Source organism: Zalophus californianus, chromosome 11 (assembly GCF_009762305.2).
Source record: "Zalophus californianus isolate mZalCal1 chromosome 11, mZalCal1.pri.v2, whole genome shotgun sequence".
Classification (NCBI taxonomy): domain Eukaryota; kingdom Metazoa; phylum Chordata; class Mammalia; order Carnivora; family Otariidae; genus Zalophus; species Zalophus californianus.
Window position 1 is genome coordinate 87,833,346 of NC_045605.1, and position 226,205 is coordinate 88,059,550.

The following is a 226,205-nucleotide window of genomic DNA, read 5'->3' on the forward strand; positions in this document are numbered from 1 at the left end:
AGTGTTATTCCTTGCCTGGGATATGTCCTCAAAACTGTGAGTGGTACATGTCATTATAAAGTGGCCTTTTAAAAGTCCGTTAAAAAAAATAGCACATGGCTACATTGTGGAGAATACACATGTATACACCTGTAGGAGACTTTTTAACAATGTTCTATAATTATATAAAAAGGCACAGGTACATGTGGCTTGTGATAAAAATTCCAGTGGCAGCATCATTCACAGTTTCAAAAAGTTGTGTGTTACAAACAACGTTCAAATGCCGTGAAGACAATCTGCTCTGAAAAGCTGCATTCTGTGACTCAAAACGTGGCTCTAGTGATCACGAGAAAAGCGCTGTTCTCAGCGCTGCCCGTGGAGTTAGTATGATTATTTCATGAAATTGGAGAGACAAAAGGAATAGACCTCTAAATTAATATTTCATGTGCTATTCAACTGAAAACACTTTTAAGTTAATATGTTAAATATTACTAGTGGATGTTTAAAATATATCCCCAAACATTTATACATTCAACTTGGCCCTTAGAGCTTTTTGGGGTGGTCCTCATGAGAAGATGGGAGAATTGCCCTACACTGGGGTCACCTGAGGTTTCGCATAGGCAATGGTTTGTTCTATTGGGGACCAGCCTGTAGAGTTGGGGGAGTAGCAAGAGATGAAGTTGGAGAGGTGAGCAGGTGGTCATATCTGGGATGACCTTGTGTGGCATGTCAAGTCTGCAGGAGGCAATGGAACTTATTAAAATTTTGTAAGATCAGTGTATCTTAATTAAATTTGTGTTTTGGAAGGATTACATTGGTGGTAACTCAGAGAGTTGACCCGGAAATGTAAGAATGTCAATTTCCAGTGGAAATACAAGTGCACTGGCAGTGACAGTCCCATTGGTCTTGTTTTGTGGTGGCATCCTCAGGGCCTGGAAGAGTGCCTGGCTCATGGAAAGCAATCAAACCGGGTAAATGAAAAAATGAGCGAATGAACAAATGGCCCACTCTGAAACTCGCTGTTCTTACTGCTCATTTCACCCTCATCAAAAGAGGTTAGCTCAAGCATTTTCAGGATGGTTTTCCTACTTTTGACTCTGTGTCCCCTCTGGTTTAATGTCTTTCCCAAGGGGAGCCCCTTCTTCTAACCACTTCCACTCTTCTGATATCTCATCATTATAGTCTGAATGACTACTATGGCAATATATTACCTTAAAACTTTTGTGCCGAGGAGCCTGGGTGGCTCAGTTGGCTCAACATCCGACTCTTGGTTTCAGCTCAGGTGATGATCTTAGGGTCATGAGATTGAGCCCCATGTCAGGCTTTGTGCTAAGCATGGAGCCTGCTTAAGATTCTCTCTCTCCTTCTCCCTCTGCCCCTCCTTGTTCACACTCTTTCTTTCTCTCTGAAAAAAAATAAGTAAAAATTTTAAAAAATTCAAAAAATCTTTTGTGGAAAGATACCAGTTTTAAGGAGCATATTTAGCAGGAATAAGTCACCTGCTACCTGCCCATCACCCTCTACTCTTAGTCACTTCATTGTGGCACCTCACCTAATAGAAATTTCTTCATTCCTGGTTAGGCCTAGAAATTGAATCAGGATATTGAGAAAACTGTCTCACTTTAGGGACTAAAATAAAGTTGGATCGCTACCCCAAACTGTATACAAAGGTGCCCTCCGGGTGGGTCTCACTGTGAAAAGTGAAAACATGGAAAGATGAAAGAAGAACTTACATGTTCTTGGGGCAGAGCAGGACTTCTTAAACAAGATGGATCTGACTCCATCAAAACATTAGATCTCTATTTGAAAAGGACACTGCTACAGATAGTGTTAATAGATGGGGGACAGATCAGAAGATATTTGCAGTGTTTAAAACCGACTGAGGTTAATATCTGGACGGTACAAGAAAGTCCTGCAAAACAATAAGAAAATGGCAGATAACTTAATCAAAAATAGGCAAAAGCTAAAAATTGGTCATTTATTGTTGAAATAAGTTTTTAGGGGGCGACTGAGTGGCTCAGTTGTTAAGCGTCTGCCTTCTGCTCAGGTCATGATCCCAGGGTCCTGGGATCGAGCCCCGCATTGGGCTCCCTGCTAAACCTGCTTCTCCCTCTCCCACTCCCCCTGCTTGTGTTCCTTCTCTCGCTGTCTCTCTCTCTGTCAAATAAATAAATAAAATCTTAAAAAAAAAATAGAAATAAGTTTTTAGGCCCAAGATGGAGCCACTCTGCCCAGGAGTCCATGTTTGCAAACTTTTATGTTCCTGTGACTGCTCCACATGACCAGAAACAGAATATATCCAGTCAGCCAATCCGCAAACACCAATCCAACTCTGAGTTCTCTACTTATTTCCTGTTCCTTGATTTTTCTAAATAAGACCAGATATGTAATGCAAGCCAATCATGCCCTGTTTCTGCATTATTGCTTCTAATGCTCTGTATAACTTCCTGTTGCCCAAAATGTGCTTATGAGGCACTGTACTCACCCAATCCATGGATTGTTTTCCCTTGAATAAAGAACATCAAACTCACTACTAAATTGTTTTTGCTTTGTCATTTGACATCACATAACAAGAGTATAAAGAGCTATTCATCTTTATTAGCAACCCCACAAATGCACATACAATACCACAATGAGTTATCACTTTATACCCACTAGATAGAAACACATTAGAAATTCAGGTATACCAAATGTCAAAGAGTGGATATCCAAGGTTTTAACAATCACAGCATTGAGGAAAGAAAGAGAGAAAGAGAAAGAGAGAAAGGAAGGAAGGAAGGAAGGAAGGAAGGAAGGAAGGAAGGAAGGAAGGAAGGAAGGAAGAAGAGAAAGTAGGAAAGAAAGAGAGAGAAAGGAAAGAATTCTTGAGTGTCCTATTTATGTAAAGTTTAACATGTAAACAGAACAGATTACTTTTTATAGATATCTACATTTTCAAAGACATTTATCAAACACATTAGAGAGAGTTTCCGTTAGAAGTTGGGGGAATGGACGATAAAGGGAAAATAAAATGAAGTTAAAACAAAGTGAAATGAAATAAGAAAGCTCCCTTGCATGGACTAAAGGTGGGTTATGCATCTGTGTAGCATGATTAACTAGTCCATCTGCACCTGAGTTCCAAAATAAATAAATAAATGGAGAGAACAAGCCTCAGGGAGATTTCCCCTCATAATCCCTGATTTACAAGTGTAGTGCACTAACTGCCGAAACACAAAGTCTTTAATTAGTTCCTGTCCATAGGTGACTGCTTTTCCAACTGGAATAAATGGAAGGCAAATTTTGAGATTTTTCTCACTCCCAAAGAGTACTGCTCTTACAGTGATTAAGTGTTTGCTCTCGTTCCCTGAAGCCCACTCAGATAAAATCCAAGACCACCCCTACGAAAACATTTCCAAGGAGAGAAGTTTGAAAACATAATTTTGCCAAAAAAAAGAATTAGCTTCATCTGGGGGGGTTAGGGAGCTGACTTGAAGACCAGGGAGGAAGTTAGAGATTAACTCACAATTGACTGGATGTTTTTTTTTTTTTTTTTTTGGTTTTCACATGTATTGCTTTAAGCAGCATACTTCTTATGTACCATTTAAAAAAAATGCTTTATTTTGTTTCTTGTGACTGGATTTTTTTCAAATAACTCTCTTGGCATTTAGTTCCCACATGTTAAAATGGGGGCATCCACTATCAGAGACTTTGCAGGAAGTATCTTAAGAAAACTAAAACAAGTATCAAAGGAATCTTGAATTCTGGGGCTGAATGAAATGGTGATTATGAAAATGAGGTATTTTTATTATTTATTGTGGCTATAGGAGTTATTTAATGCTATGAAGCAAGTAAAATACTAAGTGAAGTAATTAAAATAGCTCCATCAGAGCTAATCTGGGGTTGTCCTTACACATACCTTATTTTTTTAAGGGGTCGGGGTGTTTAGGGCATTACACTATTAATAAGCAGTGAACCATTCACTTGTCAGAACTGGTTGAAATGAAAACGTTCAGAAGAGTGTCAGGCCAAGGCATCATTTTGGCATTCAACTTCAACAGGCTTTTGAGGAACAGAAAGAGGCCCAGCCTTGGAGGCTTTCTTCTTTATATTTCCACAGGGTTGGGATTGGCCAGGCGATACCATATTTCACTGCACCGACTTTAATAAGCTGTTGGCTAATATGATAACAGCATGAGATGAGATTTAGGTGATCTCAGGGGCTTGGGGCAGGGGGACTGCAATCAGTCACTAAAGTGATAGTCTAATTACATAAGAATGGGACCAGCTGAGGGGGTGCAAATACCTTCCCTGAAGCAGTGAACTTAGAAATTCCATACCTTTCTCTTTCAACTTCTAGACGTTTTTTTTCTGAAATTAAATGTACTATGTTATGAATCTTCTAAGCCCAGCTCATCCCTTTGGGATAGAGGAGATAGAACCTGATTTCACAGCTGGAAGGGAAAGCCAGGTAAGGTTACTGGGCAACAGTTGCCACCTATTTACACCACAGGCGAATATGGTAAGATGGAGCAAGACAGATCTGAGTTCGAATCCCAACTAGGCCACCTTTGGGTTGGGTAGCGTTTAACAAGTTTCTTTGCCTCTCTGCAAATAAGTTTCCACCTGTGTATAGAGTTTAAATGTCTAATAATTGAAGAGCTATCACCCACATAAATTAACAGACCCCCTCATTTTTTTTTTTTTTTTGAATACAACACTTATTTCTACAAGTCCCACACACTCTCCCTGGCCAGTATCAAATGCAAGCTGCCCTGTTCTCTGCAGGAGCATCTTGGAGATGCCTTCCAGCTATTGAGAACCACAATGGCAGGATAGCACCAATGCCAGTAAGACAGCCCCCAAAATGATTCAAAGTTCTGGGGTAATTTATTATACACGAGTTTACAATGAATACATATTTTATTATGAAGAGTGAGGTGCTTCTGTAACAGAAACCTAAAACGTTGGAGTGGCTTTGGAACTGGGCAGTGGGAGAAGCTGGAAGGACTTGGGGGAGAGTGTTAGTGAAAGCATGAAAAGTCTTGAAGAAACCGTGAGGACAATCCTGATGGCTTTCGAGAAAGCTGTAGATGAAGGGGTAAGGAGAAATAAGGAAAATGTTATTGAAAACAGGAGCAAAGGGGTCCCTGTAATGTAGGAGCAGGAAGTTTAGCAACACTGTCACCTGTAGGAATGTGGAAGGTAGAAAATGTGTCTAATTAATTGAATGTTCTAGCTAAGTACATTTCCAGGTAGAGTGTTGAAGGTGCTGACCGATGTCTTCTTCCTTATTACAGCAAAATGTGAGAAGAAAGAGAAAATCTAGAGAAGGACTAAAAAAAAAATCCAGAACTTGCTAGACTTGAAAATTCTCATCTTCTCTAGATGAGGAATAATGTTAAAATGAGGAAATGGTTTCCAGTCAAAAATAAACTCTAGGATCCTGCAAGGAGCACATCGTCAAATGATGAAGCTGAGAGTGTAGCTATAAAACCCTTTGTTCAGACCTTAAAAAGACCTACAGCAGAGATTCAGGGGATCATTCAGACAAACAACAGGGATTCAAAGAAGCTGATGTGTAGTGCCTTAGCAGCTTCTGCAGAGGGACTCTTCAGAGTAGAAAAGGGCTTATCCCAGAGAGATCTGTGAGTATGGCTTCTGAGCAATCGAGTGGTGGCTCAATTACAGTCATAGGAGACTCACAAAACTTTAAAAGAGGGCACCTGGGTGGCTCAGTTGGTTAAGTGACTGCCTTTGGCTCAGGTCATGATCCTGGAGTCTCGGGATTGAGTCCCACATCGGGCTCCCTGCTCAGCAGGGAGTCTGCTTCTCCCTCTGACCCTCTTCCCTCTCGTGCTCTCTATCTCTCATTCTCTCTCTCTCTCAAATAAATAAATAAAAAATCTTTAAAAAACAAAACAAAACAAAATTTTAAAAGATTTGTATTGGGAGAAACACTGCCAGTGTGGACTAAAGGGGACAGAGACAGTACAAAATGAAAAGGAGCCTTTCAACCCCCTAAATTCTAGTAGCAGGAAGTGGACTGATAAATTACATAGCTGCAAATATGGGCTACTTTTCATAGAAAAGGAAGGATGACTCAGAGAGTGGAATCAAGAGCCCAAAGGGTAAAATCAAAAGCCATGGAGAACCATTTCCTGGCATGAGTAGGACTGAGCCCTAATCAAGGAATTTCTAACCTGTGCAACTGGATTTCAGGTTTCCTATGGACCAGCGACTCCTTTGTGTCTCCTATCTTTTCTCCTTTTTGAACAGGAGTGTCTGTACCAGTTATCCTAAGCCTGCCCCACCATCGTAAGTTGGATGCAGGAACATAATTATTCAGATGAAGAGGAATTATATACTTTAGGAGCTTCCTTTAAGACCCCAGAAGCTTCATCTACAGCTTCACCTGATTTAAATAATAAAATTCTGGACTTTGAGCTGATGATGTAATGGGTTGAGATTTTAGGGGATCTTGGGAGGAAGTAAACATATACTGCATTTGAGAGAGATGTGAATCATTAGAGACCAAAGGGCAGACTATGGTAGCCAGCATCAAAGATGGTTCTAAAGATCCCTGCCTCTTGATATTCATGCCCTTGTGTAGTATCCTCCCACAATGAATAGGGCTGATCTCTGTAACTAATAGACTATGTTGGAACTGATGATGTGTGACTTCTGAGCTTAGGCCATAAAAGACATTGTATCTTCTACCTTGCCCTCTCTTGGATCATCACTAGCTTTGGGAGAATTCAACTGCCCTGTCACAAGGACGCTCAAGCAGCCCAAGAGAAAGTGGTAAGGCTTCCTGCCAATAGCCATGTAAGTGAGCCATCTTGAAAGCAAATCTTACTTTTCTCGTTAAGCCTTTAGGTGACTATAGCCCCACGTAACATCTTCACTGGAATCTCTTAAGAGATCAGGAGTTAGACCACCTACCTAAGCCACTCCCATATTCCTGGCTTACAGAAATTGTGTGAGATAATAAATGTTTATTGCTTTAAGCTGCTACTTTTTGAGGTAATTTTTTATGCAATAAAAGATTAGTATAACAAAGTTTCTATCTCTGGATGCTCCCAAAGATTCCTGGGGAATCATACCATTCTGATTTCTGTGCAGAGGGGTACAGAAGTTCTGTCTGAGTCTGCCATACCTCACTGACAGAATTTTATGAAGTCCCTTTTTAACAGTTCCATCAACTTCTGCCCCTAAGATCATCTTACCATAGAGGATTCAAAGAAAGATTGTGAAGTGTTAGATACTGAACAGCACAGTACGATCTTTTCACTTTCTGTCAGATAAAACTAAGAACAAACAACAACAACAACATGACAACAAAAAGACATCTGTCCCTCCCCACCAAACACCCTGGACATAAAAATCTTCTTTTAAGACATTAAAAAATTGTTTTCATTGAAAAAATATTTTCTAAATGTGATAACATTATGTTCGTATCACCTGTTATTTCCTTTTAAGCCTGGGGTGGTGGAAATAACCAAGGAAGAAACACTCACTATTCACTAGGTATATTAATGTTGATATTTGAGTTGACATTTGTTGAATTTTTTTTTTTCCAGAATGGTGCATCAATCCCTGTTTCAAATGCAGATATAGAAATAATTTCCAAAGAAATGAACTGGAGAAAATACAAACGTATATGGAATTGGAACAAAACAAACCTTCTGATTCCACCCCACCCCCCGCCCAACAGCCCAACATTCTACAGAATTGTTCTGAGGTTAAAAAAACAAGATTTCAAAAACATAAATCTTTGACAAAAGCCTCACACGGATTAAGCATACATTATATGTGTGGAGACAATGAGAATTATTTCAAATGATTTTGTCCTACCCCATGCCCTAGCATTTTTGGGAAAATCATAGGGAAATGCTAGCTCAAAATTACCTAAGGGGAATCAATGGAAAACAGATACTACTCCATTCCCCTCCATCTGCTCAACCACACCTCAGCCTCTCTCTGGACTAGATCAAAATGTCCTTTTCCTCTCCTAAATACAAAACAAAAGCTCCTAAATACAAACACAAAAGATATGGGGTGGATTTAGGGGTTGCTTATACTACCAGCAGCCAGCCAAAAATGCCTAACGTGTTAAAAATTAAGTTTAGGGGTGCCTGGCTGGCTCAGTGATGGAGCCTGCAACTCTTGATCTCGGGGTGGTGAGTTTGAGCCTGACGCTGGGTGTAGAAATTACTTAAATACATCTTTTAAAAAATGTTTAAAACTTCCTTCAAAGGGTCATTATATGCACTAAATATAATTTGTGCCAATAATAATAATTACAATCTAGTGAATACTTCCAGAAGACAGGCACCTTTACATTTCATCCACAAAGGAGCCCCATCAGATAGATATTACCATTATTTCCATTTTACGTATCTTTTTAAAAAGTGGAAAACAGAATGATCAATTAACGTCTCCATGGTCACAAAGCCAATTAAGTTGTGGTACCAGGATTTGGGAACCCTTAACAGTGGATCTTCCAAAACCAGCTTTTAAAATGCCACAAAAAGATCTGGCCTGATTCTGGGCACTTCGGTATTGGTTAATAAATAACAGTCCCTTTCATTTCTTTCGGAACCCAATCTGGATCTAGGTGGTCTCCTTACATAAAGGAAAATGACTGGACAAATCCTCTCTCCCCACCTACTTCACCTGACATCTCCTCAGAGGAACCCAAGGCAAGCACTCAGAAAAAGGCAGAAGTTGCCACCCTAGAGATTCCAAGCCCCTAAGCAGCAGGAATGCAAATAGACTTTGCAAACAGACAAAGTGTAGTATTGCTTTGGATCGAAAATGTCTGTTTGCAGAGCCTGACTCTGAAATTCCCTGAGCCTGGGAGAACAAACACAACCCTTCCCGGGGCCCTCTGAAAATCCCAAGCGATCAGGTTCAGTCTGGTAAAAAAAAACAAAAACAAAAACAAAAACAAAAACCACTCAGTCCTGGCACCTTGCAGAACACCTGGCGGTGGGGACTGGGACGGGCGGCGACGAACTGGAAGGACCGAGACTGAAATGCACACGTACACCTGCCTAGCGGCCTTGAAAAGTCAGGTTGACGCCTTCCAGGGCCGTGGGAGAATTTGACCCCGCCTCCGGAGCGAGGGGGAGACCTCCTCCATCCTCCCCCTCCTTCCGGGGCGGCCGAGCGCCCCCTCCCCCACACCCCCTCCCAACCCCCGGGGAACGCGGAAAAGGGCTCTTGCCACTTTAAATGACTCAGGAAGTGAAAGGAGGCCGTTGACAGGGAAAGGGAAAGCGGAACCGGGGCGGCGGGGCCAGCGGCGCGGCGATCTCGTCGGGGGCAGCGCGAAACAGGGCGGCGCGCGGCGCGGGGGCCGACGGGGGCGCGGGGCCGCCGCGCCGGAAGTGCCCGTGCCGCCGGAGGAAGCGCAGCGGGAGCCGAGCGGCCGAGCCGGCGGGAAGGCCCCTCGCTCCTCGGCCGGGCAGGGGCTGGCGGGAGCAGGCGGCAGCGGCGCCGCGGCCCCAAGCCTGCCCTGAGACCCGGCGCGGCCAGTGCCCGGGACGGGACCCGGGCGGGGAGGAAGTAGGGAGGAGGCCGCGCGGAAGCCCGGCGGCGAGCTCCTCCAGGGCCAGCGGCCTGGGCCGCGTCACCGCAGCCACATGGCCTCCGGAGTGGGCGCGGCCTTCGAGGAGCTGCCGCACGACGGCACGTGTGACGAGTGCGAGCCCGACGAGGCTCCGGGGGCCGAGGAAGTGTGCCGAGAGTGCGCCTTCTGCTACTGCCACCGCCACGCCGAGGCGCACAGGCAGAAGTTCCCCAGCCACCACCTGGCCCAGTACGTCCACGGCGCCGCCCAGGCCTGGACCGCCGGAGCCCCGGGGCAGGGCGACGCCAAGGAAGAAGCCGAGGCCAAGGTGGAGAATGAGCGGGACCTAGAGAGCGAGGTGGGGGAGGAGAGCGAGTCCGAGGAAGACAGTGAATCCGAAGAAGAGAGCGAGACGGAGGAAGAGAGCGAGGATGAGAGCGATGAAGAGAGTGAAGAGGACAGTGAGGAAGAAATGGAGGATGAGCAAGAGAGCGAAGCGGAGGAAGACAACCAAGAAGGAGAATCTGAGGCTGAGGGAGAAACGGAGGCGGAAAGTGAATTTGACCCAGAAATAGAAATGGAAGCAGAGAGAGTGGCCAAGAGGAAGTGTCCGGACCATGGGCTCGATTTGAGCACCTATTGCCAGGAAGATAAGCAACTCATCTGTGTCCTGTGCCCTGTCATTGGGACTCACCAGGGCCACCAGCTCTCCACCCTAGACGAAGCCTTCGAAGAACTAAGAGTAAGTATTGGGCATTCGGAGCATAGGCCTGGAGGTCTGGACACCTGGGTTTCAACTCAGGTGGCCTAGTTGTGGCCACATTCGCCTTCACCATGACCTTAAAAGGCTAGTCTGTTCAACTTAGTGAGGGCAGTGCTTATACCCACTTTTTGGTTGAACTTCGAGAATCAGTTGAAAGTTCTGGACTCTGACCCGATGGGAAATATATGTACACATGAAACCTAGTGTACAGTTTCTGGAAAATTGCGAGCCTCTGGTCTCTGGATCCGAGTTAAGGCATTCCTTGGGAGTTTTGACCCCATGTAAGCCAAGTCCCACAGCATCGCCATTGTTGAGACTAGTGCCTTGACTTGGTAAAGCAGTCTCTTTGCGTACTTGAGAATATGGGAAACCGTGCTTCAGCCAGATGAACCCAAGCAGATGGTTCCTCTGTAGTGAAGAGACCCCCTGACAGGTGGTGGTTTCTGTGTTAAGGTCATATGTGCCCCCAATTTTGTTCAGGTTCTTCATGTGTGATAATTATTTGGGAAAGGAGGATGAGAGGTTGGAGACAAACTTGGAATGGGAGTTCCTGTGTCCTCCATCTTTGGCAGGAGGGCAGGACCTTTATCTATCTTGGACCTTGCTGATCCCCTAGAACAGTGTTTGGAAAGTTGTAGACATTAATAAATCTTTTTTGGGCCAACAAATTTTTAAACGATTTGCCTTTTATTTACATTGTGGATCTTTATAGTCAGAGAAATTGCTGGAGTTAACCAGGGAGGAAAGTTTGAGCAGAGTGACCAGTTCATTAGTCAATGTTGTCATGTTATGATGATTTTGTTTCCCTAAGCAACCTTGCAATTACTTGCACTGGGATAACAAATACTTTGTTAATGAAAATCTCCTGTGTTGAAATTTTCCTTTTTTTTATTGTAAAATACACAAAGTAGATAAAAACATACACACAGTCTAACAAAAAATTATAAAGCAAATTCTGATGTAACCTCTACCTAGATTAAGACGAAGAATATTAGTCTTATTAGTCAATATTGAAGACCTCTGCCCTTTCCAGTTATAACCATTTCCCTTCCCCATAGGTAACCATTCTCTGGACTCCTGTGGTGATATTTCCTTGCTTATCTTTATAGTTTATCACATACGTATGCATTCCTAAACTTATTTGAGCTTGACACAGTTAGTGTCATATTGTGCATTCTTTTGGGTTTTGCTTCATTTTTTCAGCATTGTGTTTGTGAGATTCATCCAGTGGGAGCTGTGGTTTGTTCATTTTCATTGTTGTGTAGAATTCCATTTTTTGACTATGCCACAAGTTACCTCTTCTATCAGTGATGAACATCCGATTTCCAGATTCTGAGGTTTCTGCTTATTATAAACAATGTTGGTATAGACATTCTTGTTCATGAAATGGAATGTAAACCTAGGATTGAGATTGTTGGGTCACAGACTGTGCATATCTTAAATAGCACCAGATTTTGCCAACTATTTTCCAAAGTGGTTGTACCAGTTTGCATTGCCATGAAGAGCGTGTGAGAGTTCCTGTTATTCTGTATCATCACCAGCACTTGCTATTAGAGAATTTAAAATTTTTGTCAATTTTGTGGACATGTATGGTATCTTCTTGTGGTTTAAATTTGCATTCCTCTAGTTACTGAGGACTTTGTGTGTCTTTTGTTATCTCTCCTTTTGTGAAGTGCCCCATTGAGGTTTTTTTGTTCATTTTTCTGTTAGGTTGTCTTTTTCTCATTAATTTATAGAAACGTATTCTGACTTCTTTGTTGTTTCAGTGGGTTGCAGATATCTTCTAGTCTGTTTTTTAAAATTGTGCCTTGAGTAGAAGCTCTTCATTTTAATTTAGTAGAATTTATCAATAATTGCCTTTATTGCTAGTGCTTTTCGTGTCTTGTTCCACTTAGTATTGCTTTTCCCATGGTGGAAATAGGAGCTCAGTTTCATTTTTTCCTCTTGCAGGTAGCCAGTTGCTCTAGCAGCATTTATTGAAAAGCCTGTCTTTTCTACATGGATCTACTGTGCCACCTGTCCATATGCCTGTGAATATGTTTCTTGGGTCTTCTATTCTCTACCATTAACCTGTTAGTGTATGTCTGTGTGAAAAACATGTTTCTTAGTTACCATAGCTTTGTAACATGTCTTAATATCTGGTAGAGCAAGTCCTTCCACTTTGTTCTTCTAGAAGAGTGTCTCAGCCAGTCTTGGCCTTTTATATTTCCTAGAAGCATACTATAAAGTTGTGTTAAGAAAGCCTGCAGAACGTTTTTTGTATTGTATTGAGTTTATAAACCAATATGTAGAGAATTAACAGCATTCCAAGATAAAGTCTTCTCATATATTTAGGTCTAAATTGCCTCATGATAAAGTTTTATAATTTTTTTTCTGAAAAATCTTGTATATCATTTTGACATTTATTCCTGGATACTTAAAATTCTACAGTATTGTAAAAAATTTTAAAGTTTTTGTTTTCTAATTGTTCGTATATAGGAATATGATTAACTTTTATGTATTGATTTTTATGTTAAGATGTCTGCTAAATTCTCATAAATATTCTAATAATGTGTAGATTAATTCTACATACATGACCATATTATCTGCAGAGAGGGGCAGTTTTTGTTTCTTTCTAATCCTTATATGTGTTGTTTTTTTTCTTGCCCTAATACTTTAGATAGGACCTCCAATATAATGTTGAACAGAAGTGATAGTGGGTATTCTGGTCTTGTCCTAATTGATGAATAATTTACATTTCACACATAAGTGTGATAGTAGTTTGTTTTTTTTTTCACAGATATATTTCATCAGATTAGGAAAATTCCCTTTTAATCCTAGCTTAAGAGTTTTTCTTTCTTTCTTTTTTTTTTAGATATTTATTTATTTATTTGACAGAGATAGCACAAGTAGGCAGAGTGGCAGGCAGAGGGAAAGGGAGAAGCAGGCTCTCTGCTGAGCAGGGAGCCCGATGCGGGGCTCGATCCCAGGATCCTGGGATCATGACCTGAGCCGAAGGCAGCCGCTTAACCGACTGAGCCGCCCAGGCGCCCCAAGAGTTTTTCTTAATATTGAGTGGCTACCGAATTTTGTCAAGTGGTTTTCCTGCATCTATTGGGGTGTTCATTTGATTTTACTAGGTTAATGTGGTAAGTTATGTTAATTGATTTTTTTAAAAGATTTTTATCTGTTTATTAGACACAGAGAGAGAGAGAGAGAGAGGCAGAGAGCAAGTACAAGCAGGGGGAGCAGCAGACAGAGGGAGAGGGAGAAGCAGATTCCCCGCGGAGCAGGGAGCCCGATGCGGGGCTCGATCCCGGGACCCCGGGATCATGACCTGAGCCAAAGGCAGACGCTTAATGACTGAGCCACCCAGGCACCCCTAATTGATTTTTTAAATTTAAAAATCAGTAATATGTTCACATGTCTCAAAAGTCTCTAGTTCACCTTTGTCCTTTTCTCCTGGTTTCTTCCCCAGCAACTATTGGTGACCACTTTTATTAGTTTTTTGCACATCTTTCAAATGTTTCTTGTTGTATTTGTACACAGAAAGATGGGCGTGCATAAATATGGTCTTATTTCCATCCCTTCATGTCATTGTATTTTACAATTAAAGCAGCTTTGCATTTCTGGGATAAATGCAACTTGGTCATGGTGAAGTATCTTCATGTTTTTAAATTTGGTTTATTAATAATTTAGGATTTTTTTCATTTGTATTTATGGGAGAAATAAGCTTGTAAATTTTCTTCTTTGTACTGCCTGTATGAGATTTTGCTATCCAGGTTATGTTGGCTTTGTAGTAGGAGTCACAGTGTATTGCTTCTCACATAGTTTCTCTCTCCTAATGCTCTGGAAGTGTTTGCTTGAGATTGGTATGTTTCTTCCTAGAATGATTGGTAGAACTGACCATGGAAACTGTCTGGCCCTGAGAAGAGAAAGAGAGAGAATTTTGTTACTTTGTTTTCTATTTTTGATTATGAATTCAGTGTCTTTAATGGTCATAGGTCTGTCCAAGTTGTCTATTTTTCCTTAGGTCAGTTTTGATAAGTTACATTTTCCCAGAAGTTTGTCCATTTTGTTTAACTTCTCAAGTGTACTAGTATAGATTTGTGAATCATATCCTCTGTCTTCCTTCATACTGTAGCTGTTCTCTTTATTCCTGTGAGAACAGTAAGTATGTTGGTCATAATCTGTTTTTGGTAATTCTCGTATGTGGAGACTTTATAGATCTCTTCTGTTGTTTTTGATGGTGTTTTTCATGTTTCTTTATTTCCTTTTGTGTTATGTTTGCACAACTCTTCATTGCCTTTGAAAATTATTTGTGGGGGTTTCCCAAGCCTTGGCATGAAGCTGTATTCTTCGAAAGAGGATTGACTTTGCTTGTGCTAAGGCCTGAGAGTACAATTTGTTTAGAACCCCCTTAAACTAAATTAATTGCTTGAGATTTCTTGGATCAGATTTTCAGGAGGTACCTGCCTAAGTTTACAACTTCTTAAAGATTTCATTTTCATCCAGCCCTGCAGCTCCTCCCCTCCTTCTGTTCAGCTCCAAGGCAACACTCCCACAGTCCCCTTCGGAGGGTGAGATAGTGGCAAGTTTAGTTTGTCTTTATTCTAGGATTTTACTCTTTGGCAGGGGTGAAAGCAACCAAAGTCCGTGTGGAAAGGGTTCTTTTAAATGTCTCACTCTGGGAACACCTGGCCGGCTCAGTTGGTAGAGCATCTGACTCATCTTTTTTTTTTTTTTTTTAAAGATTTTATTTATTTATTTGACAGAGAGAGAGAGCGAGAGCAGGAACACAAGCAGGGGGAGTGGGAGAGGGAGAAGCAGACTTCCCGCGGAGCAGGGAGCCTGATGCGGGGCTCAATCCCAGGACCCTGGGATCATGACCTGAGCTGAAGGCAGACACTTAACGACTGAGCCACCCAGGTACCCCACATCTGACTCTTATCTTAAGGTTGTGAGTTTGAGCCCTACATTGGGTGTAGACATTACTTAAAAGACAAACAAATTAAAAAACAATAAGTGTTCTCACTCTGAGCATGCCACAGCTTTGCTTTCTCTTACCTTCTCCTCTTCCACCTCACTTTGTAACCCCTATCAAATGCACAGCCCAATTTTTTGCAGATCAGTAAATGTCCTCAGATTGAGAGCCGCTTCCCGTACTCTTTTTTTTTTTAATTTTTATTTCTTTATTTTGAGAGAGAGCACAAGAAGGGGGAGCAGCAGAGGGAGAGGGAGAAGCACACTCCCCACTGAGCCGGAGCCTGATATGGGGCTTGATCTCAGGACCCTGAGGTAATGACCTGAGCTGAAGGTAGCTGCTCAACCAACTGAGCCACGCAGGCGCCCCTCCTGTACTCTTATGTTAACATTGGAACAGTATTGCTAACTAAACTATAGACATTATTAGAATTTCACCAGTGTTTCCTCTAATTACCAGGATCCTGTGGTCACATTACATTTTTTTTTTTTTTTTTTTTTTTTGCTTTTGATGAACTTGATAGTTTGGAGGAGTGCTAGTCAGGTGTTGTGTAGAATGTCTCTTAGTTTGGATTTGTCTGATGATTTTCTCATGGTGAAATTGGAATTAATGGGGTTTTGGGCGATATAAATTCTCTTTTTTGCTTTGCTTTTTTAACTTAGCAGTATGTCTTGGAAATCACTCCATAGATATGTCTATGTATTTATTTATCTATTTTTTTGACAGCTACAAATATTCCATTGTATGTCATTTGTTAAATTCTTAATTAATGATATTGTGTTTTTCAACTCTAGGATGCTTATTTGGTTATTTTTTAAAACTATTTCTTTGAATCTTTTGGGGTTTGATTTTATATTTTCATAATTCTTTTCATATCACATCATTTTTCATCTAATACTAGACATTGTGTTTAAAAGAACTATAGACACTAGAGTAGTATTTTCTTTTCTCCCCCTCAGAAGTGGTGTGCCATTTACTCTACTAGGCAGCTAGGATGAGGAGCTGATTATTTTGATCCAGTAAAGACTTGAGCTTGATCAGAATTTGGTTGCAGCTTTAATTAGTTTCAGTTCCCTCTGGTTTCAAATGTTTTGAGGCCAGTGTACATTTGCTTATTGGAAGAGAGTAAGGCTCTTGGAATATTAAAAGTAGCACAGCATGGTGATGGTGAGGGAACAGGGTCTTTGTTACACTGCATTCATTCAGCCAGTATTTATGGAGTATTGCCCAAGGGCAGGAGCTTCTAAGCATTGGGGATATAGCAGTGAGCAGAATGGAGAAAGTCCCTAATTCTATTGGAGCTTACATTATATTAGAAGGAAATAGAGAAAAACCAATTAGCAAATACACATGTAGTGCATGTTATACAGAAAAAAATGAAACAGTGTAGGATTAGAGAGGAACAGAAAGTATCCTAGCTCTGCCACTTGCTTTTTGACATTGGGCAAGCTATGTAACAATTTGGTCTTATTTCCATATCTCTAAAATGGGTATGCAGTTACGAAATAAAACAGGATTTTCATGTGAATAAAATGGTTTAGTTTGTGATAAGACACTTTAACAATGCTTAACACATTGTAAGTTTTCAGTAAATGTTAGCTGCTGTTTTTATTATTAATATGAAGAGTCTGGTTAAACATACATGTTCTGATAGCTTTGTGCCTAACCAGGCTGTGAGTGGCTGGTATTGGTGGAGGAAAGCCAAATTGTTGCCAAGGGTTGCTGACTCTTAGAGTAAAGCAAACTTCAGAATGGGCAGAGAACCAAGATGACTGTATGGCAAGAGGGGCCTGAAGTTTCTGTCTCCAAAGGATTTTTGTGGGTCCAAATTTGAATTGTGTGTGTGTTCCAGCTTTATCATAGAAGTATAGTTACACAGCCCAAATTATGATCTCTCATCTGGTTTATAACCTCTCATCCAGATATGCACATTTCTCTTAGCATAATTTCTGGCTCTGAAAATGGGTCATTGGGTCTGACAAAGGAACTTGATCTGGCTTATGGGTTTATTCATATGAAAATTCTTATATTGTCAAGGGGATTTGCATTCATAGCTGCATTAATGAGTCATTTTTGTTGAACAATAGAAGTGCAATTAGATGTTCTCAGAACTCTAGGCCAGTAGTTTAAAAAATTGAACATAACCTACAATAGGGGAAGTATATTTTACATTGTAACCTTGTTTACACACACACACACACACACACACACACACACACACACTTTTAAATAACTTAAATGGAACACTGTATGCCTTACCAGATATGATGTTTTCTGTTATTGTTCTATTCTGTTCAAAACAATTCTGGATTCTCACACTAAATTAATTATATTGCATATTAATGGATGTGTCCTGTGATTTCAAAAGTATGTGTCTAGTGCACTGTAGGATCACTGAAGGAAAGATAGAGTTATAAAATGGCTAAAGGACAAGTGGTAAGCAGAGTTCAGCAGATGCTTATGAGCATCTGTGGAGTTCTTAACATGGCTTTCTTATGGACAGATCCAAAGGGATTGAAGCCACACCCTTTGCGAGTGTGCCTTTCAGATGAGTATTTGGGGAGCAGAATGTGTGGTTAAGCGGCATTGGGTACAAGTGCAGAGAAGAGCCGGTGAGGGAGCCCTAGGAGCAGGGTGGTTCGGAGGATATAGGCATATGCTCAGAACAGCTGCGGCTCCAGGAGGGCTAGGAACGGAGGTATGTCACTGCTGTATCCCATCATGGTCCATGACTCTGGCTCTTTAGTCAGCTCATAAGCAGCAGCTCTGGTAGGGAGGCAGAAGGTTGAAGGTCTGCCAAAAACGTATCTAATTATATTATTTTTAATTGTCTGAAAGGTTTGGGTTATCTTCTAATAAAACCATGCAGCCCTGGCTACAGAATGTTTCAGTATCTTATTTATTTGTTTAGAATAAGACAAACTAAGACTAAGGTCAAGGGAATGGCTTCCTGTCAGTTAGAGCAGCCCCATACGGTTCTATGGAAAGTTTATGAGAGAGGCCTACAGTTCTGGGATTGCCCATTTGAGTCAACCCTTCAAAATGTACTTACTTAACCTGTAGTAAGTCTTGGATTTAATACAGTGACGAGGACAGACAGGGCCCTAGCTTTCATGGAGTTTTCCCTCTAGCTGGGGAGAAAGAGAGGTAATTTGGGATGGTAGTATGTGCTATGAAATCAGCATGTCATAGTAGTGAAGGAGTGAGTGGCATGGCAGCAGAGGGTTACATTTTGATGAGGTAGTCATGGAAAGCGTCTCTGAGCATATGACATATGGGCAGAGACCTGAATTTATGAGATCTAGGAAAGATCTAGGAAAACCCTTCTTTTGTGTTACCAATTAAGTACCGCTTGCACAAAGTTCAGTGATTTGTAGCAGAGACTATTGCTTTGGTTCCTACAACTTTTCATAAAGGGATAGTTGGCTCTTGAAGTGAGAAGAATGTCATAATTCTCGCAGTTTTAATGTTCTGTTAGCACAGGTAAAAATACTACCCTATGGAGGGAGTATGAGCTTGTGGGGAGGTCCTGGAGGGCTTCTGCAGGGTTGAACACGGGAAAAGCTGTCTCATTGTGTCCTGTTAAAGCATGGACTCTTTGTATAATCTTTATTATTTTAATAATCTTCATTATTAAAATTATACCTGATAATGTAAAAAGAAAAATTCTGGGAGAAGTAGTGGTTAAGGTAGAAAGAATAGTGAATGCAAAGGTTCTAAGGTAGAGGTGTGCTCGGGGTCTTGGGGGGACAATAAAAAGGTCATTATGAAGCAGAGGGGAGTGAAGGAGGAGTAAGAGGTGAGGTCAGCAAAGTAAACAGAGTGTTTCTCACCTTGGTACCACATTTCTGAATCATCTGTGGAGGGCGATTCTTTAGAAAATACCTGTGATTGGCCCCATCCACGCCAGGTAAATCAAAATCTCCGGGATTTGTCAGGTATTTTGTAGAATGTCCTTTTATTGGGATTCGTCTTGTGTTCATCTCATGATTAGACTAGAGTTAGTGGTTTTGGGGAGGAAGACCACAGAGTTAAGGGTGCATACTATCAAGATGACTTATCATGGTTGGTGTCTGGGAGCCAGAACAGATTAATAGCTGGCACTTATTATATTACTACTTACGTGCTAGGCACTGTTCTAAGCTCTTTATACATATTAATTTGATCCTCATAACAATCCTAGAGGTCCATTTTATTTATTATTTTAAAGGATTTATTTATTTGAGAGAGAGAGCATGTATGCAAGCACAAGCAGGAGGGGCAGAGGGAGAGAGCATCTCAAGCAGACTCTGCACTGAGCACAGAGCCAATGCAGGGCTCAGTTTTACCATCATGACTTGAGCTGAAACCAAGAGTCGGATGCTTAACCAACTGTGCCACCAAGGTGCCCCAAAGTACATTTTATTATTATCTCTATTTTACAGAGGAAGGAAACTGAAGCATAGGGAGATCACGTAACTTGCCCAGGGTCATACAGTTGGAAAGTGGCAGAGCTTAGCCAGGAGTCTTAATAGCTGACTCTTGAGAAAAGGTCCAAGTTTTTCCTTCTCTCTCTCCCAAGAATCCATTGCCTTCTTTTTCTCTTCCCTGACCTCTCGATCAAAATAGAATGGGTTAATGGGCATTATGTAGTCTTAGATTATTGCTTTTCAGGGTAAGGCTGCTGATGCAATAGTCTTATTATTCTTAAACCCCTCTGAGAATAAAGGACTCTGTGCCTGTGACATCAGCTTTTCTTGACTACAGCCCACAATATAGAAGTTGCCCTGTCTATTCATTGGTGTACCCACCTCTTCTCCTCCCTTGCATCTGACACAAGACTGAGAAGCCAAAGGTGGATCTATGTCAGTGCTCAGCGTGTCTTCTGCTTGAACTTACAGTTCAGTCTGAGATGACCCCCTCAGTTTCATATTCCTGTCCCAGTTGGTTCTTTTAATATCCAGAGCCACAGTCTAAACTTGTGTGGCAGGAAGGAGCATAGGTGCTCATGGACTGTCAGAAGAGAGGGGGCAGAATATATGCAAGGAATAGGTGGAACAAAAGCTTTGGTCCTGATATGTGGGGTAGAGATGAGAATGGGGTAGGAAACACAGAATTCTGGCCCTGGCAGACTTAAATCCTTTGTATGTGTGTTTTGTTTTTGTTTTTGGGGTGTGTGTGTGTATCACTGTCATAGATCAAGCCAACATGGCATCAAAGAAAAAAAATACTAATATTGATGTCCTTTTCATATAATTTCACAAAATGAATGAAGAATTAAAAAAACAAAATCCTTCAAATATGCTAAAGGCTCAATCCATAATGTAGGCCAGATAACCATATTCTTGTTGAACATTTAACTATATCTTAAACTCACTTCAGATGTGTTTAACTAGTTTTTGGTCAGGTAGCAAAGAAATCTGCTTTTAACTTCAATAGAGTATTAGAGGAAACATTCATTTTAATGTGTACAAGCTGTAGCATATAGTTAGCATTAAAGACTGGTATTTTAGGTTAATCTTATTTATCTGAATAATATTTGAGCATTTATGGTGAGCTGTGTGACGAATATTGAGAGTAAAGAAAAGTTTTTGACATTAGGAAGCTTATAGTTTAATAGGAAAGACAGTCTTTTCAGGTGCTTGTTTGTGTATGAATAGAGGAGAGGTACAAACAGTATACTATGGGAGCTCAAAGAAAAAAATTAATTTCAGCTGAAAACATGGAATCAGGAAAGATTTCTCGGCAGGAATGGTATTCAATGTGGACAGGATGGTTAGGATTGTACTAGGTAAGTACAGACTAGACTGCTAGGTAGCCCTCCTGTGTTCCCATAGCAACAGACTATATACATTAACTGTAGCATTAATTACAGTATACTCTATTGATGTTATTTTTTTCCATGTCCCGTGTGGGTTATAGTTATAAACTCTTCTAGGGTTACTACTATAAGTTGTTTATCTTTGTTCCCAGTACCTGGCACAGTGCCTGTTGAGTAGTAGATGTGTGTGGAATATTTGGTGAATATATGATATGAAATATCTCATCTGGTTTCTAGGGTGTTGATGAAGAACTGAAAGAGACAGTATTGCATAATGATTTAGTGTATCAATGTTTACATTAGTTCAGCTGCATCTAATATAATGGAATAATTTGGAAAAATCCAAAATAATAGCAACTCAAACAGATACTTATTTCTCTCTGTGTAAACGAAGTCTGGATGTAAGCAGTCTAAGGCTGGTGTGGAGGAACTGTGATGTTATTAGGAATCTATGCTCTTTCTAGCTCCACTCTGCCACCCTTAGGGTATAGTCCTTGTCATGGACCAAGTTGACTGCTGGAGTTGAGCCAGCACGTCCAAGTTCCAGGATAGTAGGCATAGGAAAGTGAAGAAGGACACACCCCTCCATTTTAAGGAAACCCTCCAGAAGTTGCACACATTGCTGCTTCTGTTTCATTGGCTAGAATTCAGTCCTGTGGCCTTTTCTAGTTGCAAGGGAGTCTAGGAAAAGTCTTTTCTTCAGGCTACAGTGTGTCCAGCTAAAAGCTGGGGTCTGTTACTAAGGAAAAATGGGAGAATGAAATGAAGGACCAAGCAGTCTTGCATTAGTTGGCTTTGCAATCTATGAATTTGAGTATTTATTAGCTGTGTCATGTCGGATAATTCACTCAGCCTCTCTGAGTCTTGGTTTCCTCATCTGTAACATCGGCATAATAATTGCTTCTTCTTGTTGGGTTATAGTGAGGAACAAAGATCATACTTCTCAAGAGCTTAGCGTAGTGCCTGGAGGATAATAAGCCCTCAGCCATTGGTGGCTCATTCTTATTACCATTATAAAGCCATCTAAGGTTCTATTCCGAGTTCAGTTCCAAACCAGTTAGTCTGGCAGCAGTAGAAGTTCTGGACACCAAGTTTCTTTGGGTGAAAAGTGTTCAGCCCCCTCTCCTTCTGCTCCTTCTGCCTGCTTTATTCTGGTGGGTAGATATGCTGAAGAAAAACTTGTCTTGTAGAAGAGGCTCCTGTATGTTTCAGTGTCCTGCTGGTGCCTTATGCACTAGCTAACCAAAACACAGCTGGTAGGTCTAATTTTAGGTTCACAAGTCTTGCTGGTTGTCCTCTTTAAATTCTGTTTTACATTCTGAACTGTGGGAAATTTTTATAGAAGCAGAGGGGAGGCAGGGGCAATACATTCTTTATTTTCTGGTTAGGAAATAGCCTCCATTTTCTTTCCAGTAGGCAGTCATGAGAGAGATATTATAGGCACCCTTCTGTTCTCTCTGCCCTTTGGGTTGGTGTGAACCCTGGTGGGGTGTAAGCTGTGAGTGGTAGGCTCTGACTTCACACGCATGAAGAATGAAAATACTGGTCTTCAGCTGAGGTTATAAAACTGAGACAGTGTAGAAATTCTGCTGTTGAATTTTGAGGCTCTTTCCAGAGATGAGAATATAGTAATAATAATTATTGAGTGGTTTTAGGTCAGGTGCTTTTCATTCATTGTGTCAACTGATCTTAGTACAACAACCACAATAAGCTATGTTACTATGATTCTCATTTTACGGATGAGGAAACTGATACTCAAAGAGGTTGAACTTTGCGGAACGTCACCTAACCAGTAAGTAGTAGAAGGACTAGGGTTTGAACCCAAGTCTGATGCCAAAGTACATGTTGTTTCCACCACCCCATGTTGCCTCTACTCCCCCATTTTAATTATTTCCACTTACATCTAAACTTTAAAGTTGTACCAACACAGTTTTCTGATGTTTACCTTCCGTATGAAAGTATTTAATACTTTCTGAATATTCTAAAACTGTTTTCTCTTCTACCTGAAGTTTTCTTCCTAGATATTTTACAAAGTATTTTGATTAATAACAGATTATTTGTCATTTTTTTCTGTTCATCCCTTCTCTATCTCAGTACTTGGTACTTAGTAGTGCCTCAGTATGTTGTCATTCAATTAATAACAACAACAACGATAACTAAAACTTACTGAGAACTTAGTATGTGCCAGGTTCTGTACTATAAGCTTCCTACGTGTTTTTGTTTTTGTTTTTGTTTTTTATTTATTTATTTGACAGAGAGAGTGAGAGAGAGGGAACACAAGCAGGGGGAGTGGGAGAGGGAGAAGCAGGCTTCCTGCTGAGCAGGGAGCCCGACGTGGGGCTCGATCCCAGGACCCTGGGATCATGACCTGAGCCGAAGGCAGACGCTTAACGACTGAGCCACCCAGGCGCCCCTAAGCTTCCTACATGTTATCTCATCTAATTTTTACCACAGTTCTTTGAGGTAAAATATTTATTAAGATATTTTTATGTAGTGGTTGAAGTTCGTAGCATGATGATTTTTTCCTTTGATCTATTCATTCAATCAGGTATAGTGTTTGGAACAGTAGGGAATTTAACAGTGAGTAGTCCTAAGTTCCTGTTCTCATGGAGCTTATATGGTATGAGCAAAACAGACATAAGGAAGTTCAGCAGTAAATTATATTTCAAATGATGATAAGGTAAATACTAGGGATGAAAAACTAGGGGAAGGAGGAGGGGAGTGTTGGGGGAATGAGAGGGAGGCTATTTAAGGACGTGAGGAGTTGTTTGAGGTAGTGACTTGGGTAGACTTTGAGCCAGTGATGGGAAGATCTGGGGGCATGGTGGCCCAAGTGGAGGGAACAGCATGTGAAGAGGCTCTGAGGTGAAGGAAGCTTGCTGGGAGATAAAAGGGATGGCTGGAGAATAACTGAGTAAGGGTACCGGATGAGGGAGTAGTAGTTGAGATCAGATTACCAAGTAGGTCGTGAGGAGGACTTTGGATTTTCTTCTGAGTAGCCATAGACTGTTCAAACAAAGGAGTGAGTGACATGACTTAGGTTCTTAGACTTTCGCTCTGGTGTCTGTGTGGAGATGGACGGTAGAGTAGCAAGAAGGAGAACAGTGCTGTTGCTTGGCCTGAGGAGTAGCACAGATGGTGAAGAGTAGTTGGAGGTGGCACGTGTTTTAGAGTTAGCTCTAAAAGACTTGGTGATGGGTTTCTCAGAACCAAAAATGATTTTGGATCTGAGCAACTGTATAAAAGTAGTTGCCTGACATAGGAGTAGACTTGGAGCTGGAAAATCAAGTGATGTTGGTAAAGAATTTTTGTACATGGCATGGTGATAAAAAATTCAGTTTCATTTCCTTTTGACAAGGCCTTTGCTTTCTGATTTGATTCCTTAGGAGGACTTGTTGTATATTCTGTCTTTTGGTCTGTTTCCACTGCTTTCCCCCCAAAAAAACTTTTTGTAAAAATAGAAAGTTGGGTTGATCTTTTTTTTTTTCTTTTTAAAAGCATGTTACCAACACAAGGCCAGTGGGATACGAAAAAACCTAAAACAGCCAGCCAGTATCCTTTCTGAACTCAGCATCTTCTGAGTTTTTATAATACAGAATTCAGTATTTAGGAGCCAGCTTAGGATGTTTAAGTGATTAACATTTATAGTTCTACAGAGAAATTACTGTTCTTTTGGTGCCCAGCTGGTTATTGGCATTAGACTAGACTAACTCCCATTAAACAGAGATACTTCTTGTCAAGAGACAAAAGTCAAGAGATATTTCTTGTTCTGATGCCGCTTTCACCTACCATATTCCACTTTTGTTTCTGCTCCTCACACATTTTCAAAGGACGTTTACATTAAAATGAGCTATATTACTTTTTTTGTTCTGGGGGTAAATGGATGAACATGTGTTTATGAGGTGTTCTCACCCCCTTTAAAGAGAGACATCCCAGGTTTTTGGTGTTCAAATATAAGGACCCTTAGAGGTAGAAAACCTTCAGAGTGTTACTTCCAGGGATAGCAACTTCAGATGTCTGTAGGGACCAGGAAGGTAACGTAAATCGGGAGGCAAACCAGGGTAACCATGGCAAACTGGAGAGAGCTTGCCTGGTGTAAAGCGGATAGCTGCTGCTTAGCTTTAGCCAGTTGCTGCCATGTGGGAATGAGAGCCCAGTACAATGAGATCTTTCAGATTTTCAAAAGAAGCTGGAAATCTTTATTGTTAGGTCATATCTCCTGATTTTTAAATGCTGGCAACTAATTTAAAATTCCAAGTATGCTGTGTGGGATAACACTCTAGAAATCCAAAAAAAAAAAAAAAAAGTTTTGTAGGCTGCAGGCTACAAATTTGTAGATTCTGATTTGGTCCATTTTCTTCCTTCACAGATTGAGAAATAGAAATCCAAAGATATAAAATGACTTTTCCAGGCTCACGTAGGTAGTGGCAGAAGTAGGAATAGAACCTGGGTCTTTTTTCTCTGTGTGCAATTGTCTTAACATGGAAAGTTAAACTTTTTTGGTACTCTGAGGAAAGCTAATGTCCCTTTCCCTAGAAAAGTACATGTACATTCCAAATTTTGTACACAGTTTTAGGGGTTTTAAACACCCTGAAATCTGTACATAAACAGGTAAAGAATCCTCTCTTGTACCTGCTGGTTCATATGTTTGTGGTGTAAAAGGAACAGTATTTAAGCAAACGCACGTAGAGAAGCAATGAAGAAGCCATAGGTCTGTCCTCCCTTGCTCACTCCTACCTTCATGTATTCTAAATCTTAGACAGTAGGACTACCTTTAGCTAAGTCTAAGACTCTTCCTACTACTGTCTGCAATAGCAGTCACTCCAATCATTTCTTTCAGGTGTTTTACGTACATATATAGCACCCATGGAGAGTAACAGTTTTTTGTTTATTTGTTTTATAAATGTTATTTATAGTATGTATCCTTTTGCAAGTTTAAAAAAAATTCATTACGTCTTGTTTGTATCCAGGCACATAACAGATCTACTTTATTCTTTTTATTTGCTATATTATATTCCACACTTTGTTAATTCCAGAGTTTATTTAGCCACCCACCATTGATGGATGTTTAGAATGTTTCCAGTTTGTTCAGTACTACAAACAGTGCTTCCATAAATATTTCTGTGCGTGCGTTCTTGACACATGAGCTAGGTTTTCTTAAGGGGATAAAGAGAGAAATGGACTGGCGAGGTATGTGATTTCAAAGTAGCTTCATCATTTTGTATCAGCAACATATGGAAGTCCCTAGTTTCTCCAAAGCCCCTCCCTCATCACTTGATATCAGATCAGAACTTTTTTTTTCAATATGATGGATAAGAAATATCTTAATTGCTAGTAAGTTCGTGCATCTTTTACATCTTTTAGTATGCATGTTAGCCATTCTGCATTTCTATTATGTCATATCCTTTGTTTGGATTTCTTTTGGGCTTATTTGACTTTTTCTTATTTATAAGGATCCTTTTTGTATTTTCTTATGTATTGTTGACACCAACCTCTTCTGTTGTATATATTGTAAATCTTTTTTCATTTGGGTTGTTCTGATCCTTGTTTTGCTGCTGACGGACTAGCTTTGTGATTTGAGGGGCATTGTTTGACTTCCACAGAACCTTTTTTGACCATTGTAAAGTGAGAATACACCACCTCTTAGTTACTGTGTAATTGTGAAATGCCAATGACAGAGTGTATGAGCCCTGTGATTTTTAGGTTCCTCATTTGATTTCTGCAAGCCATTTTCTCAGCTGTAAAGTGTGAATACACTAGTTTTTAGGTTTATTGGGAAATGCCAGTGAAAGAGCATATAAAAATGCTTTGGAGAATAAAGAATAACTTCAAGTGTAAGGCATTTGTCCTTTCTTAGGCTTTGTTATGACTCATCCCCAGGAGTTGGCTTTTTTGAAGCATGCTACATCCTCACAGATTAATCAAACTCTGAGAGGTGGGTGTCACAACATACCACTTGTTTCTTTTTATTCTACACTCTTTCAGGGCAGGAAAGAGGTGTGTAAACAAGGTATGTTCATGTTGAACTCCTGTGTTCTTGGAAGGTATTAGGTGGGATGGAGGTGGAGAATAACGGTATCAGGAGACTCTGACTTCACCACTCATAGTGCTGGCCGCAAGGGCTAATACAGTAGAATCAGGACATTTATGGAACCAAATGTCTATGAGGTTAGAATTAGCCTGCCCTTTGTTACTGTCGTGGTCCACCTCTCAATTAGAACACAGTTTTCAGAGGCAATTGTTCTATTCCACCACAATAGGGAAGTATGAGGGTATAATTTCCGATCCTGGTTACCTTTTGACTGATGACTACCCTTTGCAAACAGATAATTCACTAAAACTTGATAACCACCCTTTGCTCTTGGGGACACTCAAACTCAGAGACCACCTTAGACCTAGATAACCCTGCACCCCTACCCTATGCTGCATGCTTTAGAGGGCCCTTCCTTTAGAGGGCCTCTGCCCATACCCTTCTTGACTACTCTTCCAGTACCCAGGATCCAAGAATTACCTGCCGAAATGTCATGAACCTGCTTTTGAGGCCTGCAGAGCCTCTTTCTGAGTCTGTCCTCCCAAAGATGGATCAAGCCATTAGACTCTACCCCTGACGTGTGCATTACTAGGTCCCAGGTGTGACCAAGGGTGACTGCTGAGTGTGTACTAGCGCGAACATCTGTATACAAGGCTTTTTGAGGTACGGAAAGTGTGTGGGGAAAGAAAGCTGGTGAATCTGGGGCCAGCGTCATCCACTTATACTTTTGCTCCAGCCCTGCAGCTGTTGGAGGCAGGTCTGCCCAGTGGAGCCTCTCCTATCTGACCATCTGCTTATTTTGGTAGAAAAAAAGCCATTGAGGAATATTTTCTTCACCACCCATTTAGAAACTGGGTATTGCTGACTCAATGTAGAACCCCAGTTAATCTCTGAGAATAATTCTCAAAAACGGGGGTGGGGCCTGGAAGGAGAATATCAGTGCATCTTCCTCTGTCTCTCCCCTGGGTAGGCAGTGCTGCTGATGCTTGGTGAAAGGAGGGAGGATTCTGCTGACACACTATATTTTTATGAAAGAAGGCTGAGGGTTCCCTTATCTCTCCACACAAGGCACATCTGCCTGCAAAAGTGCCGTCTGCTTCTGAGGGATGCCTTCGTCGTTCTGTGTCTTTTCTGAATGTTTTAAGGCACAGTTTTGGTGCATTCCTTTCTGTTCTCTAGAGCCAGGGGGGAAGTCATAATATATCAGGGCTTTTGCTGAAGAACTTAAAATGGGCGCTGGCAGCTGGGATGTGGGGGAAGAGAGCTTTCCAGGGACAAGTGACCTGCTTGTTCAGCCAATGAGAAGCAGGTTACAGAAATGATATCACCAGACAGGCTTTATTGTCTGATCGTCTCATAAAAGCAGGATTGTGTCTGGCAACTTAACCCTTTTTTAGGTACTTCAGGTCTCACCCACTCTCTGGTATGTGACCTCCAGATTCTTTTTCCCACCTGTCTGCTGAGAGATCACAGAGATTAAAGATTTAAATTGGTGATGAAATTTGGAGAGTTGTAAACCATCATTTTAAAACTACAAATTATTAACATTTAGAACACCAACTAGAATGGGAATGTCAACTACACTGTGTTTGGAGAGCATATCTAAAGCTCCCCATCTAATCATGTTACACCAGGCCTTTTTGCTGGATAGACTTGGAGAGAAGGAGTTAGGAGGTAGAACAAGACTGAGGCTCTAGTCTATTTGAATCTACATAAAGGGGTCCTTAGTAAGAATTTCCGTAGAGGGATTGGAATTGGTTCTGCAAATTTGGAAAATATACTGATTCTGAGACCAATTTTGAGTAACATGATTATTTGTTGTATTTGTTTATATTTTCCCTTTTGATTATCCCTTCCCCCATAAAAAATGTCAGTCATTTTACTTCTTCATGCTTCCTTTCATCACTGGTGAGGATGCAGGTGATGATCCTACCCTGATGCTACACAGGTGTTGAGAATAAAATAAACTAATTTATGGTGATTTTGGAGGCATGCTACACACAATGTATTGGAGTTAGGTCATTCATGGACTTAAGATTGGCATGTGCGTTCATTCATTGGTTCAGCAGACTTTTTCAAATCATTCTTACTACACTTGATCTTATCCAAAAGGCCGAGAAGCAATTTTCAAATCATTGCTTGATGCTGGCACAGATACAGAGATAGAAGCCGTAGTTCGTACCCCTTAAGGAATTTAATAACACGGGGCGCCTGGGTGGCTCAGGCCGTTAAGTGTCTGCCTTCGGCTCAGGTCATGATCCCAGGGTCCTGGGATCGAGCCCTGCATCGGGCTCCCTGCCCCGCGGGAAGTCTGCTTCTCCCTCTCCCACTCCCCCTGCTTGTGTTCCCTCTCTCGCTGTGTCTCTCTCTGTCAAATAGGTAGACAAAAAAAAAAAAAAAAGTTTAAAATATTGTGAGGGCAGCAGACAATAATAAAAATGTCGCATGAATCTATTGCATTTACCATGTTCCAGGCCCCTTTTCTGAGGCACCTTGACATATATTAGTTTCATTTAATCTTACTATAACGCTGTGAAATAAGTACTGTTATTAGCTTTATGTTACAGATAAAGGGAGAATAGAAAGCATAGGAAGGCTAAGTGACTTGCCTAAGTTCACACAGCTAGTGGTAGAGTTGGCCTTGAATCCAGGCTGTGTGGCTCTAGAGTCTATTCTTTAAATCTCTGTGGACCAGTACAGTAGTTACTAGCTATACATAGCTTGGAGGACTTGAAGATGTTGGTTTGTCTAAATGGAATTGGGCTGATTTCAAAGACAGTATGAAAAAATGTATCTAATATCTCATGTTGAAATCACATGTTATAGTGATAATATTTTGGATATACTGAGTTAAGTAAAATCTATTAGAAATTAATTTCACTTTATTTTTGTGGCTACTGGAAAACTTAAAATTACATATGTGGCTTGCATTTGTGGCTTACATTTCTCTTGGACTGTGCTACTCTAACTCGTTATAATGCAGGGGCACTTGGTGGCTCAGTCGATTAAGCGTCTGCCTCTCTTTCTGTCAAATAATATCTTTTAAAAAATCGTTATAATGTGGTAGTAATAATAGGAGACATTTGTTGAGCGCTTACTGTGTGCCACATACTGGGCAATACCTTGACACTGTTCTAGTTAAGCCTCAAAATAACCCTGTTTATTATCCACATTTTATAGAAGGGGCAGGAGGTTTTGAGAAAGTCAGTAATTTACCTGAGGTTAGTCCACTAGTTAATGACAGACCCCAAATTTGAAACCTTGTATGTCTGACTCAAAAACCTGTACTCAGCCAGTACACTGTAATACCATTTCCGATGAAATCTTAGGGCATTTTCTTTGTTTTTATTTCTATAAGAATATTTAATACTGCATACTTCTGTATCTGGTATGTAGAAGTTCAAGATAAAAATCACTAGGTCATAAAGTGGACATCCTAGATCAAAATCTCTTTTCAGAGCCTCAGCCCTCAGTGAACACTGGCGCAGTTGAACCCTAAGATGAAGCAGTGCGTCAGCCTGTACAAATTGCATTTAATTTTCATTCCAATAGTTCTCTCAGGTCACTGGGCAATTTATGTCTTGACCCTCTTTGTCCAATAGAGAGAGGAAGAGGGGCAGTGCAGCTTTCCTTAGTCATTTAGTTCTCTTGGCTAATAAGAAGAAAAAATTGCTTTCCATTTCATTGTTCCATGCAATGCTGTTTGTGTTTGAGAGAGCAACGAGATGCTGTCTAATGATCCCTCACTTTTCTTTCTTTTAGAGCAAAGACTCAGGCGGACTGAAGGCGGCTATGATAGAGTTGGTGGAAAGGTTGAAGTTCAAGAGCTCAGATCCTAAAGTAAGTATTGTTTTGGAATTGATTGGGTATTGTATTTCGTTCTCCTTGAGCTGAGTTCGAGGGATGTTAATGATCATCTATCTGAACATCGCATTGAGATCTAATTAGGCCTGCCTATCAGAAGCAGTGTTTTAATATGCCTAGAGATAAGTCATCTGTTTTTTCCCTTCTCTCTTTTATGACTTGCAACATATAATCATTAATTGTTTTCCCTGAACTGCAGACAAGGGCATTTTTAATCTTCCTTTGTCAGGCCTTTGAGACTGCCGGTCCTCTGTGTCCATTAAACTCAGTCAAAAGGCATCCAAGGTACTGATCATCTTAATGCTGGGGACTGGAACAGGCTCCAGACCACCCAGTTGGTGTTCAGCGCTAGTGTCTTGTCTCTGTCCCACTTAGAGCAACCAGCGGCCACTGTGAATGCTTTTGTCCTCATGACCTGGAGTGTGGTCTGGGAAATGGTTTCAGCTTCCCAGCTTTCTTTGCAATATGTTGAGAGCTATAAGATTGATATTCTGGGAGACTCCATAGCGGGGTGGGGGTGGACTGGGATCTGAGCATGCCGGAGGGAATCTGACTAACACAGCCTCCCTTCTCCTACCCAGAGACTTCCTGGGGCACTGCTGGATATTGGTCCCAGCTGGCTCTGCCTGAGAGTCAAAGCCTTTTACAATCAAATAGGGAAAGGAGCACAATTTTGTTTGACTTTTTGTATCCCCACCCTCTTTCTTTTAATTTAAAGTTCTTTATATGGGGAAAAGACTAGCATTTCTTGAGTACCCACTGAGAGAGCCAGAACACTGTGCTAGGAGCCTTACATATCTTTTTAAAAAATTGTGGTAAAATATACGTAATGAAATTTACCACTTTAACCATTTTTAAGTGTATAGTTCAGTGGCGTTCAGTGTTCCCATTGTTGTCCAACCATCATCACCATCACCATCCATCTCCAGAACTTCTTCAGTCATTCCAAACTGAAACTCTCTGCCCATTAGACACTAACTTCTTTTTCTCCCTCTGCTCTTGCATACGTGTGATTTTTGTAACAACCTGGTAGAGTAGCTTATATTATTCCCATTTCATTGATAAGGACACTGAGGCTTAAAGAGGTGGGGCCATTTGCCCTGAATCTAGTATAATTTAGAGCTGGGCTTCAAATTGACTCCAGTACCTGTGCTCTTTCTTTTATGTCACATTGCAGACCAAGCACTGGGGTTCATCTCTTTTCTACCGTCTAATCCCGTTGTGCCCCGATTTTCTAATCTGAAACACTATCGAGGCAGAGCCACAGACAGTGACAGCCTTTTCAGAAGGTGGCTGCAGTCTCCAATCTACAAAATAACTTTCTCTTCATACAGCATTGAAAGTATTGGACATTGGTAATATTTCTTGCCCTCTGGTGTAGTTAGGACTCCAGAGATAGAGAGTATCTTGATAGAAAAAAATTGGTGTAACCTTTATCAATTTTCTTAGCTCAAAGTAGAAAGACCCCTGGTATAAGTAGTTTTCCTTTAGTAAAGATGAACTAATTAATTATTAAGGATTACTGAAAGCTTTTTTTTTTTTACCGAGTTTTTCTGGTTTCTGGGGCAACAGCTATCCTGAAGGAGACAACTGTTATTTTCTGTTTCTGCCACACCCACATGCTTGTAGGCAGTGAAGAGCAAGAGGATGTATACAGATTACACTGAGTGGCTTCTGTGCATGATGATAATACAGGTAAAGTGCTTTGGGGTCCTTTATGAATGCATAGAGTGCCTCTAATAGGAAACTTGCCAGAGGTGAAAAAAATTGAGTGGTCCCATGAGAGCAGCTTGTAGAAGTCTCAGGATTTTCCCATGGTGCATCATGAGCTAAAGGATATTTCTTAGGACCAGACTTGATCTTGGATATGTGCTTACACACTCACCTCTTTTATCTTCTCTTTATCTTGTCCTGAATTATTTCCACCGATCTCCTTTATTTTCAGACCCTGTTCTGGTCTGCCATATGCATATACTGTATATACCTGGAGCCAGCTTGAAGAAGGTCCAATGTCATTGCAGAATGACTGCCAGATCACAAACGGGGGCGGGGGGGTGTGGGTGGAAAATGGGACACTATATACATAGTTTTTGCAACAAATAGTTGTCTTCCAAGAGAAGTTTTTAGTCTGTTCTGCATTCCCTCAGAACTCTTAACATCCCTTTTTTAAGCTGGCCTATTTAAGAAGGGCAGAATCTCTCAGGCTTTATGACCTGTCATTTCCTGGCACAGGAGCTTTTCACAGAAGCACTGATTTGAGTCATGGAGCACTGAGCACTATCACTGCCTCACTTCCTCTAGAATTCCATAAAGCATCACAAAGCTTCATTAGTCCAGACACTGAAATCTACGGGGGACTGAGTTAATTTTTACCTCTGAGTTTTGTCAGAGAGGAGTAGAAGATGACTAGATTAACCATTTTTTAAAAATTATAAAATAATATATGCTTATAGATTAAAAAATACAGATATTCATAAAGGAAAAGTCAAATGAATTTCCCCCCAAGCTAACCACTATTAACAATTTGGTGTGTAACCTTCTAGACATTTTTCCCTGTGGAAATATACCTCTAAGATTTTTTACAAGAATTATACTGTACCTATGGTTTTAATACACAGAATATTTTGGACGTTCTTCTGTGTCAATAATGTAGACTTAATTTTTCTTCTTAATGAGAAGCCTCATTTTGTCCAAAATATTTGTCAGATGCCGTTTTTTCTTCTAGACCAGTTGTTCTTAACCTTTAATATTCATAAAAATCACCTGGAGAACTTACAAACTACAGCGTTCTGGGCCCACCCCCACAGTTGCTGATTCAGTGGGTCTGGGGTGACTAGAGGCTATGCTAACCCTGGTGATTTTCCTTCTCTCTTGTTTTGATTTTTTTTTTTTTCATTCCTTTCAGCAAATGGCCAGAAGAACCATTGTAAATAAGTCTAAGTGATTTCAACTTCAAAAAAAGAGAGATCCATAAAAATCCAGGCTTAGAAAACCAACAAATTGAGCAGAGGTAGCAGAGGAGAGGAAAGGGAGGTGGCCTGTGGCTGCTTGAGAGGGCAGGATTCCTGTAAAGTGCCATATCCAGCAGAGAAGCAGCAAGGCCCAAAGAGTGGGAGGAGTTCTGGTCAGGATTTACAAGGATCAAGACTCATGCCATGGGACAAGAGTGGGTTGAGTTCTAAAACCAGAGGAACAACAGGAGACACCAAATCCCAGCCACTAGGGGTGAGCCTGAGGACAGGAATCAGAGCCAGTGGTGGTTGGGAAATAAGGCACAGAACCAGATTAAGTTGTGTGCATGCACTACTGGGTTTTACCCCAAAGATACAAATGTAGTGATCCAAAGGGGTACGTGCACCCCAACGTTTATAGCAGCCATGTCCACAATAGCCAAACTATGGAAAGAGCCAAGATGTCCATCAACAGATGAATGGATAAAGAAGATGTGGTATATATACATACAATGGAATATTATGTAGCCATCAAAAAGCCCCGAAATCTTGCCATTTGCAATGATGTGGATGGAACTAGAGGGTATTATGCTAAGTGAAATAAGTCAATCAGAGAAAGACATGTATCATATGATCTCACTGATAGGAGGAATTCTTAATTTTAGGAAACAAACCGAGGGTTGCTGGAGTGGTGGGGGGTGGGAGGGATGGGGTGGCTGGGTGATAGACATTGGGGAGGGTAAGTGCTATGGTGAGTGCTGTGAATTGTGGAAGACTGTACCCCTGAAACAAATAATACGTTATAAGTTAGAAAAAAAGAGAAGATAGTAGGAAGGGAAAAACGAAGGGGGTCAGGTCAGAGGGGGAGACGAACCATGAGAGACTATGGACTCTGAGAAAAAACTGAGGGTTCTAGAGGGGAGGGGGTGGGGGGAATGGGTTAGCCTGGTGATGGGTACTAAAGAGGGCACGTATTGAATGGAGCACTGGGTGTTACGTGCAAACAATGAATCATGGAACACTACATCACAAACTAATGATGTAATGTATGGTGATTAACATAACATAATTAAAAATAAAAAGTTGTGTGCCTGCAGGTTGCTATGGTGAGCCCTGTTTTAAAGGATGCATATCTCCAGGGATCTAGAACTTTGTGTATAATGGAGAGACTGTTTTTAATAACAAACAATCTTTAGTTTGTTTAACTGAAAGTAGTCTCTTAAATAGTGAGGCATCCCAGTGTGTTTGATATGATCCAGTTTGCAAACATATTTTTTTCAGTCATACTTTTCAAAAACATTTATTGCACAAAGTAGGATTTTTGTCTGTAGATTTCTTATATTTATGCTAGACTTTAGGGAAATTAAAAGATGTAGTTAATCAGGTATGTATGTGTGCATGTCCATGTCCATACCTGGATTTTTATTGAAGGTAGTCTGAGTTCTTTAAGACTCTCCTGTGAAGTGACTATGCAGTTATCTTTCATAGTATACCCAGCGGAAACTGAAGCTCAGAAAACACGTTGATTCCCTTCCCAGCCTTCCCACTGCCCAGCCTCTCAGAAGGCACTGAACCAAAAACATAACATGCTAAACTCAATCCAACTAACATCTTAGTATGCAGTTAATAACAGCCACTCTCTCTGTTAGTATTGATTGCCTTTCTTTCCATCTAACATGTGCTGTTCCTTGTTTCCTATGGCTGGTGTGCTTGAAACAAACAGAAACACAGCTGTGTATCATGAAATCACATTAATCTTACAAGAAGTAATTCTCAAGAAAAGCGCCTTAAACTCAAGCCAAGTGGCTCACATTATTCTCTCAGATTGAAGTGGGATTAAACATGGGACCTAGCCATACTAACACTGCCTAAAACATATCAGGTCTTTTTTTCCTCTATATTCAATCTCTGAAGGTGATCTTACTAAAGTTTAAAACTGGAGAATTGTCTAGCAACATGAAATTAAATAGATCTGAGAATTGTTTTATTTTTATTTAGCATTTAACATGGCATTTTATAATTGCAAGAGAACTTTACAGTCCATTTTAGTACCTATATCCTTGACGTGGAACATAGCCCAGTTCTTCACTCTCCTGTGCTAGTCAGACTCTTGTTAAAATGATAGGTTCTGGGGCGCCTGGGTGGCTCAGTTGGTTAAGCGTCAACCTTTGGCTCCGGTCATGATCCGGGGTCCTGGGATCAAGCCCCATGTCAGAATCTCCACTCAGTGGGGAGTTGGCTTCTCCCTCTGCCCCTCCGCCTGCTTGTGTTCTCTCTTTCTCTCAAATAAAATAAATAAAATCTTAAGAAAATCTTAAAAAAAAATAAAATTAAAAAAAAGTCGTTAAAGAAACAATCGGTTTTGCATGTACAAAGAGTAATGGTTATAAGCAAAATCTACTTGAATTCTTGTTGTTAGTGTCCTGTTATTTACCAGGGTCAAGCCAGGCTTCATGCTGGTCCTTGCCTTGTCCCAACACAGAAGCATTCACTGGGGCAGTGTTTTTTTGTTTTTTGTTTTTTAAATTTTTTATTGTTATGTTAATCACCATATATTACATCATTAGTTTTTGATGTAGTGTTCCATGATTCATTGTTGGTGCATAACACCCAGTGCTCCATGCAGAATGTGCCCTCTTTAATACCCATCACCAGGCTAATGCATCCCCCTACTCTCCTCCCCTCTAGAACCCTCAGTTTGTTTTTCAGAGTCCATCGTCTCTCATGGTTCGTCTCCCCCTCTGACTTACTCCCCTTCATTCTTCCCCCCCTGCTATCTTCTTCTTTTTCTTTTTTCTTAACATATGTTGCATTATTTGTTTCAGAAGTACAGATCTGTGATTCAACAGTCTTGCACAATTCACAGCGCTCACCATAGCACATACCCTACCCAATGTCTATCACCCAGCCACCCCATCCCTCCCACCCCCCACCACTCCAGCAACCCTCAGTTTGTTTCCTGAGATTAAGAATTCCTCATATCAATGAGGTCATATGATACATGTCTTTCTCTGATTGACTTATTTCAACTCAGCATAACACCCTCCAGTTCCATCCATGTCGTTGCAAAGGGAAAGATCTCATTCCTTTTGATGGCTGCATAATATTCCATTGTGTATATATACCACCTCTTCTTTATCCATTCATCTGTCGATGGACATCTTGGCTCTTTCCACAGTTTGGCGGTATTGTGGACATGGCTGCTATAAACATTGGGATGCACGTACCCCTTCGGATCCCTACATTTCTATCTTTGTGGTAAATACCCAGTAGTGCAGTTGCTGGATCGTATGGTAGCTCTATTTTCAACTGTTTGAGGAACCTCCATACTGTTTTCCAGAGGGGTTGCACCATCTTGCATTCCCACCAACAGTGTAGGAGGGTTCCCCTTTCTCCACATCCCCGCCAACATCTGTCGTTTCCTGACTTGTTAATTTTAGCCATTCTGACGGGTGTGAGGTGTTATCTCATTGAAGTTTTGATTTGGATTTCCCTGATGCCGAACGATGTTGAGCACTTTTTCTTGTGTCTGTTGGCCATTTGGATGTCTTCTTTGGAAAAATGTCTGTTCATGTCTTCTGCCCATTTCTTGATTGGATTATTTGTTCTTTGGGTGTTGAGTTGGATAAGTTCTTTATAGATTTTGGATACTAGCCCTTTATCTGATATGTCATTTGCAAACATTTTCTCCCATTCTGTCGGTTGTCTTTTGGTTTTGTGGACTGTTTCTTTTGCTGTGCAAAAGCTTTTATAGTTCCTTTTTGCCCTTGCTTCCCTTGCCTTTGGCGATGTTTCTAGGAAGAAGTTGCTGCGGCTGAGGTCGAAGAGGTTGCTCCCTGTGTTCTCCTTTAGGATTTTGATGGACTCCTGTCTCACGTTTAGGTCTTTCAACCATTTGGAGTCTATTTTTGTGTGTGGTGTAAGGAAATGGTCCAGTTTCATTCTTCTGCATGTGGCTGTCCAATTTTCCCTACACCATTTGTTGAAGAGACTGTCTTTTTGCCATTGGACATTCTTTCCTGCTTTGTCAAGGATAAGTTGACCATAGAGTTGAGGGTCCATTTCTGGGCTCTCGATTCTGTTCCATTGATCTATGTGTCCGTTTTTGTGCCAGTACCATACTGTCTTGATGATGACAGCTTTGTAATAGAGCTGGAAGTCCGGAATTGTGATGCCGCCAGCTTTGCTTTGCTTTTTCAACATTCTTCTGGCTATTCGGGGTCTCTTCTGGTTCCATACAAATTTTAGGATTATTTGTTCCATTTCTTTGAAAAAAGTGGATGGTACTTTGATGGGGATTGCATTGAATGTGTAGATTGCTCTAGGTAGCATTGACATCTTCACAATGTTCGTTCTCCCGGTCCATGAGCATGGAACGTTTTTCCATTTCTTTGTGTCTTCTTCAATTTCTTTCATGAGTATTTTATAGTTTTCTGAGTACAGATCCTTTGCCTCTTTGGTTAAATTTATTCCTAGGTATCTTATGGTTTTGGGTGCAATTGTAAATGGGATCGACTCCTTGATTTGTCTCTCTTCTGTCTTGTTGTTGGTGTATAGGCATGCCACTGATTTCTGTGCATTGATTTTATAGCCTGCTACTTGACTGAATTCCTGTATGAGTTCTAGCAGTTTTGGGGTGGAGTCTTTTGGGTTTTCCACATACAGTATCATATCATCTGCAAAGAGTGAGAGTTTGACTTCCTCTTTGCCGATTTGGATGCCTTTGATTTCTTTTTGTTGTCTGATTGCTGTGGCTAGGACTTCTAATACTATGTTGAATAGCAGTGGTGAGAGTGGACATCCCTGCCGCGTTCCTGACCTTAGGGGAAAAGCTCTCAGCTTTTCCCCATTGAGAATGATATTCGCTGTAGGTTTTTCATAGATGGCTTTTATGATATTGAGGTATGTACCCTCTATCCCTATACTCTGAAGAGTTTTGATCAAGAAAGGATGCTGTACTTTGTCAAATGCTTTTTCTGTATCTATTGAGAGGATCATATGATTCTTGTTCTTTCTTTTGTTAATGTATTGTATCACGTTGATTGATTTGCAGATGTTGAACCATCCTTGCAGCCCAGGGATAAATCCCACTTGGTCGTGGTGAATAGTCCTTCTAATGTACTGTTGGATCCTATCGGCTAGTATTTTGGTGAGAATTTTTGCATCCATGTTCATCAAGGATATTGGTCTGTAATTCTCCTTTTTGATGGGGTCTTTGTCTGGTTTTGGGATCAAGGTAATGGTGGCCTCATAAAATGAGTTTGGAAGTTTTCCTTCCATTTCTATTTTTTGGAACAGTTTCAGGAGAATAGGTATTAATTCTTCTTTAAATGTCTGATAGAATTCCCCTGGGAAGCCATCTGGCCCTGGGCTTTTGTTTCTTGGGAGATTTTTGATGACTGCTTCAATTTCCTTAGTGGCTACAGGTCTGTTCAGGTTTTCTATTTCTTCCTGGTTCAGTTTTGGTAGTTGATACATCTCTAGGAATGCACCCATTTCTTCCAGGTTATCTAATTTGCTGGCATAGGGTTGCTCATAATATGTTCTTACAATTGTTTGTATTTCTTGGGTGTTGGTTGTGATCTCTCCTCTTTCATTCATGATTTTGTTGATTTGGGTCATTTCTCTTTTCTTTTTGATAAGTCTGGCCAGGGGTTTATCCATCTTGTTAATTCTTTCAGAGAACCAGCTCCTAGTTTCGTTGCTCTGTTCTACTGTTCTTTTGGTTTCTGTTTCATTGATTTCTGCTCTGATCTTTATTATTTCTCTTCTCCTGCTGGGTTTAGGCTTTATTTGCTGTTCTTTCTCCAGCTCCTTTAGGTGTAGGGTTAGGTTGTGTATTTGAGACCTTTCTTGTTTCTTGAGAAAGGCTTGTATTGCTATATACTTTCCTCTCAGGACTGCCTTTGCTGTATCCCAAAGATTTTGAACAGTTGTGTTTTCATTTTCATTGGTTTCCATGAATTTTTTTTTAATTCTTCTTTAATTTCCTGGTTGACCCATTCATTCTTTAGTAGGATGCTCTTTAGCCTCCATGTATTTGAGTTCTATCCTACTTTCCTCTTGTGATTGAGTTCTAGTTTCAAAGCATTGTGGTCTGAAAATATGCAGGGAATAATCCCAATCTTTTGGTACCAGTTGAGACCTGATTTGTGACATAGGATGTGATCAATTCTGGAGAATGTTCCATGGGCACTAGAGAAGAATGTGTATTCCGTTGCTTTGGGATGGAATGTTCTGAATATGTCTGTGAAGTCCATTTGGTCCAGTGTGTCATTTAAAGTCTTTATTTCCTTGTTGATCTTTTGCTTAGATGATCTGTCCATTTCAGTCAGGGGGGTGTTAAAGTCCCCCACAATTATTGTATTGTCGTCAATGTGTTTCTTCGCTTTTGTTATTAATTGCCTTATATAATTGGCTGCTCCCATGTTAGGGGCATAGATATTTACGATTGTTAGATCTTCTTGTTGGATAGACCCTTTAAGTAGGATATAGTGTCCTTCCTCATCTCTTATTACAGTCTTTGTTTTAAAATCTAATTTGTCTGATATAAGGATTGCCACCCCAGCTTTCTTTTGGTGTCCATTAGCATGGTAAATGGTTTTCCACCCCCTCACTTTCAATCTGGGGGTGTCTTTGGGTCTAAAATGAGTCTCTTGCAGACAGCATATTGATGGGTCTTGTTTTTTAATCCAATCTGATAGCCTGTGTCTTTTGATTGGGGCACTTAGCCCATTTACATTCAGGGCAACTATTGAAAGGTATGAATTTAGTGCCATTGTATTGCCTGTAAGGTGACTGTGACTGTATATTGTCTGTGTTCCTTTCTGATCTATGCTGCTTTTAGGCTCTCTCTTTGCTTAGAGGACCCCTTTCAAGATTTCTTGGAGGGCTGGTTTCGTGTTTGCAGATTCCTTTAGTTTTTGTTTGTTCTGGAAGCTTTCGATCTCTCCTTCTATTTTCAATGACAGCCTAGCTGGATATAGTATTCTTGGCTGCATATTTTTCTCGTTTAGTGCTCTGAAGATATCATGCCAGTCCTTTCTGGCCTGCCAGGTCTCTGTGGATAGGTCTGTTGCCAATCTAATATTTCTACCATTGTAGGTTACATATCTCTTCTCCCGAGCTGCTTTCAGGATTTTCTCTTTGTCTCTGAGACTCGTAAGTTTTACTATTAGATGTCGGGGTGTTGACCTATTATTATTGATTTTGAGAGGGGTTCTCTGTGCCTCCTGGATTTTGATGCCTGTTTCCTTCCCCACATTAGGGAAGTTCTCTGCTATTATTTGCTCCAATATACCTTCTGCCCCTCTCTCTCTTTCTTCTTCTTCTTCTGGGATCCCAATTATTCTAATGTTGTTTCATCTTATCGTATCACTTATCTCTCGACTTCTGCCCTCGTGATCCTGTAGTTGTTTCTCTCTCTTTTTCTCAGCCTCTTTATTTTCCATCATTTGGTCTTCTATATCACTGATTCTCTCTTCTGCCTCATTTATCCTAGCAGTTAGTGCCCCCATTTTTGATTGCACCTCATCAATAGCCTTTTTGATTTCGACTTGGTTAGATTTTAGTTCTTTTATTTCTCCAGAAAGGGTTTCTCTAATAACTTCCACGGTTTTTTCAAGCCCAGCTAGTATCTTTAAAGTCATGATTCTGAACTCTAGGTCCGACATCGTACTAATGTCCGTATTGAGTAGGTCCCTGGCTGACGGTACTACCTCTTGTTCTTTTTGCTGAGGTGATTTTTTTCATCTTGTCATTTTGTCCGGAGGAGAATAGATGAGTGAGAGAACAGAATGCCAACAGGTTAACAACGTCCCCAGCAAATATACTGTATACAAATCAGAAAAGACCTGAAACCAGGGGAAAAGAAAGGGAAAGAAGGAAAAAAGAAAGAGAAAAAAAAAAAAGAAAAAAACAAAAACAGAACAATACAAAAAAAGCAGAATATGATCAAATATGATCAGGCTAGTGCATAGATCATTGCCACACACTAGATTTTGGGCGTATTTTGGTCTGTTAGAAAAAAGTGCCTCCTAAAATTTTAAAAGAAGAAAGACATATATGTACAAATAAGGGTTGATACAATGAAGGGATGGAAGATGACTGTAAAGATGAAAATTATAAAAGATTTTATAAAAGGAATTGATAAGTTGTTTGAAAAAAGAAAGAAGATTTAAAAAAAAAGAAAAAGAGAGAATGTGATCAGGGAGGAGACTAGAACAAAGCCATACACTAGTGATTTAGGGTATATTTTGATCTGTTAGAGGAAACTGTATCTCAAAATTTTAAAGAGAGAACAACTTATAGATATATGCCAAAAATAAGGGTAACTACTATGAAGGGATAAAATATGACTTTAAAAATGAAAAATAAAAAATGTTTTTTTTAAAAAGGGATTGATAAGATGTTGGTTGAAAAAGGGAAAAAGAAAAATAAAAAAAACAGTTAAAAAAATTAACTTTGATGAACTAATGAATCATGGTAAAAAAAAAAAGCCATGAATTCTATGTGCAGTATTCCCCTAGCGCTGGAGTTCTCCCGTTCTCCTTGATCGGTAAACTTCGTCTTGGCTTGCTGGCTGTTTGTGCTGATCTTCTGGGGGAGGGGCCTGTTGTCGTGGTTCCCAAATGTCTTTGCCAGAGGCAGAATTGCCCCACCCTTGTCGGTCTGGGCTAAGCAAGCTGCTCGGGTTTGCTCTCGGGAGCTTTTGTTCCCTGCAAGCTCTCGGTACAGCTTTGGAGGACCAGGGCGAAAATGGTGGCCTCCCAATCTCCACCCGGAGGAGCTGAGAACTCGGGTCCCCACTCCTCAGTGCGCCCCCAGAGAAAAGCAGTCACTCCCGTCTCCCTGGTCTCTGGCCGCACTCCGTGCTCATCCGGCCTGTGACCGAGCGTTTGTATCTCTGGCACCCGACCCCGTGTGGAGTCTCCAAACCCAACAGATCCCTATGGTGCGCTCCCGCGCCGCTCCTCTTGGGGGAGAAAGGGGAGTCTCCCCGGCTCTGCCGATTGTTGGGTCTCTGCTGGAGGAGCAGTGGCCCGAATGGGCCACGGATCACAGTTTATGGCATCCCCGAGCTGAGAGCCTGCGCCTCGGCTCCGTCTCTGCAGCCGGCTTCCCGGCTCCGATACCTGGGAGCTCTGCCGCACTCAGGCACCCCCGGTTTTTCTGTGACCCCGAGGGTCCTGAGACCATACTGTCTTGTGAGGGTTCCACCCCTAGCTTAGCCATTGGAGCGACATCCTTCAGCGGAGCCGACTTCTAAAAGTTCCGATTTTGTGCTCCGCGACTCTATCACTCGCCAGAAGCGGCCGGCGGAGGCCCCTCCCCCGCCGTCTATCCTCCCCAATATCGCCTCGGATTCACTTCTCTGCACGTCCTACCTTCCAGTAAGTGGTCGCTTCTCTGTTCAGATAGTTGTTGCTACTCTCCTCTTTGATCTCCTGTTGAGTTCGTAGGTGTTCAGAATGGTTTGATCCCTATTCAGCTGAATTCCTGGGACCAGACGCAATCTAGGTCTCCTGCTCCTCCGCCATCTTGCTCCGCCCCCTCTGGGGCAGTGTTTATGCAGCCAACTGAAGCAGAGAATTGAGCTGCTTCAGTTATCAAGTTGATTCATTCCAAAGTGTTCCTTCAGTTGGAAAGTTATTAGAATTATTGACCTATTTCTACACTTTTCATTAAAAAAAGAAGATGTAAGTAGTAATCTTGAAGGGCATTCTTAGTGTTTTATCTCTATACCCTCAAGTCCTAACCTGGTAGTTACTAGGTGATGTAATAGTAATAGATATGCATAGTAATAGATATGCATTATGTATTACAATAATGCTATAAAAGAAATATAATTTGTCCTTTTTTATGGAGGAACAATCCAAGGTTTAGAGGGGGTAAAGAGCTTGCTAGTAAGTGACAGGACTAGGACTTCACATGTGTCATACGTCACGTTCTTCCCCTGCACACAACTGTTGAACCCATAGATGAATAAATATAGAAGTATATGCTGTCCTCATTTGCAGCATGACTCTTCACTGACTATTTTTCCCTTACATTCTCCTTCCTACCTGCCTTTAGTAGATAGGGCAGCCCACAATCCCAGGGTCCAGGACTAGAGAATGGCCTTTTCCAACAGAAAATATGGGGAGACGGAGAGGAGTTGTGACAGCCTAGAGCATTTAGCACTGGAAAAATGAAGAATTGAGGCTGGTGCTTCAGTAGTTTCCCGTTAGTGATGGAGGACACCAGATGGGAAAATACCTGTGCTGTCTCAGGCCTGAGCTAGGCTCTGAGGCTTGGAATCCAGCGAGGGCCAAATGCGGCCCCTTTTCATCCTCTGTAGACACTTGGGTGGTAGAAAGAGGAAAAACAAGCTCTTTGCCCTCCTTCACCATCCCCCTGCTTTTATCAAAACAAAATGAAACAACTTCCCCTTTTGCCCATCCCCCAATAATAAAAGTGTTACATGCTGTCTAGAAAATTGTGGAAAAAGACCAGTATATAGAAGAAAAAAAATCTGCTCCCTGCAGTCCTTTGTAATCTTTGAGAACCTCTTTTTTCAATTTAATTTAACCCAGTTACCCCATCCCCCCACCCACCTCCCCTCCAGCTACCCTCAGTTGGTTTCCTATAGTTAAGAGTCTCTTGTGGTTTTTTTTCCCTCTCTGATTTCGTCTTATTTTATTTTTCCCTCCCTTCCCCTATGATCCTCTGTTTTGTTTCTTAAATTCCACATATGAGTGAGATCATATGATAATTGTCTTTCCCTGACTAATTTCGCTTAGCATAATACCTTCTAGTCCATCCACATGAGTAGTTCTTTTTTTAAATGCAGATTCTTGAGCCTCACCCAGAATATCTAATTTGGTAGTTCTGAGACTGCTTTTTTAAATATACAGCCTGGATGATTCTAATGCACATGGTCAATACATCACACTTTAAGACACACCTATGAGAAAACTGGTTAATATCATGGTGCTTTGCCTTTCAAATAGAGAATTAGTATTCTCTCTCTCGATAACTATTATTCTGTGTGTGTGTAAGTATATATACAGTTAGATAACTGTATATATTTTTGTGTGAATAGACATGCCTACATAGTTTGTATCCTGCTTTTTCCACTTGACATCATCCTTTATAAACATTTTTATCATTTGAATCCACTTCAGTCTTTGAACTGCAGCTTGGAAAACTAAAATCCTGAAGGCCAATCTGCCTGGGCTGTACTAAATAACTGGGCAATAACCCAGTTATTGCCAAATGGAAGTTTTACCCAATATGGCATTTCTGTCTTCTTCCTAATAGCATAAGCACACTCTGAAGTTTGTTTTCCCCAGACCTGCCAGTAACATTCTAAGATTATTCAGAAATTTAGTTAATGCAAAGTCAGACACACAGTCATGCAGTCAGCCCCAAGCGGTCCTTTTGACGGCATCCTCCCCTGCTAGTCAGGGTGTCTCACAGGATGGGACTAAGTGAATACATGTAGGGCTCAGTGGGAAGTCTGAGGCCATCTGCAGTCCCCCACTTTACAGCAGAGGAAACTGAGGTGCCAGGAGGAGAAGCGTTCCTGTCTGAGGTCACCCAGGCAGTAATAGCAGAGCCGGAGCAGGTTGATGGTTTTTAGGACTACAGTTCTGTAGTTCTTTCAATAAAGAGAAGTTTTCCGTTTGGCAAGGATGTGGGAAAATTGGAAGTGGTACAGTCACTTTGGAAAACAGTCTGTCAGTTCCTCGGAAGGTTAAACACAGAGTTGCCATATGACCCAGCAATTCCATTTTTGGGTACATACCCAAGAGAAATGAAAACATATCCACACAAAAACTGCACCCCAGTGTTCATAGCAGCATTATTCATACCACCCAGACTGTGGAAGCAACCCAGCAGGTGACCGGGTAAGTAAAATCTGGTCTCTCCGTACAGCAGGACACTATTTGGCAGGAAGGAAGTGCGGTGTGGATACATGTTGCAATAAGGCTAACTCTCGAAAGTGGTGCTCAGTGGGAGAGGCCATTCCGAGAAGACCTCATACTGAGTGATTCCATTTGTGTGATATGTCCAGAATAGGGCAGATTTCTACAGCTAGGAAATAGACTTGTTTTGGGGCTGGGGGAGATGGAGAAATGGGGTGGGGGTGATTGCTAAGGGCCGTGGAGTTTCTTTTTGGTGTGATGAAAATAAAATGTTCAAATTGATTGTGGGGTGATGGCACAGCTCTGAATATACTAAAGACCCCTGAATTGTACACTTTAAATGGTTGAATTGTATGTTATGGGAATTCTATCTCAATAAAGCTGCTGAGAGAGGGTGAGAGATTTCCTTCTGAAATCACTTTTGTAAGCCCTTCACTTAAAAGTTCCTCAGAAGGCTAAACGTAGAGTGGCCATATGACCCTATAGAGTAATTCTATTCATCAGTGAATAGTCTTTCTTTCTCCTTTCTTCTAGGCAGGGATGAGGGGCAGAAACCCAATGTTAGCCTGTCAGGGAGAGGCAGTATTCTACAGTTATTACCCGCGCGGGCTGTGGATCAGACCGCACCTGGTCACATTACCTCCAGTGTCGACCACCAGTTCGACCTCAGGCAGATCCTGTGCTTCATATCTTAATGTCTCAGGTTTTTCATTTTTTTCAGCTGTGAAAGAGGGGATAATCATATATACTTCATAGGGTCGTTAGGAAGATGAAATGAGACAATCCATTTAAAGTGCTTAGTACAGCATCCTGTCCAGGGTGGCGGCTGCTAGCTTTCTCCTCGTCCCGAGATCCACCCCCTCTTCCAGCAGAAGGCCAGGGGTCCATGGGGGCAGCAATCCCACCCCCATAGTTCAGGAGGCCTTCGGATCCTTGTGGAGAAAAAGAAGCCACGTGTTTACAACTAACTAGATTCTGTACTTAGATCAATTAACACTTCCCGGGATTAGCGACACCTTAAAGGACCACTGCTACCTGTGATAATAGCATTCAGATAAATTGAGTTAAATCCCCACAGTTGGAGCCCCTTGGTTTTGCTGCCTGGCTGGCTGGCTGACTCTGGGCCTTGCGTGGCTGCCTCGCCTGGGTTTAGTTCAGTGTAGCTTCATTGCCCATTCAAGTTGAGGCAAACATATCTGCCTTGGGAGTTTGCAGCTGTGTGTCCGTATATTCCCGATAGAAACAAGAAATCAATGCATAGAAGCAATTATGTTTATTGTTACGGAGCAAATTCTCTAGTTAGCAAAACTGCCTGGTGCCAAATTAAAAGAAAAATAAATTAAGAGTCACAAAAGAAATTAAGTGTCACATTTAAGAGACACATTAGGAGATATGTCCTTACTTTAAACACCACTGAGATTCTTGTTCTCTTCCTACTTCCCCTTCCTGCTTCTCCTGCAGGAAGGTCATCCTCTTTCTATTGGGCACCAGAGCTCTTAATTGAAGTACTGTACAAATCAGCTCTAGGCATTTTGAAACCAGGGTAGGCTTGGTTTCCAAGCTGCCTGGTGGGCTGGAGCATTGTTAGAAAGCAAAGGGATTGAGCTTTAAATGGCTTAATAAAATTAACACACTGTGATGTCCTTCTCCCCCTGCCCCAGCTCCTGTCTGCACTGACAGGAGACTTGATAATATACTCTCTGCCAAAGCTTGAAGGGCTTATTACGTGACCAACATGGAGAGGGGAGGGGAGCTGTCAGGACTCTCCCCCAAAGCAGCCACACTTCATGTTGCCAGTGCAAGATTGTATTTGACATTTAATTTAGGAGCCTGGGTGCTTAGATATAAAACTTCACTGTGATAATAGTGATAAAAACCACCCGGACTTTTATTTAAGGGCCTCCTCTCCTGTCTCCCTTCTTCCCGTTTTCCTGTTAGTTCAACCTCTCATTCAGCTAGGAAATAAAACTCAGGTCTGCTGAAGGAAAACGATGTCTTCTTTGATAACTTAAGGCTAGAGTTACAGAGTACAACTCTCAGTCTACCTCAGGTCTGTATGTAGATGCTTATGTGTATATATAAAAGGTAAAATTTGAGAATCCCATCTTTCCTGACTGCATTTAGCCCAAGGACAAAATCCATCTGTAGCTGTAGAGAATGTCCATTCAACCCAGTGATTTAGTTGATGACTACGGTTTGTTGAAGGGCTTCTGTTTATTTCTGTGGCCAGTGAAATAGAATCTTTGATAGCTCCTTAATTCCTAACTCAACCTGATTAGCTAGACATTATAATCTCCATTTTACAGATCAAGAAGCAAAGATTTAAGAGGTTTAATGACTTGTCTAAAGCTAATGATGCCAATAAATTGCCTTTCTATGATTGCTGTATAGAATTGTTGGTAGTTGTAGGAGGTTACTCACTTTTACCGATGGAAGAGGGGTTGGGAATAGTATACCAGTAGAGAGTTTGTTCAGGCTTTCGGGGGAAAAAAAAACTATTGAGTATGACATGCTTGCTTTTACCTCTATGGTGGAAGAGCACAGGTATTGGAGTCAGATGACCTGAGTCCTCTGGCACTTACTACCTGTTGATTTGCCTGAGCCTTTAGTGTCATCTGTAAGCTAGGGCTAATCATATTATACTTTTATTACTGAGTACCCTGAAAACAGAAACTTTTGAAGAGGAGATAAGAAATAATGGAGGATCGGGCACCTGGATGGCTCAATTGGTTAAGTGTCTGCCTTCAGCTCAGGCCATGATCCTGGGATGGAGCCCCGCATCGGGCTCCCTGCTCAGCGAAGAGCCTGCTCTTCTCTCTGCCCTTAACCCCACTCATGCTCTCTCTCTCTCAAACAAATAAATAAAATCTTTAAAAAAAGAAAGAAAGAATGGAGGATGGTTAGCATGGCCTTTAGGGGCCCAAAAAGTATTTTAGCAACGGTAGTTAGTTAACAAGCCCTGTGGTTCTTAGGTAAGCAGATTGTTAGCTGCTCCAGGGATCTAATACGGTTTTAGTCTGCAGAAGAGAGACAATATGATAGAAGCAGGTTGTGAGGTTGACTAGACCTACAGACTGTGTGTGGGAGCGGAGGGGCAGAATGTGACCTCTCCTTCCTGCACTCTGTGCTTTGCTGCAATATCACTGAAGTAGACTGTATTTGATTATATCAAACTAGAAAAGGCAAACATTGCTCCTTGACAGCTTGTGGCCATTTACTAAAACTGAGGCAAGGAGCCTCTGATTGACATCCTTAGTTTTCATGCCTAGGTTGTATGAGAAAGTTGTTCCTGTGTTCCTTTGGGAAATTAGAATCTGCGCTCCCAAGGTTGTAGGCTCTTTCTCTAAGAAAACTAATTGGGGACTCTTTTATCTGTGAAAGCTCAGTGGGGGGTACCATATGAAAAGCCCACAAATGTTCGTGGTTACTGTTATCTGGACCAGCAGAATAGTTCTGCTGATGTTCCCCTGTGCCCAAAGAATACTAAATTCTTTTTATGTATTATTTTGTGTAAACTTCACAAAAATATCTGTGAGAATGCTATTATTACCTTTGTTTTACAGATGAAACTTTCACCTTTCTGAGCTTCAGAAGCATTGAGTTAGCAGAGTCAGTACTCACGTCTCTTTATCACAACAGACTCCATGAGGTTTACCATTTGGACAGCTGTAACAAAGAAGACAGACATACATCTCAGTGCCCTTTCCTGAGTGTTCCTGGTGGTGCACAGTTGTTTGGTTTCGATAGTACACAAATAATTGTGGCTTTGCAGGGAAAGTGTTTGGATAGAGAAGTGGAATGACGGTGGAGGGGTGAGGCTTGTTTTAAAATTGCTTTAATCTTCAGCAGATAATATAGACGTGCTTTGTATATTCAAGCCTAAAAGGCTTAAAAATAATTTCTGTTTAGTTGCCCCTGAAACTTTCAGTGTCAGTTCCCACCTCCCACTTCCTATGGGATAATTTCTGAAGCAGACACTGTCTTTCTAGCTTATGCACAGGTTAAGATGGAAGAGAGGCAAGAAAGCAAGGTGAAATAGTTCTCACTCATTCTTATTGCAGGTCCTGGGTGTCTCTGGGGACTCCTTCTTCTACTTTCACATTTCTACAGGGGGGTCACCCAGAATTATTTTTCTTTTCACTCAGGAAGAGTGGTGCTCAGAAGTTTGTGATTGCTTTCTTTATTGCCACCTTGGAGTCAGGCAAGATGAGAAGCATCTAAGAAGCAAGCAGTTGTATCGATTCAAAGGGAGCCTAGCATTCCTGTTGAACTTACCTCTGGTGCATCCAGTTCAGTGCCATGACCCTGGGTTCCACATCACGTGGTCATGGCAGTAGAGTCATAGCAGCTGACAGCATGAACAGGCAGCCCTGGGAGGAGGGGATGCTTGGCAGGGATGCCACAGCCATAGTGGCTAGATCTCCATCTCTCACAGTAAGGGCTGGACCACAGTCTGCTGTGACCATGTCTCTCTCAGGTGGCTTCATAGCTGATTAGCAGATTCAGTTCAAAGGTTTGTTAGGATTTTTCCGGTACAAAGCCTTTAGATAACATAGTCCTGAGCCTCCAGTGCTGTGTGTGTGTGTGCGTGTGTGCATGTACATGTATATTCGTATTTATATTTGGGGGAGGGAAAACCCTGAAAGGGAGGAGATTCAGAAGAAGCATACTACAGGTTCATATGCATGAAGCCGTTGAAGAACAAGAGTACTTCAGCTCAAGGACCAAAATTTATAGTCTCAGGAAGAAGCACTTTGGCAGAAATAGAGGAAGGCTGGAGTATTCTGATTGAAATATGGGGCTCCTACCTGAGCTGAAGGTACAAGCCAAACCAGAGACTGTATAAGACAAAGCTAAGGTTTAAACACCAAGGAGGAGATAGAGGGGATCACCCGGAATCTCTTTGGGACTTAGGGTTTTATTCAGCAAGTTAGAGGTGCAAATGAGAGTGGGAGTGGGCTAAAAGGCCCTGGGGCCAGGGGGCAGGTGGAGCTAAGATGGAGCATTTGGGTCTGGAGACTGGGTAGAGAGATTGAGTGGAGAGCAGTGGAAGGGGGTGCGGAGAAGGGGCTTTTCATAGATACAAGGGCAGACTTCTTCAGCCAGTGTGGTGGAGAGCAGATGTGGGATGGCTTCTGGCATTTAATGTACCGACCACCATTTTGTGCAAGAGCCCAAGCAAAGGTGTCATCGTTTCTCCTCCGGCTACTAAGTCAAGAGACCTGTTCTTGGTGGAGAAAATGAAACTTAGCTCCAGAATTTAGAGCCTAGGTCGTTTCCTAAACTGTGGCGCTGTTAAGGAGGAGGCTGGGGTAGGACAAGGTCTGACTGGACTATATGGAAGAAGAATATTGTGGTTAAAAGGAAGCTTGTGTAGTCAAACTGTGGGTGCAGATCCCAGCTCTGCCACTTACTCTGTGTATGCATTTGGGCAGGTTTCTCGCCCCCTCTGAACCTCAGTCTCTTCGTTTGTAAAATTGATAGAATAATAATTGTTACCACTTGGTATCTTTGTGACGATTAATTGAAGTAACACGTGAAATGCTTAACAGTAGCACCTACTATCTGGGCACTCAGAAAAGGCAGCAGTGATAACAGTGAGGAGGCGGGAGAGGACTCAGTTTGAGGCTTAATGGTTCAAGTAATAGAAAAGTATCCAGGCAGAGACAGACATCAAAAGAAATTGTGAGACTGGAGGCCTGGAGAGAAAATCCAGGTATAGGAGCCATCTCGGTGGAGGGAGGAGTTGAATTGCAAAAGTGGGATGAAATCACTAAGACGGAAGGTGTAGAGAGACAGTGCTTTGGGCCCCAGAGGACATTTGACAATGTCTGGAGGTGAGGGGTGTTGCTACTCTCACCTCCTGTGTAGAGGCCAGGGGTGCTGCTGCATATTTCACAAGGCACAGAACATTTTCCCTACACAAAAAGCTATCAGCTCCAAGTATCAATAGTGCTGAGGTTGAAAAAACCCTGGTTTAGAGGAGTTTTTCTAGTCATCTAGAGAGACTACGTAAAATTGTAGGGATGGAGCTGATAGTCAGAAAGCCAGAGAAGTCCAGGGTCACAGAAACCCTGGAAGGAAATTAAAGACTGAGGGGCATCAGTAGTGCTAAATGCTACAGACAGGTCAGTAGTGAGATTAAATAGAGTTGGTGACTAGTAGATTCTTTATTGGTGTTCATGCAGGTTTTATGTGACCTTCTAAATAAGCTTGGTGGTTAAAGGTGGGAGAGAGGGTAATTGCTTGATAGGGCAGCATTGTCAAAGGAAAAAGGTTATTTTATTCTCTCTACACTTAACTTTGTTTCATCTTTAGAATTTCTAAGGCAGATTTCTAGTCCCCCAAAGCCCCTCTTGTTTTGGTAACAATTGTGATTAGAGACAAATCCAGATTGGTGAATTACTGCTCCAAGAATGCAAAATTTATGCAGTTGTATCATTTTAGAGATAAAAGAAAAACTGGCTCTTCATTTTTAGTAGCTCAGGAGCCTGAGGCTCTGAGAGACTCAGTGATTTGCCCCAAGTCACATAGCTAGTTGGTTCCAGAAGACAGGATTAACACTCAGGGCCTCTGACTTCTCATCCTGAGCGCTTTCGTCTGTGCCGAGTTGCTCTCCGGTGGCCTCATACTGGTTCTCAGGGGCTCAGTTTCCTTTTCAGTAGCAGGATGCTCTATGGAGTGGTTGTCAGAGCACTGACCTGGAACAGAGCTGACCTGAGGTGAATCTTTGCTCCATAGTTTACCTGCTGCATAACACTGGCCAGGTGACTTAATCACTATGGGCTTCAGTTTCCCTAACATAAAATGAAAATATCATTGCCTACTTGAAAGATGAGAAACACATATGTAATAGCCCCTGGCACACTGCCTACACACGGTAGCTCTTTATATTTTCATCATCATTATTCATAAGGCCCTGTCTTTGTCATGGATTAAAGGACAAGAGAATGTCCAGTGATGGAATCAGGCCAAAGTTAGGCATGCCTTCTCTTTTCACCCAGCATCGCTCCTAACTCCATCTCCCACTTTATTATATGAGCTGTATCATGAGGGTTAATGCCATTGTGCTTATATAACGTCCTGAAGCAGATGTCCCTCTAACATACTGTAAGGATGTCCATTTCTCATTGATGAGCCTGGTTGTTCTCTAAAGTAAGTGGCTTCACACTTTGGTCACTCATTGGATCACCTAGTTAGATCTTTTTTAGAGTTTTTCAAGACACTAAAATCTGCTCTTCTGAGGAGCCTCAGGATGACTGAAGCTCCCGTAGGAGAACCTTTGTTTTTTTTTTTTTTTAAGATTTTATTTATTTATTTGACAGAGAGAGACACAGCGAGAGAGGGAACACAAGCAGAGGGAGTGGGAGAGGGAGAAGCAGGCTTCCCGCTGAGCAGGGAGCCCGATGCGGGGCTCGATCCCAGGACCCTGGTATTATGACCTGAGCTGAAGGCAGAGGCTTAACAACTGAGCTACCCAGGCGCCCCCATAGAAGAACCTTCAAATGACAGGAGCAGCATGTGCTAAGTGCTTGGCTGTTATGGAAGCCATTATTTTAATGGGCTTAAGTTGAAAAGGGCTTTAAAAAAAACTTTGATTTCTTATAGAAAAGGGAAGTCAGATTAGGAAGGAAGGATCTAGTATTAACTGGGAAGGCAAAGAATGAAAATGTTGACATGCTTGAGATGAAGGTTCAGGTGGAAGAACTATCCTGCGTGGCCCTTTGGGTGGTCACTCCACCCCCATGCGCCCCTCCCCCACCTTCTCTAGGCTCCATTTCAGTGGCTATTTAGTTTTCGCTTTTAATTGTATCAATTTTTTAAAATAGACTTTTTTAGAGCAGTTTTAGATTCGAAGTTGAGCAAAAAATACTGAGTTCCCATGTACCTCCTGCCTCCACACACTTAGCCTTATCCACTATCAACATCTCATACCATAGTGGTAGATAAATTTGTTAGGATCAGTGAACCTGTATTGACTCATCATTATCACCCAAAGTCCGTAGTTTACATTAGGGTTCACTTTTGGTGTTGTATATTCCGTGGATTTGGACAAATGTATAGGATGTTATCTACCATGATAGTAGCCTACAGAATATTTTCACTGCCCTAAAAAATCCTCATATTCATCTTTCCTTCCTTCTAGACTTATGATATCTACTGATCTTTTTGCTATCTCCATAGCCTTTCCAGAATGTCATATAGCTGGAATCATACAATGTGTAGCCTTTTCATATTAAATTCTTCAATTTAGTAAGATGCATTTAAGGTTCCTTCATGTCTTTTCATGGCTTTCTAGCTCATTTCTTTTTAGTGTTGAGTAATATTTCATTGTGTAAATGTATCGCACTTTATTCATCTGTTCACCTAACTTCAAGACATCTTGGTTGCTTCCAGGTTTTGGCAGTTATGAATAAAGCTGCGGTAATACCCATGTGCAGGTTTTTGTTTGGACACACGTTTTCAACTCCTCTGGGTAAATACCAAGGAGCATAATTGCTGGATCATATGGTAAAAGTATGTTTAGTTTTGTAAGAAACTTCCTAACTATCTTCTAAAAGTGGCTGTACCATTTGGCATTCCCATCTCTCACCATTGTGCTCTACATCCTCGTCAGCATTTGGTGTTGTTAGTGTTTGGAATTTGGCCATTCTAGTAAGTATGTAGTGGTACTTCACTGTTGTTTTAATTTGCATTTCCCTAATGACATATGATGTTGAGCATCCTTCCTGTGCTTATTTGCCATCTGTATATTTTTGGTGAGATGTCTGTTCAGGTTGTTGGCCCATGTTTTAATTGGATTCTTTGTTTTATTATTGTATTTTAAGAGTTCTTTGTATATTTTGATAACAGTGCTTTATCAGATGTATCTTTTGCAAATATATCTGTGGCTAAGTCTGTGGCTTACCTTATTCTTTTAACAGTGTCTTTCACAGAGAAATTTTTAATTTTAATGTAATCCAGTTTATCAAGTATTTCTTTCATGGATAGTGCCTTTGGAATTGTATTTAAAAAGTCATCACCATACCCAAAGTCATCTAGATTTTCTCTTGTGTTATCTTTTAGGAGTTCTATAGTTTTGCGTTTTACATTTAGGTCTGTGATCCATTTTGAGTTAATTTTGGTGAATGATGAAAGTTCTATGGCTAGATTAATTTTTTTTTGCGCATGTGTGTCCAGTTGTAACACTATTTGTTAAAAAGACTTTTTCTATTGTATTGCCTGTACTCCTTTGTTCAAGATCAATTGACTACATTTATGTGGGTCTATTTCTAGGCTCTGTATTCTGTTCTGTTGATATATTTGTTTGTTCTTTCCTTATTTCCACACTGTCTTGATTACTGTAGCTTTATTGTAATAAGTCTTAAAGTTAAGTAGTGTCCTCCAACTTTGTTCTTTTCCTTTGATATTATATTGACTATTCTGCATCTTTTGCCTCTCCATGTAAACTTTAGAAGCATTTTATCAATATCCACAAAATAACTTGCTGGGATTTTTTATTGGAGTTGTAGTGTACCTGTGGATCAAGTTGGGAGAACTGACATCTAACTATATTTAGCATTCCTATCCATGAACATGGAATATCTTTATATTTGTTTAGTTCTCCTTTGGTTTCTTTCTTCAGAATTTTGTTGTTTCCCTCATACATATTTTCTTAGGTTTATACCTAAGTATTTGATTTTGGGGGTACTAATGTAAATGGTATTGTTTTTATATTCAAATTCCAGTTGTTCATTGCTGGTATATAAGAAAGTGATTGATGTTTGTATATGAACTCTGTATCTGGCAACCTTGGTATAATTGCTTCTTAGTTCCAGGAGTTTTTTTTTGTCAATTCTTTCACATTTTCTACATAGACAGCCATGTTATTTGTGAACAAAGACAGCTTTATTTCTACCTTCCCAGTCTGTAAACCTTTTATTTCCTTTTTTGTCTTATTCCACTACCTAGCACTTTCCAGTATGATGATGAAAAGGAGTTGTAAGAGGAGACATCCTTGCCTTGTTCCTGATCTTAGCAGGAAAACTATAGATTTTCACTGTTGTTTTTTTTTTTAAGATTTTTTTTATTTTTTTTAATTTTTTTTAAAGATTTATTTATTTGAGAGAGCGAGAATGAGAGAAAGAGAGTACATGAGAGGGGGGAGGGTCAGAGGGAGAAGCAGGCTCCTTGCTGAGCAGGGAGCCTGATGTGGGACTCGATCCTGGGACTCCGGGATCATGACCTGAGCTGAAGGCAGTCGCTTAACCAACTGAGCCACCCAGGCGCCCTAAAAGATTTTATTTTTAAGCAATCTCTGCACCCAGCATGAAGTTTGAACCCACACCTCCAAGATCAGGAGTCACATGTTCCATCAACTGGGCCCGCCAGGCACCCCTATAGTTTTTCATTATTAAGTGTGATGTTAGCTGTAGATTGTAGATATTTTTCGTGAAGTTAAGACAGTTTCCCTATAATCTGGTTTGTTGAGAGTTTTTTTTTTTTTATCATAAATGGATCTTAGATTTTATCAAATGATTCTTCTGCATCTATTGATATGATAATGTGATTTTTCTTCTTTGTCCTGTTGACATGATAGGTTATATGAACTGATTTTCAAATGTTGAACCAGCCTTGCATACCTGGGATAAATCCTGCCTTGTCATGCTGTAAAATTTTTTTATACATTGTTGGGTTCAATTAGCTAATATCTTATTGAGGATTTAACTTTTTCTTCGAGCTTCATTTCTTTTTAAAACTTACTGTTCAAGAAAAAATAAGTGTTACACATTATTATAGAAAATTTGGACTAAAAGTGGAAAAAAATACTTTTAATCCCATCACTCCGAGGTAATCACTCTCCATCATTTTGGTGTATTTCTTACAATCTTTTGTAATAGAAATATTAATAACAGCAACAGTAAATGTTGTTATTACTTCTTTGGGTGGATACAGAGGTAGAGACCCCATGGTGCTGTGTTTACACAGGGGAGTAATGAAAGGAGGTAAAGAGGATATACATGACTGCTTTTGTCTGCATTTTCTGATGAAGATGAGAAAATTGGTTTAAGGAAGAGATTAAATGGTCACTTTAATAACCCTTTCTTTTCTCAATACCCCCATTGTAAAATCCAAGCAACTGAGGCTTCTACCCAGGTTGTCAGGAAAATATTTGAGGGCACTCAGAATGTTAGTTATGGAATGTAGTTCATAGTTCATGTCTGCTGTATTTCTAGGCTGCTGTGGATAATTTTCCAAGCCTTAGGAATGAGCATTGGTTTTATTCACGAATAGTGGCTATTCTTCTCATACACGAAAGATCCTGAAAAAGGACTTTGTCCTCATCTCTTCCCTCACCTGCCCTCACTGGAGCCTGATAGAGATTTGGAAAGCGCTGTCTTGGAGCAAAATGCCAGAATAAATACTAGAGGCTACGCAGAAGCCTTAACTTTGAGATTCCCAACGTGAAAGTTTCCATGGACACTGGCATGTTGGGAAGGCACTGTGCTGGTGGGAGTGAAGACAGCTTGTGGCATCTGAAAAAATTGCATTTCCTGCTTTTTTATTTTTCTATTTCAGAATAGTGGCCATTCAGAAGAGGAAAGGGGGAGTAAGAGTGGACTTCTTGACCTTTGGGGAGGTATTTAGAGTCTTCACAAACTATTTCATACAGTTCACACTTTTTAAGATCATTTTTGGAGTAGGCTCCTTTAAACTTACTTGCAGGGAATTTGGCTAGTAGAACAAGTATTTCTGAACTCTTCAATCAACGTAGACTCAGATGTTTTTCTTTTGTGTAGCTTCCTGCTCCTGACCCTATTCCATCTTTCTCAGTTCATGTCAGCAACACCTTTCTGGAAGAAATCTTTCTTAAGCCATGATGCTTTCTAGCTAGTATGCCTTTTTTTTTTTTTTTAATAATTTGCCTGTAACAGAAAACTAAATAAAACCTTAGTTTCCTGCAAGCCAGCTAGCTAGCTAGGAGTTAACGGCTTGCAACCCATGTCAAGCACGTTGAATGGTGTTGTTTTTAAGTATAAGCTCTTAATTCAAGGTTTTATGTGTTTAATTATGTATGTGTAAAGTGCCAGTCTGTATGCCTCTTGGGTCCAGCCTAGCATGGAAATATTAACTACACGATCATGTAGAAAGTAGCGTGGGATGGAACTTAACTCTTCAGATGCGTATCCTTTATCCCAAGCTTCACTTGGAGGGGAATAACATCTCAGTGGGGACAATAACAGAGCTGCCTGTTGACCAAGGAAACATCTCAGTTAAGAAGAAATAAGTTTGAAGAACCTGAAGCAGTCAGAAAGGGATCATAACAGGCAATATATTGTAGTACAAAGTATACTGGACTGGACCAAAGGAGAGCTGGTTGCTAAGCTTGACTTTATTACTGCACATGTATGTGTGTGGCCTATAAATTGAGGAGGTTGGCCTCAGCTCTAATGAGAACACTCAGATCTTCACTAGTTAGTTATGACTGTTCACACATAAGCCACCCAATTTTGCAAATTATAATGCTGTGTTTAAGTAATTTTAGGAAAATGCTATGTTTAAGTAGTATAGATTTTCACCCTAATACAACGATAACAAAGATATATCAAATGGCTTGTAACCTAGAACTTTAAAGTTTCAACAACTTAGGGGCCAGTTGACCAAAGGGAGGAAGCTCCTATTAGGGTTTCATTTGTGTAGAAGACCCAGGTATCACAGGGGAGATTTTGCTGGAGGCCACTACCAGTGCCCTAGGAATTACTTTGAGGAGAGGGAGATTTTTCTTTTAACCAGAGTAGTTCTACTTTTGGTTCTGTTATGATTTAGGGTTCTACATTAAGATTTTGTTTAGGGTAAGTGAAGTTCTGTGCCTCTAAAAAAGCTTGTTCTATGAGACGCCCAGGCTTCTCTTCTCTGCATATGTAGAATTTCCTTTTACTGACACTGTATGTAATACAGTCAGGAGTATGAGACTGTCACTCTCACCTTTCAGGAGCTGTAGGATAGAGGCTGAAGAAATTCTAAGAAACCTATGCAGAAATGATGTCAGTGGCTCTCAGGTTAGCAGGGGCTGAAGGAAAGGGTCTGCTGCTCTTGGAGAACCGTGAAGTTTGTAGCAGAATGGAGTTTTGATGGCAGGGAGGTGAAATAAAGCTTGAAAGGGGAGTTTTGGAAGCTGTTTCACTCCTGCCATGGGTAAGAGTCCTTTCTCCAGAGTACTCAACCTACTATATCCCAGGGAGTCTCTCCTTTGGCCTCTGAATGTGAATGGAAGCTATGACCCAGAAATTTGTTCTTACCATTTTGAACTAGGTTGGAGAATATCTTTTTGTTGATTAGTAGAGAATGGGGGTGAAAAGGATAAAGGTTTTAGAGAGTAGATTATTCTGCCTTCAGTTCTTATTTGTGGCCTGATCCGTATAAGATAAACTGTACAAAATAAAGGTTGAGAAACCTGTGTAAAACAATGGGAAACAGAATTTGATTTTTTTTTTTTTTTTTTTTAAGCCCTATGATTTAGTCACCTACTGCAGTCTGGCCGCACCTTTCCTGACTGATGTCAGCTTCTGACCTGAACCACATGTGTACGTGAGGGCTAGTAAAATAGGTTGCGAGTCAGTTTTTATTGTGTTCTCCATTTTTAGTCACTTGTAACTGTTAGAAAGAGATTTTCTCAGGCATTCAGAAAAGTTCATCTCTTAGCTAAAATTTGCTAGGTTTAGTCTCTAAGAGAAGGTCTTAGGTCTTTATAAGACCTAATTTATTTCAGAGTTTGAGATCCATTCATAAAAGGTCATCATAAAGCATAACAGCCTTGAAATAAACACACTAAAAATAAAAGGAATTACATAAATAAGCACAAATCACAGTTCTCAATCTGATACAGAATTTGCGGGGACATTAATAACATTTAACACTCCCCCTCCCCTTTTCCTTCGCACCAGGGAGAGTACCTGCAGAGAGTATAATGAATTCCTGAGGGCTTATGTCACTTAGTCATTTGATGTGTGAATAGAGACGTGTCCTACAGGCCTTATTTTGTACGGACGTTCTTATGGAAGTGTTACAAAAGCTGCTTACAGTATCAAGCCTCTTTCAGTTTTTAAGAGGCTAATTAAAATTGGCCCCATCTTCCTCTTCTGTAGACAGTCTCTTCCTCAGTCTCCTTTTTAGGTTTTCCCAGTTTGGCTTTCCTTCCCGGTGTTCTGGTGAACAGAGCACCAGACTGGGAGCAGGAAGATTGGTGTCCCCTGTATCTTCTCCAGGTGCCCTGCAGCTGCAGCTGTTCCCTTATCTGGCAAAGAAAGGGATTCGCTTAGGTGACAACTACTTTCTCCTTCAGCTCTAAAACTCTCACTTGGCCTTTCTCCTTCTGTCCACTGCTCTACCTTTTCCCTTTTCCCTGCCATAGTTACTCACCGTGCAGAGTTGTTTGAAAATATTCCTAAAATACACGTAGTTGTGAGGAAGCATCAGTAAGTATAGTTATTGGAAAGATACCGAGTTTAGTAGGTCTTATTTTGGTAGTTTCTCACTTTGTTTACCTTATGCCCCAGTCAAATATATCCTGCAGCCATATTTTATTTGATCTGCTCAGTGTTTGCTATAAAATAAATCAATAATATGTTTTTACTCATCAGAGAATAAACATTTTAAGGATTGGCATGATCTAATATTGGTGAAGGTATAAAGAAATGCCTACTTTCACACATTGTTGTGGGAATGTAATTGGTACATCTTTTTTGGAGGGCAGTTGGGCTGTATCGGTCAGTAGTTTTAGAGTATATAATAAATTGACTCAGTGACTCTAAAAGTCTCTAAAAAAATTCATATGCGAATATTAGGAGATACATCCAAGGATGTTCATTACTGTGTTGTTCGTAATAGCAAAAATTTGGAAATATCCTGTATTTCCATTAAGAAGGGAAATATTTAATGGGTATGTTTATCTTTTTATTTATATATATAAATATTCATTGTATATATCCACATCATAGACATTAAAAATAATATAATGAAGTTGATCTGTATGTACAAACATATTTTAAATAGAAAAGCAAGACCCAGAACCTAATGTTCACTATGACCTATTTATATAAAAACAACATAACTGTCTGTATATGTATATGTGTATAACTAGATAGAAAGATGGCTGGAAGGATACATACCAAACTGTTACTAGTAATTACCCTCCAAAGAGAAAAATGGTATTCAGATGGAGAGAGAAGAGGAATTTCATTTTTTACAATTTACACTCACCTATTAAATTGTTAAAAAGTAATCAGGTATTGCTGCTGTAAAAATGAACAAAAGGAAGAGCAAAAAGGGAAAGGAGGATAAGGAATTACTTCCTAAAGACTAAAAAAGGCAAACGAACTACTAAGAAATTCATCAACAGTATTATGGGAACATTGTTTAGAGGATAGTCCCAAAATTTCAGGACCACTTAGGAACCATGGTTGGTTTATATTTTGGCCAGGGCTGCCTAGCATTTACAGTACAGTTCTATCCTTCCATTCTTTGTATGTCCAGCTTATTATTTTTACTTGTTTGTGTTCTGCAGGTAACCCGGGACCAGATGAAGGTGTTTATACAGCAGGAGTTTAAGAAAGTTCAGAAAGTGATTGCTGATGAGGAGCAGAAGGCCCTTCATCTAGTGGACATCCAGGAAGCAATGGCCACCGCTCATGTGACTGAGATACTGGCAGACATCCAGTCTCACATGGACAGGTTGATGACTCAGATGGCCCAAGCCAAGGAACAACTTGATACCTCTAATGAATCAGCTGAGCCAAAGGCAGAGGTAAAGGAGAATGCCTGCAATTATTAGTAGCAGGAGGAGGAATAGGAGGAGACTGACTGCTATGTTTGTTAGCTGTGGAAATTCTCTTTTATGGTCCCTAAACATGAATGAATTGAAAGCTTAGGGTATAGGTATTTAGACTGGTGTGTGAACCAGTGTGGAAGTATTGGCTCCTAGGGCCTGCACCCAGGAATTGGGCCTGGCAAAATATTTGTCTACCATGACTTAAAGGAGTATAGTCAGTAGGGCAAATACTAATCACAGTTAAGGAGGGAAGCCAGAAATCAGAGCCAGAGAAGAAGGCAATTGACAGATTCCAAGTTGTGAAATGAGCCTGTGAATAAAGTCATCATAGGGATGAGAACAGGGTGAATGAGAATGTCAGGAAGTGGAACATAAAGCAGGCCAGAATGAAAGGTTTTGGACTGATTGTGTGAATAGTAAAAAAGTGCCTTAGCCTGGTTTTTATATGGAGCCAACTGCATAAATTGGGGGCATAACTGTTAGATTAAAGGAGGCATGTGGCAATGGAAGGATCAAAAAAGGTGTGAATGAAAGACAAAGTAAATGTTGAATCACTACAAATGTGAGTCTCTGTATTCATTATTATTTTGTAACAGGCAAAAAAAGTCTTAAACATTTTACCAAACAACGTATTCAGGCGTTTGGGATATAATTCTAAAATAAAATTTAAGGCAGCCATTTTAAAAAATACTATAGAATTTATATTTCACCCACTGGGGAGAAGCTTTTGTTCATAAGGTTTCATAGTGTTATGTTGAAAATTCTGGTCAAGCTTATGTCAGAAGGGTAGGTCCTTCTAGAAGAAAACCTAGGGGAGTCCCATGGACTCTCCAGGACTGCTACTGACTCACTGAGCTTATTGCTTAGCTAGCAGTCTTGCCTTGGCCCAGGAGAGCCTAGATACAGAATAAATGAGCCGACGGAAGAGCCAGGTTATCATTCAAGAGGTAGGTATTGTCCGAGCCGTCCTGACAGAAAATGTCAGAGACCGTTGGACAGTTATCTGCTTCACTCATCCAAGGTTCTTGATTAATTTTCATCAGTGTGTGAAAAGAATAGAATGTCTTGTTCTTTTCATTTTATCCTCTGCAGAATTAAGAAAATGTGTGCCTAAGTAAGTTTCCAGATAGGTAAGAGAGCATTCTATATTCATCATTTAATTTAACCCTTATATCAGCATTCATTATCTCTGTTTTACAGGTGGGATATTGAGATGCAGAGAACTGCAGAGATGCTGAGCCAGTGTCATTTAGTTAGTAGAAAACAGAGCCAGTATTCAGATTGAAGTCTGTTCTATCCCAATGCCTATGTGTTTTCCCTACTATGTGCAGTATGTCAAGTGTTCCATTTATATATGTGGGAAAAATGAAGAGAATCAGTGCTCTAGACAGCTTTGTGTTCCTGAGACCTTTTATTTTTTTTAAAGATTTTTGATTTATTTATCCTTGTCAGAAAGAGAGCATAAGAGAGCACAAGTGGGGGGAGGGGCAGAAGGAGAAGCCAACTCCTTGCTGAGCAGGGAGCCCGATGTGGGCCTCAATCCCAGGACCCCAGGATCATGACCTGAGCCAAAGGCAGATGCTTAACTGACTGAGCCACCCAGGTGCTCTCCTGAGACCTTTTATAGTGTGGAGGTGGTCACTTTGTGTCTTAAACAAAAAATTCAACCAGAATTAACTCAAGGGATAAATGGCATCACTCTGTCCCAAATTCCCCCCAAATCGGAACCCCACATTTATTCTCTGTGTTGATTAGGTTGTTTTTTCAAAAATAAAGATTTATTTTTGAGAGATAGCCCCCTCTCTTTTATTTTCATTTCAAGTAAGGAATTTAGTCCCTCCCCAGTATTAACCATCCTCTAAGCACTTCAGCTGCTTAACTGTGCTATGCTTGTTAACTCTGATGGGATTACTCCTAGGGATGCAAAACTGACAAGGCCAGAGGACCAGGCTGTGGACAAAATAAGCTATTAAAAACAAAAAGTAGCATTCAGCTGGCTAGAGCTTTTACAAAGAGCTGTTCTCATCTAATAGCCTCTCGCTCCAGCTAATCTGGTAACGTACTGATCAGAGCAAATCTCCAGTACCTCTTTTTCACTCAGCAGAGGAATTCTTTTCTTCCTTTTGCATGTTATCGATTTTTTTTAATCACCTGCATTTCATACTTGGCCAAAAGAGTCTTCCTCCCAACATTTTATTATGAAAATTTTTGAACATGTAGCAAAGTTGAAAAGATTTTACAGATTACACCCATATACTTCCACCTAGATTCTACCATTAACATTGTAATATACTTGAATCATGATTTACACATAGCCATCTTTCCAGCCTTCCACTCTTCAATGCATCTTATTTTTTTGATGCTTTTAAAATTGGATTGCAGATACTGATTCTGAACAAGATGGAGTAAACATATTTCACTTTATTACTTCCACCAATCACAGCAAAAATTCCTGGACAATATATATATATTTCTTTATTTATTTATAAAATATTTTATTTATTAGAGAGAAAGAGCATGAGCGGGAGGAGGGGCAGACTCCCCACTGACCTGGAAGCCAACGCAGGGCTCGATCCTAGGACCCTGAGATCGTTACCTGAGCCCAAGTGAGATGCTTAATCAACTGAGCCACCCAGGCGCCCCTGGACAAGATATTTAAGTCACCTACCAGAAGACTCTCAAAAGTGAGAAAAGATGGTCCTGACCAGGGATCTTGGGATTTGAGGAACTACATGGCATTGAGTTCCCTGGGATTTTTCTTGCTTCCTGTATATCCTGGCCTAGGTGCCTTGCAAACTGGAAACTATAATGAGCACAGACAGAAAGAAAATCTCCAAGAAAAGCCTACTCTCTGTAGCCGAAGAACTAGGAAAAGGGCAGTTCAGCTATAGAGAAGCCTTTTGATCAATCCTGCCTATTCTGGAAACACACCATGACTAAAACTATACCCCTTCCCAGCCCCAGTTGGCACTGCAGGAGTGGAGCCAGTGGGGTGGAAACCTATCTGTTGTCTTCTCCTGCAGTAATGAGTTATCATTCCTTTCCCCTGGAGCCTTTAGGTAAAAGTCTGACTTCTGTCATCACCCCTGCCCCACTCAGGAGTCAGTGGTGCCTGTCTCCCTTGGAGCCTAAAGGTAAACTCTTACTTCTACCCCTGCCCTGCAGTATCAGGAAGGAAATAGTATCCCTCCCCTTTGGAGACTGTAGATGGAGCTCTAACTCCTCCCTCCCACCCCTACAATAACTGGGCAATATACCTCCCAACTGGGTCAGTGAGTAGAACCTTATCTTCCACTCTTGTCCTATAGTAATGAGTTGGTACCCCTCCTTCTCCCTAGCCAGCACTCTGGAGATGATAGCATGGAGTTTTGTCATCTGAGGGGGGCAGATCAGAATAGCATTGCAGAATCATTTAAACTATATTGATATTTGAACCGCAATCCACGAACCTGATCCAGGACATGTGTTCTGCTTCTTTCTTCTTTTTCTTCTTCTTCTTTTTTTTAATCATAATTTTTATTTTCATTTTATTTTGTTTTATTTATTTTTTTAAATTGAAGTATAGCTGACACACACTGTTCCATTAATGTAATAGGACAGGTGTTCTGAATTTAAATATGTTGACTTCTTGCTAGAATAGAAGATTTAAATCGGAACCAGATTCTTAAATACTCAAAATGTTCAGGATACAGTCCCAAATCAGTCATTATACCAAGAACTGATAAATCTCAACTCTAATGAGAAAAGACTATCTAATGAGAAAAGATGCCACCACCAAGATGACACAGAGTATAGAATTATCAGAGAAGGATTTTAAAGCTACTATTTTGAAAATGACTTAGCAATAACAAACTCTGGAAACAAATGAAAAATAAAAAATCTCAGCAAAGAAGTAGAAGATATAAAGAAGGACCAAATGAAAATTTTAGAACAGGAAAATACAATAACTGACATAAAAGATTTCACTGGATTGGCTCAGTGGCAAATTGGAGATAAGAGAGGAAAGAATTGGTGAATTTGAAGATAGAGATCCAATCCGAACAACCAAGAAAAAAGACTGAAAACTGATTGAAATTGAGTCTTAAGGACCTGTGGGACTATAAAGGAAGATCTAACATACATGTCACCCATGTCAGTACAGGAGGAAAAGGATTGTGGTGCTGAAAAAATTGAAGAAATAATGGCTCAAAACTTCTAAAATTTGGGTGAAAGACATAAACTTAGAGATTTAAGAAGTTGAGCGAACACAAGCAAGATAAATTCTAAGAAATCCATACCTAGACACATCAAAATCAAAGTAATGAAAAGGAAGGACAAAGAAAAAAATCTTGAAAGCAAAGTAGCCAGAGAGAAATGACACAATTAGCTATGGGGAACAATAATTTGAATGAATGTAGTATATATAAGATATTTGCTCTATATCTATTGAAATGATTATATGGGTTTTTTTTCCATTATTTTATTGTAATGGCTGATTATACTGGTTAATTTTACAATATTAAATCAACCTTGCATTCTTGAGATAAACTCCCACTTCATTATTATGTATAATCTGGGTTCAATTCGTTAGTTTTTTATTTATTTTTTTTAAAGATGTTATTTATTTGAGAGAAAACAAAGACACAGAACACAAGCGGGCGGGGGGCGGGGGGGGGGGGAGAGGGAGAAGCAGACTCCCTGCTGAGCAGGGAGCACACTCCATCCCAGGACCCTGGGATCATGACCTGAGCCAAAGGTAGGCATTTAACTGACTGAGCCACCCAGGTGCCCCTCAATTCATTAATTTTTTAAAAAGATTTTTAGGTCTGTGTTCAATGAGGGATATTCATCTGTAGTTTTATATTTTTATAACATCATTGTCAGGCATTGGTATTAGGGTTAGCTGGCTTCAGAAAACAAGCTGAGAAGTTATCCCCTCGTCATCTGTTTTCTGAAAGTTTATGTACAATTCATGTTATTTCTTCCTTAAATAGTTGGTAGTATTTACCAGCAGAATCCTCTGTCCTGGAGTTCCTTTATGTGAAGATTTTTGATAACCAATTTAATTTCCTTAATATAGAGCTATTCAAATTTTGTTTGATCTCATGTTTATTTAAATTTTAATGTGTGTTATATTTAAATTGTGTTATTTAAATTTGTGTTGTAACGTTCAAAGAATTTGTTGGTTTCATTTAAGTTGTACTTTTTAATGTGAAGTTGTTCATACTGTTTTCTTGTGGTTTTTTTTAACTGTCTGTAGCATCTAGAATGATAACCCATCTTTCATTTCTGATATTGGTAATTTGTGATTTTCTCCTTTTTTTCCTTGACAGTCTAATTACCATTTTATTAATTTTGTTAGTCTCAAAGAACTTTTTGATTTGCTAATTTTTTTCTTTGTTTTCCATTTTGTTTATATGTGCTCTTATTTCCTTTTTTCTGCTTATTTTGAGTTTACTTGTTCTTTTTGCTAGCTTTGTAGATGGTTGATAAAGCTATACTTTTCTCTCTAGGCACTGTTCTAGTTGAATCCTAAACTTTGGCAATGTTTTATTTTCACTTATCATTCAGTTTGAAATATTATTCATTTACTTTGTGATTTTTTTTCTCTTTACTCATTGATTATTTATGTCTTGTTTAGTTTCCAAATACTAGGGATTTTCTTACATGTCATACTGTTAATCATTTCTAATTTTTTCCATTGTGATCAGAGAACTTTTTTTTTTTTAAGATTTTATTTATTTATTTGACAGAGAGAGACACAGCGAGAGAGGAAACACAAGCAGGGGGAGTGGGAGAGGGAGAAGCAGGCTTCCTGCGGAGCAGGGAGCCCGATGCAGGGCTCCATCCCAGGACCTGAGCTGAAGGCAGATGCTTAAGGACTGAGCCACCCAGGCCCCCCAGAACATGTTTTGAATGGTTTCAAGCTTTTAACATTTATTGAGATTTGTTTTATGGCCCAGCATATGGTCTATCTTGGTGAATGCATATGCGCACCTATTTTATAGTTTGGGGTGTAGTGTTCTATTAAATATCAGTTAGGTTTTCAAATAACTATGTTTTTACTGATTTTTGTGTCTAGTTCTGTCAACTGCTGAGAGGTGTTAAATTTCTAAGGATGATTAGGGAATTATCTCTCCCTTTAATTTTATCAACTTCAGATATCTTGAAAGTCTCTTTTAGCAAATACGTACTTAAAATTGTTCTGTCTTTCTGATGAACTGACCCTTTAATCATTATGAAAGTCCCTCTTTTTCTCTGATAATACTGTTTGTCTTCATGTCTGTTTTATCTAATGTTAGTAGAGCCGATCCAGTCTTATGCTTACTGTTCTCATGGTATGTCCCCATCAATTTGTTTTTGGTCTGTTGTTAAAGTGTATGTCTCCTAGGCAGCATATGGCTGGGTTCTTATAATCTTTTATCCATTCTGATAATCTCCACCTTTTAATTGAAGTGTGCAGTCCATTAACATTTACTGTTATTATTAATATGGTTAAATTTAAGTCAGCCATTTCATGATTTGTTTACTGCTTGTCCCTAGATTTCTCTTCCTCTTGTCTTTTCCTGCCTTCTTTTAGACTTTTGAGGCAATTATTTGAATTCCACTTTAGTACATTTTTTGGCCTTTTAGCTCTATTACTTTGTTCTTATTTTATAATGATTTCTGTGTGGATTATAACATATATATTATATGTAACATATATAATGTACATAGAAATCCTTTAATTTTCTGTCTACAAAAAATACAGTACCACTTCACATAAAATGTAGATACCTTGAGGGGCGCCTGGTTGACTCAGTTGGTTAAGCGTCTGCATTTGGCTCAGGTCAAGATCTGGGAGTCCTGGGGTCAATTGCCATGTTGGGCTCCCTGCTCAGCGGGGAGTCTGCTTCTCCCTCTGCCCTCCACCCTATTTGTGCTCTCTCTCGCTTGCTCTCTCTCTCTCAAATAAATAAAATCTTCAAAAAAGAATGTAGATACCTTGAAACTACATAGGCCAATTAACACTCTCTATGCCCTTTTGTTATAGTTGTCAAGTAGAAAATCTACGTGTGTTGGGCGCCTAGGTGGCTCAGTTGGTTAAGCGATTGCCTTCGGCTCAGGTCATGATCCTGGAGTCCCGGGACCGAGTCCCGCATCGGGCTCCCTGCTCAGCGGGGAGTCTGCTTCTCCCTCTGACCCTCTTCCCTCTTGTGCTCTCTCTCTCTCATTCTCTCTCTCTCAAATAAATAAATAAAATCTTTAAAAAAAATCTGCATATGTTATAAATATTAAACAATCATATGCTTCTAAAGAAGTTAAGGAAAGTATAATCATAATTTTATATCTGTATATATGTAGTTTTTAAGCAAGTTTGTGATAATAGTTGCATAACTGTAAGTTTAAAGTCATTGAATATACACTTAAAACAGGTAATTTTATGGTATTATAAATTATACCTCAGTAAAGCTGCTAAAAACAAAAATTGTAAATAGTCCACCGGCTCAAGTACTATTTCCCTTTGATTTCTGAAAATCATTTTAAAACCAGTCCATTAACACAATATGTTTTAAGAAATCTTTAGTACAGATGAATTTGACTAGGCTAAGCAGAATCACAGGGCTTCTGGTTGAAGAAGTCCAGAGATTACAAGGTTTACTGATGACATTTCTTTTTAATAAATCTTTTTGGGTCCTTTTATAGAATATAGCGTACAGGACTAGTTTCAGTACCATTCCCCAGATCTAATGAGATGTGGTGTTTCTCCTCTTCAAATAACTAAATAAAGTTATTTCCTTCTTATTCATTTTGGAATACTAAAAACTTATAGACAGAGCAGAAAGTAAACACACTAAATTGATGGTTATTATTGGGGTATTTTTTCCTTTTTTTTTTCTTTTTTGTGTATGTATTTTGTTTTTTTCCCCAACTTTATCGAGATAAAATAGACATATATGTAAGTTTAAGGTATACAGTGTGATGATTTTGATACACATGTATACTGCAAAATGATATCCATAGTAAGGTTAGTTAATATCTTCATCCCCTCATGCTGTTTTTTTCTTAACATTATATTTTGAATTTTCCTCATATTACCAGAAATTCTTCATAAACATAATGTTTGAATCCTGAATCAGTGATACAAACTTAACTTTTATGTAATTTTAAGTTTTTTCCAACTTCCTTACTGCCATTTATTACATTATAGTGCATGCCTTTGTTTATAAATCATAATTACTGAGTCAAAAGTACGGACGTTTCTTAGGCTCTTGTACATATTTGTTAACTATCCCCAGAAAAGTTACATCAGTGTACATTTTCATCACCAGTTTTGACAGTCTCTCATTTTTTTGCCTGAATTTTATAAACATCTTTGCCAAAGTCAAGTACTAAAAAATGGTGTTTATTTTTATTTGCATGTCATGAGTACTTCCATCTTTTGTCTAGTTTTGAGAGAAGAGTACTGAACTATGTGAGATAATTTTAGGAAAAGTTCAAATGAGCAAATCATTAAAAATGATACGTGCATATCCTAAACATTTATTTTAAACTTGAAATACATATCTGTATATTTCTTTGATTTTTGACTCAGACCTTTGAGTATATGGGTTTGCCACTTGGAGTGGAATGTTATGTTTCTGGCATAAACCACATCCATACTGCACTGTTTATAAGGTCCAATTTCAGGATAACATTCGAAGCAAGCTGAATGTGGAATCCTAGACTTTTATACTTTATTTTTTCTAATATTTTGCATGTCTCACTACATCAAAATTGACAGCAATTTTTTTTTAAAATATTTTATTTATTTGACACAGAGAGACACAGCGAGAGTGGGAACACAAGCAGGGGGAATGGAAGAGGGAGAAGCAGGCTTCCCTCTGAGCAGGGAGCCCGATGTGGGGCTCGATCCCAGGACCCTAGTATCATGACCTGAGCCGAAGGCAGACGCTTAACGACTGAGCCACCCAGGCACCCCAAAGTTGACAGCAGTTTTTAAGTAACTCATCTTTATTGAATGCCTTGGAAGCATTCAGCTTAGTTTTCATGGAGGCAGTGTTTCCCTCTTGCATTCACTTTTTGTTATTTAATAAAATGTGTTGTCATAATTATAAGCTCAACTGATTTAAACAGCCTTAGGAACAAAATTATTTGCTTCTTGGTGAACAGACATTTCCACTGGTGGAAGTAGAAACAAGGTGGTAAGATACTAGAATGTAGCCTACCAGCCAAGAGCATTGAGGATATTTGATGGAGGGATTTGGGAACATTGCTTAACCTGACAAGTCATTTAAAATAGAAACTGGTATTTAGCAAACTTTCAGTTCTAATATTCTCTGAAACCAAGATTTACTTGTAATGGGGGGGGTAGAAATTAATCTTAAATCCTACTTACATCTTGCCTTCCCTCCTTTCCATTTTTGAATAATTATTATTTTTTTAAAGATTTTTTTTTTTTATTAGAACGCACGAGCAAGGGGGCGGGGCAGAGGGGAGAGGGAGAAGACGACTCCCTGCTTTACAGGGAGCCTGATACAGGACTCGATCCCAGGACCCTGGGATCATGACCTGAGCCAAAGGCAGATGCTCAACAGACTGAGCCACCCAGGTGCCCCATTTTTGAATAATTATTAATTATGTGCCTTGTGCTGTGTAAGGTACAGTGAATAAAGAGATAAACAGTACAGTTTCTCTTCTCAAGGAATTGAAATCCAAAAAGGGAGACACTGTATGGTGCTGTCACTTGGTTTTCTGCTTTAAGTACCAGCCTAGGAGTATGAGTCATACAATTGTGAAGGACAGAGTAGGATTACTCCACTCGGTCTGTCAGTGAGAAAAACATTTCCAAGTGAGGCTTGATCTTCAAGAAGGGACAGGAATTAGCTTAGGCTTTCAGAATAGGAGGGAATAGCATGCACATCTTTTACAAGGAAGATTAGCAATCTTCTGAGTGCGTGCTGACCTATTCAGAATTGCCATATGTATGTGTGTTTGTTCTTTCATTCGTTTATTCATTCCTTCAGCAGTGAAACTCTCACCCTGGTCTTCCCCCATGCTTTGTGATAGTGATTATTGCTTCTGAACAGCCACATATCTATAAGCTGCAGAAATAGATGAATGTGAAGCACAGTCTTGTGTCCCATCTTCTCTGTCCTTCTTTACTCTTCCCTAGAGACGTTATTAATTAATTCAGGGAAAGTACAATAATGAGCACCATTTGTCAAACACTTACAATGTATCAGACATTTTTTAGTGTTTTACATATTTTCTCATTTATTTTAATCTGTATTGCCACCCTGTAAGGTAGGAATTAGAATCTCCATGTGTAGATCAGGAAACTGAACCTGGAAAAGTTAAGGCAAATTGCCAAAAGCTTTACTGTTGGAATTGATGAATGTAAATTTGAAGCCATGTTTCTCTAAGTCAGAAAGTCCATCTCTTAACCATTGTGCCAAGATTTACAGTTTTGAGGACTCACTCTAAATCACAGGAGAATGTTTGGATACTGTTTTTCATAAGATTCTCCTAGACAATTATGTTTGAATATCCAAAAATAATTGAAAACCTGTGTTGAGGTTTAATTAAGTCACTGATAGTTACGTAACTCAAAGTTAAATTATATGAATTTTTTCTTACTAGATTATAGTTCCCATAAGACATGCCAGCCAGTCAAAATGGAAAGAAAGCTCCCACCATCCCTATACCCTCCGACCCCACACCACTGCCACTTCCGCCACAACCCCTGTCCGAGACACACATAAACACATCCCCATTCTCTAGTATCCTCAAACTCAAAATTCCTTTAACATACTTTTTTTTTTTTTAAACATTGCTGTGCGTTTGCTCTTGCTTGTCCAGTGCCCTTCCCACTCATCTTCTGTTGCCAACCTGGGAAAATCCTGCTTATCCCTTAAGTTCCAATATAAATGTCCCCTCTGTGAAGCCCTCCCTTCCCCTTTCTCCAGAAGAGGCTGTGTTTATCGCTTTCCTTCTGACTTTGAAACATTCTGTTTATGTTTTTGGTAGAGCCCTTAACATAACTCATTTTCTTTCTCTCTCTGTGTTTCCCCTGCTCCTGAATGGGAGTTCCTAGGTTAAGTTATTATCTTTTACCTTTAGTGTTCACCTGTAGTAGCTTATCATACTGAATTGTTACTGATAGTGATAATAACCTTTATTAAGTGCATCCTATGTCTTAGGCACTGTGCTTGATGTTTATACATATTAATTCATTTAATCCTCCTTTCATCCTATGATACAGGGACAGTTATTACCCCCATTTTACAAAGTAGGAAATTAAAATTAAATGAGGCAAAATAACATGACCAGCGTAATACAGCAAGTGAGTGATGGAGTCAAGATTTGAACCTAGAGTGTCTGACTCCAGAGTTCATTCTTTATGCCTGTAGGAACAATCAAATTGATTAAGTGCTCTGGGAAGTTATCAACAACTAGGAGATACATTCTCTATTGAGACCAACCCTGAAAGGCTAAAAAGAAGGATGTAAAATACCCCATCACCAAAGGAAGGAGTGAGGTCCCTTGGAGAAGGCTTAAGAATCATTTGAAAAATTTTGTGTGATCACAAGAAGAGAGTCAAAGGACTCTTGCTCTGATCACCGGTAAAGTTAGGTTCAGAGCACGCAGTACCTGGACAGCTACCCCTCACACATTGTTTTTATAGACAGTGAATGAGAAAAAGTGAAAAGCCAGTGTTGGGCTGAGGGATATTGTAGATCATCAAATGCCAGAGCTCCCCTTTTATAAAGGAGAAGACCAAGGTTCAGATTAATTAATTAACTTGCCCAAGGGCACATAGCTAATAAATAATAGAGCGTGGACTAGAGTCCCAATTTTCTGAGTCCCAGTTCAGTGCCCTTTTTACCACAGTGTGCCCTATATTAGAGTTGCTATGTTCATATTTGGAGAGAAAAATGCTAGACCAGGGCAGAAATGACTCTTTGAAGGAAACAGCTTGATGCTTTTGGAGCTGGTCAGCTTTTGCCTAAGACCTGCTGCTATTTTGGGCTCTCAGTTTGCTCAGAACTAAATACTGCCAGCCACACAAATAAAAAGGCAAGGCTATTATTTAGGCCTCCTAGGTCTGGGCATTCACTTACCTGCTTGCAAAGGCAAATTATCAGTTGATCTCTGCTGGACAGTTCGAGCATAGGATTATATTAGCCCTTGTCTTAGCCCTTGGACATCTGCTGGTTTGTCTGTGTTAAAGTAAATGCACAAGCCTTGCTTTCAGGTTGCAAGAGGGGAGGGAAAAGAAAGAAATCTAAATCTGTCTCTACCAGTGTTGATTTCTAATGCTGTTTCTTTCTGTTTCTTTCAGGGTGACGAGGAAGGACCCAGGTAAGATCACATTATTGCTGCTTGTCTGTTCTCAGAATTGAAGTAGAGTGACATTTGTGGCCTTTTAATGCCCCATGAAATAGGGACAGCCAAAGAACAGCACAGAAAAGGGATCAACATCTTAAGTCAGGGCTTTGAAAATCTTATTTTGTAAGACTCCCATCTCCTTCCCCATCTGTGCCATTTCCTGCCTGTAACCTTCAGATAAAGGTAGACTTTAAAGTATGTAGTGATAGTAACTTCAGAATACCTTGCTAGGAAGAGTAGGCCCTATATTTAAATGGTGATTAGGCTATCAGGTGGACTGCCTAGATAAACTTTTGCATTGTTCTTTCTTGATTGGAATTGGATTGCTTTTTTAAATGGGCTTTGGGTCCAATATTCTTTGTTTCTGACGTATAACATTTTTGCATCTGACTCAAGACACTGATACTGTGAATCCTAGGTCATAGGTATTACGTTTCTTTTTTTTTTTTTTAAGATTTTATTTATTTATTTGACAGACAGCAAGAGAGGGAACACAAGTAGGGGGAGTGGGAGAGGGAGAAGCAGGCTTCCTGCAGAGCAGGGAGCCCGATGCAGGGCTCGATCCCAGGACCGTGGGATCATGACCTGAGCTGAAGGCAGACGCTTAATGACTGAGCCACCCAGGCGCCCTGGTATTATGTGTCTTAACTTGGTTAAGGAAAAAGAAGAGGCTCTTTTCTGCTTCTGTATCACCACATGAAATGTGAAAGTGTATTTCATTATTGCCTCAGCCTTGCAGTAAACCTGGAGTTTGGTTTCCTTACTTTTGCTGTCATGCTGCTCAGTGAAAACAGGCTCCAGGAAATGCTGCAGCTTTGCCATCCACACAGTCAAGGGGCATTTGTACAAAGTAAAATGAAATGTCCAGGTGGGTCCTGTGTCACATAGGATCAAGAACTGTTCAGGCTGGGAAGTGTCAGAGAGTTCAGTTAGGGCGCTGCTATTCAAGCTTTAGTTTTAGCAGAAGTGGCCCCCCCCTTTTTTTAAATGAGCTTTGAGTAGAACCCCAATATACAAAGAGTTTTTCTCTGGCTAAAGTTGGGGGCCAGATCCATTGGTGAACCTTCTCTCTTCAATACAATAGACCCTGAGGGGCTTCTGCAGAAACCTAGGGTTCCAAAGAACTCAGTTTGTGAAAATCACTTACCTGGTTCAAATTTCTCATTGAAAGAAGGTACATGAATTGTCCAGGGTTACCTTACTGGAACCAAAATTCAGTCCTTCTTTGGTTTATAAACCAACAAAGAAAGTTTCTTCTTTTTTCCTTCTCCGTCCCCACACCCTCTGCCAGTTTCTTGGTGCCAAACATTATCGCACATCTGCATCTCTTGGTGCTTCTCTCCCGTGAGAACTATGGTTCTCAGCCTAGATCTAGCTCCTTGTCTACCATGGCTAAAGCCACAGGCACCCTGCTTTAGAACTGCAAAGCCTCAGGGAATTTCTTCAAATTCACCTTCCAGCCATTCTCAGGAACAGGCTCCCTCTGAATTGCAGTTTTTCTTTCCTCCCTCTCTCCTTCCTTCCACTTCCTCCCTTTCTTTTCTCATGACCTACCATGTGTCGGGCACTGTGTTACTTACTGGGTATATAGTAATAACTAAGACAGACATGGTTCCTGTCCTTGTGGGAGAAATAAGCATATCACCGGGCCCTTATACTGTGGGACAAGTGCTATGACAGAGGGAAGTTTAGGCTGCTTTGTCAGTCTTGGAGGGTAAGGGAAAGCTTACCAGAAAAGGTCATAAATAAACAGGGCTCTGAAAGATGAGAAGGCAGGCAAAGGAGGAGCAGGGGGTAGGGGGTAGGGTTGTTCTAGGTAGACAGAACAACTTGTGCAGAAGCTCTAGATAAGAGAAGAGTGGAAGAAAGAAAGCAGAATCCAGATCCTTTAGGGCCTTATAGGCCTTCTAAGGTGTTTGAGCTCTGTCTTGAAGGCTTGGGAAAGCTTGAAAGAATTGTAAACAGGAATTAACCCAAGTAGATTTGCATTTTGGAAGTCTCCCCTGCCTTAACTGGAAGTAGATTAACACCAGAGCGTGGGAGGCTAGTTAGACTACAGTAGTGATAATGGGAGCCTAATCCACATCTTTTCTAGTTATTTTTTTTTAAAGATTTTATTTATTTATTTGAGAGAGAGAGAATGAGAAATAGAGAGCACGAGAGGGAAGAGGGTCAGAGGGAGAAGCAGACTCCCTCCTGAGCAGGGAGCCCGATGTGGGACTCGATCCCGGGACTCCAGGATCATGACCTGAGCCGAAGGCAGTCGCTTAACCAACTGAGCCACCCAGGCGCCCATCTTTTCTAGTTATTGACCAGGTGTTTACCATTTTGCACAGACCTTTGGTTTCGACAGACTCTAAATTCTCTCCTTGGCACTTCCATCTCTCCTATTGTCTAGACTAGCTCTAGCTCCTTAAAATCCAGGCCAAACAGAGCCCTAGACTTTCTTCTTCCCCAGAAAGAGCGTTCAGACAAGACCAGTATAATGAAAACACCTTAACAGATGTCATGTAGTTTGGAGGAACCTGATTAGGATGAATGCGGTCATTTGTCTTCATGGTTACATGTCAGAGTCACGTTGAGTAGAAGAATACAGGGACCTTATGAAGAGATAAGCTTGCTTCAAAGGTACTATTTAGTGTAGATACTGGTTTTAGTGTTTAATTGCGGATACCTTCATGTCATTTTGACAAGATAGTCGTGAAGCATAGAGTTTCTTTACTAGCAACCAAGATAATCAAGCTGTCTCCTTCGAGCTAGGCTATCATGGATGTCAGCAGGGACTCTGTTATACCAGGACTTGATAGAACCCTCTTTTGGTACAATGACAGAACCCTTCTTTGGTATAATGAACCCTTTGGTACAATGAAGAGCATGTTCTAATTTGACAGAAAGAAGAAAACGAAGTCAAATTTTCTTTTTAAACTTTCAATTTATATTTGTTGGTTCCATTCAGTTTGTGTTGAACTACCATTTGGCTCAGTTAATTCCAGTTAACACTTCAGGGCAGATTGCCTTTGATCTGAAATTCTCTCATTTATGATACACGTTTTACCATCTCAATAAGCCAAACAGAGTTTTGTTCCAGAGGCTTCTGTATTGCTGAAAGTATTGAATGAAAATATTGAATGAAGGGAAGTGTGGGTGTGCCTGCACAGGGGATGGAAGAGAATGAATTGGGAGACTCTGTGTCCAGGCCTCTAGGATTAGGACACTTGTGTGTGTCTCCCTTGCTGGCGTTCTTTCCATTCAGCCGCTTGTCCACCATCCGCACCCAAGTCCAGTTAGATCGGGCTCCAGCCATTCCACAGGAGCAAAGGGAAATCCCTGTGCTATGGATACATATTTGTCTGTAATAGAGCTTGTGTCCTCCCTCCTGCCAGCCTCCCTGCCTTCTTTCCTCCTTTTGGTTCTGATTCCCCAAGCCATTTGACGTGACGCGTCCCAATATTGTGCTGTTGGTCATGCCTATTCCTGGTCCTGAATTTTATTGTGTAGTTGTCCTGCTGATTAATAACAGTAACCATAGCTATCATTTATTGAAGGTTTACTGTGTACCGTATTTTATATCACTTCTCATTTAATCCTCATGTAAAGCTTATGATGTAATTATTAGCCCACTTGTAAAATGAGGAAATTAATGCTCAGAAAGATTAACTTGCCCTAGATCACAGAGCCAGTAAGTAGCAGAGCTAGGATTTGAATCTACTCTGGCTTCAGGGTTCACAACTCTCCACCACTGTTTGGACTATCTGCCCTTACCTGCCCTCGTGTGCCAGCGCATTTCTTTCTGTGACCCTGAAGGAAAGCCAGGAGGATTCACGCATACTCCTCAGAGGATCGCTTTGCTCTTACTCCTCTAACCTGGGAGGTCTTACTTGCTTTGACATTGAATTGCTAGGGCCTCTGTTTTCTGCAAGCTACTTCTCCTCTCCTTAGCCTCTGTCATTATAAAGGGGTATTTCTTCATTTTACCCTCACACAGTGCCCTTTCAGGGTCAGCAGCAAAAGGGGTACTTTCAGACTCCCTGGGGAGCAGACAGCCAAGCCTTCCTTTGACCCTACAGAATTCCCTGCCTGTTGCCCCTGTGCCTGGTGGTTTACTCTTCAAATCCATGCTACAATTACGTAGATGGCAAGAATTCTTGGAGGGCATGGACGAACAGAAATTCTAATCTGTAGAACATGGATATTAACCACCATGGAGTCATCTTTTAAGAGGGTGTCTTTGAAGCCCAGGGTGATTTTTTTTTTTCAAGCAAAAAAAAGCAATTTACACTTTCGGCAGCAATTTTCTGTCTTCTCTGTGCTATTATGGGAGATCTTGTGTTCACTCCCTCACAGATTGGCTCCTCAACTCCTGCCGGAGCCTGCTGAGAAATAATATATATTCGAGGAGAGGGGGTGGCAGTAGGATCTGCTGCCTCGAAGCTGTTTTGTAGTGGGAGGAAGTCAGAGAGGGAAGGACCCTGAAACTCCTGTGCTCAGAGGAAAAAGGAGCAAGATCAATATTAAATCTTGATTTGCTATTGAGATTTTCTGTGCTTTTTTTTTTTCCTTAAACTTGGAAATGGCTTTTTAATAGTAACAACCATATTTGGGACTTCTGTAGAATATTTTATCTTCAGAGCTGGCTCTTATTCAGGCAGAAAGCTCCTGCTGAGATCAGTGTGAATCTGACCCATGCTGAGTCTGTGATCAAACAGGCAGCGAGTTCGGAAGGAGTAGGAGCTCAAGGAGGGTCTTGAGTCTCCTATTCTATTCTTGGTCTTGGTCTGCCTGAGACTGACTGTGTGACCTTGGGCTAGTCATTCAACCTCGTTGCCTCTTTGTAGGCTGTTTTTATTTCCCTGTAAACACTAGCCTTTCTTTCCCCTGCTCCCCACCCAGTTTTTTTGGGCTAACGTTGTGTGAAGCAGTAGTCTTATATCACATATGGAGTGGAAGGAATCTGCCTATATATTCTGTAATTTAGTAGATTTTTAAAAAATATTCTCAATTTTGTTTCTTTAAAAATTTTCTTGGGGCTGTATACTAGGTACTCTCCCCCCTCCCCCAAATAATAACCATGTGTTCTTAGATATGACATTTCTCTTCTTGACAGCTTAGTTTGGAAACATAAAAAGGAACTAAGTCAGTGATACACTTAGGTTTCTTTTGTCCCCTGATTGCAAATTCCTGGTTTGGTTTTTGCATTGTCTTCATTTCGGAAGAGCTAGCTAGAAGCCAAAGAACATGGCTCTGATAATTGTGGCATGGAATGGAGATGTTAGGGCTGTTTATTATACAGAAGTGGGATTCCAACATCTAAGTTGGCCTTCAGCATACAGAATGTCTTGATCACATTTCCCTGTTTCGGAACCTGGACTGACTTTGTTTTCCCCTGCTGATGTCAGTTATTTATCCTCTACTCATCCAGACGAAGGATAAAGCTATGTTATGCATTATGCTGCCTATCTATAATAAAAGCAAGCCTCCTTTGCTAAAGTAATTGCTTTTCAGAAATTTACCTGTGATAGTCACTTTATTTTATTTTGGTGCATATTGGAATATAACCAGAGAATCCATTCACAGCTGGAAAATTCAGCCAAGGTGCCTCTAGTTTACTTCCATCTGTCTCACACTAGAAATGCTGGCTAGGAGCATCCTGTATTCTAACATGCATCTGCCTGCCTTTTCTGGCTTCGTAATGCTAAAAAAGAAAAGAAAAGAAAAATGAAAGGCTCAGTAGAAGGGGCCTGAATATCACTCTGCATGCTGTGGTTTTCCTCGAAACGTTTGTGTATATTATCTCATTTATTTCTCTTATCAGTCCTAATAGGTGGTTAATACATTACCTAGAGTTGCAGAGAGGCTATATATACATGAGATGGCACAGCTAAAAGTGGTAGAACTGGTGTTCAAACTCACGTCGTCTGACTCAAGCACTTATGTGGACTCTTAATCGTAACAGTGCTCTATAATGAGTATGTCGGATGTAGAGTAGGGTACAACTAATGCAGAGTAGAGAATCAGAAAAGAGCATTTGTGCTGGACCCTGAAGAATAGGGAGAGGGGGGACTTTTCCAGTTGGAAACGGTAGGAAGAGCACCCAAGCAGAGACCAGCATGCCTGAAAGCTCAGAGGAAGAACGCGTGTGCTGTGTGGGGAATGGTGAGGCACTGCATGCCTGGGCTATGGCAGGAGAGGAGACTGAAAGATGAGTGAGTCCACCTTGTGGTGGGTCTCATGTGCTATACTGGGGTGCCAAAAGGTTTGTATTACCCCTTTGTCCTTTCTTTAGAAGAAGTGGGCAGAATCGTGAATCTTACGGGTCTCTTCCTGTAGTCACATCTTGTGATTTGTTGCGGGTGAATTGTTTGCTTTCTTCGTGCCTCAGTTTCCCCATCAAAATAGCACACTCTGTTTACTTGAAGGACAAGTATGCTATGAAGCATTGAAAAGTGTTCTCCTTTTGGGTTTCTTTTTTTAGATGGAAAAACAAGCAACTGAGCTAAAGTAGCTGAAGAGGGAAATTGTTTGATTTATATCTTCTACCCCTATTGTGACAGCACCTGCCTCTCTCAAACTTAAAATCAGGTTTGGCAAGTAGTTATCTAGTTCCTTCCAAATTAATAGAGAAAAGGAATACTAAAGCCTCAACATTTTCCAAATAGATTTAAGACCAAAGGCATTTTTTAAAAGCTAGTTTAAGAATTAAATTGATGTTACGTTTGTCCCTGAATTAGATCTGGTGCTGAAGAGTCTGGCTGGAGCCTAGTTCTCTTCTTCCTTGTTTGTTTTCATAGCCATTCTGGACTGACTCTAAACAGAATCAGTTTTAGGAAGTCACAAAACTCCAGTCTGTGTTTTAAGAATAACTAAATTTGATGTTATTACTTATGCCCCCTCAACTGTGGCAGCCACAGTGAAATTGTGGTTAATGTTATCTTGTCATTTTAGGAGAAACCTGCTAGCCTCTAGCATCTTCTCACTTCTTTCCAGTGAGAGGCAGGCAAGAGGTCAGTAATTCCATTTTCCCAACAGCTTCCAAGGATCCTCCCCTTTTTTGTAGCTCCATGTTCTCCTCTATACCCAGAAACCCACAGCAGGCATCTGTAGCAGATGCTGGGAGCAGAAGCTGGTGTGTTTCTGTGTTTTGGTTCGTTGTTGTTGTTTTATCTTTTCTCTTTTAAAGATGACGTGAAGTTTAGAGTCAATGAATGTAGGTTTCTTTAAAACTACAACTCCAGGAAGGTAGCTTCAGAACATTAAGAGAGATGGCCAAAGGCTGAGATAAAACTTGGGTAGCCTACATGGTGAGGTCTTTGCCAAGGAGCAGTGTTCATGTATGCGCCTCTGCTCGTTTGGACCTAGGACCTAACTATGAGTGGTTGTACGTTCATAAAAGAAATACTTCCTTATCCACAGGCAGGGGTTTCAGGGAAGAAAAACACTTCCTTAGAGAAATGCCTCATTCCCCGCCCCTCCCCCCCCCTTTTAATTGTTCCCCGTAGGTTGCAGTGTGGTTGTAAAAACGGAAAAGCATTTTGTTTCCTTGGTGAGTACATGTCTCCTTCCACTCTGGTTCCATCAATTCTATTTAAAGGAAAGTGAGATTGAGCACGAGGAACACAGCCCAGAGAAGGAGGAGCTGCGAGAGTTGCAGCGAAGGTTGGGAGAGAAGCATTTCACAGCTGTCCCTGGCTGCTTTGCGCTTCTTGGTCTAGAGGTGAGGGGCAGTGAGCTGTCACGCCCCAGCTGCACAGGGACTGCCCCTCAGGCAGGGACCGCTGAAAGCTGACCGCGCTGCCAGCTTTGCCCTGATTTTACAGCTGTCCGGGGCTAACAGCTGCTCAGATGCAGTAGTGATACCTGCTTCTGTGCTGAACATTATAAATAGGAGCCAGACCCACATATATTCTTCAGAGCTTCAGAACCCGTCTGTGAGCTATAGTTACTCCGTTCTTCTTTTTACAGATGAGGAAATTAATATTACAGGAGGTTATATGATTAAGCCGTGGTCACACAGTCAGAAAGTGAGCCCACCAGGATTAGAACCCAGATCTCTCAGGCTTAAAATTCTGTGCTTTCAACCACTACACTATACTGCCTTTCTCAGGAGATACAAGATTCATATCCTCCAACATCTTGGCTGGGAATAAGTGACAACCCAACAGGGATTTGGCATTTTTATCAGGAAATTTTTTCATTTTCTTTGTTGAATGGCGAAAAGCAGTTTGCCTGAGACAGAAGTTGAGATGGAGCTTGCCAGGAAAATGCCTAAGGTGGAACGAACCAGAACTTCTCTCCGCAGACAGGTAAACAGGAGTTTATTCCCTGGCTTTTGTCGAGCCAGCAACTACCATCGCCTCTTCTAAAAGAGCCACTGTTCACCCAGTGGCAGGTGCAGGCCAACTGTTGTCATGGCAACGGCAGGAGAGGCGAGCGTGTTTAATTCCAGAACTGATAATTAACTGGGGGGTGGGGTGGGGGCAGGGAGAAAAATGGGGGGATAATTGTTTCAGGAGGGAAAACTTAGCAATTACCGGCAAGCTGCGTAGATGAAAAGGCCAGGCACAGATGCTCCAGCCCAGCATGCCCCTAGAATTCAGCACTCGTCCCCTCTGGTTAGGAATTTTTGATGAACTGAAATGAAGGGTCAAGTCCCCAGCCAACCAAGACTCTTTAAGGAACCAGATGAGGAAAGAAGAATGTTACATAAAAGTGCAGGGGGTCAGAGGAATGACTACCCTTAATGATATCACCCAGCCAGGAGCAATCTAGAAATGCTGTCTGAACTGCGGGAAGAATTCATGCTTGGGGAGAAAGCATACCTGTTTTGAGTTTTGACTTCTGTGGATGGAATGAGGGAGACTGGCTTATTAGAGAGTAAAAAGGAAGATTTGTAGAGACGATGCAGTTGTTGAGGTACTTGATCATTGTGGCTGTTAGTCTGTAAGCCCTCAGAGACCGTAATATTGAAAGTAAGCTAAGCATTCCATATGGATTATCCATCTCATTTAATCCTTACAGCAGCCTAGCACAAAGGTGTTTATTGTTTTCATATCGGACTTTGATATATTCAGTACCTTGCCCAACGTCACAGAGCTAGTAAGTCACTGTACTGAATCCTATTGTCCTATTGATCTGTATTTATAAAATAAAACCTATATTACTCTGTAGGAAAGTCATGGTCCCAGTCTAGAATAAAATCAGACTTAAGTAGATACAAACAATTTACAGTAAAAAGGAAAATAATATTTTTTTTCTAGTGGAGGTAAGGTCAGCTGCAACATAAAAGTTATTGAATGAGATATTGGAGAATATCCTGTCCTGCTTCTGAGATCTAACACACTTCTAGCTCATCGATTAACCCTATGTCTCCAGTGCTGATCAGGTGAATAAATATGAACTATGGTTCCTTCCTAACTCGTTCTGTGGCTCAGGATGGGTTAAGGCTTGGAAGAGGAGGTGACTTGAGAACATTGTGTGCAAATACGCAGGCTTAGAACTCCTCTAATGAAAAATATTTTTTTAAGTAATCTCTCCACCCAACATGGGGCTCGAACTCACAACCCCAAGATCAAGAGTTGCATGCTCTTCTGACTGAGCCAGCCAGGCACTCCTAATGATGTATTTTAATCAAACTTCCATGTTTGTGTAGTTTTCATTGGGAAAAAATGTCATAGTGTGTAGCAAGACTTTCCTGTATTCGTGTGTGCGTGTGTGTGTGTGAGAGAGAGAGAGATAGGGGTAGGTGGAGAGGGAAAGAGGGTCAGGGAGAGAGAGATTTTTACTTTAAAATGATAAGTCTTGGGGGTGGCTGAATCTCAGGCTCCTGGCTGGCTCAGTCGGTAGAGCATGTGACGCTTGATCTCAGGGTTGTGAGTTTGAGCCCCACATTGGGCGCAGAGATTAAATAACAGCTACAACAACAAAAGTGAGGGGTCTCTGTGGGAAGAGAAACGTAGCATTTATCCAGCAGTATCTACAGAGCACCTCCTTTGCTCCAGGTGTTGTCTTTGGTGCTAGGAATACAGTTTTCTTTCTTCCTTTTTTTTTTTTTATTTAAGATTTTATTTATTCATTTGACAGAGAGCACAAATGGGGAACGACAGACAGAGGGAGAGGGAGAACCAGGCTCCCCACTGAGCAGGGAGCCCAGTGCGCAGCTGGATCCCAGGACTCTGGCAGACGCTTAACCGACTGAGCCACCCAGGTGTCCCAGGAATAGTTTTCAACAAAACACTCAAGGTCCATGTCCTCAAAGAGCTTATATCCTAGAGTCTCAAGTAAGGACTGAGAAATGTAAGTGGTATGTAATTTAAAAACACATTTTAAAGAAACTCATTGGTTTCTCTCTTACAACCAATTATATAGGAAATAAAACTTGCCCAGTCCTTCTGGCTGGGAAGAGAATACACAGAAGATAGAATAAAAAAGAAGTATAGGTTGATAATCACTACTTAAAACTATGAGTTTCCCCTCAATTTTCCAGAGGCTTAACAAACTAATAAGTTGATGTTGCCTTTGCAAGTGAAACAATTAAATCAAAATTTGGGAGTTCGATTGACACAATAATTATGCTGGAAAATGTAATTTTGCCTGCATAATAGAGGTGAGATTATCTCAAGGAGCTCTCATTAATGTGCTGTTCATCAACAAAGAGCAGAGTAACCTTTCTCTTATTAGATTAGTACAGGGTCATGATGCAAAAGGCTGTTGGAATAATTCTCAGTCTTTTGTTCTAAGAAAATAAATTAAGCACCGTCCAGAAGTCTGGATATGGAAATTGAAATCATTGAAGACGGAAAAACAGTGTGGCCACTCATACTGAAATCAACATAACCTTCTTTCCTTTCTGCAAGTTTCATCCCTTTATCCATTTATTTAACAGATTTTACCAAGTGTCTGCCATGTACCAGGCAGTGCTAGCTGTTGGAGCTATAGTAGAAGTCAAAACCAAAAAAAGTCCTTGTTTACGCATAGTGATTGGTCTCTCCTCCACATTTCAGGGGCATACATCTGTTCTGTCTCCTCAACTCTCCGCAAGCTTAAAGAATCAGCAACCTACTTTAAAAAAAAATGCATGTCACATGCTGTTATAAATGGAAATCCCCTAATGTGAGGTTTCCCAGGTGTATTAGAACACTAACTATTTGAATTGTTGAGTGTACCCTTCTCAACTAGGGTTCCATTGTCGAGTAAGTGTGGCACATGCTGCTGGCTGACCCACCTCTTGGACTTCCACAAGTACCGTGGTGTAATGAAGAGTTTGAGAAGCCTTGTGATAATGAGTCCTGTCTCTTTGTTTAGCCCAGCATTCCCAAACTTATTGATTATAAGGCTCCTTTAACTCCTGTCACATAAATATACTCTAGCTGCCGTGTTCCTCAACTGGAGGAATGTAGCTCATTCTCCACTATATGTTAAGAGCTGATGCTAAAAGTTTGCCACCGAGAAAGAGATGTAAGGCAATATATTAGGAGTCCACATCTTTCAGGCTGAAATCTCCCCCTCATTGTACTTCAAGTAACTGGGATTTTTGAACTGTTATTATTGATGTAATTTTTTTCCAGTATAATTGGAAGTGTAGTTAACAGCGGTTCAAATAATTGAAGCTGATAAATATTCCTGAGAAAAAGAAGCCTAGAAAGGGCCACTGGGATATATTTTTAAATTGACATGGGGAAAAAAAAAACCAATTTGGATGTCTGTAATTTCATTAAAAATAAGATATCCATCATAAATAAGCTTTTTGTTCTTTTCATCTTAATGTAACTCCTTTCACTTTTTAACAAAATGTTGCGGTACCAGTGTATATACCAAGCACCCAGCACATTGCCTAGTATGGAGTAGACCCTTAAATATTGATTGAATGAAGGAATAAATGAATGAATCAGACAATGACAAGGAGCATTACTAAATACAAAATAATGGAGAGCAAGGTCATTTTTGGTTTGTTTGTACACTGATATAGACAGTGTATAAAGTAGGCTTATCCTTTTGTCACATGATAGTGCCTCTTAACATCCAGTAGCAATCATGTGCTTATCACAGATTTGGAGGAACTAAGAAAATAACTTTTAATATCAGAGTATCTTGCCAGGTGTTAAGTGCGGCATCCAAGGGTAGTTGTGGTTTTTTTTCCACTAAGATTATGGAAGTGCACAGCATTCTATTTCAGAAATTTCCTTGATATGACCAAGCACTAATGCCAAATGGATTATACACCAGGATCACAGTATTTTTATTTGAAGGCCAAGAGAGGGGTGCCTGGGTGGCTCAGTTGGTTAGGCGTCATGAGATTGAGCCCCGTGCCGGGCTCTGTGCTCAGCACAGTGTCTGCTTGGGATTCTCTCTCCCTCTCCCTCTGTCCCTCCCACTCATGCTCTCTCTCACTCTCTCTCAAAATAAATAAATCTTTAAAGAAAAATAAAAGCCAACAGAGGCAATGAAACCAAGATGTCAGGCCTTCAGTGGAACTCTCTGTCCCTCAATTTCCTCATCAGTCATCTTGGGGCAGTGGCGCCCACTCTGTCTGTATTAAGGAGCAAGTGAGATAATATGTGTGAATGGTAGTACGTAAGAAATGCAAGTAAGAAATGGAAATAATGCTCTGTGCCCTTCAGAAATATAAAGCACTAAACAAGTGAAACAGAATTGGATGATATAAAGTCTTTTTATAATGGTACTTGTTAAGAACATTATTGCATTCCAACTTGAGGTTCATATATTCATTTAAATACCCAAAAAAAATTTTTTTAAGATGAATGAATAAACGTTTACCAGAAGTAATGAAGGAAACAAGAAGATTGACCTTGATTCAGCACCTTTACAACTTAAAAGGTGCAGACAGACATCTCATTTCCTTATTCTGATAAGACTGAGAGATGGTTTTGCTATCCTCCTATTACATAATCAGCAGATTGGATGAGAGTAAGTGACTTGTCCAGGGTCTCCCAGCTAGAGCTGGAAGTGGTGAGAGTTAGCCCCATTTGAAGTAAGGCCTTCTTGTTTACATTCTGCACCTTTGTTCTCACAGCTACTTTGGTTCAAAACGTAATTCTTATGCTCTCCTCCCTCTCCAATGTGCTTCTGCCCTTGACTTCACCTTCTCAATAAATGGTATCATCGTGTCTCAGTATCAGTATTCAGTATCTCTCTTTTCTTCACACTCCATGTCCAATTAATCAGCAAATCCTGTCAGATTTGCCCCCAAATATACATCAAATCCAAGGACTTCTCAACACCACCACCCCACCATCCTGGTCCAATCATATACTTTCTCCTGAAGAATCTTCCTGCTTCTTTAAACAGGCGTGGTGTTCCTTCTGACTTCAGGGCCTCTGTGCTTGTGTTCCCTTCTGCCCACATGTTCATCCCCAGATCTTCACACACAGCTCGCTCTCTCACTTTATGTAGGCTTCTGCCAAAATATTACCTCTGTAGATCTCTAGTCCATACCCTGCTTTGATTTTCTGCATACACTTGTTATTACATGAAAATATATTATGTATTTAACATAGTATTTTCTTCCTTTCCCACTAGAAAATAAGTGTCATGAGGGTAAAAGCTCTGCCTTTTTCACCACTGTATATTAGTGCCTGGAACATCATAGGCACACAGTTCACTTTTTGAATGAATAAATAGCTCTGCAAAATCCATTTTGAGTTGTGGAGGGAACCCCGGTTTGGAATAGGAAGCCCTTAGATTCACTTGAGAGCATTCTGAGTTTGTCACCTTGTCAGGTCATCTACCTTCAGCTGTTATTTGTGGGTCTGCTTTTGTTGTCCACAAGACTCCACAGAATGAGGGTAACAAGGTCATAGGATTCAGAGTGGGAGGAGTGGGTGGAGATGAAATGAGCAAACGTATATGCACCCTTTGAAAAGACATGGAAGAGAAAACCTGTGTGTGACTTTCAGAGCCTGAGCTGCTTAAGGGCAGCACTGGTAGGGAACTTTTCTTCCATGCTGCTCTGGAGTTCTATACCCATAAGGCTTGCCAGAGACTATACTGGCAGTGTTAACATCCGTAAGCCTAGGCTCTTTCATTCATCCTCAAACCCTAGCCTAAAGAACACCTTGCCCAAGCCATAGGGTTCCCAAGTGACTATCAAAATAATGCTTATGCATCATATTTTTTGCTTAGAACCAACTACTAAAGTATCTAGGGGCGACTCACTGACACAGGCTACCTTAATGATAAGAAAGTCTTCTCGATTATTTTCCGTCTTGTTTTGTTTCTCTGACCATATGCCTGTGTTTAAATAAATGAGTAGCACTGTCATTTCTCCAACCAGATCTAACCTTACTGCTGTTTGGGATGGGCAAGCCTCATCCTCTGCAGTTAGCAAATTAATTTAAAGGAAGTGACCCTCCTGTCATAAACGCTGTGTGTTGACACCTCCGGCAATTAGGGCTCCTTTCAGAGACTCCTATTCTGCTATCTTTCTGCCCTGGCTACTCAGCCTTTATGTGGTCTTGGTAGTTCCAGCACCCTTCTCCCCGTACCTCATCGAAGGGGCCATCTTGCTTACTCTCGGACCCACATAAGCACTCGTCATTCTGAACCATTTCTTTCTCAGTAGAAGCTGACCGGTAAGGCAGTGAAATTTCTAGTTGCCGTAAGTTGTGTTGACGGTTGTAGCATGAATCCTGCAGCAGTGAAGGTCCTTACCAGATGAGTAAAATCTCATCGCTCACAGAAGAGAAGGACAGGAGGATGGTTTGTTGGTGAAGAGGAAGGACCGGACGATTCTAGGAGCCTGACCTGCTGCTGCCAGCCCCTTCAGATGGAGGGGAAGCAGCATAGGTAGGGGAAGGAGCGGTTACCTCCCTCTGGAGCCCGCGTGACGGCTGAGACCGGTTGTAGTACCAAGAGGAGTGTCAGTGGAGGAAGCTGGCTCTCTATCTGGAGCTGACCGAATCATGCCTTCCTGCTTCCACTGTAGGTCCTTTCGTTCTTTCCGAACTGAATCAAATTGCAAATGTTGGATCTATGTCCAAGTAACAGTAACACTATAAGAGAAACCACTTACTGAATACTTACTAAGCACCTAGTAAGTACTAAGCACCTTGCATGTATGTGAACATTGCCCTGAGCCTTCAGGCTTTGTGTCAGTGGGAATCTTTCAGGAACATAAAAGAGAAGTAAGGAGAAATTTCGTAAAGGAGAAGTTCTTGTGAGAATGCTCAGGTAAGTAAGGAGCACAGGGAAGAGTCAGTCCCCTTACAGGCCTCGTGGACACACCACCATTCTGGATCTAGTGCCACGCTCCGGACCAGTGTCCCAGCTGCCTCTTCAGCAGCGGCTTCTCTGGCTTCCCTCCAGCACTCTGCTGCTGTGGAGACTCAGCTTTCTGTCTGCTTTTTAACCTGTACCACTCCTACCTTTCCTTCAAGGTCCAACTCCACTCCCTCTTCTTCCATGAATCCTTCTTTGATCCTCTCTCTGGTTTTTATGGTTCATTTCTGGCCTTAGCACTTTCTTCTCTGTTTTGTAATCAGGTGCGTGCTCTGTCACACCAACAGCCTATGAGCTCCGGCAACATCTGTGCTTGATTTTTCTTTCTCTCGGTAATTCGTAGCAGGACTGTTACACTGTTTGCTGATGACATACATGAGCAATATTTTGCCATGTTCCAGACTTGGAGAATGACTACTGACCAGGAGTCACGAGCCCTTGGCCATTCCTTAGATAATAATGATCGTGGCCATAATAGCTGACACTGAACGAAGGGTTACTGTGTGCTAAGCACTGTCTTAAGGGTGTTATGTGTCACAATTTCGTTTAATTCTTACAGTAGCCCCTTAAGGGTTGAGGCTGTTACTGTCCCCGTTTTCCAGATGAGGAAAATGAAATATGGAAAGATTTGAATAATGTGCCCCAGGTCACACAGCCAGTAAATGGGAGAGAGCTAAGGTTTGAACCAGAGCCATCTGGATAGCCACCTGTCTCTACTGCCTTCTCAAATCACCATTGTAGGCTTGCACTGAAATAAATACGTTAATAAATAAAAATTTTAAATATTTGGTAAATTACTGTTAAATGAAATTTGTCTCTTGGACATGTGCTCTAATGAGGGGTTTTAACCTAATTATTTGAGGCTAGTTTCTTGGCTGTTTTCACTTCAAGCCGCACACTTGCCCTGTCTGCTGTGTTTGGGCCTTCTGAGAGGGCAGGGTTGTGGCAGGGAGAGCTTTGGAGGGAGTAAACTACACTCTCAGGACTGTGGCAGCAGAGCCCCTGGAGAGATTTGAGCAGTGCTCTTTGCCAGTCCTTGGCCGGTAACAGGCTGCAGAGGTGCCATTGTGCCCGCAGCCACCCATCAGGCTTCAAACTTGTGTGCGCATGCGCAAGGAGCTTGGAGAACAGCAGCCCATCTGAGCCAACCTCTGTGCAAGCTGCTGTCTGGAAAAGCAGGGGCGAGGTCAGATGGATCATCACAAGATATTTCCCAAGATAAACAGACTTTTTGTTCTGACTCCTGCTTTCCCAGCTTGAGGCCTGGCTATTTCCTTTTTCTTCTTTTAAAACAATCTTTCCTGAAGGCGTTTCTCTTCCTTCCTGCCTTTGAGTGATTAGGGCTGACATCTGGGAAAAAGGAAGTGATCTCCTCCTTCAAAGGGCATGTCTCCATGAGACCTGAAAGTTGTTTAAAATGAAGATGTTGCCGCTGGAGCTCTGAGTCAAGGTGTGGGGTGCGCAAGCCAGACTTCTGGCTCAGGGAACTGGAAATAAGAAAGGTGAGCTCTTGCCATGAATCAGCTATCATCAGTCAGTAAACCAGTCTTTCCCGAGCCTTACCCAGGTGATTAGGCTTGTGGTAGGATGCCAGTTTCTTACAACCAACAGGAAATGGTGGGGGATAGTCAAGATTGTAATATATGAAGAAATAAGACAACAATGAGATAATACATTATTAAAAACCGAATGTGTGTTTCAAACTCTCGTAAATTTAAGAGTTCTCGGAATCAGTATGATGCACTGGTTAAAGAATGTGGGCTTTGGGACCAGAGATTCTGGGTCTGAATTCCAGCTCACCTAGTGGTTTTAGAACCTTAGTCCTGCTGTTTAAACTAGGCCTTGGTTTTCTCATCTGCAAGATGGAGATGCTGGTAGTGTCTAAAGTAAGGTTACTATGAGGATTAATGAGATGATGTATTTACTCAGTTAACAAAAAAGGTCTGTGGAGTATCTTCTTTGTGCAAGGCAGTGTTGTAAGTGCATGGGGTATGCCCATGCCCCTGAAATCTCAGTGGCTACAACAACGACAGACATTTCTTTCTCTCACTCACTACATGTCCGCTGTGGATCAGCTTTAGCTCTGCTCCCTTCTCCTCCATTCTAAGACCAAGGCTAAGGAGCAGCTCCTATGTGGAACATGCCAGCAAAGGGAGAAGAGCAATGACAAAACCTTGCACCCCACCCCAGCAGAGCAGGGGATGGCTGTTGGGGCAGTGTGTGACGTGATTTCAGATGGAGAGGAGTCTTGGCCCAAACATCATTGCAGTGATTCAGGTGAAAGATCTTGAAGTTCTAGGCCTGGATAAGAACAGGGAGCAATGGGGAGAAGAGAATAGCTGGGGGCCGCATGGGCTAGGCCAGGGAGATGGAGAGTATGGAGTGAATGGGTATATTTGAGGAATAAAGGAGAAAGCTGGAGCTGAATCGGGAGTCCTGGCTTCCATGCCCAGCACGGCCGCTACTTCCTTATGTACACTCGGACAAGTCATTGAGCCTCGCTGGGCTTCAGTTTGAACATTTATAAAACGAGAGGCCTGAGTCTGATGTGGCCCCTTAGGTTCCTTCCAGCCCTATCCCTCTATGGCTCTAAGACTCCAAGGTCTTTGTCTTAGGAGACCACAGACTGTGGGGAGTCATGCTGTTGGGAGGAAAGGTTGGTTTGGGGAGGAAGGTGTGATAGCTGTTTTGCGTTTGTCTCAGTGCACCGGATTACGTGTCTTTCCACTGTGCCTCTGCTCATAACCTTCACTTTCTCTTTGGCTTTGTTGTGAATCCGAAACAGGAGATAGAATTTATTTTTCATCTCCAAAGTGGGATCCATGGACACACGGGCCTTGAGGTCATGGAACTTACATAGCCTTGTGCACAGTGTGTTTCCAGCATCTTTGGTATACTAGTATCTTTATATGCTTCTTCCAGCATATTTCATGTTATGATAACATGTTCACAGTGTCAGCCTAGGAATCTGCTCGGGGAGAAAACTTATTTCCCCCCACCCCCATATATCCTTAGAATGAGAAATTTCTGACAACTCTTCCTCCCTTCCGTGCATCTGCCTCTCTTAGCCTTTATTTGCCCCTTCCCTTGTGAAGAGGGGTAACTTGTCTGATTGGTGAGAGTCTGGCGGTCATTTGGCTTTTCTTCTCTGTTGTGCAGGGATCATATGTTAACAGTCACCTCAATGAAGCGACAACATGGCCATATCTTTCTCTCTTCTCTTTTGCATCTCTTGGATCACTTGGTTCAGGCAGGATGGGCCATCCTTGCTCTTCTGCTCTTCTTTGCAGTAAGCAGATTAGGAAGGAACTGCCTCTGATGGACCCAGATAGGTCTTTGTTCCAACACTTGATCAGTGACTAGATGAGTAATTGAGTCACTCCTTCCCTGGGATTCAGAAAACGTTGATATAGTGGCCCGAGACACCTCGTGTAGCCTCAGACACCGTCCTCGGTCAGCACGACATTTTATTAATTGAGTCTCCATTAACAAAAGTAGCACCTTGATGGCAGTTTAGCTCCTTAAGTCTTTGCTCTCCTTGTTTGAAATGAGAATACAGTGAATAAGTGACACTGTGACCTTCAACAGAACACTTCTGACGTCACATCATAGTTCATGGCTTTCTAGCCCCCATCCTTGGCTTTTCCAGGGGGAAAGTGCAGCCGTGAAAGAGGAGACCGTGCATCAGAGGAAGTAGTTTTATTTACAAAGCTAAGTTTCCGTCAGCCAGGGTCTGCTTGACCTGGAAGCTGTGTTTCTAGGAAATGTGGTGCAGCTCTGGGTCTGGCATTTTAACCACTTCAGCTGGAATGTTGAATGTGGTGCTTTTCTCGTGTGGTCGTTTCAGTTAAATGGCTACTTTGACTTTTCAGTATTGACGTTATTGTGCAGTCTAAGCTCACCAAAGATGAGAGTTGTACCTAATGAGTTCGAGGTTTCTAACCTCTTTCCTATCTCCGTCACCAGGCAGTGTTCTGAAATATACCTTTTAACTGGCAGATACTTAAATCCTGACGTGATATTGGCACGTTGTCTTTGTTTTTAACTATAGGCTTTTTTAAAGTTACAGGCTCACTCAGTTGAAATGGTTAAACCAATTTGTGTGTATGGTCGTGACCTCAGTTGATTTGTTACAGAAAAAGTTTCAATCTTGATCACTGTCTCCAGGAATCCTCCCAGGAGACATAGCTAGTGGGCCTTGGTTTACTCCACCCGCATGTGTGCCAGACAGGGTGCGAGGCACAGTAGAAATAAAGGACGAACCACGGACCTGCTCTCAAGGCACTTATAATCCAGTTGAGAACTGGAACTCAGGAGCAGAGAATTACACTGTACCAGTATGAGAACCATGTGGAGAAATGTGTTAAGTGCTGTGGGAGGCAGAGTAAAAAATAACTAGTTCTTACTAGCAAATTGGGAAGATGTCAGATATGGTGACCCATTCAAACCAGCAACCTGCTCAGAGCTTTACAGCTGGAAGTGGATTGGGGGAGGGTGGAGAATGGACTCAGAATAGTAAACTCTGTTCATTACAAGGGGTTTTGGAGCCATGGTTCGTTCACCAGGGGAAACTGTGTGCTATATCACTAGTTATGTCCTTGGTCAGCATTGTGCTTTATTCTGTAAGAAGAGAGCTTTGCCACCATTCATTCTTCTGGTTCTAAAAAGAGCGTGAACATAATAGAAATAAATTTGGCATATATTGAGGCCATATTTGGGGGCCTGTTCAACTTGGAAGTTTCATTTGTTCATTCGTTCGTTCGTTCATTCATTCATTCTCTCCCTCTCTGTAAATCTAAAAGAAAGAGATTTAGTTTCTTTTTAACAGCCTCCTAGTCTTCAGCTGTTCAGTGTTGTAACTGTGGCTTCCTATTAGAGACTGCTGGTAAGGAGCAGAAACCCACCCAAACTAGTTCAGATCCACAGTGGGGCATGGAAAGGGTATTTCACAGAACCCCATTCAAGGAGGTGTTTCTGTGCCTGGTGGAGACAGGATGGGAACGGTTAAGACTCTCAGGCTCCATTTTTGTCTCTCTGTCCTTCCTGCTTCTCTTTCCCCATGACAGAGCAGCCTCTTGTGTTTACTGCTGTCCCTCGTTTTCCCTTGTAATTCTGGTTCGCCCTGGCACTCCTTGGGATCCAGCTGTACAGCAGTTTTCTGAGGCAGGATTCAAAATTGCCTCATCACAGTCTCAAGAGAAGACCCAGCTAATTCATGTCTAGTAATTAGCTGCCCTTGAGTTAGGTAGTCATACCTCCCGCAGACAGCTCCAGTAACAAAGGGTATGTGGGGGTGGAGGAAGAGACCTGTGGTTTGCAGGGCTTCTCCTCCCCAAGGAGGGGGCAGGGCAGCAGAGTAAATTGGGAAAGGTAAGCAAAATTGAATGAAATTCAATTCAGTTATGCTACTCTAGAGGCAAACTAGTACATAATCTAAGATGATAATTTAGTCTGTCTTAATACAGTTTTTGATAATTAGACAAGAGAGTACCCCTAAGTGCCTACATCTAGTGTCCATCGCAGACAAATTCCCTTTCTTTTTTTTTTTTTTTAAAGATTTTATTTATTTGTCAGAGAGAGAGAGACCGAGCACAAGCTGGGGGAGCGGCAGGCAGAGGGAGAAGCGGGCTCCCTGATGTGGGACTCGATCCCAGGACCTTGAGATCATGACCTGAGCCGAAGGCAGACGCTTAACCAACTGAACCACCCAGGCGTCCCGACAAATTCCATTTCTTATGCAGCTAACATTTCACAGAAAAACAGAATAGTGATCACTCAGCCAACATATGGCTCCTAATAGCACACACTGTTTTCATTTGCTGTGACCTCTTACAGGCCAGGGTGTATGAGAAAAACTGAATTTGAAATCTCAGGAGCTACTTCCATGTCCTGCTAATTTAGTGACTATGAACAGTTCCAACTTCTTAGAACCTGTTCCCTGATTCACAGAATGGGCTTGAGTTGCTCCTCACCGGCCTCCCTGGGTGCTTTGCGAGGACCAAATGATCAGTTTGTGAATAGTAGAGCCCTATACAGATGAGTTCAGTTATTAATAAATTATGTTAGAGACAGTAACATAGATACAGTTTTTTTGTTTGCCATTTAACATGAGGTGCTAAGGAATAGACCCTCTGGCATCTGCTTACCTAAGGCAGGTCATGGCTTTAGGCAAGATCTGTTAACACCAAGTTTCTGGCTCTCCACCTTTACATCTCAGGGCTGTCATCAAGCACTTGGAGTTCCTTGGATGAAAGGTGTAATGAAAGGTACTAGCTGTATGCGCCTCCATCAGTGTGCATATATCGCCATGGCTCCGGGTCATGATAGAGGGCCTTTTGTTCATTTTGGAGGTGGTAATGTTTTAATCATTATATGGTATTACATGGGCTGTTATCTGGGGTGCTTCTTTTAATTAGATGGTGATGGTGAGGAAGAAACATGGATCACAAATTATTTCCATTTTGCAAACAAGTAAAAAAAAAACTGAATAATTTGTTAAAGGTCACTCAACTAGTAAGTTCAAGAACTAGGATTCAATCCAGTTCTGCCTGAAACAAATTCCCACATTTTTCCACTCTGCATCACTGCCACCAGATCTTAGAGCTCAGTTTAATCCAGTGATTTCTGATGGGGGCTCTCAAATCCCAAGAGGATCTATGAAGATAGAAATAAAAGTCTGTGGACTATTTTCAGTATTTCAGAAATTGTAATGGGAAATCTTCCATTTAACTATCACAGGGCAGAATTATGTTAGCTGTTTCCCCTCCTTCTGACCTAATTTGTCAGTTATTGATTATTTAATTCATACAAGAAAACTCATTGAATATTTAAAAATGCTATTTGTTAGACCAAGATTTTCTAATTCTGAAGCCCCTGGAGGGCATATAGGGGTCATTAGTGGTTAAAAATTGTGAAATATAGTCTGATCCAAAGACTGTAAACTGATGGGTCATCAGCCAAATCTAGTCTAAGGAAGTGTTTTGTTTGGCTCATAAAGTATTTTTTTAACTTATGAGTTACTGACCAGCATTTAAAAATTGGACAATTCCACATCAAAAAATAGATATTTTTAGCTTCTTTTGAAAATTCAAACATTTTGACAATACTAGATCCATATTTTCCCACGACATTGGCCAGCCAGCTCCTTAGATAGGGCATGCTCTTTCCAATTTACCAGTCTTCACCTGGCCCAGTTTATTCATTTCATTTGTTCACATGACCTACCAGATCCCTAGAAGCATCTGTGATGTCTGGGCTAGTCCAGTCTCCTCATTTTGTTGCTTGTTTTTTTTTTTTTTTTTAATTTTTTTTAAAGATTTATTTATTGACAGAGACACAGTGAGAGAGGGAACACAAGCAGGGGGAGTGGGAGAGGGAGAAGCAGGCGTCCCGCTGAGCAGGGAGCCCGATGTGGGGCTTGATCCCAGGACCCTGAGATCATGACCTGAGGCGAAGGCAGACGCTTAATGACTGAGCCACCCAGGTGCCCCTTGTTGCTTGGTTTTAAAGTTAAACCCATTCCCTGGTTGTAATCACTCACATCTTTTGTACCCTGTACAGTTTTGTGTCTTGGTCTTCTTATATTGTTATTTTAAGGTCTTTCATGCCACCTTGTCTATTTGGCTGTACTGTATCTTTGAGAACAGGAGCCACGAGCTCATTATCAGTTCAGCAAGCACTATTGGCATAGTTCGGGGGGGGGGGGGGGTGGGAATGCAAAGAAGAATAAGATGGAAATCCTATCCTGAGGAAGATCACAGCCCAGCCTTGTTTCTTTTTAATTCATGAAAGCGGCTGTCACCTTGATAAGTACCAAGTGCATGTTCGAGGACTACTTAACTGGAGTATTGTGATTAACGGGGTGGGGTTTGATGTCAGAAAGACAGGTCGGAGCACTGACCCACCCTTTATTGCCCACTTAAGCAATTTATGTAAACTCTCCAGCTTTAGTTTTCTGGCCTATTAAATGGGGATAATCTTGATGCCTGTGGGGTGAAATGCAGATTGAATGACCCGATGCTCATAAGGGGTTAGGCATGGTGCTTAACATTTGGTAACTGTGCTGACTCTGATTACTAGGGCTAGACATGCAGTTGGCACTCAATTAATGCTTGTTGAATTAACAGATGAGTGGGCAGAATAAATTCAGTGTGAAGAATTGACTGTGTTTAAATAGGCAGATAGCTGTCAAGGATGATGTCACCAAAAATGTCTCTGGCAGGGCTGGAGACCACAGATTTTTGATGGCTTTGAATGTTCTGGTTTTAATGAGCCTAGAGGAAGCACATGTTGTGGCTCAGCACCCAAAGTTTTTTAAAGCGGATTTATAAGCCTACCTCTGTGGAATAACATCAACCCCCAGTTTAATATAAGTTGATACAAAGGTGAGAAGAGAGGAATAAATCTCTACTAATCTTGCAAAGTAGACTTGTGCTTAGTGTTTTAAAAATGTACTCAGGACTTCAAAATTGGCCAGTAGGCTAAGACTCCCTGAAACAGCAGGTAGACGTTATCTCTGTGAACAATCATCATGGTTGCTAAGGTGACTGCCCAAATGGGAAAAAGCATCAGACCACTTCCCCAGAGCTACTTGGACTACTTCCTCTTTTTTACAGCATTAAGGGACAGGCTGAGGGGAACGGACTTACTTACTGTGTGCTATCACTGTCTCATTACTGATCCTCTGAAACACTTTACTATACAGGTGACAAAACTGAAGCTCAGAGAGATTAAGGGACATGTTCCAATTCTCGTACATCTCGTAAGCGGCAGGACAGGACTATGGTTCTTTCCATAACCACACAGAGCCTGTCAGAGCCAACCTCACCATCTCAAAGTATTCATTGTAGCCACCAAACCCCTCCTCATTCCCACTCCCAAAAGGAAGCTCAAGTAAAGGCCAGCAAAGTAGATTGACTAAGCTGCTCATTTTCTTCTTACTTCTATTCAGCGCATGTTTTTTAAGCATCCATATTATGCCCAGCACAGCTCCTGTTGCTGAGGATACAGGGTGAACAAGACAGAGATGAGGTCCTTTCTCTGGTAGAATTTAACTCCAGTGGAAAGAGATAGACCAAAAAACAAAAACAAAAAAAACAAAAGCACTTTAGTAAACCACTAAATACAGAAAATAATCTCAGATATCATTGTTAGGAAATGAAATAAGGTGATTTGATTAAAAGGGACTGGAGAGAAGAAACTACTGTAGATAAGGTGTTCAAAGAAGAGCTGAGGAGGCCACTTCGGAGCTGAAACCTGACTGAACAAAGGACCTAGTCAAGCAACAGTGGGCACGGGGAGCATTGCTGGCAAAGGGAACAGGAAGTTCAGACTAGAGGCTGGCCTCTGGTGAAGACCACCTCACCTCTTAGACATTTTTTTAATGTGCTTAACAGAGCAATGTTTCTGATATATAATCTGAATGATGATATTATATTGTTTGATACTATTATTTTTCTGGGTATTTTGGCAATGGGGCTAGTAATCTTACTTTAAGAAGGCTGTGATCTGTACAAGTCACGGACCTAAGCTGGCTTTATAGGAAAAGGGTGGACACAGGGTTTACATCTGTTTCCTGGCAGAGAACCACATACCCTAGGCTCTGCCTGGGCAGTGGCGCACTGCATTCAAGCCTGGTAAGGATCCAGATATGGCTGGATCAGCGGGAAGCCTCCAGAAGCCCCAGTCACACAGAACTTAGATACCTAGGAAGGGAGCCACTGGATGATGTGAACATTTGTTTTGGTGCCAAATGAGATTATTCCCGGGATGTTTTTGGTTATCACAAGGGGTAAATTCTAAAACAACAAAGAGGGAAATAAAATTTTATATATATATATATATATATATATATATATATACACATACATACATACATAATATATATATTAAAATATACAATATATATTGTAGAAAAGTAGGGACTAAATCCTAAAATAATTTAGGGAGGGGGCGCCTGGGTGGCTCAGTTGGTTAAGCAACTGCCTTCGGCTCAGGTCATGATCCAGGAGGCCCGGGATCGAGTCCCACATTGGGCTCCTTGCTCCTCAGGGAGTCTGCTTCTCCCTCTGACCCTCTTCCCTCTCCTGCTATCTCTCATTCTCTCTCTTTCAAATAAATAAAAATAAAATCTTTAAAAAATAAAATAAAATAATTTAGGGAGTAGAAATAGGAGGAGTACCATGAACTCAAACAAGGTTCGAGTGGAGTAACTTTTAAAACAGTAAAAACCACTGCCTAGGCCAATACTTCCCTAACCTAGACACTCTGAACATAGTAATAGGAATTAGAAAGCTATTTGCCGTGTTTCAGAAATATGAATGGGTAATAAGGCTAGACAGGCTATCATTTACTCCGTGCCTTTCAGGTCACTCTTTGATTGGTTTATTCAGTATTGCAACAAACCCTTAATGAGATATCCACTGTGTGCCGGGTATAATGCAAAGTGCTAGGAAATTTTTTAAATGACTAAAGTAAGAATCCTTGCTGTTGAGACATTTTAACCATCTGGAGAACAAAGAGACAAGTAAATGGATCATTATAAAGCAGTGTAACATGTACCAATAGAGGTGTTTATGGAGTGTTTTGAGAAGTCCACACAGTGGGGCAAATGCTAGGGATAGGGTTTTGGAAAACTTCTAGAGGAGATCTTACTAAATCTAAGTTTAAAGGACATATATAAATTAGCCAGATGGGTCCACGGGAATGAAATTCTTGGCAGAGGAGTGATCGTATATTTATATGAAAGGCTTTTAATTCTCCAGAGTACTTATGCATTGTATCAGGATTGTGTTCAGCTTTGAGAAAAACTCTGGTATCAGTAGCTTAAGCAAAAAGAGGTTTATTTGTTTCACCTATTAAGTTTGGAGGGAGGTAATGGCTGGCTTTGGTTCAGTGCCTAATGATGTCAATACTGCCACGTGTCTCTGAGACTCCCTGGGCTTGTTGCCTTATGATTGAAAATGGGCTGCAGCTTTGGGTATCATATCTGTGTTCAAGCATGAAACAGGGGTCAGAAAAAAGGCCATGTCTATTAATCAGAAAAGTAAACATATCCCCAAGGAGCACCCCCACCCAAACCGGAAGACTTATCCTTCCATGTCATGGGCTTGGACCAGGCACATGCCCCCTACCCCGCACTGCAGTACAGGCTTTATGTGCAGATACTTAACCCTTCTACCCTCCAGAGTAGAAACCAGCAAGGGAAGCAAGTTAGCAGTCACTAAATCAACCCACCAGTGGTATCTGCCACACACATTTCATTTTACTTGCTCTTCATGATAAGCTTATAAGTAGGAAGAGCAGGTGTTATTGGCTCCACTTTAGAGAAGAAGAAACTGAGATCCTGCAATCACAGAGCTGTACCTTTATATAGCAATAATAACACAAAAAATGAAAGCTAATGTTGATTGTGTGCTTAGTACAACCCAGACTATGCTAAGCACTTTGCATTGTTCTCTTACTTCCTCCTCTTGAGGGAGGAGGAGAGGGAGGCTCTCCTTATTTGATAGGTGAGCAATCTGAGGTGTAGGGAGATGTTGGCCTAACTCGAATGGAATCACAAAGCTAGCATAGCGCAGAGCCGGGACTCCAGTGTCAGTTCTCCAGAATGCCAGCCAGATGCTCTTCTTGCCTCTTCTACCTTTAAACTCTCATAACTTCCTCCCTGTGGATCCAGTAAGTGTGCCATCTCACTGTCATGGCTCAGAGCCCTTGAAGCCACCCCATGCCCCTATTACTCATGTTAATTTATTTGACCCACTCCTGTTTCTTCATTATTGCTTTTATGAACAGAGAATCCAGCAACACATTATTTCAAATGTCCGCCATTATGAATGCATTTCCTTTCATTGTAATAGCACCGACCATAATGAGTACATTTTGTATCTGTGCAGATGTCACTGGTGTTTTTGATGCTCCATTCTAATTTATGTTGGAAAATGAATACTTAAAGTATTGCCCAGGCTCCCATTACTCCAGAGGAAATGAGGGACACCCTGTGTGTATGCATATGTTTTTGCATTCATGTGGCAGACAGAATGTTTTGGTCAGAATGAATTGTGTGCCTGAAATGAGTCTGGCCCTTTTCCTGGAAGGACACACTGGAGGTAATTTGCGGTGCATGTCAGCAAACCTGTGCAAGCAGGTTTCTTTATGAATGTGTGTTTGGGCCGGCTGAAGGGGCGCAAATTATAGTCCGATTTTGTTAGAAAAGAAAGATGGAAAGCTTAGCTTAATTGAGGGATCCACGTTCTGGGGTACCCCAAGATGATCTTGCCTTCATGTACACAGCCGGCAAGGTTGCTATTATGCTTGGTGCCAACAAAATCACCCCATCAGTCAGCCACACACTGTCACTGCCTTTTTAACATTGAGGGTGAATAGTGACACAGGGCCACTGGGGAACATAAGGCGCTTGGTTTGGGGCTAGTTGCATGAACTGATCTTTACGTTGAGAGTCTATGAAGTAGAGGGGTGATCATAGGCATAGGATTTGAAATGCCAGATTGTGGTAGAATGTGGCTCCTTTGTGGAGAGAGGCTGAGGTACTCACCTATCCAAGAAATGGTTTTCTCTGTGTTTGAAACAGTATGTGGGCCATAAGTCTCTAGACCCTGAGCCTGTCTGTCGGGGATACTTGGGGTGGTATCTTTTTAGGTACATCTATGCCAAACATTTCCTTTCCAAGGCTCAGGATTGCGGTGGTGAAAGGGTACCTGGAAGGTAACCTGAGACCCATTCTTAGGAATCTTCATAACTAAGCTAAAAAGGAGGTAACACAGTGGTTTACAGAATATAAGACTAGCCTAAATGTCTATAAAATCCTACATTTTTATATCACCTATTCCAGCTAAATCTTTTAAATATGCAGGAGTTGCCCCTTAATAAAAATTGTCTACTCAGTTTAGGACTACTGACTTAGTGTACACACAGATACGCAATATACACATAGATGAAGGGGTCTGGAAATGTTTCTCTTTTAACAAAAAAGGGCAAGACCCTTTCTAAAATTTGGCTTGTGGGAGAGCAGAATTTTTCTTTATATCTAAGTGATCTTAAATCTCACCGGGTTCTTACTGCTAAAAAATCTATCAGAATCTATACTGGAATTTCAATATTTGTCCTTTTCTGTTTCATAGGGAATGCTTTCCCCTCCAGGTCTCTGTAGCCTTAACTTTTGCACAGTGCATCACCTGGCTCTTCTGTCAATACCCAAAAGACAGACTTGAAAGAACTAGTTTTTCCAAATCTGCCTAGAAATCTAAGCCCAGATAAAACCAATGCAATAACCTTAAAGAAGTTATTGTTCTTTGCTTCCTTGATGCCAGCAATCTACTAACACTTGTCCTATACTGAAAAGTCTGCTGTTTTATAGGAGACTCTGTAGGACCAAAGATACTGTTAAAACACAAATGGATCTGGCTCTGAGTTGAATTTCTGAGTCCCATATTCTCCATTATTGCAAACTCAAATGCCAGTAATGCCCGCTGCAGCCTCTAAAAGGAAACAGCAAGAGGCAAACACTTTTCGGCACTCTGCACATCTGGGCAGTCTGCGCCATTGTTCACCATTTGCTCAGGGGCAGTGATGTGAAGCACATTTTACTTTTGCCCAGGGGCAGGGTTAGTCTCTGAAAGGAGTGCAGAAACGAGGGTTCAGCTAGAAGCCATGTCCTACAGCGGTGGCTTTAGGTTTCCATGGACAGATCGCAGAAGGAGATGCAGTTTACCACCAGAGCCATTTTGAGTCAGAAGTGTAGGAGACTGAAACCCAAGAACGTCTGGGTCTCCACGCCACTCTTGGGGTTAGAGTGGAGAACCAGGGTGAGAACAAAGTATCTGCCCGGTGCTCCTTCCGGTTGCTGCTACCGGCTCGGTGAAGCAGGCAGGCAAGCCTGGGCTCCAGCCTGCACTGTTCTCCCGAGGAACCGCCCATCTGAAGAGAGTTCCTCTAGCAAATGTGCCTTCAGGGGACTATAGAACCAGAGGCAAAGCCATTTGCATTAATTCATCCTACACATATCTTTTGCCTCCTAAAATGTTCAAGGTTCCTGCCATATGTGTATATAAGTTTCTGGTCTCTAAATGGCTGTGCTTAGAGTCTACTCTGAGTTGATTGAGCAGCAAGGGAGAGGGCCAGGCCCAGGGAGAATATGGCTTGCTCTTTCCTGAATCAAGTTGTCTGCGCTTCCACAGCATTCTGTTATAGTTGTCCTTAGCCATGAAACAAATGCAAGGGCTTTACGTTTTTCCTCAACAGTAAATGGCACCAACTGAATGAGAACAGGTTGATGCCAAATCTGTGTGTTTTTTGAAACCGTTTATCTAAAATAAAGCAGAAATTACTCTTAATAGCTATCATTTATGTTGACCTGTGCCAGCTATAATGTTAAGGACTTTAATAAGGTATCTTATTTAGTGTTCACAACTGCTCTGTGACATAGGGTTTATTGGACCCATTTTACATGAGGATTTAAAATGTAGAGAGGAAAGTGACGTTCCCAACGTGACAGTAGCTACTTATTTCAGAGCCCAGTCCTTCCCTTTCACATGGTCATTGACAACTAGAAGACTGAAGAAAAGAGTCCCTCGAAGAGACTCCCCTAGCCCACTTAAGAGAGCGGAGTTCCCTGTTCCTTTAAGCAAGTACACAGGAAAGGCCACGGGGCTCCCCACACCAGCCATGTTAGTGCCTGATGCATCCCCGGGTAAGAGCTGCTGCATGCACACCCGGCAAAGGGGCCCAGCCCAGCCCAGCATTGTCTTTGGTGGGAAGAACAGTGGCTTTGCTGTGGGACAAACCTGGGCTCCAAACGTGAACAGGTCACTGACCTTTCTGAGCCTCAGTTTCCACATCTGTAAAACAGGGAGGCATAATGCCTTCTTCACAGAGATGCGGTCCACATGGGATGAGAGATTGTATATAACTGCCAAATATGATGCATGCTCACTAGATATGTATCTAAAAAGATACATAGTGCTTTAAAATGTCATTTTACTCTGTGTTAACAAAAGGTTTCCCAGGCACCCTGAAGTGTTTTGGCTCCAGCAGGAGCAGGGTTGAACGATGCAGTGTTCTGCAGTTTCCCCAAAGGCAGTTTCATTCTTTAGAACCAGTTCTGCTTTTTATGGCCTGTTTTTCCCTCCAAGGTGGGAGGTGGGCCAATGCCTTCCCTTCTGCCCTCCCTTTCCTATAGCTCTTCCCCAAGAATTCTCTCACCTCCCTTTTGTGATTTCCTTAAGTGCTTTTGATGGCTGTTTGACACTAGAAAGATATTCCTAGCAGGCATTAGTTTGTAATTGCCGCTTGTTGCTTGATGTGAACTTGTGGCTGGCTTCTGGGAAAGCAGTGGGGCCTGGAGGGGGGAGGCAGGCTCTGCGCCCGCTAAGTGAAGCAATGGGCCCCTGAGCGGCTGGCGGGCCACCGGAGGAGGGGCTCCACACATACCCTCATGCCTTTTGCCACCTCTGTCCTGCGGGCCTGGAAGGGTAACCAGTAGAGGATTATGGTACGGGCAAACTCCTACACTCTTAGCTCCAACCAAAAAAGCAAAACAGAAACACAGATAAAGACCACAGGCTGCCAGGAGTACGCATCCACAGTGTTTGTGTTATCACTGAGAGAAGGAATGCGGTGTCCTTAGGGTAACCCTGTATGCACCAGAGCCAACCAACCCTCATTCTGGGGCCTGCCACCTGGGGACCTAGGCAGCCTCCCACTAAAACCTAAATAGGACTGTCCTCACCAAGGGGAAGGTGATCGAGGTACAAGAAATGGAGGCAAAATGCAAATCCCTTCTATCTTCATTTCACAAATAGACTCACAGCTGCTAAGCAGGGTTGGAAGTGTTTAGTCACAAGATACGCCCTCGAGCAACAGCTCTTGGTCTAGAGGAGGAAAAGCCGAGAATCCACAGCAAGAGACACGCAGAGTAGCCAGTGACCAGTGCCAGGGAAATGCCTTTCACGTCAAGTGCTTCATGCCTAGCCATGTGCCCCTGGCTCTCTTGTAGCTTACGGGCTGTGCCCTAAACCACGCAACCAGGACTTTACAGAGAGGCTTCGGTGCCCACCACTGTTCACAGCCTCCATCCTGATCTCTCAGGCCTGCCCCCCTTGCACTCCACTTCCCGGCCTGCCTGGCCCTTCCCAAGCTTGGACTTTGTGATGAATTGTCCTGTTCGTGGACATGGCTCACTGCTTAAGGCTGCCACTCTGCCCCTCGCGCCAGCTCTGCCCCTGCTTTGCCTCCATGGCGGTCGTTCGTGCGTATTTCCCTGCGGAGGCTGCCTCTGGCTCGGCTGGTCTCACCAGACCTCCAGACTGTACATGTGTCCCGCTCCCCTAGGAGCAGTAGCACCGCTAAGGTCCCCGTGGCCCTATAGGCTGCACCAAGCTCCGTGAGTCTGAGGGGTGAATGCAGAATAGTCTCTGGAGGCCCGAGGGGTCCGCACAACATGCGTGGAGGACGTACATTTGAAGGCGGGTCTGACTTGGGTAGGGCAAGGGAGAGGGTACTGCTATTCCAGGCTGGAGCAAGAGAGGTCCTTGTTATGACTTGTTAACAGCTGTTAAAGCCGTCAGTGTGAAGGAGGAGTTTAGAACTGGAGCTGCCACCGAGATTTAAGGATTATCTGTGGATTTCAATGCCATTACTGTTCTTTACTGGAGGGGAGGGGAGGGGGAGTTGGAATGAAAGAGAAAATAAAGCCTCTAGTACAGAGTTATGTCAGATTCATGGAGTCCTACACTCCTCCTCCGGGCAGTTTTTACATTCCTATGGTGGGCCTGATTTGCACGTCTGCTTTTAACCCCCAGCAAGAGTGCCCTTTACAGCCATGTTGTGACCCTTCGTTCCAGTTGAGATGAGTAAGAGATAAGTGGGTGAGCATCTTTTCTTTTCCAGAGACCAGTCGTTCCCACGTTGGTTGCTAGGCCCCTACAGTTAATCTAGCCCCCTTTCTAAAGCCTGCTTTTGCCGTTCTCTCCAGTGGGCAAGAAGAGGTATAGGATTAGCCACCAGAGCCCTCCGTCCCAGCAGCACTCCAAGCACTGTCAGCAGTCAGACTTACATCATAAGAGCAACAACCCAAGGGCAATTATGTGAGGTAAAGGATGTGTTAACCTTATTGTGGCAGACATTTTAAAGCTTATACGCGTGCCCCATTATGAGAGTGCGTACCTTAAACTCGCAGTGTGTTACATGCTAGTTAGATCTCAGTAAGGCTGGGGGGAAATGAGACCCCAGAGATCGGAGAAGCAGTGTGGGAAGGAAGAGAACCTTCTCTTTCCAGCTGAGCATAAAGCAAGCAGTTCCATAGGCTTTGCTGAAACTCCCATATACAGAATTGTCCTCTTTTTTTAAACTTCTTTTTTTCTTTCTTGTATGTATTTCAGTCAAGGGCCCTAAAAATAGTTTGTAGAGAGGAGTAACTTTATTGTCTCACAGCAAATGTTTTTTAATTTAAAAACAACCCCTGGAAGGATTCGCTCATCTTTTCCCCAAAGTGGTTAGCTGGAATGTTTATTTTGCTGTCATTCCCTCCCTCCACCCCTCTGGCGCCCGGCTGAGTGAAGACTGCAGTGGAACGTTTTAAATAGTGAGTGGGTGAGTGGGTGGGGAAAGCAAAAGATCTCTACGCTTCTTGTTAATTTCTCATGCCGGCGTCTAAGGGCCTCTGATACGTGTACTATCCTATATGCGATGGAGTTCTGATTGGGACTCAGAAGTGAGAGCCCAAGCCATCATCTAATCCAGGAAGGAGGAAGGGAGCAGAGCAAGGCGGAGTGGAAGTCTGATGTGTCAGGCACCGTTTTACACACCATTTCCTGAGAGAAGCAGTCACTTCAGGAGCATTTACCATGTGTCATGTGCTTTTACTTTCATAAAGAGCCTGGAATCATCAACCCTGTTTAACTGATGAGGAAACTGGGGCCCAGTGGAGTAAGTTTTGCCCAGGGGGACCCAGTTAATAGTGGAAGGACTGGATTCAAACCTTGGTTTTTCTGTGCCCTCCCTGCTCTTCTCTGTCAAAGCCCCAGGGTAGAAAGTCTGACAGCAGTGAGCCATCTAGATTGTAGACATTTACCTCTCAACTCCGCAGCTTTGGAGGGTGACTGGGCCTTATTCGATACTAAGGGGAACATTCCCCTGGTGCCCTTTGGGGTATTTGGATTATCTTGCTCTGGCTAAGTCCTGAAATTGGGCCAGTGAGGAGCAATTGCTTTTCAGATATCATGCATAAATGTTACGACATCTGATTTGTGTTGAGAAGTGAGCTGTAATCAAGTTCTCCTGCAAATAGATGGGACAGGTCTGAAGTGGTGGGATGATGTCATTTGAGTGTCACAGCCGAGCTGGCTTCAGAAAAAACCAGGAGGAAGGCAGAATGTGTCTTTAATGATCTTTATGTGCTTCCTTCAGCACCCTCTGCTTAGACCCTAATCCTGGCCCTTTAAAGATGAGCATTTCTCTTTCCCTAGCAAAACTTAACCATCTACCTTGTCCCATCAGCTTCTAAGACGACAGCTGGCTCACCCAGAAACTCATCTGTGCTCAAGTGGTGTATGGTAGCCCCATGACCTACTCTTGTCGTATGATATCTGCTGATTTTTTCATTCTGGAGGCTCAGGCAGAAGTGCAGTACCTCAGACTAAAGAAACAACTTTGATAAGTTCTTCAGGTTTAGTGGTTTATGGGGAGATCTTTTGAACATGACAAAGACCGCAGCTGCCTTTTACCCAATGTCATGTGTGCCAGTACCTAGGGCAGCCCTTTGATCCAGAGCAGTGGGCTTTGTTCCGTCTTGAGATTGGGCGATGATACGCGAAGGGTGGAGACCCGCAGTGTTCCTTCCTCTTTTCTCTCTTTGTTTCGGGCTCTCTCCTGTTTGGTGTGTTCATGTGTTGGGTCTTCTCTTCTGGCCAGGCTAGTGCCTGTCTGTCATCTGACAAAACTGATGTGGGATCCCGGGAGAGCCTCTGGTAAGCGTGGCTGAGATGTTCATCTCCTTGGCTGTCTGCACCCATACAGGCAGATTCCTACAGCCCATACCTATCGGCTGTATCACGAGGTTTTGGAAGAGTGGGGTGGGGATAGCTTTCTTAACCTTCTGCATTTCCTGAGGGGTCTCCTAGAAAGAATGTTCACTGCAAGGGCAGGGATAGGACAGGGTAATGAATAGGGAACCCGGCCTCCATCTGAATGGTTCCCTTTTACAAACCTCTGCTTCGTCGTTACACTCAGAAGGTGAGCTGGTGGGGGTGCCTGAGTTACTGAGAGGCACAAGAAATCTCCTTGTAGTTCACTGTCTCCCTAGTTCCAAGCCCTCTTACTGTCCCTGGCATAGGCCTTAGACTCTCGGACAAGTGAGTCTGACTTTGGCGAAGAAGGAGCCCTCGGCTGTGCTTGGGAGTGCATTCACTCACTCCAGACCCCAGCATCATACATGGGCGCCTCGGATACCCTTCCAAGCTGAGAGTCAGACTTGCACTGATGCTCCACAGTCACATTGGAGCAGCCCGGTGCCTGCCTGGCCCTCACGCAGGCTTTATGTTGAGCCACCGCTGGCTGTTTGTCTTTTCTTGCTTCTCTGAGATATGTCTTTTCTTGCTTCTCTGGCCGCCTCGGGGAATGCCACACGGAACCCAGGCTGTTTTAAACATAGGCCTGGTTCCCGCTGTGCCATGCTGGCAGTGCAGTAGATGCCACATGGAGCCCTGACGCCCTTCTCATCTCCTGCTCGGTCCCGCCCACACGCCTCCCATCTTCCTAGGAGATGCTTCAAGCATGACCCCTGGAGAGCAGTATTGGGAGCTGCTCAGGAGATACTCTGTCTCTCGGGGCGCCCCCTCACACTATGTCTGCAGCCGCTGTGAGCGCCTCACGGCTCCCTGGACGTGCTGAGCGGGCGCATGTCTTCAGGACTTTGTTCAGGCTGCTCCCCCCACCTGCCATGCCCTCCTTCTCGCCTCATGGGCTTCCTGGAACATTCCAATCCATCTGCCCACATTGAGTGGCAGTCTTTGCTGACTCTACAGGTGGAATTTGCCATCTCTTTCTCTTCTCATAGAGCACTGGCTGCATTCTTTGCCAGTCTGAGAGCTTCCCCTGCCTGGCATGTAGTGGGGGCTCAGCTGTCGTGAGGCAAAATAGAAGCAGTCAGCTTAGGGATGGGGAGCAATCTAAAAACAGTTGAATTTGGTAGAGTGTCCATTACTTGGTAGTAAGCAAGCTAAACACTTGAGCTCATTTAGTATTCCTGTCCACTCTAGCAGGGACATTCTGGTCTTTCTCCTGTCTCGGTTGCCCTTCAGCACACATACGCCCATCGTTCTCTGCCCAGCATCCTGCTTTACCTTCTCCACAGTACTTTCCTCTATTTGAAATTATCCGTTTCCTTGTTTATTAGATGCCTCCTTCACCAGAAGTGAAGCTCCATGAGAACTGGGACCTTGTCAGACTTGCTCGCTACCGTGATGCCAGTGCCCAGGACGGCGTCTCATATCCTGTGGGTGCTCAATAAGCATTTGTTCACTGAAATAGTGAATGAATGCATGACACCCCGTGTCATAGACAAGCAGATTGAAGCGTACAGAGGTTCAGTAGCTGTGCCAAGGTCACCCAGCTCAGAAGGGCCTAGATGGGAATCCTGGTGTCACTCCAACGTGGACGATCCTAACAGATTGTACAACCTCCTTTAGGCGTTTTCCAAGAAGATAGATCTCATGCTCTTAGGAGAAAAGTCTGCTTTTCTGCTGGTCATGGTTACTGCCTTGAAGGCCAGTCTTCCCCACCTTGCACTTTACCTGCTAACTCCTTTCTCCTAGGCCAGTGCAGGTTGTGTGAGGTCCTGTGTGACAGCCACCAAAATGCCTCCTAAGTGCCAGGCGTGGTGCTAAACACTGGGGGTAAAATGGTGTATGAGAAGCGGAGTCAGCCTCCCAGGAGCTCAAGCAGCAAAGACATTTACAATATAACCACACCAAGGGGTGCTGAATCCCTGAACCCCAGGAGGCGGCAGGGACAGAGCAGGGACCCATCAGACTACCTTCATCGTCAGTGCTCCGTAGGCAGACAAGGGAGCATCATCACAACTGAACACATATTTTGTATCTTCTAGTGGCGGGGTGGTGGGGGGAATCAGCTGAAGCCTTGGAAGAGTTTCTCTGCATCCTAATTAAAAGAGTGAGAAGTGGGTGCCTCTCACCTCAGGATAGGGTTGAAACTGAAACTGGTGTCTGACCCAGAGACCTTCTGCCCTGAGTCCTTGGGACGGTGTCTTGGGATGCTGTGCCAGAGCCCACAAGAACCAAAGCAAGAATCCGAGGGAAACCACTACATTGCAGCCAGGTGGCTACAGGAATGTCCCAGGCAGATCACAGTTGTAAACGCAGAAGACATCTAGCCATACCCTTTTTTTTTTTTTTAAAGGGACTATTGGGATGCCCTATAGCAGGGAGGAAGTTTTCTGGTAATTGGTGTCCAAGCTGGGGTTCGAGTCTGCCAAGGCCTTGGATGATCTTTAGCGATTCACAGAGGTTCCCACCTCTGCTACTGGCAGTGAGGAATGCAGCCAAGCTGATGAGACAAGCGCCCTCCTGCGCGGCCTTCATCACCACTGAGGGCTCCTCTTGATCCCCGCCCAGGGGGAGGGACATGGGCCAGGCCGCGGGTGTCATTCCAGCCCTGCCTAGCTGTGGGAGTTTGGGATGTCACTTCACTTCTGTGCTCCTCGTGTTTTTTCATCTGTAAAATGGAGTATTCATTCTGTTAGGGTTATGACTATGAAAACCGAATGTGAAAATGTTGGTGAGGTGATGAGTTCAGAGCCTAGTGAATAATAATGATAGCACCCATTTAGTGAGTCCTTCCATGTATCACTGTCTTCATTTCATGTTTTACACATGTGGAAACCTTCGTTTAAAGAGGCATCCCTCGGGGCGCCTGGGTGGCTCAGTTGGTTGGGCAACTGCCTTTGGCTCAGGTCATGATCCTGGAGTCCCGGGATCGAGTCTCGCATCGGGCTCCCTGCTCAGCGGGGAGTCTGCTTCTCCCTCTGACCCTCCGCCCTCTCATGCTCTCTGTTTCTATCTCATTCTCTCTCTCAAATAAATAAATAAAATCTTAAATAAAATAAAGAGGCATCCCTCAAAAACTAATGATGTACAATATATGTTGGCTAATTGCACATAATGAATGAATGAATGAATGAACGAATGAATGAGGCATCCCACCGAAGGTCATATGCTAACGTGTGCTGGACCGGGTCTTGAAGCCACGTCTCCGGTTCTCAGTTGTGTGCTTGTCCCACTGTCCTCACCATCCCCAGCGGACCCTGCTCTCCCACATGCGCGCCCACGCCTCAGCTGGCTTTTCTGCTAGGGAGGGGGGGTAGTGATAACCACCCCTTTACTTCCTTCTTGGCCTGGGTGTCATCCTCCCTTCACAGACCATTAGGGTGAAGGGCGGATGGTTAAAGTCTTAGAACCCAAGCCTACCTCGAGCACAGCTCACAGCTGGATTGTGGAGGGCTGGAAGTTGCCAAACGTGCAGCTGTTTTATAAGGAAGCCAGATGAGAACATTTCCTCCAGCAGGTGAATTGGTTCTTCAGATTTCCTTGCCTGGGAAGGGCTGGACCTGAGCTTGCTTCTGCTTTGCCCTCAGTGATACAGCATTCCTCGGACACACCCAGCCTTTACCAGTAAGGCTTAGTCTTTTGTAAGAGCAATCCTGTTTATGATAACAGCATTTTCATCCATACCTGCTGCCTCTCCCCAACCCTTGTGGTTATATGTGCCTGGTGATTGTGGTGACAGTTAGAAAAGAAATAGAGCCTCTAGAAATAAGCTGTCCACGAGATGCCTGGGCAGTATTTCTAAGACCAGCAAGCTGCCCACAGTTAGCCTGGGAAAGCTTGGAAGGCTTCTAGAACAATAATACCTTAAGGAGTTGTTTTGATAATTCACTTAGTCATTCATTCAAAAAATACTTGGTGAGGTTTCACTGGTGCCAGGCACATTATCCAGTACTGGAGATGTAGCAGGGGACAAAATACCTAAGGACCCTTAGCATCTCAGAATAACTTTAGATAGTTTCAAGTGCTGTGAAGACAGTACCACAGCCTGACTCCACAGTGCGGGGCTGGGGGCCTGCTCGAGACTGTTTGGTCAGGGGAGGCCTCAGAGAAGGTGACATTGAAGCTGAGACCTGAATGTTAAGGAGCCAGCCAGTCATTCCAAGCCATGAGGGGAGGAGCTTCTGGAACAGAATAGCAAATGCCAAGGCCTTCATGCAGGAACAAGCTCTACTTATTTGAGGAGCAGAAAGAAAGCCAGTGTACTGGCAGGTGTCCCGAAATAGGTTAGAGAGGTAGGCAGGGGCCAAATCATGTAGGGATTTGGGGCCAGAGGCTTTCTTCTAAGGCTGTAGGAAGCCATTAAAAGACTTTTAAGTGGGGCCGCAGCATAATCGGTTGCACATTTAAGAAGTATTACTCTGAATGCAGCTTGAAAACGGAACAGTAGTGAAGTAAGGGTACAAGTAGGAAGACCAGACCGATCAGAAGGCAGTGGCAGTCATTCCAGCAAGAGATGGTGGTGGCCGTGGAGAAGTGGAGGGGACAGAACTTGCTGTGGACCCGATGGGATAGGGAGATGGTGCTTCTAATGTTTTGAGCGCAATCGTTGGCACATAGAAAGTACTGAATAAGCTATAGGTGTTTGCTGCCATTATTAATAAGTGGCCTGTTACCAAACACCAAAGGAACAGGCTTGGGAAGGAGTCTTGAGCCCGTTCAAGTGACAGTGTGATGCCTCCAGCACTTGTGTAACGTCAATGTTAGCTCTTCTCTTCTGTTAATAAATGGCATTCGGGGGTGCCTGGGTGGCTCAGTCATTAACTGTCTGCCTTTGGCTCAGGTTATGGTCACAGATCTGGGATCGAGCCCCACATCGGGGGCTCCCTGCTCGGCTGGAAGCCTGCTTCTCCCTCTCCCACTCCCCCTGCTTGTGTTCCCTCTCTCACTAGGTCTCTGTCAAATAAATAGAATCTTAAAAAAAAAAAAAAAGAAAGGTACAAGGACAGTTGACACAATTTTAAATAAATAAATAAATAAATAAATAAATGGCATTCTTTGAGAAAATGGGGCTTGCAGGCTTGACGATGCTTTCAGGAACCGAGATGTTGACTTTCAGTACGTATGTATGTGTGTGTGTATGTATATATGCCAGACACTCTATATATGCTCATCCCCACTTAATCTTTTCTGCAACTCTTCCAGGTAGGCACTAAATTGTCCTCATTTCCAGGTAGGAGCCCTGAGCTCGCAATCCCACAGTTAGTAAATGGCAAAGTTGTGACCCAAGCCTAGGTGCTTCTAACTCTCAAATCCATATGTATAACCCTCTGCAATATAAGATAGTCGCAGGAGGTCTTGAGAGTTGGTTTGCTTCCAGTTTCCAACTTCCGGACTTCAATTCAAGGTCACCGTGGGACTCAAAACTACTGAGAACTAATCTGGAATACTTAAAAAAAAAAAAAAAAAAAAGCCTACTATTCAGACAGAGATTAGAGATTAGTGTCAAGTGTGTATTTATTTATTGATCCTTTCTCCCTCTCCCTTTGGTAACCTGTAAGATACAGCAGCTGAGGCAACAGGAAATTTGAAGTCCAGCATTTTATTAAATCTTACGTTTAAGATTTCTTTGGAAGGAAGCTGCTTGAGAGAGATTGGATTTCCATTATTCACTTGCCAAGAAAAAATGAGAAAACTGGGTGGTGGGGGGAGGGGTTTCCTGAAGGTGTAGGGAGCAGGGAAGGTAAGCCGTTGGGCTATTTTCTGCTTCTAATTCCTCCACCCCCTGGAGTTGCCTGGGCTCTAATAGGGGTTTAGGAAAATTTCCTTTCCAGCCCTCACCACAGGAGGTTGTCAGGTGAAATCCCGCTGTGCTGGAGGAAGGAAGGGAGGTTGAGGAAGGCCCACAGAAAGAGAAATGGCCCCATGGCATCTTCCTCTTGAAGTTCAGTGGGAACCCGAATAATAACATGGAAGTTATTTCAGAGAGGAGACACACACACACAAACATACGCCCCATCCCCCCAGACACTTTTCAGCTGCCTAGTGTCGGCAAGGGTGTGGGGAAAGGGGGCACTCTCAGGATTGTATATCAGTATAAGGTGATGTCTCAAGGGCAACTTAACAATAATACATCAAATACCTTTAAAAGTACATCTCCTTTGCTTGTTGGAGAAATATCTGATTCTAGGACTGGGGAAGGAAATCTACACGATGAGCCCAGAGCATTTTGTAGTGCCAGAAAGTAAGGAAAGTACTCAAAACAAACCCCCTGCAAACCCCACGCTGATGAGGATATGTCTGGGGCCATAGGAACTGATGAAAAGAGCTCCCAAAGGCCAAAGCTGAACAATTTGAGCAACAATAAATAGACTAGTATTGGGTTATGACCCAAAGTGTAAAAATAAACATCCATGAGTCCATAGTGTTAACAAGTAAACTATTGAATAAAGGAGAAGAGACAGATCTCCTGTTCAGAAGAATTTACAATAATGTATGCAAATATTCTACCCTCCATGATGGGGAGAACAGCTCCTCACTCCATAGGTGTGGTTTGCTCAGAGTGACTGCCTTCCAAAACGTACAGTTTGGGAAGCAGGGAAAGAGTAACTTTCCAGTGAGAAATGCTAACAAGCACAGCCTGGGCCAAGCGATCAAGGTCAGCATCTACAGTGCTAGGTCAGACTGATAGTGCATGTCCTGGCTATGATGTGTTGAGAATGGTAGAGTCCCTCTGTAGTTCCCTCTCAAAAGGCCTGTAACCATGGCCTAATCAGGACAAAAACATCAGACAAATCCCAACCGAGGGACACTCTACAAAATCTCTGCCCAGTACTCCTCAAAACTGTCAGGGTAATCAAAAATAAGGAATCTGAGAAACTGTCACAGCCAAGAAGAGACGAAGGAGACATGATGACCAAATGTAGTGTGTGGTTCTTGGGTAGAATCTGGACCGGCATGAGAGCATCAGGGGAAAACTAAAGAAATCTGAATAAAATACCTCAATTAATGCTAGCATACCAATATTGGCTCATTGTAACAAACGTACTTTACTAACATAAGATGTTAATAGTAGAGGAAACTACATGTTGGAACCCTTGACGCTATCTTTGTAATTTTTCTGTAGATCTAAAGTTGCTGTAAAAAGGTTAATGACCCAGGCGTTTCCCTTCCCACTCCCTTTGGAAATAATTAAGGATGAACCTAAAGACTCATCCACATGGATATGTGTCACAGAGGTGTGGGTAATAAATGAAAAGGTAGAAATAATTTAAATATCCAGTAGTGGGTACGGTAAGTCCATACAATTCAGTCATGAATCACAATATTTCTTAATAAGGAAAGGTATTTATGATTGCTAGTTGAGTGGAAAAAGCAGATTATGGAAGAGTCTGCAAAATATATATTTTTATATGTGCATGAGGTGGGTATAGATAAATATATTTCAGTGTTAATGGTAATTATCACTGATGCATAATGCTATGGATTTTTCTTTTCATGGAAGCAGTACTTGCTTGTTACAGAAAGTACAGATCAGCAAAAAATAAAATGTTACTTTCTGAATTAAAAAAAAAGTTGGAAATGATTCCATTATAAATCCAGTAGCAGCAATAGGAGACTCGATCCTAAAGAAGGCAGTTATTTTTTTTTTCGTAAGATTTTATTTATTTATTTGACGGAGAGAGAGCGAGAGCAGGAACACAAGCAGGGGGAGTAGGAGAGGGAGAAGCAGGCTTCCATGGAGCAGGGAGCCCGATGCGGGGCTCGATCCCAAGACCCTGGGATCATGACCTGAGCCGAAGGCAGATGCTTAACGATTGAGCCACCCAGGCACCCAAGAAGGCAGTTCTGAGAGCAGATGAGACGTTGGCAGGCTAGGAAGCCTGCCTGTTACTTCTGTTCAAGTGTCTCCCTATAGAAGCACACTGTCTGAACAGACCCTTGGGCACCCTTCCATCTTCCATAGAAACAGGCCACCACCCACTTAGCCCTTGTGGGGTGCAAGAAGGGTAGCCCCCTGTAAACACAGTAAACAGGTTGCAAGGTACATGGAGATCAATCTTGGCAGTGAGGTCCAGTGTGGACCTGAGGCCAAGCTGGAGCCCCAAGCCCCTCTCAGAAGCGCCTACGTGGATTTGTAAGGCAGAGGCAGCTGGAGAGCTGAGAGACAAACCCAGGGTTGGTTGCCTTCTCCTTCTGTAGCAATCCTGTCATTACCTAGCATTGTTTTGTCTTAAAAAGAATTTGTGTGTACCTTCCATTCTCATCATAACAACCCTTGGAGGTAGGTTATTACTTATCCCATTTTTCAGATGAAAAAATTGAGCCTTAGAGGACTTAATGGCTGTCACTTATTCACTGGGTAACCAGGGGTCAAAAGATACAGGCCCATGTCATACCCCTTATCCAAGTCCGGTTTCCTCTTAGAGGGTTCTGGAGTCTGCATAGTCTAGATCTACCATTTAGCAGCTGTGTACCCTGAGGAAGTTGTGCACCTTTGCTTGGCCTCACTTTTTTCATCTGTAGAATGCAGATAATAATAATAATACCCATCCAAAAGCTACTCTTAGGGGTTGTGAGATTGTGCTATATAAACTGCTTAGCACAGTGCACGGAACATTAAGTCAGCCCTCTGTGAATAATGGTTATTATTGAAAAGAAGGTTCATGAGATAAAGTAGAATGCAATGTGGAGAGAAGGGTCCTTCTCCCTGTCTTTCCTGTGATTTGAGAAGGAAGATGCGGCCGGGCTGGAGCTACCTGAGACTTTTTAAGACCCACAATAAATGAGGCTTTTGAGGCTCATGGGCTCATGGGGCTTTTGCTCCCAACAGACTTTTGCTCTTGGCTCAGTACTAGGTCCTGATCAACCTGGGGTTTGGGCCCTGCCAGAGAAAGAGGTGAAAGAACCATGACCACTTAGGCCAGCCTTCAGATTGAGTTGGGGAGGAACAGGGAGAAGGGTGCACAACAAAAGCAGATGAGAGCCAGTGAATTAGCAAGTATGTAAGTCAGAAAGGAGCTTATTAGCTTTTGTCTGGTTTGGAATTTTCCTAAATTTTACTTGTAATGCGACACATCCTGATTTCCCAGAGTCACCAGCAAAGCCAGGACTAAAGCTTTCAAGTCCTCTCGTGTTTTCTCAGTTAACCCGGGATAAATGGAGGACATTTCGCCTTATTTTATACTTAGACCTCACTTAGTTCCCTAGGCGGCAGCTACAGATAGAAGTTCTGATTCCTTCCAGCACCGTGACCCCCTCGCTGGCAGGCTGGGCTGCTGGGGCAGGTGATGGGGGACACAGAAGTAGCAGCTCTGCTCCGTCTGGTGGAGGAGTGTCTCTGGGTCGGGGCGGGTGGTCCATCCCCGAAGGCAGACTGACTGCACGCCTCCCAGCAGTGGGTGGCCACAGCCTTGGATGGTGAACGGACACTGCCCGTGAGCTCCTTGACAAGACCCGCGTGGCTGCATTCTGGGAGAATACTAAATCTATCTTTTCGAATCTAACCTTCCTCCCTGGTTGATACCTCTTAATTTCTCTATCCTCTTGAGTTGAATAATCCTTTTACAACAATAATGAATTAATAAATAGCCAAAGACTCAGGAGATAGGAGTGATGCCAAATCAAATTAAGTTGTATGACATTCTCAGGAAAAGAAACTATTAAACTTGCGAGGTCAGAGTGCCTTCCACCTCATTTATTAACGTCCTCTCATAAGCTGCCATCTCCGGGGAAGAAGTGGAAAGGCTGAGTTGCCTATCTGTGTGGACTGGCTGGAAAATTGCCAGGCAAGGAAACACGCCTCCATCGCAGCCGCTTTGTCAGCAGGTGTCTGGGGGCTGGATGTGACGGGGGCCGTGGCATACCTCTAACAGCTTCTCAGTTTCGCAGCATTCCTCATCCGACCGTGTGGCAGCTGTGGGCCACATGTGTGACTTGGTGTGTCGGCTGGCTGCTGGCTGGGGCTCCCTAGTCCCATCCCGCGCACCACCCCCCACAGTGTGCCCCGACCCCAGCCCCCGGCCAGGGAAGTGGTAAATGGCACACCACTCTCCCAGTCAGGATTTGGGAGCCTTCAGTTCCTCAGCTAAACTTTGTGTTCTTATGCCCCCTAAAATTTAGAAAAAGCTGCATGCCTCCTTTCCCATTTTAAAGTTAACTCCTGAAATGACAAATTAAGTGGAGATAGTTGAAAAGGGTGTGATATCTGACATATTACGTGGTATGAGCTTTACATAAGTTTTTGGCAAAGCTTTGGCACTACCTATTAAATGTACAGATAAGATTCACTATATAATCTAATTGGCAAAGGTTTTTATGGTCAAACCATCCAGCCAAATCAGTCTAGCTTTTTGTCAGACCCAAGTCTGATTTCATTTTTTCAACTCAAACTTATTGGTACATACCTCATGACCACCGTCTGACTTCTGAATGTGAATTCTTAACGTCTGTGGACAGACGGGAGCACGCAGCTGTGCCAAGAGTTTATTGCCTGGGCAAAATAAATATTTCTTGCTCTGCTCTTATAGGACTCCTCTTAGAAGGAAGGCATTTTTAAATTGTCCCCTGGTAAGATTCAGGAGAGGGAGAGGTATGCATTTCTTTTCTGAAGTGCAGTATGGTGATTGTGAAAATGGGAGTGGCTGCTGAGAGAACGTATAGATCACAGGCATGTTCTTGGAAAGGTCAGTTGTAAGAAGGAGTCTATTTGGAAGTTTAAGGATCTGAACGTGTATTTCCTTAAGATTACATATGCCCACATACCCCCTGGAAAGTCATTACATACCACAAAGATATATGTGCCCCAGCTTTAAAACCACTGCTTTTAGATACGACAGCACACTCAACCTCCCATCTCTCTATGACGGAGGCCAGTTAACTAGGCTTCGCTCAATATTTGTCCTCACCAGGGTTTGGCAGAGACCTGTCAGGTGGAAGGGTCAGAGCCATTGAACTCAGCCTTTCTTTCTCTTCAGTACCTGTGTTTTATTTTGTCTGGAGTTGTCATTAAAAAAAACAAAAGACAACACTCCCCAAGCAAGCAAAGAAGAGCACTATTGCTCTCCAGAAAGCTAAAGGCATCTGGGGATAGGAACACATTTGCTCTAGAGGGTAGTGTTTCAGATGCCAGGACCAGGAACACTGAAGAGAAGTCAGGAGGAGGAGCTGCTGATTCAGGATAAGAAGGAAGGTGGGTTGAAGAAGAGAGTCCCCATGTTTAATCATTTATACTGCATGAAGTAAATAGAACTTTCACAATAAACCTATAAGATAGGTAGAATTACCATGAGGAAACGGAGACTCAGAGAGGTTGAGTAACTCACCCAAGGTTCCACAGCTCATTAGTGCCAGAGCAGAGATTTGAACCTAGTTCAGTCTCGGTGACCTCAGAGCCATTATATAATACTGCCTCTCTCGTCAGTAAATACCTACTACAGAGTGGGCTGTCCTTCATTCTTTCTCTTTGCTTTTAATGAAGTTTTTAATTTGAATTCCAGTACAGTTAACATGAATGGGCTGTCTTTCTAACACCATTAGTTCATTCTCACAACAGCAACAGTGACCTCAACGACAACACAGTAGAAAGAATTTCAGTAACATCTGAGTACTGATCCAATTATAAATCTAAATATGGCTGGTAGATGTTTCAGAGGAGATGGTAAGTGGCTGAGGTAGAAGGCTGTGTTACTTCCCTTGGAGAAAATAAAGACTTTTGTAGACTATTTAAGATAAAATCTTATGACCACAGACCAGCTTATATACAAAGTGAAGAAGCATTTGGGAGATGCTGTCTCATACTAATTATATTGTGTAACCCTCCAGGAGAGACCACACATAGGGTGAGCAAAGTTCTGTTACCCATTCACTTAAGATCCTTTTTCTTCTTCATTATTGTGAAAAGCAGTTTGCTAGTTAATTATGAAAACGAATATGCTGTATTTGAAGATGCCAGTTGTGGGAAAATAATTCTCTCCCCCACCATTTCTCTTTTTCCCTCCCTCTCTCCTTCCCTCCCCTTCCCCCCCTCCTCTCTCCCTCCCTCCCCCCTCCCCTATTAGGCTGTAAAGTCTGTGAGGGCAAGGACTGTGTCCATCATTCATTGTTGTGCCTAGCATCATAGTAGTCAATAAATGTTTAGCAAATGAAAGAATCAGTGATTCTCCAGAATCCCAAGATCTCATGCTTTTAAACCATGAGATGAACTTTATCAGACTCAAGAACAGATCTCTTTGAGGGTCATGAGAAAAGATTTTATCAGTCAGGACTTCTGATCTTTTCCCCAAGCCAACTCTACAGGTCTTAGAGTAGAGAACCTGGCAACTAGGAAAACACTTAATTTATTCTCAGTTTTATTATACTCAGTTTGGGGGGGAAGGATTGTTGACCTTTTTGTGACTATGATGAAAATTATGGCCTTTCTCGAACAGAGGAACACGCACACACAAAATTTTGTGTACAATTTAAGTAGGTTCATGAACCCTTTAAACTGTGCATCTCAAGAATGCTGAAAAGTGAACTGCAGCTTAAGGAAAGGGCACAGTCATCATGCTGGACCTCCCGTATTTGGAGGGAAATTGACAAGAGAACAATAGAGCTTGCTTTGGATATAATACCAAAGGGGAGAATATGGCGCCAATTCCAACTGTGCCTTGATTCTGGTGAGACACTTTCATAAAAGACCCTTTGTTCCCTTTGGGACAGATGCCACCAAACACTGCTTTTTTAGTGACGGTACACTGTCCAGCCCTTCCCAGCATGCACCCTTCATCCTGTGATTGGACACCAGGCAGGAAGAGGGAATGGAAGTAGGACAGAGCTTTGGATCGTGAAGGTTGCTGAGTTGGTTCTTTTGGCTCCTAGAGCACACTTCCATTCATTTCAGGCTCCGTGTCTTGAAATGTTTTCGCCTGTAGCAGAAGTACTACAAGTCTATTGGCCTAGGATATTTTCCCTTAAAGTCTATCCCAAATGGATGCAAAAAAAAGCAGATTTTATATAAACAGATAATCCCTTGTGAGATAAAAAATTTCTCTGTCATAGCTGGGAGCTGATGCACCCCAGGCCTTCCCTCTTCTCCAGCTCCTGTCTCTACCAGAGGAAGGAGAGTTTTCCTCCCTTCCAAACACCCCCACTTGATTGCTTCAGACTTTATCCAGCCAGAACTCATCCTTGAGTTTTAAGGACACAGACCTTACTGGTGACTGAGGATTTTCTGTCTCAGCTTTACTTTCTTCATCTGCCAAGTGGGGATAACAACACCAGTCCCTACATCCTGGGATTGTGGTGAGGAGCAGTAGAAAATGGAGCACTCAGCTCAGTGTCCCCAGCACACACAGTAGGCACTTGATCAAGTTGGCTCTTACTTAACTTTTAAGGACAGTGGCCTCTAGAAGTGGAGGAGGAGAAACTGGGCAAGTTCGCTGCTTTTGTCCTTCTCAGTGTGCTCGCTTCTGCCCCTTTCCCTGTCTGGCCCTGCCTTTTCCCCACCCCAATCCCTGGATCAGCAGGACCAAGCTAAGGAGGCTCTAACCTTAAGCACCCGTGGTCCTGGCCATGCCCCTGGGACTCATAGCTCACGTTTTGGCCACTGAAATACCACTGACGTTTTGGACGCCCTGGCCGGGGCAATCATGACTGACTATTCCTTTCAGCTCCCTCCTTCCCTCCCTTCCTCTTGCTTTGAGTTCTCCCTTTTTGAAAACAACAATTTATTGAACACTTCTCTACTAGTAACACTAACACTTCTCTACTAATCCTAGTGCTGGTGCTGATAAACAGTGTTGCTACGTTTTTAAGCTCTAGTTGGAGGTAGAGGGGAGAGTAAATAGCAGACAATGTGTAGGATGTAATAAGGACAATTAATGAAATAAAATGGAGAATAATCAGGGAATCCTACTTAGATAGAATACCTTCTCTAAAGAGGTGACATTTGAATCCTGTGGCTGTCCTGGGCAGGAATTGAAACCTTGGCTTGATTCCAAGTGAGAAGCTCTGTTGGGAGTGCCAAGCGGTAGTTTCTCCCGTTTCTCTCTCCTAACAATAGAGGGTTTCAGGCTACGCGGAAGTCAAACTCCTGATTTTTACCAGCTCTTTATTTTGTCAAGTAAGCTTAAAAAATATTATGACCCTCACCTGTGCCTTTATAGATATTCACTTGCCGTGTACCAGGCATTGTACATTTTACATGTATCCTCTGATTTAATTCTCCAGTGACCCAAGGAAGTATATCTTATTATCAAAATTATCCCTGGAGTCAAATAAAGAAACCAGAACTTAGAGAAGCTAAGTAACTTGCCCATAGCCAATGGGCCAACAGAGGTAGGGTTAGGACCAGGATCCGGGTAGGTCTGAGAACAGAGCCTGTGTCTTCAGCCAGTAGACTAGGCTGCTCCCTTCTTTGATGTCTTAACTCACCTGGTTCTCCTTTCCTCTGCAGCGGTGCCAGTGAAGAAGAGGACACATGAAGGCCTGCCATCCCCCGTGGAAACTCATCCCTTCCCCCTGTGTGTATGTGACGGCGTGTATGTAGCGGCTTCTGAGTTCTGTGAAAGCTGCCCAGCAACAAACATACTTCTACCGGACACATCCCCAGATCCACAGCAGGCACATATCTCTCCGATGACCAATTTTATTGTTACTGACTGTGCTTTTCATTCTCTTGTCGTGGTAGCTCAAGAAAAAGTGCCCCTATGATCAACCAGGAGCAGTTAATTAAGAAGCATCCTTCAGGTAGTCCCTCAATGGCTGCTTTGAACTTACTCAGGAAAGCCAGCCCCCGTGATATTGTATACCCAAATAGCATCACTTTATCTGGAAGGATCTGAAATAATCCTGAAGGGCAGTCAGAATTTTTTCCCTACCTGCTAATAAAACCCCACTTTATTTATATTGCAGCATGAAATAGTGGGGGGCACAGTAGGGCTTTGTAGATAGTCTCTAAAAGTCCAATTATACATTTGTGAAAATGTGGCTCCACGAAGTAAGATGGGTGGCGTGAAGATGGGGTTGGAGAAAGAGTTAAAAGTTCGAAATACAGGGATATTTTTAGTACATGAGGTTATCCAGCACTTCAAATCCATAATTCAGTGCTGTGGAAATGAAAAAAATGATTGAAGAGGTAGAAAGGAAATGACTTTAAAAAAAAAGGACCAAAGAGATCTGATTAAAAGTTGAAATCAGTATTTTTGAACTCAAATTGCCTGAGTTTCCAAAATAGTCACTAAAGGATCTGATGGAACCTGAATTATTTGGGTGATTTCTGCCGGTTTTCTGGGTCTTGTCACAACAAGAAGGCTGGGTTGTGTATTACCAAGTGGGAATTTTCAGTGTAGGTTTTTGTCACCCCCGCTCCAGCCCCCTTGGCCTCATTTGGCTTAAAGGCAGTGTAGAGAGAGTTCTCGTCACTCTGGTGTGCTGAATCAAGCCCCATCTCCCAGCAGGTACACCCTCCTTTCCCTCCAGCTGGAACCCCTCTTCCCATGGCACCCCGCCACAGGCCTTCAGCTCCGCCCGCACACCCAGGTTCTTCCTTCTCAAGTACCCTGAGCAGAGACAAGCCACGGTTGGACTTCCAACCTTTCCCCCTTGCCAAGTCACATTTCCTTACAACCAAGTTTTCTCCTCCCAAGTAAGCAGTGATTACCAGGGAATACCAACCTGCAAGTTAAAAAGCCTGCCTTTTCTGAAACATCAGTTTTACTGAAATGGTTTGGAGTCAGGGGGATGACCTTTTTTGATAAAACAGCTACATTATGAAATAGAGTGTTCATACACACAGTTAAGATAAAGTGGGACACTTCACAGGGAATGCTTATTTGCAAGTGGGGTACGTGGTCCCTCTCCTCTGCCTTTAGTGGTATTTTGGTGTTCACTTCCGAGAAGTACAATTGGAACTATATCCAAGCAGCTGACTCGGGGCCTAGACCTCTAGTCACCTCTGAAGCAAAACTGAAGGCGCCTGCACTGGGAGAAGTCCCTCTTCCAGCCTGCCTGCCTGTGACCTGTGTACTTGGCACAGAGCGTTAGGGCCAGCTGGTGTGTGTGTGTGTGTGTGCAGGATGGTTTTGAGGCAGAAACAGTACTTACTGTAGGAATCCTATTTATGTCATTGTTCGATCCTGTGCATGCTATAAAATTATTTCTTTCAGGCCAGGAAGCTACCAGGCGTATATGCTTCTGGGTTAAGATTTTCCTAGCTCACTAAATATGTTAGGATGTTGGGACTGAGAGTACTTTGGGCTGTTAAAAAAAAAAAAAAAAAAAGTATTTTTCTCTCAAACTGGTGGCCAACAAATGGCTAAGACAATTTCGGTGCTTTACCTATCCTCCTGCAAAGACTGGAGAATTTGGCATACCACTAATTACAACCCCCAACCGTATCCCACAGAACTGCCCATAAAGAAGGACAAGTGGCCACTCTTATAAGAGTTTAAAAGCCAGAAGATGAAGAAGATTTTACCATCTGGATGCTTGTGTTTATCTTCCCCCAATAATTATTGTTTCATCTCTAAATAGCAGCCTTATCTTCACAATGGATAGACCATTGGCTCCTCCCTACCTGATTGTATGTTATTACTTAAAATCAGTATTTGGGAAACCCAAGCATTTATGCAGCAGATATGAACAGAAATATAAAAATACATGCCAGCTTGTCTCAATATATTATCATTATATTATCATATCTCTGTAATCCTCAAGGAAAGCCCTTTTGCTTTTACTTAAGATTTCAGATTTGCTTTATGGGCTCCTGCTGTCTTCAGCACCTGATAAAACTTTAAGCAGGGAAGCATTAAACACAGAGCAGCAGCTTCTGCCCAGGCTCTGGAGTCCCTGCCAACAGCATTTCTCAGTGTAAGAGCTAGGGTGCTTCCTGCAGTAGCACCAGCTTCCCCCACAGCTGGAGGATGTGGCTCGGCCTTAAGCTCCTGCCAGGTGAGTAAGTTAGAGTGCTCAGCAGTGTGTGGTGACTGGGTGCAGGCTCTAGGTTTGCAGAAACCCCCAGGGAGAAGTCATCAAGGGCGGCACATAATGGACGTCTCCAGAATGAATTGGGTCCTCACAGCAGTCCCTGGCTACCTTCCAGATTTGGGTTCTCTGGAGGCTGAGAGTGGGTAGGTCCTTTGATTTGATGTCCTGAAATCCAGGGCAGTTCCAAGAGGTTCTCTTAGGAGTCTCAGCTCTGACAGCCCAGGAGGGGAAATGGCCTGTATTGAGGACCAGCTGTGAGCCAGGCCCTGTACTTGGCCCCCATTTGTCAGATGATAGAACGGATGTGGAGTAATAGAAGCCCCTTGCCTTGAATTACACAGCTGGGAAATACTGGAGCTCTTCCTAACTTTGTGGTGGTCTGTGGTATATCTACAGTACAGAGGGAGGAAAAGGCTTCCGGTTCCCCCACTGCCGTCTGACTATGCCACTTTATGGATTCTTTTTCAAAGTTACATTTCATGGCTACCGTTTGGGCTCAGAAATGGCATCGAGGTGGCCTCACTCTTCCACCTTAGCAGGTTTGTGAAGTGCACATTGCTAACTTGAACCTTCCCCCAGGAGTTGGGGGGGACCTTTCCCTTTTGGTGCCATCCCCCATAAATAAACTGTCTCTAGGCCTTCAAGAGTATAGAAGTTCTAAGAAATAGTAAAAGTGGAAGGTGTTCTGCTCTGTTTATCTGAAAATGTCTGGTGCTGCAATCCTGCAGAAAAGGAAATCTTCATATTTGAGCCCAGCCAGTGCTGTGCTCTGTGAGGCTGTGTTAACTCAGAGTCCAGTGAATCTGTGTATATGTGCGCACGTGCACACACGATATGCGTGCATCTGTATATACACACGTAAATATATGCGCACACACACGCAATTTAAGAACTAAGGGGAATTCAGAACAGCCCCTCATTACCTTGCATACCCCTGCAGAGGTTTCTGCCAGCCCTGATCACAAGCGTCACCAGATGGAGCTTCGGTGCTTGCTTACAAGGTGCTTACGAGAAGAACAGCTCCTTGGCGAGGGTTTTCAGCTCCTAAAGCACTGAGCCAACATGGCGCCCCTGAGGGGACTTCCCAGGCTGCTCCAAGATGTCTAACGGTTTGGGTGACCCGGGGATCTGTCCACTCCGGTCAGTCCTGAGGGCACAGCTGCTGAGTTTATGACTTGTGGTTGTGGCAGGGCATAGGAAGCCCTCTCCTCCACCTAGAAAATATTCCCTTTCCAATACTTGAAATTCCTTACTCACGTAATGGCCGCTCAGTACATGCTTTGTAATAAGAAAATCGGTTGCATGTTTACTGTGTGCCTAGCACATCTGGAAGTTTCTATTTAAAACACAAATCTCATTTTGGATGAACTCGGCCCAGCCTTAGAAGAGAAAGAAGGCCCATAGGGGAGAGTTGAGATCTCATTAGCATTGCCTCTACCCAGCAGCGTTCTAAAGCCCCCACCCCAGCCCATTCCAAGACCCAGAGGCCCAGGGGACCTGTCTGGTAGAAGAGTAGCATTCGGAACTGAGAACACACCAGAAACAGCAGAGCAAATGCCAGAGCAGGAAAAGGAAAACGAATTAAGACACTTGTGGGTATACTGGTGCAAAAGTTGCCACAGAGCCTGTGCTGGGCTTGATACGACCTTGAGGGGACAGTAGATTTATATAACGGGAGTCAAACCTGACCAGTCTTTGTACAGTGACAGGCCTGGGGTGGGGGTGGGGGGCAGCCGACGAACCCTTTGTCGTCCTCTGCCTGTTTTCCCATGCACAGTCACATTCCCTTCTTAGTCACCTTCCTCTTTCACCCTTCACATTAAACAAGGGGACACTCGATCTTTCAAGGGAATTACACATTTGAGTTAATGTTTCAGTATATCATTTTCATACTGTAAATTATTTTGTAAGAGAGATTTACTGCTATCCCAGGATGTTTGGACTCAGCGCCCCTGTGCATTTGGAAATCAATAAACTATTACTGGAAATACCATTTGTCTCTGAGAGTTGTGCACAAAAGACCCTGCTAGGTGTAAATATTCATGATGATCTCCACTCTTAACTGTGGTAAAGCTGGAGATGATGGTGTTTGGTTATTAGATACAGGATGCTCATTTACTCCTGACTTCTCCGGAGCGACTTAGGAGATCTCTGGGAAGGGGCACACGAGCACATGTAATGTCATCATTATTTAGAGAGATGTTTTCACCACAAAGTAAAACAGTCTGTGCCTAGCTTAAAGTTTCTGAGCAAAGTTACATTATAACCTGAAGAATACTTGATCCTGAATGATGTTTTCAAATAACATTAAAGCTTTACCATTTGGATTAACCAGATTTTAATTTTTATCATATTTTCTAGAAATAAAAACTCTTTATAGAGCAAAGTACACGTAGGCCAGCAAGATCATCTTGGTGGAACGTTAGAACTACCCATTTGCTATAATGGATACGGAGGTAGAATCAAGCTGTCAATGAAGTGTAGTTCTGGTCCAGTTTGTCATACAAGGACCAGAGGCTGCACTGAAACCAACAGTCCTATACACAGAGGCAAAATGCAAACACCCAACATAGTCGATGATGCTGTGTGAGCCAGAAGGCACAAGTCCTGCCTAAAGGCCTTGAAATTCACTGCTTAAAAGCCCACCCTACCCCTCCCCCGCCCCCACCCAGCAGGTGTGTCTGGAGGAGCTGTGGTTTAGGAACCCTGCTCTAAATTTCCTTTGAACAAATCTGTCTCCATCAGACCTCGTTAGTTAGCCAGGGGGACTGTGTGAACTTCGGAGAAATTGTCCAAGATGAGCTGAGTCCATCGCTGAAGATCAGGCAGTGAGGCATACGGATAGAGCCGGGACAGCCGACTTTCCGTCTCATGGAGCGATCATTAGGCCCTCCTTCCTCCCTCCCCAGTGGCCGAGGCCACTTCTGCCTGGTGGGGTGGGATTGCCAAGCCCTGGGGCACTGGGGAGTCTCAGCGTTTTAACAAACCACAATGTGTTTGGAGGTTTTCTTCCCTACTACCTGGTGCCAGTATCTCAACACCACATCCCATTGCCCCAGGCCTTTCACATTTTATTGTCTTCCCCTCTGAGAGCTACAACTCTCTATTTTGTTTCATTGATCTTCACCTGGTCCAACTTACAGGTGGCCCCATTTCCTTTATACTCCTAAAAGGGTGAAATTGCAGCTTGTCTGGAATATCTCCTGGACTTAACAAGGCATCAGAGGTACCTACACCCAGCACAACCAGAGAAGAAAATGTCACAGAAAAAAACAACAGAAAGACTGCTCTAAGTCCGTAACTGGCCGCCCTGGGTATGTATCTGTACTTGCCAAATACTGCAGTCTCCAGGGTTAAATCCTTTTGTTAATAATTTCTAGCTACCCTTTAGGGAGCTCTTTCTCTGGGCCAGGCGCTGGCCTAGTTGCTTTGCACGTTATCTTACTCAATTCTCGGAGGCCAGATATTACCATCTCCTATTTTATTGCACAGGAATCAGATTTAGAGAGTTGAATACTCTGCCCAAGGTCACATGCTAAGAAACGGGAAGCCAGGATTTAAATCTGGCTCTTCACAGGCCTTGCAACCCCTGCTCTTAATCTCTCCTTCCGAGCAACATGGGGTCCACCTTGGATTGGTGAGTAAACACACAGCGTGGCCTTGGGGCAGAGGACTTCGCCCTTTGTGTTAGGCCTTGCTTTGTACCATCTGCAAAGTACAGTGTACAGTGAGGGAAAGGGGGCTGAGGATGGCAGGGAAGGCCTCTTGGGACCTGAAACTGCACTTCTGGAGGAAGGGAACTATTAGATTTTCTGTGTCTCCTTTATTCCAACGCTATAAATAATGAAACCACCAGGAGAGCCTAAGTCAGGACCTCTTCTGCCATAGGCTTAAAATCCCGAAAGTCAGCAGACTCTGACATTGAGTCTGTAATTTAATGAAACATCTTGAAGACGTCTCCCCCAGGCTGATGTGGGGCCAGCTTCATATTCTTGGAAAGGGAGTGCAGAAGGAGCTTGTCTACCGAATAGTCCAGTTACTGAGTGAGCCATCATGGCAACAGCCCACAGCGGACCACGTGCCTCACAAACCTCACACCAGTTCAGGGACTCAGGAGCAACTCATTTACCTGTGGCTCAGCCACCTGTGAGCTTCACCTCGCCTTATGTCCATAACAGGAAACCAAACAAGTGCTTTGACAATGAGTAATAGAGTCGGAACTGGAAAAATCTAGCACCTCTGCTAGACCCACTCAAGAGTGAGCATACCAGGCTCTGCCCAGTTGAAATAAATGCCATGAAGCACATACATAAGAGACAGTCCATACATCTCCCCATCAAGCCATTACTCAGAAACTATTCCTACATCACACATAATTCTACATGTTAGATGGTTTCCAAGCCTATAGCAGATGAAACGCAAGGGTGAGGAACAGACTTCTAAAGGAAATTCAGGTCAAGAAGGAAAAAGAGCAATAGAGAGGACAAAAAAATGTCATGTATACCAAAGAGCTTAAAAAGCACTGTCTTTAGGGAAGTGTTTCGTGCCCAAAACAGCTCCACACACAGCTCAACCCCTAAAGGGGACTGTTGTATTATAGGACAGTGTAACCGTATTCAAAATGACAACCCTGAGCATCACACCTAAAGAAATGAAATAATGCTCAGAAGAAGGCAAGAACGTGCGTATCAACCTTTTAGAAGTGCTTCTATCACAAATGGTAGAAAACAATGCAAAACAAATACCTTTTATTTTTATTTTTTTATTTTTTTAAAGATTTTTATTTATTGAGAGAGAGAGAATGGTAGAGAGAGAGCATGAGAGGGAAGAAGGTCAGAGGGAGAAGCAGACTCCCTGCTGAGCAGGGAGCCCGATGTGGGACTCGATCCTGGGACTCCAGGATCATGACCTGAGCCAAAGGCAGTTGCTTAACCAACTGAGCCACCCAGGCACCCAAACAAATACCTTTTAGGGATGAAAAGCAATCAACCTCTGACCATCCAGAGCATGTAGCTAAACAAAATAAAACAAAACATCCCCCTACCTGAGGTTTTATTGTTTCTTGAGCCTCTTGTATTTAGAGAGGTTTTTTTCGTAGCTTTATAAGTGACTTTCGTGCTACAGTGCTTTGCATATAATGGCATGAACAATGGAAGTGCCAAGCTTCCAATGTGATGAATAAAACTAATAACCAGAATACAAGTCAGATTCTGTTACAACAAATACTGCTACTATAAAAATCATTTAAGCATCCCTGTTATCTCTAAGGCCCTGTCAATTGCCCATTTATTTCAAGCAATAGTCATTACAACAAAATTGGGAGTATAATAAAAAGAAACTGGACCCTCACCCCAAGTTGGGTGTAACACAATTTAACCTGTAATAACAGATTCTCCCTTGCATTCTCCAATTCTTTGCAGCAGGAAGAATAAACCTTGCGTAGACATAATACCAGCCTGGGAAGCTGGTGTTTAGCAGTTGTTGCTAGGAGAAGAAAACTCAGAAGCAAAGGACATGCGGAGTTGTGTGGCGAGCCCTCTCTAGGGAATTTGGTCTCCGGGTCCACTTTTGACCTTAATCCATGCTGGAGCCATCAACCACAGAGTCCCTTGCTTCTAATAGTGATGTAATGCATATATTAAGCCCTGGAATGAAGACATGATTCATTTCCCATGGATCATTGAGCACTTTGTGGCAACCTGGCCCTGCTCTGATGACCCTAAGATAAAGAAATCCAGAAGCATGCGACTGGAACCATCATTTTTCCCACGATGCACTGCTGTCAACACCGCATAATTGTAAAAGCACATGCGACATTGATTATATATAGAAATGATCTAAGTTAGCTGCATTCCATTTGATATACGGGCAAGGATTTTTCCATGCCTATCCATCTTCTGTTGGTGGCAATGATCAGTTTTGTCATTCGCTACATTTTTTCCTTCCTTCCTTCCTTCCCTCCTTCCTTCCTTCCTTCCTTCCTTCTTTCCTTCCTTCCTTCCCTCCTTCCTTCCTTCCTTCCTTCCTTCCTTCCTTCCTTCCCTCCTTCCTTCCTTCCTTCCTTCCTTCCCTCCTTCCCTCCCTTCCTTCCTTCCTTCCTTCCTTCCTTCCCTCCTTCCCTCCCTCCCTCCTCCTTCCCTCCTTCCCTCCTTCCTTCCTTCCCTCCTTCCTTCCTTCCTTCCTTCCCTCCTTCCCTCCCTCCCTCCTCCTTCCCTCCTTCCCTCCTTCCTTCCTTCCCTCCTTCCTTCCTTCCTTCCCTCCTTCCTTCCTTCTTTCCTTCCTTCCTTCCTTCCTTCCTTCCTTCCTTCCTTTCTTTCTCTCTCTCCCTTTTACTTAAGTATTTATGACTACATTGCACCCAACATTTTGTAACACCCTTAGTACAGAAGGGATTAAATTGTATTTCACTTCTGAATAGTACAATCAGCATAGGATGAGCAGTGGAGAGGAAAATTGTCCACCTTTTCCCAATGTTATAATGCCTGGCTTGGACCCCAGATTCATGTCATACTCTGAAGAAGTTCATAAATGCTGGGCACTGCTCAGATTGAGGAGGCAAGGCAGTAGCCCTTCATACCTCAGGGTGAAATGAGGGGTCTGTGGAAGATATGCCATTTCAGAATATGTTCAGCTCTGCTTGTTTTCTCCCCCAAGCCAAAGGGTAGTTAAACATTTACATGTCCCAGACCGGGAGATCAGGTTAAGGAGAGCTTGAATACTTTGCTTGGCTCTTGGAAAAACATTGAGTCCAAGTGTGGTTCTCTGGCTTGAAGGTGGCTGTTTGCTGCCTTACCATTTTTATTAAGACATCTAGAGATTGTAAGTATAATTAGGAAATCATTTTTCTCTATTTCGTTTCTCCCCACATATTTGGCCTTCTGGGACCTCTTGGGCCCAAATGGATGGCTATATCCTGGTGTCAAACTCAGCCTGTTCCATAGGGAAAGAACCAGGTCGGAGGAGCAAGACTGCTCTTTGGCTTGGTGGTGGTGGTGGTGGTGGTGGTGGTGGTGGGGACATCAGTGGAGTGGTTGTAGGTGGAGGTGATGTTAAAGAAACCACTAGTTAAGAATAAAAATGGGCAGGGCGCCTGGGTGGCTCAGATGGTTAAGCGTCTGCCTTCGGCTCAGGTCATGATCCCGGGGTCCTGGAATCGAATCCCACATTGGGCTCCCTGCTCCTTGGGAGCCTGCTTCTCCCTCTGCCTCTCTCTCTATCTCTCTGTCTCTCATGAATAAATAAATAAATAAAATCTTTAAAAAAAAGAATAAAAATGGGCATTTTCTCAGCACTTAAACCAATTTCCCATTTGCTAACAGGTAGGTTCTGATCTCTTTTCCGTGGAAAATACTGGCCTGTGTGATCAAACAAGGGCATTCCTTCTAAGATCATATCTCACACACTTATGACCAGGCTACACTTGCCTGTTACTTTACTCAAAACTAGGTTTCCTGTTAAGCTCCCTTCCCCACCTCTGGCATAAGGACAAGACACGCGGAGGAAGAGTTAGGTCACCTGGGGTACACTGTTGCATATGGTTTAGAAGCCAAAATTTCTAGAAGTATCTGTCTTTCACCATTTCTGCGATGGTGAGAAAATCCCATCTGGAGTGTTTATGCTCCTCTTGATAGCCAAGCCATAAGCTTGCTTTTATATTGTGCTATGAGGTCAGTTGCTGCCCTCAGAAAAGACAATTTCACGATGACTTGCTTCCTAATAATCACCAGAACAGTCTCACGAGGACATGCATACTGCTGCATTCCTTAGGGCCTGGCAGATTGTCAAATGGCAAACTTGGCAGAGCAAATAAGAGCCCTGGCCTGGCTCACAAGGCCGTCAGAAGTGATCCAGAGTTCAGGCTTCCCCTGCCTTTTATCCGACCACCCTCCTCCCTCTCTACCTCCACCTCCTCTCCTTCCGGCCTCTCCATCTGGAAACCATGAGCCTCGTGGATTCCAGACACAAATTCTCAGATTTCAGATGTTTGGGAAATTTCTCTGCTTGGGTCATTCTTCAAGGGTAAGACAATTCAGTTTGGGTGGAAAAACAGCTGAGAGCCTTCCACAGAAAACAAATAAGGTGTGGTGTTTATCCCATCCCCTCTGCCAACTCGGCTCCAAACTCACAACTATGTCTAAAGTCAGAAAAAGTATTGAGATTCATCCCCTCCCCCCACCCCTGGGAGAGAATAGAATGGGAAAACAAAATCTCCACTCATAAAAACATACTTTTCTCCCTTGTGAGGTTTAAACACAACTGGTATCAGATAATAGGACATAATTGATTTTGTGTGTGTTATTGGGGAAGGGAAGGGTCTCTGGAGGATAGACCTACCAGTGATAGAATGAAGTAAAAGGTAAAATTTAGCCAAAATTGTTAGGGAGAAATTGTTAACATTACAAGCCAGTTAAGCCCAGTGTCGAATCTCCAGGAAAAAGCAATGTGTGGTCTTCGGAAAATGAAATGAGCTTGCCCTTGATACTGGGTTTTAGAAGCAGACAGACTTGGTTCTGGAACTAGATCTGCCTTGAACTAACTCCGAGGGGTTAAATGAGCAGCTAGATCTACAGGGTTCAGCACAGCACCTGAACTTCATAAGTAGTGGCTTGTGATTACTATTTATTGTGATGGCCATCACGCATCGAAATGGAGTCATCTTGGCAGATGGAGCCTGCCCTTAGGTTGCCCCAAACTGGCTTCTCTGCTCAGCTACTTGACAGCCCTCGCTACCACACCCACCCAATTACTCTTTCATATCAGTTACATACATTTATTTGTCCATACGGTTACTGACTATAACCTTCTGAAGGTTGTATTGTTTGTTCGCTGCCATATTACCGATGCTGACAAAATGGCCTGCTGCAAAATAGATGTTTGAAAACATCGTGACTCACATTTGATAGCATTCATTTCCAGAGTCATTCCAGAGATTACATCTTGACGCAGAAAACTGGGAGCCGCCCTTAGGTACACTGATGGCCGCATGAGTGTCCAAAGCACATGGGGCCACCCAAAGGCACCTGCTCTTCCCAGGAGAAGGCGGAGGAGAGCTGGGAAACCTAGCTGCTCTCCCCACCGTGCCATTAACAACCTGTGCAGTATTTGGCAAGTCAGCTTCCCTGTCTAAATGCTCCAAAAATGAGGGGTAGCATCTGCTAGATTGGAGGATCTCTCCACCTCGGCCAGCTCTAACACTGTAAGATCTTAGCAAAGTGAGAAGTAACAGTAGGACTGGAAACAGGCTTCCTCGACGAATCCCCAACTCTTCTTCCATCTTCCTCTCCGTGACTGTGTGTGTGTGTGTGTGTGTGCACACGCATATGTGTGATGTGTATGTGTGTCCATGGGTGAAACGTGTGGGTGCACGTATGTGCATGCGCTGGGGCTATGCCAGGAGAACTGGACTCATACGTAGACTTGATGGAGATCAGCGATTCCCCCAAATGCTTTGGGGAACTTTCGTGTACCCCCAAAATTCATCTGTTGCAATTCTCACCCCCAGGGTGACGGTATTAGGAGGAAGTATTTGTGGAATAATTAGGTCATAAAGGTGGAGCCCTGATGAATGGGATCAGTGCCCTTAGAAAAGGGACCCCAGGGAGCTGGGTCCCTTGTCCCTTCCTCCACACGAGGACACAGTGTGAAATCAGCAGGCTGCCACCCAGAGATCCTTCACCAGAACCTGACTGTGATCTTGGACTTCAGCCTCCAGAACTGTGAGGAATAGACCTTTGTTGATAAACCATCCAGTTTAGGTGTTTGGTTATCGCGGCCCGAACACACGGAGACCACAAACGTGCATGAGCCGTGAGACAATGCAGTGTAGTTGAGCAACTCGGGAAGTGGACCCGGAGGCCACACAAAGTTGAACTGGTTTCTTCCCTGTGGGACTTCTCGGACTTTTTCATATGCTCATGAGCATCAGGGAACGTCAAGAAGGGGTCAGGGTATGGTTTTCTGGTGATCGCTGTAACAATGATAGAAAACAGATTTAGAGAGGCGTCCCAAAGACCTCATTTCACCGGTGAACAAACTGAGGTTGAAAGAGAATAAATGACTCATCTAAGGTCATATGGCTGCTGGGGGACCTGAGTTCGTATCCAGATTTGGCCACTATCTCCCAGAAGAGAAAGTCTGGCTCTTGACCCAAGAGCCCACATTAGAACATTCTGGGAGTCACCCTGAGTTTCCTTCTTTGATACTGAAAGGAAGCACACTTTCCATGGGCTGGGGTTTCTCGTCTCAGGGCTTGCACAGACATGAGAGTTTACCACAAGTGAGTCGTTCTGGTGAGAGCGGCACCATCTGGAATGTGGGGTGCAGCCCTGACAAGCTGTGGTTCTCTCTCTGGCTCTCTTCCTCCACCCCTGCCCCCCATCCCTGCATCCTGAGGGGACGGTTGTGGCAAGTGGAGGCGGCACTGGCCTGCCTCCCGAAGACGCCTGGCCCCACAGTGCACTGGGCCCAGGGTGAGGTGCTTGGGAAGCCTTGTGCATTGGCAGCCTCTTCATTCCAGCTGAACGGTCACATCCTTTTTCTGAGGTGTAAGGTCGCTAAAAATTGGGAGCTTGTGCCTGGCCTCTAACAGAGTTGACCATGGACCATTTTCAGATGCCTTCTCTGGCACTTAGCATCAGGGCACCGGGACGTGCCCGTGAGAGGCAGTGTGTATAATACCAGAGGGAAATGTGGGTATTTATATACATACCCACTGGAGGCCACGGCCCCCACCTGCGTACCACACTTAGAAGCAAAAGCCCTGACCCCCTTTTAAGAAAAGGCCATTGAGCGACCACCTGTTCTCATTCCAGCACCCCCTTGTGGGGCTTCCCACCCCCACCCGCTTCCAAATGGCTTGCAAAGTATTTCTACCAACTCCATGCAATTGTCTCCCTGAAAGGAGTTCATAGAAATGCAGTTTTCCACCTCACTACAACTTTAGTGAGGTTTCTACACAACCCCCCCGCCAGCCAGAATGGTCGTGCATCATGTGTAGTGTGCGTGTGTGTGTGTGTGTCATCAGGCTGGTGATTTAGTTGTGACCCTGTTCCTTATATACAAAGTGTGCGTGACCCCCTCCATGCAGTTGCGGGCCTTCTTGGACGGAGTCCATGCCCTTCTGAGGCAAGAGGAGACACAGGTGGTATTTTCTTAGGAGATTAAGAGATCCAGTGGAATGTAACAAGAGTGTTTAGCAATGGTAAGGAATAAATATCCCCACTTGCCGGGACAGCTGTCTTCCCTCCGCCTCCTTCTCACCCCTTTCCTTAGCCCACTCTGACCCTTTCCCTCCCAGGGATGAAGGTGCATCACCCAGAGGAGCTCATGGACGCAAGCGTGCCTGGAAGAAGCCATCACCTGAGTGGTCTCCGGTTCTCCTTGTGACGTTTCATGCTTAGAGAGGGATTCTGTTTCTAGGAATGCACAACACCTATGGCCTTGAACTGCATTTACCCACCATCCCTTTTCATGTACTCTCAGCTTGACACAGCAGAACACCGAGACAGCCAGCTAATTTAATGGAGGGGAAAACCACGTCAAGCAGCGGTTTGGGAGGGGTTAAATAGAACAACTACAAAACTGATGGAATTATGCATCTGAAAAAGAGGTTTTGTAGGCACAGCTGGAGTGAAATCCTCCTGTGACCTTGAGCTTAAGGTCTTGTAGCAACACCAAAGTCAAAGATTTGTCAGTGAAGACTCAAGATGGCAACACTTCCACCAATAAGCTTCCCATTGGCTTCTTTTCATGGACAAGTTCACTATGCCTTTTGCTCAAGTTTCTCTTCCTGAAATGGAGGTGGGTTCTTTTTTGAGTAGAATAATAAATCAGAAAGCCTGGGCCTCGCATGTATTAAGTCACCGTATTTAATTTTTTTAAAGATTTATTTATTTATTTTAGAGAAAGAGAAAGCACAAACATGAGGGGCAGAGGGAGACAGAGAATCCCAAGCAGACTCCACACTGAGCACAGACCCCAATGTGGGGCTCCATTCCAGGACCCTGAGATCACAACCTGAGCCGAAACCAAGAGTCAGACGCTTAACTGATGCACTACTCAGGTGCCCCTAGGTCACTTTAAATGAGTAACTTACATGCCCTGTGTCTCCATTTCCCCATCTCTAAAATGGGGATGATAATAATAGAACCTGCCACACTGAGTTGATGAGATAATCAAATAAGATAATGCACAAAAAGCGCTTAATACACTGCCTGGCACGTAGTGAGCCCTCAAGAAATAAAATAGTTATGATCAATATTAGCATTATTATAACAAATTGATTGATGAAGTATAAAGAAGATTTTTAGAAATCTCTCTAGCAAAGAAATACGACACATCTATAAAGCTTTTTGCATAAGAATGTTCATGTAGCATTGTTTCTAATGGCGAAAATGTGGTAATGACCTAAGTATCCATCAACAGGGTAATAGCTAAGTATCTTAGAGTCCATCCGTGTAAGGGAACACTCCACAGAAAATTGAGGGTGGGTTTCTCACTGCCCGCTCAATGCAGCCAACAGTGCTTTTGAAAATCACCAAGTCCTCTGTGTTTAGATTGGCAATCACAGCTTTCCTTCCTGCAATCACAGAACATTCTCGGGATGCTAATGAGATGATGATTTTGTTTTACTGGGAAGGGTGGATTTGCATCACTCAAGCCAAACTGAAGAGGCACAAGCCCTGAAGAGGAAGAGATTGAAGGACTTGACTGAAAGATACCCTTACGTCCAGTGTAACCCTGTGACCTTCAAATCATGGGGCCACAAGGTGGACCAGATGTGTCAAGGCCCTGACTCTTGACCATTGGAAACCGTCCTTGGAGCTTTCTGCCATGAGAGGAAGAAAGAAGAAGAGTTCATCTGCTCAACCATGTTAAAGCAGAGAAAATGGAGGCACTCTCCCCATCCCTCATGGCTCCCCACCCCCACCCCGTGGTTTACCCATTCACTGCAGCCCAAACCACCAGGTTGGGGGTTGACCTGGCACCTCAGCCTCTTGGCCACTCTCCAACCTCTGCTCCTCCAAAATGGGTTCTTCATTCTTGCTCTGATTTCTACCCCCAGGAACACTAATCAGGATCCTCTTCCCCAAAACAAAAGCTGTGCTTGCTTCATCTGAGATTCTTGTTTTGTTTGGGTTTCTTCTGTCCCTCCCGGGGCTGCTCTGTGCTTCCTTTACCCTGGACTCCATTTCCTTGCAGAGGCAGGCCCCATTTTATTTCGGTTTCATGAAAGAACAAGAGAAAGCCTGTTCAGACCACAAAAAGGAAAAGCATTGTAATTCTAGACATTCCTTATACCTGCAGATTCCACCTCCCATTATGGTGGTTCCATCACATATACGGTTGAGCACTCCATTTTGACCTTGACCCTTCGGAGTCCTTCCTCCTTGCTTTTGAGAGGCAGAATGAAAAAGCTGGGGAGAAAGCTTCTGCCCCACTGGAGGTTAGAACATTCAACCAACAATGAGTTTGAAAGCATCCTGAAGAACAATGTAACATTCTACATGCTGTTAGCAATGAAGGGTGAGCTGGTGGGACAGATTCAAGCTCTAAACTGCCCTGAAGGGAGATTATGATCCTCCGTTGCCCCTCAAGAGCCATTGTTCTCCATTGTAAGTCAAGTTCGACCTTTCTTCTTGTTCCCATTTTGGCACACGTTTTGATGAATCGTGACACCTAGAAAGAAATTAAGGCAACACTGAATCCTTGGCATCTCTGCTCTCCTGCCCCTGTCGCTAATGTCGCCATTATTAGGAACCAGAGATTATGTTTGCCCATGCAGTGCCAGATTAGGCCAGCAGGGGTCTGACATTAGTTGCTTTTAACCCACAACGACTGACTCTCCCACAGTCATGGCTAGGTGAAGGAACTTGAAGTGAGACGCTAACAGCCATGGTTTGAGAGAGCAGAACACTTAGGTATAAACAGCGCATCCGTTTCTGTAGGAAGACTATAAACAGTTCATCCCATAGGGCACTGATTTTTCCTTATCCATGATGAAGTGCCTGATTTAATCTGGTTTTCGTGTTTACCCAGAAAATACATTCACAAAGGGAGCTACCTTAATCCAGGAACTTGGACCATCCAGATTTCAGTCTGAAACAATCCACAAATTGCTGTTCAGTCCCTAAAGAAGACGCGGTGAGGTCCAAGGTTGTTGTTAATCAAAAAGTATCTAAAAAAGCAAATTAAATGTCTCCAATTTGTAGACACTGTTGTAAAGAAAAACATGAATTTAGTATTTCTGGATGGTTTTGAAGTGTGGTATTTCAAACAATGAGTTTTTACGATTTCCTTGAACACATTTTTATTGTGGATGATTAGTTGTGATGATTATTAGTTACGGTAATTATGAAATACCTAAGGAAAGGATTGTGCTTTCCAGTTTTCAAAGCCCTTTCACACATTACCTCATCTGGTCCTCTATTAGAAGAAAGAAATTAGCAGCCTCATTTTATAGCCAATGAAATTGAAGCTTAGAAAGGGGAAGAGAGTTGCCTGAGATCACACAGCTAGTAGTCGCAGAACTGGCAGTTTTTCATGCCAGTGCATCGAAGTCCGTGTATATTAAAGGACTTTTACATGTGCAAACATTTATATAATGCAACCCTATTATGAATGGTACTTTTTTCAGCAGTTAACCTAATTTTACTTATTAGCATCTATTTATATCTTGTTGCTATGCTGGGAAGTAATAATACTGTAATTTCCTTACATTATGGAGCACATGCTTTTCATTAAGCTGCACGTTCCCTCCCTTCACATGGCCCTGTTCTGTGTTCTGCTCTTTGATGAGAGGGCAGGAAGTGGCAAGAATCCAATCCTGAGGGATTCACAAATCGTCCCCTTTTTCAACCGGCCACCTCTTCCTGACAGGGAAGAGCAAACTGTTGACCATCACTACCAAGAGCTAGTGCTTGTCTCCTAGGACCCGTTGAGGGCAAGCACAGGGAGTCTAGCCTGCACACACTCACGCTGCCGTGCGGTGCTGCAGCTGACATCTGTCCCCAGGTAGCCTGGCCCACCACGTTTACAGTCACTAGGGCGCCAACCACAGGACACCTCCAGATGGTGGCACAAAACGGTAGCAGGAAGCACTCGAAACTGTCCCCGCGAGGAGACTGCGTGCTTGTGAGGACTAAAGGAAAAGGGATAGGCTGTTACGCCCCGGAGAAGAGAGGAGGAAGCAAAGTTATGAACTATGGATTTAAAAAAAACTTTTTAAACAACGTTATGGTTTTGATACCAACCACTCTGAGCTGCGCGGGTTCTCTCAGAGTCTCGCTTCGTTTTCTCCCCTCCCTTTCATTTTGAGGTTTAGTGACCCAGACACCATCAAGGGAAGAGACCTTGAGCCCTGTGATCTATGAGCTCCTCCGCCGCCTGAGACCCTACTCTGAGCGCGCACTCTGCAAACTGTCACTGAACCGGGCACTTTGGGTCATGCACCCCGGGGCAGCTAGCCTTGTCCCCAGACTTACAGCCAGCCCCGCCCCTCCAGGAACAGAAGCGGCCCCGCCTCCCGGCTCAGGGCCCGCCCTGATTGGCCTAAGGGAAGCCCCGCCCCCTCTGTCAGCAGGTGCTTCCGAATGAGCACATGACCTGCAGGGGCTTCTGGAGATTTCCCCAGGCACACAAGAAAGCCGCAAGGGGCTGTCTCTTTTCTTTCCACAAATGGTACGTGGCTGTGAGCCAAGCTTCTGAGCCAGAAGCAGATGTAGGGGTGCAAAGTGGAAAGGCGAGGTGGCTTGGGACTCGCTATGACTTGCCCACAAAGTGCTCTGACATAAAGCTCTAACCCTCACACCAGCCCTGCTAGGGAAGCCTGGGGAAGGCCTTTCTGCAAATGAGGAAACCCAGGCCGAGGGAGGTTCAGAGAGATGCCTTCAGATCAGTTAAGGAGAGCTAGAGTTCAACCCAGCCCCAAAACCTGGGCACCCTTCATCACCCCGATCAGTCACTTGCCCAGAGGGGAGGAAGTTAGAGCAGACCCTCAGCACAGGTCAAACCAGGGAACTCAACACACCCCAGCTGCATCTCCTTCCCTCCTCCCCAGCTCCCCACCTTCTTCACACATCTCCCCTGCTCAGGATGTCGGTGGCCGCCCTCTCCCGCCAAGGAAATTCTTTCCGTTCTTCCAAAGCACACCTCTAGGCTGACTTCCGGTTCTGCCTGTGAAGGGCACCTCATCTCCTCCCGCCCATGCCAAGCTCTCCCCCAGCTGAACGCCTCACCTCTTCGTCTGTGCCCAAGGTTTAGCAATTCCCCAAGTTTGTGCCATTCTTTGGGTTTTGACTTGCCAACATTTAACTCTTACTGTCGACCATCACGTTCTCCTGAGACCTATTTCTGGCATATGTATACATCGCCCTATCTTCAGGAGTGAGGGCTGACGTTGTGGGGGGGGGGTCTTCCGCTCAGGGACTTGCCCTCTCTGTTTCCTTGTTCCCCAGTACTCTGTGAGCCCAAGAGGCTCTTCCTCTGTCCCATGGGTGCCAGTTTCCACCCTCTAGATCCTCGCTCAGGCCATTGCCACTGCCAGCAGTGCTCTCCCTTTCTTTCTTTCTACCCATTAGTACATTTATTTGTGTCTTTGGTCTCCTTTAATGACCTGGGGACTCAATGAGGGAAAGATCCTAGTCAATCTCATCTTTATATCCTACAGCACCCAGCACAGGGCCTGACACATAGGAGACAGTCAAAAATGAATTATCACAAATTCATTTGTGAAATGAATGACTTCTGCTGAGGTATGAGAAGATTGCAGGCACATGTATTAACAGGACCTAGGAAAAAACTTTTCTTTGGACTGGATCTCCCAAGGAGGTAGTATTTTACAGTTGATGTGGTCTCACACTTTTCAAAGCTATTTAAATGATTATCAGTCTCTCTCATATGTTTTTTTTTTAAGATTTGTTTATTTATTTGAGACAGAGAGTGTGCAAGTGGGGGGAGGGGCAGAGGGAGGGAGAGAATCTTTAAGTGGACCCCCTGCTGAGCTCAAAGCTCAGTCCCAAGACCCATGAGATCACCACCCAAGCTGAAACCAACAGTCTGATGCTCAACCAACTGAGCCACCCAGGCTCCCCTCTCTCACGTATTTTAAATAACACTTCAATTTTGGCTCTTGCCCATAGGCAGTTTGGCAAAACATAACTTGTAACACTGATAAATTAAACCCAGGGTGTGCACATGTCTGTGGTAACCCCGCCCAACACACACACCCCTAAGGGCTCAGATAAGGCTGGAAAAGTAGGGGTACAGGGTGGGGGAGGGTAACAACTCCACAGACGCCTTCAAGACCTTGTTGCACTTAACAGCCTTGACCTTCTCTCTTGACCAGATGTTATTAACAAGGAAATACGAGAAACTGAAGTTTGGCTCACTCTTCCTGCTTCACCACCGGCCGCCACTAGTGGAAAGTTGAGAAGACTCAAAGGGCACAGAAAGATGGAACAAACCCTCACCTACCATCTTCCCTCCCCTGCCAGATTTGAGTTATAATCATAGGAAATTATTCAATGTTTTAAGAAAGTCCTCTCGGAGAGACAGTTTGGCCCAATGGTTAAAAAGCACAGCCACTGGGGGCAAACAGACCTGAGGTCAGATGCAAAATCTGCCACTTTCAGTGGAGGGTCATCACTTTCCTTTGACCATGAGGGTGGAGCCCTCATGAATGGGACTAATACCCTCATAAAGGAGACCCCACATCTCTCGCTAGCCCCTTCTGTCATACAAGGATACAGTGAGAAGTCTTTGGCCCAGAAGAGGGCCCTCACCCAACCGTGCTGGCATTCTGATCTTGGGCTTCCAGCCCCCAGATCTGTTAGCAATGAATTTCTACTGTTTATAAGTTTCCCAGCCTATGGCTTTTTTTTTTTTTTTTTCAGAGCAAAGCGACTGAGGTGGGCTTTGAGCACATTTCTGAGCTTCTCAAAGCTTTGCTTTCCTCATCTGGAAAACATACCTCACAAGGGTTTGGACTAAAGTTATAAATAGAAAGATGCTCCGTAAATAGGCTCTCACAGGCACTGTCCCTCTCTCTCCTGGAACCTCATTTTGCAAACAAGGTGGGTAGGGAGCCACCGTCTCTGCTGTCTCCTACCACACTCCCAGACAGAGAAGTAACACAGAGAACTTGTCCCTATATTTGAGGCTCTTTTGCTTTCTTCTCCAAGGGTTCACTGCCTGTCACACTGCTCATATCCCCAGGGGCTCTCTCTGTCCTACTCAGGGTGCTGTGGAGGCATGGGTTAGCATGGGGGCTTCAGAGACAGAGTGTAAGGATTTGAATTCTGACTCCATCTGGGATGTCTGACCTTTCCTGCTTGCCCTGAACCGTTCCGGTTTTAGCACCCAAAGTCCCACATCCCGGGAAACCTCTCGGTCCCAGGCAAAGCAGGACATTTGTCATCCACACTCCACTGCTTAATAGGCTACAGTCCTGGCTAACACTCTCTCTCCACACCTTGGGGATTTGAGCAATTCTGCGCTCGGCCTTGGTGTTGGAAGGAAAGGAGTGAGTGCGCGGAGTGCCCTGTCCCAGAGACTCACTCTATGTTCGGGGTCCGCCTAACCCCCTAAGTCCACCAAAGAGCTCACCGCCAGGAGGCCCAGGCCCCATCTCAGGTGGAGCTGCCCTCAAGGGGCCATGAAGAGATTCATCTCAAGTTCTTCTCTTCCCTTCTCGTGGGAGGGAGCTCCGACATGACCACACTGGGGCACACGCTCTGTGGACACCCCTACGTGTTTCTGAGTCCTCCTCTAAATCCACACTCTCTCCAAGCGAGAGTGAACCCAAGGACAAAGGAGGCCACCGGGGTTGAAGGAAATGAGAAAAAGTCTTCCTGGGCTATCGGGTGGAGGCTGGAGGTGAGGGGAAGGTGAAGAGAAACGGGGCAGCTGCCTCTCTTTAATGAGACTGGAGCGGTTGTCTTCCTCAGGAGCGCGTCATCAGCACGAATGAACCTGGAAATCAATCCTTGTGGCTGTGCGGGGGGCAGGGGGGGGCAGGGGGGTTGGAACGAGTCAGCCAGCAGCCCAGGCTTTATGACTCAACCCCCTGCAGGGAACCTTCCAGTCCCCCCTTCCAGGTCGACATGAAGATAAGAGGAGCAGTTCCTTCTCTCTGGGTGGCTCTCTGCGTTTATTGCTCAGCACTTTACGGTTTGCTGGGTGGTTAGAATTTTGAAACAGCTCTTCAAGGTAGACGGTAGCAATACCTCCATTTTCCAGATGGAAGAAAAAAAGTCTAAGGCCTAGAAAGTCAAAGGGGTTTTCACAACATCTCAGCTACCGTACAGGGGGTGATAAAGAGCAGTGATCTTCAAACATTGCTATCTCAGGGCCCCATTAGAAAAATGTTCTGAGCAATACCCCCAATAGATGTGCATAAAACTCATCTATAAAATGCAGCCATGGCTATCGTGTTACTGTATTAAGTGTATTATAAAACATGAAGATAAACATTAAGGATGAATGAGATCAGACATAGGAACAGAAGATCAAATATTTGCTTCTCTCATCCCAGTAGATCGTCGTGTACCATCAGCGAGCACCGTGGGCCCTTTGGAGACACAAACCCATGTGCCTTCTGGAGCCAAGCAGGTGACACAAACAAGTGGAGTGGCCTGAGTGTAAGGGACCCATAGCGCAGGCAGGTAAGGAATGGCCACTGGTTTGCAGCCTCAGTGTTGGGGCGATAGGGAGTGGTGAGGACAGTGGCCAAGTGAGAGCAAATGTCCCATTTAAAGGAATCAGCTATCACTTAGCTTCAGTTGATTGTGGCCACATGAGAATATGGGCCCAGGGTTTCCAATCTTCCACGTTTTAACGGAAGTCAGAAATTTGGGTTTTTATGTGGAATTACACTTAAAATGTGGGCCACTGATTTCATTTTTTCGCATAATATTTGGGGTCCAAGTGGGTCCAAATCAGCTTGCAGGCCCCTGAAGGGCAACCACTGGAATAAAAGAAGGAACTTGGCCTTTGTACCCAGTCTTGCTTTTGAATCTTATTTCTACCTAACGGGTAATGTAACCTCTCTGTGCTTCTGTTTTGGAGCCAGGAAAATGAACATAATAATACCCTCCTTTGAGGGTTATGATGTGTGTGAAGCACTGAGGACCATGCCTGGCACATAACGGAGGCTCGATCAAGTAATACCTGTCGTCAGCGGGGGCCCACCGAGCACTCAGCCCTGCTCCCTGCCGCCCCAGTTTTCTTGCCACTCCGAAAAAGGCTGAAACAGAACACCCCCATCCCCGGCCGCTAAATTCCAATCTACACTTTGCAAAATTCATTCTCCTGCCAGAAAGGTAGTGCTTTCCACCCTGGTCTCATGGTTCCCGAGAAGAATTGAGAAGCAAAAGGAAGGAGCAGGCTCTCTCCCAAGTAGGCGGCTGCGGGGGGCGGGGGGTGGGGGTGTTAAGGAGCCAGAAGCAAGCGCGGGAATGGGCGCTCGTCCTGGCTTGGCCACTAACCAACAAGCTATGGGAACTTGGACGAATGGCTGAGCGACTCCGGGTCTCCGTCCGACTGTGTAGAAGGGGGCGGTCATGTCTACCTCGGAGAGCCATCAGGAGGCTGTAAAGTTGTACCTTGTCCGAGCTATTCTCCGTCGACCCCACCGCAGATCTTCCGGCCTTGTGCCCGGGGGGGGTTGACTGCAGTAGCCCCCCTCCCCTCCAGCCCCCTCCTGTGGGCCTCGGGAGGAATCAGCGAAGGAAATGCGCCAACAGGTGAGCAGTGGGTAGAAGGAAAGAGGGGTGCAGCTTCCCTTCCCCAGCCCCCTCTGTGCGCAGTGGCCAGTGGCGGTGCTCCCCTGTCAGGGGCCACAGCTCCCGCCAGGCATCCGCTCCTGCAGCCCCTGCTCCCACTCTCTGCGTGTGGGGGATACACTCCTTCCTCTTCCTCTGTCGGCCCCAGGAGCGGCAGGTCCCCCAGGGGACTCTACCACCCCTTGTCGGGCTCCCTTAAGCCTGCCGCCCCTGTGCCAATGGAGCCTCCCCCAGCCTCCCGCTGACCCTGACTGTGCCAGCTTTCTTGCCAAGACCCTGACCATTACACATACATAGCACGCGTGGTTTTACCTTGGAGCTTTGGATGCGGAAGGCACTCAGTGTTGCTGGAATTAGTTTGAAATCATAAGCTTTTCTGCTTCACCCTCAGGCTGCCAGAAAATCCAATTATCTGGATCCCTCATTCCCTGAGCGCCCTGTCCATTGAAATCCAGACACATTGGTGGGCGATTCATTCATTCACAAAGTTTGTTGTACAACTCTGAAGGACCGGGCCCTGAACCAGGTTCTAAAGATCCAGGTGAGACTGAGCAAGCAGGGTCCTTGTCTTTTTAGAATGTATGGTCCCATGAAATGATGTGGGAAATGTTCCCTGAGCGACAACCTCTGGACTGGTCAGAGCTCCCTGTGGGTCTGACGGCCCAAAGGGGCTCCCACGGGACTCTGTGAACTTGTGGTTAATGTTTGCAGCCAGCAGCATGAGTTGCTGACCCAACTCCTTTTCAGGACTTGTAGCCACCTTCTAGTTGCGCAGCCATGGAGAACAGCTCTGGTTAATAAGACAAATGTAAATTATCAGGACCGGGCTCCCAAGGAAGGCTTTGATTTCCTTACAATTAGAAACAGACTCCGTGGGTATAAACCTTTTCTCCCTTTCTGCCCCCTCCCTTTTACCTTCCTAGAACAAAGACGTGATACTTGGAGGCACCGTGACTGCGTTGGGACTGAGATGACAAGCCAGCCGCCTAAGGGTGGCAGAGGGGGAGAGCGCAGCTCTCACTGAGCTGACGCATGGGTCCTGGACTGCTTAGCTCTGGATTTGCGTCAGACCACCCCCATTTGTTTAAGCCATAGGTAGGCAGGTAGTGTTACGTATATTCAAGGGAATCCATATCTGGAGGAAATTCTCAAGATGCTCTGATCCAACTCCTTCCCTTATATATGGAAACTGAGGCAGAGTGAGGGAAGGAACTTGCCTCGAATCCCACAGTTGGAAGAGAACTCATGTCTCCCAGCCAGTCCCAGTCCACATTTACATGCTCCTGCCACCTGTGCAAAGATTTATGCGCTTTATGTGTATGTTTCCACTGTTTGCCTAGTTCACCGGCCCTTTGGAAACAGAGCTCATATCTTTGGTCCTGTTTAGCCCCCTAAAAAAACGCCCCAAAACTGACATGTAGATTCATGAGCAATAATACATGCTTCTTATATGAGCTACTGAGTTGTTGGGGTGGGGGTTGTTACACAGCAAGAGCTAACTACTACATACCATTTACTATAGGACAGATCTATGCTGAGAGCTTCACAAAAATATGCCCATTTGTACAACAGGCCCATGAAGTGGATATTGTCATCCTCATTGTGTAGATGAAGAAACAGAGATGTGGAACGTTTCAGTAACTTGTCCTTAGTCACACAGTAAGAACTGGATCCAGAATTTTAACCCAAGCATTCTGACTCTAGAACCATCTTACGAACTCCTTTCTTTCAGTGACCTCTGCCTTTTGATCCTTTGTTAAACAGCCTTTGAAGGCTGGTTTGGCTCTAAAATCTTAGGAATATTTTTTTTAAGATCTTCTCACAGTACCCCCCAGAACCTCTTAGGGGACAGAGGATGAATGATTTTTGACAGTGCCGGAGTGAACATTTCAAACAAGCCTGATCTGGCCAACATCTCCATTTCCTCTTTCCCACAAGTCCTGTTGGTGCTGCCCGCGAAGTCCATCTGGACTCAGGACACTTCTCCTCACCTCTTTGCTTCCCAGCACAGCCCAGCCCACCACCCCCTTTCGCCTGGGTCACCACAGCAGCCTCTTAGCTGGCCTCCTTGCCTCCACTCTTCCCCAGCGTGGCTCTTCCTTCAGAGCAGCTGTAGTGATCTTTTGGAAATTAAAGCCAGATTACGGCAATCTGCAGTTCGATACCCTTCCTATTTGTCTGGGAGGGCCGCCATGACAGAACACCACAGACTGCATGACTTACACAACAGATCTACTTTCTCACAGTTGTGGGGGCTGGGAGTCCAAGATCGGGGCGTCAGCAATTTTGGTTTCTTCTTAAGCCACTCTCCTTGACTTGTGGATGGCCGTGTCCTCACATGGTCTTTTCTCTATGCGTGTGCATCTCTGGTGTCTCTTTCTGTGTCCAGATTTCCTTTTCTTATAAGGACATCTGTCATATTACATCGGGGCCCACCGTCATGGCCTCATTTCAACTTCATCACCTCCCCAAATGCCCTGTCTCCAGATACAGCCACATTCTGAGGTGTGGGGAGTTAGGTCTTCAACCTATTAATTTGGGGAGGGGGGTATAATTCATCCCTTTTATAACACCTATGAACAACACCTTGTAACAATGTTCCAACAAACTTAGAATAGAACCCCAGGTCCATACCACGTCCACTTAGGGGCCGTGCGATCTGGGCCTGGCCACATCTCTAGCTGTATCCCTGTCTACTCTTCCCATGCTCAGTGTGCTCCAGTCACGGTGGCCTCCTAGTTCCTCATGGCCACAGCGCATGCTCCTGCCTTCACACCTTTGCGCTTTCTACTTCTTTTGCCTAGAAGAGTCCTTCACCCCCAGACACCTACAAAGGCTTACTCTGTCTTTGTGCTCAGTTATTTTGCCCAAATATTACCTCCATGATGGTCTAGCTTCTTACTTTGCTTTCTTTTTCTTTGGAACATTTATTACTGCCTGCCACTATCTTATGTTTATTTATTGTTCCACTGTCTCCCCCATCAGAATATCAGCTCCATGAGACAAAGACTTCATTGTTTTCTTCCCAGATAAATCCCCAGGGCCCGACTATAGCAGTCCCACACACACAAATGCACCCATAAATGTTTGAAAGAAAATGAAATGAAATGAATGAATAAATGAAAGAAATGAAATAGGATAGAATGAAATTAATTGAATAAAAAGAAATTAAAAATGAGAGAAAGCCCCATGCAAGTTGGAAAGAAAATCCTTTTTCATGTCATGAGGACCTTTATTCTTAATTCCAATGTTTGACCTAAGAGTTAATCACTTATCTTCCAGAAGCCCATCAAGCATCCCAGAACTTTTAGCAGAAGGCTTCTCCCCAAGTTGTCATCAACTGATCCCAAATGCAAGAACCCAGAAACTTGCAAAGGTTCTTCTCTCTACTTTTCTTCTTTCTCACCTGCAACAGACAGCCCCGAGCCAAGATGCACCCCCACGACATTGACAATGAACCTAGATGGCCCCAGGCTTACAGTGGTTCAACAGAAGATTTTCGAGTTTATGATGGTGTGAAAGTGATATGTATCTGGTAGAAATTGTACTTCGCATTTCGATCTTTTCCCCGGGCCAGTGATAAGTGGTGCAATCCTCGTCAGTGATGCTGGGCAGGGCAGCCTCAGCTCCCCGTCGGCCTCACGATCACGATACACTCACAACCATCCTGTACCCACACAACTGTTCTGTTCATCACTTCCAGGGCAGTATTCGATAAATTACATGAGATAGCCAATACTTTATTGTAAAATAGGCTTTGTGTGTGAGGATTTTGCCCAACTGTAGATGTAAGTGTTCTGAGCACGTTTAAGGTAGGGTAGGCTAACCTATGATGTTTGGTAGGTTAGGTGTATTACATGCATTTTTTTGACTTATGATATCTTCAACTTACAATGGGATTATTGGGATATAACCCCACTGTAAGTTGAGCAAGATCTACAATTGAGAAACTACTATACAAACAAATCCTTTTGTTGTGGGTAAAGAAATTCAGATCATTTAGAGACAGAAAGAGGGGGGAGGGGGTGTATACAAAACTCCTGCACTCCTCACAAGGAAGGCCCAGTGCCCTTCACTCAATTCTGAGTTGACCCATTTCTCTAGCTCTGGTAGCAGCTTCTGGAATTGAAGGCAAGGACAGGGAAGTGAGAAGTAAAGAGAACCAACTTTTTTTTTAAGTTTTTCATTTTCATTTCAGTACAGTTAACATACAGTGTTACATTCGTTTCAAGTGTATGATACAGTGACTCAGTGCTCATTGTGATAAATGTGCTCTTAATCCCCTTCATCTATTTCCCCCATTCCCCCCCCCCAACTCCCCTCTGGTATTAAGAAACAAAACAAAGGAATTAAGGGGGAAAAGAGAGAGAGAGAGAGAGAGAGAGAGAGATGAACCAACTTTTTTTTTTTAATTCAACAACTATTTTACTGGACTCAAGATAGAGCTGCCTCCCCTTGGAGAAATCAAACCCTAATCTCCAGCAGAACAGGATCTAGAAGCACCTTCTTTCTTCTCGTCCTGTAGATGCACTTAATGGAGAGCATCTATGTGAATCCTCACCACAAATGTGCAGGAAAGATGTCTCTTCTCTTATTGACAAGGAAACTAAGGCCCAGAAATACGAAGCACAGAGATAAAAGGGGGCAGGATCTGAACATAGGTCAGGCTGTTTCCAAACCCTGTGATCTTCCCAGTGCTGACCAGAGCAGGTAAACCTTGCAAGCTCAACTCATTTCATCCCACATTGACTTTCCCAAGTCTCTGGACTTTGAACTTCCCTGCCAGTTATAGTCTCATTAATTCAACAATTTTTACTGGTTATCTCCTAGGTGCCAAGAACTGTGCTTTGCCCAGTGGCTTCCAGAGAATGATGAGTGAACAATGATGATGATATAATTTAAGTGGAGAGAAAGCAACTCCTATGGGGTGTCAGAGCTCTTTCTCAAATTGAGTTACTTTTTCACTATTGAATAAATTGTAATTTGAAAACCTGGTAAAAGTGCCTTCTTTTGGTGAGCAAGACAATCAATATGTGCCACTTAAAATTCTCCTTTCAGCTTTTCTCCTTTTCAGGCAGACTGGAGACAATGGAAGCATTTGAGGCCTGAGATGACTGGGCTGAACTTAATGGAGTGTTTTGTTTTTTTTTAAGTGATTTGTTTCTGGAGAATAGGCAGTCCAGGGCAAGCTAAGCGGACTGCTTTCCTGGAGAGAGCGGAAGACAGGGCTTGCCTGATGTCTGTCCACTGATCATGGGGGAAGGGAGGGAAAAACAGCCCCTGCAGACATCTGCTTGGAGAGGCATCCACTCCCACGGGCCCCACGGACCCATCCCTGACAGCCGTCGTAGGTATTGATCGACCACAAGAGGCAGATTTCTAGAATAACACGTGCCCATTATAGGACACACATATTCACATGCAAAACTTGGACTCTCTGGCTCCAAGATTTTAAGGGGCTTATTTCTGGGTGGTGGGAACATGAGTGGCTTTTTTTCCTTCCTGCTCCTCTGGAGTGCCTCGTTTTCCCTCTACAGTCTTGTATCACTTAACGATCAACAGGTGTCCATCCACCACACACCACACCCCCTTCCCTCTGTCTCCACATTCCCTCCACCCTCTGTCCCCTGTCATTCCCTTCCCACGCTTGATTTTAGCCAAAAGGCCGAGAAGCAATGTCATTCCCTTTTCAAAGTGATGATTTAAAAAAAAAAAAGCTCTCTCTCCTGCATATCCTCCGAGGATACAATGGCAGGAACCAGGTGGCCCAGGACAGTAAGGCCCAATTTCCAGTTCCTGAGCTCTAGGAACAGGGAGCCCGAGTCAGCCAGCTGGGACCACGGGTCCAGAGCATGACCTTTGAAGCAGAGATTCAGAGATGTGCCTGTTTCTTCACTTGTCCCGGGGAGAGACCACTGTCTTCCTCCCCACAGGCGTGTAACGAGGCCCAGATGAAATTGGGAATGTGGAGGTGTTCTGAAGGGTCGCCAGTCCTGCAGAGTGTTTCACCATCTTAATGTCTCTGCCATCTGTCTCCTCCCCAGCGTCCCCCATGCCTGCCATCATGGAGGCCTTCACAGGCCCATCCCTGATCTTTGGCCTCCTTCCACACCTCAGTCCTGACACCCAGGGAACCTTCTAAAACCCACCCTTCAGCTAGGTGCATCCCTCTACAAAAACTCCAGTGAGGATCCTTGACCAGGACAAAACCCCAAATCCTTAGCCTGGGGGTGGTAGGCAGAATGCTACCGTGACACTCATCCAGTCTCCTGTGAGCGCCCAGAAGCCAGTCAACGGGAGAAGCTGCCATTCTCCTAATTATGAAACAGCAGAAGGGGGATGACACACGTGGGCCTGACTGAATCACACCGGCCCCGAACGAGCAGTGTTTTCCCGGCTGTCGGCAGCGGAGGAAGATTCCACGGGGGGGGGGCGGGGCGGGCCGGGGGGGGCAGGGACTTTGGTTCCCCAGCCACAGGGGACTGAATTCAGCCAGCAGCCTGATTTTTTTCCCCCAGAACCTCCAGAGGAGAGCCCTGCCTGGCCCAAACCATGAGTTTGGCCTTGTGAGACCCTAACCAGAGACCCCAGGTCAGCCTACCTGGACCCCTGCCCCACAGAACTGTGATATAATAAATGGGTGTCATTTCAATCAGCTAAATGTTTAGTAATTTGGCATGCAAGGTCTTGGGTGAAACGGCTTTACCAAAATACCGTAGCCCAGGTGGCTTAAATAACAGAAATTTGTTTCTCGTTCTGGAAGCTGCAAAGTCCAAGATGAGGGTGCCAGCAGGGTCATGTCCTGGTGAGGACCCTTCTCCTGGTTCGCAGATGGTCGCCTTCCTGTTGTGTGGTCACATGGTGGAGAGAGAGATTGTTTCCCTGGAGTCTCTTTTTACGGCGCACCGATCCCATTCAAAAGAGGGCTCCCAAAGGCCTCATCCCCACATGCCATCACCCTGGGGATTAGGCTTCAAGGTGTGAACTGGGGAGGAGATACAAACATTCAGTCTGTAATGTGCAGCAGTAGAAAATTAATACATTTGATATTTTGAGGCCTTAAGGGCTCTTATCCAGGCTTCTTCTCCAATCCGCTTCTCAAACATGAGCTGGGAGTGATCGTGGGATTTGAATCTGGGCTCGGATCACTTGCTGCCAAGTTACATGGCATCTCTTTCTTTCATGTCCTTGTCTATATATTTAGGATATTTACAGAACCTTCCTCATGAGATTGTTGGTGGGATTAGATGCGATAATCCAGCAGAGTGGTTGGTACAATATCCAGCAAAAAAGCAAATGCCGCATAAATTATTTTTTTCTTTGTACTGTTATTACATTCTCTGCAGATATTCCCTTTATGTCAAATGGGTTTATTTATTAGCCTTGGCAAAGGCACTTTTCTTGGCTTACATCATGCCCTCTCCTCTTCATCTGCTCCTCAAATACGCATCCTGCCAGGTATTGCTCGGATTCCTCCCTCCTCCGTGAAGCCTTCCCTGACCACCTCCAGCTCATGGTGGCCTATCCTTTATTCTAACTTCTAGAATACCAGAGGCTGGTGCAAATTTTTAGCCCGTCTCAAACCTAATCACTTTACATTATTATTTTTTATTATAAAAGAAATGCCTGTTTGTTAGAGATAAGTGGGGAAATCCACAAAAGTTCAAGCAGGAAATAACACACCTGCTACCACTGTTCATAATATTTCCTCCCAGACTTCCTGTTTCGCTTGTTTGTGTAGAGATAAACAGGTATGTATACACTTGCCTTTCTGAGAATAAATCTCTGCTGTGGTCGACCAGGGCATCCAACTGCCTGAGAAGAGATTAGGATTTGTTCACAGAAGGAATTCAAATGGTAAACACAATGTGACATTCAGCTTTAATCATGCAAAATAGGATCATGCTGGAAACCAGGCCATTAAGAGACGTTTTAGCCAAGGTTCCTCTATTGGTTAGTTTTCTATGGCGGCTACAGCAAATTACCACACACTTAGTGTCTTAAAACAACACACATCCATTCTCCCACAGTTCCGGATGCCAGAAGTGTGAAGTGAGTCTTAGGGGGCACAAAGTTGTTGTTGGGGTTCCTTCTGGAGGCTCTGGGGTGGGGGGGAGAGGCCGATCCTTTCCTCTTCCAGCTTCTAGACCAGCCCGCATTCCCTGGCTCACAGCTGCATGTCTCTCATCTTGCCTTCCATCCTGACATCACCTTCTCCTGACTCTGATGCTCCTGCCTCCCTCTTGTAGGGATCCCTGTGATCACACTGGGCTCACCTGGGTCATCCAAGATAATCTCCCTATTGTAAGATGCTTAACTTAAATCATGTTTGCCAAATCCCTTTTGCTATGGAAGGGAACACATTCACAGGTTCTGGAGATTAGGACATAGACCTCTTTGGGGAGCCACTATTCTGGCTGCCACATTACCCTAGAAAACAGAGCCCGGGGGAAGGATTACGTGCTGACCGTTGTATTGTGCTGTAGAAACCTAGAGCAGGAAGGTGAGGGCAGAGGGAGGCAAAGCAGCAGACTGCAAAGCAATGCAAGACGGTGACTCCTGAGCTGACCCAGCCTCAGGATGAGCTGAAGAGAGCAGGCCGTCAGCAGGTGAACTGTTCATCCGGGTGGAGGTCTCCCGGCACGTTGTATGGGGCAGCTAGCTGTTTCTGGGAGCATTCAGGTGAAAAGAGGGATGAGACAGAATATATCTGTCTGTTTCCCTCCCGTCCCTCATTTCCCCTTGATCAAAGTCTGGTCCACGTGGGGTTAATCCTGGCACATTTCTGAGCTGCATCATTTGGGCCCCTTTGAGAGTGATTTGGAAAGGCCAGACGCTATGCCCTTTGCTGTGATGTGGTATCTGAGTCTGGAAGTGATGGAAAGAACCAGAGGCTCTGGTTCTGCCTGTGATCAGCCTCAGGAGGCCTACAGAGGCGCGAGGGCCAACACAGAGCAATCGGCTGAGGGCCCAGGCTGCCGAGGAAGCCAGCAGAATCTGATAGAGTAGGTGAAGTCCAGAGGATCTGAGGAAGCACCCAAGGTGTTTCCAATGCATTTCAGCCCTTGAGTCCCTCAGGTCCATCATACGCTCCCATTATCTCCTCTTCCACAGGACGTGAGGCATGCAGTTGTATTTCGAGAATCAGATGTCCTCATTCCTCCCTGAGAGGGCGGGTAAAATTCTAGTCCCAGAGTCCCTTCATGGTCAAGGCCAGTCAAAATTTCCTGTAAAACTGAATGCAAGATCCATCTGCTACCGCCCATCCGAGGCCTCTCTCACCCTTGGCCGGCACCTCTGCTTGCTTACATTGCTGGGGCTTGGGACGTCGCACCCGGTTAAATGGGAGATAATTTGACACTAAAATTTTATTATCTTCTCTCCAGGGTGGCTCTCCTGGTGTTGCAACTCCAATCTGGAAATTGGTTCTGCATCGTGTCAAAATATCAACGAGGATATCCCTTTCATGCCCACTGAGTAGGATGAGGTGGCCAAAGGCACAGGCCCTCAGCATCAGGCACTGTTGCCTTTTGCAGTTGGGTCGTTAGCCACCATTTCAGTCACGGTTCCCTGTTGCTCAGTGTCACAGGACCCAAACAGCTCTGCAAACAGGAATAATCAGCAGCTACGCAGTGGGGTCGAGGGGAGTTCAGGGCACCGGTGAGGAGCCGTGGGTGTTGTGGAGGGAGCCTAAGGCTGGGGAGCTGAGCAGAGAGCAGTTACTAAAATAAAATTCCTTTAGCCATAGCTACCATTTCCTGAGTCCCTGTGTGCCAGCAGCAGTGGGAGACCCTCTTTTCAAAGAGTTGATAGGAAAAACCACATCAAAATAACCACAGGACCTAAGATAAAAATTGTCTGCACTCCAGTCACTTAATTAAGTCAATATTTTTATTTCCCCCCCATGCCTATATAGTGCTTCCTAGTCATTATCATCATAGAGACAACTTAGGATATTAATTTCCACAATTTCACTTTAATTTTTACCATACATGATATTTCTCTTTTGTGAAAATCATAGTTTATCTCTTTCTCCCAACTTTCCCTCCCTACCCCCCGACCCTGTAACCAGTACGAACAGCCTGAAAGTATCTCCTGTCTTTCTCTATGTGCGTTGAAAATAGAGTGACACCAACAGCAGAGATTCACTTCCCGCTCATGACCGGGGGTGGGGGGGAGGGGAGGAGCTGGTTGTACCGTGTTGTGTCCACACCTGCAGCAGGTGCTCGGACCCTCCCTGCGGCTGCAAGACCAAAGCCCCTGGAGTCCTTCTCAGTTAACACATGAAGAAACCGAGGCCCAACAGATGCAGAATATTCAAAAATATAAGCAAACATGTAGACATAAACCAAGGAAGTCTCTTTGGCTCCCTGAAAGAAGATACAGAGAAAAAGTGGGGCAGACTTTTTCGCTGCAATGGCTTATCAAGTACAGTACATCACTGTCACCCTCTCCAGGTCAATAGATCCAGCTCTAACTCGTGTTTTAGGAGCAACACAGTGCCTTGTTGTATGAATGCACCATCATTTACTGGCCCTTACTGATAGGCATTTATGTTGTTTCCTTTTTTTGTGGGGGGGGGGGCAGTACAAACATTGTAGCAATCAATAACTCAGAATATAAATCCTTAGGTACCAGTGCTTTTATTTCTCTAGGATAGAGTCTATGGCTGTTCTTGCCGAACCTGGAATCCTCCATATAAAATGACAGGCACAGTCATGAGATGAACCAAAGCACCAGACTCTTGAAATACTGTGAGCTCTTCCGAGATCAGGGAGAGACCATTTATATGGCCAAGGGGATGATAGCCAAAGAAGGCACACAGCCCTGGAGGCCCTGAGCTGGCCCAACAGGAGGCCAGTAGGGGTCCAGGCTCCACACCTACTCAAGCAATTTGCAATTTCCTTGGACATCCCCAGGGCATGCAAAGCTAGAGCGGTCCTGCTGCCCTGAGCACCAAGGTATCCACCTGCTAGTCTCAGAGTGCTCATTCCAAAGAAAGACAGGAGAAAAAACAATGAAACCACACCTCTCTCCTTTTGGTTTCCCTGGAAACCCTGGTTGTGTGCTGGGGAACCCACATTCAACTCTGTACCAGATACTCCGGCTTTATGGTTGTATCACTCGGTGGGGTAACATCATGGTGGAAAAAAGTGGAAGAAAATATAAGAGATAAATGAGAGGGGAGACAAGTAGCGATTAGAGAGAACAGATGTTTTTGACCTGCCTCGGGGAAGGGGAAAATATTTAAATAAAATTTACAATAATCTCATATTTAGAAAAACAAGTAGGAAAGCATCTTCAAATAACAATAACATTTAAAAACTGAGTACAGTCACTTAAAGTTTTTTTTTTCCTTGCATAACAAAAAGCCCCCAGAGGTAGGCAGCTGCTGGGTCAGCAGCTTGACAATGCCAGGTCCATTGTCTCTGCGCAGTTTCTGGGTCAAAGGGAAGATGTATTAATAATTTTGCTCAATGTCCCCAAATTCCCCTGGATATAGATCATACCATTTAAAACAGAACCTATATCATAAATGAAAGATAAATATTCTTAACAGATAAAGAGCTTCTAAACATTGAGAACAAAACCACCAACAACGCTGCAGAAAAATGGCCAGGGTATATGAATGGTTTGCAGAGGGGAATGCAAATGACCCTTAAATATATGGGAAGAGGCTCAACTTTCTCAGAATATGAAAAATGAAAGTTAAAACTCTACTGAGATAGGATTTCCTTCCTACCAGATTGGCAAAAATCCAAAGTCTGACAACATGTTCCATTAATAAAATTCTCAGAAACAGGTTCTTAGAAGTTGCTGAAATACAAAAGGATACAACCCCATGGAGGGGAATTTGGACCATCTAGAAAAATTACAAATTCACCTACCTTTTGACATAGCAATTCTACTTCTATGGATCTAGCTCAAAAAATAAACTGGTAAAAACATAAAACGAGATAGCACAAGGATAGGCACTGCCAATAATTGCGAGAGTAAAAGAATGGAAATAGTCCAAAAGTCCATCACCGGCCACTGGTTGAAAACATTATGGTGCGTTCATTCAATGGGAGTATTATAAAACTACAAATAAATAAGAAGGACCTCTATTACACTTATGTGAAATAGTTTCCAGAATATATTGTTAGGAAAAGTTCAGAACAGTACTTATGGTATGCGATCTTTTGTTTGAGAAAGGGGGGGTATATGAATATAGAAACATATTTGCTTATCTTATTAATAGGTAATAAAGGGGGGCTCCTGAGGGGCTCAGTTAGGCGACCAACTCTTGATTTTGGCTCAGGTCACGATCCCAGGGCCGTGAGACTGAGCCCTGAGTTGGGCTCCATGCTGAGGATGGAATCTGCTTAAGATTCTCTCTCTCCCTCTCCCCCTGCCCCTCCCCCCACCCCTCTTGCGTGCACACACACGCTAAAAAAAAAAAGGTAATAATGGAAGAATAAACCAAAAACCAGTAAGAATGGGGACCCATAAGGAGAGGGAAGGAACGGGATAGAAGGGCAGGGATGGAACCTAGACTTAATCACATGTAATTTGTTGTATAATTTAGAGCGATGTGAATGTTTTAATTCAAATGTAAAATTAAATAAAGATGAAAAGAAGATTTACAAAATTTGGGTAAATGGAAACAATATTTGTATATTAGGTTGGTGGTTCAGCCACCTGAAGAAGAGGTATTGCAAATGACTCTAGAAAACCGTATTTTGCCAGCATCTCCTTTTTTAAAAAAGATTTTATTTATTTATTTAGAGAGAGAGCATGAGGGGCAGAGGGAGAGGGAGACTCTCAAGCAGACGCCTTGTTGAGCACAGCCTGACACAGGGCTCGATCTCACAACCCTGAGATCATGACCTGAGTCAAAATCAAGAGTCAAGGCACCTGGGTGGCTCAGATGGTTAAGCGTCTGCCTTCGGTTCAGGTCATGGTCCCGGGGTCCTGGGATCGAGTCCCGCGTCGGGCTCCCTGCTCAGCGGGGAGCCTGCTTCTCCCTCTGCTTCTCTCTCTCTCTCTCTCTCCCCCCACCTGTCTCTCATGAATAAATAAATAAAAAATCTTTAAAAAAAAAATCAAAGGTCAGACGTTCAACCAACAGAGCCACCCAGGTGTCCCGGCAGTATATCCTTAATGGGATATATCCTAAGGACAAAAAAGGACCCTGAGGAATCTTAAAACTGTATTCAGCGGTATATCAGTCAGGATAGACTAGATTATTTCTATTGTGATAACAAATAACCCCAAATCTTTGTGCCTTTCAACTACTAAAATTTCTTTTTCCCCACCCTACACGTTTATTGTGTCAGCTACAACTCTGACGTATGTCCTCCTTCCCTCCCTGACCCAAGTGGGGGAACAGCATCTGTCTGGAATGTTCGCTAGTCATTGAGGCAGAAGAAAAAGATCCTCAGGCTCATAAAACCTCTTCCTGGAAGTGACCACCACTCTTATTCCATCTTTTATTGGCCAGAGAAAGTCACATAATCTTAGTTCAAAACTTCAAGGATCTATGTTCCTTTCTCAGCAAGAAGCACTGCAGAGGTGGGCACCAAATGGGAGTGAGGATTAATACAGTCTGACACAGAGTGGTAGGATTAGTACTCTTATTTTGAAACTACCACATTTGTACTGTAGGCTCAGCAAGTAAGTGCTCTTATGAAGGTCGCTGCAAATCAAGATTTTCAGCATAAAAGACAACAGACACAAGTAAGACCCTGTAATCTTCCATTTTAATTGGAAATATCAATATGAACTCATAATTTATTTCTAAAAGAGAGAGAAATACCTCTGCTGTCCAAGGAAAAGTTTTTGAAGCGATGGCAACCTTGTGGCAATGACTATATTTAATGCCTCAATTATGATCTGAATACTATTTCCTTCTAAAAGAAACCAGGGTACACCTGACCTAGTCTATGTGCACCCCAAACCTACTTAATCCTGCTTGCCCCCCGTCCTCCAGGCCTCGGTTGTTTGCCCTGCTTCCTGGCCAGAACATTCGTGCGTAGGGTCCTACCACTTCTGTGATTGCAAAGACATGCTCACTGTTGTTGCTACTACATCCACCCGAGTGAGGAGAACGTTTTGTAGCACTGGCTGGGAGACGGACAATGATGGGTCTATGCACTACCTGAGTAGGACCCATAGAAGTTATGGCTTCCCCATCAGCTGTTTGGAGGGACCAGTCAGCACTACCTGCATATCTCAGGGTATATAGAGCACCATTTGGCACAAATACTATTTGGCAGTTAAGAAGGAAACACTAGATAGATACATTGTTTGCCTTTCTGTCTTCCTGGTGGATTGTTCAGAATCACAGCAGTTTCTGGCGATGTGCAGTGACGCCAAGCAACCATCAGTATTGTTTTGTTTTGTTTTTTGTTTTTCCAAAGCTCCACCCAGCTCAGTAAATTCCCCTTTGTGATTACTCTCCCTTCTTTCCGACCTCTCTCCCATTTTTCCATCTTTCTCGCTTTCCTGGGACTGCTCACCCCAATAAATTGTTAGAGCATAAATGTTTGTAGCACCTTCTATTTTCTAGCAAAATTAGGCTAAGATAGTTGTTACTAGAAGTGACCCTTAAAAGCAGACTCTCAGGATGGGATTTTGGTGTTGGCTGGTCTGCCCGACTGAATGCAGTTAAGTTTCCCATTGCTTTTGGTTAGTGGAACCCCTGATAAGTAGTGATATCACAATTACTAAAGCTGTCACCTGTGGTTAATTGTTACGAGGTGAGGTTTTCAATTATCAGGCAGCTTGATCAGGCAGCTGCACTTGATTAATAAAGGGGTGATAGTAATTACAAAGACTGGCAGAAGTATCTGCTTTTGAGGGCATTGGAAACCTTGAAAAAAGAAACTAATTAGCTCAGGAATCATTCAGGTAGTTCATTGCTACCTCATGGCACCCAGTGAAAGCCAGGGGGTCTGTGTGGCAGCTTTAGAGTTTTCGTCTCCACCACTGAAGGGCAGACTATGCATAAACATCAGATCCTGGATCTGATTATAAAGGCGTGGAAGTACAAAGGGTACTAAATGTGCAGCCGTGATAAATTTCCTATGTCAAAGTCAGAGCCAGGTAGCGAAAGACTGGGGTTCAGAACAGGCACTGGGGGGTTGAGATAAGGACACTGGGTGGATGAGCTTGAGAGTCTTGAATCTCAACATTGCTCAGAGTTACTCTGGCTGGAAAAAGTAGCCCCATCCCCGTTATCAGAGGAGAACAGCCTCCCCTTTTCTGTATACCAGAATAATCCATGACCTTACCTGAAGTAAGTGCCTCACAGAATGAAGCCTGGTTTTCTTAAGATCCTCTTCTTCTATTCTTATTGCTCATAGGCTGATAACCAGGGTCAGATCTCCTGACCTGAATGGGGATGTACAATCCCCCCTCCGGGAGGACATCCCCTACAGCCAAAATAAATTCCAGGAACAGGTTGAGTTGCTCCAGCAGGATCAGGAAACATGCGTGCAGGTGGATCTTTAGGATAGTAGACTCGCAGAAGAGGCAGAATATGGGGCTAATGGTAAGAAGTCACACACCTATCACTTGGAACCCAAAGTTTCGACAAGGGTATTTGGAGCCAGTCTAGTTATCTAGAATGGCTCCTTGAAACCTGGACATGACAATGACTTACAATAAATGAGGTAATGATGTCAGAACTGTTTTGGCAGAATATGAAAGAAGACAAAAGATTCAGGAAAATATTAATGGTAGAATAGACTTACTACACAAGACCTGAAGACCCTTTACCTGACTATGTGCTCCTGGAGGACACACACCATGCCTCCCTTACTAAGGCGATAGAGATTTCACCTGTGAGAGGTGCACCGTCGTCTTCAAAAGCCAGTTGACAATGGGAGAGATTACCACGGAACTAGGCTTTCTGATTCCAGAGGAACACTGGGATTCCGGAAGGGCAAAGACCACGCAGCAGCGCGTACCACCAAGGGCAAGAGGCATTATTACTATAGCTGCCAGGAAGGCCGGAGTGACCTTTGGTGTCCTTGACCTACAGGGATTTGAGGCATTGGCTAATTGGCCATGGTGTTCCTAGTGGTGAGGCAGAGGAACAAGAGTGTTTCTCAGTTTTTATAATGAGAAGGCACTAAGCACCGGCAAGCAGAAGGCTGACAGTGGCAGCAACAATGGAAAATACCTGTCCTTCACCTGGTACCCATCAGGCACGTTCACAAACCCTTGGGCCACAGAAGGAGGGATTGGATCCCCTTGAAGAAGGATCCCGTGATGCCATTTCAAGTATATATAGTAGATAGTTCTCCGGTCTTTCCTCAAAGAGACGGGATAACTGTACACTGGGTGGGGGGCGATCTAAGGACCCACCCCTTGTTTATGTCTCTGGTTCCCAGGGAATGCATGAGTGTAAAGAATATCCTTAACACATTCCTCACATTGCTTCCCTGGCTGATAGAGTAAGGGTCCTTCTGGATAGGAAGGGCCATGCGGAAACCTTCCTCTGTCCCAGCCAACACAGTAAATCCAAAGCAATACGGCATTTTGAAAGAGATTACAGATCAGTGCTATGATGGAAGACTGAAAGGATATAGGGATAGCAGCTCTCATCACAGCTCTGTTTAATTCCCATTCCCAGCCTCTGCAAAGCCCAGACTCATCGTGGAGAATGGTGGGGAGTTACTGTGACCCTAACCAGGTGGGAGCCCCAATTGCAGCACAGCTGCTCTGCCAGATGTGGTATCTCCGACCCCTAAGGCGGGGCTGCTGATACGGAGAATTCTTTTCTTTCTTTATCCCTAATAATACAGAGGTCAAAAACGATGCATGGCAAGGAAAGCAACAGACCGTCTTTATGGTTGCTCTGGTGAGAGATGTGTTGGTGTGAAAGCAGGAGGTGCCGGGGGAGTCCGGACCCCCTGCACATGTCGCTTACTTGTGCCGTCTGGATTTGGCTGGGCCAAATCCTGAATGTATCATTTTTATCATTCAGTGGATGCCGGCTGTAGCCACCCCAGCTTATGACTCATTGGGCTGATAATACGCAGATCTTAATGAACATCCGTGGTTACACAATCCCTCTGTGTCCCATGGTCAGACGTTTCGTCTCTGGTAGAGCCCAGAATCAAGGCGAGGCCTGGCTGCAGAATTCCAGGGGTCTGTGCTGTGTCTCTCTTACTAAAGTCTCTTAGAACCCTCACTGCATCATTATCTGCCATAAATACCTCTCGTGCTATCAGATCAGCTGGGTCCCCCAGCCAATGGGACAGGGAAGCTTGTCTGCACATGCTGGGGAGTTTTCTTGGGCTCTGAGCACCAGTTGAAACTGGCATCCCTCGGAGTCACCCCACAGGACTTGGACCTGGCTCTAGAAGCATTAGAATAATGATGACTCTAGCCAGGAATGGACTATGGCCATGTTACAGCCCCACTTAGAGGGGGTCCCCAGAAATGGTGGTGAAAGAAATTCTCCCAGCAGGCACAGCTACCAGCTGTATTTCGGCTCAGTGTGTGGAAATACTGACTCCTTGTCAGTAGCAAAAGTTCTCAGCTTATTGGTCAGGGGTCAGGGGCCTGGAAGGAAAAAGACTACAGTCCGTATATCACCTCCAGTGTCCCAACCCTGCAAAGTTCCCTCAGCTGGACTGTGAGCTGATGTGTCACCATGCCATTCCGCCATATTTTATCAGGCTGGCTTCAGTGATGAGGTACATGGAAGAACAATCCATCTTTGGTTTGAGCCCAGAGTGTCATACATGCTTGGTAGTAAAATGTGCTCTTTGATTCTGTGGTCATGTAGGGTTCCATGATGATAGATTAGGCATTTCGTCAGCCCTTAGGTGGTGGTGGATGGTGGTGGGCACATTGAACAAGATCAGAAACAGGGAAATCCGGGAAGAGGTACATGAATGGACTTATGGGAATGGGCACAAAATATCTAGTTGGCATCCATTGGCCTCCCTCCTTGGACTCTGCAGGGCTTGCAGAGTGGGCCATGAACTAGGTTCCCATGCGGACAGGACTGGAGGCTAGGCATGGGCCCTCAAACATGGAGTCCTTCCTTATTATAGTTGCTCTTGCTTTGAATGTCCAACATGCCAGGTGCAGAGACTGATTCTGAGCCCTCAATGTGGTCCCGTTTGGGGAGAGATCATCTAGCCTCCTCGTGGCAAGTAGATGACATCCGCCTCCTTCCACTTTGGAGTGGAGAGTCATTCTGACCAGAAGAGTCACCTACTCCTCCCACAATGCCTCCATCAGCACCACCCTCTGAGGGTTGACAAAACGCTCCATTTATTAACACGATAGCCTACATTACATTGTCACAGACCAGGGAGGACATTTTACCACAAAGCAAATATGACACATTGGGCTCAGAACCACCAGAGACGCTTGCTTTCTGTGTACTTCATCACCCAGAGAAAATCAGCCCCCTGAGAACCGGTAGAAAGGCCTGGAGAAGTCACAGCTAAAAGGCCGGCTCACCAACACCTTGCGGGGTAGCAACACCGGGCGCACTGCTTACTCTGAACCAGAGTCACTCCCCAGTGCTAATATGTGTGGCTCCGGAAACCAAGTGGTAAATGTAGCTTTGGCCTTCTCACCCTCGTTCCCATTAGCCGTGCAAGACGTGAGCTTCAGCAGAGGTCTGGGGGCCTGGACAGGGATGCTTTCCCTGGGGCTCTAGGAAGGAACTGGACTAGAAGTTGTAGTACCAGTAGAGGAATGAGGGAGTGGTTATATATTTTGACCACTGGACCAGCTGTGGCGGGGGGAGGGGGCAGGGGGAGTGCATCTTGGTTTGCTAAGCCTCGGTAGGGCTTTTTAGAGGTTGCAACTGAAAATTGCCTTACAGAATTGAACTTGTACTTCCCCTCTCAGGCCAGGAGTGAGAACAATTCATTGCGTATGAGATCTGAACATTGTAAGAAGGCGTAAGCATAGCTGAGAGGCAGGGGGTGGAAGTACCAGGCCCAGTTAATGTACGTGGGCGCATCTCCTTGGCCCGCCCATACCAACGGGCCTTGCACCCTTGTCTTGCTTCCTGGGCCACACAGCCCTAACAATAACTCACATGGTTGTCTTGGTTGTAAAGCCGTGTCCATGACCAGCGCCACCAGCATACACCGAGGAGTGCCCCAGCATGGCGGTGACGGGCCAGGAGAGACCCCATTAACGACACACTGACTGGCCTGGACGTGTGGGGACCCTGGCTCCCCCTCTGCCTGTGCCAGGAGCCAGGAGACACAGTCAGGGATGCAGAGAGGGTCACAGCACGTGACATAGCAAATAAGAAAACTACAGGAGATGAACTACCTCCCTTCTGACCCCCACCAACTGGCTGTTCTGAGATCCCTGGTTCCACACCGCCTGTCTCAAGAGGCGCTGTCTAACCAAGCAGTTGGCTGTGTTTGCGGGGAAGCTATGGCCGCCTAGAAGCACCTGCCCTATACTTCATCTCCCCGCCCCCCCAACCCCCCAACTCACTTCCCTTTGTTCACCTTCCTCGTCTTCCTGGAGCTACACTCTTCCCAGCTAAATGCTAGAATGTATGCTTTCGGCTTGGCCTCTGTTTTCCAATGAACCTGGACCCAGACACAGGGCTTCTCAGAAAAAAGATTGATTACTGGTCTGGAGAAGGAAATACACATGATGAGCCTGGGGCATCCTGTCGTGCTAGAAAGCAATGAAATTATCAAATACTAATGTTCTCATGTCAAAAGGACATAGGAGCCCAAATTGTTGAACGGGCTCCCACTGGCCAAAGATGGGACAATTTGGGCATCAAAAGAAATATTGACCACAAAGGATTTAAATACATCAAATATTTTTTTTAAACCTTAAGTTCTTAATGACCCCCCCAAATCATCCGTAGCAAGTCTACCCACTCAGTCCTAATAGTTGATGAAGAAAAGAATTATGTATCTATTCTGTCTTTTTTGTAGAAATTATACTTCAGGGGCACTAAACAGTTGATGAGGGAAAGTTCTTTATAGAAGAATTCTACCTAATAAGTGCAGAAGGAATGGGCGATTTAGGAAATCACTTATGATGGTTAAATTTATGGTCAGCTTGACCAGGCCGTGGGGTGCCCAGAGACTTGGCGAACCGTGATTTCTGGGTGTGTCTGTGAGTGTTTCGGGATGAGATTCACATGTGAATCCGCTGACTGAGTCAAGCAGCTTGCTCTTCCCTGTGTGGGTGGGCCTCGTCCAACCCACCAAGGGCCTGAAGAGAACAAAAAAAGGCAGAGAAAGGAAGAAGTTGTTGCTGCTTCTGCCTGACTACTGAGGTGGGATCCGGCTTTCCTCCTCCTGCTCTGGGACTGGGATTTACACCATCGGCCCCTGTGGTTCTCAGGCCTTTGGACTCCCTTTGAATCACACCCCTGGCTCTCCTGGGTCTCCAGCTTGCAGACTGTGGGGCCTCCGTAATCACATGAGCCAGTTCCTCCTATTAAATCCCGATCTCCTCTTAGTTCTGTTTCTCCGCAGGACCCTGACTCCTACTTCACCATTTTGCAAATCCAAAAGAAATGAGAGACTTGGCAATGATTATCAAGGGACGCTAACATGACCAGATAAAAGGTTGATAGGGAACTTGATAGCAGAGGGATCCAGCAGACACGTCTGACCCCAGTGAGCGTCGTCAACTCTGCAGAAAGTGTGAGAAGCAGATATCTTCCTCTTGCCATATCATGCAGTAGAAGGCACCGCCCACGAATACTGAGCCTGAACCTAATCAAATCTTTCCATCTAACAGTTTCCAGGAAGTTCAGGGGAACATGGGAACAGGTTAAATGACAACACAGTGATGTGTCAGGCGAACCCAGAATGTGAGAAATTCTACAACAGGACAAATAACCTAATTCTTCCAACGAATAAAGGTGCTGTAAGTATGAACTTTGGCTCCTGATTAGAACATACCAACTGTTAAAGGACATTTTTGAGACAATGGGGAAATTTGAGTATAGACTGGGAGGAGCTGATGTTGTTAAGGAATTTTAAAAAATTTTATTAGGTCTGATAAATCATCATCATGCTTATAAAACATGTTTTTATCTGTTATAGATGCATACTGAGCTATTCTTCGGTGAAAGGTGTAATTGCTGGGATTTGCTGTAGAATGCTCTAGAAAAAATAAGAGATATGGATGATATAAGGGACAAGCAATATAAATAAAGTAAGAGGTACAAGATATAGACGGAACAACAATGGGAAATGTTGGTAATTGTCGAAGGTGCGTGATGGGTACAGGGCTTCATGATACCATGCTCTCTACTCTTCTGTGCACATGCTGGTTATTCTACTCTCTACCCCTAGATCCATTTTCTGTTCTTCTTCACCTAGCGCTGCACCCTGGAGGGGCCAAGCTTGATGCACAGAATCACCCAGACTTCTGTGTTGGCTGGTTCGTTTCTGGGTGGATGCAGCCAGCGGGGGTCACCCGCAGCGCATCCGCAGTGGAGCGGAAAGCCCGTGGGACGCTTGCTCCCCTCCCTGCCCCTCCGCCTTCCCGCGGTGCCAGCAGGAGCTGTGAGCTGCTATAGCAGTGGTTTGCATTTGCTCTAAAGCAAAGGAAAGAGGAGCTAGGAGGCTGGCTGGCTGCCAGAACAAACGGCCAGAGCCTGGGTGGCATAAACAACAGAAATTTATTTTCCCACAGTTCTGGAAGCTAGAAGTCCGAGACCCAGGTGCCAGAGGGATGGCTTCCTTCTGAGGCTGCCCTCCTGGGCTTGCAGATGGCTGCCTTCTCCTTCTGTTTTCACGTGGCCTCCCTTCTGTACGTCCGTGTCCCTATTTCCTCCCCTCCTAAGGACACCAGCCCAGCCGAATGACCTCTTTCTAACTTATCTCTGTAAAGGCTTTATCTTCTAATACTGTCACATTCTGAGGCAGTGGGGTTTAGGACTCCAACATATGAAAATTTAGGGGGACACCATGCAGCCCATAAGAGCAGTGGTCAGCAAACTTTTTCTGGAATGAGCCACAGAGTCGCTATTTTAGGCTTTGTGGGCATTGTTGTCTCTGTCCCGGTGTTCAACCCCGACATCCTAGCATAAAGCAGCCATGGACAATATGTCAATGAGTGTGGCTTGTTCCATTAAAACCTTAATTTTTTAAGAAGATTTTATTTATTTATTCGAGAGACAGAGACAGAGAGAGAGAGAATCACAGAGGGAAAGGGAAGAGGGAGAAGCAGGCCTCCCGCTGAGCAGGGAGCCCGATGTAGGACTCAATTCAAGAACCCTGGGATCATGACCTGAGCTGAAGGCAGAGGCTTGACCGACTGAGTCCCCCAGATGCCCCCCATTAAAGCTTTATTTATAAAAACAGGGGCCAGGCCGGCTTTGGCCTGTAGGCCAGGGTTCACTGAGCCCTGCATCTGGCGGGAACTCCCGCTGGTCAGCCCCTTGTTCATGTGGTCATTTCTCCATGGTCTCTGCTCTTCTGTGGGTCGCCCTTGCCCTCTCCGGTTCCATGACCCCTCACTACTCTTTCCTTTGTCTCTTTATTCCATTCTCTTCAGTAAACGCCTTTTGGGTGCATCATGTTGCAGGTCAGGATGCTCACGAAAACAGTGTATGTTTGAGATTTCCCGTAGAAGAATCACAATGAAAGAAAAGGACGGATTTGGGGGGTAAGACAGATATGACTTGGTTCTTGGCTCTGTCGAGCGCTTAGACCAGGGGCTAGCTGGAGAACCTGGCCGGTGCCCAACGGTGAGAAGCAAGATGGGACCGATCCGGGCAGGGGAGCACACCCAGGAAATGACCGAGCCCAAAGATGGGCCAAGTTACATAGGACACCAGCCATCGGCTGCGCTGGCTGCCACCTGGGCCCAGGTGGGGACGGTCACCCCACAGGCCCGGTGCAAGGAGCAGCCTAGGCCAGCCAGGATCCAGAGGCCACCACCTCCCTGCTGCTGCCACCATCCTTCTCCACAGACCCAGACACGAGAGATGGAGAAGTTTTCTGTTTGCTTGCTTGTTTTACTTAGAGGACAGCCATGACCTCTAAAAACTTGCATCGAACCAAGTTTACAGGCTCAGACTGGAATATATTGTATCCAGCAGCTGGAGCCCATGAGGAAAAATCAGAGTTGTTACAGACAAATGAAGGAACATTTCTCTATACCCCCACGTGAAGGGTGGGCAATTTGGGGCCCAGCTACGCAGGATTGGGCCTGCCAGGCCTGGCCCCAGCTGGAAGACTCTGGGATAGGCTCACGGGGGTTCTAGACACAGGGGTGCTCTGGGATAAAGCCCTGAGAACCACAGAAGCACTGAGCACAGCCTTGAAAGGAACAGAGCCCGTTCTGCCCCTCTGGAGCCGGTCACGGTTCTCACCCAGGACCTGTGGCTCAGAGCGCCACGGGGAGCTGGGATCACGTCCCCATGGATCCTGCCTCCCCCGCTGGCCACTGCGGGGGCGTCGGGGGGTGGGGGGGTGGGGGCGTGCTGGAAGTGAAGCCAGCAAGCTGCCAGCTGGCCTCATAACTCTCCCCCCCCTTTTCCCTGTGAACCTCACTCCCCTTGCGTGTTGCTGAGGAAATTTGTGCGCACTTCCCCTGCCTTTGGTGCTGACCGGGGACTGTTTGCCCCTGTTCGCCTGCACCCCCGGACCCGGGGCGGGGAGAGGAGCAGGTGAGCTCCTCCGGAGACGAAGCAAACCCAGGGCGAGGGGCAGAGCCGGGGGCCGGGGAGGGGGAGAAAGCCATTTACTTAGATGAGATTGTGGGCCCCTCCCCAGTGTAGGGATCCCAGTCCCGGCTGTGCTTACACATGTGTGTTGGGAACGCTTTCGTCCAGAACAATCTGGAGGGGACCGTGCTGTTCTGGCTGGGCAGTCAGCGGGGCTTAGGCCACGATGCTGCAACAGAATACCAGCAACCAGGTGGCTTATGAACAATGGAAATTTCTTTCTCAGAGTCCTAGAGGCCAGAGGCTGAGAGCAGGCTACTGGCAGGGCTGGGTTCCGGGGAGAGCCCTGCTCTGGGTGGCAGACTGCTCTTTCCTTGTTGGGTCCTCACGTGGCAGAGAAGGAGAGAGCTCTCTGGGGCCTCTTCCTTCAGGGCCCTCTTCCCATTCATGAGGGCTCCCCCCAAACCCCACCAGGATGACCAGACACACTCTCCACGACACTCTTCTGTTTCCCAGTGTGGGGAAGGTTCCAGCTGGGAAGGTAGCAGACAAAGGGTCTAGAGATGGAAGAGAAGGCCTCTCTTGTCCTTTGCCACCCCGGCCCCAGCCAGCACTCATTCTGCCCATGAGGCACCCAGGATCTCCAGGACCATGCCCCTGCCCATGCTCCCTCCCGCCACTTCTGTGCAGATCCTTCTCTGGCTCTATCCTACCCCGTGGACACCCCCCATTCTGTGTTCCTTGTCCCTGTGGACCTCCTAATCTACTACATTTGAATGAATGAATACAAAAAGCTGTCTTGATGATGGCAAGAACTCCTGGGGGAACATTTACATTTTAGCGAAGGTTCATTCCTTTGAGGGTGGGCTAGTGCGGTGGTGTGTCAGGCACCTCAGCAGCCCCCCTTTGAGGGTATTTACTTTTGCCTGGGGAAGTGGATCGGGAAGCTTTGTCCCATTTTGACAGATGAGGATACCGAGGTTCAAAGAGTTCATACACTCAGTAATGCCTTCCTATTTAGATTGTGCCAGGATACGTGCCCCTAAAATCAGGAATATAAACACCATCCCATGTATCAAGCATTTAGCACAGGGGCACCTGGGTGGCTCAGTTGGTTCAGCATCTGCTTTCAGCTCAGGTCATGATCTCAGGGTCCTGGGATCGAGCCCCGTGTTGGGCTCCCTGCTCAGTGGGAAGCCTGCTTCTCCCTCTCCCTCTGACCCTCTCCCCCAACTCGCACTCTCTCTTTCTCTCAAATAAATAAATAAAATCTTAAAAAAAAAAGCATTTAGCACAATGAATATTGGTCATCTGCCCCACCCCTAGCCTCAAGCTGGAGGAGAAGTTTAGGGAAAGTAAGGAAGGGCAGTTGAAGCACGATATTAAGGAGGAGGACTTGCAATTGAATATGGAGGAGAAAGTTAAAAAGAAGGTTATTTGCACAGATATATTGCACATTCACCCAATCACAATTTAGAATTTGCCAAACCTAACCCATTTGCAGTAAGTCCATTTACGGGCGTCTGGAAACCCCACTGAGAAATCTATTTCTGATCTCCTTTTGAAGATTTATTTAATTCCCAGGGAGCGTGGCCCAGTGGCAAGATATTTCCAAGAAAAGGGAGGGGAACCTAATTCTCTATTTGGTTTAATTTTGTTCTGGAACACTTGTGAAGGCTCAAATCCAAGGGGAGAAAAAAAATACCCTCCTACTTCAGCAGCACAGCAAGGGCAAGAGACAGAGGGAAAAGTCCTCTGTAAAAAGGGGCAGGTGCAAGCTTGCCTTTATTTGCACCATTTTACAAGCATAGAATTTGCTTGAACTTGGAAGGAAATAGGACTGCCAAGGGCAGGTGTAAAAGATGGAACTGAAAGAATGTTTCAGTCCTGCACAGGTTTGAGAAGGAGTATTCTTTAATAGGAAGAGGGATGGATGGATGGATGGATGGATGGATGGATGGATGAATAGGTGGGTGGATAGGTAAGTAGGTGGACAGATGAAGCAGGGGGTATGTGTGTGTGGACATGGATGAATGGGTAGCTAGGTAGGTATATGAATGGGCAGACAGATGGGTGGATGGATGAGTGGTTGGATGGATGGATGGATGGATGGATGGATGGATGGATGGAAGGTTAGGTGAATGGATGGGTGGATGGGTGATAAACGGGAGGAAAGGGGAACTCAGTGGCTAGCTAACCCTGTTCCTATTTGAGTTTTGTTTGGCCTGTTACAGTGTTTTGAAAACACTTGAATTATTTGTTCTCATTTAAAGCACAGGAAATTTTACCTAAAATTCTGGATTTCTGCCTTCTCAAAAATTGGAATCTTTGGCAAAATCAAGCACGCATTCCTTCATGGCAACAATAGACTGGAACCGGGTAATGACTGTCTGCTTTGGACGGGATGTGCATGCTTCAGTCCTCCAGAGTCCCCACTGCTCCACACGGGCTCTGACACCTGCCAACTCGTGCACGTTAACCACCTGCCCAGTGGGTATTTGTTAAGTCATGAAAGGCCAACTCAATACGTATAGCCCTTTCAGTAAGCAGGCACATAATACGTATACTCTTCAGTGACTCTGCCCTGGGCCCTGAGAAGACTGTCTCCATGTCCCTTCTAGCGACTTCCACTGATGTAATCAATCTTAGAGGGTGGAGGTGGGGGTTCCTCTCTGGGCTCTGTAAGACCTAGGTCCTTGCCCCTCTGCACACCCATTCAGTGCTGCAGCAACCCCTTACACGGAGCTTGGCTTTCCATGCTTTCAGTTACCTGCGGCCAACCACGGTGAGGAAGCAGACGATTCTCCTTCCGATGTAGCGTCAGGCGGTCAGTGGTGGCCTGAAGCTACGTCTCAGCGCCCGTGTCCTGATCTCACTTCATCTCATCACGCAGGCACCTTATCGTCCACGTCATCATCGGAAGAAGAAGGATGAGTGCAGTGCAGTCAGGTATTCAGAGAGAGAGCGTGACCAGACCCACGTAACCTTTACTACAGGGCATTGTTAGAATTGTTCTATTATATTAGTAGTCATTGTTGTCCATCTCGTACTGTGCCTGATCTGTAAATTGCACTTTATCAGCGGTGTGTGTGTCTAGTGTATGTAGGGCGCGGCACTAGCCGCCGGGGTCTTGGAACACACCCCCCCCGTGGATAAGGGGAACAACTGTTCGGAGATCTAACCTCTTAGCAAGACCACTTAATGCATTTCGGGATCCAAATTCCCACATACCTATTCAGCCTTGCACGCAAACTCTATACCCCACTGCAAACTGGAATATCGAGACTGGCTTTCCCCCTAGGCAGGGCATGAACCAACAGTTCTTTGACTTTGCTCCTGCAATTTCCCCTGTCAGGAATGCGACCCCTCCCCCCACCCTTGGTCTGTCTGGTGAACTATTCATCCTGGAGGCCTCAGCTCAGGTGTGGCCTCCTCCTTGAAGCCTTCTCTGACCACCCTTTCCAGAAGAATGAGATGCTCCCTTCTCTCTACCTGCATCACTCGGACAATTGTACAAACTCAGCCCTGCGTGGCAGTCTCTTCCAGCAACCACTCCACTTCGCCTGGACCCTCAGGGCTAAGCACGGTTCCTGGCAAGTGGTCAGTGTCCATACACACTTGTTGGATGAGTCATTAGCTCTGCTGTACTCACCTGGTCATTGAGATGTTTTCCTGAAATGTTTTATTGCGGTGGGCACTCGGGCTGTGTGCTGCAGAGGGCACCATGAACAGATCAAAATAGAAATGGAGCCCCTTGGTTGTGCAGTACACAGCAGGTGAACCTGCCCACAGCCCATCCTGGCAGTCAAACCCCAAGAACAGAGTTAGCCCCCTCAAGTTCAATCAGGATGGACTCCATCTTATTTGCTACCTATGTGACTTCGGACAAGTTACCTAAGCTCTCTGTGGCTCAGTACCATCATCCATAAGAGAGGGATGGAGTCACTGATTGCTAGGTGGTAAAAGACGTATACTGAACAGTCTTTGACATCATCATCATCATCATCACCACCACTGCCACTTAGCAGTTCGGGATTACTTCAGTCCTAGACTCCAAAGACTCATTTGGCTCACATATCCTACAGACCCTGGAGATCTGGACAAGATTGGGCTGGATGCCCCCTCTCCTGTTTCAACATCTCGTGGACTTTCAAAGACTCCCCCTAGGATTTCTCAGATTCCTGGGAGTTAGATTCTCAAGATAATTCCCTCTGTTTATGCCTACTATGGTCCATATCACTTTAAATCTGATGTGAACTTCCTTCCTTAACCTACTGTGAGCATACATGCGTGTGTGTGCGCACGCACACGTGCACACACACCGCCCGCGGACACACAATTCCTCCTAAGCATCTGTGGGTATAGGAGAGTTTTCCCCATCACGGTGAGGTGGAGGGGAGAAACGGAAGAGAGTTTTGACCACAGACTTGCAAACAACTTCAAATTCAGCCTCATGCTTCCCAGGGCTGGAGTGGTCCTGCAGCTACCCGACCAGCAAGACCTGCGCCCCCACTCTTCCCTGGTCTCCAGCCCCACACTTCCTCATGGTCACCTATCCACCTGCTCCCTTCTGAAACAAAGGGACAGTTGCTCTCCTGGCCTCACTCAGAGCAGTTGAGCTTTGTCCTCTGTCACCTTGGTTCTTGCCAACACCCATGCTCCCGGGATGTTGCCTTCAACTCACATATGATTCATTGCCGAGAGAAATTCTGGGACCAGCTTCTCAGGCATTGTGATTCTCACCTCTGTTCCCCTTGAGCAGGGCAGTTTCCCAGGCCTGCTGCCAGTCTAGTTGCACAGAACCTCTACTCAGAAGGGCCAGGCTTGGGGTTTCAGCTATTTAGTCTCTGTCTTGAAATCTCTAGTGATTTTATATTGGCATTTGTGTTTTATAAGTGAAGGCCCATGGGTCTTCCCTTCTGTGAGGCTTGGAGCCCCGTAGCTCCCCCTCCTTCTACCTCCTTGCCCAAGGTTCTCATCTGCTTGCCCCCTACCCACCCCCCAGGACCCTGGACCTGCCTGACCTCCTCCTTCCCACTGCTGCCCCGTGACCAATGCCCCCTTTGCCTTGGGGTGGTGACCAGGTTGTACGCAGGAGGTCCACATTTACATTAATGATTTCACTGAAGGTATAAAAGAACTTGGCACAAAGATGGCCCATAAAAGTTCCTGTTTTATGCTTCCAGGCCGAAGACCTTTCCGGAACACAGCCCCATGTGTGGACATCTCCAGGCTTCTTGGCTTCCAGTTCTCCCACTTGTGAGTGGCTCCTCCATTTCACCCCGGACCTTGATAACAGGGTCCTTCCTCCTAGTTACATTTGGGTACTGCTGTCTCCTATCATTTGGCATCATGTAATCCAGAGGCTCTCACTCGAATCAAAGCCCTATCTGTTATGCTCCGTTATTCTTCTATTAATGCATTCAGTGCCGAGCTCTGTCTTCTTCCTCAGAGTCCCACTCTTCCTCGGTCTTTCGGTTCTCGCCTTAGCTCCTGACAACCTCTGAGGTAGTATCTGTAAACTCTTTTCAGCTCTGACACCAAGGGTGAAGCTTGCCAAACTATTCTCCCTGCCCCAGCCCATCCCGCCTGCCTTCTGACTCCTCCTAAAGCTGAGGCCATGTCCCTCCCACTCTCAGTTCAGCCCCCCTTCCTAGGAGCTGGGCCCACAGTTAGTGGTCGGCACTGATGAGCTGGTCCAGGCTCGAGGACCTGATCCTCGCACAAGATCCTGGTTTATGTGATCCCTGAGGCCATGCTCTTGGAAGCAAACTCTCCCAGTGAGGGAGTCTGACTAGTCACCCTTGTCCCTGCTGGACCCAAGACCACCTTACACGTTCATGAACAGTGTATGGACTGGCCATCCTTAGGCAAAGACCACCGATCTCCTACAACCGAGGAGATAGGGTTCAAGGTGCCGCGGGGACAACCTGGGGGAAGGGAATCCCTAGAGAGGAGGTTAGGGCATGGCAGGCTTTCTGAAACTGTGGCTTTGCAGGGCCCCCAGCCATCCAAAAAATTGGATTCCTTAGCATTTAATATGTATTGATTAATGGGTGGAAAATACTGAGTTGATTGCCTATAACTAACTCATACAGAGTCTCAAAAATTAAATAAAAGGGAAGTAGACATGAGAGGCAAAAAGCAATTTCCTCCAAAAATTCAATTTGTTGTGTTCTCTGTGTCTGATTTCCTTTGGGTTGCCCCTGATTTCCTTGGGACCTCCCAAACCCCCAGTCTCCTCTTGTGTCTGGAGCCAAGGCAGGACGTGGGACATTTCTCCCGCCCAGGCTCTGCCAAGAACAGTGAGGTTGGCTCAGCAGTGAGGTCTTCCCAGGACACGTTTCCCACTGTCAGGGTGTGAAAGATGATCAGCCATTAGATTAATTCCTCATAAAATATCACTTAGGCCTCAGCAGGTTAGCTAAATATGTGGTCTTAAGAATTACACAGAGCTTCTCTTTTGGCTCTAACAAAGAAGAAAAAGGCGGGGCAACAGGGGTATAATTGTGCAGAGACCTGTGGGGCTGCCCCCAGGCTGGCCGCCAAGTTACTTGAGGTCAGCATCATTGAACTGAGAGGACTGATGTTTCCCTCCCCTACCAGACTCCCCCTCCACCCACTAACACTGCAGATGCCTTCCAGCTTAGGTGGACGTCAGTGGAAATCCAGAGATTGCTGCCCTCCTGTCCTAGGGACAAAACCCAGCCTCCAATCTCTGTAGACTTTAGTGAAAGATGCCAGGAATGTGGAGTACAGAGAAATGAGGAGTATGATGAAACTGCTTTGTCAGAGGTACAGCAATGATAATAACGCAGATTCTTGTTTCATCACCAAAGAAGCATGACATTCACTATTCTCCCCCATGTGGCCTCTGCTCTAGCTGTGCTGGTTTCTACAGTATTCTTTGAACATAGATGACATGCCCCTACCTCAGGACCTTTGCACTGGCTATTTCCTTTGCCTAGAGTACTTTCCTCTAGATAACAGCATGGCTTGCTCCTTCATTTTCTTTGGGTCTTTACAAATGTCACCTCCTCCATGAGGTTCTCCCTGCTTGCCTTATCAGAAGTTTCAGCAACTCTTCCTCCCTGCTTTATTTTAACTTCCTTAACCCTGATGATTATTTTCACTTGATATACTTTATTATTTAACTTGCTTATCTGTTTCCCCTGATAGATGTTAAGTTTCATGAGGCCAGGGATTTTTTTTAAAGATTTTATTTATTTATTTGAGAGAGAGAGAATGAGAGATAGAGAGCACGAGAGGGAAGAGGGTCAGAAGGAGAAGCAGACTCCCTGCTGAGCAGAGAGCCCGATGTGGGACTCGATCCTGGGACTCCAGGATCATGACCTGAGCCGAAGGCAGTCGCTTAACCAACTGAGCCACCTAGGCGCCCGGGATTTTTTTTTTTTTATTTCATTCGCTACTATATCCTCAGCAATCAGAATAGTGCCTGGAATATAGTAGGTGCTCAAGAAATGTTTGTTGAATTAATGAGTTCATTGGAATGAGCCCATTGGAATTATATCTGGGTTCAGATGTGTGTTTGGTCAGTTAGAAACAGTGACACCCTGATACATTGTTTCACCTGAGTCTCCCTATCTGTAAATTGGGTGTAACACCTAGTCTATAGGGTTCTTGGGAAGGGCCAATGAGATCATGCGTGTTAAGGGCTGAGCTCAATGTCTGGCTCGGAGTAGAAAATACATAACCAGCAGCTATCTAGCTACTGTAAGAACAGTAAGTTGTTGATACTACTGAGAAGATTGAGAACAATTTAAAAGAAACAGAAATAAAAATAGACGCCTCCAAATCTGCCTGGATTGGGGATGGCAGGCAAAACAAACCTGAAATGCAAAGAGGTCTGGGTATGCAAGTCTGTGTGTGTGTGTGTGTGTGTGTGTGTGTGTGTGTGTGTGTGTGTATACGCACACATACGTCCCATTCTTACAGAAATTTGGTTTCACCGGTTTTAATCCTCATCATGATTATTCTAGGCTCTCTCCTTGGACGTCCGTGCATACACAAGTATCGCAAACACCACACACGTGCACACACGCGTACAAGCATGAATATTCACACATGAGTGCGTCCCTCTACCCCACCCCACCCACACCCCCACGGGAGGGGCTCTGGAGTAGGGCAGCTACTCACTGTTTGCAGCTCGGAAGCCTTGGGAGAGAAATCACACCCTCACAGCCTTCATTGCACTCAAGTTCCCTCCTAGATACCGTCCGGGACCTAAGCAGGGCTCTCTGTCCCTCCTCCCTCACCCTCTTCACACCTCCGACTAAGCCTTCTGAGTGTTCTAGAAGGGATTCACTCCTTCTAGGCACAGAACCCCTCTAGCAGTCTGGCTGCAAAGGGGAGTGAGCGAACTGGGGAAACATATGCCCATCCTGGCCTCAGGCATCGTGGACAGAAGACACACATTGAGCAGGAGAATCATCGTGGAGCCAGAATTTAAAAAGACAAAGACTTTCTGAAGAACTTCCCCATCGGGGCAAAGCACTCCAAGGTCCAAAGCAGGAAGCAGCTTTCAGGGCAGAGCAGCACCCACCAAGAACAGCTGGTGGAGTTGCACAGCCCCCAGCTTTTCCACCCCAACCCATCCTGCCCTCCCTGCCACAGTGAAAACAGCGTCCTGGTAAAAGCACTGGCTTCGGCCTCAGGCAATCTGGGAATCAGAATCTCAGCTCCAACCCTTGCTAACCATGAGAATGTCAGCAAGGTATTTAGCCTCTCTGAACCATGGTTTCATCATCTGTCAAATGATCTGAACAATACTCCCTTATAGTATTGCTGGGAGAATTTAAGTCAGAGCTGCCATGTATTATGGCTCAGGTTGTGCACTGCACAAATCCTAGGGGGTCACCATTGATAGAAGTTACAAAGTCAGTGACAGCCCTTGGATCGGGCAGGGCACAACTGTAGTAATACAGGTGTGAAATAATGTGTTAAAAGCTCCTCACATAAGCCTGGCACCTAATAAGTGCTCAGTAAGTGGTGGCCAAAACACAGGTTTATTAATTATAACTTTAATTAATTCAGGACACCCACAGAGCCTCTGACTGACATCATAGTTTCAGAGTAGGAAGTCGTAGACAACTTCAGTAGTGATGGGGATATGATGTCCTTGGGGATCTATTTTTATTGTTCTTTGGAGCCCAGAATTCAAGAAGTTGGTCATGGCTCTCTGCTTACCAGACATTTTCTTGGTGAGCCATCTGATATCTTATGACACCAGGATGCGTGTACTCTTGGACTCTTTCTGTCTTAATGAGGTAAGGTTTGATTTAAGCAGAGTGTCATAGCCCTTCTTCATTAAAATAATGTGCTTTCTTTCTTAAGTTAAAACATAATGTACAATGTCCAGTTAAACAGGTGACCTCTAAAAAAGAGCCTCTTCTAAAAGGAGATCTCCAGCCTCTGCGCTCATAGTCCAGAACCACCCCTTCCCCACCCTGGCAGATGGGGGATTTCGTTTCTGGTGAGGTCGACCTGTAGACATGAGGAACAGCCTAGAGTGGCACAAGACGTCTATTAAAACAGAGGATTTGCAGGGCCACCTGGGTGGCTCAGTCAGTTGCGCATCTGCCTTTGGCTTGGGTCATGATCTCAGGGTCCTGGGATCGAGCCCTGCATCGGGCTCCTGGCTCAGTGGGGAGTCTGCTTCTTCCTCTCCCTCTGTGATCCTCTCTCACTGTCTCTCTCAAATAAATAAAATCTTTTAAAAAATAAATAAAACAGAGGATTTGCTTTCTGAAGTGCTGTACCGTCAAACATGCTGCCCCTACCTGGCTGACTGTCAGACCTAGCCTACCCCCATCTAGACAGGAGCTTTGGGGGTTCTAATCAGCCCAGAAGACTGACTTTAAAATATGAGCAACTAGGAGTCCCCACTGAGACAGCCAGGTCCTAGCCAGTATGCTTACGGTGAAGCCCAGCAGCCGGCCGATCACATTGACAATCCACAGTTTCGAGCTTCTCTCCTAGATGTCCGTCCGACCCTGAGGGACATGTTTCAATATGGAAGACAGAGACTAAAACAACAATCTAAAAGAAATAAAGAAAGAAATGGAGGACAGGAGAAAGAGTGAACCAGAGAGAGGGGAGGGAGGAAGCAAGGGAGGAAAAAGGAAGGAAGGAAGGAAGGAAGGAAGGAAGGAAAGACAATTAACTCAGAGACAATTCAAACCAGGAAGCAAAATAACACTTCCCCCAAATTTCAATTAGTAGCCATAATAAGAGAAGGTATCGCAACTGCAAAACAAGAACGAGAGCTTGTAAAAAGAGAAGAACACCTAGACATTAAAAACGTGAGAGCAGAAAGAAAAACACAGTGGGCAGATGAGAAGATACGGTTGATAGAGAAGATAGAGAAACACAGACATAAGAACAGAGCTGGGAAATGAGAGACAATGGTACGGTCTGCCTGGAGATCCAAAGTCCAAATAATTAAAAGAGAAAAATGGAGGGGAGGACACATCAAAGAAGTAATAGAAGAACGTTCTCCAGAACTGAAGGGAGTTTGAAGGAGTGTTTGAACAGCCCAGCATAACAAAGGAATTCTCACATCAAAGCCTGTCATCTCCCAACTTCAGATCACCAGAAGTAAAGATCATAAAAGCTGTCAAGGAGAAATAGAGATCAGAATGGCATTTAACTAGAAGATTACAGAACAATGCTTTTAAAATTCGGGAGGAAAATTATTTCCAACTTGAATTCTCTAGCCCACCAAACTATCAGTCAGGAGTGAGTGTAGCATAGGGACATTTTCAGAAATTCAGAGTCTTAACATTTTTACCTCCTGTGTACCTTCACAAAGAAGTTACTGAAGGATGTGCTCCATCAAAATGAGGGAGTAATGTAAGAAAACAGGATGGAATCAGCAGGTCATCCAACACAGGGCAGGGGAGAAGGAATTTTTGGAAGGCTGGAAAAGGGAAGACCAGGAAAACAGCTGTATGAGGAAAACCAATACAGAGTAGGGCAGGAAAAGAGAGGTGTCCAGGCAGACTGTCTCTAGGAGTAAAAAAATGAAAGTGATAGACTAACCTGACATATTTGAGTGTGTAGAGGGACATTCTATAGTCTTATAGAAGATTTCACCAGATATTTGAAGAACACCAATTTTTTTTAAGAAAAGCAATGAAGTACAAGAAAAATAAAACATTCCTCAGTTACCTCCTATAAAGCTAATAAAATGTTCTCTTCATAATACCTCTTGGAAAATTATGCCACTTTTCAGACAACAAGTATTTTCTGTCTTTCATTCTATTTTTGCTGTTGGGATAACATATTTTCACCCAGAAGCACACTAAATATAAGTGCTTTAGGAAGTGAGTATAATCTTAGGCAATGACACACTTGCCAGTTGATTCAAGTTTCCAGTCAGAGACCAGCATACCGGACAAATTTGAGATACTTGCCACGTTTGGATGAGCCCCAAATGTTCTGCTATTCAAGGAACACCAAACCAGACAGACCTTCTACAGCACTTCCGTCTGTTGGGTGTGCGTGCTGTTTCTATGTGATTCGAAGCACTCTCATTTTCAGCCTTTACTTAACTCCAAAAGCATCTACCATACTCCAACTTCAAGTGTAGCCTGAGTGAAAGAGAACCATGAGCCCAAAAGTGTTGGTGAAGACAATGGTCCAGCAAGAACATGCTTTCCAGAGAATGATGCTCTCCTCCAACTGCCAAGCCCTCTTCCTCATTTGGCCAATAAAATAAGCCTTTGTTACATCACCTTACATATATAAAGGGTTTATTTACTTTCAACTTACTGTGTATTATTTATTTAAACTTGTTTTTATTATTCAGTGATATATTTTTCTCTCTGTGAAAATCATTTGGATGTCTTTTGTTGGGTTAGGATACAGCCATGTTTGCCCCATTAAAATCAAGGCAACTATTCTTTTCCACTTAACAGCTTTTCACTTGGTGGCAGGTCAAATTAAAGTCTTCAAAAGGTGTTTAGGGGGTGCCTGACTGGCTCAGTCAGTGGAGCGTGTAACTCTTGATCTCAGGGTTGTGTGTTTGAGCCCAACGTTGGGTGTAGAGTTTACTTTAAAAATCTTTAGAGGTGCCTGGGTGGCTCAGTCAGTTAAGCATCTGACTCTTGATTTCGGCTCAGGTCATGATCTCAGGATCCTGGGATCGAGCCCCCCATCGGGCTCCCCACTCAGCAGAGTGTCTGCTTGTCTCCCTCTCTCCCTCTTCCTCTGCCCCGACCCCCACTTGCACGCACTCGAGCTCTCTTTCTCTCAAATAAATAAATCTTTAAAAAAATAAAAATAAAATTCTTAAAAAAAATAAAAGGTGTTTAGGAAAGGAGATGTAAATACACAACTTGGCTTGACAGTGGACAATATTTATATGATCCTAATCATGAAAACAACAATATGAATTTAATAAAAGAGGTGATTTAAGCCATATAGGGCGTATGAGAGGAGAATTGTATGTGAGGGTGCCCTATTGAGGGTGAGTCTTCATCTTCCTTATTAGGAAGTCAACATATGATATATAAATCTGAAAAGTCAAGAATAGCGATATAAACAATTATTTAGAAAAATGGAAGTAAATACGAGGAGAAGCATTTAAAAGGGTTACAAGTGGTTGCATCTGTAAGCGAGGACTGGGGTGACGAGGTGGCAGGGACTGTTTTTTATAAGCTTCATGAGACTGACTTTTTAAAGTAATCACTTTGATAAAAATTAAAATCATGTTTAAAAACTAATAAATATTCATTGGAAAAAGTTCAGAAAATACACATATGAAAAGAGAATAAAATAAAAGCCATCCCTAGCGCCTTAACCCGGAGGCCACAGATGAAACATTGGCACATTAGTTTTGAGTCTTTCCACTATACATAAATATACGCACAGTTTTTTAAAGTGTGAGATCATATTGTTAATATTATTTGCAATGTGCCTTTTTCCCCTAAAAGTAACTGTGGGGAATTTTTCCATATCAATATTCATCCACTACATCATTTTAATGCCTGAATATTCCCCATCATATGGATGATACTATAATTTATTTAATTCAACCCAACATTAACCATTAATTATTCAATCAGCCTAATTCTCTCAGCAAACAAATGCAACTTTAGGTACTTTGGGAACGATAGCCAAAAATACTTTTCTCTACTCTGGATTCTATTGTTGTCATCAATCATTTCTATTTTACTTTACCAGCAAAAGAGTGAGATATTTCACTTGCTCTGAGATGTTCCCCTGACAATCCACACTGTTTTGTTTTTTAATTCTGTCTCCCCTTAAAAGTGTAAATGGAACGCATGTATGGTAGATGGCCGTTCTTGCCTGCCAGGGTCATTTTTCAATTTCGGGTAACAGCACCTCCATTTCCCTAGGTGGAAGCCCCTCCCCCCGCTCCTCCCGCATTGCTCCCCCCATGAGGTTTGGGTGAAACTGACCGCACCATCAGGTCCGGCCTCCTTCATCTTTCTGGCCTCCGTGAATTGTTCAGAAATGGATGTGTGCACAGAACTGAAGCAAGCCCAGAACGGGTACTGGGAACCTTAGGGAAGAGGAATTCTCTCTCTTTTCCCTGGGATCGCGGAGCTGATATAAGTTTAAGTCTAGAGTGGTGGAAGGCCATTTGCCATTACAAAGGAAGGGCCCGCCTGGGGATAAAGCCAAAGAGGAAGAAGGATCAGCCAAAGGATATAAAAAGCCAGATTCCTGGTAACACCTTTTGAGCGCCTGGTTCCAGCCGTGCCTGACGTTCTTGCAAAACAAGTTGTATGAATGAACACATTTCCCTTTTTTCTTAATCTCTTTTGGTTGGGACTAGCATATACTCCAAGTCAAATCGTTGGAACAGGACCGAAAACGAGAAAGTGAAAATTAAAAATTTCTCTCCTTAAGCCCTCCCACCAATTCTCAGTCCAACCCCCCCAGGGGCAGTCATGCTGCTCACAGCGTCTTACCTCTGCTTTCAAAATGAGTCTGTGCATTTACAAACAGGCTAGTAGTCATAAATACCTAAACAGGGTCACACTGTCCACCTTATCCTGCCACTTGCGTCTTCTACCTTACCCTGAAGGGAAGATTACCTCTCCTTACCACATCTAGACATTTTGTCCATTTTTTCTAAGCCCTATACAGACGCCTCCTCTTCTAACCAGTCCTGGACCGATGGCCATCGAGGTTCACCCCGTTTTCTACCACTAAAAACCAGCTGTGATGAGCATCCTTCTTATAGGATTACATGAGGCAAATCCAGAAAGCCGATGAAGCTAATGCTTCTGGGCCCTTGTCACCCAGGCGCCTTTGGGGGTCGGCTTAGCGAGAGGTATGTAAGTAGTTGCTGGCTGTAAGAACAGCTTCCAGAAATGCTCCTCCCGCCCCCCTGTGCCAATTAACCAGGCAAGATACAAAGGTTCAGGGTCATCAGTCCTAACTCAGTTAAAACAGGCCTGAGGAGAACAGGATGGAATTGTGGGGCGTGGAAGAGAAATGGTCCAAAATGTACACAGCCGGAGGCTAGTCCGCAGAAGGTTCTTCCAATCAGCACAGGTAGGAAAAGGGCTTTGTTTCTCACCCAAATCTGTTAGAAGCATACTTGATAATGCAGCACATATATACCACCATAAAAGTACCATATGCTTTTCTCTTTGATGGGCATCATGAAGAATAGAATTTATCAAAATTTCTCTTTGTAGGGCACCAGTGTGTAGAAGTACCACAAACAGTGGGTATGTCTGTGTGAAATGGGATGTTTTATGCATCAAAGCTATCAATAATGAGAAAACAAATTTCGATTTACTATGCTATAGGAAAGAGTGAATTGTCTTCCTATTCTAAAATACTTCAAAATTGTCATCCTATGTATAAGAAGTGATCAAAGCCTAAAAGAAATGTGGGGGTAAAAAAGCATGATCAGGGCACATCAGGCAGTAGATTAATAGGAATATGTGAGTTTTCTGAATTTTGTGATGCTTACGGTATTTGTCAGCTTTTAATAATTTGTTATTTTTGTAATAACAAAAATACTTACAAAAATATTTTGTAAATAAATATTCACTATTGTGCCTGACTTGTATTTATAGTTTTTTAAAGAGGCTCTCAAACACTGCATGCGCTTCAGGCCCTAAAACACTTGGATCTGCCCCTGCAAAATGGCTGGCCTGCAGGATCTGGAGGCAGACCACCCAGCTTCTCGTCTCGGCCGGGCCATGGCTATCGACTGAATGTTCATGGCCCCCAAATCCATATGTTGAAACCTAATCTCCAATGTGATCGTATTCGGAGGTGGGGCCGTTCGGAGGTGATTAGGTCGTGAGGATGACGTTCTCATGGATAAGATCAGTGACCTTATAAAAGAGACCCCAGAAAGCTCCTCGCCCTTTCCACCAGGTGCAGACAACAGCAAAAAGACAGCCGTCGGTACTCGGCCATGCTGGCAACTTGGGATTGGACTTCCAGCTTCCAGAGCTGTGAGAAATATTGTTGTTAATATTGTCTGTGGTATTCTGTGATAGCTGCCCAGACAGACTCAGAGAGCCACCTACCAACGCTGGGACCCTGGGCACGTTACTCCCCTTTTCGGTACCTCAGTTTCCTTATTTGTGAAATGGGGATAACACAGGGTTGTTGTGCGGATGGAATGAATTAACACATTTATAGGACCTGGGAATCAGTAAAAATCCATATCATCTACGTTTATTCCTTATGTACTTGTGCAGATAGCAAGATAGGTTCCTAGAAGTATGGGTAGAAGGGTAGTGATTTTAGGAAAGAATGCAAAACTGCCCTCCGTAAAGCTCCGCCATCTTCCCCTCGCGCTGTACGCGTCGTGACGTATATCAGAACAGTGGAGTCAGGAAACCCATTCCAGGTGAGCCTAAGGCTGTGGCCCTCACCACGGTCCGGACTAGTCCAGTTCCCTGCACCTGGACAAATCAAGTCGGTTGGTGGCTGCTAAGAATGCTGGGCCCTGCTCCTCAGGAACGCGTCCTGCAAATCCTCTGAGCAGCTCACATTCACCAAGTACCCCGCCTTCGTGGAGCTCCGTGGCCCTCTAGGTAAGGCATGGCGAGATGGAGGTTAGTCTTTTATGGGAGAAACTGTGGCTCAGAGAGGCCGGGGAGTTAGGTCAAGTCAGCCCAGCAGGTAAGTATCAGGGACAGGAGAAAGGATTCAGGTCTTTTGGAAACCTAATGCCTTCCCCACCACACCTTGTGGCCTCTCCAAAATCCTTACATTAAAATGAAAGATACTCTTTCAAATGAAATAGATTCACGATGAAATATATCCTTCCCTCCGAATTAGTTGTGAAGAGCAGGCATTAGGCTATATTACATACTAAGAGTGCGCTTTTTAGAAGAGTAAATTTAATTGCAGCCCCTTGATTCAAATCAAATCCACTCTGTTTTAAACTTTCAATTACGGTAAGAGAGAGCTGTAGAGAACGTCCTTTCCATCCTAATTTGAGACCTCACCCGGCAGCTCTATTTGTACTTCTATCTTTAAAATCCTGCCTCCCCCACCCCCCAGTCTTGTTATCTTCTCTCTGACTTACCAAACAAACCTAGTCCAAAAATTAGAACTGACTAAATGCCTAAGGGAAGAAAGGAGAAAGCTCAAAATCGGTGGAGTCTGTTCCCACATGTTCAGACTAATTTAACTTTCTCACATGACAAATTAGAAAGGAAAAGAAAAATTTGCATAGAAGGACAATTAAAAATAAACTAAAGGTGTCATTTGTTCCAAAGGAGGACAGGATTCCATAATTTATTCTTAGGTGGATGGAGTAAGTTTCTGGCAAGAAGGAACTAATGGGTGGATGCTTCTGTTCTCCTGTGTCACCAGGCAACTGGGAGCTTGATCACAAAGTGACTATCAGCCCACAGTGCGCTGCGCCCTGGGCCTCTTCGGCAAGCTGGGCTAAGCACCCTGTTAGTGCGTCCAGCTCCGTGCTCTCTAGCCAACGGACAACGTGAGAATGCCCAGGTCCTCTGAGAGTCCATTCACGTCCAGCTGTAGAGGAGATAGACAGACAGATAGATGATAGACAGACAGACAGAGGTATAGATATAGATGATATAGATCTAGAGAAACTGATATGAATGAATCAATGAGAGGCTCCTCAGCAGGGAGATTTATTTGGATGTGCAACATGGTGGCTCCTAGACCACCTTCTCGCTTGCCCACCCTGGTAATTTCTAGTAACTCTCTCCTTCCTCAAAGCTCTAAGAATACTCAAAAGACCTGCTCTGCAAGTATAATTATGGGGTGCATTTTTAACATGTGGGACTTGGTATGCAGTAGCCACTTGTCTTTCCAGCTGTCAGAGGAATTTCTTCTCCCTCCTTGGCAAAGAAAGGATGCCTTAAATCATCCAGAGATGTGCCTCTCAAAATGAGCTTTATGAGCACTCAAAGGTCAATTAACCCTAAGTCAAAGCTGGCAAGCTCCCTCCCTGCTTCCCGGTGGCCAGGAAGAAGAGAGCAGAGACCCAGGGTGGGGCCTGAAGTTGCTGAGCATCTGGTTAAATATCAGCTCTAATAATTCGTTAAGAATAAGTAATAGAAATGTACTCTGGTTGTTTTAATTAAAATGAAATGCAGGTGTATATTGAAAGGATTTATGAGAGCATTGAGAATCCCAGGAAAAGCTGAATTTAAGAACTTCAGCGAGAGTAGGTACCCCGGCAGCCCTGGGAGTCTGGGTAGCAGGAGCTAATAATGGGCAGGTGTATCAAAGGATTGCCTTTGAGAAAAGTCTGTTCAAATTATTTTCCTATCAGTTTGCTCCACCTGATTCAAACTGGCGGGGAGAACATCTGGTTAGCTCCACCTTGACCCAGGCAGGCGACATAAGCAGGAGGAATTCCCCAAAGGCAAGCTGCTATTATTTCTAAAAGGCCAAATAGATGTGGGCAGGCAAAAGCAACAGATATCCACTATGCTTTCGTTTCTTTCTGTAACCCAGAGAAAAGTGTATGTCACCCCATGTGCACTTGGGCCCTCCTAAAATACTGAGGCCCAACACATGACACACCCCGTACTGTATTTCCAGGAACTAAGGATTGTACACAGGAATGAACTTTCCTCATGCCTACCTCACGCATCAAGAACAAGGTGACCTAAACCTTCAGAGGAGACGAGGGGTCCGGACAGGTGAACAGCTCATCGCAGTGTAGTAAGAGCCAGGAGAAGGAAGTGCAAGGCACTATGGGAGCACATAGCAGGGCACTGGCCTGACCTTGACGCACGGAGGCTGCAGGAGGAGTCGAGGGTGGGTGAGAAGTTGGCAGTCTATACAGAAAGAATGGGATGAAGGCAGAAGAGGAGCCCAGGATACCTGGAGGGGTGCTGGAAATTGTTTAGTTGACCAGGAGCACGGGGGTTGGAGTAGGTTGAGCTATGGACCCCAACTCTGAGAGTGAAAAGTGCATCTCCCTGCATCGCTGTTGACAGGGTCCTGAAACCTGGTAGATGTGTCAGGGTGTCAATCTTAAGGGGCATCTTAAGAACTAAGGTCTTGGGCATTAGGTGTTCCAATTGCCACCATAAGCTTCTGCCACTGCCACGAGAACATGCCCAGCTTGTCTGCTGGTCTAAGGAGGATGAGAGACACATGGAACAGAACCTTCAGGCCAATCCACTATCTGCATCTAGAGGTAGAGCCACTCAGCCAACCCCAGTTTATTTCTTTATTTAATTAAAGTAGGCTCCACACCCAGCATGGAGCCCAATGTGGGGCTTGAACTCATGTCCCTGGGATCAAGACCTGAGCTGGAATCGAGTCAGATGCTTAACTGACTGAGCCACCCAGGTGCCCCAGCCAACCCTTTATATCGCCCAAACCCCAGCTGCCATAGCCTGCAGCAGAATGGCCCCAGCTGATCTCAGATCCATGAGAATAAATGACTGCTCGTTTAAGGCACTGAGTTTGGGGGGCCATTTGTTAGCAGCATTACTGGGACAAGGGTTGAGGGATAAAGGGTGAAAAAATGAAGCCTAAGAAAGGACTGGAGAGGTAAGCAGAGACCTAATCATGAAGGGCCCTGTAGACCTCTGAACTTGAACTTTATTTTAAGGGCAATAGAATCTGTTAAAATGTTTTAAGTAAGGAAGTTACACAATCAAATTTCCTTTTTCAAAAGCTCACTCTGGGGTCCGTAAGATGGGCAGGGTTGGGCGGGGGAGGGCGCTGCGGGAGGCCGAGAGAGGTGTCCTAGAGTTCTCAGACCCACAGTTCTCGCAGGTGTTTGCCCCATCCCGCACACCTTCCGGGCATGGATGACATTCCCACTTGTTCCACAGTTCCACTAACACGTGCTGGTGGTGTCAGACTTTTAAATGTTAGTCATTCGAGTGGCTGTGCACTGTTATCTCATTATGACCACAACTTACTTTTTCTTGATGACTAGTGAGTTTGAGACCTTATTGATGTGCTTGTGGGCTTTTTCTGTGTCTTTGACGAAGTGGCTATTTAAGTCTTTGGGCTGTTAGCTACAGCTGATTGTCTTCTTATTGAGTTGTGGGAGTCCTTTATATATGCTGGATTCTTTGTCGGATTGTATGAGCAAATACTTTCTTCTAGTGTATGGCTTGCCTCTTGACTTTTTTTCATGGTGTCTCTACTGAGGAAAAGTTTTAATTTTTATAAGATCTCATTTATTAAATTTTTCTCTTATAGCTAGTGTTTTCTGTCTTTTCTAAGAAGTCCTTGTCTATCTCAAATTAGGGATGATATTCTTCTGTTTCTTTATGAAGCTTTATAGTTTTAGCTTTTAACTTAAGGTCTCTGATTTATAGTGAACTAATTTGGGAGTATGCTGTAAGGTGGGGTCAAGATTCATTTTTTCCCCCATATGGATACCCAGTTATTCTGGCACCTAAAAAAACAAAACAAAACAAAAACAAAAACAAAGATTTTACTTTCCCCATTAAATTACCTTAGCTCTGACATAAAAACTTAATTGACTGTATATATGTGGATCTATTTCTGGATTCTATAATCTGTCCCACTGATCTATTTATCAATTTTTACACCAATCCAACGTCGTCTTAATTACTGTAGTGTCATAGTAAGATTTGAAATCAGGCGATATAAACCATTCAACCATGTACTTTTTCAAAATTACTTGACTGTTCTAGAACCTTTGCATTTCCATATAAAATCTTAGAATTAGCTTGTCAATTTCTACCAAAAAAAAAAAAAAAAAAGCACTGCTGGGGTAGGAATTGTGATGTTTCTATGGATTAATCTGGGTAGAACTGACATCTTAACAGTATTGAATCTTCCCATCCTTGAACATGAAATATCTCTTTATTTAGATCTTTAATATTTCTCACCAGTGTTTTGTAGTTGTCTATATGGAGTTCTTAGATACCTTTCATTAACTTTGTTTCCAAGTATCTCATCTTTTGGATGCTATGATAAGTGATATTGAATTTTTTGGTTTATTTTCCAACTGTTTGTTGCTCTTTTATATAAATGCCATTGATTTTTGTATATTGACCCAGTATCTTGCAATCTTTCTAATGTTAAATCTTACATAACGGGGATAAACTCTACCTGGTAATGATGTATTATATCCTTTGAAAATATTCAATTTCTTTGATATTTCATTAAGAAATGTTGCAAATAGACACAGGAGGGATATTAATCTGTAATTCTTTCTTTGTAATGTCCTTGTAATGTCTTTAATTCCTTATTAGAGTTATGCACGATGCATAAAATGAGCTGGAAAGCGTTTCCTCCTGCATTGTTTTCTGAGAAAGTTTGTGTAAGAGGGATATTATTTCTTCCTTAAATGTTTGATAGAATCTACCGGTGAAGTCATGTGGGCCTGGAGTTTCCTATGGAAGTGCTATTAATTACAAATTAAATTTCTCTAATAGATATAGAATTATTCATATGTTATACTTATTTTGTGAATTTTGTAATTTGTGTCTTTCAAAGAATTTGTTGATTTTATGAAAACGTTCTAATTTAGTGACATGAGGCTGTTAGATGTCGTCTTGTCTTTTAACAACTGTAGTGTCTTTAGTGTCCCATCTTTCATTCTAGATACTGGTAATTTGTTTTGTCTTGATTACCTGGATTAGCTAGGGATTTACCCTTTTCATTATTCTCTTCAAAGAAAAATTTCTGGTTTTGTTGATTTTCTTCATTGTTTGTCTACTTTCTATTTCACTGATTTATATTCTATTATTTCCTTATATTTCCTATAACTTGCTCTTTCTAGTTTCTGAAAGTGAATGAAGGCTTATATAAATTGATTTTAACCCTTTTTCTTTCCTGATATATGCATTTAGATGAACATTTTACTCTACTTCATTAGCTGAATCTCACAAATTTGGGTATGTTGTGGTTTTATCATCAGGTCAAGACATTTTCTCATTTTTCTCATGATCTCTTCTTTGATTCATGGTTATTTAGAAGTGTGTGGTTTACTTTCAAAATATTTAGATTTGCCAGAGATCTTTTTGCTCTTGATTTTTATTTTAATTCTGTTATTGTCAAGCATACACTATTTATGATTGCAATCATTTGAAATATATTGAGATGTGTTTTTTGGCCCAGTTTATGGTCTATTTGGGGAGTGTTCTATGTACATTGGAAATAACACATAGTCTGCAATTTGTTGAGTTGTGTTCCATACAATGACAACTAGGTTAACTTTGCTGATAATCCTCTATATCTTATCTTTTGTTTGTTTGTTTGTTTATACATTCTATCAATTCTTGAGAGGAGGATAAACCTCTCCAATTCTTATTGTGAATTTGTCTATTTCTCTTTTCAATTCTATCAGTTTTGCATTCATGTATTTTGAAGCTTATTAATAGATAAATACACATTTAGGAATTGCATGTCTTCTTAGTGAATCAATTCTTTTGTCATTATGTAATGTTCCTTTTTATCTCTGGTAATTATCCCTGATTTTGATATTAATATACCCACTCCTGTGTCTTTACAACCAATTATTTCATGGTTATCTTTTCTACTCTTTTACTTTTAACTTGTATGTGTCTCCATGTTTAAAGTGTGTCTCTTATAAACATTATATAATTGAGTCTCATTTTTTAAATCCAGACTGGCATATTGTTCTTTTGTTCTTTTTGTTAGACTGTCTGGTGTATTTAATAATTTTTTTAAAGATTTGTACTTATTTTTTTGAGAGAGAGACAATGAGAGACAGAGAGCACAAGAGGGAAGAGGGTCAGAGGGAGAAGCAGACTCCCCGCTGAGCGGGGAACCCGATGCGGGACTCGATCCCGGGACTCCAGGATCATGACCTGAGCCGAAGGCAGTCGCTTAACCGACTGAGCCACCCGGGCGCCCTGGTGTATTTAGATATAATGGAATTAGTGATTTGGTTGGTTGATTTCTACCATCCAGCTACTTGTTTTCTCTTTGTCCCATTTGTGCTCTTTTTTATTTCCTTCTTTTTTTTTCAAAGATTTTATTTATTTATTTGAGAGAGAGAGTGAGAGAGAGAGCCCAAGAGGGGGGAAGGTCAGAGGAAGAAGCAGGCTCCCCAGTGAGCAGGGAGCCCGGTGCGGGACTCGGTCCCGGGACTCCGGGATCATGAGCTGAGCCGAAAGCAGCTGCTTAACCAAGGGAGCCACCCAGGTGCCCTCCTTCCTTCTTTTGGATTAAGTAAATGTTTTCTAGCATTCCATTCTATCTTCCCTACTTGCTTTTTAGCTATGCCTCTTTGTTTTAATTTTTAGTGGTTGCCCTGGGGACTAAAATAAACTTACTTTAGTTATTACAGTCTACCCTGAATTGATTTTATTTAATTTTTTTTAAGATTTTATTTTTAAGTAATCTCTGCACCCAACATGGGGCTTGAACTCACAACCCTGAGATCAAGAGCCGTGCGCTCTACTGATGGAGCCAGCCAGGTGCCCCCAACTTGAGTTGATTTCATAGCTTTCACATTGAACAACCATACACAATGGACTTTCATTTACCCCATTTAACCTTTTGTGCTACTGTTGCCATACATTTTGCTTCCACATGGATTATAGACCTCACAATGCTTTGCTACCATATTTGGTTTAAGCAGTCTAAAAAATAAGAAGACTGTCTGTTGTATTTATACCCAACATGTTTTCTATTTCTGATACTCTTCTTCATATAGATTTGATATCTATGCAATCATTTTCTTTCTGCCTGGGGAATTTCCTTTAACATTTCTTATGCATGTATACTGGTGATTAACCCAGCTTTTCTTATCTGAAAATGTCTTTTTTCTACCTTTATTTTTAGTAAGGCTATTGCTGGATGTAGAATTCTAGGTTGACTGCAGATCACATTTCCTTGCTACTTTGTATGTCTAACAATTTTTTTTTAATGTTGGACATTATGAACGCTATTATGTTGAATTTGGATTATGTTGTTTTCCCCTGAAGAATGTTGAGTATTGAGTGTTGAGTTATTACTTTGGCAAGCATTTAATTTATTTGTGGTCTAGTATGAGCCTATTGAGGCTTTTTTATTTTTTTTAAATTTTTTAGTATTTATTTATTTATTTGAGAGTGAAAGAGAGTGTGCACACACATGAGCAGGGGGTAGGGGTAGAGGGACAAGCAGACTCCCTGATGAGGGGGCAGCCCCATATGGGGCTTGATCCCAGGACCCTGAGATCATGAGACAAGCTGAAGTCAGACACCTCACTGACTGAGCCACCCAGGTGCCCCTATTGAGGCTTTTTAAAGCTTTGTTATTGTGGGTCAAGAATTGTCCATGTGCTAGGGCTAGAATAGTCCTATTCTTTGGATTGGCCTTTCTGGGGTCTCAACTGAATGCCCAGAGTGTTCAATAATATAGCTACACTGTGTGTTAGCAGCTCTGTCTTCCATCACTGTGTAACCTCAAGAATCTCCCTCCAGTTCATAGTCTCTCTCACTCTCCTCCATCTAGTCCTTCAGGGGTTGTACATTCACACCTTGGTATCTGGCCAAAGATTGAAAGAGACCTGAATGCAGATTTCTGAGGCAACTTCTCTGTTGAGTTCTTTCTTCTTTGATATCTTACCTCATAAATTCTGGCCACCTCAGCATCCTGAACTCTGTCAACTCCACACAGTGAGATCACTGCTGCCTTTTGGAGTCTACTTTCTTGTGCTGCCATTTGCAAAGTGTGCTCTGGCAGGAAATTAGACTGAATGTAGAGGTCACCTCATGTGTTTCCTTTGCTCAAGGTTCACTGGTCATGTTTTCTGTAAATCTTTACGTGCATTGAGTAAAGCTCTTGGCACATATCACGTGCTTAGTAAGATGTTTTTAAGGAGGAGGGCATGATGAATTTGGCTCATTTAAGTCCTATTTCTGGAAATACCCCCACGGCTATTCAAATAGCCTCTCCAGAGAGTCAGGCTCCACCTCCTCCGCCACTCCCAGTCCCACCCTCCCAAGGGGTAATCAACTTTCTCTTCAGAAGTCACCAAGCAGTTTTTTGTGCATTTGTGTTACTCAGTTTGTAAAGGTTTGAGCAGTCAGAGAACCATCAGAATTACATTCATCCAGAGTTAGGAAGCACACTGTTCTCTGGGAGATCTGATATACCTTTTCCAAATCAGCTCAATGCTCTCTGGAAGAATTATGGATGGGGAGAGGAGGCTGTGAACAAGCTGGCATAAATCATCATTCAGAATGTATCCTTGAAGCCCTGCATATGGTTTCTCTTATTACCAAGAAAAGAGTGTCTGAGGTTGTTCAAAGAGAGATCCTGAAGGGAGGAAGAAGGCAGCTCCAGTGGGTCTCCTGAGAGGGGAAAACCAGGTTGGGGAGACGCTTGGGCAAAGAAAATCCCCAATGAATGTCTACTGGCTCCTTTTATTCACCTCAGACACCCAGCTCTGCTTTAGCTTCCCAGGACCCATTTTCTGGACCAGTGAACCAAATGAAAGCTAGGCCATTTTCTTTTGTTTCCATCTTGACTGGGAATATCAGGTCTCCAAAGGAAGGATTATTTCAAGACTACTTTGGAAATTACGTTTGGAGATTTCACACTCTGCCATTATTTATCATCTTGCCCCCACCGATGCATATACTACTAGGCAAACAAGGCCATCCTCTCTTCTGAGAAAGATGTGTCATTTGGTTTTGTGGCCTAATGACCCCATTCTTGCCCTCGAGACAATGAAGGGGTGCTTTGAGTTTGGAATTCTGATAGTTTGGCCACTGTAATTTAGATTTCCAACTTGGATTTCCTGTTCACCTACAAGCACCACTTTCCCCCTGCCTGCATTTTGGTTCAAAAGCACAAGACAAACAAGGGATTGAAAAGACTTAATGTGTGAGAGTTTTAATTTTCCTCTGAGGGAAAGAAACACAACAAGTAATGATTTTCCTCCAAGCAAACAAACTGTTTTCCATATGTCTCCAAGAGAAAACTGCTTTTCTGTTATTCTGCATGTTCCACAGATGATTCCATTGGGGAGATCCTAGGAAGCAGCACATTTTCTCATGTTGCAGGGAAAATGCGTTTTCCAACTCATGGTCTCTATGCTCTAATAATTGGCTTCGAAGCGCCCACTCCAACTCTGCTTCTGAAAGGGAGCCAGAGAACGAGGAGCAGCAGGGTTTGGTTTCTACAAGCTCGGAGGGCCACTGGAGTGGGGCCCAGCAAGGCCTGGCCTTATCAGCTGGAGACAGATGGTGTTCCATGCTCTTGCCCCCACCCCCAGAGTAGTTGGGGGTGGGGGGGGCATACACTCTGCAGAAAGGTGGTCCAGAAATAACTTCTGCAATGTAGCTTTCTGGACTCTGGCCCCTGGGACACCTGTGGCCCCACCGCAAACCTTGGAAGTGGAGCCCGGTGTGGGGGGCCCTTCACATCCTTGCTAGAACAACAAAGTCTTTGGTCCCTGGCCTTGCCCTTCCCCTACTTTCCTACCCTCAATTGTTCCTTCATTGCTTTTAGGATAAGGTCCATACTCTTCAGATTTTCTCACGAGGTCAGTTCTCAATAACCTAACCTAATTCTGCTGTATCTTTATTCTCACCTGTCATTACTCCCTCTGCAATTTGCTCTCCGCACCCCTCCCCAACCCCTGCCTCTTTCTAGCCTCCAACATACAGAATTATTTGCAGCACCTTGAATGTACTAGACTCTTTTGGCTTAGGGTGTTGTTCCTGAGAACAGGAATAATACACACATGTCCCACCTCGATAATTCCTATTCCTACATCAAATCTCAACACAGGATCGCTTCCTCCAGGGAGCCTTCCTTTGAGGCTGGGGAGGTATCCGTCCTACTTGCTGCCACAGTTTGCTGCACTCATCATATCACAGTTACTCACTGGCAAGTATTTACTGAGCATTATACGTGGCAGTCAAGTGCTAGGCACTGAGCGTATACTGGAAGGAAAATGGTAATAAACAAGTACTATAACCAAATAAATGAGGAACTACTTTTTATATTAAGTACTGGGAAAGAAGAGAGTATAGAAATGGAAAACAAGGAGGAAAGACTACCTTATCCTATTTTATTCTTTGGTTTTTCAAATTTTTATTTAAATTCCAGTCAGTTAATATACAGTATAATATTAGTCTTGCATCCTTTGTTATTCCAACTTCCTCTCTACCTCTCTCTCTCTCCGTTGGACAGCAAGTTTCTTGAGAGCAGAAATCTGTATTAATCACTTATTTCTGATGCCCAGTACAGGACACGGCTTATAGAAGGCACTTGCAAAGAGTTTGTGGTGTGAAATATAAGCATTTTTCTGTTCTATTTCTGGACACATTTTTAACTCTGCTAGAAATGGAAAATTTCAAATTTTTTTCCCAGGAAAAGTAAACTAGGTAGTTAAAGGGACACAGAACAAAGACCCTGGTGCATTTGGGAATCACCCTCCCTCCCTAACCTCCCATGCACCTCTCATTACTGGCGTGATGGTATAGTGGTTTTAAATCACATCCTTAAATTCTTTGACAACACTCCCTCAAAAGATGTAGCCTGATTCCCTTCACCTTCAGTGTAGGCTGGTCTTAGTGAGTAGCTTCTAACCAATTGGATACTGCAGAAATGATGATGTGTCCGATTTGAGGCTAAGTCATGACACACAAAGATACCGCTGCTTCCATCCCTCTCTTCCACCCTCTGGTGCCATGTTTTAAGGACACCGCATTCTATAGAGAGACCCAGGTGTTGAGGAACTAAGGCCTCCTGCTAATAGGCAGAGGAGTGACCATCTTGGGAATGAGGTCCATCAGTCCCAGTCAGGCCTTCAGATTCATACAACTCTGACCACAACCCTGGCCACAACCTTCTGAGACACCGTCAGCCACAAGCACTTCACCCAGATGCTCCCAGATTCTTGACCCCCGGAAACCTAAATGTTTGTTTTAAACCACTAAGTTTTGGGATCATTCAGTATGCCGTGGTGGATCATGAACATAATTTGTCTGCACTCTTGAATTTATGTAGAAAGAAGAGGGAGTTAGCTAGGCCTCCCCTGTGGTGGAAGGCTCTTCCATTCCAGACAGGAAGGGAAGGTTAGTCCACAAAAGCAGGAGGGTAGTTACTTCCTTATCCTTAAGGAGACTGGACCTACCTTGGGATCCTCCATTTCCAGCCTTCTCTATCCCATTCCCTCATGACCCTAAATGAGATGAGGACACAATGTAGGCATGTGATTTATCATGCATGCCTCTTGAAAACTTTTTATGTGCTTAGCACCGTTCAAATGAATTTTGCAGAAATTCATTCATTTAAAATGCCTCGCAACAACGCTATGAAGTACTATTGTTGTCCCAGTTTACAAATGGGCAACTGAGGCACTGAGCAGTGAACTAACTTGCCAAGCAAGTTTTTAATATTGGAGGAAAGGCCCTAACAGAAATGAAAGCCCACAGTATGACACGCATTTTAACAGACACTTTTATTGTTTCACTGAATCCACAAAAGAGATATACAAGGAATAGATCAAAGCCCTGTGTTTTAATGATAACCAAAGTGAGGCCCAGGGAGGTTGAATGATTTGCCCAGGGTCACACAGGAAGTGGCAGGTGTGGGTGCGAAGTCAAGGGTTTGCTGCCTCCAAAGCCCTTTTTCCTCAGTACCCGGCCGCCTCCCTGTTCCTACCCCCTCTCCCAGGTCTCATCTTCAGATGTGCGTTTGGCAAATCCAGAAAAATCACCCAGGTGCTGGCCAGCTGCCTAAATGGGAAATGAAGTGACAGTCCTGAATTCACACCTTCCCACGCACCTCCAGGCAGCTGTTATCTGCACCCAAATCTATGCCAACACACTTTACCACAAGCCTGGGATAAGAGACAAGTGAGCAAAACAGGCAGGGAGGAAGCACGCCAAACGGGATGCAGTAGAACCCCGCATTTGTCTTCGATGCGGGAGTTCAATAAATTCAGAAGCACCTGTGCTGTGACGTTCCTGAGGCTGAAGCTACCACTGGGCTTGGCTCCACTTCCTAGGTGGCGGCAGGAATTCAGAGAGCTCTCTCCTGACTGTTAGAGAGGCCAGCCTCAGGACAAATAGCGAAATGAGTGAAATTTGTACTGTGTGCCTATCTACCTGCCTGCCTCTGTCTGTGGAGTGGACAAGCTGCTTCGCTGGACCTAGCAAGCTCTTACTCAGCCATGTTGGCTCCCTCCCCTTGCCCCTCTCTCCCTTACTCTGGGCTCCCACCCCAGGGTTGGAGACTGCCCTCTGACTTAACATAGAAGCTAAGATGGCTTCCCCATGAGCTAGACACAGTTAGCCCTCCTGGCATTTCTCTTAGGAAATGATTTGTGACTTTTCTCTTGATAACTTGGGATGACAGAGTTTTGCCATGATACAGGGAAAGAAGAGAGCGGTGTGGTCCCACCCTCAAGGACTTAAGAATCCCCTGGACTGTGAATTAGAAATCTAGACCCCAGTCAGAAATACAGCAACTCTGAGTCACCAGGTGCTCCTGTGGTTCTGCATGTAAACCATCTGCTGACCATGCTTAGAGAAGCTGAGAGAAAATCACCATCTAGAATGGACCCATTAGCCCTGGATTAACAAGAGCTCCAGGCAGTCAAGGAAGGCATCCCAGGGGTACCTGGCATCTGTAGTTGGAGCACGTGACTCTTGATCTTGGGGTTGTAATTTCGAGCCCCATGTTGGGTATAGAGATTACTTTAAAAATAATAAAATTGGGGCATCTGAGTGGCTCAGTCGGTCAAGTGGCTGACTCTTGATTTCAGCTCAAGTCATGATCTCAAGGGCCTGGGACCTGCTCAGGGCTCCTTGGTCAGTGGAGAGCCTGCTTGAGGACTCTCTCTCTCCCTCTCTCTCTACCCTTCCTCTCTCTCTCTCAAATAAATAAATCTTTAAAAAAATAAAAATTATTAAGACCCTGGTTACCTCTAACCAACAGAACATAAAATTTTGTATTCCATTGAGAAGGAAACAAAGTTCTAAAAAGAGAGATGAAGGTAGAACTTTCTACAAAATTAAAAGGGCAATTGCCTTTTTATCCTTACAGAGACTTGGCCTTTCTTTGAGATCCTTCAGAGCTTTCCAGGAGCTAGTTTTGTCCATTTTTTATTTATATCTGTAGTAGACAGAATTTTGGTGCCCACGACCTTTGCTTCTGACATTACAGTTAAGTTACACAGGCAAAGGGACGTTGTAGTTGTACTTAAGGTTGCTAATCGGTTGACTTTAAGATAGGAAGATTATCCTGGATTAACTGGGTGGGCCCAATGTAATCACATGCGCCCTTCAAAGTGGAAAAGCCTGGCAGAAGGTAAGGTCAGAGAGATTTGAAGAGCAAAAAGGATTTGGCACACTGCTTCTCACTCAAAGACGAAGGGGCTCTGTGAGGATGAGTACGAGTGGCCTTAAGGAGCTGAGAGAGACATCCACATCTGACAGCCAGCCAACAGGGACCTCAGTCCCACAGCCCAACTGATTGGATTGGATTGGATTGGATTCTCCCAATACCCTGGATGAGTTTGAAAGTAAAAGCTTCCCGAGAGCCTTCAGACAAGAGCTCGGCTATCTGACACCTTGATTTCAACCTCCGGGTCCACTGATCAGAGTTCAGAAGAGCCTGTGTAGACTCTTGACCTCCAGAACTGGGAGATAGTGAGTGCTGTTTTGAGTTGCTGAGTGTTCGTTAGACAGCACTAGAACACTACGAGTATCCAGCTGCTTTTCTTTTGTGAATGTTTTGGTTTGGTATTTTTGGTTGGGTTTGGTTTTTGGTGTTCTAGGACCTGAATTCATTGTCGAATGGCTGTTCCCAGACAAGCCCCCTGCCTCTCTTTGAAGACCACATCAGATTCCACTTCCTGAGGGTATCTTTCCCCCACAGAGCCATCCTTTGGCATTAGCTATGATGGTCTTTGCTGAAAAGGTCCTTATTTTGTTGGCAAGAGAAATGTCGGAGTGGGGTAGAGACAATAAAGGGTGGAATGTATGTCTGGTGGGCAGTAGATGTTGGGGAGCCCAGTGGAAAGATGGGTTCATTCATTCCAAAAATAGTGATTGAGCATCTATTCTATTCCAGGTAGTCTTCTAGGCACCAGATATACTGGTGAGTAACACCAGGCCACTCTCTGACGTACTCTACCTACAGGAAGGAGACAGATGATACAGGAGTCAACAACGAAGTAAAGAAAATATTCCAGACAGTAATAAGTCCTATGGGGAGAAAACCTCCAGTAATATGTGGCTTCTAGAGCAAGTCCCTTGAGAGAGGGCACCCTGTTAGAATCCTCTGGGAGGATGTAAGCATTGAACTGAGACCTGAATGGTGAGAAGGGCATTGTGTCCCAGCAGGTGGACAGCAGCTGTAATGGCCCTGGGGCTGGAAGGCCCTTGACAAGGTTTACTGGCCAGGGGAGAAAAGGACAGTTTGACAAAGATGCGGTGAACAGTGGGGGGAAAGGGGGGGGAGGGAGGCATAACTTAGGCCAGACTGGTAGGCAGAGGCCACATCAACTAGGGCTTGGAGACCACAACTAGGAGTTTGGGTTTGATCATCTGTACACTGGGCAGTCACGGGATGTGAAATAGTATAGCAACCGCTCCCAGCCCAGTCTCCCTGCATTCAGTCCCTCCTTCCCAATCCCTCCTCTGTTCTGCAGCACCATAGCGACCCTTGCAAAAGGGAGGCCTGGCCATGTCACTCTGACTCTACCAACTACACCTGATTCCCACAGCGCACAGGGTGAAACCCGGACTGGACTGGGCAGACCCTCATAAGACCCCTTCCTAATTCCCCAGTCTCATCTCTGGGCCTCCCTCATCTCAGGTCCCTGGTCAGACCACACTAGACTCTCCCTGAACACACCCTACTTTTCTCTCCCTGATGCATCCACATCAAGGGTCACAACAGGAGAAAGATGGCACCCTCACAGGAAGTTTGCCCTAGGGACCATGGACAGAGGTGAGGGTTAGGTTAAGGGAACCAATCACCTGGTGACCAACAGCAACAGGGAGGTGTCACCAGTTTCTGCAAGCGTCTCCAGAAACTGGAGGAAGGAGTGCTTAGCAGATACGTTGGAGCTGTGGCCCAGGGAAAATGCAGCTGCTCTCAGAGCCATGGTAGGCTTGGAGAGAACAGGGGAGGGGGAGAAGAAACAGCGCAACCGCTCTAACCTTGCAGTCCCCTTTCAGGACCTCCCGTTGGCTGCGAAACCGAAAGCCAGAGGGCAGGGCTGCTTGGTGAGGCCCTAAGAGCTGCCAGCCTCCCAGGTCACAGGGAAGAGAGACAAAGGGTCGGACGGGGGAGCACACAGGCTTGCCCCTCTCCCTACCTGGAAGGTCTTCCCCTGACTTTTTACCTGGTGGGGTTCAGCTTCATAAACACCTCCCCAAACCTTCCTTGGCAGAAGGGAATAAATGGAGTTAAAGTATTCTACTAACGTCCTTGCATTACCCAGAAAGTAGCAAATAATAGAGCAAAAAAGGGAAACGTTTTCATGAAAATACTGAAAGCTTCCTTTCTTTTTAAAGAAAACAATTATTCTGTGCAAGACACTTCTCTGCCTGGGTGAAGAAAAGCATCTGGGGTAGCCCTTTTATTTATTTATTTTTTTAAAGATTTTATTTATTTATTTGACAGCGAGAGAGAGAGAGGGAACACAAGCAGGGAGAGTGGGAGAGGGAGAAGCAGGCTTCCCGCCGAGCAGGGAGCCTGATGTGGGGCTCGATCCCAGGACCCTGGGACCATGACCTGAGCCGAAGGCAGACGCTTAACGACTGAGCCACCCAGGTGCCCCTGGGGTAGCCCTTTTAAAGGTAGCTCTGATGTAAAATCTAAGACTCCTGTTTGTTCAAAGGGTATCGGCAGCACAAACAAATACCAAAAGCAAGTAGATCGAAAATTAGACAAGAAACTAACCATACACATCTGGATAACCGAAAACAAACAAAAAATTTAGCTTCCAAGAAATCAAATTAGAGAAGTGAAAATGCATGTTTTGTATGATAATCAAATTGCCATGCCCACAGTGATTTTTGGGGAATCTACCTTCTCAGAGTGAAAGCCACGGGTAACTGTCGGAGGCGAGAAGAAAGAAAGAAAGAGATACACTGCATAATGAAAGGGCATCAGATGGAATAGAAGGTAATTCCCTTGGACATGAAATGCAATCAAGTCAAGACCCATATTTTATCTCTGCTGGAGGCAGTCTTATTTGTTAGTAAAGTGCGGGGATAATCAACCATTGTTCTCCTTGCCAAGACTGTCAAAACAAATACAAGCTTCTTTGCTCAGTGCTAAAAATGTCTGAGCCTTTGGAGAACAGCTGGGCAGAAAGCAATCTTGCTCAATTTCAGCACATTTTTCCCCAAGTATTAGGCTGTCCGAACACAGCCCACATCAAAGCATCGCAGACGCCCACTGCAGGGACAGACCTGTCATGAGAACATGGCCTATCAAACTTGAGCAAGCAGAACGCACAATGAAACCGCTTTAAACTTGTCCAACTCCCTGTCGAAAAGAGCAGGACTTTGAAGCATAGAAAACCTACTTTAAACAAATCATTCCTTTGAGTTGCTTTTTATAAATACACAAAAATAATGTTGGTCTGTTTGCAAAATATTGTGTCTTGTTAAGGCTCTGGGAGCATTAGAGATGATTTATGATTTCTTGGCTATCGTACCGATGTTGCCTAAGGGACATTAGGGGAAAGCATCTGCAGGGTTATTCTGCATGCTACGAAGTCAGCTTTTACTAAAGTATGTCTTCTCTGTAGCTCTGTGATTTGTGTTAATTAAGAGGTGCATCGGGATGTTGGGGGTGCAAGTAACAAAAAAATCAACTCAACTGGCTTAAACAATAGGAGTATTTCTTTTATTAAGTAACAAGAATCTAGGCTGTAATGTATGACATGGTGGCAATACTTAAGAGTACCATATTCCATATTTGAAAGTTGCTAAGAGAGCAGATCTTAAAAGTTCTCATTATAAGAAAAAGAATTTGTAACTATGTGTGGTGGCAGATGTTAACTAGATTTATTGTGGTGATCGTTTTGCAATGCATACAAATATTGAATCATTATGTTGCACAGCTGAAACTAATATAACGCTATATGCCAATTATACTTCAAATTTGAATTAAATAAATAAATAAAACAAGAATCCCAGAGGTAAAATAGTTCCAGGTGGATTAACCCAGTGGCTCAAATGGGTCATCAAAGACCTCAGTTCTTTGCCTTACTGCTCTTCCATCCTCATGCTAGGTCCCCTCGTGGTCATAGGATGGCTGCCATAGCTCTAGGCATCACACCTAGATACTAAAGTGTTAGAAGAATAGGGAGTGTTCCTGTGGGTTTCTTTTTTATTATCAGAAGGCCCCTCAGCAGATTCTGCATCATATTTTAGTGGTCACAACTGTGTCCTATGCCTATTTCTAAGCCAATCACTGGAAAGATAAATGGGATCACAATGCAACCACTAGACCAACTTCTAAACACAGGGATAGGGTCACCTTTTCATGACCATTATGAGGGAAGGGTGGACACCCAACCAAATGTGGGATCCTGCCAGCTAAGAACAAAGGGGAAGCGCCTATTGGGTAGGCAACCATCTGTGTCTGCTACAGTTGGGATGCAGGGCAAATGAATTTTTGGCTTAACCAAGGGTATATGCAGAAAACTTTTTCAGTTGTGACCTTGGCTATTAAAAATTATTCTGAAACATATTTATTCACTTTCATTCCTATTGCATACAGTGGAACGATACCTTTAGTGTGTCGATGCCTAAGACATTCCTCTTCTCCCACTCTTGAGAAGTCCTCCTTTATCCCCATTCTCAGGATGGCAGCAGTAAGCCTTGGCAGCATGTCTATATGATGGGTTCGGTTCTTCCCTCCCCGGTCACAGATGATTGCAGCTGAGATGCATGGTGGACCCTAGCTGGATCAATCAGCTCCTCTTCCCTTGGAATTTGGAATGGGGGCACTATCTAGTTGCATCAGTATCTTTGTGTGATTGGGCCTGTAATATAAGACCTCCAGAATTGGGGCGCCTGGGTAGTCAGTTAAGCGTCTGCCTTCAGCACGGGTCATGATCCCAGGGTGCTGGGATTGAGCCCTGTGTCGGGCTCCCTGCTCAGTGGGAAGCCTGTTTCTCCCTCTCCTGCTCCCTCTGCTTGTGCTTGCTCTCTCTGTCAAATAAATAAAATCTTAAAAACAAAAACGAAAACAAAGAACACCTCCAGAATCATCAGGCAGCTGTTTTTATGCCATTTGAGATGTGAAGAAAAAGCTGATGCTCGGGAAGGTAACAATGGAATAGATACACAGAGAGAAGTGGACACGAGTTTTGGCTCCAAGAGACACCTTGAAATTCCTCCCCCCACACCCCCCGTCTAAATCCAGATCCAAGCTAGTTCTGAAGAGTCCTAACCAGTACCGTGAGAACACGATGTCCCGTTTCAGGGATGATGGAGGATTCCCCAGCATTTGGGGATCATCATTAAGAACTTCCTGTTCCCATTAGTCAGAATGCTGTGTGTAGAAAACAGAAGACAGTGAGTTATCCCTGTCCTAAGTCTGTCCCAGAACTGGTCACAAAAGTTGGCTTCGTCTGATTTAAATCCTCACTATTGGTTCAGTTTCTAATGCTTTAATTCTTTTCCCTAAAAAGTATTTAAACTGAACGCTCCACAGTACAAACAAGAAGTCCCCGCGAGAGCTGAGCACTGAGGGGGTAGTCCACTGAGTGCTGGACACTGAGCTGGTTGCCTTTAATCCTCACCGTGTGCGATGCACCAATCAGGATGAAACCACTGCACCAGCGAGGACTCGGAGTCTCAGAGAAACACCCTGATTTTGTTAGGGTTCACACGTCTAGAAAGCCATGCGGGGATTTTAAACCCGGGTCTGAGAACCAAAACTGATGACATTTCCACTATTCCATGTTTTATACATTTTTACAAAGTACCTTGATTGGAGGTCCTGTTGGGTAGATTCTGGCTAACAGCCTTTTGACCCTGCTATGAGTATTTGCACAATCTAGGATATTCTGTATATTCAGGGAAAGAGACGGTGATGTGGGAACCACATCCTAGCACCAGATCTCGGAAGGATCCTTTTGCCTTTTCTAAATTGAGCATCGCTACATCTGGCAGGAACAGAAAATAGCCATCTTTAACACTTTATTTATGGTGGAAAACCCAAAAGCCAGAGGAGGTGGGTGATGGGGTGCAAGATCCTTAGTTGGACCCAGAAACACTTTGTCTCAGTAGGTGTATATTCTCAAGCTGTTGATTTTTCTTGCCTAATTAAAGCTGATTGGAGTTTCAGAGTTTGGCTTTGTGTTAGTTTTCGCCCATCTTTCACATACTGAGACTCACATACTGTCTGCTGTTGGGAGTTAGCAAGAACGTTGGAGGAGAGTTAGTCCCAACTGTTGCCAGTCCGGACAGGCACCTGTCAGGATGAGATTAGGTGGATTCAGGCAAAACCATTGACTTCAATGTGGTTTGTTCCTCGCAAGACTATCAACCAAATGTTTAAATCAAACTTTCTGAACTCCCCCAAACTGACACAGAACACAACGCTGCCCATCTGGAATATGTTGTAAATTGGAACCAAAATTTTACCATCTCCTGATGTTAACTCTTCCCTACCTATTGAATGCTTTGTTTTATCTAGATTTTAAAAGCAAAGGAGCTGAACTTTTCTTCATTACACAGAAATGTTACATGCTTATTTTAATGCATTCCAGTGTTACAAACATAAAATGTAGAGAGGGGAAATTTGGACTGGAGTTTTTAACACAGTCGGTAGCCCTTCCTATAAACCTTGCCAATGTCAAGAACGTCTTAAGGAATGTTAACTACAGGAAAACTCCGATCTGTCAAAATGCCCAGGGAATGGGAGATTCCAGGTCATCTCAAGAGCTAACCAGAAAATCCTTTTCACGTTAACCCTTGATGTTGAAAATCTTACTGAAAACTATGAGTCGAGTTTCCTGCCTTAGGAAGCACAGTTTACTTCCAATGCAATCTAATTCTTCTTTGATAGCTGAGGGTCAGGCTGGACCTCGGGCTAAACCTTCTGGACCCCAATTCCCATTGTCCAAAAGACAAAACAGGAGATTGGGTAGAATTTGTACTTGACCCTTGGACATGTTTTTGAAGTTCCCAAAATAAGCTTTTACTTCCATGTATTTTGCCCCTTTTCCCTTGTATAGGAAAAACAAAAAACAAAAAAACCTGGCTCAACTGAGAGTTTTGCCTTTATAAAATCCCAGTGAAATCAAGATTTTTACCATATTTAAATTTTCTCATCTAGTTCTAATGAAAGATGCAACGGTGGCCTCAGCCATCAGGAGTGAGGGGTCATCCTTCTCTACCTGGCCTCAGACGGGCCACAGGTGGACTTGGTGGAGAAAGTCCCTCCCCTAGGACCCCCTCCACCTCACCAAACCCCCAGGTAGAAAGTAGATGGCAGGGACCTTGCATTTGGTCATTTCTTCCAGGATCATTTGTCACTGTCTGGGCCAGGGTTCCTCCACCTTGGCACTACTGACATTTGGGGGGAACAATGCTTTGTTGGAGAGGCTGTCCTGAGCACTGCAAGAGGTTTAGCAGCATTTCTGGCCTCTACCCCTGGAAGCCAGTGGCACTCCCCCAAATCCCCAGTTGTGCCAACCAAAACTGTCTCCGGTCATTGCCAAATATTCCCTAAGGGACAAAACTGCCCCCAGTTGAGGAGTACTGGTCTAGACGAAGGCACAATTCTTCTTCCCCCGCCCCCCCTCTTGTCAAGATTATGAGATTTCTTGACCTTGGCAAGTAATTTCATAACATATTTCCTGTGCTCTTTCATGGAAGAACAAAAATAATTCTCTGATGAAAGTAATATTTTGACTTGAATTATGTGAGGCAGGCCTTGGTAAAATAAAAACTGCAGGTTCTGCATTGTGTCTGGAAGGCAGTAGATTTGTTATCTGCATCAAGCCTTATTTTGATTTTAAATGCTGAATCTTCCCTACTTTCCTAAATTTCCCTGGCGGTTACTGTCATCATGGGCATCAAGTCAATGCCACAGCCACAGCCTCTTTTGTTGGGCCGTCATCCTCAATTTCTTGTGTGTGTCCAGCTCAGAAATAATCTTAACCACTGTTCCTGCTTCCTAATGCTTTTTCAGCCACTGGTTTTTCAAATCCATTATTCTCTCTCTCCGGTGGGTTGAGTCGTGTTCAAATTTTATATTCTTAAAGAATATTTCATTGATTTCAAAAATCTGCCAAATTGGTTAAAATTTGGGGGGTTAGTTTCATATCCCTGATTTTAAGCCTACAGAGAGTTAGTTCGGCTATAGAAAGAGGTAGAAGTTAAATTTTTTTGGATAAGTAGATTTTCTGATCTTAATCAGACTTATCCCACATATGTTGATTATCAATTTTCAAACAATTAATATTTTATATTATAATATGTGTATAGGTACATGCACTCTCTCTCACACACACAATTTTCCAGATTCATCAGATTTTTTTAGTGTTATTCTTACTTAGATTGTAAGAAAAAAGAATACAAAGCTATGGGTATTCTCTTGACTATATAAAAAATTTCCATGTACAAAGGCAGAGCCTAGGATATAAAAATTTAAATAGTTGTGTTGGTTCTTGCTGATTTTTTTCCTATCCAAAATTTTCTATAAATTGTTGTTTATATAAATGACCTTTTCAAGGAGCATATTCTCAGGAAGTTCACTAAAAATACAAAAAAAAAAAACCACCCTAAAATGATGAAAATTTACTCATTAGATCAACCACCAAGAGACCCTCACTATTAACATTTAGAAAATGTTTTTTTCCAGCCCGTGTTTTTCCTTTTGCAAAACTTAGATCACTCTACCCAAACAGCTCTTCACCTGGTTTCTTTTTATCACAGTAAGCGTGGATATAAATATAATTAGTGTATTCAAACTGCAGAATTTGGATGATTTGCAGTTCTTCATTATTCTGTGACTAATGCCACAGTGAAAAGCTCTGCACATAAATCTTTGCACACGTGTCTGAGCTGCACTTTCAACTAAAACTTGAAAAGACAAATACAGGGTCAAGGGGTTTGAATGTTTTAAGATTCACTACACACTGCCAGATTACCTCCAGAAGGCTGTGCCCATTTTCAGTCTTTTTATTGGCAGTTCTCTTGAAGGGCTTCCATCTTGTTCTGTCAGCCTCCAAGTCTGTGAAGACATTTCCCATGGGACATTCTTTAGATATGTCAACGTAATAAGATCCATCTCAAGATACCTGTCAACAGCCTCCCTGGGCCCATCTCAAACCATCTGTCAATGGCAACTCTAATATATTTTGGGAAGATGCTGATGCAGTTGCCAAAAACAAATTTGCAATTGAATCAGGTTTTCCAATCAGTTAAGTTGCAGAATTGAACTGTGTTAATGACATGTGACGATCTCAGTACAATATCCAGAGACTTCATGTAGGGACATGTCCTTGTAGATTTAAGAGCAGCTGCATGGGGGTGGGGGGGGGATGTGGATTACCTTTCACATGAATTCTGTAGGGCTCTCTCACCATCCCAACCATGTTGTAAACTTGGCAGCAAGAATCGATTGCCATGCTTTAGCTTCGGGCAAGACTGGGGTGAAAAACACCACTTTCACGCAGGGCTGCATTACGTAGGAAGTGCTGCCTGCCTCTGGACTAAAACATGCAGTGGATACCTTATAGTGGATATATATTCCATGCCACCAAAGGATCTCTGACCAATCAAATAAGTGTGATAACTTATGTGCTCCCAGGAAATGGAAAGGATCAGCTTCCCTACACCCTACAAAAATGTTCTATAGATTGGAAGGCGCTGTCTGTATATGAGTTTACTATGGTTGTCACTGTATCGTTATAAGCTCCGAACTGGCTCTGAGATCTGGATATTAAAACATCTAGGAACTATCTGTGTTATTTTGGATGCACAAAATTGTAAGTGCTGGTAATTGCCTGGTATCACCTCCTCTCCAGCCCCTCCCTGGTCACTTGACCTCTATAAAGAATTACGAAGTCCAAATTAGACTTTAGCTTTCCAGGGGTTGGCATATGCTTCAAGCATTCAAATGGCCAGAGTTGTCTCTGTGCTCAAATGTCTCTGTGCTCAACTGTGACAGGTTCTTTTTGTTCTGTACCACTGGCTAATGGAGTCACTTTCTGAAGTGTCACAGACAACACAAAGTCCCCCCAGACATCTGCTGTTTCTTGGCTCACTGGACCATATGGTCCCCTTGGCATCTAGTCTGAATGAAACAAACCACCTAAGCCAGAGCAGGTAGAAACCACAAGCATCATACAACAAACAGAGCCCAAGGCCCATCGCCCTGCCACCAAAGAGCAGACCGGAAAGGCAGGCCTGACTTGAAAGGCTTCTCACTATAAATTGCTTTACTGAGAATGGGTGGGACTTAGCCACCCTCAGACAACCTCAAAGCATCTTAAGTGCTTCACCTGGATGTGTCCTCTTGGGGATAACAATGGCCTGAATTGTTTCTGTATCACAAGGCAGCCTAAACTCAACAGATGGCATTCTCCTGGAATGGAGACCAGAATCTGGCCCATGTCATCTGCACCCTGAAGGTCGGGAGAGAAGAGTGGGGATTAGAAGACCTAAGATATTTAAGGCACCTTTATTATTTCATGTAGTTGTCCCAATAATTCTACAAACCGGGACTTTTTAACTCTTTCACAGAAGAGGAACCTGAGGCCCAGAGAGTTTGAACATCTCACCCAAGGTTACACAGGAAAGAACTGGCAAAGCCAGGGTGCGAACCACAAACCACCTGACTTAATTTAATATCTCTGTTCTCGCCATCACAGTATAGTGGAGGCTTCGGTGAGGAGATTCCTTCTAGACTGGCTTCTGAAAGGACCTTGTGCCTACAGATCCACAATCTCCCATCTCTTTCTCAGAGTTGCTGTTGAGCTGGTGGGGGAAGTGAATGGAAACCATGTGAATCACAGAGAGATCTAATCAGGAGAACTCAAGAAATTTTATCACTTTAATGAAAAATGGCTGTTACAAGACAGGGTATGTTGCTTATAAATTATTGAAATTTTTATGTGTTAGTTTTTCTGTCCAAAGGAACCCATACTATTCTCTATCAAAACAAATAATTTGCATATCTTCTTCCAGATTTTTGTTTAGTCTCAACTTCCACGACCTAGGAGCCTTGACTATTTACATTACACATAGAACTTAGAATTGCCTTTCATTTTTCTTCCCTCCTGAATCAGTGTGGAATTCTAGACAACTCTAATATGTATGATTATGGCAGGAACAGGCTGCCCAGTGGGGGTCCCATTTCCCAGTCTTCTCTGCCTCTAGCTGGGCCCACGTGACTGGATATTGCCAAGAGACTGTGAGGTCATTGCCAGTCCAAGGTAGTTAAGTAGCAGGTGTGCTCCTCAAACTCCCTCTCTCCCCTTCCACCTGGATGCAGAGAACTTTGAGGCTCTGGGAGAGTGATTCTCAAATTTGAATATGCATCAGAATCAATTGGAAAGCTCTTAAAACACAGATTGCTGGGCACCACCCTAGAGTTCTTATTCCACATATCTGGTTGGGAGCCAAGAATTTGCACATTGTGTAAGTTCCCAAACGTTGTTGCTGCTGGTCTGGGGACCACGCATTAGAACAACTGCTTTAGGGCAACGCTCTAGTGAAATACCTTCATACTCCTCTGGGGGTATCTTAAATATATGGGTGCCCAAGCAGCTACTCAAACCAGCGAAATCGGAATCTCCTAGGGTGGGGCCCATGTATTAGCATTTTTAAAACTCATCAGTTCATGACAAAGTACAATGAAAGTTGAAAGCCATTAACTTAACGTGGAGCCTTACATACACTGAAGGAACTTGAGTTCTAAAATCACTAAATATAGGAGAGTAGCCCGTCAGTGAGAAGGATCCACCTTAGATTGTTATATGAATAAGAAGTAAACTTGTATTGTGTTAGGCTGTTGAAATTCTAGAGATGATTTGTTATCTTAGCCAGCATTATCCTAATTTGATAACATAACTATGAAGAACAAGCTTTCAGAAATTCTTGTTTTACCTCCTGCTTTGTTCTGCTCTGAGAGAGTACTGATCTGATTAATTCCAAGACAGTTATTGGCTCACAACTTTCCAAAGGTGGACATTTCAACAGAAATATGGTTACAGCACATGTAACATACAAATAGTCTCTTTTTCTCTGCCTTCCTTGTGGCCAGAAAGGCAGGGCGGCCCTAGATGCCCCTCTCCCCACCCCTTCACTTCCTCTCTCTTTGGGCACATATTCATCCTCCCACTGGGAGCAGATTCAGAGTTCTTGACTTGGCCAGAGTAACCAGATTGGGCCCAAGATGGAGCGGCTCATCCTAACCCCATACCAGCAAACCAAAACAGTTGATTTTCTGGGCTTAGCACTCCCAGAAAAGGGAGGTCTAGGTCAACTGACTGGTTATATCTGAGCACTGGAACTAAACAATGAAGAGAAAGAACATGAGGTCCAACCTTACTTACTTGAATTTCCATTCAGGTTTTGGACCAAAGCTCTCTCTAAAAATACCTTACTTACAGCTCCCCTGGGGCACTGGGGAGAGATGGGGTTGGTAGGCCAAGGCATGATTCAGGTGACTCTGGGTCCCCTGCCAAATGTCTTCATATACCATCTCTTAGCTAGAAAGACGGTATAATTGAGAGGATACTGGAAACACTTAAAAGGCATGGTGACCAAAAAAAAAAAAAAAAAAAAGATACAGAAGACTTTTACTGAGGATTTCAACCCATGTCTGTTCACTTTAAGGTAGGCCCAGCAATAACTTGAATAATAAACTAGACAGAATTCTCCCCCATAAAAATGTCAGGTTTAGATGGAAGGGAATGGAAAAGCTAACGGTTCTAAAAGTATATTTTGCAGGGGCGCCTGGGTGGCTCAGTTGGTTAAGTGACTGCCTTCGGCTCAGGTCATGATCCTGGAGTCCCGGGATCGAGTCCCGCATCGGGCTTCCTGCTGAGCGGGGAGTCTGCTTCTCCCTCTGACCCTCTTCCCTCTCGTGCTTTCTATCTCTCATTCTCTCTCTCTCTGAAATAAATAAAATCTTTAAAAAAAAAATAAAAGTATATTTTGCAGATTTTGCTTTCTCACGATAAATGTAAAGGGACCAATACCCTCAGGTGAGGCTCACTTTCCTGGCTGAAGGGCTGTGAACGGCCCTTCCTCAGGCAGCTCTTTTCCTCGAAGCTTTCTCTCAATTTTCCCTGTACTCTGGCAGTGTACTCAAGAGTCAGTGTCTCTCTTGTTTTTTTCCTAGCTTGACCGTATTCTAAGACCACTGCTCCCTCTTGGCAGTAAGAAGGTTACCTGGTCTCCAGCTTCACACCTCAATCGAGTCCAGCAAGAACAGAGTGAGAATCTCCTTCCCAGAATTCCCACCGAAACCCTTATTGCCTCTCTAAATGGCTCCAATTAAGTCACATGATTATCAGTGAACCAATCACTGGTGGCCAAGGGAATATCACGCACTGATTGGCTGAGCCTAAATCACATGCTCCACCTTTGAGTCAGGGCTCCAAACCTTCTAAAATCACGTGACAGAGAAGTGGGGAAGGGGTGGTGGAGTTGTAAAAAGAAGCCGGGATGGGTTGTGGGCAGCCAGAGAACCCCAGAACCCCTAAGTTCCAGAGTCAGCCCCTGAAAATTCTTCAACTGTTTCCCTCGCAGAGGCAGTTCAGCAGGCCACTCTGATTGCCTACGCAGCTTTTCCAACAAGTTGCTATAAAGGGAAAAGATGGGGGCAGGCATAAATAAGCCTGTAAAGGGACCACAACTCGGGTGCAAAGATCTTCTGAAAAGGGGAGAAAGCAACCACTGGAACTAGTCATTGTCATTTTCCCAGGCAGGGCAGCCACCGACACAGGGACTCAGGAACTGAATACCAAGTGCTGGGGCTTAATCACTTTCGGATGAAGACTCATCAGGCAGAAGCCTCCTCTCCTGTTTGCCCGGGGCCGCTTCTCTCCATCCGCTCTCTTGACACACACATAGATCCTTTTATGATGCTCCATGGAAACCAGAGATGCAATGACTCAATGGTCAGAGGAGCCATTGTTCTCCCTTGTAAAATAACTGAACCCTTGTTAATTTGTTGCCAGTCTTTAATTTCTCCCGGAGAGCTCCCCATTGGACGGTGACTGTAAACAGGAAACTTGAAACCCTCTGTCATCGTTGGTATGACTGACTGTTTGTGGGCAGCTGCAGGGGCTTGCCATCACGGCTCGTGCCCCCGGGGTTGGACCCTAGTGGGGAAATGAGCAGTATATATTTAAGACAGAACCCATCCGGAGGAGAAAGCAGAGGATCAGAGATGAGGCAAGAAGCATGTTGAAGTAGATGAGAGATTTGCAAGGATGGTAAAATAACTCTTAGTTTTACCTGGGGTGCAGTCAGCATGCCCCCACGCTGCGGCCGGAGGTGAATATAAAAATCCCTTAATTTCCCGTAGGACGGCTGGACGTGGACTCCTGCTACTGGGGATACTGGAGCTTTGGGGTAATCAAAGTAAATCGCAAGGCAGACTGTGCTTGAGAACTACTCCCAGATGTGGCTCTTGCCCATGCCCAAGGGAACCGTTATTACAAAGACGGCTCCCTGGGAAGGTTAGGAGCGAGGACTCTGGTGCCAGACTGTCTGGGCATGAGTCCCGGCTCTCATACTCAGTAGCTGTGCAGCTGTGGAGAAGTCACCTCACTTTTCCCTGCGCCAGCTTTCCTCGTCTGTAGCGTGGGCGTAGTAACAGTACCTCCCTCCACGGGCTGTTGTGAACATTAAATAAGTTACTATATGCAAAGTGCTTCCATGTGTAAGCGCTCATTATTACTAACTGCAGAGGTAGACAGAGCAGCATAAGAGAATATAATGTATTATCTTCTGTTTTCTGGATTTATTTATCCATGGGTGCAGGGCAGCCTCCACGGGGCAGCGGAGGCTAAACCCAACACCAGGGATCAAATCTGTATTTCCTTAGGGGTCTGCACCTGTGCATCTACCAGTTGGGGACCCGGAGTCATCGTTCTCCTTCTCTATGCCTGAATCTGCCTCTTACTAGGAGGATTAGCAACCGAATGATCTCTGAAACTCTTCCCACAGGGCTGTGGTCTCAACCTTTAAGCTCAGGAAAGCCTTCATGGCTAACCACAATGGTCAAATCTATATTTTTCCAAATCTGGTACTTTTCAATATAGATCTCCAAATCTGGGTTATTTTTACTCCTCCAGAGTGTAAACTCTGTGAGGATGGGGAGCGTGTTGTGTCCATTGGGCACTATCTCCCTGTCTAGAACCAGGTGGGCACTGGATTTGTTTATTGAGGGAATAAATGGATGAGTGGATGAGATCAGCCTCAACTTTCACTGCGCTTGGAACATCACCCTCATAGTCCAGGTTGGATTTTGCCCAGTTCTATTTGCTCAGCAGTGACTGCTGCATGGTGCTCAGCCCTGCTGGTGCTTTCTGGGGCCTTTGTAGATTTCCACTCTGTTACCCCTGGTAGGGAGCCATCCCTCCCCACCCCCTCACATGCCCAGAAAAACAAATTAAAGTGTAGTCTAAATCCATTCCAGGGAAAAACAAAAAAGGTTTTTTTCAAATAAAAAATAAAATCAAGCAATGTTGTCTGTGAAACAGGCACTTTACCAAATGAACTATTGCTCCTGGTAAGGACCAAATGGGTTACTGGATGCATCCAGTGAAAACCTAGGCATTGTCTTCCAGGTTGATTCTGAGGTCTCTGCACTTTTCATTGCCTTCAGCTGTTTTGCAACATTGTAAATTGTAGCTCAGCCATAGCAATACAAATAATTCTTTTCGTAGACATGTATATGAGTTTTCTGTTGCTGTTTAACAAACTACCACAAATTGAACAGCTTCCTATAACATTCATGTATGATCCTGGATTTTCTGTGGGGTCAGGAGTCCAGGTGCAGGTTAGCTGGGTCTTCTGCCCAGGGTTTCAGCACACTGACGTCATCTGTGGTTCAGGTTTCTCTTCCTAGCTCACTGGTGGTTGGCAGAATTCATCTTTCTGTTGTAAGACTGACGTCCCTGCTTTCTTGTTGGCTGTCACTTCTCAGGTTCTAGAGGCCCCTTGCCATCCCCTACCATGTGGTCCTCTCTAGCTCAGCAGTGTGCTTCTCAAAGGCCAGCAGAATCTCTCATACTTCAAATCTCTTCCTTTAAGAAGGGTCCAGTAGCCTTTGCGCGTTCGATTAATTAGGTCAGCCCCACTCAAGGATAATCTCTTTTTTGATTAATTCAGAGTCTCAGAGATTTAATTACATCTGCAAAATCCCTTCACCTCTGTTACCTGCTGTAACCTAATCGTGGGGAGAAATCCATCGGATCCACAGTCCCGCCCATCCTCAAGGGGAGGGGACGATCCGGGATATGTGCACTAGGGGCCAGGCATCTCAGGATTCTGCCTACCACAACACGCAAGTGAATTTTGAAAATTGTCCCCACCATCCTCCCTCCAGCCAGTTTTGCATCTATTAAGCAAATTTGTATCAGCCTCTCTGTGTAGGTACCTGCCTTATGAATCCTCTTTTCAACCTGTCCTATCCTCTTACTGGTTCCCTAATTAATGAATGAAGGAAGTAAAATCTTTGACATGTGTTCATTTTGTATCACTATGAATTATGATTTTACCTTTAAAATTATTATCCTTTAACATCCCTTTAATAGTTATTTCATAGATTCTCTCAAAAGCAATGGATGTGTTGCTTACTTTTACATGCATATTTAATGGGCTCTTTCCTTTCTCCAGAAATTACCCCAAAGAAGTATTCCAGTTGTACCTCTTGAGACCTAGTAGTATTTGCTGCTTTGAAAGGATGATGTTTCTTGCTTTTTCTGATCTCACTTTAAATGGCTTAATCCTGGCACCCAGTAATACCACTATCATTGCCTGAACATTAAAGAGGGGTAGCTAACAGCCTCACCTCACCACCTCTAGATTAATTTCCTTGTTAGGAATAAAAAGTATCAAAGGGCTCTGCTGACCTTGTCTTCTGGAATCTTGGGATTTTGCTACTGGGAGGGGCAGAGGGTTTTCTCCTCTCTATGTTTAAAATAATGTATTTTTTCCATTACTAGCAACAACTTTGTGGTGGGGGGGAGTCAATAAAATTAGGTATTACCTACCTGTGCTTAGGAGGGTGCCTGATACCTAACTGGTGTTCAGTAAAGGCTAGCCCTGTGCTTCCTTTTTAACATACTGTGCAAAGTGAAGAGAAGAAAAGACATGAGGGGCTCCCGGGTTCCCTGCGGTATCCTAGGACCAAACCCCTTGAAGGCAGAGCATGAAGACTGTAGCCCAGTCCTGCTTGCTTTCCGAGGCAAAGCACAATCTTGCTTCTGCCAGAGAAGCAAATGAAAGCTTAATACCAGCTAAATAATACATAATAGTGGTATCATTATCTTGTCTTCTCCCAGTCTAAGTTTGTAATGCATAAACGCTTATTGGATGAACAAAATCAAAGGATGCGAACTGTTGTAAAGTGAAAGGAAAGATTCTGATTAGTCTGACAGAGTCCAAGGCCACAGGCACTGCATTCTGCTTCCCTTTCTCTAGTGGAGAGCCAGGCTGACATTGTGGACAATCATTACAAAACAATTTTCCTGTCCAAGTTTAAAAGGCAGCCATCCAGACTTTACAACTGCCCCCCCTTCCCCATGCTACCTCCTTCTCAAGTATTGTCTCTCTTTGCCTCTGTCTTCCAAAGCAAAACTGTACCGTCATGGCTCTTGCCTCAAAGCCATTAACAAATACTGAGCATGTTTCAGCAAGGTGTGTCCTGGAGAGACAGAAAACCCACATGACTGCCTTTATCCATTTTTCATGAGTATGTGGTAAGGATGAAACAAGAACCTGATTTAGAAAAAGCATTAAAGAAGGGACTCAAGATGGGGGAGGAGGTGTAGTTTGCAATGTTGAACTTGTGAAGGCATTCAAGTGTGAGCAATGCAAATCTTTGCAATTGTCTTTGAATCCACTGTTGCAGGTTACACTGTCAGCCAGCTGTATTGATTATTTTTATGTAATTTATTTGTTAAAATTCCTGCTAATGGACACTTCTGAATCATCTTCTGCATTTAATGTACCTAATACCCATTGATCAGGTCATTGGCTTATTGGTTACCTACTTTGCTGCTAAGTGATTCTCTATGATTGCTTTTTTCATTACTTGTTTTCATTCCAGGAACAGCTTCTATTGTGTCCCATTACACTAATGGAAATTATTGATATGGAAATTACTAGGCCCTGAGCTTAAGAATGTTGATACACAATCACATAGCATTTCTTCAAGTTGTAGAACTGTTCTTGTATAATTAGCAGTAAATATTGACATGTTAGTGAAATTAGTGAATTTATTTAATTCAAAGCAAAAGACCAAGAAACATAGTTAGAAAGGAAAGGAAACACCAAATATTTTGCATAGCTATGTATACTTTGGTAAAAATAAATGTAGTGAGTTTGGTTTTGTGTTTAATACCCTGTGTTAAAAATTCTTTAGCATCCCTTAGTTAAATACAAGAGTGTTTTAGATTATAGTTGCTGTAAACATGCCCATGTTACAGATAGAAAAGTTAGCCCCAGGGTAGCTAATATCTGCCTTGTGTTGTCCAATATGGTGGCCAATAGCCACATTTGGCTGTTGAACACTTGAAATATAGCTGGTCTGAACTGAGATATATTGTAATTATAAAATGTACACCGAATTTTGAAGACTTAGTGTGGAAAAAAATGTAAAAAAGTCACTAATATTTTATTGATTACATGTTGAAATGATAGTATTTTGAAGAGTCGATAACAATAAAGTATATTATTTAAATTAATTTCATTTCTTTTTTTCTCCTTTTTTTTAAGTGTGGCTACTAGAAAAAAATGATTACATCTCTGGTTCCCATTGTATTTCTATTGGACAACACTGGTCCAGCACAAGTCCTAGATGGGTAGTGTCTAGCACTGTGCTGTCCAATAAGGTAGCAAATAGCCACTCAGGACAATGATATCCAAATGTAAATGACTTAAAATTAAATATAATTTATAGTTCTGATTCTAGGTTGTACCATTCACATGTTAAATGCTATTGCCAAATGTGACCAGTAGCTACTAGCCATACCTAGCTGGCCAGTAGGACAACACAGATAGAGAAAACTTACATCATCCCAGAAAGTTCTATTGGAAATGCTGGTCTAGCGCATCCCTAAGCAAGCACTGCCGCTCTGCTAAGCCATTGTCCATTGAGGCTGTGATGAAATGCAATGAGAATAAATCTGTCATATTAAAGATAAAACCGTGCAAAGAGTGATAGCATGTGGTTGGCAGTCAGGATTACTACATATGGTATTCATCCTTGGAAGTAGTAACCTCTAAGTGCTGCTCAGCATAGAGCTTCAGACATGATTTTTATCCATCAGGGCAATCGCCTAATTTTGACAGACAGAAAAGATATAAAGCAGGTGTAATGTGCTGGAAACCCTTTGGATGCTTTAATAAGTCTAAGGGAACAAGAACCTCTGTGCCGGCTCTTGGCCCCTCTCTGTCAGGGGTCTGGTATCTGATAACCAAAGAAGTTAGACTACGAAACACGGTCTGTTGGCCTAGCAGCCAGACAGCACCAATGCTTATGCTCCTGGGCCAACCGCCTACCCCACATTAGGAGGGTAATGAGAACTGTGCATTTAGGGGTTCGGGGGCTGCAGAATGGGAAGGCCAAAGACTTTAAAGTAAGCACTTAAGGGGAAATGTCTATAAAGTCAGGAGTCAAAATCATTCTTAAACCGACACCCTCGGAATCACAAGCCAAAATTAATTTCTTCAGTCTCTCTTTGCTTTTGGACGTGACCTCTTTTCCCTAGAGCCAGAGAAGGCCCAGGTGTAGTCAGAAAAATACGGGGAAGGGGGTGTAGAAGTAAATGAAGGCGAGCTTCTCACTTTCTTTCTTTGGCACACACTCTTTTTCTCGATGGCGGGGCATGTGTGTCTGAACACGTTTATTTGAATGCATACATGATGGAACTCCTCTGTAGTCTTGTTGCCTTTATTTTGTTTGTCCGGAAGTGAAGATATCAGGAGAACTATCCCTCATGAGTACTTGCATGTCATTACTGTACCCAGTTTTCAGAGGAGGAAACTGAGTCTCTGAGTGGTTAGTTCCACTGTCTAAGGTCACTACCTGGTTAGTAGCTAAGCCGGGATTTAAGCCCAGGTCTCCCCGGAAGTCAAACTCTTTGCTGTACATCAAAAGACCTGTCCTGGGCACCCGAGGTGGAGCACAGTGGGATTCCCTGCCACTGGCATTAATGTGAGTATAAATGAGTTAATACTGTATATTGCTTCTGAGGCGTAGGATTTAGCCTGTGAGAGTCTCCGTGGCCTGGAGTACAGAGGCTAAGAATCCTTGTCACTGATAAATGATCTGCAGGCTCTTAATCCTGATTCCACATTACTCATTTGTAAAGCAGTTGGCATATTTGCACTGAGCAGATTGCTCTCTCTGCCAGCTTAGCTTCTCATGGCAGTTTGGGATTTTTTTTTTCCTTTAAGATTTTATAAAGCTGAGTATAAAGTGGGAATTTCATAAACGCTTAAGCATCTTTAGTGAAGCTAATTTATAGAATGTAAATGTTCCTCTCTGGCGATTTAAACCCAAATTCCTCAGCAGTGGGGGTTGGGGCCAAGAAACAGGAAACTGCTCTGTTTCATTGTTCATGCTCAACAATAAAAAATTAAATGGCCTAAAAAGTGCAAGCCAGAGAGATTTTTTTAGACATTCTTCTGGATCTGAGCGCTGGTGATGAACACATAAATTGGATGCTTCTTGTCATTTCTTCCCTTGGGGCCTGGCAGCTGTGCCTTGTACCCCTGGGTGACTCAGCACACATGGCACCGGGCTAGACACATGGCCAGCACCATCCTGAAGTCACCTTTGCCAGCAACTGAGCTCACCGCCCTTCCCTCGGGAGCCCACCTTGGGCATGGCGTGACCGAGGAGCCTGGCGCCTGGGTTGTGCAAGAGCAGGAGGCCCTTCCTGCGACACTTGGCCCAAGTCTGCAGCGACGCTCCCACGGAGCTACTTTCTGCTTCTAGTTTAGTGTCTGTTTTTGTTTCCAAATTATGAGATGGCATGAGATCTGCCTTCACTCTTCTCCTATGGAACCAAGCGGTATATAAATAAGTAGATATTTCATAAATCAAAAGGGGAAGTCTTTTCCTCACTTCCTGCCTATGGCTTTAGGACTCCATCCCCTCTTTTGTCCTTTCCCCTCCTCCCCCAAACCCAAACCACAGAAACATGCTAAATCCTCTCTGAATGGGATGACCTTTTTTCTTTTAATCGTGCATAGCTGACACCATCCTAATCATCAGATGAAGAGATTCTGGACACCGTATGATAGAACTAATACAACGAACATTTAAGAAGTGCTTTGTTGTGCCAAGTCCCATATAATAGGGACCTCATCTCATTTCATTCTTACAAGAATCCTGAGACCAGCGCTGATGTCATCATTCCTATTTTGCAGATGAGAAAACTGAGGCTCAGAGAGATTCTGTAACCTGTCCACAGCCACACATGTATGTGGCGTGACAGGGTGGGCACCCTGGGCTGTGTCACGCATATCACGTGCCTCAGTGTGCGGCAGCTCTGCTTTGCAGGTTGCCTGTGATGGAACAGAAAGACATTGCTCAGGCTGACCTCCAGGCTAACAGAGACGAGAAGACAAGGTAGATTCAGGTACAGCTCATTACATGACATAGCTCTGTATTTGTCCAGAATATGGTAGGCTCTGTTGCAGCAACAAATCCCAAAGTAGTAGTGTTTTAGCACGGCAAACGTTCAGTTCTTGCTTGTGCAAAATCCACTGCGGAAGCTCAAGCTGGATGGAGACATGGCATGTGTAGATGCTTCCGCTGGGAGTCCCGGCTGAGTCCAGCCTCTGACTCATCCCATCCCAGGCACCAGACACGTGAGAGAAGAAGCCTCTAGATGATTCCTGCTCTAAACATTTCCAGTCACGTCTGGCTCGTCATGTCTTCCTAGCTAAGGCCCAGACACCAAGGAGCAAGGTAAGCATAGTGTCCTGTATGAAGTTCTGGCCCACAGAATGTATGAGCCTTCTAAAGTGGTTGTTTTGAAGGCAGTTGTTTATGAAGTGATGGATAGTCTCAGCATACATGCTGGATTTGCCCACGCTGCAGGCTGTACCTTTCCTTCACTCAACAAATATTTGCTGAGCACATTTGAAGGGCCAGACCCTATTCTGGGCACACATCAGTGAACAAACAGATAAAGAAACCTGTCTTCATGGGGGCTTATATTTGACAGGGAGAATAGTTGCCGGGTTTTCAAAAGATATATATTTTCAGTATGATTTTCTAGGTACAAAAATAATATTCACTTATTCTATAATATTTGAGAAATACAAAAAAAAGTTTAGAAAATGCAAAAAAAAACCCCATAGGAAATAATAATCGTCATGCAGAAATAATGCATTCTCTCTTTTGTATTATCTTTCTCTCTCTCTTCTCTCTCCAAAACTGGAGTCAGATTATTAAAGTCAGCTTTATATCCTACCCCCACCCCCCATTTAGACAGTATTGCAAACTGTCATAGCCCATTTGGGCTGCTATAACAAAATACCTGAGACTACTGACTTATAAACAACAGAAATTTATGTCTCAGAGCTCTGGAGGGTGGCAAATCCAAGATCAATTTGCCAGAGCACTCAGTATCTGGTGAACACCCAGTTTGTGATTTGTAGATGGCAACCCTTTGCGGGGTCCTCACCCAGTGGAGGGGACATGTGAGCTCTCTGGGGCTTCATGTATAAGGGCGCTAATCTCAGCCATGAGGGCTCCACTAATTCCTGATTAATCTCCTCCCACAGCCCCCTCCTCCTAATACCATCACCTTGGAGGGGAGGATCTCCACCTATGAATTTGGGTGGAGGACACACACATTCAGCCCGGGAGCACCAACTTTTCTCCTATTGCTAAAATGTGATTTTTATTCATATTTTACAGGCTGCATCTTGTTCCAGATGGTAGCTATACCAATTATTTAACTATTCTGCAACTATCCTGCATTCTTGATTTCAATTTTTCACTGGGGTAAGCAACGTCTTGAAGAAGAACAACCTTGAACGTGAATCTTTGGCAGCGTCTCTGATGAGTTGCTTCGAATGTAATCAGAGAAGTGGGATTACTGGTTCAAAGGGTAGGAGAATGTTCGGGTTCTTAATAAATATTGCCAGGTTGCTTTCCAGAATGTTAGCACCAATTTGCATTCTCACCTGTATTTTATGGGATGCCGCTTTCATACTTGTGCCAGGACTCAGTGTTAGAGTGTTTCTAATCTTTGCCAATTTGTTACACTGAAGAATGGTATTTCATTTTAAGACTGGTTCACTGTCTAGGTTGCTGGCTAAGATGGGATTTGCCTAAACCAGAGTTGTCATCCCAGCTCTGGCTCCCTTATAACAAGATAGGCGACCTTAGGCAGACTCAGTTTTCTTTCTGTCAAATGGTGATATTTATTCTGACTCCTTGGGATACTGGGTGGATTCAATATGTTGGGGTTTATTTATTTATTTTTTAAAGATTTTATTAATTTATTTTACAGAGACACAGCAAGAGAGGGAACACAAGCAGGGGGAATGAGAGAGGGAGAAGCAGGCTTCCCGCTGAACAGGGAGCCCGATGTGGGGCTCGATCCCAGGACCCTGGGATCATGACCTGAGCCGAAGGCAGACGCTTAATGATTGAGCCACCCAGGTGCCCCAATATGTTGAGGTTTATGAAGTGTTTAATACCGTGCCTCTCACAGAACAGCTAAATGGCAACTATTATTATGCATGTGACAATTCAGCAATTACCAACCCATGACGGGTTCTAGCCTTTTCTCCTTTCTCTGTGTCTTGGAGAAGATTCTGATTTTCCTCCATTGTATTTCTCTTCCTTTCTTCTCCTCTGAAGAGAGGGATGCCATTCTTTTGGGTTTTTGTGAATTAGAATCAGAAAGAATGAAAGAGAAGGACAAAGAAACACGAGGGCCAAGGACAGGTGACTCAAAACTCAGTGGCTAACAACAGAGGTTTCTGCACATGGGTCTGCTGTTGTCTATAGGCAGGCCAATGGTGGTTGGGCTTAGCTGGGTGGTTCTGCTTTGGACTGTGGGCTCCATGGGCTTGGTTCCAGGGTTTATGCTTGATCCGGGGCCTGCATGGAATGAGCAGAAAATACCCAGGGTATGCTGTCACGGTAGATCACCTGAGCAAAAGGGGTCAAGCCAAAACCCACAAGCAAACTTAAGGCCTCGACTTCTTTTGCATCTGCTAATGTTGTATTGGCCAAAAAAAGTCACATGGCCCAGTCCAGCATCAGTTGGGGTGGGAAGCCTCCTCGTCCCACAGTGAGAGAGGGAAGGGAAGGAATATGTGCTGGGTGAATGATCATAGCAAATGTTTCTGGGAAATTTCAGGAAGAGGGTGCTGGATAGTGTGCAATGTATAAAGCAGGGAGGAAAGAAAAGAGATCATGACACATGTTGGATATATGTGAGATTTTACGAGTTAAAAACTTGTCAATTCGTTTCATCTGGCTGGCCTGGGCTTCATCAGATGGCACTTCCCCGTGGGACCGACCCAAGGTGCAAGGGCTTCCATAGCATCACATATTGGAAACAATCACTATCTTCTCTATGGCTGCATCCTACATGCTTCTTTCTCTTTGGGTATTGTAGACCTTTCAAGCATTTCCTCTTTCTTTTTCTCCCACTAGGAGAAAAGTATGGGTAGTGGCTTCCTAACTGTGATTTACCAAGTGCCCACAGGAAATGTGTCACATGTCCCCTCAGCATCTCATTTAAAGGAGGGCAGACAGCACGCTTGAGAGACCTTGTTGGACAGGAGGGCCCAGGGGCAGAGCATGAGAGCAGCCTGCTGGGTCTCAGTAATGACTCAGAAGCTCCAAATTCACTTACAGAACCTTCCAGTGAAATCAAATTGGGAGTAAGCACAGGGCGTGACACTGAGGAGATAAAGCCAGAAGGGCTCTAATGAGAGGAACCATGTCATTTCAGGACCTTTATCGTCTGAGCAGAAAGTTTCCCCTTGCCTCCCTGGAGATCATTCACCTGGAACCTGACAGGAGCCGAATGTCTCTGATCTCCAGCTTTGCTTAGCTCTGCAGATGGCTGGCACATCACATATAGAATATTCCCCCACATTCCCAGTGCTATGAGGGGCTTGTTAATAAATTCATCCTAAATTGTAATTCTCATTCGCTCTCTCGGTAGACTAGCTGAACATGGACATGACAGCTCTACTTATCTCTCTAAATGTTATCTGTATTTAATGTTATCCAAAACATTTTTGTTTTGTTTCAGAGAGAACAGTGCTCTAAAAATCCAAGCCAGGAAGAATTATAGACTACATCAAGAATTGCACTAAATAATGGGTCCTCAGCCTTCCCAGAGCTGTGGTGTGGAGTTCCAATGGAAATAATGGGCAATATTTGCACCTTTAAATATGTACGTATATTTGAGTGTTTGGGGACAGGGAGTGGTGTGTAATTCTGTGTCAAGTCATTAGGAGACATGTTTCAGAGTTTTAAAAATCTACAGCCAGATTGGCTATCTTTCTCTATTTCCATAAAAAGAAGGGAGTGTTTATATAAAATCGTCCCTACTATTATTTCTCCCTCACTTCCCCCATCCACAAAGAGTTGCTCTTTTTTTCTTTTTGGAAGTCTCATTACAAGCAATATTTTCATGTGCTTAAAAGCTTAGACGCAGAAGTTGGATAACACAGGTTTGAATTTCAGCCATTTCTGTGACCTTTAATAAGATACTTTACCTTTCCATGTCTCTGTTTCTTCTTCTGAAAATGAGGAGAATAATAGGACCTACTTTTGGAATGTAAGGTACAGAAAGCCTCTTCACTTGGTCCACCTAGGATCTGCACTGTGGCTACAGGGGCCGGTCCCCCCCTCTCCCCCGCTGAGTCCCACCAGCAGCGTCCACTGAGTGTCTCAGCTTTTCTGCCTCAGGGTCTTTTCCAAAGAGGGGCAACCTGGAAGTGCAGAGGTTTAACTCTCAACCAATGGGAGACAGGAGTCGGTGAGAAATTTCTCATTCCCCGATTCAGAGGGATAATTTGAGGTGTCGTCTATGCGGACCCCAGAGGGTGCAAAATCGGGACTGAGCCTCAGTTGCCCACAGCACTAAAGAGCTCAACAAATACACCTTTGCACTGACTTCTCTCCAGCGGTCGCCATTATCATCCCTCCCCCACTTCTGCTTCCTGGGATCACCTCCCAATAAACTGCTGGCACCCAAGTCCTTGTCTCAAGCTCTGTTCGGGGGGATCCCAACTAAGAAAGCTCCCAGTAAATATTTGCTGGTATTATTCTCATGGAAAAACCTTTCTATTCCCAGGAAAAGTAATGTTGGAACCAAAATTCAAGATGCACGTTGAGACTTTTTTTCTCATTCGATGTTTTATTTAAATTGAAAAATATACAAACTGATAAACATTTCTTTATTTTGGACACCTTTGGAAAATCCTGGAAACTCATGGAAACAATACTTCTCGTTTCCTGGCACTTCTCACTCTTGCTTGGGGGAGGGGCTGGGCAGCTGGTGTGATGTAGGAGGCACTCAGGGGACTCAGTGCTATTTGCCAACTAGTCCAGAAGTGTTTTTTTATTTTTTAATAATTTTTTTATTCTGACAGTTGGCTGTCTAGATTGATGTATGCTGCCTGAATGTCAGTCCTGGTTGTCAAGATTGACATTAAGTTCTCTAAACTCTTTTACCCAATTCCCTTTTGATCCCAAATACTGTCATTGGCAAGACAAGTGAGGATGAAGATTCTAGCCAGGGACCATAGAATATCTTTCCCCCTCAATGCAAAGCCAACTGGCCCATACCAGTATCAGCTTTGGCTTCATTGGCACCATGCTGTGACATTCAAGCCAACTGGCCTACATGAACAGCTTCTAGCATTACCACAGTCTGATCTTTCCCCCTTGGAAATTTT

The 226,205-nt window shown here is 43.7% G+C and overlaps 1 protein-coding gene across 5 annotated transcripts; it reads left to right on the forward strand.

Annotated features, from left to right (window-relative positions):
* Positions 1–9,274: 9,274 nt before the first annotated feature.
* On the forward strand, positions 9,275–127,240 carry TRIM44 (tripartite motif containing 44). 5 transcript variants are annotated; one of them, XM_027578552.2, is made up of 6 exons: positions 9,280–10,274; positions 30,852–30,929; positions 32,583–32,648; positions 61,358–61,597; positions 73,926–73,945; positions 109,614–111,251. In XM_027578552.2, exons 1-6 carry the CDS (start codon positions 9,606–9,608, stop codon positions 109,633–109,635), a joined length of 1,095 nt encoding a protein of 364 aa, XP_027434353.1. In that variant the 5' UTR covers positions 9,280–9,605; the 3' UTR covers positions 109,636–111,251. The 5 variants fall into 5 exon arrangements, with proteins under 5 accessions (XP_027434350.1, XP_027434353.1, XP_027434351.1 ...); XM_027578551.2 differs by lacking the exon at positions 109,614–111,251 and adding an exon at positions 122,717–127,240 and having other exon boundaries at positions 9,284–10,274; XM_027578549.2 differs by lacking the exons at positions 73,926–73,945; positions 109,614–111,251 and adding an exon at positions 64,674–64,880 and having other exon boundaries at positions 9,275–10,274.
* The last annotated feature ends 98,965 nt before the right edge of the window (positions 127,241–226,205 follow it).

What these genes read in the sequence shown, in the direction of transcription:
- TRIM44 (XM_027578549.2), top strand. Translation starts at nt 9,606, where the DNA reads ATGGCCTCCGGAGTGGGCGCGGCCTTCGAGGAGCTGCCGCACGACGGC. An exon ending in AAGCCTTCGAAGAACTAAGA is followed by an intron (nt 10,275 to 30,851) that starts GTAAGTATTGGG and finishes TCTTTCTTTTAG; the next exon opens with AGCAAAGACTCAGGCGGACT. An exon ending in CAGCTGAGCCAAAGGCAGAG is followed by an intron (nt 61,598 to 64,673) that starts GTAAAGGAGAAT and finishes TTTCCCCTGGAG; the next exon opens with CCTTTAGGTAAAAGTCTGAC.